At 39.3% G+C, this 208,841-nt stretch overlaps 14 protein-coding genes across 24 annotated transcripts; 6 read left to right on the top strand and 8 right to left on the bottom strand.

Annotated features, from left to right (window-relative positions):
• The first annotated feature begins 14,886 nt into the window (after positions 1 to 14,886).
• Positions 14,887 to 20,086, top strand: LOC145551921 (keratin-like protein KRT222). Its single transcript, XM_081607721.1, has 2 exons — positions 14,887 to 15,032; positions 16,772 to 20,086. The coding sequence occupies exons 1-2, from the start codon at positions 14,902 to 14,904 to the stop codon at positions 16,983 to 16,985; spliced, it is 345 nt and encodes a 114-aa protein (XP_081463847.1). The 5' UTR covers positions 14,887 to 14,901; the 3' UTR covers positions 16,986 to 20,086.
• Positions 20,087 to 20,214: 128 nt separating this feature from the next.
• Positions 20,215 to 35,511, bottom strand: LOC103463255 (tensin-4). Of its 2 annotated transcripts, none has more exons than XM_008406495.2 (12): positions 35,403 to 35,511; positions 32,993 to 33,263; positions 29,971 to 30,280; positions 27,683 to 28,080; positions 27,459 to 27,590; positions 24,539 to 24,631; positions 23,150 to 23,227; positions 22,982 to 23,041; positions 22,448 to 22,619; positions 22,251 to 22,319; positions 22,111 to 22,140; positions 20,215 to 22,019 (listed from the first exon to the last, which is right to left on the bottom strand). In XM_008406495.2, the coding sequence occupies exons 2-12, from the start codon at positions 33,234 to 33,236 to the stop codon at positions 21,887 to 21,889; spliced, it is 1,719 nt and encodes a 572-aa protein (XP_008404717.1). In that variant the 5' UTR covers positions 33,237 to 33,263; positions 35,403 to 35,511; the 3' UTR covers positions 20,215 to 21,886. The 2 variants fall into 2 exon arrangements, with proteins under 2 accessions (XP_008404717.1, XP_008404724.1); XM_008406502.2 differs by having other exon boundaries at positions 29,971 to 30,256.
• A 3,835-nt stretch (positions 35,512 to 39,346) lies between these two features.
• On the bottom strand, positions 39,347 to 49,121 carry ccr7 (chemokine (C-C motif) receptor 7). 2 transcript variants are annotated; one of them, XM_081607577.1, is made up of 3 exons: positions 48,582 to 49,121; positions 42,559 to 42,602; positions 39,347 to 40,693 (listed from the first exon to the last, which is right to left on the bottom strand). In XM_081607577.1, exons 2-3 carry the CDS (start codon positions 42,577 to 42,579, stop codon positions 39,584 to 39,586), a joined length of 1,131 nt encoding a protein of 376 aa, XP_081463703.1. In that variant the 5' UTR covers positions 42,580 to 42,602; positions 48,582 to 49,121; the 3' UTR covers positions 39,347 to 39,583. The 2 variants fall into 2 exon arrangements, with proteins under 2 accessions (XP_081463703.1, XP_008404737.1); XM_008406515.3 differs by lacking the exon at positions 48,582 to 49,121 and adding an exon at positions 43,495 to 44,809.
• Positions 49,122 to 49,489: 368 nt separating this feature from the next.
• On the bottom strand, positions 49,490 to 62,004 carry LOC103463279 (SWI/SNF-related matrix-associated actin-dependent regulator of chromatin subfamily E member 1). 2 transcript variants are annotated; one of them, XM_008406537.3, is made up of 11 exons: positions 61,800 to 62,003; positions 59,997 to 60,047; positions 59,832 to 59,875; positions 59,439 to 59,543; positions 56,965 to 57,045; positions 56,503 to 56,634; positions 56,101 to 56,272; positions 52,839 to 53,011; positions 52,627 to 52,728; positions 51,976 to 52,234; positions 49,490 to 50,681 (listed from the first exon to the last, which is right to left on the bottom strand). In XM_008406537.3, the coding sequence occupies exons 2-11, from the start codon at positions 60,001 to 60,003 to the stop codon at positions 50,476 to 50,478; spliced, it is 1,281 nt and encodes a 426-aa protein (XP_008404759.1). In that variant the 5' UTR covers positions 60,004 to 60,047; positions 61,800 to 62,003; the 3' UTR covers positions 49,490 to 50,475. The 2 variants fall into 2 exon arrangements, with proteins under 2 accessions (XP_008404759.1, XP_017159657.1); XM_017304168.2 differs by lacking the exon at positions 56,503 to 56,634 and having other exon boundaries at positions 61,800 to 62,004.
• Positions 62,005 to 69,782: 7,778 nt separating this feature from the next.
• LOC103463290 (insulin-like growth factor-binding protein 4) lies at positions 69,783 to 89,538 on the bottom strand. 2 transcript variants are annotated; one of them, XM_008406556.3, is made up of 4 exons: positions 88,545 to 89,538; positions 79,531 to 79,691; positions 75,848 to 75,973; positions 69,783 to 73,775 (listed from the first exon to the last, which is right to left on the bottom strand). In XM_008406556.3, the coding sequence occupies exons 1-4, from the start codon at positions 88,894 to 88,896 to the stop codon at positions 73,638 to 73,640; spliced, it is 777 nt and encodes a 258-aa protein (XP_008404778.2). In that variant the 5' UTR covers positions 88,897 to 89,538; the 3' UTR covers positions 69,783 to 73,637. The 2 variants fall into 2 exon arrangements, with proteins under 2 accessions (XP_008404778.2, XP_008404769.2); XM_008406547.3 differs by having other exon boundaries at positions 79,531 to 79,694; positions 88,545 to 89,530.
• Positions 78,216 to 110,622, top strand: LOC103463304 (zinc finger protein Aiolos-like). 7 transcript variants are annotated; one of them, XM_017304152.2, is made up of 9 exons: positions 78,216 to 78,321; positions 93,599 to 93,883; positions 94,620 to 94,722; positions 95,033 to 95,140; positions 98,630 to 99,010; positions 101,970 to 102,137; positions 102,599 to 102,715; positions 103,470 to 103,583; positions 106,569 to 110,620. In XM_017304152.2, the coding sequence occupies exons 3-9, from the start codon at positions 94,671 to 94,673 to the stop codon at positions 107,195 to 107,197; spliced, it is 1,569 nt and encodes a 522-aa protein (XP_017159641.1). In that variant the 5' UTR covers positions 78,216 to 78,321; positions 93,599 to 93,883; positions 94,620 to 94,670; the 3' UTR covers positions 107,198 to 110,620. The 7 variants fall into 7 exon arrangements, with proteins under 7 accessions (XP_017159641.1, XP_081463660.1, XP_008404814.1 ...); XM_081607534.1 differs by lacking the exon at positions 78,216 to 78,321 and adding an exon at positions 92,018 to 92,233; XM_008406592.3 differs by lacking the exon at positions 78,216 to 78,321 and having other exon boundaries at positions 93,312 to 93,883; positions 98,630 to 98,863; positions 106,569 to 110,622.
• Positions 110,623 to 110,940: 318 nt separating this feature from the next.
• On the top strand, positions 110,941 to 138,804 carry LOC103463324 (MLLT6, PHD finger containing). The gene is made up of 20 exons (XM_008406613.3): positions 110,941 to 111,361; positions 113,917 to 113,996; positions 114,089 to 114,143; positions 114,267 to 114,376; positions 121,187 to 121,290; positions 124,324 to 124,417; positions 124,525 to 124,632; positions 125,201 to 125,290; positions 125,692 to 125,839; positions 125,920 to 126,717; positions 127,198 to 127,388; positions 128,493 to 128,610; positions 128,760 to 128,826; positions 129,444 to 129,592; positions 131,035 to 131,232; positions 131,467 to 131,543; positions 132,143 to 132,510; positions 133,612 to 133,702; positions 134,841 to 135,053; positions 135,909 to 138,804. Exons 1-20 carry the CDS (start codon positions 111,253 to 111,255, stop codon positions 135,942 to 135,944), a joined length of 3,204 nt encoding a protein of 1,067 aa, XP_008404835.2. The 5' UTR covers positions 110,941 to 111,252; the 3' UTR covers positions 135,945 to 138,804.
• A 159-nt stretch (positions 138,805 to 138,963) lies between these two features.
• Positions 138,964 to 141,719, top strand: LOC103463336 (uncharacterized). The gene is made up of 3 exons (XM_008406625.3): positions 138,964 to 139,500; positions 140,393 to 140,509; positions 141,337 to 141,719. Exons 1-3 carry the CDS (start codon positions 139,396 to 139,398, stop codon positions 141,523 to 141,525), a joined length of 411 nt encoding a protein of 136 aa, XP_008404847.2. The 5' UTR covers positions 138,964 to 139,395; the 3' UTR covers positions 141,526 to 141,719.
• A 645-nt stretch (positions 141,720 to 142,364) lies between these two features.
• LOC103463344 (CDGSH iron-sulfur domain-containing protein 3, mitochondrial) lies at positions 142,365 to 145,585 on the top strand. The gene is made up of 3 exons (XM_008406637.3): positions 142,365 to 142,591; positions 145,025 to 145,141; positions 145,208 to 145,585. Exons 1-3 carry the CDS (start codon positions 142,505 to 142,507, stop codon positions 145,388 to 145,390), a joined length of 387 nt encoding a protein of 128 aa, XP_008404859.1. The 5' UTR covers positions 142,365 to 142,504; the 3' UTR covers positions 145,391 to 145,585.
• A 591-nt stretch (positions 145,586 to 146,176) lies between these two features.
• Positions 146,177 to 155,261, bottom strand: LOC103463352 (polycomb complex protein BMI-1). The gene is made up of 9 exons (XM_008406650.3): positions 154,944 to 155,261; positions 154,216 to 154,343; positions 151,474 to 151,570; positions 151,335 to 151,390; positions 151,116 to 151,245; positions 150,931 to 150,970; positions 150,735 to 150,833; positions 148,676 to 148,756; positions 146,177 to 147,378 (listed from the first exon to the last, which is right to left on the bottom strand). Exons 2-9 carry the CDS (start codon positions 154,331 to 154,333, stop codon positions 146,998 to 147,000), a joined length of 1,002 nt encoding a protein of 333 aa, XP_008404872.1. The 5' UTR covers positions 154,334 to 154,343; positions 154,944 to 155,261; the 3' UTR covers positions 146,177 to 146,997.
• A 5,011-nt stretch (positions 155,262 to 160,272) lies between these two features.
• Positions 160,273 to 174,302, top strand: LOC103465800 (phosphatidylinositol 5-phosphate 4-kinase type-2 beta). Its single transcript, XM_081607524.1, has 10 exons — positions 160,273 to 160,936; positions 165,116 to 165,213; positions 166,040 to 166,136; positions 166,232 to 166,384; positions 166,575 to 166,721; positions 167,749 to 167,787; positions 168,137 to 168,250; positions 168,395 to 168,656; positions 169,613 to 169,716; positions 173,221 to 174,302. The coding sequence occupies exons 1-10, from the start codon at positions 160,793 to 160,795 to the stop codon at positions 173,299 to 173,301; spliced, it is 1,239 nt and encodes a 412-aa protein (XP_081463650.1). The 5' UTR covers positions 160,273 to 160,792; the 3' UTR covers positions 173,302 to 174,302.
• A 1,160-nt stretch (positions 174,303 to 175,462) lies between these two features.
• On the bottom strand, positions 175,463 to 184,355 carry psmb3 (proteasome 20S subunit beta 3). Its single transcript, XM_081607529.1, has 6 exons — positions 184,196 to 184,355; positions 178,585 to 178,769; positions 178,338 to 178,445; positions 177,407 to 177,584; positions 176,825 to 176,919; positions 175,463 to 175,630 (listed from the first exon to the last, which is right to left on the bottom strand). Exons 1-6 carry the CDS (start codon positions 184,196 to 184,198, stop codon positions 175,582 to 175,584), a joined length of 618 nt encoding a protein of 205 aa, XP_081463655.1. The 5' UTR covers positions 184,199 to 184,355; the 3' UTR covers positions 175,463 to 175,581.
• A 724-nt stretch (positions 184,356 to 185,079) lies between these two features.
• Positions 185,080 to 188,903, bottom strand: cwc25 (CWC25 spliceosome associated protein). The gene is made up of 9 exons (XM_008406661.3): positions 188,738 to 188,903; positions 187,601 to 187,773; positions 187,283 to 187,519; positions 187,131 to 187,200; positions 186,811 to 186,959; positions 186,560 to 186,629; positions 185,950 to 186,143; positions 185,668 to 185,835; positions 185,080 to 185,578 (listed from the first exon to the last, which is right to left on the bottom strand). The coding sequence occupies exons 1-9, from the start codon at positions 188,753 to 188,755 to the stop codon at positions 185,467 to 185,469; spliced, it is 1,191 nt and encodes a 396-aa protein (XP_008404883.1). The 5' UTR covers positions 188,756 to 188,903; the 3' UTR covers positions 185,080 to 185,466.
• A 1,782-nt stretch (positions 188,904 to 190,685) lies between these two features.
• sp6 (Sp6 transcription factor) lies at positions 190,686 to 202,098 on the bottom strand. The gene is made up of 2 exons (XM_008406673.3): positions 201,193 to 202,098; positions 190,686 to 194,940 (listed from the first exon to the last, which is right to left on the bottom strand). The coding sequence occupies exon 2, from the start codon at positions 194,847 to 194,849 to the stop codon at positions 193,947 to 193,949; it is 903 nt and encodes a 300-aa protein (XP_008404895.1). The 5' UTR covers positions 194,850 to 194,940; positions 201,193 to 202,098; the 3' UTR covers positions 190,686 to 193,946.
• Positions 202,099 to 208,841: the final 6,743 nt, after the last annotated feature.

Here is a 208,841-nt window from a genome sequence, read left to right as displayed (position 1 = left end):
CATATCAAAAAATGTACATTGATTACTAAAAACCATTCCACTTAAATAGACACTGCCTGATTACTCAGACCCATAACATGTCAACCAAAATCAGAACACATGAAATACTTGTAAGACAAAATCAATTACATGTCACATAAATTGGGATATATGATTAAGACTTTCTATATTTAACTGTCTTTACTTCTGATTAACACTACTCCTACAATAAATCATGTTTTCAATCAAGAGAAATCAAAATTACAATATGACTCCTTCCTCTCAGGCTCTTGTTATCTATTCTGCTTTTCCCTAACCTTTCACCTTCCATTTACATCCAACACAACATCAATGAGCTTTAGTTACACATTTTACACCATCTCAAGTTCAAATGTCAAAAATCAGATTTAAAAACCTTTTAGTTTCTCTCTTTGATTCAACATTCATATATAATATTATAACCATAATACCTAAACCCACTCTCGGTTAGTTACTCAGCTACTCAACTAATTACTCTCATTATAATCTTAATGTGAGTTTTACAGATGATGTTCTAAAAGAAAACAAGAATACTCTGTTATTCTAATTATTTAATACCAAAACTACAGTTACTGTTTACTTGCAAGTATTTCCACCAGAGTAAGTTTAAGTGTAAGTATTCTTATGAACGACCCAATATTAATTATAAGTATTTTACTTTGGTCTTATCAAATTACTCAAAATGTTAGATTTTATTCTTTAAACCTATAATCCTTTGAACACAAGGATTAGTCTGAACTATTCTTATACTTTTGCAGGCTGGAAGTTCACTTCCTCTTTCTTCAGGAAACCTGCCCTTCCTGTTTCATGAAACTCTCTATGATTTTTTATGATCAGATAGAAAAAATAAGATTAAAGCAAAGTTTGCAGGACACAATAACAACACACACAACCAGGTTTCATTGTATTATAGTTTGACTACTGTTGGGTCTTGATGTCACCTGGTAATTAATTTCAGAGATAACTTTATTTATTGTCTCTATTAAACTAAAACCTCCAGCATGGGAAGTAGAAGGATCTCAACTTTTCTCGACAGGTTTTATTTTGAAGTTTAGTGGGCAGTTGATATCTTACATAAACATAAAATAACGTACTTATATTTTACTAGAAGATGCCTATATGTTCTTGAACCATATGCATCACGGAACCTGTCTATAAAACGACGGTCCATGTGCGCCCAGTTCAGATCTGGCACTTTGGCTTTGGAGACCAAAGTACCCAGAGGAAGGCCAAGATGTTCTTTGTGTGATTTGGGGGAAAGTGGAAGTGAAGTCCACTTTTTGTTTTACCGTTTTTGTACTTGAGGTTGAGAAATTATTTATTTACTAAAATACTTTATATTAAAGGGCGGGGATAAAATTTATATTTACGTATTTTATGTTTCAGTTAGCACACAATTTATTTTGAAGGCCTGGCACCTTAGAAGCTTTTTGTTAAAGAAAATGTATGTCTGTCTGTCTGTTTATGTTTTTCTTGTGTCTTGTAAGCCTTTGTGGGCTGAGAACCTGTTAAAGGGTAAATGCCACTTATCTGTCTGTCTACAAATATCAGACACTGTACTTTATTTCACCCAAGTACTGTAGGTCATAATACATTTTCTAATATGTATGCTAATACTTTGCTCTCTTTGTCACTCTTTCTGGATTAAAGCCGGTTTAGTTTCTTTTCTTGTTTTGTAAGATTGCAAGTGATGCTTTATTGTGATGATTCAGTAATTCTGCCATGTTCTCAGAAAAATGTCGTCTAATAACAATGTTTACATACGTTAAGATGAAGCTCTTGATATAACATTGCATTGGTCCTCTTTCTATGTTTAAAGAAATACATTGCATTTTTTAGTTACCATGCCAGAAAACAGTCACTCTGTGGTCACATAGACCGTATGCACAATTATTAGGCAAGTTTTAGTTTTGAACCATGTCATTATTTCTATGGATATTTTTAAAACTACAAGCTGTATAAACTTTAATCTTTATTTAACGTGAACAAATCAGCTGATGTGTATTTGTTTAATGAGGGAGGAAGTTGCCTATAAAGATCAAACACCCAATATGAAGGTGTGCAAAATTATTAGGCAGCTTCTTTTCCTCAGGCAAAGGGCCAAAAAATATTTAAGTGACTGAGAAAGGTCCAAAACTGTAAAAAGTTATCCAGAGAGATGCAGCACTGTTGAAATTAGTAAAATATTGGAGCGTGATCACAGAACCATCACATGTTTTGCTGCAAATATTGAACATGATCACAAGAAAACATGTTGAGGAAAAAAAAAAGCTTTGCTCCAGCCTGAAATGTTTCATATGTTAGGGGAAAACTAGAACAAACACGTTTGGTAAAACTCATTGTAACCCTGTACTAAATAAAAATAAGTATCGTAACAATAGCACAAGTTTGTTTCTTTAATCAAGTAACAAGTTTGTTTCTTTAATCAAGTATTGCTTCACATAATCCAACAAGATGAATTTACCAACATTTAGAAACTAAACAATCTTTCCTGTTGCATTATCCAGCAAATAAGATGCAAAAAGATTTGTAGCTATCAGGTCCAGTAAACGGGAGGACTGTTGCCTCCCTGCTGACCAGAATATTGTTATTGATTATCAGTTATGTAAATGTGGACATGATGGTGAAGAACCAAGTATTATATTTTCAGATTATAAACAATTTAACAAAACAAGCATTTCACACTAATGTTTAGTTTTCACTGTACTTAATGTTTATACAAAAATAAAGCAGTATTTTCTTTCAAGTTGTTTTAATTAAGTTTGTATTTGAAAATTATGAGACAATCATATGTGTAACATTACACAGCTATATTTTTTTTGCAAGATGTTCTGTCTCAGAACTGACTTCCAAAAGCCACACAGCCCTCCTGTGAACTGGACAAACCGGTTTTCACTCAGGCCTGGCCATTCAGAGCCAACAAAGGTCTTCACCCAGACCATTCAGAGCCAACAAAGGCCTTCACCCAGGCCATTCAGAGCCAACAAAGGCCTTCACCCAGGCCATTCAGAGCCAACAAAGGCCTTCACCCAGGCCATTCAGAGGCAACAAAGGCCTTCAGCCAGGCCCTTCCTCCACCACCAGGACACATCCAGAGGAGCTGAAAGAGCTCCTCAGGATGATCCTTCACCCAGAGGAGGTTCATGAGAACCATTCCTCTTGTAACATTGGATCATGTTTGCATTAAAGCCTGATTTATGCTTAACCTAATCTAATTATGTCTCAACGTAACAACTTTCATTTTCTTTCATTTTACGGTTCATTCTGTCTTGGTAATTAGTTTATGGAACAATTTGTAAGTGAATCAAGATGGAAAAGAAATGATGACACTGAACAAAAAACATATGATTATTAAAATAACATTGATCCAGACAGTAATGTATTACATGGACCTAAACAATTGACAACAATTGTTGTCGGTGATTTCAACATTCATGTTGACAACCCCCAAGACCGAGGGGCTAAAAAGCTCTGTAATATATTAGAGAGTTTTGGTTTAACACATGTCAAACAAGCAACACACACTCAGGGACACACACTGGACCCTGGTTATCAGTAAGGGTGTGAATATTTCCAATGTTTCTGTAACTGATATTGCCCTGTCGGATCATTTTGCTGTTATCTTTGATAGTTCTTTATCCGTTAACCCACTTGAACAAAAAGCTACTGTCACAAAACGTACTTTCACAGAAAAACACAGCAGAAACATTTAATCAAATCTACTCTTCTTCCTCACTCTTAAGTTATAGTGACGTAGATAAGTTGTGGATGATTTTCAGTGCAAACTTTCAGATATCATTGATTACATTGCCCCACTAAAGTGAAGGTTCTGACTGGTAGGAAGAATCTCCATGGAGAAATGCACAAACAGTTCAATCTGCAAAACAACTCTGCCGAAGACCGAACGGAAATAGTGTAAGGTCAACTGCACGTTTATTATGACATCTACAAGGAAAGACTACGCAACTATCACACAAACACTAAAACATGCCAGAGAGGCTTTCTTTGCAGATGTCATAAACAAAAACATTAACAGTGCTCGAGCTTTATTTGCCACTGTTGACAGGCTCACAAATCCTCCGATGACGTTGCCACCTGAGCTTCAATCTAATGCCGCCTGCAACAAGTTTTCAAGTTTCAAGTTCATCCTAGGACCCCTTCTTTTCAATATTTATATTCTCCCACTGGCTAAGGTTATAACAGGACATAGGATTAGCTACCACAATTATGCGGATGATACACAGGTCTACATCACGATGTCACCAGGGACTCTGAACCCATCCAATCACTGAATAGATGCTTAGAACAGATCAATGTGTGGATGTGCCAAAACTTTTTCCAGCTGAACAGAAACAAAACTGAAGTTATTATCTTTGGACCTAAAGATGAGCGAACTAGAATCAATGCACAGCTTCAGTTGTTACAACTAAAAACCAGCGATCAGCCCGAAACCTGGGAGTAGTGATGAACTCTGACCTGAACCTTCAGAGCCACATTAAGACAGTCATAAAGTCGGCCTTCTATCACCTGAAGAACATCTCTAGGATTAGAGAACTTATGTCTCAGCAGGATCTAGAGAAACTCATCCATGCGTTTATCTTTAGCCGCATTGATTACTGCAACAGCGTCTTCACAGGTCTGACTAATGAATCAATCAAACAGCTGCAGCTGATCCAGAAGCTGCCTGCTGCTGTTCTCACTAAAACCAGGAAGATAGAGACATAACACCAGGTTAAAGCCTCCTCTGGCTCCCTGTAGCTTAGAGAATAGACTTAAAATACTGATGTTAGTTTATAAATCACTGAACGGTTTAGCACCCACAATACATTAAAGATCTGTTATTACTGTACCAACCGTCTAGACCCTCAGATCTTCTGGTTCTGGTCTGCTCTGCATCCCCAGAACCAGAACCAGATGAGGAGAAGCACATTCAGTTTCTATGCACCACAGATTTGGAACAAACTTCCAGAAAACTGTAAAACAGCTGAAACACTGGTGCCTTTAAATCTCAACTTAAAACCACCTGTTAGAGTTGCTTATGGCTAAATTAGGGTTACAGTGCAGGTTTGAGTCTTCCATTTTTATGTCTTTAATGTTTATATTCTTCTTCTAACCCTTTTCTTTTACTTACTGTGAGAACCAACATATAGGCAAATGATACTTATATCACTTATATGATCCCAATGCACATAACCTTCCAATATGTTTGAAAAATGACCAAGTTGCACTAGTACAAGTAATTCTGTCTGTGAGTAAGCACTGGATATAATTTAAACTGAACAAGGTATCTGCAAAATCTGTAGTCATTTGTGTTGTCTATTGATTATTATGTTTAATAAATCAATTGAAATCATCACATATTAACAAAATTCCTATCATTTCATCCATTCAGGAGATTTTCACTTCTATTCCTAACAGAACCTGGCATATATGTACAAGCTACAATGCTACTTATTTCTGCTTCTCAGTTTCAACAGTAACACTTTCCATCATATCATCTAAAGCAAATGACATAAATTTAATTTTCACATTTAAGGAATAACTAACATACAGCAACTTCCCACCTTTGTTCTTCACTCAATTTAATGAAAGAGATTTACCCCTCCAACTCCAAATCTATAGATTTCTCATTAACCAGGTCACAGAAATGTTACTTGAAAGTGACTTATGAATTGATTTCAAATATCACTGATATTGTCAAAATGTGTCTGAAGAATTGAATGAATAAGTGAAAAAAAAACAACCAAATGCACAGCTGTTGACCTGTACAATATTAACAATTGTTAGGTCCATGTAATACATTACTGTCGGATCAATGTTATTTAATAATCATATGTTTTTGTTCAGTGTCATCATTTCTTTCCATCTTGATTCACTTACAAATTGTTCCATAAACTAATAACAAGACAGAATGAACCGTAAAAATGAAAGAAAAATGAAAGTTGTTACGTTGAGACATAATTAGATTGGGTTAAGCATAAATCAGGGTTAGGGTTAAACATGATCCAATGTACAAGAGGAATGGTTCTCATGAACCTCCTCTGGGTGAAGGATCATCCTGAGGAGCTCTTTCAGCTCCTCTGGATGTGTCCGTGGTGGAGGAAGGCCTGGGTGAAGGCCTTTGTTGCCTCTGAATGGCCTGGTGAAGCCTTGTTGCTCTGAATGGCCTGGTGAAGACCTTTGTTGCCTCTGAATGGCCTGGGTGAAGACCTTTGTTGGCTCTGAATGGCCTGGCCTGAGTGAAAACCGGTTTGTCTAGTTCACAGGAGGGCTGTGTGGCTTTGGAAGTCAGTTCTGAGACAGAACATCTTGCAAAACAAATATAGCTGTGTAATGTTACACATATGATTGTCTTCATAATTTTCAAATACAAACTTAATTAAAACAACTTGAAAGAATATACTGCTTATTTTGTATAAAACATTAAGTACAGTGAAAACTAAACATTAGTGTGAAATGCCTTGTTTGTTAAATTTTTATAATCTGAAAATATAATACTTGGTTCTTCACCATCATGTCCACATTTACATAACTGATAATCAATAACAAGTATTCTGGTCAGCAGGGAGGCAACAGTCCCTCCCGTTTACTGACCTGATAGCTACAAATCTTTTGCATCTTATTTGCTGGATAATGCCAACAGGAAAGATTGTTTAGTTCTAAATGTGGTAAATTCGTCTTGTTGGATTATGTGAAGCAATACTTGATTAAAGAAACAAACTTGTGCTATTGTTACGGTACTTATTTTTATTAGTACAGGGTTACAATGAGTTTTACCAAACGTGTTTGTTCTAGTTTCCCCCTAACATATGAAACATTTCATTTTCCTCAACATGTTCTTGTGATCATGTTCAATATTTGCAGCAAAACATGTGATGGTTCTGTGATCACGCTCGAATATTTTACTAATTTCAACAGTGCTGCATCTCTCTGGATAACTTTTACAGTTTTGGACCTTTCACAGTCACTTAAATATTTTGGCCCCTTTTGTCTGAGGAAAAGAAGCTGCCTAATAATTTTGCACACCTTCATATTGGGTGTTGATCTTTATAGGCAACTTCCTCCCTCATTAAACAAATACACATCAGCTGATTTGTTCACGTTAAATAAAGATTAAAGTTTATACAGCTTGTAGTTTTAAAATATCCATAGAAATAATGACATGGTTCAAAACTAAAACTTGCCTAATAATTGTGCATACAGTCTATGTGACCACAGAGTGACTGTTTTCTGGCATGGTAAACTAAAAATGCAATGTATTCCTTTAAACATAGAAAGAGGACCAATGCAATGTTATGTCAAGAGCTTCATCTTAACGTAATGTAAACATTTGTTATTAGACGACATTTTCTGAGAACATGGCAGAATACTGAATCATCACACCAAAGCATCACTTGCAATCTTACAAAACAAGAAAAGAAGCTAAACCGGCTTACTACCAGAAAGAGTGACAAAGAGAGCAAAGTATTAGCATACATATTAGAAAATGTTATTATGACCTACAGTACTTGGTGAGATAAAGTACAGTGTCTGATATTTGTAGACAGACAGATAAGTGGCATTTACCCTTTAACAGGTTCTCAACCCACAAAGGCTTACAAGACACAAGAAAAACATAAACAGACAGACAGACATACATTTTCTTTAAACAAAAAGCTTCTAAGGTGCCAGGCCTTCAAAATAAATTGTGTGCTAACTGAAACATAAAATACTTAAATATACATTTTATCCCCATCCTTTAATATAAAGTATTTTAGTAAATAAATAATTTCTCAACCTCAAGTACAAAAAACGGTAAAACAAAAAGTGGACTTCACTCCCACTTTCCCCCAAATCACACAAAGAACATCTTTGGCCTTCCTCTGGGTACTTTGGTCTCCAAAGCCAAAGTGTCAGATCTGAACTGGGCGCACATGGACCGTCGTTTTTATAGACAGGTTCCGTGATGCATATGGTTCAAGAACCATATAGGCATCTTCTAGTAAAATATAAGTACGTAATTTTTGTTTATGCAAGATATCAACTACCCACTAAACTTCAAAATAAAACCTGTCGAGAAAAGTTGAGATCCTTCTACTTCCCCATGCTGGAGGTTTTAGTTTAATAGAGACAATAAATAAAGTTATCTCTGAAATTAATTACACAGGTGACATCAAGACCCAACAGTAGTCAAACTATAATACAATGAACCTGGTTGTGTGTGTTGTTATTGTGTCCTGCAAACTTTGCTTTAATTCTTATTTTTCTATCTGATCATAAAAAATCATAGAGAGTTTCATGAAACAGGAAGGGCAGGTTTCCTGAAGAAAGAGGAAGTGAACTTCCAGCCTGCAAAAGTATAAGAATAGTTCAGACTAATCCTTGTGTCAAAGGATTATAGGTTTAAAGAATAAAATCTAAACATTTGAGTAATTTGATAAGACCCAAAGTAAAATACGTATATTAATATTGGGTCGTTCATAAGAATACTTACACTTAAACTTACCCTGGTGGAAATACTTGCAAGTAAAACAAGTAACTGTAGTTTTGGTATTAAATAATTAGAATAACAGAGTATTCTTGTTTTCTTTTAGAACATCATCTGTAAAAACTCACATAAGATTATAATGAGAGTAACTAGTTGAGTAGCTGAGTAACTAACCGAGAGTGGGTTTAGGTATTATGGTTATAATATATATATGAATGTTGAATCAAAGAGAGAAACTAAAAGGTTTAAATCTGATTTTTGACATTTGAACTTGAGATGGTGTAAAATGTGTAACTAAAGCTCATTGATGTTGTGTTGGATGTAGATGGAAGGTGAAAGGTTAGGGAAAAGCAGAATAGATAACAAGAGCCTAAGAGGAAGGAGTCATATTGTAATTTTGATTTCTCTTGATTGAAAACATGATTTATTGTAGGAGTAGTGTTAATCAGAAGTAAAGACAGTTAAATATAGAAAGTCTTAATCATATATCCCAATTTATGTGACATGTAATTGATTTCGTCTGACAATTATTTCATGTGTTCTGATTTTGGTTGACATGTTATGGGTCTGAGTAATCAGGCAGTGTCTATTTAAGTGGATGGTTTTAGTAATCAAATGTAAATTTTTTGATATTGGAAATATAAATCAGATAACAGTATTAGGTTAAAATAAAAGAGGCTTTTTGTGAGACATGCTGACTGTTGAGAAGCAGAGTAAAAACATTAAAAGAAGAAGAGTAAACAGATGTTCGAGGAGGAGCTGATGAAGACAGGAGAAGTGAAAGTGGGTTAGGTGTTTTCCAAAAGCTAAGAGGTCACATAAGAACCACCCATGTGACGGTTGAGTTGTCACGTATACCATCCACATACACACACATCTAAACAAAAGATATACAAATTCAAAGAAGGGGAAGCAAAGTGTTCTCTGTTCCTGATGTCGGAGTAGAGCTACCATGATGCAGAAGGATCAACAGCAGAGGACACTGTTTATTCAGTGTCACATGCTGTTTTTATTTTAATTATGTAAAGCACTTTGAAATGCCTTGCTGATGAAATGTGCCATACAAATAACATTTGATTGATTGATTGATTGATTGATTGATTGATTGATTGATTGATTGAGCACCCTGGAATCCAAGAGCGGCTAAAGGCTCCGCACACCTGTAAGGGACAAGATCCGTGTACCCAAGTGCTCGTTATTACAAGGGAGTGAGCTGCCATTAACAGAAGTGATTATTGGAATTAAGTAACAGTGTGAGCTACTGGGTTAATTGTTCTAATAATTGGAAAGGGTGATAACTTTTGGATTGTAGGCAGTTAGAGACTAGACGAGTCCTCCCGCCACCAGCTTAAATAGAATGTTCTCTAGATTATCCATGGAGTAAAAGCCCTAGTAACTAGAGACGTTCCCGACCCATTAACTGGAGAGCTAGCCAATAGTCAGTTCGTGAGATTTGAGAGGGCTTAGGTGGGGCTGGCAATAACAAACAAACCTTTAAGCTATTCAATATTACATCTTATCTTAATCCTATATGTACGGAAAGTCTCAAATATCTTCTCCATATGTTTGGCCCAAGAATACCCATTTGTGAAATCCGAAAGGAAATGTGCTTTGTTAATCTATGATCTGGCATTTTAACGAACGTATTCCACAATCAAACCACATCTGCAAAATGGTTAGATATTGCAGATATCTAACTTCACGTGATCAACCCATATCTCCATATAATGCCATTTTATGGAGTATTTCTATGCAAATATAAGAAATATCGCAGGGCTCTACACTGAACTTTTTCACTGGGAGGTTGTTGACAGTAACTCCGACACCGAAATCCAATACTGGGCAAACACAAGACCTCTACAACTCAGTATACACCTTATATCATTTGATCAATCAATCAATTTTATTTTATTTCAGCACATTTCAGCAACAAGACATTTCAAAGTGCTTTACATAATAAATCATTATATTAATTCAAGTGCCATTGTTAAATTATTAACCGATTTCATTTCAAAAGCAACTCTAACCAGCTGGGATTTTAGTCTAGATTTAAAGGAAGGTAGTGTTTCAGCAGTTTCAGCAGTTTAGTGCATAGAAGCTGAAAGCTGCTTCTCATCGTTTGATTCTAGTTGTGGGGATGCAGAGCAGTCTCTCAGAAGACCCTGACTGTGTTAATATTTGACTGTATTTAGGCTATATTTAGGCTGTATTTAGGTATGTAGGCCCAAAACAAAATGTAAATGTTATCAATGCACTACTCCATTTTCTGAAAGGAATAACTTCAGTTTATTCATTTCAATAAACTATTGCTCCTCTAGTATCTAGTTGATAGGTGCTAGGGGATCAGCAGATAGATACTTGGGGAGTGTTTTAATAATAGATTTTGCCATTTAGATGGGCAAAAATTCTGTTCACAATATGAAGTAAATTTTCTGAAATGTAAGAGTTTAATTGAAGATTTGAGGAACTCATTGGCATGGAACTTCAATTTGATTCTTAATAGGTACTGTTCTTTCTAAATAAAATTAATACCATTAAGGATAGACAAAGCTACCAGAAAATATATCTCCAAAGTCAGTTTGCAGCTTGTCCAAAACCTTGTTAATATCAAGACATATTAGCCATCCTCCTGAACCACTTCTAAGGGAATCTTTTTAGTTTTCTGGAGCCTAGTTGATTTATTAAGTTCTAAAATGCCTGAGGGTTAGGAGTTTGATTTGTATATAAATAAATCCAGTTTCTGACAAGTGGTGGAGTTCTTTCCAATTAGTTACTCAAAGTACTTACAATTAACCAAAAGGGTCTAATAACTCGACAATTTATCAAAGTAATTTTTTGACAATTTCAACATAGTAGATGAGTTTGAGACCAAATGTATTAAATTTTACAAATGTCCGATGAAATCTTTGCCTTATTGTAGATTATGTAAGTTTACACTAGAAAGTATGAACACATACTTTGTAGTGTTCATTCCTCATCCACAAACAGAAGTCTTTTAAAGTTACTGCTGTAAAAGCTTCTTTTTCTTTTTGCTTTATATCTTTTCTCCTTTTGGAAAAGAAAAACAAACATATATTGTTACATAGCCGATATAGAAATGGATAATTTGTCGGAAGGAAAAACAAAAACAACTTTATGGTTTTTTAAAATGTTTTTTAATCACAGTTCTTGTCAGAACAAGATTTAAATAACGCCATATATTTTTTTTCTGCTATATTACAGGCAGTTTTAAACTGCCTTAAAATGATCAGTTATGGTAATTTCTGCTGTATCTACCTATCCTGGAGTGTGTATGTCACTATCCAAGAAGGGAATTCTGTCGTTCTATACAGACCAAGGGGGACCTTTTATTTTCTAATAGGTTTGACATGGGCTGTTTTAAATTTGTCTATAAAAAATGTGCTCTGTAAATAACTTTTTAAAGCTGATTCAATTACATATTTTTTTGACTTAAAAATAATTCAGTTAATTTCTTCTTTATCCCCCCATCCTGGAGTGTGTATGTCGTTCCATCCCATTCAAGAGGGGAACTGTGTCGTTCTTCACCAGCCAACAGTGGATCTGTGTCGTTCTGTACAGACAAAGTGGGGACCTTTTTTTCTTGAAATGCCATTGACATGGGCTGGAATTAAAAAATATACACATAGATATTTATCTATTTATTTCTGTCTGACCATTCCTACTTCATTAAGAAGTTCAGAAGTAAAGATGTTTGATAATAGGCCATTTTCTTATTTATCCTGGAGTGTGTATGTCGCTCCATCCTATCCAAGAGGGGACTTGTGTCATTCTATACAGACCAAGTGGGGACCTTTTATTTTCTAATAGGTTTGACATGGGCAGTTTTAAATTTGTCTATAAAAATGTGCTGTGTAAATAACTTTTAAGCTGATTCAGCTTGCATATGTTTTTGTCTTAAAAAAAAGAAAAAAATCAGTTAATTTCTTCTTTTTTCCACCCATCCTGGAGTGTGTATGTCATTCCATCCTATCCAAGAGGGGACTTCCGTCGTCCTATACAGACCTTTTCTTTTCTAATAGGTTTGACCTGGGCTGTTTTAAATTTGTCTATAAAAACTGTGCTCTGTAAATAACTTTTTAAAGTTGATTCAGCTTACATATTTTTATGACTTAAAGATAATTCAGTTAATTCTTTTTTCCCCCATCCTGGAGTGTGTATGTCGCTCCATCCCATCCAAGAGGGGAACTGTGTCGTTCTTCACCAGCCAACAGTGGACCTGTGTCGTTCTGTACAAAGTGGCGACCTTAATTTTTCCTGTAATGCCTTTGACATGTTCTGGAACTAAAAAAATATACACTCATTTATTAATTTATTTCTGTCTGTTTGTCCATCCCTACTATATTAAGAAGTTCAGAAGTAAAGATATTTGATAAAAGGTAATTTTCTTCTTTATCTGGAGTGTGTATGTTGCTCCATGTCTGACAAATGTTGGGATCTGTAGTTTGTCAACTGACATAGTTCACCTTAAGTTGTTTTAATTCAGCTTACATATGTTTTTGTCTTAAAAATAATTCAGTTAATTTCTTCTTTTCCCCCCCATTCTGGAGTGTGTCTGTCGCTCCATCCCATCCAAGAGGGGAACTGTGTCGTTCTTCATCAGCCAACAGTGGACCTGTGTCGTTCTGTACAGACAGAGGGGGGACCTTTTTTTCTTGAAATGCCTTTGACATGGGATGAAATTAAAAAATATACACACATATTTATTTATTTCTGTCTGATCATTCCTACTTCATTAAGAAGTTCAGAAGTAAAGATGTTTGATAATAGGACATTTTCTTATTTATCCTGGAGTGTGTATGTCGCTCCATCCTATCCAAGAGGGGACTTGTGTCATTCTATACAGACCAAGTGGGGACCTTTTATTTTCTAATAGGTTTGACATGGGCTGTTTTTAATTTGTCTATAAAAATGTGCTGTGTAAATAACTTTTAAGCTGATTCAGCTTACATATATTTTTGTCTTAAAAAATAATTCGGTTAATTCTTCTTCCCCCATCCTGGAGTGTGTATGTCATTCCATCCTATCCAAGAGGGGACCTGTGTCGTTCTTCACCAGCCAACAGTGGACCTCTGTCATTCTTTATAGACAAAGTGGGACCTTAATTTTTCTTTTAATGCCTTTGACATGGTCTGGAATTAAAAAACATACACACATTTATTAATTCATATCCATCTGTCTGTCTAAATGAACAAGAATATCATCATTGGAGAAACTTATTGTCCACCAGATTCAAATCCTACTATGAATGTGTCTGTCTGTCTGTCCGTCCCTCCATCATTAAGAAGTTCAGAGGTAAAGATATTTGATGAAAGGTAATTTTTTAATTTATCTAGTGGAGTGTGTATGTCGCGCCATCCTATCCAAGAGGGGACTTGTGTCGTTATATACAAACCAAGTGGGGACTTCCTTTCTGTATTGCAAATCAATAAATAAAATCCTATAAATATAGATTGAAGCAACAAGTATTAAAAATTCACACAATTAAAAAGTAGAAATTTGCTGATATGTCACACATGGAATCATTTATTAGTTATATTGGGTAGCCTCAGAGAACTGTATTACAGATTTCTGTAATACAAATTGTAACACAAAATGCATTCCTTTAAATAAAGATGTAGGACAAATGTTAATTTTAAATTTGGTTAAAATACATTTTAAAAGTGGCTAATGAATGTTTTGGAACTGAAGAAAATGTATTCATGAAAACACAAAAGAAGAAAACTATTTACTTCTTACCCTTTTACATTACATTTTATTTTTATTGCTTTTTCCAAGTCCTGCCTTTAAATTCCTCTTTAAATAAAACTTTTATATTTTGCTTAAAAAAATACTAAAGTGTGTTTCTAGATCCTGGTTTATTCCCAAAGTAGTCTGTTTTTAGCCACTCCACAGTCTGAACGGCTTCTCTAGGCTTCTTTGTATTGTTAAGTGGAGTGTGTGTGTAAAACACAAAGCGACGTGTGTAAAAGGGCCATTGAAATTCCTGCCCCAACCTGGTGTGGCGCTGTTGAGCCTTACTCTACACACTCACACACACTTATGTCCCCTCTTGGCAAAAGTCTTAAAAATTTTCCAGATGTTTTTTTAACATGTTTTTAACTTTATTTATAGCATGTCCAAGAGGGGCCCTGCTCTAAATCATAAGTTTAAAGAGTTTTAAAAAATTTCCAGGTTGTTTTTAACTTGATTTAGAGCATGACCAAGAGGGGACCTAAAAAATGTCCCCTCTTGGTCCGAGGGTCCCCTGTTGGTGAGTGTAGAATTACGCCAATATCCCCTGTTGGATGGTTTTGTAAGTGCACACACACACACACCCACGCACACGCACACACACACACACACACACACACACACACACACACACACACAGAACCTTATCGCAACCATGCTTACTTATGGTGTGTCATGGATGTCTTTCCGTAGAGCCGGAGCAGGATAAAGACTTGCCACTGTCCACTGTGAAGACTCAGGAGATTCTTCAGGGCAACGTGGTGCGGGAGAGCGCAGAAGGTCACGGCACCATTGAGTAAGCATTGATCTTCTCTCGCCCCCATTGACCTGCTGTCAGCAGCTGTGCCTCAGGCTGAAATGTGGACTTTTTTTTTTTTTTTTTTTAGCAGTAAGCACTAATTGTATCTCTGTGAAACAGGCTGTTCGACATCATCCAGACAAATACCCTCAAAATAACACTGTGTCGCTCTCCTTATCTCGTGGAAACAAACCACATGTTTGCTACCAGTTTTTAATTGGTCGCGTGCTTCACACATTAGCACATCATTCCCCTCACACCCAAGCAACATCTGCTCCAGCAGGCAAGGGCTTACCATCTATGCAACAGCCAACGAGTCGCACGCAATAAAAGAGTGAATCGGCGTCGTAGGTTCTCATGAGTAACTCGTCATGGTGTATCATGGGAACTTTGCTGCAGTGTTGGTTTGTGTTTGATGTGGAGATGCATGTCTGGTGTGCAGGCCTTCAAGGGTGTGGTGCAGTGTTATTGTTGGATGAGACATTGGAGGAATAGTTTTGTATGCTCCAGGTCCAGGAGACACAAAAAGTCTGAAACCTTCAGACACTCTGGCTTTAGGCTGAAAGGGCTAGCTGCATAGGAGCTGACTCACTTGTAATTTCAGCTAACTATGGTGCTGTCTGTAAACATCTGCTCACTGTACGATAAACGCCTCTCGTGTCTTAAGCGTTTGTTGATAATACTGCAAACTAGGAGGCCTCATGTTGTCATCAGAAGGCTTAGAGGCACTGTCTTTTACGATGGTGTTGCTTGATGTAGGGATAGACCATGGCTTAAAGCACATCAGCTTTTACTGAGCCAGCCCTCACAAGCCATTCTTTCTTTAAGAAATCTGATCTAATCTTTTAAAAGGATAGTACTCAGTAGTTATTTGCTATTTATAAAAGCCTCGTCTTTCAAATGGTTTTTTCAGTGTTTGTTTTTGTCTGATTTTGGCAGATATTTTCGCTTTTCTAAGTCAACCTGACCAGATTATTTTTACTGAGCCCATGGGAAATCCTGGTGGCATTATTTATTATTCTAATTAGTTATCCTTAAATCTATAAAACTTTTTTGCAACATAAAGTGTTTATGGGAAGTATTCAAACCCTTTGAACATCTTTACATACTGTGCTATTACACTCATAAAGATACTGTGCTATTACACTCATAAAGTTCAGTGTGTTTTATTCATATTTTATGTAATTCCCCACTGCAAAGTGGGGAATACTTGTGAAATGTATTCCCCACATTTCACAAGTATTCACTGTTTACAAAATATGTTGCAAGTATAAAAAGTGAAATATACATTTCTATTCAGGCCCCTTTACTCTGACACCCATAAGTAATCTACTGTGCAATCACTTACTGTCAGAAATCACCTAATTAATCTGTGTGCAGGTTAACCTCAGAGGTTTGTCACAGGATATTAATGATCAAACAGCATCATGAAGGCCACCAAACTGAGCAGAAAAGCTAAATGTTGTTTACCACTCCGTCAGTTGACTAATGAACATTTTCCTTTCCAAAGTGACAGAATAAGACATGAAACATGAAAGATTCAAAATACTTTGCCACACAGTTCATACTTCTTCATGCTTAATCTGTATGTGTGAACAGGAAAAGAACTGCAAACCATGTTTAATGACTTCAAACAGACACAAGTCCCACAACAGCTTCCTGTCTCCCCCTTATTGTCTGAACATCCTGTGCAGTGAGTGACTGCATGATCTTTTCTTGTCACAATCTGCTCGCAGGACAGAGAAGATTGACAAGGTGATAAAGCAGTGGGAGGGCTCCTTCTTCAGAGGGAACCCCAAACTGAGGAAGAAGTCTGTGTCGCTGCGCTTCGACCTGCACATGGCTGCAGCCGACGAGGGCTGTGGCCAAACCAAACAGGACAGCCTCCCCGACGTGGAGGTTCGTCTCATCATGAAAAGGTCCCGCAGCATCTCCACCATCACGCAGTGACTCTCGCGCTTCGAGTACGCAGTCATTGCCCGTTTGTAGCAGTGTGTGGTGACGCCAGAGATGTTGAGAGGATGCAAATGGAACTGCAGTGATTTCCCCGAACTCTGGGCTGCAGCCTTCCATTGCCGTCACGCTTTCAAATGCAACATTTACTAAGCTTAGCATCACAGCTCATGACTGAATTTACCTGTCGGATACTGGTTGTGGCAGGTCAAGTGTTATAAAAGGAGGCTTTTGTGGTGACCGTTTCAATAGAGCCGGAGAGATTTAGATTCTCTGCAGTAAAATGTAAAGCATATACTTACGTCATCGGCTAAGACGAAGAGAAAGTGTCTCTCACTTTGTCAGCCTTTACTGCATAAGAGGTATTACAGACTAACACTGACATTTAATCCCAGTTAAACTCTGCGTGAAGGTAGGAGGAGACTAATGGAAGCAGACTTGTTCAAGCAGCTACTAACTACCAGAAGGTGCATTTAAGTGGTGGATTTTCACTACAGGACTGTATGAAAATTTTAAAAGTGTCTGAATTTCTCACGTGTTTTTATTTTATTTTATTTTATTCTGTTTGTCACCAGAAAACAAAGCTAAAATCTTTTTATTTTCAGATTTATTTTATTTCAAAAGTCATAATCTAAATAGTGATGTTATGTGGTTATTTTCACAAGATTACATAATTGTTTTATCGTCTACATTAAAATGAGAGCAGAACAACTGCACTTCTATTCTTCATAAGATAGGAACAAAATGTTACCTACCTTCTTTCTGTCATTGATCAAGTCATTGGTATTTTTGAATGAAGAGTAGTCATAATAATCAATAACGTAAAACCATCCAAACAAAGTTTGCTGCTATTTGTGAAGACAAGCAAGAATGTAACGAGCCAGGAAAGAGAAAGTTGACTTTAGCTGTAGAATAACTTAAATAGAAACTGTAATACTTCATTTTATCCACTTATAATTTTTTTGCAGTGCAGTGTCACTATGTCCTTGGTCATTGTGTGATTTCCATCACTAATCTTTACAGCTCTACTCACTGCAGTTCAATTTAAGGGAAACGGTGAATCACTTAGACAGTAAGTTGTAAAATTGTGAAAAAAATTAGTGAGTTTTGGTTTAATAAAATAAATACAACCTCAAAATATAGTAAGGTTATTAAAACAGAAATGTCTGAAATATTTAAGATTACATCCAGTCACTCTTCAGGGATGATGCATTGTTACATAAGAGCAGGCCACCCTTAGAGGTTGTAGTAGCACACACCTAAAAACACAACAGGGTCAAATTTCTGTAGTTTGGCACCGTCAGCGTTTGTCTTTATCTGACTCTTGTAGTGACTTAGCCCAGAAAATGACCAAAGCGACTGCATTATAATTTTGAATACTTTCTTTATTAAACAGAGTTCAGACATATAGCTCTTGATAGTTCTATTTGTTTTCATGTCAAATGTAATAAAAAAAGGTAGAATAAAATCCAAATACAAAAGTTCTGGCAACATTCAGGTAGATGTCGTGCTTCAGTTCTTACCAGCAGTTTTACTCTGAAGTATGCAGCCATTTGCATCCTCTTTTTTTCCACTGTCAGCATACAGTGCAGTGGTTATGGAAAACATTGGATTAGTGAATGGAAACAGCAGAAAGTCTTACTTATCATCACATAACCCCGGACAGAAAGACCCCAGGCAGATATTCAAGCCCATAAATGTCTTGCTACAAGGCAGCAATGCTAATAACTATGTCACCATGTGGCCCACTGCAGTATTAATGTCTAACGTTTCTTCATATAATCAGTCCATGTTTTACTCCCAGTCCGTCCTAACCTCACATAATGTAAGTTCCCAAAATGTTATCTCAAAGATGTCTCTCACACCTTTCTAACTCTACAGTTTCTTCTATCACTTCAGTTCTGTAGAACAACACTACCTGTATATCGGTGGCATTAATATTCTGGTATACTCTCTGTATATACTCTGCCATTCATTTGGCTCAGACACTGAGAAAAAAACAAGTCACAGTTGCAGCTAATTAAAGTATTTCAAATGGAAAGTTGTTTTTTTTGGTGGCAGAGAGGAGATCTGCTGCTAAGCAACCACACACACATTTGACTGGTATTTATTGTCAAGGAAACAATATTTTCTCTGCTCACATCAAACAGGAAACATGCTTTTACCTGCCTTGATAAACCTGCCTCTAAAATATGACGTTTGTTCTTAGGTTTTGACCGCAAAGGCTAATGGTGAGAGCTACTGCTTATATCTACATCTACGTGTCTGTTTTCCTATATGGGAGATCATTTTTGTTTGTGTTATTTCTGCTTCACTGAGTAACAGGTTAAGGATGAATATTCATCATCCTGCTTGGTTTGAAAAGTTAGGTAATGTTAAAAGTAACTGTTTTACTAAGTGAAGTAGACAAAATGGAGGTAGACAGAGAAAAAACAGAAACAAATTAGCTGATTTAATTCCTATAATTCATCTTCCTAGTTCCAGTAATTCGATTGGTAGTTTGGTTGGGAAAAGATGGAGAGTTTGAGCTTGTCCCATCATATGACGGTGGCTCTGAGTGAAATATTTCCAGTCCTGTAAATTTCCTAACCCAGTAATTTTCTTACAGTCCTGAAACATGTTGCGATTCAAACCCACACTTAAGAACATCTGCACTGAAAAATATCCAGAGTTGGAGCACTTTGGTGGTCCTTTGTGAATGCAGGTAATTCTCAGACTGATAATGTAGATATAATGTACCACTGTGATCCTAACAGCAGTGCCGCTTTTATCTCTTACCATGTGTTTCTCTGAGAATCTCGCTTCCCCATTTTCACCAATAGAGGACAGCGTTTATTAAGATTTACCTCTGCAATGAATCCATCATACTGTGTCTGTGCCTCCTTAGACTTTTAAGTTTTTATGCTGAGTTTTGAGTTAATCCCCAAAGATGTTTGAAAAATAAAATTCGGACCTATAGGCAGTATGTCCAGGTCCTTCAAAGGTTGTTTAAAATATCAGAATTTATCTTATCTATGCAGTCCTGTGCTTGATTTTTTGCTCTGCTTCAAGAAGCACACTAGAGATTTATCATTTCAAATAAAGAGAAAATGTGCTGACTAGTGTGTTTTTTTCTTTCAAATGTGTCCAAAATGCAAAATAAGCACAATGTCTCCCTTTATGTTTACAAGTCTCTGTTTTCACACTTTTGCCATGTGTGCTCTCATCTTTCCACTTTCACACAGTGTTTGTTGATCATCTTTGTTTTTATTGCAGTTAAAAAAAATACAAATCCATATCTTTACAGACAATAAATACATTCAAACAGATTTATACAGTGAGGGCATCTGCACAGATTTTTACTTAGAAAATGGATACATCAGAGTTTCAAGTCTAAGTCTCTCTGTAACAGTTTGAGTAATCAGCAGGACGTAAGCATCATAATCTTACACTCTGTACATTTATAAGCCTTTTTTTTTTACTCTGTTACATTGTGTAGCAATGCAGCCACAAACTTATTTTATCAGAATGGATGTGGAATGAAATATAACATAATCTCCAACATTCTTACAAATAAGACCTAGATAGTATGATGTTTGTTCACATTTAGCTCCCTTAGTCAGAAGAATCCCAGAAAGACTTTGTAGTCACATTTCCATCAGTTCTGACCAGCTCCCCTGTTCCCGCTGAACAAAAGCATCCCTCCAGCTGGATGCTGCCAGCACCGTGTTTCTAGTTTTACCAATTTCTCTTGCACAACCAGAAAGTTACATTTTGTGCTTTGTCTAGAGCACATTCTTCCACACGCTTGCTGAGTTCTCTGTGTGTGCATGTGGTCGCCTCAAAATGATTGTCAGGTTTGTGAAATGTGCAACTAATAGTCCTATCAACAAAATTGTCCTGCCCAAACCGTGGAGCTCTGCAGCTCCTCCAGAATTACCAGCTGCTCCTCAGGCGTTGTCCTGGCCAGCTTAGGTGGACGTCTTGGCGTGTTTCCAGTTGTGCCATAATCATATGATGGACTGATGAATGCTCCCTGAGATGTTGAATACTCAAGATATCGTTTTATAACCTACACAGGCTTTAAATTTCCCCACAGTGTCGTCCATGACTGGCCTGCTGTGCACTTTGGTCTCCATGATGCTGTTTGTTCACTAATATTCGCTGACAAACCTCTGAAACCTCAACAGCATGTCTGCATTTGTACAGAGATTACATGAGACGCTTTGTAGCTTTTAATATACAGCCGGGGGCCGTTGGTCGAACCGGGTTTTATTTGGAGGTATTCGATATAAAGTGGCTGCTTACAAATGCAAACCTTACGTTTCAGATATTTATTTGTGAAACACTTTTCAATTTAAAATTATCCACTCACTACTTTGCGTTTGGCCTTATAAATAAAATCCCAATAAGATATACCGGAGTTTACTGTCGTAATATAACAAAGTGTGGTAAGGTTTAAAGGGTATAAATATTTTTTGCAAAGCTCAGTTCGTCACAAAATAGGACTAACAAGTTGATATTAAATTAAGATGCCTGTTGCTGGAACATTAAGACATAAAAAAAATAGTATTAAAGCTGTTGTCTGGGGTAGGTAATTGCATTTCTGTAGTATTTTTTACAAGCTGGACAAATTTTAAGCACAAGACGTCATCTTTTTTTATTTGTTACTCCCATCTGTTTTTTTATAGTCCTGAGCTAAAAATACATTCATTTCTGTGTGGGACTTTAAGGATCAGGATGTGATACTGGAGTGTTCAGCTTTAAGTCGGTTCTTCATCTGGTCTTTCAGCCCCAGAAGAGACGGTAACTTGACCAACTTATCAGCAGTCGTGACATTCATTTCGACCAGCATTGCATGTCAGTCAAAGGCAGCACAGTGTAAAACGGGTCACGGGAGGCCATCCGAGTTTGATTGTCTACTGCTTGGTTATGGAAGACTGAATATACTCAATGGCTTTGCTGCAAGGTTGCAAGGGGTCACATTCTGCAAAGACGTGGCAAACGTTCTCCATGCCAGCTTCAACACCTTTTGCCACAAAACCAAACATCCTGCAAACAGAAGGTACGAGAACTGATTACATGCACTTGTACAAAAGGAACAACAGAAACAGATGTATTGCAGGTTGGAAGTGTAGATTACCTTGCACCAAAACTCGTGCCTCTCAACCACCTGCAGGAGAACAGAAAACAACTTTATGAGCACTAAGAGAAACGTGAAGGGGATGAGACGCATGCATGTGTCGAATTCATCAAGTTCGTGAACGTGATGCATAAACATACAGGCGATTGTCTGGATCTTCACCGCTGTAGCTGAGCAGGTGAGCCGGGTAGTGGCGTCTGAAGAAAAGCCTGCCAGAAAAAAAACGGTAGGTTTAGGAGAAATGTTTCACACAAACCGCGCCTCGCCAGCAGCACGACTCCGAAGCAGGTTGTCGGTAACAATCTCAGCCGTATAATGCAGAGATATATTTTCTTACTTCCTGTTGATATCAGTGAGTGTAACACCCTTGAGGGACACCTTCATGTTCACAATAGTGGGTGCGAAGGAACCGGGTGTCTTCTCAAGTGTCAAGGACACCGCCTTTTGCACGGCGCAGGGACCTGTCAGCATCTCAGTGGGAACGGCATGCAGATAGATAAAATTGGAGGCTGCAAAACAGACCAAGCATCCATTTAGTTCTCTTTGCATTACTTACAAACAAAATAAGAGATAACTTGCAAATGCACAATGAAGAACGTAACTTTTTACACCCCAGTTGTTACTTTTAACTCATTGCAAACTTTATCACCTTCACATGTGTCTTGCTTTGCATAAGCAGCTTCTATTGCTTCTTTATCTTTTTTTTATTTCCGTGCATGCAAGATGTGACAACCTAAGATATGTTCTGGAATGCTAAGTGATGAAGTAGTTGTTTTATTTGACGTTTTTCCCTTGCCCGGGTAAAAAATAAAAAAATAATGAATTCTCAATATAATGCACATGACACAAACATTGTGTAACCTTGACTCACCTGTTCTTTTGTTCTCTATTGATGCTTTTTCATTTACTTTCTCTCCAGTTGGGTTCATATCTGTCAAAAATGGAGCCATTTTTTGTTTTTTTGTTGTTTTTTTACAAATATCTGTATTAGTTGCACACAAGCACATCAGAAAATGTCTCGCAATGACGGTTTACTCACCCTGGTAATTTAGTAGCAATCTGCAGGGTAGCGCGTAAGGAGAGATTGTGTGCTGGTAAACCAAAGCCGAGAGACTACCTGTAAGAAGAATAACCAAAATCTTTTGGCTTAGAATCTGAGAACAGTTTTGCTGCCATTTTTCAATCTAACTTTACCAAGACAAAAATGTGGCTAAATAAGTGGGTGCAAGGAAAACATGTTATTTATTTATTCACGTCCAAATAACAGCAGAAATGTTGAAGTTGTTTGCGTCATCCCTATTTTTTAATACATTTTTTTCTTGTTGTCCTGACTAAATGGACACAGACAAGCTGCTCAGCTCATCCTTCAAGAATTCAGTGTATAATCTTATCCCCAAAATAACTTAAATAAACAACACAAAAGTTGCGAAAGCAAAGGAGATATGCTTTTTTCAAAGATGTGAGAGACTATTTAGACGAGATATATTATATTTGAAGCATTATCGGTTATGAGGAGAAAGCTTGCAGGTGCAGAGCATACTCTAACCTCTTGCTATTTTTTTTCTTGTTTGCAAATAAAAGAGCAAGAAGATAAACATGTATCTGATTTGAAACTGCCATGTGCAAAGATTCTTAAAATTAGCATAAAATCTCAGAATAACTTTTAGTTTGAGGCAGAGGTGGTCCCAGCCTGTTAGACACCCCCAGGAAAAACAACCCCACAGGCAAACACCCCTGATGAGGTATCGCCCTGGGTGGTTGCCCACATTGCCCATATCAAAAACATCGCCACTGGCTTGAGGCAGAAATACCAGCTTAAATGTTTCTTACACTGCTCAGCTCTTAGTTTCAGTTTCCAAAGAAATAAAAGTAGATTTAGCACTAAAAAAAGAAGAATAAGTAGGCACCTACAGTCCTACATAAACAGGATTCGGTATTTCCCCCATCCGCTTTCAATGGAAAGAACTGAGCAAAAATGGAAAAGAGACTAAAACATGCTCATGTATAAAATATACATAATTATATTCACCCGTTCTTCAGAAAATCAAGCATCAGGCAATGAAGATGCTTAACATGAGAAAATAAAGGTTTCCATATCACAGGCATTCTAATTGCTTTAAGCCACAGAGAGTTTGAGGTTCAGAGTTTCTGTCAACATCTCGTTATGCAGCCAGAGGTACCATCGCATCTGTCTCACACAAGGAAACCACACATGTCGAAGACGAGCAAAATGTCAGAAAGACAAAATGATCATGTCTCTGTGGTTAGGAAAACAAACCTCAAAAACTCACTTCTTGCAAGAAGGCCAACTGAAGTCCTCTGAACATGAATCAGCTTTCATGTTATTACAAAACCTGAATTTTAAACTCACTGAACTATTGTTCAAAAAGGGGGCGGGGAGAGTGAAAAAAATGGCAGGTTTACTCACCAAAGTATGGTTCCTGAGAAGAACCTCTGATGCGAACGCCTTTAGCCGATGATTCAATCAGAAAGTGTCTGATAAGATCCGAGCCGCTTTCTCCTGAGTACACGAGAGCAACAAATGTCACAAAAATGTTTGCTCACCACATTAAAGACGAGGAATTGCTTTTGGTCAAGTATGAATTACAAAAAAACTGCATGAAAACAACAAATATCGACAAGTTCAATCAACAGCATTTAAGCAAGAAAACCACATCAGAAATGTTGAATCCAGAGTAATCTGTCCTTGGGCCTCGAAAAGCTAAAATGCAAGTTACTGCAACACAAGTTCAGACTGAAAAACCAAAACAAGGAAGATTCCTGCAAAGTCTGTTGAAGCGCAGTACAGTGGCCAACTGGTTAGCATGGACGCTTCAAAAGAGGGAGCTGCTGGAGTCGAGTCCTGGCCAGGATCTTTCTGTGGAGCTGAAATGCTTTTCTCATGGTACTGAGTTAACCTTTTGCAGTTCAAAGACCTCCGTGTTAGATTAATTGGTCTCTGTGATTTGACTTTATTTGGTCTTGTTTGTAAGATGTGGACATGCAAAGCAAGATGGTGCCATTAGTCTCTCTCTAACAAGTGACTGTAGGAGCGAGCAGGTCGTTTTACCCAGTTGTCCTGAATAAACGGTCTCAGGTTTAGACGGTTATGATCACCATTTTCACATCTTTCCTCAGATATCGGATAGTATAAGGATCTGGGTTCAAGAACAGTCATCTAAAAGGAGTCAATTATTTGTTTTTGTTTCCTCATCCCTAAGTTCTTTTAGCTGTATGTTTTCCTTAGGGTCATTAGCATGTTGGAGAACACGACTTGCTTCTGAGGGTGAGCTTTCTGACATTAGGCCATTTGTTTCAATCCAACTTTCCTTGGTAGTCCTACTACAACCTCTTGAATTTCTGCACAGATTCAAGATTCCCCCAGGCTAGAAGCAGCAACGCAGTCCCAAGACCTAAAATATGTGATTGGCAGCAGATTATTATTATTTTTTCTTTTTTTTTTCCCTTCAGTGCTGGAGTCATTTCGGATTTTCTTCCATATAAACTGTGACGAGTACAAATGCTCCTGATGTTGCAATCAAAAAGTGGAGTTCTGCCTGTTTTTTCTCAGTTCTTTCTCTACCATTGTTACCAGAAGTCTGATCCAATTAATGGTGCATTTTCCCCTTGTGTCTGCGCCCCGGGAGTCTGCCGCCCTCCCATGAGCATTGTTATGTTTAACAAAGTTAACAGATGTTGTCGCTGGGACATGAGGCTGCACAAATTTTAATTTTTTTTAGTATCCATGTTATGAAACATGAACGGGAATAACATATATTATTTGTTTTATTTAAGACATAGATTTACATTTCCTATATGCTATTCGTTTTGATTAGGGAATCTTTTTTTTATGGAATGTTTTGTATGATTGCATGTTAATGACTGCTAAATTGTGTCTCGTGAGTTAAACAGTGATGAAGTTTCTATTCTATTCTATTCTATTCTATTCTCTTATTTTACCTGTTATTTGTTTATATCACATTCAAAAGGTATAAATGTAGGATTTTTCATTTCTTTAGTGATCTCTAACCAGAATTTTATTTTATTTTTTTTTTGCATTTGATTGCATATATGCACATAACAAATAAAGGATAGTTGGCGTGGCAACATCAATTACTGAAGTTAACGCTGAGGCCTCACAGTGGAGTTATACCCCACATCTTTTACTGATAAATTTTTATCTTAGCCAGTACCGTAACATCGTGTGCTCGCTATTAATTTCTTCCATTTCCAGGAGGGTATGCTGCTGCAAGTTTTAAGCTCGTTTGTGAGGCTGCCAAGCTCTGCAAGCTGGAACTTGAAGTTGCCATAAAAGTCATTTTACGACAACCTCGAGTAATGAAGATATTTAACCCCTCAGCTTTCAAAACTTTGTTTTAATGTCTCGAGTTTCACTTCATCCGAAATCTGTTGCTTGACGCTCTCGCTTGTTTTTAAATGAGTACATTTTAATTCTTTACCATCTTTGCAGGATGGATAGAAGTGCAACGTTAAAAACTTCTTTTTTTCTCCTTTGCTACAGGACCTGGTCTCACCCATCCATTTTGAAACATGTGACGAGTGATGTCTTCCATATCTTTTTGTTGTAATTACGTTTACAACGTCCCAAATCTGTGACAGAAGTAAACCTCCAAATGGCTTTGTGATTGAGATTTGTCTTTTGTTCTTTGATTGCCCTCAGAGTCGTAAACAGCCCGTTTTCTTTGGTGTTTACACAATGCACACCGCGGGTGGAAAAATCACTGGCACCGTCCGCTGGCTCGCCGCAGACTGCCGCATGGCATAAGATGACATCCACTTTCCACAGCACATTGTGTTTGCATTGTTTGTCTTTGACTGTGGGAGTTGTGGCTTTAAGGCTTTCTGTTGCCTGTTTCTGACCAAATATTTTAAAAGCCGTTTAAACTGTGTTTTTTTTTAGACGCAGACTGGACAGACAATCTGTCTCTGCGTTCCTCTCTGCAGGGTTTCTTCACATTGTTCGTGTCCAAAAACTCTGTCCGTTTTCCAGGCTCAAATTTCCACAGCTGCCAATCTTCTTCTAACCCAGCAGCATAAATTAAAAAAAAAAAAAAAAAGTTAACTGGGAAATCAGGGCCTTTTAAGGATGGACATAGGGATGGATGAATAGGTTAGGAGAACTTTCTTGGAATACAAATCTTTTTTCCATGCTTTGATCTGTTTCCGTACTTTTCCAGATCTGTAAAATGCTCAATTTCAGACTTTTTTTTATTTATTTTTTCATGAATTTTCCAGCGTGCGCGTGTTTCTACAGAACATAAACCGGCGAGCCTTGTGAATGATTCAGAAGCAGTCATGAGCTGCTGTGTTCGTGAGCAGACGTTTACCTGGATAGGCCGCAGCAGTGAAGGTGGTGGGTGACTGGTCCACCTTCATGGCCAAACCAAAGCTTCCTCTGTAGGAGGTGCTGTCTCTCACCACAAACGTCCCGGCTTCCTTATCCTTCAAAAGGGCTTCAGCTGGGAGCAAAGCAGTTGGCAAAAGAAGGCATCGCGTTTATTCTGACATCCGTTGTCACTGCATGTAAAGCCAACGTCAGGAACCACCTTACCCTCCGCTCTGCTGATGTGCGGACGAAACCAGAACTTCGACGTGTTCATGACGAATTTCATAGACGGTTGGCTGCCGCTGAAACTCGCTTGAAAACACCTCCGTTTTGACGGAGAGGCGGGGACCTTCTGGACCAGGTCAGCTTCTGACCCAGAAGGCCTCAGGTCCGACTCTGGCGCGCCGTTGATCAGGAGCAAAGGAATATCTGTCTGGGAGCCGGCAAGCGAAGCGGGACTGCTGTTTGCTCCTCTGCTGTGTAGTTCAAGTAGATGACCCTGCTTTGAGAGCGAGGCTCTGCTTTGAGAGCGAGGCTGACATTTGGAGCCATCATTGAAGGGGATTAGAGCGCAAGTCGGGATGGACTCTGGAGAGTCGGGGTCCTCAGTCAAAGATAAGTTGCTGTAGAAAGAAAAGAAAAAAAATCAATAAAATATCATCACAATACTTTTATACTTCAGTTTTGTATTTGTTATCTAAACAACAACTTTGACTCTGTCATTTTAAACTCTTTTTTTACACTGAATGCACATTAAATACTATGAGTACCACTACTACTACTACAACCTTTTTTTTTTGTTCTTGTTGAAATGTTCAAGTTCCAGAATGAAAAAATGAACAGGAAGCCTGACTTCCAAAGCCTTTAAAATTCCTTAAATTTTAAAGGCTCAAATTTAAGGACATTTTAATCTTTAAAAAGGGTAACATTTTCTGATGTTCACGTCTTGATCTTGCTGAGATGCTGAGGAGTGACTTGAAACAGGCTACTTGTGCAAGAACCCATCAAGCATCTCAAAGCGGAAAGCGATGAGTGTGTCAAATGTTCTTCACGCTGATATCAGAAACTGATAGATATCCACAAAACCATCTCACTTAAGTCACTTCAGCTAAAGGTTAGGTACGTATCTAGCTATCGCTATAGATCCAGCTAGACAGATAAACACGTATCTATCAATCTATAGATACTTGCAGTGTCTATATTTTTCTAACTTCTTCCGTTAGAAAGTTTTTCTTGATGTCTTTGAAATTAAATTGTTTTTCAAAAATAAATTAAAATGAGAGTATATCAACATGCAAACATTTTTTGAAAAAGAACTAAATATGTAATTATTTTTCTTTGTTTTTTATGAATTAGCAAAGTAACAAAAACCTACATAATTTGATTAATAGGCATTGTTTATCGCTACTTTCATATTTGAATCTGCTTGCTTCTGATGAACTAAAAGATCAAACTTTCCCCCTCCTCTCCAATGTCCCTCAAATGTGTAGAACTACAGAAAGTTTCTCGTATTAAACTCTGATTTAATACGTGTCCTAATGTGGTTTTGGGTGAAGGTGAAATTGTTCTGAAGAAAACCGTCTACTCTCCAAATATGACTTTTTTATTTTATGTTTGTTGCCTCTAATAAACAACAACAAAAAAACTTTTGTATTTTATAAGTAGATCTTGAAAACAGAGCACAGCTTTGTCCTTCTATTTGAACCATTTTATATATATTTATGTATAATTTTCTGTTTGTTTAGCTCAGCAATTTTATTTACTATATTTTATGCATTTTTTTTTCCATTATCTATCATTTAGATTTTTTTTACTGGCTTCTGAAGATTTAACACAATGTGCTTTCCATTGTTCTTTTCAGCGAATTTTCTGTGTGGTAATTTAATGACATGCAGTTATATAATAATCTGTTTGGTTTATAACTTTGGCTTTAACATTTAGTGTGGGAGGAGGGTAGAAGGGGGGAATGGTTATTTCAGTCTTGTGATTTGTCTTTCCGTTCACGTTTTTGTTTAGTCATGTTCTTCAACGTTGTTGTTTTAATCATTCCCGTGTTTTCCTGTAAGCATGTTGTTTCCTGCACGCATTCACCGTCCTCCCTGTACTTCCAGCTTTCCAGTCTCTGTCAGATCGTCTTCTGTCTCAGCCCATCTATTCCTCTTGTGGTCTCTCTGTCTGGTACCCAGTTTTTCTCCACTTGTGATTCCAGCTCTCTTCCTCTATTTGGTTTCTTCCAATGACTCTTTAAGCCTACCATGTGATCCTGCCTGCTTCCTGTCTTAAGTGGGGTGCAAGATAAAAACAGGAATAGTTTATAAGTTATACTATAATTATTGGTTTTATTCTGATTCTTTTTCATATTTGTTGTTGTTGCTGCATTTTCTTTATCTTTTCTCCAGGTTTCCATAATCATGTTTAAGTTTTCTTTGTTTTTTTTTTGGTTTTTTTTTCAAACACGCCTCAATGAGATAAAATCCTGAATGAAATGCAACAGAGTTTCCATCGGTTTTTACCTGCCCAAAATGTAGCTGGTATCTGAGCATGTGGACATAGAGAGCAGCGAGGTGGCGCTGTTTCTGTTGGAGCCCGACGGGCACAGTGACCCCGGGGAGAAGGCCAGGTCGTTCTTCGGCGAGCGGTTTCGCCTGGGAGCGCTTCCAAATGGAAGAGGCGGCAGGGAGGATGTGGGAGAGCTGGAGAACACCAGCGCGCCATTGGGGCTGCTTCTGAGGCTGCCGGGCGTGGGGATGGGGATACTGGGGCATCCTCTGGGAATCAGCACGCAATGGGAAGCGCCATCTGAGTCATCCGAAGAAAGAGAGACTGAGGATGAAACGAGGAGTCATGGTTAGGATGCTTAAGAGTTACATAAGAATATGAAAGCTTTCCGCAGCCCAGAACTTGTCTGACTTTGTTTTTTTCTTGTTTTATTTTTGTTTTTTTTGCTTCATGGGCTAGGCCTCTTTCTTGAAACACAGAAAAGACAGAGCTAGAGAAGTTCACATTTCTCGTGCAGGAACATGCGGAGGAGTCTATCATTTCCAAACTAATTGCTTTTCCAAGGCGTATTTCTGCTTTTGCAATAACAGAAAATAAGAGGAGTCTCAGCTTGTTCTTGGACTGATGCGTTTGCGTCTGCCTCATTGTGCTGACGAACACAGAGTGAATGTCTGTAGGAAAAAAAAACAAAAAAACCTTTTCATTCCAGTAAGCATATGTGTAAGGGTGGGTTTCGTAGTTGAACTGACAAAAATAATGACTAACATTTTCACAGATATGAAATGCATGACAACATGCAGCATGACACGCTGTTGCAAAGTGAAACGTTGCAGAAATGGGAAATGAGAATTCATCAACAGGCGCAGAAATTCTTTCTTCTCGTTTTTACCAGCCAGAAAATACATCTAAAAAAAAAAAATCTTCTACTGCTACCAATTTCCTGTAAACTTTTTCACCTCTACGCCACTTGACAGTTTCAAGAAAAGCGAGCAAAAGGAGCACATCTTTATGAAAAAAGCAAGCGCAACAGGAAATCTATTTTCATATTGTTTTGCCCCTTGTACACAGTTTCTGATGGCAGGAGTTCCTGAGCGGAGGAGGCCTTGCCGGATCACCCCCCCCAGCATGACTATGTGGTTAATGTTCCTGACAGGGTGTGGTTTCAACCTGGGCAGATGTGGTGCAATAACTACACGATTAAAAGCGTTTAATATATCTCAAAAGGTGCGTGCACTTTAAGAGTTGTACTTTTTGTTTTTATAAGGCTGACTGGTTTTATAGCACAATTACACATCGCTGTTGAGCCAACGACTGGTTGCCTGCGTGCGCCAAGGAAGCTTTGCTCCACAAAGACACCTTTTAACTCTCAGAAACCAAAGAGCAGCTCAGGGCACGTAGCTATCGCCTCCAAAAGCTACAGGAGTCTGAAGCAGACAGACTCCAAGCACCACCACAGACTGGCCATCACACTGGTCTTCAGCGGAGGTGCAGCACCCCCGCTGGCCAAAGGCACAGGGAGTGATGCCGGGCATCGAACCACCCAAGCCAAGTACCACAGCCACATCCCACTGCTGCAGGCCAAGCCCGGCGGTTGCAAGTTGGGTAATTAGCTCCTTTAAGTAAATTGTTATTTTTGCTGACGTGTTTCTGTACAGGGCTGCACAGTGGCGCAGTTGGTAGAGCTGTTGCCTTGCAGCAAGAAGGTTCTGGGTTCGATTCCCGGCCCCAGTCTTTCTGCATGGAGTTTGCATGTTCTCCCTGTGCATGTGTGGGTTTTCTCCGGGTACTCCGGTTTCCTCCCACAGTCCAAAAAAACATGACTGTTAGGTTAATTGGCTTCTCCAAATTTCCCCTAGGTGTGAGTGTGTGTGTGCATGGTTGTTTGTCCTGTGTGTCTCTATGTTGCCCTGCGACAGACTGGCGTCCTGTCCAGGGTGACCCCGCCTCTCACCTGAAACGTTAGCTGGAGAGGCACCAGCAACCCTCCCGACCCCACTAAGGGACAAGGGTGCAAGAAAATGGATGGATGGATGGTTTCTGTACACAACCATTTTCCAATAGCGTCCTACAGTTTGTGTGCGTTTGAGCAGTGGCGCAACTACACATTATTCAGGTGGATGCGAAAACATAGATCGGCGCCCCCCCGAGGGAAGGAACGTCAGGGTGAAGGACCGACGCTCACTCACTCACTGTCCAAGCTGAGCATAGCACTATTTAAAATTCAGTGTGAGAATCGGTAAATTACTTTTCTAAAAATGACTTGAATAACTTGAGTTAAAGCACAAAGGCATGAAATGAAGAATGGGCAAAAAGAAGCAGCCCTCGCTTGATTAGTTTGACAGACACTGTCTGTGAAAACATGATTTACAAAGCCAGGTAAATGTAGTGAGGTTAAAATCCTCACGAGTAAAGAATAGACTAATTATAAGTGGGGAAGACAGACCTTTAGCTGTTTCCATTCTGTACTGTTGAATGTAAACAATACTTCGGTCAGTAGAGGCCAATCTAAATCAAATTAACTTATTTTGTTTGACAGTGTAGAATGAAAATGACTCTCCAACATCACGCTGACATTTACAATTGTCTTTATGCTTTCATTGGGGCGTCAACAATTGCTCCTCTGGTACAAAATACTGCAGCTCGTCTCCTGACTAATTTGACTAACGGTAGTTGGAATAGTACAAAAATACAGCAAACATTACCAGTCTGTGGTTCGTATTTTTATCTTATTATTTTTCTGTAGTTCCTTTTTAATTTACAGCCAGACTAAAAGGTGTAAATATGTAGTCTGCCTTCCTCTTTAGTTTTATTTTTGCTCTTTTTAGCAGATTTTTCCCTATTCATACCTACAAAACTAGACACAAAGCAGTAGAAAAGAAAAACCTACAAAGCGTAATAAGAACATTGCGGGTGGGCAAAGAAGATGCCGTGCCGTGATGTCATTCTCTATTTTTCGAAACAAAGACAACAGACACAATCACAATTTAAGGATCAAGTTCTGAAGAAGAAGAAGAAGAAGAAGCAGCTGCCATGTACCTGCTGGAGGGCTTGTGCAAGTGGGGCTTCGGATTGGCTCGAAAGTGGGATCCATGTCAAGAATGAGTTGATTAAGATTTTCCAAGGTCATGTCAAGATCGTGGTCAACAAGGTGAAACTCTGGCTTAGAGACACCAGGTGGCTGAGGGACATTTCCCTGTGAAGAGTCGAGGCAGGTGGACTGACCCACTCTCAGAACATGGCAGGGTATCACTTTGGACATGCCTTCGGCTGCAGGCATCATAGTAGAGGGAACTGCTGTCTTCTTAAGCTGTAAAAGGCACAAGAAGAAAAATTAAGGTTATATTTGCTTTAATTTTGTGTGCTTAACGTGACATCATACATTTTAGAGTAACTTGTTTGTGCTTCTCTGCATTCGCAGTCGGGAAAAACTCACAGTCTGCTTGAAACTCATTCACTGTCTTACTTTTAAACCTCAACTGCTTCTCTATGAAACAGTATAACCTCAGTATAAGTAAATTTATTCAAGTAGTTTAATTCAAATATGAAGTTCGCATATTATGTATTCAAAAGTTTCTTACAGAAAGGCTGTTCTATTTCTGTTTTTTTATCAATTAATCTGATTATTATGACTTAAAGTTAATGAAAACTTTGAAAAGATAAGAGATAAGTAAAAAAGATTTTTAAAAACCAAAACTTCGTAGTTTGATCACGTGACTGACTTGACAGTTGTCCAGCAGACGGTCAGCGTCCCCCTCACTGTCTGCACTTCCCTTTTGCAGAGGGAAGCTCAGACTTCAAAAGATCAATAATCTGACTGTTTAAACCGAGCTGAGTTAAACTAACAGGGGAAAAACGCCATTTTTAGAAAATTGGGAAGTAAAACCTGCTCAAGGTGTGAACTGTAGTTGGGGTCAGAGCTTGAAGACTAACCACAAACAGTCATATTTATTGTGTTATGTCCCTAATGAACCAGAGATCATGCAAGAAGTGTCTTTCCTGGGACATAAAATAATAATCCTTTAGAAAACATTGTAGTTTTTCAATCTTCTCTTTAATGGCAAGCTTTGTTGGGATGCTAATTTGCTTTTCCAAAAAAATTTGGTAAATTCCCACACTCCAAAGGTACTAAAACCTGCTTCATTGAGATTGGCATCACTGTGATTGGACTGGCCAGTAAACTCGATTAACGGAAAATTTATTTCAACAAAGTCACAGGCTGATCATCACCATGCCATCCTGCATTGATGCAGGAATTTGCATCAATGCAAATGTAAGCAAAAGTTTTCAGAGGATATTCTGTGCAGCACACATGTGCATTTCAGTAAACCCACAGTTCCTCTATTAATCGGTATTTTTTACCAACATTACAATTTTCTGAGAAACAGCAATCCATAAACCATATTTCTCAAAATGAATAGAAAGTTAGTGGTGGCTGAGATACTTTGCAAAAAGCTTTGCATAATCTAGCACGAGTCATGTTGACACAGGAAGAAGAAGAAAAACAAACTGTGTGTTTACACTGGCGATATATATTACTACAAGTATTATTTTGTTTCTTCAAGGTGTGAACTATATTATTTTTGGATTTTATTTCAGCCATGCTGTCCCACACAGGTGTAACTATTAAGCTGCCGTTGCCTAAGATGGATCAAATCGCAATAAGTCAGGCCTCCAGGGACAAGTTTGACGCCTTAGGTATAAAACCAATTCATGAGTAATTACATGTTGCAGAAGTGATGCATTGAAGCGCTGAAATTTCACCTGGGCTGAGCAGAGCTGAGGAGGATCCACACCCTCTGACTCCGCTCGCCAGACGCTTCAGACAAGGCGTGCCGCTGATTGCATAACTCAGGTGACTGGCTGTTACCACGGCAACATAATATTTACCCCGCAACAGTTCAGCCTCAATGGGTGTGGTTTATAGGTGAACAAATGAGGGTTGAAACTTCTATCAAATTATTGCCATCATTTTGAACTTTCTCTACTTTTGATCAGCCGCTTTGCTTCTGCCAGAGACAGAGTGTGCGCCGTCCTGCTACTGGTCAGCTCTTAAACTGTACAGAGATTTTATTTTATTTTTTAATATAATACAATTTCTTTGCTTTAAATTAACTGCTTTGAGTCTCCATGTTTGATGAATGTTGAAATAGAAAGTATATTCTAATACAAATATTTTTTCTTTTATGTAGTGCAAATATCTGATGCTGTAGAGTAAGGTAGGCATTAATACTGCATGTATTAAAACACATTCATATTCCCAAAATATGCACTATATTTAGTTTTCCCACATTTTTACACTTCATTATTCTTACTTATGTTATTTCTAAGTCTTAAAGCTGTAGTTCTAATCTATGTTTTTACTCTAGCAACATGCGTTGAATAAGTAAAATCCCCCCACACACACTTGAATATGCATCAACATTGAAAAAAAAAAAAGTCATCTTACCTTGAATTCCTTTGCTCAGGTTTCTGCTGTTACTGTCTCAGGTAAATCTCCCACCTCTCCTGTTGCACGCTTTTATTAATGCAATCCCAGCCCTTTTTCCCTGGAAGCCTATCAGCAGCTTGACTCAGTGGTCCCTGCCTTTTAAGCTGATTATGTCATATTACCGGAGTTGCATACATGCCTGGTGGGTTGGTTTTTCTATTCCCAAAAGCACAATCAAAGCACACAGAACTAAACCGGTGTTTCTTACTTTGCTCCAAATATTCATACTCAAATATTTAGAGCATGGTGAAATATTAACCTTTTTAGTGTCAGTTGAAGACGCAAAATTCTTTATTAATTACAGCCCATAATGCTTTTTGTGCAAATTTCACTGGAACATTTCTTCTTACTGAGCTTCTATTTGTTGAAGACATTTAGAATGAAATATAAAACATAAATAATGATTCTCTGCTAAGGTGCTATAATTCAGCTGAGGTGTGGTAGCCTTGAGATCAGTGTTTTATTTAGAAGTTAAACACTTTACAAGGCACAAAGGTCCAGTTTGCTGAAGTATTAAAAAGATGTAAACTTTTTCATGTTTTGTTTTGCTACAGCTATTTTTCAAAGTATTTTGAGTGTTTTGGAATACATCTCCACTATGCATTTGTAGAAACTAAATGTTTTTTTGTTTTTTTCCGTTTATTCGCAAAACAGTTCAAGCTCTCTGTCCCTGTTAAGGACAAACATCCCGCAGCACAATGTCGTCACTACCATGTTTTGCTGTGGGAACGGTGTGTTTAGAGGAGTGGTTCTTAACCTTTTTTGAGGTACCAAACCCACCAGTTTCATATGTGCATTCACTGAACCCTTCTGTAGTGATAAATAAATATGATTCCCCCCCCCCAAATTCAAGACATGATCACCAAGTCTTCTTAAAAGGTAGAGTCTCTGAGAACAGTTCTTCAGAATATAGTCAGTGTCCAGGAACGACCCAAGGTATTTAAAATTTGCCACAGTTTCAACAGGTTGGCCATTGAGAGAAACTGGAACCACTTTAAGGTCTTGTTTAGATCATTTAATTAGCTCTACATTCTTAAGAGAATGAAAAATTAATAATAAATAATAAAGACTTTGGGGTATTCTGATTTAGTAATGTAATTATATTAGTTGTGTTACCATCCCCACGCCACTAGAGGCAGTAGCAACCCCGAAAAGATGCAACTAAGGAGCAGATTTAGAAGTACACCGAAAGCTACAGAATTTGGTAAAAACGAGTAGCTTTGCTGAAGTAATTAAAGGCACAAATTCAAATCCATGCTGAGAGTGGAGCTCCTTCAATCAGTGCTCCTCCGCAGCACTGATTGGCTAAGCAATGTAACGTGATCCTCTGATTGGCTAAGCAATGTAACGTGATCCTCTGCAGCAAGTGATGGCAAAGAGGCGCGTCATCACGACTTTACACAAGTGTGTCTTTACCTCCGCGGCAGAGGCTCCGCCGAACCCCTGGGGTTCGATCGAACCCAGGTTAAGAACCACTGGTTTAGAATGATGAATGTTGTGAGTTTCCAGCCACACATACCCTGTTGTAGGTGAGCCAAGAGATTTAGCTGTGGATCTCTGCATCTCCTCCAGAGTTACCATACACCTGTTTGTTGCTTCCCATATTATTGTCCTTCTTGGCCAGTCGGTCAGTTTTGATGAGTTGACATAATCCTTGGGTGTTTGGGTTTTGGCTTTGATTGGGTTTGTGCTTTTAACTATCTCTGAGTTCTTTAGTATTCTTAGAGTGATTTTCATGAATTCAATTGTCAATTGTAGCCATTAGGCTTTGTGCCTTTTGTGTCCTTTGTGTCTAGTTTAACTCCCTCTTTGTTAATTATTCACTTCCTCTCATCCTCCCTGATTTCTCTCTGCTTCAGTTGTTCCAAATCTCTCTGATTAATCCACCCACATCCAGTGTTCTTCTCCTCTCTTCCCTCCGTACGTAACATCAATGTTTTTAGTGTTCTTTACTGGTTCTTCCTTCTATTCTCTATACTTTGCTCCCCCTGTGGCTCTCTTGTAAATTGTCTTTGTTATGAATTTCTTTATGAATCAATGAATCAAATCAATCAGTAAGAACCCCTGCTGCTGTCTCACATTTGGACCTCGAATGTTATCAGCGCATAAACTGATAATTATCTTAGTTGATTTGCAGTTGCACTCTAACTGCTCAATGAGATGTTAAATGTTTGGAAATCATTTTATAACCTAATCTCACATTAAGCTTCTCAATAACTTTATCCCTGACCTCTCTGCTGTGAACCTTTTCCATATTTACTTATGATCAGCTTTCTACAGGTCTGTCTCATGAAATTCAAGTTAAATACTCTAAAGTTGTTTTAAAATGGCAAAGATGTGAAAACGTTAAAGGGGTGTAAATGTAATGACATGGATAATTATGTGTATTTGTTGAATCTAATGTTACTTGTAAACTAAACACCAACATGTTCCTATTTCGTGTTTTATTTCCAGACTGTATCCTGGGTTTCTCTTGTGGTCTGTTTCCCCCCTTTCTATTCCCAGCTACCACACCTATTCCTTTTGGAGTCACTCCCACCAGTATGTATTTTTCCTTTTTGTTAGCTCATGCTTTGTGTTGGTTCTTGTTTTGTCCTGTGCCAGGTTCAAGTCCTGCGTCATCCGTTCTGTATTCCTGGTTTTTAGTTACCTGCCTGGCAGCTTGGGATTTGTTGTAGCTAAATAAAAGTTCCTCTGCTCTTACTCGGCCTCCCTTTGCCTCCCAGCAAACGTTCTGGTCCTCGTTTAACGCACTGCATCACACGCTCTTATCAAAAGTTTCCAATTTTTAAGAATGATCCCAAATACGTATTTTATAGAAAATGCATAATCCAAATGCAGAAAGTTAAATGCTCAAAAAAAAAAAAGCCAGCTTCTTATTTAAAGTAATAAACTTAAATCTGCATTCATCTGCTAACTTCATCCTCTCCACCTTGTCTTCACACAAGTAAATTATTTTCTGTAAATTATCTTCACTATAAGTGAAGATATACAAATAAAATTTGATTGATTGATTGAAGCTAATAAAGACCTTTTCTAAGGTTTTCATTCGTTAACCTAAACTATAAAAGCCTTAAGCAATGTACAATTGTTTTACTGATTTCCTGTGACTAATGCCTTTCTGTGTTCATCAGTCTGACTGTAGATAAGAGTTTGATGATGGGAAGAGGAGAGCCCATCTTGTCTTCGAGGATTCATGGTAAATCCTGACATCTGCACTGAGGAAATGAGTTTTAAGGAAAGGAATGCATGCATGTGAGAAATTTCATAGTAGGTGTTTTCCGCATGTAAAGGATGTTTCGCAATGGTCTATAAAGTCCCTCGTAAAAGTATGCACACCATTTAAACTTTTCCACATTTTGTCACGTTACAACTGCAGCCATCGATGCATATTTCACTCAAACCCGTCTGATGCCACAATGTTCCACTGTTGTAATAATCCGTTACAATCTATCAGATACTTTTAAGTTCATAGATATTTTTCTGCTGCATATATTTCGTTGCAGCCTTTGCGTCATCCTATAAATGTTGATCTTCTGATTCTTTTCTGAAACAAAACTGACTGAAAGTAATTTGTGTTCTCAAAGAAGTTATCTAATCTATCTGTAAAAATCTTTTCCCAAAATCCTGTGGAACAGCAATGGTTAAAAAAAACAGACTGGTAATTAGTAAAACAGTGTCTGTCACCTGTTTTAAAAAATAATATTAGCCATTTTCATGTTATTTGGAAATTAGCTGCTGTAAAAAAAAAATCATATTTCAAACGTGAGTGAATTTCTATTTCTTCAATTACTTTTTTCTTCATGCAAGCTTGTGACGTCGGCTAAAGCAGCTGATTTATTGTAGTTTACGGTGGAAGACGTGAGGGTTTTGGTCTTATTTGGAATTTAAACTGCATCCACTGAAAACAGCATAAAGAAACGGTTTATTTATCGAGTATACCAAATACTTCACTTTCCTTTAAAATATGCATTTTTTTTTTTTTATTAAAACTGAGAACTTTCAAAATACAGTCTGTTTAAACAAATCCCTGAAGAAGACAAGCCAAAAGGCAGCGTAGCTCAAACAACTTGCAATTATATAACTTCTGCTATGTACACAGCAAGCTGATAAGCTTTGACAAAATAAAACAGTTTGTATTAGTCCATTCCGAGCTCTTTGCATGTGGGGTTGACACCTTTAGGAGCGAAGGAAGTGGTGGTCTCTGTGTCGAGGCCAGCTGAGCTCCTCCTTCGACCGCAGGTGTATCTGTAGAACCTTTCCTGGCTCATGCAGCCAATTTCCTTCAGCAGCTTGAGAACATCATGACGAAACTTAACGCCGATGAAGGCATAGACGAAGGGGTTCAGGCAGCAACGCAGGAAGGCCACGTACTGCGTGATGTCGGTGGCAAACAGGAGACCGTTGTCGTAGCCACAGTTCTCTGTTCCTCCGGCTCCTGTGACGATTGTAGTCCAGAAGAGGACGATGTTGTAAGGCATCTGGGAGACCAGGAAGACGATGACAATGGCGAGAATCACTTTGATGGCCCTGTTCCGCTCAAAGCCGCGAGCCTGGCAGAGCGTCTGGATGATGCAGGTGTAGCAGAAGCTCATGATCAGGAACGGAACGAGGAAACCCAACACGATCTGGCTGGACTGGAAGCCAACTCGGAGCTTATCGTTTTTGGCGGAGAATGGATCGCAGGTGTTGTTGTTGATGTTGGTGTACATCATTTCTGGTATGGAGCAGATTAGCGCCATTACCCAGCTGGCAGTGGAGGACAACTTGCTCAAAAAGACAGCCTTCGAGCGAAGGCCGTGCGTGGAGACGGCCTTGGCGATGGCAAAGTAGCGGTCGACGCTGATGAGTGAGAGGAGGAACATGCTGCTGTAGAAGCTGACCTTGTAGATGGTGTGCATGGCTTTGCACACAAAAAGCCCTAGAATCCACTCTGCCATGGAGTTGGCTGCCCAGAAGGGGAGCGAGAGGGCAAAGAGCAGGTCAGCGAAGGACAAGTTGAGCAGGTACACATCTGTCATGTTCTTGAGGCGCTTGAAGTAGAAGACAGTGGCAATGACCAGCAGGTTCCCAGCCACTCCCAGCAAGCAGATGATGGCGTAGAAGAGCGGCATGAACCAGAGGCGAAACTGCCGGTTTGACTCTTTGTCGCAAAGCACAGGAAAGTCAGAGTAATCCTGGGACGTAGACGAGTAATCAAAATTATCCAAGAAGAAAGTTGTATTTTCCAGGTACTTAGACGTGGAGGACTGCAACCAAAGAAGAACAAGTGACAGAATGAGCTTTTCAGCAAATCTTACTGGTTTAATGCACATTTAAAAATTCACTTCTTCAGTGGAAATGACACTTACGAAAGGAAACGCAGGGATTAGTGCTGCTGAATCCTTCTGTGTGGATGCAACCTCTACAGGGGCATCTTAATGCAGGGCCATGAGACAATATTAACACCCTTTTGCACTTTATAGACTGAGTCTAAAATATATTTGAGTGTTATGTCTTTGTGTTCGACTCATAGTGGCTTAGAATAATAAGGCAAAAAGTTTTCAGAACGATGTACAAATACTCTTACCAAAATTGTGTTAATCTACTGCTCCTGTGTACACTTGAGCAGGATTCTTGCAGATTTTCACATTTTGGTTCATGCCCCTTACGTGGTCTAGTCATCCATACTACACAGTTTTTCCTCCAGACATGATGGTTGGAGTTCAGGCCCAAATGTTCTGTTTTGGCTTCATCAGACCAGAGAATTTAGTTTTTTTCATGTCTGACATTTTCTAAGAAGCCTTTTTGACAAAATTCAAGCAGGGTGCCATGTTCCTCAAGCAGTGTTTCTGTATTCTTCTTCCATCTCCACAAGGAAACACTGGAGCTCCACCTTTGTGATCATTGGGTTCTTGGTCACCTCTCTGATCAAAGACCTTCTTCTGCAGTTACTCGGTTTGTTTGAGCAACCAGATCTAGGAAGGGTGCTGCTAGGTACAAACCTTTTTTTTTATTGCCAAATAATAGCGACCTACTAGGGGTGTTCAATGCTGCTAGTTTTGTCTGTTTTGTTTTGCATCATGTCCAGTCAGATGAATTGTCATCTGACTGGACGCTTTTTCAATTAAATTGAAAAAGCATCTCAGCAATGATCAGAGGAAATCAAGTGAACTGGAGCTCAGCTTTAAATTCAATAGCAAAAGGTGTGAGGACTTATGTGAATATTATGCTTAGCTGTCTGAAAACATCCTTGCAATCTGTGGAAAAGGTGACGGTGAAGCAATACTTTCCGATGGCATAGTAGTTTCAAATTTAACAGAAAGGTTTGTTTATTTTAATCATGCAATTCTAAACATAAGAAAATCAAATTCAATAAACACAGAGTGGCATAATGCAAGGAGTGATTTCTGTTCATGGTTTGCAGCCAGCGAAAACCCAAAATTTAGTTACTCAGGTAATTTGATATTGCATAACCGCAACAAAAACAACGCTATGTGACAAAAACAGAGTTATGTTCTGGCATACGCAATCAAGAGGAAGACTTTTGACATAACAGTTCTCCCGTATACAATCGCTGATCCACAAGAAGGGTACGACAAACAAGAAGTCCATCATGTCCTCATCAACTAGGAAATTTTAGGGCGTTTCATAATTCCTTCTGTTGGCAAGTTTCATGGAGTTGCTGATTTTATTTTACAGTAAGAGCATTTGTCCACACCTGCTCACAAAAGTATCAGCACTACTGTGACTGACTGGCCAGCAAGAGGAGTATGAGAGGCTCCAGACCAGAAAATATAGATGAACCAAAGATTTCTAGCAGAGTTAACCCACCTTCCTTTATAGCTCAGCAGTGCCATATTCTGATCACCTTTATGCTACGGAGCGTCGAATCAGTAATTCATGCAAAACAAAAGTCTTGGCAAAGTATTGTGTATACATTACAGTACACTGACATGGTTTTCACTGGGTGAATTAGTACATTTTTGTACACACACAACAGATTTTTTTGTCCTGCATAAAATTTCAATCTTCTTAGAGGTTGAATCTTGGGTTTTCTCAGATAAATTAACTCAACAATGACATTGATTGAGATGTACCTGTATATGTTATTGTTATTTAGAGTTTCCCTTACCTTTGTTATATTTTCCATCATGATTATTTGAAGACTTTGGTCACCTGAAAAACACGTTGAGACAGTTTAGCAGAGTAGTTAGGCGGCCGCTCAGCGTCTAGCACTGCATTTCACCACGACAGATCTTCTCACTGAAAGATGTAAGGGTGTCCCCTAAGCTTTCAAAGACACGGGCTCATGTGAACATTATCTGATGACATTTTCAAGAGTATCTCTCTCTGATTTTCCAAATTTTCCCTTAAGTTGGGACTCTCTGTGGTTAGTTCTACTGATTACAGTCAAAATTCTTTGTAAGTACGTAATTCACAGGTTTCCCCTTTTGACGCCAGTGAGATTATTGGTGGCACTGTTGTTATTAGAAGTTAGCAGCTTTGAGTCCAGGTAAAAAAGATCAGTTCTTCTTTTTTTATTTTAATACAGAAATACATCATCACAAGTAGCTCGGTTTAACTCTTGCAAAACAAACTGTAGAAAACTTCTCATTTTGCAAATGAGGATAACTACAATTGAGAGAAAAATTGCTTATACGTCTTGTATATACATAGCCGTTCTCACATTGCATTTGTACATGTAGTGGTATTTCACAAATAATACATTGCTCCTCTGTTAGTTCATAAATGAGGATAAAGGATGTCGGTTTTTGCACCGTTTTATCCAAAATCAATAAAATTAACCATGACAGAATCTAGTCCTACATATTGTGCAAGGATTTCTGAGTTGTCATGCTTTTTACAAGCACAGTTTGTGGATTTAACTCTGACTCCAAAGAATAGCAGCTAGCAGAACAATACCGGCATTAAAAATGACAAGTGACTAACCAGTTTCATTACCGAAAAACAAGAAAAAGTAACTCGAAGGTTGTAAATAACAAATCAAACCCAATCATTCATCACCACAGCACATGCACCCATTCTTGTTAACTGATAAGGTACTTACCACCAACAGCAGGCATATTTGACTGAAAGCCACTCACAGTTTGACACTCAGAGTATCTGTGTTTGATGGTGGTTTCCCTTGTTGATGAAAAAAATAAAAGTTGCGTCTCCACTCACGAGAAATGTTCCTTTCTCGGCACCCTCAAAAATCATGTGAGAACTCGTCTAACCACAAACTCCATTTAGAAAGAGAGCAAAGCACATGCTGCTTTCCATTTAAAAAAAAGAGACGTTTAAAACACAGCTTAAAGTCTAGTTTAGCCAAAGTATGTTTCCCTACAGCCATAAACAGCCTTATGTGACCAAGATGATGCAGAAATTGACCCCTCTGACTCTAGATTAAAAAAAATATAAATGTGAGTGCTGAGCCATGTTACATCTTCACCCAATGACTGTGGAAGCATCTTGTGTGTATTTAATTCAAATAAATACAAAAAAAACATTTTGTGTTGCTTTTGAAAGTTTCTTTTGCCATGATTCATTGTGTTACTCCTGCTTTCATATAAGTTATTACCTGACAAACAGCAGGTGCTCGTATCTTGGTATGAATCATACGCAAATGAAAAACAAGCTGCTGTTTAAGGGATGCTAAGACAGAAACCCGCACAGAGTAGAGGAGAGTTTATCTCACAGAGCTCGCAAACAATGCGTTTGTATTTTAAGGAGGAGGTTTGGTGTGGCTGTTCAAAAAAAGTGTTACCGCTATGAGCTACTGTTGTGCATGTGCATTTTTTTTTTAATACCCTGCATACACATAATTGTTTTGCTGCATCTTTTAGTTGTGTTTGTACTGGACAGCAGCAGGAACCATGCATGAATTAACCTTTCGAAACAGACCTGCACAGACTGCTGCACACCTGTGCCTTTGTGGTTTGTGTTTTCTGCTTTCACTTGAGGCAGTTTTAACCACAGCGTAGAAAAAAGGAAAAAAAAAAAGTTTTAGTGTAGAGCAAACCATTCACATCTAACGCAAATTGTAGATTAAGATTATGGTAAATCTGAGCCCAGCAGCTTCATAACAGGCACAAACGGCTCACGTCTAAAGTGAAGGGTGCGACTTTCCTCGAGGCATCGGTGCTGAATTTTGTTGCATGCACAAGTGAGCACACTTCTTGTTCAGTGTTAAAAACAGGAAATCAGAACAAATCCTTTTCATCTAACCAACTTCCCTTACCTGTACTGTGCAAAGGATAAACATACTCTTTGCAAATACCCTGCATGCCACAGACAGAGACAAATGTAAACCACTGAGCTCCCAGAACCCTTGTTTTCGATCATTTACTGTCTGGGTAAAAAAAAAAAAAGTAGGTTACAACCTTTTTTTAATCATAAGATTATAAGCATCAAAACACCACAAGAAAAGACATTTAGTTCTTATCATATGAATGAATTAGTCAAATATAACACAAGACAAGCCACAATATGAAATTACGTCATGTTAGTATGAGTATTATGTGCGAGAAATACAATTTAAAAAATCCTGAAAGCTGAGTACCCAGACAGGTCATGTGACTGCATCACCATGATTACAAAGTCTGATGGGTTTACAACAATAAAACCCTGCTTATATTTCCCAGCCAATCTTTTTGTATGTTTCTACTGGCATTTGGATGATTTATTGTTGGTGATGAACTCCAAGTCTTTGAGGTTGGAAGGCCTTCCTTTCCATTAGCCTAATTTTTTTTTAGCTCCCTCTTCAGATTCTCTACGAGACTCAAGTCAGGATTCTGGTTGGGCCACTAAAGCTGTTAGTATTTCTTCCCTATAATCACATTTTCCCCTTATGAATGGGAATTACCTTTCGTAAGATGGGATGAGACAAAATGTCACTGATGTGGCACTAAGGATTGAAGTTTTACCCTGTGACTACGTCAACCATAATGACAGGAGTAACATAGGCGAGAATGGTCCTCTTGCCTTGATGTTGCCTTAACGTTATAAACTACTAAATCTGCATGTTATGCACACAGCCTTACTTGTGGTCTGTCTTAGGTGCACAATATGTGTACTGCACTGTCTCCTCACATACTCATAGGCTCAACAAAGACTTGCAGTTGGAACCATTGGGTCCACATGGACACATGTTGCGTTTATATGCACCCAGTGGTTGGATGAACAGGGCACTGCAATTTTCCACAAGTGATGGCATTCTGAAATGCTCCAACCCTTTGGTGGAGAGCTGTCTCAAAATGGGTGAGATGTGGATATAGGATGTGGACATAGGAACCTAAAATCTTTCTCCATGTCTCCCCAAATTGTGATAACAGCAGTAATATGACCAAGATTGGGATCTCTTGCCTCTGGGCTGTCACAAAGTCTGGATGGCATGAACAGATGGTGTTTGTGCCGCTATGAACCCACCAGCTTCAACAGCTGGACACTGTATACCCCACATGCAAAGCAACTGCACAACACAACCATCCAATCTGTCAAATTCCCCCAAGAGCTGGTAATGCTGTGAAATTAAGTTACCCCCTTTGACTGGTGACTTTCAGATATATCTTTGTTTGACGGCTTTGCCTACAGGATTTTCACTCCACTTATTTTTGCTCTGTTGGCACTTGGTTTAAAACCGTTATAAATGCCTTCCTTCTGTTTTTGTTTTTCTTACATTTAGTGAAAGCAAGTTCAAGTGGCGTTCAAAGTTGAAATGTTCAATCCTTGTACACTAAAACTGAAGAAACCCAAATGCAGAGTATGAGTAGTAACACCTCGTGCAATAGTATACATGTGGTGGGGGATGGGTGTGGATTGAGGCATGTTTTGCGGCAACAAAAGTGCAACGTCAGTTGGGAGGTGTTTGTACCCAATAAATTGAGGTTCATAATTGCTCACGAAGACAAACTGAGCACTACACAATATATATTTTAACAATTCCTTAAAATAGAATCCCCTTATGTTTTAATGAGTAGTATGTATGCCCTAACCATGGCTTAAGATACTACTTGGTCCCTGAGAAGAAAAGGAAAGGTGTGAGGAAGACAATGTCAGACAAAAGAAATACCAAACATGCAATAAAAAGAGCAAATTAATAATCAAACCGAAATAAAGGAAAACAGATTAGTAAGTTCAATAATACAAACAAAGCAAATACAAAAAATCAGGGGTGCAGAACTGGAAAGTTCATGTTCAGTTCTACACCCCTTTACAGCAGGGTCAGTCCAATCAGAGTTGCTGATGGCACTGTCCAGGCACGTGCAGAGAGGGGTCTGGGGGTGCTTGAGCACCTGCCCCTTTTGCTCCTTGCCCCCAAGTGCCCTTTTGGTCAAATGTTTTATTTTTTTATTTTATTTTATTTATTTATTTTGTATTATTATTTTCTAAGCCCTCTTCTGACACATAACATGTACTAAAATTATTTGTTTGTTTTTTTTTTGTTGTTTTTTTTTTTGTACATGTTACAAAAAAAAACATGTAACATGTTTTTTCCTTCCGCTCCTGGCTGAGCGGGAGGAGACAGCCAGGTGAGGAAAAATTGTTCTTATCTATTGATTCACTATTTTTATCTATTTTTAGGCTGTTATTGATGTGCTATTAGCTGCTAGCTAACGAGTTTGCTAGCAAAACAAGATAACTAAAAAGCTTCTCCCCTGTATCGTTAATGATATCAGTCATTCTTCAGTATTGCTTAATCAATAAGGGCACATCGCCCGTCCAAAACCGATCATCTCCATAATGGATATATGTCCGACCTTCTAATTTCCTTTGCTGCATAACGTACATTGCATTTATTCTAGCGTTAGGTAAATGTATCTTGAAGGAAAATAGCACTTAAATAAAAGTCCAACAAGGATATTCATTTAGAATTAAAAATAACTCACCGTGAATTACCATGATATAATGTATGTAATAAAAGTGTGTCATTAATGAAGGGAAAAAACTCAATCCAGACTTTAAGTAAGTTTAGGGTCTGGTTCACAGAGTATGATGTTATTTATTTTTTTTCCCAATTATTCATTGAAAAAAATATTTACCTCAGTTAAGTAAAATAAAATTGTAATCAAAACTTTTGGAATTGTAATGATTTCTTTTTTAAAAACAAAATGTTTTGTTTAAATAACTTTTTTCTAAATTAAATAACTCATTTTTGTCTCGTGAACTTAAAAAGTTATTTGCCAAACATAAACTTTTATTTGCACACATCAGAAATCTTTTGTTGCGATTTTGAGCCCTGTTCAAGACGCCATGTGAGAAAAAAGTTTTTTAAGCAAAACTCAGTAGGCCTTTCTAATGGTAAAATGCATTAACAATTACATTTTTTTTTTTTTTCTTTTTTCTGCAGCTCCACTATAAAGTTTGATGCAGCTCTGCTTTCCTGAATGGACCATCTTCATCTCCACTGGAGCAAACAGGCAGCTCTGGTTGCATTGTACCCTTGTTTATATTTTTAATAGTGTAATTCTGTAAAGACAAAATATGTCTGGTCTAGCTCTGATTTACATATCTTGCTAAATTGCGGGTTTGAATATTAAAATACTTTCCTATAACAAAATAGACCTGCAGAAAAAAATTACTAATAAAATGTCTTACATAGGCATAGTGTTATGCTCTATATGGAGATTTTCCTTAGCTTTGATTGTATATCTCATAATTTTGTAATTTATCATTGTTTATTAAACTCTGAAAGCTGAGTGGCTTTGTTAATATTCTGTCCTAGAATGCGGTTAGATGTGCCCTTTTTTTTTTTTTTTTGAGCACCTGCCCCTTCAGTGATCTCTGCACGGCCCTGGCACTGTCCATGATTATGTGCTCTCACTTTAACATCTTTCTGAGTTAACTTTTTATTTATATATTTGCTTTTAATTTTGTTTGTGCTTCCTATGTTGTTACATAGCAAAAACAAATAAGTAACAAAACAGACAAGACAATGATGCCAGGGTGCTCCCTGGCATCATTGTCTTGTCTGTTTTGTTACTTATTTGTTTTTGCTATTTTGTAAACCCCTTTATTGTCAATAAAGAAAAGAAAATGGGAGAAAAAAAAAGACAAGACAGAGTCCACACCAACGGGCCCACACCATAGCGAGAGCCCCATTAATTGGGGGTTCAGGTAAGATTAAAATTAGGATCTAAATAGTTGGTAGCTTACTCAGGAGCGGAGACGCAGCCGACCCAAGGAGGGAGCGATTAGCAGGCGGGAACCGCAATAAACTCCAGCTGCAATGAAAAACGTCAGCAGAGCAACAACACTAAAAACACGGCAGGTGTAGCACCCAAAAACCAATTAAAATCCCAGTCACTGGTTGTAAAATGGCACTAATGATCTCAAATGAGCAAATCAAGAACACGAGGGGGCCACCCACAAAGCCGACATGTAGCAGGAAGAACATAGACACGCGCACCTTAGCAGTGTTCTGTCTTACCTGCATTTGATTGATGGTTGTCTGCCTCGCCCATCAATCAGAATCGCTTTTCTGACTCCATCTGGTGCACAGAGTGGGGAGGGTGTACTCAACAGAGGAGCATCAGAGGACACAGGAGCTTCTGAAAACAATGGCGGACAACCAGCATCATGAAGACCAAGTAGCACGACAGAGAGGCGAGACAGAAAGTTGTGGAAAAATGTAAAGCAGGGTTAGTTTGTAAATGAGGGGTGTAGAACTGGAAGCTTAGGACGTCTCATAGAGCACCACTCTAAAATGTAGGGAACACCTGCAAACCAGCCAACCAATGCATGACGATCAGCCTAAAGCGAAAAGCCAGCCAATGAGAAATTGACCCAGAGGAGCAGCTAAGAGCACTGTGGTAACTCCTGAGGAGCTGCAGAGATCCACAGCTCAGGAGGGAGAATATGTTGACAAAATGACTAAGAAGTGTTTTTCATGAAAAAAAAAAAAACAGGGAAAAGGCCTCGGTTGAAAGAAATGCATCGTTGGAATAAATAAACTTTTTGATATTTCAATTTACTGAGACAGATGCACCCGAGGAGCCAACTTGTATTTTAAATATATATTACTAATATTCAGGCATGTTTTCCAAAACAAAGAGACAGCTGTATTTCAGGGTAGAAAAGTTTATTTGTATAAATATGCAAAAATGAAATTCATCTTAAGACTGCATGTTAATAATGAGTGTCCTAACCGTTTTACAACATGAAAATTCACGTTTAAGCAAACCTCGTTACACCATGTACACATTAACTGGACATGTAAAAGATTCCTGCTAAAAACCGCAATACTGATCCAAACAACACATGTTCTAAGCATACTGCTTTTGATTTGATTGGCAGCCAGCAGACTTTAGAACACTTTAGCATTGTACAGCATCAATGATCAGACGAGATATACTTAAAGACGAGCTGGACCTAGAGCACCCAATGCACAAGAATAATAAAAATGTTGATAATAAATTAAAGAGTAACTACTACTAAATGACTACAAACTCCTGAGACAATACCGTTACTGTAATACTGATACAGAGAGTAAACAAATATTCTCCTGCCTAGGAGATGGTCACTTAGCTCCACTCTTCAACAACATTTTTTATTTATTTATTTTTTTGACCTGCAACATGCAAAACAATAAAAGCAACAATGGCATTACAACACAAAGAACAAAGTTAAACGTAACACTGAGCAGTTTTGTTTGTCTGCCAGACATAGTGCTAGAGATATGTTTCAGTATGTGCTGATGAAGGGCTTTGTGTGCACTCTTCCAAAGAAGCCGAAAATATAGTGCCTTCACGTGGGCTTTTGTGGCAAATTGTAGCAGCCATTGATTTTAGACAAGGTCATTGCTTTGTCGACTTAGAGTGCAGATTTATTTATTTATTTTTTATGATTATGATTATTGTATTCACTGTGTGTCTGCAAGTTTCAGGTTTGTAACCTCAACTGCAGTCTCAGGCTTGTTAAGCAATCAGCCCGTCTGAATGGCTGCTTTTACACTTTGACAACAAACATGAGATTGTGCAATTTCTGTAATCAGAGAGTCAAGCAGATGGAGTGGCAGCCACGCGGGTTTCCACCATGTTTGCCGCTGAGCTCAGTGGGCTGCCCTCGCCTTGCCGGGTCCCTCTGATGGCTCGCTGGTCGTGGCGTCTTCTGTCTGTGCGGAGGTGGTCTCCGAGCCTGTGTTGCTGTCGCTGGTTCCCTCCTCCATGGCTCCCTCGGGGACGCTCTCCTTGTCCTCTGACGCTCCCTCCTCGCTGCCTGCATGGGCCTCCATCTCCTCTGAAGCTTTTTGCTTCACTGCATTAGAAAAATAAAATGAATTAAACCTACCTAATCAGTATTTTAAAAGCACTTTTTGCTATCCAGTCATTAATCGGTTAATCCAAAAAATAATTAACAAGCTGTTCACATGTTGATTTTAGAGGTGTTTTTAAGCTGCAGCTGCATCCTAATCAAACGTACAAAGGGAATTGAATTCGTTATTTCTTTCATTGTACAGCTAATATTGTAATGCAAAGTTGGCACATTTAATGGACTTTTAGAGCAACTTTGCATTAAAAGTGTCATTATTTACCGAATGACACTTCATGACAACTGTCATAAATATTCATAGACTTCTTCATGTTAATGACAGGTGTTATGTTTATGACAATGTCATGTCAGTCTTATGCACACCCCTTCAAATAAAGTGTTACCAAAAGTCTTGATTAAAAAATCTGCAGAATGTGCCTTTTTTTTTAAATTAAATTAGTCAATTTATTGTCAGAATAATCAACAGATTAATCAATAATTAAAATAATCATTAATTGCAGCCCTGAAACAAAGCATTAACCAGTGGAGCGGTCAAGACGGCAACAGAATCGTAACCATTTTTAACCAAGCTCTCCAAACATGATGAAACCACAAACGCATGACAGAATGTGATCAGGGTCAGATGATATCAAAATATACCTTTTTGGTCTGTATGCAACGTGTGAAAGAAACCCAATACTTGATGTCACCATGAACACACTACTATCACCGTGACAGCATCATCCTGTGTGGATGGTTTTGGTCATCTGAGGACAAAAGCAGTTCAAGACTTAAAACTTGAGACGAGGTTCAATCTCCAACAGGACAATGTCCGTAAGCATACAGCCAGAGCTAAGAAGACACTTTGAACTAAGACGATTTCAGTCCCTACATGTGCAAAGCTGCTAAAGAGAAACTGCAAAAGTAACTTCCAATCGATATTGATATAAGGGTATTGAATATTTAAGGTATTGAGTTTGCACTTCACACCACTTTGTGTTGATCTGTTGCGTCAAATCCCAATAAAATGCACTGCAGTTTGTGGTTGCGATGTGACAAAACCTGAAATTGAAGGCACCTTTTTGCAAGGCACTGTGTGTCTTTCGTCCTGCTAGGGAGTGTTGTATTCAACCATGTGTTGAATGGAAATGAAAACATAAGACTCCTTGTTTGCAGGTACTCCATCCTGAATGAGTCAGTTTGGTATTGTGGTGGCACCATCTCAACTGGGTCGTCCATGAATCACTCACAAAGTTGCATAAAGGCTGCGCACCCCACCACAAAAGCCATCGCTGCTCACCTGGTGGATCTGCAGCATTCGACTCTGCGTCCTCTCCTTCCTTGCTGCTTTCACTGTGAGAGTTCGGCTGGGACTTTTTGCCATGTGTAGCACAAACATGTTTTTCCTCCTCTGCCAAGACGCAGGTGGGCGCCTCTCTCGCCACTCGGTCCCCCCCGTCCTTCTCGCGTTCCGCCATCCGCTTACGTGCCACCTCTTCCGCTGCAGCGATCTCCGCAGAGATCTTCTCCATGTCCACTTCCACCTTCATGCAGCACAACTGGACAAAAAAAAAAAAAACATGAATGAGAAACGTGTTTGCTATTGCATGTGGACACTCTGCACAAAGAAACTGTTTACAACGAGATCAATGAAAGTTTAATTTGGATAACTAAAACATGTGTTGCTGCACGTTGTGTCCTCAAGGAGCTCTTTATAGGATAAATGGCGCCACCTGTTGTAAAAGTCAAATGCTGCATTCAAGACTAATATAGGGCCCTCAAATAATAAATGACAGCAACAGCATTATGAGGACATGTGGATGGAGTTAGCCCCAGCTGTGGGCTGCAGGACAGACTGAGACTGGCGCAGGGCCCAAGCTGCATGCGGCATGCAAACTGAAGCTCGCGTGCAGGTAAGCAATGACCTGATTTAATGTAAAAGATGCCATACCCTTTTGAGCTCATTGTTGAACGACTCTGTGGCTTCAATGAATTTTCTTTTCTTGTCCTGGTGGCGGTCTTCAATCTGTAGCAACTCTGCCTCCAATTTTCTCTGCGAAGCAGGACATCCAGGCGCCACAGTTAATAAAATAATGAGTCAATGAAAGCAAAGCTGTCGCACAGAGCCCAGAGTAATGCGACGCCGTGGTTTTTTGGTCTCACCTGATGCACCATTAGCGACTGGACCTGGCGTTTGAGCACCTGCATGCGGGCGGTGGTGACGACGGACCGCACGTCTGGGACGACGCTCTCGCTCAGGATCTCGCTGATCAGGCGGTGGTTGCGCTGGAAACGAGCAGCAGCTGTGTGTTTCACGGAAAAGCCGTCGTCGTAGTCTGGAGACAACAAACACACCGGGCTGCTGCAGGAAATGCAGGTCGATCAGGAAATTACTGAGGGTCCACTACAGATGATGCTAGAGCTGCTGTGTCCAAACGGAAGGCAGGATGTAGCGCGGTATTTGTAGCATTTTAGCTGAGAACACGGTCTTCTACAATTCCCACGATGTGGGGGGGGGGAGGGAAACCCTGAAAATAAATTGCCCTTAACTGCAGTAGCAAAATCCCACATTAAAATGCTAAAAAAAAATGTAAAAATCCCAAACTTTTAATTGGAGCATATTAACTCAGTAATGTGCTAAAGATAGTCCAAAGTCTTCTTTTATGTTATCTTCCTTCTAGCTTTCTTCCACAAGGTTTTAATAGGATTTAGAACGCTAGTTGGAAATGGAAGACGGTTGATTTTGGAGTTTAAATGATTTCTGTGTTATTGAGCCATACGTTTTAAATCGATACCGGGCTGGAAGACCCGATAACGACCCATTTGCAGTTTATTAGTAGATCCCATCAGATTTTCTTTCAAATGTCCTGCTACTTCAAGAGCTGATGACGCCTTGTAGTCAGTCTATCAACGTTCCCAAAGACGCTGTTTGATAAAAACAACTCATGGCATCACACATCCTCTACTATGCTTCACGATGGGTATAAGTTGCTTTTTCATATACAATATTTATCATTTGTTTCATTATCCTCCATGGAAATGACTAACAGCTCATTACCACTCTGATGAGCTTTAAAAAATTAGACGATTATGTTATAGAAATTATTTTTGGCATTCATTATGGAAGAAGAGGGATTTTAACAAAACAAAATATTTCTCAGTGGCAGATTTTACAATATAAATCTTTTAAGCCCTATATAGTTTTCTTCTTATGTTGTTTGATGTGAGATTTTGCTACTGCAAGAAAAACGTAAGGTTTCTGAACGATCACTGGGCATCCCAATAAATATATATGCTGTTATATAAAAATACTTTAAAGGGAAATTACCTATTATTGTTGCTGGAGTAGGATTAGGAGTTTATTACGGGTCACTGTGTGGAGACAAATGTTTAAGATACACTCTGTAGTTTTAATTTATCAGCAGCTGTTCCTTATCCCAAAATTGTCCTCAGATCACAAGCTAGCAGTCTGAACAATTAAGGCACATGATTATTTATGAAAAAAAAAATCCCTAATAACTCGCTGACCTAATTACATCTTTAATCTAAATACACATTAAACAACTTAAATAGATTTTTTTTTTAGCTTTGTCTCGTGAGTCAAATGCGTTTGTAGCTCACTTTACTGCCCTTCCCGGTACACAGTAAGCTTTCTAATAGTTTTTGGCAATTGCTCTGACTAATTATGAAACCTTGTTTTCAAGCCAAACCTCTTAACATACACTGAACATGCAATTACAAGTCAGAAAGTTCGTTTCAGGACCAGAATTTTCTCTCTGGGTTTCAGGGGGAAAAGACTGAACATCTGGGGTTTATTGCTTCTATACGTCATGTTTTGATGCAACGTGAAGCATAAAATATCCATTCTGAGAGACAAATGACACAACAAAGGAAAGCTTTTCACTGCATTTGTCAAGACTAGCAAAAATAATGTCAAAGATGAAAAAGCAGCGAATGTACTTTAAACCAATCGTGAAAAATCCTCAGATTTGTGACACTTTAAAATGATTACATTTGTGACGTTGAAAACCTTTTCAGACCCCTTCAGGTGAAACACTACATTATGGTAACCGTTGGTATTTTAACAACCTTCTAACAGATTTCCAATTTAATGACACTTATCTGAAGAGTACTCTGCATGTATATAAATGTTACAACACGGCTGAGCACTTGCATCATCACATTAAATTACCGATGTGTTGATTGCTTTGGATTTTGAAGGCCTTAATTACGCACTGTGTTGTAGCTTTGTTTGGTTCGCTGGTAACCGCCCAGTGTTGTTGCTGCTGCTGTGCAACAACTGTGCAACTGTGAAGCTCTGACAACAACAAAGTAGAAATGAGTCGCACATGCCAAGATGAAAACTTCAAAGAGCACATATAGGAGCTCTCCCGCCGCAACAGGAAGCATTCAAGAGGGGTGACAGGTTCTAAAGGTATCGTGTGGGAATTAAGCTTCTCTCTGGTTCACAAATTCAGCCGAGGTACGTCTCAATAATGCGTGGGAAACTCACTCAACCTCATCCCTCATCGTGTCCTCGTTTTTTCCCCACCTCAGTCTGCTGGAAGCGTTCAAGGTGTTAGTAAAAACAGAAACATTTAAATGTCTGAGATTAATGATCAAATTACACCCAAGACAAAGCTACAAAACAACAATTTACCTGACTGCCCGTATGAGCTTTTGAAAAAGTTACAACCTGTTTTGATGGTTAAAGTAAAAAAAAAAGAGAGAGGGAGAGAGAGAGAAGTTGTTTATGGAAAGAGATTAGGAGCGGATTATCATAAAGGGTTTTATTAATAAAACATAATCTGTCACTATGTTGCCACCCGGAGAGCTAAACCTTATTTAATTATTGCCATACGTGCAGCTTGTTCTGTACGTGACCCGCTGGGATGTCGGCTTTAACTTTTTTTTATGGTCTGGGGTGTTTCTAAATAGCAGCTGTTTTATCTGTAGTTTTCCTGCACATCATTAACTTCTACTGTAACCCAGCCCGACCCCAGACAAGCATCATTTCCTGGAGGTGGGTGTAACTCAAATGTCTTATGCTGTCTAAATCTATGTGTGTGTGTGTGTGTGTGTGTGTGTGTGTGTGTGTGTGTGTGAGCGTGTGTGTGTATCAGACTTTATGACAACAGACAAAAGAATGTAAATTTGGTAATCATGTCTAAACCGATCTCAAGAATGTAAACGCTGGTGCACAACTAAAACAAAATTTGTCTTCATTTGCAACTTGAAGGAAAAAACATTTCATTTCAAAGGTAGAATTACATAAACTGAGGATGGATGTAGCAGCGTAGGAGGGGAGAAAGAGACTTTCAGGGAGTGGAGGCTTGTAAATCTGTGTGGTCGGGCTGCAATAATTACAGCTCTGTCACCGTGCCCCAAACCTCGGGAAACAAAGCATTTAACTGAGTGGCCTTACCGTCTGGATCCTCTGCTGGCTGGATGCTCATATAAGGCTCGCCCTTGTCCAGTCTGGACTGCCTCTGGCGACTCTCCTCCTCCAGAGCGGCCTCGGCCCGGCTTTTTGCGTTGACATAGGCCAGGTACGCTGGTGAGTTGTGATAGGCCTTCATGCTCTCGTTATACTCAATCTACAGCGGAAAAGATGACAGGAATGACACCGGAAAAAGCAAAAAAACAAAAAGCAAGCAGACTCAACATGTGGTTGGTTGTTTCAATCAGCAAAGAATAAACAAGAAAAGAGGTTTTACTCATGTCTGGTAGAAAGAAGGAGCGACGTCTGGGGTGACCCACAACCTTCGGGGACACAGCTACTTGTCACCCACCAACCCCAAACACACCCCTCTGTAAAACAACCAACCTTCTCTGCTTCGTAGTCATTCAAATAATCCTGTTTCTCCTCATCAGTGAGGTCCCTCCACATTCCACCGATTATCTTCCCAATTTCCCATAGCTTCAGATCAGGATTGGAGGCTTTTACTTGATCCCAAACCTGGTGATGAGAACCAGACATGGGTGTGGGGTTGGGTTGGGTTGGAGGGGCGATAGGTGGTTATCTCTTTGCAGAGAGGTCACAAACCAGAGGAGGCCGTGTGCTTTAAGTTCCAGATCCAAAGCGGATAAATCCCACTAGGATGTTGACACTCCTACCTAAATCTCTGGCTTCACATCTTACCTTGCTTAACAACTTTAAACATCTGAAACAAATGTGCATCTAACTGAGTTTACAGCATATCTAAAGAAAATGAAACGAGCCTGTCAGTAGCACACAAAATGATGATTTAAAAAAAACAAAAATAGCGATTTTAAAGAGTGTACACACCTTCCGACTGTATCTCATGTAGGGCATCAGTGGCTTGTCAGGTGGTTTTGGGGGCTTTGGGATGTTTATTCCAGAGGAATTCTTGTAAAACAGAAACAAAGAGCGATTTTGAATTATTCAAGCTTTTTGCGCAATGAGATGAAGTGTTCAAACATGACTTGTATCTCTGAACAGAATGCCAGTGATCAGAGGTTTTTCCAGATTTGTAATGCACTATAATGCCCCCCTCTGCTACCTACTGCTGATCAGCTGGCTGTAACGAGGCGACTACACTTTTGCCATGTTTAAAAAGAGACCTGGAATACGTTAAATCAACTTCCAAACTTTTCCAGACTGTGTAGAAACCCCTGGATTTATACCCTGACAAAAACATTTAATCGTTTTTTGACCATTTGTGAATAACAGCCCGGACAATTATCCTCTGAAGCTTTGATGATTCTCCTATTGTTGCTGAAAATATGAAATGTCACAACATTTTTTAAATTATCCTGCAGAAACTTCAAACAGAGAAGAATGGAGCGAGTGTGAGGCGCGGGCTTATTAAACCCACATGTGACGCAGAAAGAGCAATGTCATTTTGACAGTCAAACCTTGACACCGGCATGTTGTTGTTTCACGTTGGCCAACTCAGAGTGTGATTCACAACCAGGATGAACCTCGCAGAGAAATCTGCACCATCTGTATTTAGTTGAAATTTAGATCAAATGTAAGGAGGAGCTTGCTGAAATTTAGGTGGAAAGGTAACAACTTTTGAGAAAAACAGCTCCAGGAAACTATTTTCTTACAGGTTCTAAGACTTGGAAGGTGTATCCTCTCTGATAGAACAACGGCTAGATGGGAGATCTCCAGAGTCTCTCGATACAAAAGAGGCTTTAAAAAGTGAAAATTTGTCATTAGAAATTGAGCTGCTGTGCTGAATTGCTGCAGTATTTTCACCCAGGCGTGTCATATTTAATTTAGAGCTCAGAAAATAGTGTCATTTTTGGTGAGAAAATGTCTGGAAAAGTGCCCCGACATGACCTCTGCTGTGAGTTTCGCCTCGTGTATTTATTGAAAAAGTGCAGCGGCATCTCCGACAGACGAGGACACTAAAGACCTAACCACTCAAAGATCTTTCACGCTACAATCGTTTTTGACTGTCTGTTGAATTTGCTTCAAAATATTAAAACGTCACTGCAAATTTGCTTTTTTGATGTAGAGTTTGAGCTGCAAGGTCAATGAATCTGGTTGTGATGATTGGATCTTTTCACATATTTGATGCCTTTGTCATTTCGTTTATCATTTCAGAAAGAAGAATTAGTAAGAATTTCATTAGAAGAAACATTATAATATGAAATGATAATCATTCCCAGATGCATCCTCTTTATACATGGGCTGGTTACTAGTTTAGAAAACTGCTAAAATATTCCGTCATACTAATTCAATTACAATGAGATGTCTAAGACCTATATTTTCACTGGTTGCTGCACACTATCCATCAGCTGCCTGGAATAAATTTGCCAATTTCCTTCCTTTACAAGCAACACAAATCCAGTTATTTTCAAGTTTATGTATTCATATGAAAACAACAAATAAATAAATTTTTTAAAAAAACATTACTCTACTTGCAATAATTAATATGTTAGATTATTTTAGCAGGATTTAACTGTTGCTTTCCTTTGTTATAATTTCAAACAATTTTGTTTGTGCCTAAACTGAGGTACCATAGTATATGCAAAATAATTTTATACTAGGCCATGAATATTGATGGGATTTTGTTAAAACTGTAGTGAACATCACTTAATCTGTTGAATTAAGTTTTCTTATAATTCACAACAAAGTCACCTCAGAGCACTTTTAGAAGACATGCACATCTTTAACAGTTGAAGGTTGTGCAGAAATCAGGGAACTGGGCTGCTTATGAGAAATAAAAATAAAAAAAATTAAAAAAAATCTCATTTAAGCTGAGATTAGCCCATAGCGAGACATAATGCCATTATCAGAGTCAGCCAACCACCGCTTGCATGCAGCGACTAAATTATTGCTCAGCAGCTAGAGCCATGTTGAGCAGCAAGTCTGCACTGCCATGGCAACACTGAAGGCATGGGTTATTTAAGATGGCTGTCAGAAATGCAGAATTAGAAAGGAAGGTGGGATCTGAATGGACACAGATGGACTGTTTTACTGCAGGTTTGACTGTGGAATGACGCATATTTCCAGTTCAGTCTCAGAAATGAAATAAGGCAGACACCTCACACGAATTGCCTGGCAGCATTTTACTTTTAAGCAGATGTGTAAAAACAAAAATCTTTCCTTCTCATTGGATCAGAACAAAACCAAAATGCTGACATTCTAATGATGTTTGTAAAGTCTTCTGCATTCTTTGGTTTAATTACTAATCAAAGTTTCAATGGAAAATAACTGATGACAGGTATGAGCTTTCCAACTGATTAAAGTACCGAGTCACAATGTTTTCACTTGGCTCATATTCATACCGTTGCCCGACTGTTGCTGCTTTGGCTCCCTCCCAGTCTGTAGTTGTTGTAGGCCAGATGACTGTATGGGTTGTACCCCACAAACCCGGGTGTGTTGGGCATTTGCTGATGGAAACAAATAAGACATAAATATGAATGAGAAATGACATAACACAGCCAGTGGGAGGATTTAACACAAAAGAAAACAGCCCATTACATAAAAAAAAGAAATGTAAGAAGCGATTTTATGGTGGTTTGGGGGGTTAAGTAAGTAGAAAAGATGCAAAACAAACTTTCATTAATGCTACAAGGAACATAATTGCCATGAGAAGATGTTTATCATTAGTGCGTCTGTTTAAAGATGTAACTTTACCATGTGGTACTCATATTAGTTAGAGCAACCTGCATACTTACAGTCGTTGGGGCAGGAGGCGGCGGGGGGGCATAGGATGGTCTCTCTGTTGTGAATTAAAACATACATAAAAACCAGGAAAGGCTCAATAATTGGGACACTTTAGTGACTCCTTATTGTCTCGTAAAGGTGGTCCCTATCAGTTACAATTATTTCTAATTACTTACTAGACATTTTTGCAGCGAGACGGTGGTTTCAGTCAATTCCAGTCATTGAATCTGAAATGCGCAAGTTTGACATCATGACAACAATTTATATTGTACAGATGATGTGACATAAGATAGTGATAGATGTTTATAAAAAATTTAAAAAAGCACAAAACAGTTACATTCATACTGGGTTATGAAGACACAGACATTACTATAAATTTCAGCTTCTTAGCACGTGCTTTTTCTTTCTCTTTCTTTATGCAATTTCAGACAAAGCAATGCCAGGTTGGGACAAATATGTTACCAACAAGAGCTACTAGCCTGCAGCCTTTAGATGCATCCCTTCTGCAACATACACGAATCAATGGTTGAATGCCCTCATTGGCATGTTTTCTTCTTTTTTACACTTTATCAAAATATCCTGTACTGTCTCAGGTAAACCACAATCACACAAAAAGTTTCGGTTTTCCTGTTACTTTTAAATAATGATTTAAGCTACCGTGTTCTGACTTTAATCCAGTCAATACAATAAATTCCTTCCTCTTTCCACTATGAGTAAAGCTTTTCTTTACTGGTGTTATCAGAATGTCATTAATGAAAAAATTCAAGCCTATTGGAGAAGGGATGCAACAAAAGTTGCAGAATGGTAGCTGGACTTAGGTATCCCTGAGCCACATTCTCCAGGGAATATTCCTACTAAAACTGATTTTTTTTGTTTTTTTAGCACACCAGATTCACAATGTTTGATTATTTCTGAAATGGTCTGTTCAAGTTTGCTCATAATATTAGTAAAGCATTGTTTTACAGCTGCTACTAACACATATGCAGCACGATGTCCCGAATATAATGGTCGTTCTAGGCCATAAAAGCTTTTGAATGCTCTTTTTTATGTCTTATTTAATTACACGTTTTTTTTTTTTTTGTTTTCTTAAGAGAAATCAGAATAAGCGATATTGGTATAATCAGGTCTGAGTCTGAGTTTAGGTAATTCAGTATCTCATGTTTAAACACATTTCTGTCGGAAACATAATGAATGTGTCCTAATATCCTTTTTAAGTACATTTTATGACTCTAGACATACAAAAAAAATACAAGATGTTGTGTTGGGTGACTTTTTATATTTAATAGGTTCTAAATGTCACCTAAAAAAATACAAGCAAAAGCCCACAACTGATTTAGAACCTATTAAATTCATTTAGCGTTCATTAAATTTATAGAACTTGAAACGGTGATGATTAATTGGTTTTGGGCTGACCATCTCCCCCATCCCAAATTTCGGATCCCCCACCTCCTAATCCGTCAAAAGAAACGCTACGCCCCTGTGATAGTGAATCAGCGTTGCTGACAGCGTAGCATCGTCTCGGACTTAAATGTTTAAATTGTGAATGTATTGGAATGCTTGCTATTGTGAAACAGTGTAATGTTGACTGGTTTTCATTGTTCTCAAAAACGGACTAGCTGGGAGTTAGCTATCACGCTAACGTTAGCCAGTAACCGACAACAGCTAATGAAGGAATTTCTAGTTCGCTACTCAAAAACAAACGCTGACTACATGTCCATTGAGGGGCTGCTTTATTATGTATACTTTGGATTTATTGTGATTATAATTGTGCCACGTTTAATGAAGCTAATCAGCTAACATTAGCGATAACTAGCTAATAGGTTAGCCACCTCAATGAAAAGAAAAGGACACCTCCAGACACGGTAACAGCATGCAGCGTCAAGTCGAACCGTCCACGGACACGTAAACTAACTCAGATTCAAGTGGAGGCAAAAAAAAAAAAAATGCCAGCTTGCTGCAATGACAGCCGGACAACTCACCACTACAACCTTCAGCCCCCCACCACTATGTTGTGGGTTTCACGGAGGGGGCTAACCATCTAGCTGAGAAGGGAAAGAAAACATCCCCCACAATAAACGAATGAAACGGGGTCCTCTCCTATGATTGCTGCAGAATCCTCCAGAATGCACCCCCTCCCTAGCTCTCTCGTGAGAACACCCGTGCCTCGGCTCGACGATTATGGCAATCGCCCTAAACTCATAGTATTGCAGCTCACTCTCTTTAATGTAACTGCAAATAGACATATTTTCTTCTTGGACATAGCCTTTCAGTCAAAACATTAAGGAATGTATCAATAGCTTGTTTGTTAGACTACTTGTCTTGTGATTTCTGTTTAGAAAACCATGATGTGCAACAACCATATTCATGTACAAGTGTATCTGAATACATTGAAAGTCACTGAGAAAGTTCATTTATATTTTTAATCTTTTGAAATTTCTTGTAAATAGTCTGTTGCAGTAGTATTACAGCTAATGAAAACCTTGCAATCATGCTTTCTAACAATTATAATTAAAGTTTAATGAAGAAAAGACTTTAGAACAGTTATGTCAACCTGCTAACATGTACACTAAACTTCATAATTAGCAGGTCCAGGGCCCTTTGGCACAATTTACTGCATTAATGCAGTTTTGCAATATAAATTCATCTTGGCATTGCAATTAATTTCTTTCCAGATCAATACCGGAAACACGGAAATCAGTATTGAATCAGATCGATATTGAATAAAATTGTGACCCAAAGAACTGAATTGAATTGTGAGATTCTTAATAACAGTTTGCAAGGACGCCCATTTTGCTTTAATAGTGACCACTTCTGTCTCTGTTGTTGGGTTCAGTGCTCACGTTCCTTTGACCTGACTCCATTGTATCTCTATGGAGGTTATGTCAGGATTTTTTTTATTGGTCCATTATAAAACGACAATTAAATCAGATATTGGTGTTTTTGGGAGTGTGGGCAGGTCGCCAACACCTGCTGGAAAATTGAATCACCATCTCCATTCAGCTTGTCTGCAGTATGAAGTTGCGTATAATTGACTCCTTTGCTAACTTAGAACTTGATAAAACACAGCTGACTACCATTTCGTTCTTAAGCAGCTTGACTTTTCTGCCTCTGCATTCTTTCTTGATTTGCAAAAAGCCCCTTCCTTGTTCTCTTTAGCTCAGGTAAGACGCTTCTGACATGATCTGGTTCAGGTTTGGTTTAACCCAAGGAAAGCTGGTATAATAGCCAATGTCCTGGATACTTCTGGGACACCATATAAATAAAGTCTTGACCAAATTCCCATCCTCCTGACATCATACTGCCTCCACCATGATTTATCATGGGAATATTGTGCTTGCTTATTTGCTTTAAATAAATAAGTTGAAATTGAAAGAAGCAAACAAAGCAATTGAAAAAAACTAACGTGGTTTAAAAGTATCCAAACATAGTTGGATACTCTGCATAGTTCTTGAGTCTTCCCTTAATAGTATTCTCCCAAACAGAGTGACTTTTTAAATTTTGAAGCATATCTAAGTCTTTAGGTTTTTGACTGTGTCAACATTATAAGGAAATTTTATTCAGCGGTTTATTGGACTGCTCTGATTATCTGCAGCCAATTGCCCCAGTTAAATGAGCTTGATGCTCCCATGCGTCTGTGTGGTGACTCTCGAAACTGTGCCTCCAGCTGCAGTTCGACTGACCTTTGTTTTACATTTCTTGCCTGTCCCTGTTGATTGTGCAAGTTTTTCTACCACATTTTGATTCCACCAAATTTTCCATTAGTGTCCTTTGATAAAATACTCTCTCAACAGCTCACTTCTTTAGCAATATCCCTTTGTGACTTGCCCTCCTCTCTATGGAAGGTTTTCCATGACTCACACTGTCTGCTGGAAAATTGTCCAGTCAGCAGTCTTCGCCATGATTGTGTAAGCTATAAAATGGCCATGACATAACATTTCTTGATTGAGGCTTTTTTTAATTGTTCTAATGCGATGCTTACTTAATGTTTTTTACAAGCTAAATATCTGATGTCAATCGAGCCACAATTGTAAGAACATAAGAAATAACCCTTTAAACATTTCACACTGTTCAGAATTAATTTGTATACTGTATAAGTTTCCCTTTTTGAGGCGAATTTCTGAATGAACTATTCATTGATGTTCTCTCTTACTGAGATGCACCTGAACACAATTACTTGTGTCAGCATATTAGGCATGACATTATGGATGCTTCACAGGCCATAAGCTTTTGAGACCTATTTGCTGCTCCCTTGTTGCTACAACTGAAATACTTTGCATTCTTGTTCGCATTGTGTGAGAGCTGCCCAGGTCAACAGTTGTAGTTGTGTGTTGCCTTAAAATAACAGTCCTAAGCCCGCAGGATTTAGCCTATATCTCCGTCCGTTCAACCTGAATAGCATTTGTTTGGGGTCTTTTAATTGACTGTGTTCATTATGACCCCGTTTCTTTCTGTTTACTCTGCACGCCTACAAGAGCTCCTTTTAATTCTGCTTGACCTGCACCCTAATGATGCTGATGTGCTTTTTCTCTCCAGGTGTGGTGCTCAGAGAACTGCATGCAAAAGGCAGGCGGCTAAATCCACAGTAGGAATGTCCGGCCCTTGTACAGTATACTGTCAAACACCTGCAGCGAAGTACATCTGGAGGTGGGGGAGGAGATCACATGCTTCCTATAAGCTAAGCACACTAGCTCTCATAATGGGCCTCCTGGGCTCAGCTGTGGGATTGTGGATGCCCAGGGGCAGAACTGGGGCTGTGACATTTTGAACCAGCCCGATGGAGATGTTGCCCCAAAGCAGTTTCAGGCCCGGTTCTTAAGCCCATAGAGCTCTCCAAAATAGACTCAGGCAGTGGAACTAAGCAGACTTGAAAGTTTACTCTGGTAGTGGATGGTGGAGTGATATTTTTAGAAGCTGCTACCCTCAGATTATTGTCAGGTGTCTTTAGAGAGCTCTTCCTTCCATTGCTGCCTTGAGCAGTATCAGCAGCCTGTCTGTTTAATTGACTTTCACATTGGATTCGGGGTGAACCAAGGTTATCAAGACAGGAAGAAAGAATATGTAAGACGACGAAACAATCAGAAGTGTAGTAACTAGTTATGTTTTAAGTATGTTGAAGCAAAAATTATTCTCCTGCTCGAGTATAACTATTGGTACTCCACCCATCTCTGGTAATGATTCTTCTTTTATGCTTGCCTTTATAAAATTTTAAAAAGTTCAGAAGTTCTCTGGAAATGCTTTCTCTCACTTTTGATCAAGAGACAAAAGCTTAACCGTTTTTTATCGCTGATGTGAAAAAAGTAAGCGAACTCTTCCACATGTTGCTTATCATAACATTAGATGCCTGAGACGTGCATGCAGGAACAGACCCTACTATTTGACACCTGGAAGCTTTTATTCAAAAGGGTTTTTTTCTGTTTCTTTTTGGCACAGGATCTTATATCTGCTTCATGTTAATTTAGACATCAAAAATGAGGAGTGCCCCTTTGACTTCTCTAACAGTTCACATGTGAACATTTTGAAATATATTTATTTTTTTACATCACATATCTAACCTTTAAGATATAATAGAATCTCTGTCTTTAATTTAATTTAATTTAATTTAATTTAATTTAATTTAATTTAATTTAATTTAATTTAATTTAATTTAATTTAATTTAATTAAAAAATATTGTATTTATCCACATGAGAAACTAAATCTTGTTGCAAATCATATCTTCTAAGGATCTCCAAAGTATTGTTGTAGACGCTGTTGCTGTGGGCAAGAATGATCAGTCAGTCTTGCAACAATCCTGAAGAGGCCTCTGACGGAAGACTACTGCTGTATAACGACAGTCTTATCACTATCATGAGAAGATAACAGCTCAAAATCCAGGCAGCATAGATAATATTCCCACGGTTACATGTCCCAGATGACATCAGCTACTAATCGACCTCCGTTGCTTTTGCCTCTGCTCTTTAAATCTGTTTGGCCGCTTCGTTAGAAAACTGGGCAGAAAGATGTTGGAGTTGAGCATATGATCCCTCGTTATTATGATTGATAGAAGAGGTGGTTTGAACTTTGCCCTTCTCTCTCTGATCTTCAGTGTGTTGAGATGGTGTAGTCATCATGACGTTTTACTTCTTTCTTGCCACTTTCTCAAAAATGCCAGATTTGTTTTGTGGACAACTAATAATTGTCTTGTTCACAAATTGTTCCACCTGAGCTGTGGATTTATGTATCAATCAATCAATCAATCAATCAATCAATCAATCAATCAATCAATCAATCAATCAATCAATCAATCAATCAATCAATCAATCAATCAATCAATCAATCAATCAATCAATCAATCAATCAATCAATCAATCAATCAATCAATCAATCAATCAATCAATCAATCAAATTTTATTTGTATAGCACATTTCAGCAGCAAGGCATTTCAAAGTGCTTTACATAATTAAAATAAAAACAGCATGTAACATTAAATAAACAGTGAGAAAGAGAAAGAGATTTTAAAAATAAATAAAAACATTAAAACCCGCACCCCTTTAGGACTTCAGTTAAACGCCGTTTAATTGGGATTCTAACCCTCAGGGACTTTAGTCAAAAACACCGTTTGACAAGGACTATAACCTCTAGGTTTTTACTTGAAACTCCGTCAACTGGGACTCTAAACCCCGTAGAACTTTAGTTAAACGTCGTTTAACTAGGACGTTTTCTGGGGGGGCTTTACATCATTAAAACGTAGAAAAGAAATAAAAAGAAATTAAAAACATTAAAGACATAAAAACATAGAAGACATCAAAACCCGCACTCTAACCCTAATTTAGCCATAAGCAACTCTAAACAGGTGGGTTTTAAGTTGAGATTTAAAGGCACCCAGTGTTTCAGCTGTTTTACAATTTTCTGGAAGTCTGTTCCAAATCTATGGTGCATAGAAGCTGAATGCTGTTTCTCCTCGTTTGGTTCTGGTTCTGAGGATGCAGAGCAGACCAGAACCAGAAGATCTCAGGGGTCTAGACGGTTGGTATAACAATAACAGATCTTTAAGGTATTGTGATGCTAAACCGTTCAGTGATTTATAAACTAACAACAGTATTTTAAAGTCTATTTTCTGAGCTACAGGGAGCCAGTGTAGGGACTTTAAAACTGGTGTTATGTGCTCTATCTTCCTGGTTTTAGTGAGAACGCGAGCAGCAGCGTTCTGGATCAGCTGCAGCTGTTTGATTGATTTGTTAGTCAGTCCTGTGAAGACGCTGTTGCAGTAATCAATGTGGCTAAAGATAAACGCATGGATGAGTTTCTCTAGATCTCGCTGAGACATAAGTCCTCTAATCCTGGAGATGTTCTTCAGGTGATAGAAGGCCGACTTTATGACTGTCTTAATGTGGTTCTGAAGGTTCAGGTCAGAGTCCATCACTACTCCCAGGCTTCGGGCCTGATCGTTGGTTTTTAGTTGTAATAACTGAAGCTGTGCGTTGATTCGGGTTCGCTCATCTTTAGGTCCAAAGATAATAACTTCAGTTTTGTTTCTGTTCAGCTGGAGAAAGTTTTGGCACATCCACACATTGATCTGTTCTAAGCATCTATTCAGTGATTGGATGGGTTCAGAGTCACCTGGTGACATCGTGATGTAGAGCTGTGTATCATCCGCATAATTGTGGTAGCTAATCCTATGTCCTGTTATAACCTTAGCCAGTAGGAGCATATAAATATTGAAAAGAAGGGGTCCTAGGATTGAACCTTGGGGTACCCCACATGTGACCTTTGACCTCTCTGATGAGAAGTTTCCGATTGAAACAAAGAAATCCCTGTTCTTTATGTAAGATTCAAACCAGTTGAGCACTGGACCGGAGAGTCCGACCCAACTCTCCAGTCGATTCAGTAAAATGTCGTGGTCAACAGTGTCGAAAGCTGCACTGAGGTCCAACAGAACCAGCACTGTGGTTCTCCCACAGTCCATATTTATATGGATGTTATTGAACACTTTTAAAAGGGCCGTCTCCGTGCTGTGGTGAGCACGAAAACCAGACTGGAAGGAGTCAAAGCAGTTTGTTATTGTTAGGAAGTTATTTAATTGTTTAAAAACAGCTTTTTCAATAATTTTGCTGACGAATGGGAGGTTGGAGATCGGCCTGTAATTCTGCAGTAGTGATTTGTCCAGATTGTTCTTTTTTATCAGTGGTTTGATAACTGCTGTTTTCAAAGCCTGGGGGAAAACACCTGAAGAGAGCGATGAGTTTACTATTTGGATCAGATCATTAGCAACAACAGGCAGGACTTTCTTAAAGAAATGTGTGGGTAGAACATCCAGACAGCAGGAACTGGAGCTTAATTGACTTATAATTTCTTCTAGGGTTTTATAATTTAGTAGTTGAAATTGGGTCATTTTTCCTGCATTTGTTTTGTTTGGGCACAGCATTGGTACTGTCTTTGGAGTGGATGTGCAGATTAATCCTCTGATCTTTTGAATTTTCTCTGAAAAGAAGCTGGAGAACTTGTTGCAGGCGGCAATAGATTGAAGTTCAGGTGGCAACGTCATCGGAGGATTTGTGAGCCTGTCAACAGTGGCAAATGAAGCTCGAGCATTGTTAATGTTTTTGTTTATGACATCTGCAAAGAAAGCCTCTCTTGCATGTTTTAGTGTTGTGTGATAGTTACGTAGTCTTTCCTTGTAGATGTCACAATAAACGTGCAGTTGACCTTTACACCATTTCCGTTCGGCCCTGCGGCAGAGTTGTCTTGCAGATTGAACTATTTGTGCATTTCTCCATGGAGATTTCTTCCTACCAGTCACAACCTTTACTTTAGTGGGGGCAATGTAATCAATGATATCTGAAAGTTTGCACTGAAAATCATCCACCAACTTAGCTCCTCTAGAGTTACCAGGGACGTTTTGGCTGCTTCTATGATTAATTCTCTGCTTTGCTAGCTTGTCAGTTTAGGTAAAGGGTCTCCAATCCTAGTCCCCAAGATCTACTTTCCTGCAGGTTCTGCAGGTTTTAGATCCATTTCTGTCAGACTCAGGTGTGATAGGATTACTCCCTTACTTGTAAAATCAAAAAATCACTTAAGTTGAACCTGCTTGACAACAGGAAGTTATCTGAAAGGTTTCAAAAATCAACACCCAGACTAAATGAAACAGAAGAAAAGCAAAGCCATTGACTTTTGCCTGTTCTGGAATGGGTTAAAGATAAATTTCTAAGGCATTGGGACTCCAGTGAACCACAGTGGGAGTAATTATCCACAAATAAAGAAAACTTCAAACAGTGGTGAACCTTCCCAGTGGTGTGTCAGAAGCTCATCACTGACTCATCTGGGAGGACACAGAAAACCTCACAACATTTAAACCAATGTGGACCTGATTTGAATCAGTTATGGTCATGGTTTAGTGGAGGGAAGCATTTAATAAATGTTCTAAGGCAAAAACCATTGGCAACAAAAATAACCCTAATGCCAATCTCACATTCATTAAGACCATATTCTGTGGAGTGGACAAAATTAAGTGTTTGGACTTAATCTGACATTAAAATAACACAGTCTCTGAGAAAGTCAGCAATGGGGGAGGGTCAAAAATTCTCCATATCCATGTTAAGCACTTATTTCAAAAGCTTGATGGTGAACCAACTATAAGGTCGATTAGTTTTCCACACATGCCTGGGGGTGGCTTGGACAGCTTTTTGTTTTGGTAAACGATCATTCTGCGCCAAAAATATGTTTAATATCTAGTCCTAAATGATACGATGGCTGACCGTTTATATGGTGCAATCAATCAAACATGTTTTTTTTATACTTGCATTTCATTGTTTAGATAGATGAACATTGAACCTTCAGGCATCTTGAAATTGTACCAGAGAACCAGACATGTGAACGTCCATAATTCTCTTCCTGGCATCGCACATGATTTCATTTGATTTTCCATAATGTTACAAAAAGAAGTGGTACTTTTGAACCATTGAAAAAAAAAATGTTCCTGTACACAACAAGTATACATATTTTATTTACATTTGAGCAATATCAAACTTTAACATATGTTTTTATTGAATTTGTATCTGTAAATTGTTGTAGGGATTTTTGTGGTTCCCCTAAAGTGTTAGTCCAACAAATCAGAATCTCAAACTTCTTCTGGATTATCTTTATTTACAGAGGTTAGCTTATATTGATTGAAACAATGTGCAGGAAAAAAAATATGTACATTTTCTTTTCACCTGTCTAGATTACACAAGCTGTTGGAAAGCTTATAAAATACCAGTCAATCAACATCACCTCCTGTATAGGTCAACATACCTACATAAATGTTTTTTTTTATGTTACAGTTGTCTAGTACTGTTGATATTACTTCTATCACTAAGAATTACACAGCTACAGCGTAGTTTCTATTGTATTTTAATTGATACATTACAATGAGTACATTTTAGTTTCAGGTAAACATCATTAATTTCAACTCTATATTTTAATTCTCTGTTCACTCAAACATGTGAGCACAACAATTCTCTTCTAGATAAAAAAAAAAGACCTCATCTGTTTCTGGCTTGTTTTTTATGCATGCAAACATTAATAATCTACACGTAAACAGATAATATCAGATGCAAACAAAAAATAATCTATTCTCCAGAAACAGTTCAAAACTGCAAAGTCTTAGATTAAGCAGCTTACTATCAAGTAACTATTTTATGCACTCAAAAGGCATTTAAAATGAAAAATAAGACTTTTTTAAATGATGAAAATGTGATTATAAAATCAAAGAAATGTTTTTGAACATGTTTAGCGTTGAGTCTTTAGTGGCATTAAGATAGATTCAGGTAAAACATTCTTTTATCTGTCTGTGTGGCTCATTGATATATGTAGGAAATCTTGTTTGGTCTTTAAAATAACTCTAAGGTTATCTTACTCTCTGAAAAGAGATTAATTCTCCAACACTGTCTTCATCGAACAGCTATTTAGAAATAGACTTAGGAAATGTTTCCATTTTTTATTAATATAACTTAAACCTTTAATCACATAAAATACATTCTTCTATGAGAGGTTACTAATTTACCAGATCCTTGAAGAAGTGAATTAATTTGCTGATATTTAATACTTATGATGAGCACATAAAAGAATTTAAAATTTGCCATAGATAACCCTTCTACTCAACAAGACAACATTGTAGTTTGAAATTTGTTTTAAAATAAAGTCAATTTATAGTAATGAATATTTTATTATTCTTTTATCATATTTTTTGTTATTATGTAAATTGTTCTTTTAAATACAATAGGTAAAAGGGCCAAAATTAGTGAGGAATGGGCCAGCCCATACCAGGTTTTGGAGTTTAATGTGTAAACTTCTATATTTACATCATAGACTCCAAAGTCATAATTGTTTTCCTAATAAATAAGAGAGGAGATTTTTTTTCATTAACTCACTGTTATGAATTTGCATTCTTTAACATTTCAAAAGGGTTTTAAATTTCCAGTCTAATGCAAATACATGGCTCCTCACAACGTTGCACAACACATTGAGTCACAATCATCAGTCTGGTATCACGTAAGTGTGCAATATTCAAATAATTAATTACTGGAAATAATTACTTTGATACAATGAGAAGGTATGTCATTGTTTCTGAATCATGTGCCATCTTGTTCAATTGTCTGCTTTCACTTAACACTTAATAAAGACATGGTAATAGGGAGATTCTGATAACGGAGAAGAGAGTAGCGAGTGGGTTACTTGGAGTTAATGCTGTCACTGCAATACTCTGCAATAATATTGCAAAGTCATGTTTTCTTGATATTGTGAAGTCCTATCTCAGCTCTAACCAGAATCTCAGCTCTAACCAGAAGATCTCCTGCTGGTATATTTAATTTTTTTGTCACATACAAGTGTCTTTAAACTACTTTAAATCTTTTGTAGTCCAAGGTGGGTACAAAATGTCCTCAAGGCAGCTATAACACGGCATACGGTTGGTAGGAAACTTCTATTGGCTCCTTTGTCAGGTAAACAAAATTGTGAAATATGAAATATTAAAGTGGCAAAATGGTAAACAACAGCAAAAATCTGATCTCACCCTTTGAATTTGTGCTAACAGCAATTGATCTTTGATATTACTATTATCCACACAAGAAGGCCATGTTTGGCTAGTGTCAATAAATTCTTCACAGTCTCACTTTTTATTTAAACTTTGGTGCGTTTTGCCCTCTACACAAAACATGAACCTAACAACAGAAATATTTTTCTTGAGTCACTATTAACTATCTCCCGATGAACATTCAAACCCAACTGTCCAGAACATTAAAAAGTTTGCTTAAATCCAGTACGCTCCTTTGAATGCCCACTGGTACGCCTATGCAAATAGCATGCTATTCGCTACTGCTACTAGTTACCTTCTGTAACATTATGCTCTGTTGAATATCATAATACTTAAGAGGGAACCTAAAAGAACATTTCTTTGTTTGCTTTGGGATATTTGTGGTACATTTGAAGCAACACCAGACTAAAACACTTGATTTGTTAGCTAGAAGTCATCCAAAGCTCATTGCACAATGCTGTTTTATTTAACAAAAATTTTCTGCCTTTTCCAGAACACTATCTAGTTAAAATGTAACAGCGGCAACTATAGTGCAAAGCTGGATACTGGATTTTCATCATTTCAAAGAAAAATAAAATATTTGTGAATAGCTAAAGCAGAAAGCTGAACACATAAGGTTGCCCCTCATATATGCCAATACTTTCTTCTCACTTTTTCTTGAATGCTAAAAAAGGCCAAAAAAAAACTGTAGAAACCATCTTTGCTTCATATTTTGGCACAGTCAGAATATAGCACCATTTAATTCTGCCAAGCAGTCTGCTGGGGAGAAATCCTGTAAGCCAAAGCATATCCATACAAACACAAGGGTCATACTGGCATCTTTTAGCACCAGCTGGAGAAAGAAGATTATCCTATCAGCAGCGTACAGAGCTGTTAGTAAAGCAACACTGCCAATGCTTTTTGTGCTAAAGATGTTCGTCAGAAAATATGACAGGGGAATTCACTGCCGGATAATAAATAAAATCTGTCCTGGGATCGCAGAGATACAGACTTTCTCATTTAATTTCGATTTTCACTTTGGTGCACTTGATGTGAAAGGCTATGGCTTTTTATTTATTTAGTTCACAAGGGTTTTGCAGTTTTTTGCAGCCCTTTCATCTCATTTCAGAGAATCTGTTGTTCCCATCCCATAAATCTTTGCTACTTTAATGCTGTCATTCAGTTAAGTTTTTTATTTTTGTCTTTCCATTGTGCTTTATTCTACATAGAGAATATGAGATGCAAAAAATAATAATTGCTGCATAAGCTGTATCTTTCAAACTAAATATTTCTGGATGGTCCTGATTCAGTAATTCCAACCAATCTGGTGCTACACTAAGAAGAAAACATGATCAGTTTCTGTTTTTCATCAGCTATACTACAGTGGACTAAATGCTTTTTGCCACTTTTAAGAGGATTACACAGAAAAGGTTAGCGTCTTCTCTTACATAAATCACATGTACAGCCCCTTTCTGAAGAAGTGTGTTTTGTTTTTCTACCACCTGATACTTTAAAGCGCACACGTTTAAAGACAATCTGTCTTAATTTCACATGGTAGGAACAAAACAAGACAAGTGCTCAAAAGACTCAAATCACTTACTCTCACATACAGAAACATAATAGTAAAATAATTCAATTTAATGGTTTCCTTTTCTTTGCACAAACTCCACAACTGTTTGCCTTTGGTAGAGCTCGGCTGAAGTATAAAGTCCTTTAGTCATATGGTTCTACTAAAAGCACCAGTAAATTCAGCTGGTTCACCAAACCCAAACTGTCCCTTTTCTGCCCCCCTCAGTCCCTTAGGGTCGCAGTCATTAACTGGTGGCAGTCCAGATCCCCCCGCAGCTCCAGGGGCCCTGGCAGCCTCATGCCTGTCTTGGGATCCACACACCAGCACTTTCCCCGATGGCCGTCACGTGCGGGATGGCACTGTGGATGGATGTAAATATGAAGGGATTATTCACAGAAATGCAGTTCAAAAGATTGCACTACTTTGTCTGACTGTATGAGTATCTCACATTACTTTGGTGTAACAACATACACCACTTCACAGCATTTATTCAGTTTATCAAGACTTGCAGTTTCTGTAGAGCTTAAGATATCTCCACAGAATTTCGGTCAGGTTAAACTCTGGGATTTGACTGGGCCATTCCAACACCCAAACAATTCTGTAGTTGATTTTCTGGTCTAGTTGGAGTCAGTGTCATACTGATGAGCCAACGTGAGCCAAGCCTCAGCTGTCCAATAGTATGCCACATTCTTGACACTAGAGGACTTTGCTCCTCAGTCCTGTAGGAGTGATTGAACTAGATGTATGTAGTAGTGATACCACATGTATGTTTTTTTTCCCCAAGTATTATTTTTTCACCAACTGGAATCTGGGAATGGGTTTACATTTAATTTTGCCATCTTCGAGACAGGCAACCAACAGGACTCATATCAGCAATATGAACTAGTAAATATTGGCTAGTATATTTTTGTGTTTTCTTGTGATTTTACCATCAAACATCTCTCTGAAAAAAATTATAAGTAGAAAAACTGAACACAAAATGAGTGAAAGAGAAAAGTTAAAAAAAAAAAAAAACTGATAAAATCCAAATAAGCTTCTGGGATATGTTATATGTTAAAGTGACCCTGTCAGAAATGATAGTTTGAATGTTTTTTTTTCCTCTGTGTATTTTTAGCTAAATAATAATAATAATAATAATAATAATAATAATAATAATAATAATAATAATAATAATAATAATAATAATAATAATAATAATTTTAAAGTACAAAGGAAGTCCAAATGGAAAATAGCTGAAATATGTGACCTACGTGTGTGTGCGAGTTTGACGTGAACATAGCTGTGGAGGAATGCAGACATTGTTCTGTATGTACAAGATGAGCAAATAAACAGCAGCTCTTTGCTCTTTTGACTCTTTGCTTTTCGTGACCAGTAGTCTCTAAAATGGTGGAAAATACATTTAGGCAAAGCAGTAGCACCTAACAACTACTCCAATACCAAATCTCTTAAAGAGATCAAAATTATATGTTAAACTAATTTACAACAATTAAAGTGGCACTAAACAAACAGTAAATGGCATTTGGCGTAATTAGATTATCAGGTTCAAACTCCCACGTTCCCCATGTGAGCTTTCAGCTGTTCAGATTTTGCGTGTGTTTGGACCTTTTTAACAGGATGATTTCAGTTTTTACATAGGCTCCAACACCACCAGTTAAAAATCTCAGAGCAGCGCTGGCTTAAAATTGGTCCCAGTTGTCCTTAATGACCTGTGCTTTGCTTCCCTTTGGGTATTATCACAGTGCAGTTTTAGTTAAACAGTAAACAGATGCCTGAGAAACTGAGCAGACTGAGATACTTTAACCACGTTACACAATCAGCATAACTCAGACATTTGATGGCTGGTGCCTCAGCAGAGCTTTCTTTTTATCACACAGTCTGAGTCTGCATCTTAAAGCGGCCTTATCTCAGTTTTTTTATTTTTTATTCTCTGATTCCCTCGCTCTTATCTGCATGTTTGCGCAGTCTTGCAAAGGCAGGCAAATAAAAAAAAAAGAAAAGAAAAGCAGCTGCTGCATTCAAAGCCTAATTGCATCCATCACAATAATAGAGTGATGGCTGTTCAACGGTTTCGGGCAAATTGCCTTACACATGACATCTTAATTTCTGAACGTAAATCACTTTCCACGCCAGCTTGAAAAAACAAGGTTTTGGCTTCACTGCGACAGTCTGTTTGGAGACTCTTTTGTTGATCTTGAACTTGTAAGATAGTATGTCATCGTCTGCCGTCGTGTTTTGTGTTCTGGCCCACAGAATGCTGATGCGATCTGAATAGAGCCATTTGAAGTTTAAAGATTTGCTTTTTCATTTAATTTGGCATAACATTAAGGATTCACAGTTCACCAGCAGACATGGCCAAAAGAGCAGTCTGCTCAGTGGTTCCAGAGGAGGATTCCAGAAAGCTCATACTAAGTTTGCTCTCCAAGTCACAGACCTGTTTTGGGTGGAAATCTCCATTCTTGTCACAGTTGGGGATGGGAATAGTGAAGAGGTCATCATGGGTGCGGCTGTTGGATGCCAATCTGTCCAGAGCTCTTTGCAGCTCAGCACGGCAGGGCGCCTTTAGGAGAAACAAGTATTTCCAGAGACTTTTATGGAACACCCTGATATCAGTTGTGCAGTTGTTTTTTTGTACACACTCAATAATGACACACAAACACACACACACACACACACACACACACACACACACACACACACACACACACACACACACACACACACACACACACACACACACACACACACACACACACACACACAAAAACTTAATACAAAGGATTAGTGCTATGAAAGTTGCAAAGTTGAGTAAAGTCACAATTTAAAACATGTAATGTGTTGCAACTCCTAGTGGATGTCTAAAAATGAAAAATACAAATAATTATTTGCAGCTGAATGCTTTTTGAGGTTTTACTTTTCTGTGCTAATTTAAAAACTGTTCCCAGCTGCATATCAAAAGGTCAATCTCTACATGTCAGCTCCTGTTTTAACAAAACTCTTTGATTGTTTGGATCTTTCTTCAGTCAGAAAATTATCTCCTTCACAGATCAGGGTCTACTTCCCTCCCCCCCAATTTTCAGTTTCATAAAGCTCCAAAGGGTTTTAAGAGGTTATAGAGCAGGCTGCTCAGTTTAGCACATAAACTCTTGTTGCTGAGCTAGTAGACTGTAGATTGTGAAAGAGATGGTCACAAATCTAGGCCAAGTCTCAAGTCTTAGAGAGGCAAGTCCAAGTCTAATTCTCAAACTCAGGTTACAATGGACATGGGCCAAAACAATTCCAGTGACACTTTATTATCTCATATAATTTCAAAAATAAATTAATTAATAAAATGAGAGTAAGAATATGGCATGTCATTAAAATGTTGAAGTTTTTTACTTTTCTGCCACTCGGTGATAACTATTTTGATTTAATTTTCTATGGATGCTTTTTAAAAACCAGTCAAATGCTGTGAAAAACAGCCCAAATATAAATAATAACCCTAACCTACCAAAAGCTGTCCTTTTCCCAGCCCAACGTGTTCAAAAGAAGCCCAATTGGGGAGAAACTCGCCCAATTTGGCAACACTTGTCCCTATTTGCCCCTCCCTTACTTGTGCCGTTGCACTTTTGATGTCATTGCCAACTACACTCCAGTCCGGTAGGTGGCAGTAAATGCCCCTTCAGTTGGTTTGCCAACCGCCAGTAAAACTTTAAAGAGGAAGAATAAGAGTCTGGTGGTTTGTTGGAACGTGGGATGCAAAGCGGAGGAGCGCCACCAATTATTGTAATGAAGGTAATCAAAGTTCTTCTGAAAGAAACTTTGCATGCTAAAAGTTTAGAGCAGCGTGTTTTAACCAGCGTTCTGACAAGCTAAGCGAGCAAAAATAGCTCTGCTAATTAGCCAGCTAATATCAAATTTCAGCGTTTCTCTATAAAGCACAGAATGCCAAAAAGCTATAATGTTCTCCACAATAAGTACATAAATTAAATGCTTAGAATAAGTTTTTAGTAGGTCATGTCAAGAGTAGGATTCTCAAGCGTCAATGAACATCCACTGAACTTGAGTGAAATGGATAAATTACCTCCTCGGCATGCATTCAAGATTAAGAGTCCAGCTAATGGAGTAGTTATTTGATTTGGGTGTGTTGTAGCAGAGAAATGTCTAAAATTGCCAGGAAACTGGCCCTCTGGGGCCAGTGTTTGAGACCAGTTGTTGGTTTGCAACATTGCGTTATGTAGGTTGCAAACAAGTATTTTAAAACCGGTAGACTTAGTTTTTCCTAAAACATTTCCAATGTTAAAATGACCATTACTCAGATAGAGGCCAAATGTATTCAAATTTGTTTTTCAAAGTCAGGTGAAAAGAACTCTATTGAATTAACCATAATTTAGTCTAGGAGTTGTTCTCTATTACACAGTGGGGAAATAAACATTCAACTCCCTCCTGATTTGTAAGTTTGCTCACTCTCAAGAAATAACCTCTCTCATTTTGGAGATAGTCAGAATGTAAGTCAAATTTTACATGGCTTCAAAGTTACCCTGTTTTTGAGTGAAATAAGCATTTAATACCCTACAGCTCAGTCTGAATTACTTGCATATTGGTCATGGGATGATTACCAAAACCCCGGATCTCAACTCGTAGCACGCATAAAGTGTGCGTGCCACAAAATCATAATTTCTTCCATCCACGTCTCTCCACCATGACAGTCAAGATCAAAGTTGTATCAAAGCATGCGAGAGATAACGCATGCATTTTATGTACATGGAATTTGGAAAGCATAAAAACTTTGCGACCATTGGTTTGACTCTGTAAAAGATCTTGGATTGAAGAGGATCAATACCAAGGTGATGGATCAGTCTACAATTGCAAAGGAGGAGTGTGTTAACAATCTCAGCACAAGTGGAACCACAGTTACCAAGAATATTGGTAAGTCACAGTCACTTTGCATAATTTATTTAAGTGTGTCAGCACCGTACTGTGTGTTTTAGGTTCCTATTGTCGGTGTGATTTAGGAGAAAGTGATGTGGTCAGATGAGACCTTTGGCATCAGCCCGACACATGTCTTTGGTGGAAAAAAAATAAAAAATGCAGAGTATGATCCAAAGAGCAACATCTCCCAGGAGTATTATGCTGTAAGGCTGTTTTTTTTGCCAAGGTACAGGATGACTTCACCACAGCAAGGGGCCATTGTTAAAATTTGAAGCAAAGCGTTCTCCCTTCAGGCAGGACACTGAAAGTGAGCTATGCATGGGGCCCCCTGCATTATAATGGCCTATTTGCCATCAGGCCAAAGGAGTGGCTTAAGAAGAATCACATTAGGGTCGTTTACTGTGATCTAGGCAGTCTCCAGTTAAGAAGGGAATGCTTCAAGTTAACCAATTGGCAGCTAAGAAACCTACTGGGTTTCTGTAAAGATGGGTGGGTCATAATTCCTTGTCAGGTGTCTTTAAACCTGCTGACCATCCACAAGATATGTCATATGTTATCTAGATAAAGGCATTAAGACACGTGCCTGCCATTGAGCAATTACAGTGGTATGACCATTCCTTTGCCAGATAAACTGAACAAACTGCACATTGATGCAAAAGTCTAGAGTTGCAGCTAACAATTATTTCAGTAAGTGGTTATTTTATTGACTAGTCTGACAATTAATTGTATAAGAATTATTGCCACATTCGACAGACTTTTCATTTAACCACTTACGCTAATTTTATACAATAATAGAATGCAAATAAATCATTAAAATGCAATTAAAAAATTAAATTCCTCTATTTAATAAAATAATCATTTTAAATTGAATGATATTCCATTCCTTTAGTGTACGCTTCATCATTTGTAGCAAAGGATGCATCTCCAGCTAAAATAATACTTCAAACATCAACTTGTGAAAAGCTGAGCTTTCTGCTTTACTTTAACAACAGTTCAATGGAGGGATAATTTGTTTACTTTTTTTCCCATTATTCTAATAATTAGTGAGCAAAAGGTACTTAATAGGAATCTTTTTTTTTTTTTTTTAAGAATGTGAACCAGGACCAATTGAATCCTGATGTAAAATATCTGCTGGGGCTTACGAATGAGCTGTAGCACAGGTGGTTTATATTTTTCTGTTTGCCGTTAGGTGATCGTTTCACTCACCAGCACTGGCTTGGTCTCCTCTCTGGCGCTGTTGCTTCTCAGATTTGTGGTTTTCAGAGGGTGTCGTGCCATGGTCTTCTGTATGCAGCGCTTGTCCTGCGGACTGCACCGGATATTGCTGTTGTTCGGGTGTTCAGGGATGATCTCCTCCTGTCTGTCCACTGCTAAAGACATAGGCATGGAGATATGGAGAGGATTTAGTTACAAATTATTGCAAATTCAGTTCCTCTGTTCAAATTTTATTGGTAAGAAATTCTGAAAACCATGTACCATTTATTTTTTTACATTCTACATTTGTTGGCCTACCAATAATATAGTCCCCAACCCCTGCACTTATTATAATTATTATTTTAATTAATAATTTAAATACAGTACATTAAAAGAAGTGGTTGTAAAGTTAAGAAATGTGATAAAGTTAAAAAGGTGTCGATATTTTAGCAAGATGTGGTAGATCTCCTACAGTTGAAAGTGGAGAAATCCCTGCTAACAATACGCCTGGTTAACCGTATCGAAGGAGCCTTGGTAATTGGGCTCTCCTCTTCAGCACCGACCTTGGTACCCTTCAGCTACTGGGTTATGACCAAGCTCAGAGGTATTTTAAAACGATGCCACCTCCTTTCTTCCATCCTCTCTGCATTGTGGTTAGCACACTTTCACCTTTGTATGCCTATAATTCTGCAGCTCTCTGGGCCTGAAGGCACCCAGCTGCTTCCTGAGGAAATGCCCTCCTTGCTCTTCGTCCTCAAGAACTCCTCAGCAACATCGCTTTGTTCCAAATGGAGGTTGATAGAGGGCATTCGCTCTGTCATAAGAGGGCACCAATCAGTGAACGTGACTGGAGGAATAGCAAAGTATCTTGTAAGTTGCAATCCTTTGTTGTCAGCCATCTTTTTATTCCCTTCTCTACTTCAAAGAACTTTGTGCAAATGGTTTGCCCCTTTGGCTTATTTACAAATTGGCATTAGTATCAAAGTACTTTAAGTGCTTTACAACACTTTAAAGTTGTTGCTCTGATCACTAAACCAGATTTTAAATCAGGCTAAGGCCACTACCAAACGTCTTGTTTGCAGTTGCCTAAAAGACAATGAAGGAAAGGTTCAAAAGTCAGGAGCTAAACAATGACCAGGTTTTTCAGAGATTTTTGCAGCATTGCTTGTCTGAGATGGAAAGTGTCTCTCAGCTGTTTGTATTTTTAGTCTTGTTGGTGTTAAGCACATTCTTCAGCGAGAAGCAACAGCATTTCAGCTGCTTCCGTCACTTTGTCCCTTGCTCTTCTTTTTGTCCATAGTTCTCCGATTCCACGCTCTTTCACAGGGCAAGCCGAAGTGATTTAGAAGTGGGTCAGGGGTGGCATGTCCTGTTTGCTACCCTGCTGTTTTCCATGGAGGAAGTCACTACTTCTGTATGCGGTTTCACTTGGATCACCCCCCCTTTTGCCATGTTTGATATATTTCCAACATTTTATGGCCTAAGCTGACAGATTGAAGGGTGTTGGTTGTGGCAGGTGAGCAGGAATTGTAAAAAACAGAGCCCTGAAAAAACATTCATTTCTGTGGTTCCTTGTTAAAGAAAAAAAAATATTGCATTTTGAGTGGGATTTTATTTAATATACCAACACAAAATAGTCCACAATTTTAAAGTGGTCTAATAAAAAAAATCTCAAAATTGTGTTGTAGATTTACTGCTTGGTTTTGGATCATTGTCCTGTTGGGTGATTCAGTTTCGGACAAATTTTATCAGATCTGAATCAGGAATATTTTGGTTTACTGATGATATCATGGTCAATTCAGTGACTGCAGGGTCTACAAAAACTCCAGGTCAGTTCACCCTTTTAATAATTCACAACCCCACTTGTGCACCCAGTTGTAACTAATTTGGCTCCTTTATTATATCACTTACATTTCTCTTGACATTCTTTATATGTTAATTTATATTTGCATAATTTTGGTCCAAGCACCTAATAAAACATCCACGTTGCATTGGTAGTTGTTCCGAGCTTCAATTTGAGTCATGGGACTTGCAAAACATGAAACTGAGGAACCTCCTACTGGAGACTTATTTATTAGATTCATACATGGATATTTTCTTCCGATAGAGTTGCATCGGAGGAACAGATTAGAGCTGCCTGATGAATCACATTGCAATCACCATTGCAGTTTACATTTATGTCATTTCACAAAATGAAAGTGTTGTATACTAATGTTATACCTATTGATAACCAATTGGATAGATTAGAACTTCTAAGCATCTGAAGAGTTAAAGTTAGTCATAGCCAATAACAACATTCCTAGTTTCATCAAAAGCCTCATGTTGTAGCCTTTCCTAAGACTGTTCAGCCTTAGGACAAACTGCAGAAAATTTAACTTTAACTGGTTGTCAAAGTAAATACTATTTTAAGGCCCTATATACGTTTTATTTTCCAAATTCTGTTTTATTTTTTCCCAAATTCCACTTTTGCGTTCTATTTCTGAATTCCATTTTTTCCCCCCCATTTTAACCATTAACCCAAAAAGTAGGTAATTGTGGTATGAATTTAAAAGACTTAACAAATCAAGTGCTAATGGTAAACATTGACTGTTACTCTGTATCACCAATGAAACGCACTGCTGTGTTTCAATAGAACATTGGTTTTACAAGCTGAAGTGTTTCCACCCCTTCTTTTTTTTCTTCTTTTTTTTTTCGTTGAACTCAAACATGTGCAAAACTAAGAATCTTAACTTTTAACATAAAAGAAAATCTCTAAAAATGATTTAGAGTTGAACTGAAGATCAGCATGTTTATCACATAAAAAACCCTGTTACGTGTAAAAGCTTGGTCACTGTTTCATGATGAGCAGGATCTTAGCTCATTTTTTTCTTCCATCTGTGACAGACATCTCCATTGAAGTAATGGCAGTGTATGTTTTTGGTGTTGCTTTACTCATTAATACTTTTTTCTCTCTCCAATAGTGAACAGATTTTTCAAAAAGGGGCAAATGTAGAACTAACTGCAGATTGTTTCATTTTCACAATGAATAAAAAAAATATAACAAAACATCCTGAAAATGGTCGAGAATGTAGTTTTAAATACAGTATTTACGCATACTTTGAAATTGTTTTGTCATAGACAATCCTGTTGTACTTGAAAGCACAATAGAAGGGCCCTTGGTGAATAATTAACGACAGATGGACTCACTTGTCTTGACACAGTAACAGTGTGTGGTCAGATGTCTACTGCAGAAAGGACTCAAACAGTATTTGGGGCTTTTTGAAGGCCACTGGCAGCTGGATTTATACTTCAGATGATTTATCTGCATGTTAATGTTTGTATTTGGCTTTACTCTTATAGATAAAACTGACATTACAAGCTATAAACTCAATTTTAAAATGTCGATCTTGATATCTTTGTGTAAGATGTAGCAAATCTTAGTAAAAGTCATAAAAATAGATACTGAGAGTCCTGAACTCTGAGCTTAAGTTATCAGTTTAGTGCAATTTTTTCCATATGCCTAATTACACCAGTGCACCATGTCAACGGCCAGTTCCAGCAGTGCTGAATAAAAACAGAAGATCTGTAATAAGCAAAACATGTTAGTCACTTTGATGAAAATCAGTTAGGACATTTATGATGGTGCATTTGCTACCCAGCCAGATAAACCATAAAAGCAGAGATGAAATGTCAAAGTATTGATTCAGACAACATGTTTAAGGTCAAAGATGATCAATCACTGCTGCAGTTACCTTGTCCTAATTGTTTACTTGCGATGAAGATACTCCCTTCATTGCAACTAAACTACTTCCTAAAATCGGGGGATCGGGTTTATTTATAATAAACAGTCTGTAAACTGAAATCGGCACATTTAAACAGAAACAAATGTAATGAGTGTTTGTCAGGCATCTTTATGACACTAAGCAAAAGACTTTTAAATGTCTGTGGCAGCAAGTTTAAGTCTTCCCTGCTCAAAACCATGAGGCTTTTCTGTTCAGTCAACACCAGCTTCTACCAGAGTATCAATGTCAGACCTTCAGCTTCCAGGCAAAATACTTCTTAAAAGTCTGTTAATCATCAGCTGGTGTCTCATTCAGTTGTACACACACTGTTCAAAACTATCAGCAAGGCTCGTGTGAAATGCCTGTGCCTACTTTCTATCATTTACCAGTGGAATGATTTTAAACAAAGTTATGTCAATATTTGATCAAGAAGACAAGAAAATCAGTTTTGGCTATGTCTGATTCTGCTCCACTTCCAACTCGTGTCAAAACAGTACCTTATGTTAGTTTGTGTGAATCCAAGCAAAGCAAACTCAGTATTATTATGAATGCAGACTTATTGTTTAGGAAGCTTGACATAAAACGAAGCAACAAATCTGTAGAAATTAAAATGCATGCCTTGCTTTGAATATAGATATTGTACTCAAGAGATTGCGTATTGAACAAATGCCACTTTAGAAGAGTGTGTATAGAAACAAGTTGTTTTCAAATGTTCCATCACTCATTTCTAGCTGCTTATGAAAAGGAAATACTCTTGTTGACTTTAGAAATTGTGTAAGACTTCAGCCTGAGGCCCCAAACATTTAGAAGCCAGGGATAACACACTCACACAGGTATGGATCAGATTCGAAAATATGGTTTAAAGAGCTGGCCAGAACCTCTTCCAGATGGATCGTCAACAAAAAAAACATTGTCTTTAATTCTGTGAAAGACTTTGGGATCAAAGCATTGTCCGCGTCGTCCTCTGAGACTCTGGGTTTCTTCTGTTTTCAGGAAGGAATTTTATTTTTCTTCTCTATTGAAACCAAATCTGAATTCATGTCAGGTATCCAACAACATTAGAGGAATGAGCTGGGGTGATTGTGTGTCTTTCGCCTCAGGAAATCTACAGCAGCACTGAATTAGGCTAAACTACTTTGGAATGCACCTTTTGTTTCCACTTTCAAGTTGAATTCCCTAACATAATGCATGGAAATAAACAATACTGCCATTCCTATATTAAGAGGAGTCATTCTGTTTTTAAACACGTTAAAAAAAATGCTTAGGAATTGGGAATAAATGCTCCTTTACTATCAGTAGATGATGTAGTGACCCACAATGATTAACTGTCCTCGCAGTATAAATGTCATGGGCAGGACAAGTTGAAATGTTGGTGTGTCTCCATCATAACAGCTCCAGCTGTCCAAATGTACTGCACAGCCCAAAGAAAGCAAATAGACAACACTAAAGAACATCTGCCAAAAGAAATCTCAAATTTCAATGCCCTAAAAGGAATTCATAGTTCCATACTTTGATGCAAACTTAAAGACTTTTAAAAAGATGAAATGCCAAGAAAGATAAAATTTAATCAAACAAAATGTACAGTATATGCAGCTTGATATTATTTTGTATAACATATAAGAGAGTCCATTCTAAAGTTAAAACTTTAAATACTATTTTCAGTGTCAGACTGTCTGCTGTGCTATTTTTTCATCTCGTGTAAAAACATAAGGGGTTTAAAAAAAAAAGAAGCAAACTCTCCACAATGGTCAAGACCAAAGAGCCAGGGACATTGTGGACTGTGTTGTAGACCTAACCAAGGCATGGATGATTAGGTCTACAGTTTGACATAGATATTGGTGAGAAAGCAACAACTGTTGGCCCTATTAGTAGAGAATGGAAGAAGCTCAAGAGAACAGTCAATCTTCCTTGGATTGGGGTTTCATGCAAGAGCTCACTTCATGGCGCATCAATTAACATGACTAAGGTCCAAACTACAGTCTCAAAAGGTTACCATGGTAGCACTATGCTGTCATGAATTAAAATTCAATAGTGCAGGTGAGGTGAAAACATCATGTGTTAAGGATGCTTTTCAGGAAAAGGGACGGGATGAATATGTTATGAGGTTTTGGGCAGTAACATCCATTGGCCAAGTGAGCAATTTGGATGACCATGAGGTCATCCATATTTGATGATGACTGGGTCTTCTAGATTGACAATGATCCAAAACACAGCAGGGCATCTAAAGAGTTGTTCTGTCAGAAACATTTTAGGGTCCTGCAGTGACCTAGCCAGTCTCCAGACATGAACTCAAAAGAAAATCTTTGGAGGGAGCTGGAACGCGATGTTGTCCAGCAACAACCCTGAAACATGAAAGATTTGGAGTAGAGCTGTATATCTCTCAAAGCATTTAAATATTCAATTTTTGTGTGTTTTCACAAATAAGTGAAAAGTTTTGTGCATATTCAACAATTTAGAATTATTCAGGTGGTGTTTGACCAGTCTCAGAATTTCAGACTTGGAACATTGAGCAAGGTACCAGTAAGACAGGTCAAGTATTGGCATTGGTATACACCTCAACATTTATCTCTTCTACCGAGTACCCAAAATGTTTTCCATACAAAAGATTTAAAAGAGGTAGAGGCTTTGTCAATGCTTGTGCAATAGTGTTATTGGCCAGCGCGATTCCGGGAAACTGAAGACCTCTAAGTTGGATTAGATTTTTCCTGTGCTTTACCATTGTATTTGTTGTAAACCAAATCCTTATAAATAAACAGAATTTATGGAAATTTTGTTCCGATTTTCAACTAGTTTGAAAGTGCCGAAAAACCTCATCTACATTAGTGTGTGGCTTTTATAATGACCTGTGTGCGTCACAGCAAACTCGGTGTGGCCAAACGGAGTCCAACATTACTGACGGCATTATTTGTCAAATCCTGTTGGGGTCTAGAGTTGTAGGACTTTTCATAGTCTGACATCGGTATGAATCGCATTATTTGTCAAATCCTGTTGGGGTCTAGAGTTGTAGGACTTTTCATAGTCTGACATCGGTATGAATCAGTTCGTAAACGATATCTGTGTTTGCCACAAGAGAGAAGTGCCCCAATACCCGACACCCAGGTTCTCTCGGCAGGAATGCAGGCATGTATGCCAACACATGCATGATGATTTATTCTGAGTATTAAGACTGAGTGTTTCTAGGAAGAAACACTTAAGAAGTCCTTGACTTCAACATGAGATTCAGTAGAGCGCCTGTTGTTGAGATGGTAAAAGTCATCATACAGAATAAATTTTCTTCTTAGGATTTATGTTTTATGCTTTATGTTGTAGTTTGTCAGTATTGAAATCAAATCACAAAAATTTGTATTAAAAATCATTTTTTTCAAGCAGGGCTCTTACATCCACCCTTAACATCCTTTCAGCAAAGATGTGCCTCGCTGCATCCTAGCTCCTTTTATTATGAATCCTCTTGGTTTTTAAAAACCCTCTTCTATTTTTATCTTGCATGTTCACTGTTGCTAGGAGTGGGGCATGTATTCAGGAGATGCACCCCCTTGTTTAATAATGCATAAGTGCAGAGAATGCGCCACAAAGGAAATCTACTGCCTGTGAATGAAGTTGCCTTTCTCCACTTCCTCTTTTTCTGATTGTTTCTCCTCATATTCACTGAATCTCAGAAGCCTTGGTAGAACTGATTTACAGTTTGGTTTATGGGGAAACTGCACCTCTTTGTTATGACAGACTCTTTGGGGTATTTGGGGGGGGGTGCAGTGGAGACTCAACACTCAGATTACCGAACACTCAAAACACAAAAGTTTCCAAAAGCTTTCATTCCCAGAACAAACCCCCCCCCCCCCCCCCCCCCTAAAAAAAACAGACATGACTGCTCATTGGTTTGTTGCAACCTATATTCAGAACAGCTTAATGGTCAGCGCAACATCGAAGGGCAGCAGTGACATTCGGGTGTGGACTAATGAATGCTGAGACAAATGCATTCAGCTGCTTTTTTTTTTTTTTTTTTCATTTTTTAATCAAACTCCAAAAAATCAGCTCCTTTCTTTTTTCTGACTACATGTAGTCATGCTAACCTATGCCGGTCATGCACAGAGAGAGCAGAAGGCTCTAATTTCAGCTCTGGCAGCCAAGGTGCCGATGAGCTCATCCTCATCAAGGAGCTGGAGGCAGTTTGCGATGCGCTCGAAGGCTCGTCGGGGCACACAGGAGGCGGGGTGGATCGGGTCAGGGGGAGCAGATGCTGCAGTTAGGATGCACCCCTTGGGAGCTCTCTATTGGCTGAGCCTCATCTACTTCTCTGGTGTTCTCAGAGGCCAGTAATGATCTGGGAGCTTGAGTTCAGCAGGAGCAATTGCAGTATAAGAAATGCAACAGCTCACATATCTTCAAAAACATTATTAGAACGATCGGATTTTCCTTTAAAGACACCAATAGTAAATGTCCTCTCCAAAAAAAAAGTTGAGCTTATAAAACATCAATAATTATTCCTTCAACTGTGTAAAACTAGATGCAGACTTTTTTTTTTTTTTCATTTTCAGAAAAATACTATTACAAAGAGAAGTCGAGGGAGAGAAAAATAGAACCCAAATACCAGAAGAGCTTGATGGAGACATAAGGAGAAGAATTGTTTGAAATCTGCAGCAGCAGCAGCAGGAGGAACAGGAGGAAGGGGGATATCCATGAAAGAGCACCAAGTGAATTACTGATTGCAGAGAGCGCTAATAGCCCCATACTGGCCTCACTCCATTACAGACATTTCATACAGCAGCTTTTATTACCTCCTCCCATTACAAAGGCACACACATGGACTTACATTTACACCACGGCTATGGTGTACATCCCTGCCTGTGCCTGACAGCTCCCTGCAGGATCTCTTTAATCCACTCTTTCATTGAAACAGGTACAGCATAACTTCTTACACACAATGTCTGCCCCAGCCAACACCAAGACGCTCGCATGTCTTAAGCCTGCGCTGCACAGCGGGGCCCCTTTCACAGCGAGCAACCAGGAGACAGCAGAGGGACCGTGTGAGCTTGGCTGACAGGAAGCATGCTCTGCTTCACAGCTTAGCTGAGATTAGGGTGAACACGCAGGACCTTGTCGCAACCACTCCCCAGGTCAGGTAAGGCCAAGTGAGCAAAGAAGCAGGAATTTGACCTGGTCAACTGGGACCTGAAGGATTGTAATTGGACATTTCCTGAAAATCTTTCCTGTCATGAGCCTGCCTGGCAGAGGCAGAAAGGATGCATACTCAAATCTTTTTGCTCTTACCTGAGTTCTCCTCCACTTCCCTCTCGTCTGTACAGATGCCCTGGCCATGCATCAGGGAGTGCAGCGGCCTCTCCACACCCCGTGGTGGGTAGCATCGGAGGCCAGTGCCACATCGGGGCGAGTACACGCCACAGTGTGCCCCTTTAGGAAGAGCACAGGTGGGGCAGCAGCCACAGCCAGGCTCGCGCACTGTTTCTTCGCAACCCTCGGGCAGACGGCAACTGGCCAGCCTCTCTTCGGAGCACACTGAACAGCGGATGGCCTGGTCCGATAAACACAGTGCCGCCAGTGACAGGGCACCCAATGTCCATAGGCCCCAGCAGGTTGAAGCCACGCCATGTCCTCGCACCATGACAGCTCAGACACCTGCACGTAGTCCTTTGCCCTTTGTCAAGGATCCTCTCAGGTTCACCCCTCCCTTCTCTTGCTTTTTGATGACTTTTCTCTCTAACAGCAGACTTTAGACAGACAGAAGGTTTTAGAGGAACACTTTGTCCAGGAATCTTTTGATATGTCAGCCGGTTAGTGTTTCGACTGCAAGGACACAATACCTCGGCTGTATTACCGCTCTGTTCCTCTGGTTCAATTTCACAGTGCAGAAACTGGAGCCTGCCTTTTATCAGCTAGAGAATGTTCTGGTGATTAAAAAAAAATTCTTTTTGTTCAGATTGAAAGATATACAAGTGATTTCTTCAGGTGAATGTCATCCACCTTTTAAGGAAACGCCAAAAAATACCTAGTCAACAAGTGTCCAAATGCAAAGGTGGTCATCAAAAACGGAGTCACCACAGTTTCCACAGTTTCCTCCTCTGGTCAGTGAGCAACACGAAGGACCGTCTTCTGAGAATGTCTCAATGCGAGCCGCTCTCTTTGGACTTTATACTGGTCCGTGGACACGCCTCTCTCTCCAGACGCAGCAGAGAAAAGCCAGGCTGAAGCTCTCTCCTCTGTCTCCCTCTGTCTCTCCAAAGCTTTCTCACACTCTCAGACCTGCAAACTTGTGCACACTCCCCCTTGCTTGTCTTCTCTCAGTCCTGATTGCACAGAGGAAAACAGCTGAATCGCCTTCTCACTTGTTCTCACTCACTATCCACTCAGATTTGGTGTATTTTACATGACAGCCTCTTGTATTGATTTGCAGTCTGCAAAATGATACATTTGGTTCTGAAAAGAAGCAGGAACCCACCAGGTGCTCTCTTCTTTAATCAACCCCAAACATAGAAAATCCATGTACATATCTCTGGGGCTAATTATTGTTTAGCTAACAAAACAACCTCTGCTCACTCAACAAGGTCTTGGTGTGTTTTTATGGACTCCCCCCCTCCACTCCCTGCTTCATTATGTCAGTTCCCAGATCTCCTTTTCTCTCCCTTGCTGCTCACTGAGGTGGGCAGCTATAAAAGGCAAAGGGACACTCAAAACACCACTCTTCGTGATCCTGCCCTGCCCCCACCAGCCCTAAAAAAAAATAGCCCCCCACCCTTCAAGATTCTGTTTAAATAACACTGCACAGCAGGGACAGTTTATCATGTGTGTTTCTGATCATGAAAGACTGTACTTTGTTCTCGTTTGCCAGTGTGAACAGATATGCCCTCCGCCCAGCTTTTAATGGCTTTTATTGGTCGACATCTCACTTTTTTTTTCCCTGTTTTCCTTTGCTTTCATTTTGCCATGGAAACCCAGCATGCATTGTAATGCTTTTGTGAGCGTGCGTTCTTTCTGCTTTTCTTTTTTTCCAAGCTCGTGGCTGGTTGCCATAGACAGGCCATGGGCAGCAGCCAAACGTTCACAAGGCACCACTCAGGTGGGAATGGCGGCATGGCTTGTTACTGAAATCTCCTTGAGGGTTGCTTTATCCATGGCAGTGATTGCATGTTTGTTTACACAGGTCATTCTACACCGTGGCCAATCTTGTTGTTGAGTCGCACATTAACGAGAAAACATCTGTTGGCTTTTTAGAAAGCTCCTTTATTAGGATGACTAACTTGTAAAACAGCAAACTAACCCAATAGGTAGTTAGCAAGCCCCCATTACATTCTGTGGCATTTATGAGGGGTGGGGGTAGCGAACAAAGGATGGGCTTCTTAAAGGTTAACAGTGGCTTGGCGGATGAAGGTCATATAAAGTGCCTTGTTAAATTATGTGTGCTCCTTGAACTCTTTAACATGTTACAACCACAAATGTCTATGTTTTTTGAGCTTTTGTGTGAAGTTTAGTGGTGCATAATTGTGAAATGGTGCTAAAATGAAAAGTCTGGTGTGCTGAAAAGTGTAGTTTATCTACTCGATCCCCTTTCCTCCGTTTTCCCTAAATAAAATCCATTGCGCCCAGTTGCTTTCAGAAGTCCTAAAATTGGAGCCCACATGTGTGTATGTAATCCACAGCTGTTCTGTGAGGGACTCTGGTCTTTGTACGAAGAATGAGAAACATCATGAAGGCCAAGGATTACAGCAGACAGCTGAGGGAAAAGTTTTGTGGGGAAGTTTAAAGTAGGGTTAGGTTACAGAACAATATTCCATGCTGAACATCTCGCAGAGCAATGTTAAAACCATCATCCCGAAATGGAAAGAGTATGGTAAAACTACAAACCTACCAACACATAGTTGTCCACCTAAAGGAGGCAGGTCAAGCCAAACATTGATCATAGATGCGTATAGTGGTAACTCTGGAGGAGCTGATTTGTTGACTCCATAAATATGGCCTCTATAGAGGAGTAGGGAAAAAGCCATTGTTGAAAGAAAACCATAAGGGGTCTTTACCTGATGAAGAATGTGTTTTTGTTAGATGACACCAATCCTTTTATTAATGCACGCAAAACAATAAGTGTGATAGAAAATTTACCACCCCGTACCACTCTGAACAAACTGTTACACAAAACGGGGTGATAAGCAGAATGTTTCTATCACAAATGTGGAAATAAACTCATCAGAGGCACTGATTCAACCCTAAGTAGTCAGAGTCTGGCTTTTTGACTTGTTTCTGAGAACAGTCTGGATTGCTTTTTTTATAGACTGGAGAAAATCAAAAAATATTTGGAAAACTGATTCTTCTAAGCGCATCAGCTGTCAATGATGGTATGCAGTTTTAAAGGAAAGTACACTCTGACTCCTTTACAGAGAGAGCTTTTGTGAATTATGCAAGTTATTATAACAATCACCTCAGGCTTCTCTTGTCAGATATGGTTCTTTGCTCACATGCTAACCAAAAATGAATCCTATCTCAGCTCTCTTGTAATGTGTTGCAGGCCTGACATAATGAGTGTTTTCCCACACAAAACAGAATTATAATAGACCAAAAAGTAAATCTAGGAATAAAATTAGAATTTCTTCACTTCATTTGATAATTTTCAGATATTATACTTTGATACAGGTTGTTTTAATAAGGTTTTTCTGACCATGTGAAGCAGATGTTTGTGACGAGATCAAAGTATTTTGGGGGGTGTGGTTTCTTTTGCATTTTATGGCTCCATTTTTTTTTTGCTGAGAGTTGAAAAATTACAAGAACAGAAGAAGGGTGAGGGGATGGAGACAATAAAATGCGACATAGGACCAGATGTGAGGGGTGCACAGCGGGTTATGGTCGGCACGTTAAAGTTCAAAACGCCAAATGGGAATTTATCGGACACATCCTTGGCATTTGCTTTGATGGGGGAACAGTTTTAAAACCAAACTCAAGGATCCTTGTAAAAGGTTTGTTTTTTATGTAGTTTTATATAGTTCTTTGGCAATTAATGTTTGGTGGTGAATCAGAAATTTGGTTAGCTATTACAAATGTGCCATTGCACACAAAACAGAATCAAAGGTATTGCCTTAAAAGAGCAGAGATATAATGGAGCAAGGGAAGACTAGAAGGTAAGAAAAAAGTGCTCCCACATCACAAAGAGGATTCTTTTGGCTTCAATTCCACTGTAGTTGGAACTAAATGTTCACTGTAAAGTTATTTTCTTACTATGTTTCTTTGTGCCTTATTTTTTCTTGTTGCAGCATAGCAGAACATACTTTTTTACATTCCAGATGTGGGATATAAAAAGGATAAATTGAACTTCGGGGTAGGTGAGGATAAAAAAAAAAAAAAAAGATAAATTGCAGGTTTCATTCCAGATCCTCAAGAAGTGCTAGCGCCATTATCAGAACACTGTTAAAGATCTACCCAATATTATTGTGTCTTCTCAAAATAGCTCACGCCTTTTGTTTAAATTGATTGACTCGGTTCTGAATGCCCCACAACCTCTCTGCCTAGAAGCGTGTTCTGAAACATGTGATGACTTTATCGTAGAAAGGCTAGTTGCTGCAAGACCCCTCATCTCAGCATCTGCTTGTGATCCGTCTTGTTTGATCCGCTGTCCATCTGTGTTTGATAAATTTGAACCAATGAATCTGACCTTTATTTTTAAAGGATAGAGTTGAACATATGGGGTTCTCCTTGTGATCCTGCTCCGCTTCACTTCTTTAAGGAGGCTTCACCCAGCGTAGAGCAGATCATCCTCGCTACTCTAAACAGCAGTTTGCTGTCAGGCATTGTCACTGCACCTTTTACGATGTGGTGCATCCTCTATTTTAGAAATCTGGCTGTGGCCAGATTGTTTTAGCAAATTTTAGGCCTATCTCCAAGCTGCCTTTCATTTTGAAATTTTTATAGTCTTCCTTTCTCAGCCCATTTAAGGTGAAGACAATATTATGGAGGTTTTCCAGTCTGGTTTCAACACAGTAAACTACATACTCCTCTATTTAGACCAGAATAAGTAGGTTAACACAACTTTTTTTTATTTTTATGTATGTATGTATTGTAGGCTTATTAAAAAAGTGCCACAGGAGCCCGAGTATGACTGTGTGATATGGCTGAAAAACCTATAACATGATAAACATTTAATATTAGTCAATAGCAATAAATACTGATTTGTTCACTATGAAGTACAAGTAAATTGCTGTGAAAAGCAGTTCTCTGGTTTGGCCACAAGATGGAGTTATAGCTCCTTAAATCGAAACAAGTCTGTGACGGTGAGGACTGAGAAATTATGTCAAAAGCCTAATCCACTCTTTGTTTCCTTTTATTAGGATGTGGTGCGGTGGAGTCTTCACATCCAGGCCCAGCGGAAATGACTGATAGGCTGAGTTTCACCCCGACTGCACTGGGCCGTCTGAGCTGCTCGCGCCGTTCTACTGGATGTGAAGTCTTTGTTGCTCCACCTTGTTCACAATGAGTTCCTGTTCCTTTAAGGGATCTCTCCAGCGTTCACCATAGTCACGCTGCGCAGGATCCATATTCAGAGAAAGTCCAGCGGTGGAGTAGGGAAATACCAGAGCAGCTTTCCTCTCCTCTGGGTGCTGAGCAACTGGAAGGTAAGATAGCTTCAGCAATATCCAAACCTCCGAGATGATAAGGTAGTGAGATGAATTGTTTTAAAGAAAAAAAAAAGTGGGTCCTAGCAGTAACTGCAACATGTGGACACACACTTCTCAATTTCATTTTGAGCTTGTGAGAACTATGAGAAGTAGCCTGTAACTTTTTGTATTTTTTTTTTTTGTTGTTTTTCTTTACTATCATGTCTCATAGAGGCTTTCAAACTTGAGTTAACTTTCTCAACTCCTCTGTGACCTGTGAAGGTGTCTCTGCATCTTTAATTAGAAATGCGCAGTAGGATGGATGTTCGTTTTCAAACTATGGCCACAAGAGTAGGAGGTTTCGGCTGCTGGAGTGGAAAGCTCTTTTACATTTGCTCCTGTGTACAAACCCAGCAGGAAATACGTGTGCAGAGAGAATATCTCGTCTTTCTCATAAGGCTAAATGTAGAGACAGGGTCGAGCAATCAACCGTGGGCTTTCACCCACTTTTATTTTTGTAAGCTTCTTTTTTATGCTGTCCAACCAACAGGAACAGTCAGAGACAAGTGTTGCTTCTATTTCTTCACAGGCTTCATTGAAATAGTCAGAATATCTTTTAATGGGGCTGTGAAATGTTATATTAAGCCTATATTAAAGCGGCAGGATGAATGTGGGGAACACATTTGCCCTTTCACATTGTCACCGCTCTGTGAACTCCTCTTCACAAACCTGGTTCTAAAATTGCCCGGCGCAGGAACCCAACTGGACCTGTGAAGTAAGACTTTCAAACCACCCGCATCTCGCCATGAACACAGACAAGCATCCTGAAGTCGCATCCCCAGAGGAGGACGAAATGGGTGAGTATCTCATTCCTGTTCTTAAATTTGAAAACATACATGATCAGTCTGAGCTCGTCCCTCTGCAGAAACCGCCGTCTGACCTGAAGCACTGTTTCGAAAAGATCGAGACGTATTTGTGGAATTTGTGCAAGCTGCAAACATGATAAATGACTGTGTTTCTGCAGAGCATGCGAGGAAGATTTCTGTGTGTTAATTGCTAAAAGGGAATATTTGAACATTCATTTCTTGGTGCAAAAAGACTCTTTGACAGTTTTATTTTTAATTGACGAGAAACTGATTACGAGAATTGATTTGTGCGCCTGTTCAGAAGCTTGCAGCGCGGCTGCCGAGGTGAACGCGCAGGAGGAGGAAGAGCAGAAGGAAGACGCCTCTGTCACTGTGAATGGAATACACTCGGATGCTGTCATGGATGCACGTATGTGCACACACTCACACATATGCACAATTTACTTCTCAATGAATGAATTTGCAGTTCATCTAAAATTTTAAGCAGCTTGCTAAAGAAAAAGTACAACTGCAAATACCAGAGAGCTAATGAAAGTACAGTATTTTTTTTTCTTTGTGGAAATGAAGCATTTATTGGGATAATTAGTAATTGGTTTACCTTTATTTATCTAGGAGACTGAAAATCTCTTTTCCAAGATTATCATGGTCAAGATAGGCTGCAAGACTGTCCTAGAGAGAAATTAGAGAAATTGCTATGCATCTTTTTTTTTAAAGGTTTTATTGGCTCTTGTGGCTTTATTTGATATTGAATTGACAGGAAAGTGGGTAATGAGAGAAAGGGGAAGACATGCGGCAAAGGTCTCCAGGCCGGGAATTGAACCTGCGACAGCGGCGTTGAGGACCAAGGCCCCCCACACGTGGGCCGTGCTCAACCCCTTAACCACCACAGCTCCCCCTGCTTTAGATAATTTTGAAGCAAAACCTGAGAATTTTAAGACATGCAGGAATAGATGGTTAAACGGCTCTAATTTCTAATATTTACCATCAGACATATCGTCCTTTCACAGCTTCAAGTAGACTGAGATTATTATAGAACTACAGATTTTGGAGAAAAATATTGAAATTGATCATTAAATGGACAAGTGGAGCGACTACTACTTTTTAGAAAAGTGATTAATGCTTTATTTTTTTAGATATAGTAAAAAAAAAGTAGTCTGGAATAGAAAATGTAATCCAGTCAGTATCCACAATTTTGTTTTGAGTTTTCATTAATTCCCATGAAGTATAGAAACCAAACTTCAATTCCATTCATTTCCATTTTCATGAATCGATTTTTAGTGGGATGTTGAACTGTATCTCGTTTCCACTGCATGTTAATTAATTGGAACTGCTGCATTTGCCAGGGGGTCCCAGACTCTGTCTGCTAACAGCAAGTAACCAATCGTAACAGTTTGTTCCAACTCCAAAAGTTTCTTAGCTTCAGTCCTCAGTGTTGAGAAGAGAACATTGTGTGCAGGCGGCGCTCCCTTCTTATTTCTGGTTGGCTGCCATCTAGCCGACCGGGTGCACTTCCTAAAGCCCCGCTCTGCGTTCTGCTGCACGGCCCTGCGGTTCACTGCTCTCAGAGACCCTGGACTCTATATTGGGTGTCACAGATCTCTGTGCTTGCAAAGTTTCCATAGCACCTCTGAGCGCTCTCCACAATACAAGGCGCTGCTCTTTAGCTCATCATCAGCCACCGCCAAGACCACAGTGTGGTTTCTGGATGGAACTGAGTAGCTCTCAGGGCTGGTTCACGCTTAGCAAGAGGCTAGGTGAGAGGTCCTGCAAGATGAACCTCAGGACTCTGCATGTCAGCAGCTGCGGTGCTGATAGCTGTGCATTCAGCAAGCGGATTCCTCTAAGCTGTCATGGTGAAGCACACAGTGCCTGTCAAAAGTATTCCTCAAAAGGTTTTCCACATTTTGTCAGAGGCCGATATAGTAAGAAGAGCATTCCTTCACTATATTTTACTCAAGTAAAAGTACAATGTAATCATGCAACAAATTACTGAAGAGTAAAACACTTTTGAAAAGGCTGCTCAAGTACTGATTAACTAATCGGACCATTTGATGTCATCAGACGGACAAAAAGAAGCCTATGTGACAAATTCTGGTGTTTTAAAGTCTAAAATGCAAAAAATGTTTAAGAAAATAACAAATTCGGACAGAAGAATCTGTCTTCCAAATCCAATTTGTTGAATATCGAACTTCTAAAACTAATACTGAAGCTTTATAACTGTGTTAGAACAATGTAAATAACTTCTAGTGAGCATTTTCAAGCCTGTTTTTCATTAAGTGACGTTTCTTGCAGTGGGTAGAGTAGCCAGAAGACTTACTCAAGTAAAAGTATTGATACTTTATAACAATACTTCTCAAATAAAAAGTAAACCTACGTCTAAAGGTTTTGTTTTTGTTTTTTTCACAAAAGCTACTCAAATTTAGCTGAGTAAATGTAAGTAGTTCTCTGCATTTTGTCATTTTACGAACACAGACCTCATTGGTTTTCATTGGGTTGTGTGTCTTTGTGTTCAACCATATTTATTCTGATACTCCTAAATATAATCTAGTGCCAACAATGTGCCTTCATAGCTGTCCACCAAATTGACCAGCTGGGTAAGGAGAGCACAGAACAATCTAGAGCCGTACGGTAACTCTGGAGGAGCTGCAGCGATCAACAGCTCAAGTGAAGATTTTGGCCTACATGCAAAACGATCTTGATCTAAATGGTAGAAAAGTAAAACTACACATCACATATGAATCATGGTTTTTGCAGCATCGTGCATTGACAATGGCTTAGCGAAGCATTGTCAGAGAATCCGGTCAGAGTTGATGGGAAGATGGATGGAGCCAAATACACGGCAGTCGTAGAAGAGAACCTGTTGGAGGCTGCAGAAAACCTGAGACTTGAGTTTCGCCTCTCAGCGGGGCAATGGCGAGAAGCGTGCAGCGAGAGCTACAGTAGAGTGGACTAGGTCAAAGCTTGTTTGTGTGTTGGAATGGCCCAGTCAAAGTCCAGAGCTTGATCCTACTTAGAACCGGAGGCAAAACTCGAAATGTCTTGCTTGGAGATGCTCACCTGACTGAGCTTGAGCTATTTTACAAAGAATAAGTAACAAAATCAGTCACCAGATGTGCAGCGCTGCTAGAGCATACCCCACAAGACATGAAACTTTGAGGTGGTTCTACACGCTGTCGACGGAGGAGGGCTGAATTCAAAATGCATGCAGCACTTTTCAAGTTTTTGGGTTGCAGAAAAACATGCGTTTCCTTCCACTTTACAGTCATGAACTACTTTGTGCAAAACTATTACAAAACATCCCAATGACATTACATGCATTGGCGTTTTTAGTTCTGACATGAGAAAATGTGAAAGTGAAGGGAACTCTTTTGTAGGACACTGTATGTTGACATCTTGTGGCTATAAACAGGGTCCATAAAGAAAAAAAAAAAGAAAAAGCAGGTCATATTATTACTGGTGAGTGTGTGTGTGACAGTGCTGATGAACACACCGACTCCTTTAAAGCAAAGGGAACTGGTTTTGTCTGTGTGAGGCGCCTGCTGTGCTTTTCTCCTGTCCTGGTTCTACTTTCTGCGTATTCATAGGAAATGCTCTCCTCTTATCTCAGGCGCACATCTACTGAATCTCTTTGAGACACTAAACGTCGGCCCAAATTAAGCTCCCCACACTTTGGAGACGTGTCTGTGCTAATATCAAACTTTAAATATAAAAGTAGAAGTGAAGACGTGACTGTTTCGCATTCTGGATCCTCTAGCTTTTTTAGCTCCTTATTTGGAAGTGGGAAATGTTTTTACATGTTAGTTGTTGTCATATGGTTCAGTTTAAGTCTCTGCATGTGCGATTAGAAAGGTCTCTAAATGTTTGCCTTGCTTCTTTATTACTCCCGTGTTCTGTCTAGGCGTGATAAAAACCGAAGCCGAGGAGACGGACGATGCTGAGCACGCAGTGATTATGCCCAAAGAGGAAGCGGAGGGAGACAGCGAGGACGGGATGGAGGAAGGCGTTGACGAGGACAGGACAGAGGAGGATGACGAGCAGAGGGACGAGGATGGCATGAATGAGCCGCAGGACCTGTCACTGGTCGACTACTCGCGCTACGAAGCGGCATCCCTGCCAGACGGCCAAACGACAGGTGCGTTGGATGAGGCTGCAGACGGGGGCTACGCGCCCGGATCCACGGCACCCCGCATTCCGACACAGGGGAAACTCAGCTGCGACATCTGCGGTCTCTCCTGCATCAGCATTAATGTGCTGCTAGTGCACAAGCGCAGCCACACTGGTAAGCACCAAAAACAAAAAAAAACAAAAAAAAAAACAAAAATCATATAACAGCAGTTGACCTGAAACAAACAGCTGCACGATCATCTATCTGATACCAACAGACTCGTCTCTTATTGATGGGGTCAGTGCATTTGTTCTGCGTACATTTGGCACGTCACTGCCACCTAATCGGCAGGCGGGATCTGATTGTGAAATATCTTCCATTGTAGTTCACTGACGAGCACAGAACAGCTAACTGTTTGATTTGATGACATTGGCAGATAAGTGTTCAGATGAGCATGCAAAGAGCGTAGATGCAGGATGGAAAAAAGTCAAAATTTTGGACTCGAAGCAAAACTTGACGTCTTTTCCTCACTGAGACGCACGTTTGACGGGAGCAAGTCACAAACGTCATAAAAACACCGGCGTCCCGCGGTTGCCCAGATGGTATGCCACCTATTTGCTGACGGTTAACACTTTTTTAGACCTCCATTACTAGTTCTTGTTTGTTTTCTTGTTTCCTTTTATAGGTTTTGTAAACTAAACCAGACTTCAGGAAAGTCTTAATGATGAAAGTATCCCAGGGTCCCACGCAGATTTAAGATGTTCCCAAATAGTTTCTTTTTAAGATATTTTTGCAAAACGCTGAATTTTATGGATTTCAAATATAAGTTCATATCAATTCCAGATAAGCAGGAAAGGAACTGGAAAATGGCTCCGTATTGGATGCAACAGGTCTCCAGTGGGTTCCACATAAATTGCCCCTGTAACTGTGATTGCAGGTAAATCCTGGCTAGAAAGTGGGGCCATATGGGCCCCAAGTGAGTTGTCATGTGAACCGAATTTTTTAACACTAATTTGAGACCCCCACAAAGGCGTACGCATGGCTACAGTTTTACTGATATTTGCTGTCCCGCACGAGAAGCCCATTGTGACCCCAGGGCTAAGTAATGCTAGGAATGGGTAATTATTGTTTTGTTTTTAATTGTGTGGGGAAAAGGTGGGGGGGAGATGTGATGAGAACTGTAATTTATGGGGATGATGATAAACTCTGACATTTGGAACCCCAGAAACTGACTTTGATGTTTGAGAGCATCATTTGAAATTCCAGCTAAATGCAGCTTTTCTGGGCTGTTTAGCAGTAAAGGCCTCAATGATGGCATAAGCGATGAGCAATATTTGTTTATGGGGCTCTAAATGTGTTCAATAACGCTACTAAAAAGACCAGAAACACTTGGTCTTGTGGCCTTTATTTGCAGTGTTCATACAGGAAATTGGCAGCGAGAGAAAGGGGAACACATGCAGCTCAAGTCAGTAATGGAGCCTCATACTGCTAGGTTGAGGAGTAATAGCCTGTGGATACGGGGCACCTGCTCTACTGTTCTGCAACGCACCACCCAGAAACATTTATTTTTAGGGTGGTAGACATTTATTTGCTTTTGTGAAGCAGCCTCTTAACGTTATTAACGACTTAATGAGCAGAATAACTGCATTAAAGATTCCATGTTTTGCTTTAAAAAAAAAAAAAGAATCCAGTGAGAGCATTTTAGATTTTCAAATGGAGCCGGAGCAACGACGCGTCCAGATTCCAAAAATAGTGGAACGGCTTTGAGTTTCTTCGTCTGTGAAACATGCACGTAATAAGAGCTGACTACTGTGGTGGAGTTTTCATTGTAAACAAATCTCGTAGCAATTTCTAGTACACCACAAAACCTGAAAATTCGGTGTGGAATTTTGAAATAGAAAATGTGTGGGAACCTTCATCATCAAGTTTTGTCACTTATTACCCATCACTACTACAGAACTAAACCTCCAAACGCCTCAGCTGGGTTACCGGTACAGTTGAGTTCAAATGATTCATACTTCTAGTAGATTTACATTTTTTTTTTTTTTTTCATTCAACCAAAAGGTTTCTGTCTGATTGTAAATGACAGACATTTCACACCAAAAAAATAAAGACAATCTAAAAGGGACATACTTTTCTGTTTCATTTACATTTTTACAAATAAATAAATAAATAAATGGCGTGATTAAAATTATGCACACCTTTCTAAATTGTCAGTGGAAAATATTTTATTGGCATTAAACCCTTCTTAAAATAGTTTTTGCCTACGTCTGTTGGTTTTTTGACTATTTATTTTTGGTAATAAGCCTATTTGATTAGAGGTTTTTAATCAAATGGCCTGCTTGCCATTACCCTAATCTTTAGCTAGCTTCACAAATTATCAGATTCAAGTCATGACTCTGGGTTGGTCGCTGCAAAGCATCAATCCTGCCTCCAGTCTGAGGAAACACGCTGTTCAACATGCTGCCCAACCACTGCTTTGTTTTTGGGGCATTTCAGTGAATGCATTGCAGTATCACGGTTAGAACGTGCTGTATTGTATCATGTCTTTTTTTTTTTTTTCTGTACTGATGGAGACACTTCTAGAAATGATGGGGGAACTTTTCTAAAAATAACAAATGTAACGATGAGGTGGAAAAACCTTGTAGACAATGCACACCTTTCAAAGAGTACATTCTAGTTGAGACGCTACCAGACGGCCAAACTGGCTTTAGTCCCCGTCAGCTGGACTCGTGGGGGAACATGTGACACATTACACCGCATTCAGCAGAGGCTGTTTTCACCATCTTTCGCACAACTTGCTTGGTGGTCTGAGTCGTGAGAACGTCTTCTCTCAACAATCAGTGGATGTTGCTTTGTTCCCCTTTCAAAAGATGGTGAATGATTCTGTGTTTTGCAATTCACTGTAATAATGGGAAACTACATAGTAATTGCAAAAAAATAGAAATGCATTATATATATGTGTGTGTATGAATATATATGTATATATATCAATGCCGTGACCAACAAGCCAATAGAAGCAGCAAATATGCAAGAAGTTTCTTCTGCAATTTAATGAGTTAAACCATGTGGGTTTCTTTTTTTTCTTCCTCTCCTCTGAGTGTTATTTTTATTTTTTGTTTTTGTTTCTCAGGTGAGAGGCCATTCCACTGCACTCAGTGTGGGGCCTCCTTCACCCAGAAGGGAAACCTGCTTCGCCACATCAAACTGCACTCCGGAGAGAAGCCTTTCAAATGCCCGATGTGCAGCTACGCCTGCCGACGACGCGACGCTCTCAGCGGGCACCTGCGCACCCATTCTGGTAGCAGCCAGCCACATGCATGCGTTCTTAATCACTCAGCACGCACACACGGCGTCAAAGCCGCCCATATATCGTATGCACCTGCGAACAGTGCCATGTCAGTTACTCCTTTGAGTCTAGTCTCTCTCTCCCTTTTGAATCTCGGCTCGTGAGGGTTTGCGGGAGGGCTCTTGGCTTTTCCAGTAACAGCCCCGCTGTGCGTTCTTGCAAACAACACACATCGCATTATGATATCTTTTACTCAATCGCCTCTGGAAACTTACTCATTCACTTTCAGGTCACGTGTTTTGTTTTGTTTTTTTTTTCTTTACCTGCCGTCGGTCTCAAAACAAAAAAAAAAGGCACAAAGAAACACCTCATCAGTTTTGAGCGAAACTGCACACTTTGTGAAATCATAAGTGCTGTGCCAGTTTTCATGCCGTCAATGTTTTTTGGTGATTAACTGAAACTCTTGCTCGCAGTAGAGAAGCCCTTCAAGTGCAACCACTGCAGTCGCAGCTACAAGCAGCGGAGCTCCCTCGACGAGCACAGGGAGAGGTGCCATGTGTACATTCAGAGCAAAGGTCCCGCCGAGAGAGGTGAGCAGCCGTCACACTCTCTGAAAACATCTCCGAAACTTCACACATGCAGCTGCTGCAGCCATCGAGTCCACTAAAACACGTTGTTGCCTTTTTTTTTTTTTGCGTTCATTCGTGAGCGTACACAGCGGGCGTGCAGTTAAAAAGCCAGCAGATCCTGTTTTTATGGCCTCATTAAATTAATGAACTTATAGCTGGTGCCCCATGATTACTGACTAAATAGGTTATGGCTGCTGTGGTGTGATGGCTCAGTGCAGCGGAGACCGCTTCTCATGTCTGTATCAGCAAAGGGGAAACCAAATAGGGCAAACTTTTGAGCCCGGGCCGGCCCAGCGTAGGCACGCTCACGTAAGACGTCGGCCCCCGCTGCCGACTGCGCCTTATTGTACCAGCAGGACAGTTGCACGATTGCAACACACAAGAAGGCGCACTGTTTCTGTGGTCACCGAATGTCGTAAGTTTTGCTTGATAGTGCTGTAGTGGTGAGGAAGTACATCCTCATCCTGTGGTCTCTCCTCCTTCACTGATGAGGTAAAGAGAAAAAAAAATAAAGAAAAAAAAAAAACCAGGAAGTGAGGTCAGAGGAGCGTCTAATGCCAAATTAATGAGTTGTTCCTCCTCGTTGGTTTATTTATTTATTTGCGCTTCATTTTATGAAGAGCAGTGGCTCGGCAACAGGTCTTTGTTTCCTTGACGTTGCTGTCGTCTTTCTTACTCTCTTTTTGTTTTCTGTCTTTGTCTTTTTGTGGTCAAGCAGAGGACAGCCACACAGCCAGGTCTCAGATGGGCTCAGAGCGCGCGCTGCTTCTCGACAGGCTCGCCAGCAACGTTGCCAAGCGGAAAAGTTCAATGCCACAGAAGTTCACTGGTAAGAGCAAGCACAGTGGCGTACCTCAAACTGCAAAAAGGGCGTACTTTTGTACAGCAACCTTATTTAACATGCTGTGTTCTTATGTTTGTGTTTTTAAATGAAATTACACCAGTTTTCAAACTAGCTTTTGCTGCAATTGCTGCTGTTGTTTTCGACATGTTAACAGTGCCTTGCAAAAAGTCTTGACACCCCCTGAACTTTTCTGCTTTTTTTTTTGGTAACATTAAAACTACACACTTCAGTGTGTTTATTTGGAATTTGATGTGACAGACCAACAAAAATTAGAACACAATTATATTTTTGCTTTGATCTCAATCACTCCATTGTAGCTCCTGGTTCATTTCCATAACAATTTTCCCAGAATTGCCTTGTATTTAATTCCATGCATTTCTTCTATCTAAAGAAAAGCACTTCCCAGGGTTTGATGCTGTCACCAACATCTTTTGTATGTAGGTCAAAAATGTAGTTTGGTGATATCCTCTTCTCCTACCTGAGCTGCGGAGTAACTGGTGCCTCTTGGCCTCTGCTCTGAAATAAAATCTTCTCCTTGCCCAGCCTATCGACTTTAAGTGACCCCCCTGTCTTGGCAGAAAATAATCGAGCTGTACTCATTTTAATATACGATTCATATAATAAATTGATCACTTTATGATGCTAAAAACTTGGCATGTTATGTCTTAATGTGTCCCTGTTCCAAACCTTATCCCAGAGCTTTGTGCTGTGTTCCCTGGTCTTGGTCAGGCTGTTCCTTCATTAACGCTAAAACCGTGGCTCCCCTTGGGAATGATGTGTTCAGAATAATGAGGCCAAAAGGTTCTCTTCTAATGGCGCATATTTATGGTGTCGTCCGTAAAATAACATGACTTTAAACTTCTCCACAGCCTGACGAGGCTGTTTATTCTCTAATGTTCTCTAATAAACCTTTGAGGTTTTCGTAGAACAGCTGGAGTCATACTGAGATTAAATTACACACAGGTGGAGTTTATGTACTGATGAGGTGCAGGAAATGGTCAGACTGGATTCTATTTAGGGGTAGCAGATGAAAGGGGGCAGAGAGCATATCACAACTTTCTTTGGTTCTTTTCATTATAGAAAGTATGTCTAAAAATCGTGCATCGTTTCCATTTGAATCGACAATTATAAGCTAATTTGTTTTGGTCTGTCACATACGATCCTGGTGAAATCAACTAAAGTGTGTGTATGTAACCTTTTGCAAGGCACTTCATGTGTTAAGTTGCATTCACCCCCCCCACCCCCCACCCCCCGCCCTGACAGCTCCTTCTGTAAATTCTGCTGCCTTTTTCTCAAGTTCACAACAGTTTGCTTGTAGCGATGCTTTAAAGGTCTTTAAATAAAGAAGTCTGTTGTAAATGATTTCTGTCTGCCTGAGCTTCTTGTTTGTCTGTGTATCTTTGCTGGCGTCTGTCTCCTGCCAGATGAGAACTGGGGCCAGAACACCTGGCTCACGCCACAGAGTGCTTCCCACTGCCCTAGATTTTTCTGCCCAGAGCGGTGTCAGTGTTGGGCGTGTGTGACCGTCCATGGTTAATTGAACAAATTTATGTAAAAAAAAAAGAAAGAAGGAAAAAAGAAATATGATTCTGAAAGTTCTCAGTAGTATTACTCATTTTCTTTGCTTTGAATTGGTCTCTGATAATCCGCTGGAGTGATGAATGATGTGAAGGTATCAGTTTCAGTAAACGGCTGAGTTGGCGCTGCCATTTCCCAAACTTTATGAGCGTACGCACAATTTTTCAAGTCTCCTCTCACCTCTCTGGTTAAGCTCAACATTGGGGTTGTAGTTTCGCAATCACGCCTCAAGCTTCCCGCGAGCACACACACACGCATACATATCAACTAAGACACACGCACACACACACACACACTCCTACGTCTATCAGCTTGGCAAATGAAGTGAGATCTTTCAATATGACAACCACAGGGGAAAAGAGAAGTAAGAGAGTCTGCAACCACAGAGAAAGATAGAACAAGCGGGAGGCGAGAAACGTGAGCAGGTGTTTCTCTGTCGATACTTCTGTAGCAGCTGCAACAAAGGCCTTCGTCTGCGCCGTCTGCTTCCTCTCAGCCCTCTGTCCTCTCCTGGCTCAGGATGTTTTCTTGCTTTTAAGCTTCTTTTTGTCCCACGACGTGCCTGTGCTCCAGGTTAGCCAAATGGGGTGCACATTTTTTGCGCTGTGCGTGCTGCACACCAAAGCGAGGACCCCAGTGAGCCCCATCTGGATCTGTCTAAGCTCTTGCCCATCTGTAAGCAATAAGCGCTCTGACTGCAGCTTTCTGCTGCTTGTCCATGTGCAGTGCCTTGCAAAAGTATTCTTAGCCCTTTGTCACTTCGAAACCACAAACTTCACTGTATTTTAGTGGGAGTTTATGTGACAGACAAACTATAGGGGGATGAATACAAATGTTCACTGCAGTAGAGATGTTAAACACACCGACCTGTTTTCCTCCCTCTTCACAAGATTACTTTGTGTTGGTCAATCACACTGCAAAAACACAAAATCTTAACAAGTATTTTTTCTGTCTGATTTCTACTGCAAATATCTTTGTACAGTACACTTGAAATAAGACAAAACTAATAAGTAACTTTTCAGCAATACATACCTTGTCTTAAGTTAATGATTCCTTAATACTGATGAAAAAAATACTCGTATGTAAAACAATCTCTCAGTGGAACAAGTCACTTTTCCCATATTAGAAGTTAAACTGCACCGATATTTAATTCTAAGTTATAACGCAAATAAGGTATTTGCACCCAAATCTTCACCAGTTTGTTTTTGCAGTGCATAGAAAAACTCCCAAAAAAAAAAAACATTGATCTTTGTGGCTATAACGTGACAAAATGTAAAAAAAAGTGCAACCGGTATTAATACTTTAACAAGGTACTGCGATGCTCTTCAGTGAAGTATGTGAAACCAGCCCATGTTGAATCTTCAGCGCTCTCTTGTCGTGTCACTGGTGTAGGCGACAACGGGGTCTGCCTGGACCTGAGCTTTAACAGGGAGATGCTCCACCGATCTGACATAAAGGACCCTCTACCTGGCTCACCTGGGCCAGAGGGCCAGCTGCAAACAGTCCTTGCAGGCCCAGATGGCGACCCACCTCCCACCCACAGACCGTACCCCATCCCATTAAACCGCACCGATATCAACCCAATCAGCCTCACCAACGGCCACAAGATGCCTCTCCTGGGCCTCCCTCACGGAGCACAGCCGCCCCTCAGCATGGACTCCTTCCACAACGACGCCTCCCAGATGACCCAGCCTGTCATGTACAGCCTGGGTCACCTGCTGGGGGGGATCAATCACCAGAACGGCGTCCCGCACCCGCACAGCCAGCCCATTCCGCTGACGCCCCTCGAGGCACTGCGGGTCATGCGGGCGGACGGAGAGTCCGGGGCGCCGCCCGGAGCGGTGTACCCCTGCGGCCACTGCAGGGTGCTCTTCCTGGACTACGTCATGTTCACCATCCACATGGGATGCCACGGCTTCCGTGACCCGCTCGAATGCAACGTTTGTGGCCACCGCAGCCGGGACCGTTACGAGTTCTCCTCCCACATAGCCCGTGGTGAGCACCGCCTAGAACTCAAGTAGACTGCGTTCATGCACACAAACGGTCACCTACATGGAGATAGACAGCGATTTAGTCATACAAGTAGCTGGTAGTATTAGAAATGAAAGCATAAAGTGGCGAATCTGTCTGTCCTCGGCGTTTGTTAAAGTGTGTGTGAGTATAGACGTCGTGGGAGTGTGGCGGCTGTTCTTAGTCATCCATCTGAAAAGATGGCCTGTAAAGAGTTATTGCAGGAGTATTTCTACTCCTTAGCATGCATATATTTGTACGTAACGAGGTTGTCTGTTTGCATAAAGCCGCGTGTTTCCACTCACACAAAGCAGCACAAAATACTGTATTTATGCTGTACCTACTGTTTTATTTTGTCTGTATAAAGATGTAAAAAAAATAAAAGAGCGGTTCTGTCATCACACACAAGCTGCAGAGCGTTTAGAGATGTTCAAGTTTGCCAATTCTGACTGCAAAAAAAAAACCCATCCTATTATCTCGAAGGTCACATGTCTCTTTTTTTTAAGGCTGTGGTTTTCAGAGATCTGCAGTTCACGGCTTCAAAGGACACCACTCTGCACCATGTGCTGGTTTCTCACTCCAGAATAATATACTCATTTAGCGTTCCCACGAGGTAGAGAAGCCTCGGTGTTACTGCTCGAAGCGCAGAACCGAATCATTTTGTTGCAGCAAGATAAGGGAAACTATTCCAGTGCCTTCAATGTAAATTAGTTACTGGATCGTCCCACTGATGCCTGACGGGTGTCAGATCTTACACTTGACTATTTCTAAGATGAGAAACTGGTTCTATTTCACATCAGACGTCTCTCTGGGTCGTCACGATCTCGGGACGACATGCTGAGGAGTCTCGGTTTAAATGAACAGCTAACTCGTTATTCAGTTAGAAAAGGATGAGAGAAGACACACAAATTAATTTCAGTCAGCAGTTTCTCCTTCCTCCTCATTCTCACCTCACCCACAGAACGGATAGTAACAGTAATCCCCACAACATGATGCTGCCACCATCATGCCAGTAAAACTCCAGATAATGGGAATTTATCTGTGTGCAGGAAAAAAAAAATGCATTGAAAAATTAGGGTTTTGTGGGAATTTTCAACATGACACACTTTTAAAAACTTCCGCTGACAACCAAAATGTGCAGTGGGGAAGTTTTGGTGAACACACACACGCGCGCACACACACAAAAAAATTGACAAGCCACAGAACTACTTCATCATGGCCGTGCGTCGGATTGCGCGTGCATGTGGATGCACTTCGCCCACATGGCAGTGCAGGAACTTGTTCACGCCTTGCTGGCTTTAAGACCAGAGGAGGGTGTTAGCTTCTTCCAGCTGCTACCTCACTATCTGTCCTCTCTATCAGAGCCAGTTCCCCTTTCTCTGTTTGGGTTTGAAGAGAAGTGACACTTGTGAGGCCAAACTGTCTTCACAGCTTCAATTCCACATGTCGAGTTAAAAAGCCAAGTCATTCATTACAACAGCACGGCTTTGTTGCTTCTCTTTTCCCAAGCACAAGACGATGAATTCAAGGCATTCGTCTTCTGGGTAACGGTACACAATACCGAGTAAATAAACTCCTTGACTAAAGCGGATGTAATTGCCGGTTCATGGAAGTATGAGTGGCATTTTTAATGAAGTAACGTGTTATTGAGTATTGAAGGGATGTGCTTATGCCAAAAAGTCCCATTCCCAACATAAAACCCAGGGTCAAGAAGTTGGAGTCGGTACATTGTCAGAAGATGTCGGGGTTTTTAGTGACATCTACTGACTGACACCTGGGACTCACACGAGATACTCAGAAGAGACGTTTACAAAGCAAAAACGAAACAAATTATCTGTGATGTAGAGCTGGCTAGCTGAAACGGATGAGAAGACAAGTAGTTTAGGCCCATTACCCTTTGCTAACGATACTAGATGGAAGATTGGTGAAAGAAATGAAGTGAAAAGAGCGCCTATGGTTATTTATACTGACTTCCATCAAACCCAACCTGACCATGTTCTAGTTTCAAGTTGGGAAACCCTTGGTCGGTTTTTGCGCTCAGTAATCAGGCAAGCCACTACAAGCACTACAAGCAATTGGCAAAGTACATGCCTGCATATGCATTAAAACAAATAAAGGAAAATGTTGATAATTTTCAAATGTATTTTTTGAATGTGGAAGATTTAGTTACTTTACTATGATTCAAGTACACAGAATTTTGAGATGAAGGTCAATGAGAATCTTGTTTTTCCTTTTTTTATTATTTCTGGTGTTAGGAAGCCATTTTGCTTATTTGTCCAACTTGGATTTTTTTTTTTTTTTTTTTACTCCAAGAATCTAGTTCAAATAAATAAGCTTTCTACACTTTTTTTTGTGACAACAAATGAAAAACAAATCTAAACTTTTGCTGCTGTAGAGCAAAAGTTGAATACAAGTTTTTTGTGTAATGAGTTGTACACAAACAATTCATTATTTTCTTGTGGGGTGCAATACCTTTCCAAATAATTAAAAGGAGATTATTATAAAGTGAAGAATAATACAATTATACCAGGGATGCTTGTGTCTATTGTTTCCCCATGGAAGCCCTTAAGGGCCAAAAGAAAAAAAAGATATTCACTGGTTACTTGTGTGTCATTTTAGTTATAGATGATGTAATAAAGGTAAATATGTCAATAAAAATATTTTATTTACAAAAGGCATCCATAATTGACTCAAAGTGTCTTTAATTACTTCATTATTGTCTGCTGCAACACCTAGTAAATCTGTTTTATTGGTAATAAATTAGAGATTTTAGCAGTGAACCTTAACCGTCACAGCCGTTCAAGTGAATGCAGTTGTTCTGAATTTGTCTTGCAGGGGAGAATAGAAAATCAAATGTTAGGGTTTATCGGAGTGGGGTGCTTCTTATTTCAGCCTCACCTTTTCATATTTTTGTAATTTTTGTGGACCTGTTTGCCATTGTCTGCCGTTCTGACCATGTTTGAGATGTTTTGTAGGTGCATTGACAATCAACATCTCAAAAAATCTACTCGTACTGTTTGGTATGAAAATGTGGTTTTATCGCTCCAATAATATTCCAAATGTTATGTCTGCAGGTGTCTCAGTAATTTTTTTTGACCAGGGTTCAGATATGTGTTATATTTGATGGAGGATAAATGGGCTTAGAAACAAAATAAATCAAAGATATAAACCAAACTTTTCACAAAATTCTAAACTTTTATTGTTAAAATTACACATCAGACATGACCATTCCATGAGTATTTATCATCACAATTCATTTGATACAGAAATTGTTTTAAGAAAATGGCCCACGGTTGGTTTGAGCATGAAATAAGCTACAAGCTGACCAAGTAACACTTTAAATTAATCTATGGTGCACTCCAGCAAAGAAATAAGGGGAAATAAAAAAAATACACACGGCAACATTGTTTTAAGATATACCATGGTTTAAAGATTTACCTAAAATAATTATATATATATATACACACACACACACACACACACACTTTCCACATTATTACATTCTGGCCCGTTGGGGAGAAAGCCAGGGTAGTTTCAGGTTAAAGCCCGAATGGTGAAATACCGGAGAAATATCTTCCAATTGCATTCTTACAAAGTCCAGCAGATGGCGTTGTTTCTTCACAGTTTATTTAAAAAAAAAAAGCAGTCAACGGTTTTTGCTGCTTGAGCTAAATTATTTTAACAGAGAAATTGAGCGATGGGAGAAATGTATGATTTTATCTAGTTGAAAGACATACAGAGCTATGAGCTTAAAATGTTAAGATAGAAAATTGATTCAGATCCCAAGTTGATGCCTTTGCAGGACAAATTGTGAGCATGCGCACGGCATCTGTTCTGAGGACGGGAGGAGGACATCACGGTAAAACGTAGAAGCTGCGAAGCAGCGCAATTTTTTACACGCCGAGATTTGGTTTCACCGCTGCGGCAAAAACACTCCCGTGCTTCCGACGCGGCAGATGACTATGCCCGTTACAGCGTTAAAGTGCCGGATGTCTACCTGACAGGCCTGGCCGAGGTCTGGGCCGTTACTCGGGAGGAGAATTTTATTTCTTCATATGGGAGAAGCATGCGGGAAATGGTCGGAGGCTGCTGCGTGTGTTCAGACGAGCGAGGCTGGGCTGAGAACCCGCTGGTGTACTGTGATGGACACGGCTGCAGCGTCGCCGTTCACCAAGGTAACATTTAGCCGCCGTTAGCTTATAATTAGCGGGCAGCTGTGGTCGCTGAGCCCGGCGGCTGGAAGCGGCCAGCGGCGCTCAGAGGACGGCAGGTCTCTGAGGTAGGCTCGCTCTGTGTACGTGCGTGTTGCGAGCGTGTGGGAGGGGTAGGCAGGGTAGCAGGCAGGCGTGCTGTTTGTTGTGAACGCTCAGGGCCAGGCAGGCTTGCTGACATCAAGGAAGGATGGTGCCTCCATGACCGGTCCGTGTGTGGCTGTCCATGACACGCAACCAGTTTTCACCACAAGCCAGCCCCGGTGAGGCCCGCCGGCTTGGACACTTGCTTTGTTTTATTTACCTCGTATAATTGGGCGCAGCTAACTCCCAGGATCATATATCCATGTAGTAAGTCATCAGACTTGATTCTACGATGTTTATTATTTACGGAACCTGGCGAAAGTATTCACTTCTTGAACTTTTGTTTTATTCTTCACATTGCAGCCACAAACTTGGGACAGACCAACGCAACGTAGTGCAGAATTGTAGAAGTTGTAGAAAAGAAATGCATGCAAGGTGGTATTTTTTTTCCTTTTAACATTCAGCCTGTTGTTTGAAGGCCTCAGTTAGTGAACATCACTGAGACCAAAGAACATATCAGACAAATTAAAACTGCAAATGTCGAGTTTTTGAACACATTGAGCAATGTATAACAATGTACCAGTTTCATGAGGATCCACATAAACTATCAGACTCATCTGGCTGTAAGGAGTTAATAATCGGAGAAGGAGCCAAGAGGCCCTTGGTAACTCTGGAGGAGCTTTAGATATCCACAACTCAGGTAGGACGATTTGATGGCAGGACAACTATGGAGGAAAACATGCAGGAACAGATCTGAGACTCGGTCAGGTTTGGACTGCGTGTCTGTGAACATCAATTTTCAAGTCTTGCCACAAATTGGGCTCAAATACATCAATATGCTTTCGTTTACCTGCTCTGTTCTCTGTATTTCTGTCATAATCCTGCTGGAAGGTGGAGTTGTAATAGGATTTTCCACAAAATCTTGTTTCAGTCAGATTTGAATACAAATGCGCTCCACTTTTTCCAGATTTTATGTTCGTATGGAAAATAAAAACACATACAACCCAAGATTATGGAGTTCTCTAACACAAATTACAGTAATAACACTGAAGATTATGGCTGCCAAATGACAACGTGAATACTTTGCAAGACACTGTGAGATAAATGGAGTTTTGTCTCTGAAGTGACCAAGAAGTGCTTAGGTTTTATGATAGATGAGTTAAAGGCTGAAATAACTTTAAAGTTTATGGCTGAGATGAAAGTGCCCTATAAATATGAATGAGATGTTTATGAGGATTATTAAAACCAAACTGCATCCTGTAGGAAGAAGAAACATGTCTTCTGCTGCGGATAAACTCAGCAAAGACTAATACAGAAAAGTTAGGAAGCAGCAGAATAGAAATAGTTTTAAATACAAAAGGGATTTCTTTTTAAATTATGTGGAAGTTGCTTCTTTTTTTTTTTTTACATTCTTCCATCTTGTAATTTACCAAGATTCATAAGTTCACTTCTTCATGATGTGCCAAACAACATTCTGTGAAATCAATTAGTCTTTTTTCAGTACATTTAATTGCTTTTTACACAGATTTAGGATTTTATAGTAATAAATGCTGACATTTTAATGTTTTATTCATTGGTCAAACTGTTACGGATATTTTGAGTGATTTTGAGGTTTTGTTGGTGTGGCTGTGGGTCAGTGGAAAAAGTAATCTGGAAATGACTACAAAAAAAGGAATCAAAATAAGATTTTTGGTTTAATTTTAAGCTAATGGATAATTTATCACTTCCATTTAATAATTGGGTAGAAATACATCTTTGTGAGCTCTACAAAAGCTGCACAGAATCCTGAATTATAATCAACATTGCAATGGGAGTTTATGCAATATCATAACATTTAATATGTTGAAGGCAATAATTTATTTAGCCAGCTGAACAAATTTTCACTCACTTTTATGTTGACACCTGACAGTATTTTTGGTGATGGAGATGCTAAAACACTACTGTGCAGCCCAAGTGGTGGAGAACTTTTCTTTTTTTTTTACTTGGACTTTGAATTCAGGTCAACTCTCACTAGGGGTTAAGCAAGTTTCTGACATACTTTTTTTTGTCATTTGTAATTTATTTTCAAAAAAAATAAGTAAGGAAAAAAATAGCTTAAAATCAGATTAAGTATGAAGATATCAGAGATTTTATTTTTAGACCATGTCGCCCAGCCACTTCTCCAACTTCTCCACAGGACTTTTTTTTTTTGTCATTTAGGTTCCTTTTTTTTTTTTTTGTTACTTAAATGTGAAGCACCATATTTTCCAGTTATTATGGAACAAATATAATTTTATATGGCAAATTAGTTTATGATTAGGAAGCTTGTTTTTTTTAAGCATTTCTTTTAGGGCAAATTCTCCTCATTTTGTCAAAAATATGTATTTATTAGACTGAAGAAGGAAAAAAAAGAAGAAAAATAGTAGTCACTTGGTTTGTTTGTGTGTTTGTCCCAGCGTGCTACGGCATTGTCCAGGTTCCCACCGGCCCATGGTTCTGTAGGAAGTGTGAGTCACAGGAACGAGCAGCACGGGTAGTGAGTATGCCAACATGTCTCACTCTTCCCATCTCACCTGCAATGACTGATTTTTCCGCTCACAGTGAGCTCTGCTGTCTCTTTTGCCTCAGAGATGCGAACTGTGTCCCCACAAGGATGGAGCCCTTAAAAGGACAGACAGTGGCGGTGAGTCTCTGTCCACCTTAATTCTCCCGACATTTCTCTGAGATCTACATCAGTGCGCCTAAAACAAATTAAAGACCTCCATAAAGGGCCTTGTCATCTTCCTCTAATCTCTCTGCTGCTCAGGCTGGGCCCACGTTGTGTGCGCGCTCTACATCCCTGAGGTGCAGTTTGCCAACGTTCTCACCATGGAGCCCATCATCCTGCAGTATGTCCCACATGAGAGATACCTCAAGGTACAAAACATGCACGTATAAGTGGAAAACCTGCATTAGTGCGGCATTGGAGATTAGAGCTTTATCTGAAATCTGAGTGTTAGGATATACTGGTTAATCCCTGAGATTACAGTCAGTGTGTTGTGCCATCTTTAATCTGCTATGCATGTTTCACGTTTTGCAAGAGGGGGTTTTCCTTCAAAAAAAATAATCAAACTGGGTCTAAAAAAAAGAGAAAGTGACCTACAAAAAACAATCAAAGGAGCACATTTTTTGTGCAGAAACTGGGCGGAAAATTTCTTAGAATAATACTCGTTTGTTTTTGCAGGAGACTCGTATAAACTGAACAAGTGTTAGAGAGATGGTTCCCAAATAATTCACTTTTTGCAATCAAATAAAACTATGCTTCTGCAGGATGAGTTGAATGGAGAACTAAGCTCCTTTTTACTTTGTTGTGTAGAGATGCACAGATCAGAGATTTTATAATTAACTTTGATTGTTTAAAAATGGCTGAATTACAGACCTGTCTCTTTTTGCATCACTCCAGATTATTGATCAAAATTCTCTGTGCATATAAACCAGAATAAAATAAATTACAACATATCTGTTTTACTGCTTACTGACCAATTTTAACTTACTAACTTTTTTTTTTCTTCATATTTTCCATTCACTGACTTTCTTATCAACACTTATTTACAAATCCCTAGATGTTGCAGCAGCTGCATATTTCTGTCAAACAGGGTAAAACAAAACACAGTTTTGCTTTATGGAGGCCAGAGATTAGAAAATTATGCAGCTTGGTTTTATCATGACACGGTGGTGATAAAAGTGTGTTGTAGTTGAAAAGAAGAAGCTTTGGCAAAGGAAAAGATAAACTGGGTCAAAGCAAAGAATGTGTAGGTGCTGATCACAACATCTAAACCTTCTTGGCACCAAAGGAAAACTAACTTTTGAAAAAAAAAAACAAAAAAAAAAACAACAAGAACAAAAAATAAAAAGGCTGTCATTGACTGTAAGGAGAGTTTTGGTACCACTGCAGAGTCACAGAACCACATGGTGACAAACCAGTCCTGAGAATCTGATGCCTCCTGCCAGGAGCATTAATGGTTCAAAGTCTGTGAGACTTGATAAAACAATCATGTGATGTGGCTATAGGAATGAAAACAACAATACTGAACACTCAAACAATGCATCTGCTGGCCAGGCATACCTCTGCATCCATTCAACAAGCTTCTGCTCAGAAGGAGAGTTTAGCAGAGGTAGGAAGTGAAAATATGCTGCTGTCCTTTCCAGAAGTCTAAACTGTGTTGGTTGGCTGTCATTCTTGACCAACGAGAACAGCAGCATTTACTCTGTCCAAATGCAAAATTCACTAATTACTGTTAAAATTTAAATACTTTAATTCAAGACCATTAAATTATTACATATAGAGAGTCTAAGATTAAAGCAAGAGATTCTTAAATTGTTATTTGGCCGGTTTTTTTATTTTTTTTTATGTGGATGGCGAGAGGGTGAACATAAAACTCATGTCCCTCTGAGAGAAATCAGAAGTGATTGCTATTATAGCACGAGTTTCCCAGCCCTGTTGTTGTGTGTGTCATGGTTTGTTGTGAAGTTTCAGTAAAAAGTATGGCTGATGGATAAATGCCCGCTGGAACATCATGTGGTCTCGAGGTATACCGCTACAGCTACCTATACTGCAGAAGGCTCCACACAAATTTATTTTGCACAGTAAAATGTGCATAAATAATATTTTAAAATACTTTACTGTCATCTGGGGAATCAACAGGAACTGGTTTGGAAAAGAATCACCTTCATTTTAATTTGGACAGTAACTCTAGTTAAATAATTGTCTGTTGATTTTTTTTTTACCAATAGTTTGTTTTGGATGTTTGAATTATTGATAAAACTTGCAGATAGAAACTCTGTCATTTCAGAGCTCTTTGGCCTCTAAACCCTTTGTGATCCATGGTTCTAACGCAAGTTACTCTTCTGATCCAGAACAATCTTATTTTGGGAGATTGGCATGACAGAGTTGGTTCAAATGCAAGAAAAGCACTGAAATGGCCACGCTGATTTCAGCTTTATGTCATTTCATGATGTCTCCACTGTTATGTTACTAATTTAATTTCAATATACGTGTCACAGTGTTGAGATCACAGATTCAAACTCGGATCAAGTCTATCGAGTAAAACAGAAGCAGGAAGGAAGTGTGTCTTATGTAATCTGCTCCTCTCATATTCCAAGACGACGGAATAAACAGTAAATATTTAATATCTGAGTTGGAATGATATTGTTTTCAAGCAAATTCCCTTCTTATTCGGCTTTGATTTTATGGACATACAAGTGTTTTAAATCACTTTCATTGGATGCTGTTGCACAAACATTTGGTGCCAATTTATTGTTGGGTAACTAAAAACTTTCACTAATTCTTTAAATGTAAATGTAAATGAGTTCATAAACAGACTGCTCTCTTGAATCTACAGTATGTAAGATTTTTCTTCTTCTTTTTTTTTAGAAACAAAAATTTTTGTTGGTCACATAAATGTTGCCCCACACATCTATGCAGTGACTCAAATGATGAAAAACCCGTGACTAGCGCAACACATGATGTGTATTGTACTATTCACTCTTACCTTTATTCTGTATTGAATTTTTTTTTTCATACTTGTTTGTTGTGCTCCCACCTACACATCCTGTAAAAGCCCTAAGCTGAGTGTGTCGAGGTCACGGCGACTGTTGTTCTGGGAACTCTGGAAGATTTCCAGTTGAAGCAGATGTAGGCTGGAGCGGCGTGAAACAAAGATGCACATTTACCATAAAAAAAGAAAAAAAATCTCCTTTGTATTCATTAAACACCAAATAACTTGGTGTCATTTGTTGCTTCTCCTGTACTCCTTAAACATACAGTCTTTAATGGCCGGCTGATTGTGTACAGTTCTGATAAACTTGAGTTAATGTACTTTGGTTCAATTTCATTAACACAAACATTTCTAAGAAATGTAACACAATATAACTTGTGTAATTTAAAACCAAGATCCACCAGCCAGGCTTTTCCTGTCAGTTTTTTAATGTCAGTTTTCTTTGATAGCTGACCTGCAGATTCAGATTTTGTGGATAGTATTTTTTTCCTCCTAAGACTCTTAACACATAATACTGGAAAAAAGGGGATTTAAGTTGTTTTGTTTTTGATTTATGAAGCATGTGTTCCTATATTTTTGCTTGATTTTAGTGGGATATAGTAATTTATTTGTTCCTTAATAGGGAAATTCATTAGAAAAACTGATGGAGCGCTCTGAGTCACACACAGATTAAAGACCAATAACTAAAACTTGAATACAAATTCAAAAATATAAAGAATTGTCTTGTGCTTGTTTTGTTTAAATTATGTTTTAAGATTTTAAAATATTAATAAAAATATAAAAGCTTATTTATAAACTCTAAAAATTGCATTGAGGCTCAGGTTTGTTGATGGACCTGAAATTATGTGAATTCTTGGTTTTGCTGCATTAATGCAAATCTAATGTTCATTTCCTGATGGTGAAAAATAAACTGAATCTAACCTCTTTAGATTAATTTGATTTCTGCTGCTTAGCTTAAATCTCTGCATTAATTGCTAATCTGTAGTCAGTTGTATAAAACACATGCTGCTGCTATTAGCTTGTTAGTAGTTTTAAAACAATAATAATACCTCAATAGAAATACTACCTTAGTTTCCAAATCATAATTGGATTTTTTTAAAAAATTTTATCAGCCAAACAGTGTAGCAATCTTTCTTTAGCCAGACGACCAGCAGTGTGTAGCAACAGGTGGGGAGGGGCCAGCATTTCAGTACTCTATGCTGCACACAGCAGTAGAAATCATTTGCTGAAACTGCAGCATCTCTTTAAAAAGCATGACAGTAAATTGTAGCGGTTTTGACACCATTACTAAAAAAACATGCATAGAAAAATTGTACTTTTCAATCCTTAATATACGTTGATGCTGGCAGTAAAAGGTTTAAGGGGTGAATCTTTAGGAGGACTGGATGCATTTCTTTAAGACTACTTTACCAGATTGCCTGAAAGTTTGGGTCCCTGGACGGCAAATAGGTGAATCAAGACTTTTGGTCGGCAGTTCATCTATAACATGTGTCGTATCAGATAAACTCTCCTAAAAGGAAATCTTGGGATCATTTTGGAAATCCAGTGCCTTTGATGTGTGTGTGTGCGTATGCCTACATATAAATACACATGTGTGAGTGTTTGAGGGCCCGGTTTCATATTACTGTCAGCTACAGTAAATTGTATGCAGCTTTGCCCCGTCAGAGCCATTCATCCAGATTTTTTGCAGCCTGCATTCCTAGACAGCCTCACAATGGACAGCGAAAACTTGAGAAGCCACTCTTCCCTTTTACATGCTCGGTGCGGCTGTGTCTCCGGCTTTTCACTGCACGAGCGTCATCCTCTGAGAGCGAAACAGAGAGCTCTGTGGGATGTGGGGAATGGAGGGAAAAGGGAGAGAAAGAGCAAACGGAGACTGCTGGAGTGAAAAAGGTGAAGAGCCTGCTGTTCCTTTGTCTCGCACCTGTTGCTAGGCCTCTCCTGCCCCCTGCCAGCCTGCCCTGCTTGCTAAAGGAACGCTGACGGACAAGTACAAAGCTTGCTCATTTCATCTCGTGCAGGCCCACATGTACAGTTGAAACCAGATACTTGCATATAATGTTTGGAAAGACGCATAGCCTTTCTTTATCCTCCCTCCGTGGCATAACATCCGACTAAACATTTCCCATTTTAGGGATCATGGAGGAGGAGTTCAATTTAATTCAGGGGTTTACATGAACTAAGAGTTCAGTCATATTCAATAAGTTAGAGTATGCATTGAGAAGAGGCCCGTCTTTTATTTGTCTTGATGTGAAACTCCAATCTTAAATATGTTTTCATTGACTGGAAAGCACAGCAAAAATGACGTTTTTCAAACCTCCACTCGTGTGTAATTAATCTATTTATTGTGCTCAACTTGGTGATAAAGCTTCGGAAATCGATATACTTTTTAAAAATATTCTGATTTGTTGAATGAGTCTGCCTTTTACTTAATTTGAGAAAACCCAGATGATGATGTCATGATATTGTAATCGTCTTATTGGTTAATTCCAAATAATTGATTTAAATTGAGGCGTACTTGTGGATATATGTCGAGCCCACGTCTCAACACACAAAACACAAATAAAGAAATTAATCATTTTGGACCTCTATAAGTCTTGTTTAGTTATGAGTTCAATTTCCTTATGTCTGAAGGTTCCACATTCTTCTTTTTAGATGATTATATCGAAGTAAAAACAGTTCGGGAATGTTCAGCCACGATACTTTTCAAGGAGGAGACGGGTTGTGTCTCAGACAATCTTTTGTGAAATGTGCCAAATTGTTATAAAAGCCAAATATTGCAACTAAGTAGATTAATTATATTGGCCATTTCTATATTTAGTTGAAAATGGGAAACATTCTTCCATCAGTGAAGTACAGGGGTGGCACCATCATGGTGGGGGGTGGGGGGAGTATTTTGCCACGAGAGGAACTGGTTCCCTTCTTAGATGGCTACATGAAAAAAAGAACATGTTGAAGCAATATCTCAAATCATCAGGCAGGAAACTGAAGCTTGGCCACAAGTGTGTCTTTAAAATGAACAATGAGTCTGATCATATCGGCAGATCAGTTACAAACTGCTTTGACTGTCACCCTCAATATAATGATTTTTATGATTATTTATGTAAAATGTACTTTTTTGAGCTCTATATCATCCTGTAATGTTATAGACGGTTCCAAAACGCTTGATCCCACAAAGCGCCGCCTTTTGCATGAAGCTCCTCCTCAGAGCTGCAAGCTTCCGCCTCACAGAGCCCTTCTTCCCCCATGACTCTCCCATTCAGCTCCTCCAGACTAGCGTCGGCAGCAGTTAGCAAACAACTGGTTGATTGCAAGTCTCCTGAGCTTATCATATGAACTACTTCGTAGTCCAGCAGTTCTCAGGATGGTTGTAAACGGCATAATTAGAAGCAATGTGGGAAAGAGTAGGAGCTTCTTATTGAGACAGAGGCCCAATTTCAAGATGTCAAATTACGTAGTAAAATGTTTTGTTATATATGTACAGCATTTTTATTACAACTGAAGGTAACTTGATAGTGCTATAAAAATGGCACTATGTGCCTGGAAAATACATGATACTGCCCCTTTAATGACAACAGAGTCGATGTGTTAGAGTCAACATAACACAACCCTGATATCAGTCCCACAGAAAATTTTGTGGGCAGAGCTGAAAAGACTCAGTTACACCTGTTCTTTTGAAGTTCCTTTACACTGCTGAGACAGGCTTGTCAAAGCATCTAAACCAATCCATAAAGATTAAAAATCAATACTACCAAAATACTAGGGATCCAAATGTAAACATTTTCATTTAAAGAACGTTGAGCTTTGGCAATTCAGCAAAAAGAAATCCTCTTGGTACTCTTCACTGATCTGAACAGGGAAAGTTCAGTCTTAACGTTGGACAGTGAAGGGAGTCGTTCTCCTTTCATTGTGTGGATGTGAGCACCAAAATTATTTAAAGGTGATGACAGACGATTCAATCTCCCTAAACATCTGGTGAACAGTTTAGCTGTATCAAACCCTGAAGAAACAATTTTGTTTTAAACCCTCATCTGCTAAACATCTTAATCATTTACATTAGCGCTTTAATCTTTTATTTGGTGTAACTCCCTTTTATGTGTTTGCTCTGGTCACATTGGTATAAACACTGCACATGGCTGTGAATTATGAATCGTATTTCTGTCTTTCTTTGGTGTCCTCTGCCGTCCAGACGTGTTACATCTGCGAGGACCACGGGAGGGAGAGCAAGGCGGCCTGTGGAGCCTGCATGACCTGCAACAGGCAGGGCTGCAGACAGGCTTTTCACGTCACCTGGTGAGTGACGAGCATTGTCATCATGTTTGCGTTTGATGTTCGCCGTGTGGTGGGGCCCTATGAAAGGAAATGACAAAAGGCGTAGACAAAACATCAAATATTTTGATGCTTTAAAATAGAGATTCTCCTCCTCTCCTGCAGTACCGCATTCATTCTTTTGAATGCGTTGTGTACTTTTTCTTGTTGCTCAGTCGCTTGCAGTGCGTTCAATTAATGTTAACTGAGGACTTAATTGAATAGCTTTAAATTTAATACTGAAATACAAAAGTTAACATTGTTTCCCATTTCAGAAGAGGCTCTGGCGATCTGCTTTGCAGTCTGACTGTACCCCTGTGTCTGATTTGAACTGTTTCTTCTTTGCTTTAAATTCAGCAATGAAACCTAGAAATGTAACAATCGGGGGAACTTGTATCCATTTTATGATCAGCAAAAGTCTGACAGACGTCTGATCTGCAGATGACGATTTCAGCAGATGGCAAGTTTTCCTGAAGAAGAGTAAATGGCATCAATTTGTTGTTTTTTGTTGCTTTTTTTTTGTCTAGATTGAAGATCTATCTTGAAATAGTTAAATCAATTTAAAAAAAAATCAACAAGGGATGAGGTTGGAGAGCTTTCTGTTTGCATCTTTGGAAATCTACAATTACTACAAGCGTCTCAAGAAGTTTTGCTGGTGACTTGCAATTGTCTAGTTTTCATATTCATCTGCTCTGACAAAAACCAAACAAACCTTTTTCCAGTTAAACTCACCACTCTTTAGTGGTACCAAATTACATTGATGGCAACTCTGCTTGGTCCTGAAGTTGTTACTAAGTGAAGAAGATTCAAAGTTTGCTATTGTTTGTGTAAATTAAATAGTTTGTCTATAAAGCACCTTTCACAGACACAAAGCGTTGTTCAGCATGCCATAATTAATGGACGATAAGCTGCTACTTTGTTCACATGCTTTGAACACTGCGACGCGGCTAATATACGGCTTTCTATGAACGAGTTTCAAAAGACCGGTCTGCTGCACGAGGAAGAGGACGACACAACTTCAAGACGACTGCAGGGTTATTGAGATTGGCAACAAAAGAAAGACTGAGGAAGTGTACGCGAGGCCAGGGATGCCTGCAGGATATTATTTAAACCATCACCACACCTGACCCACATGAACACAACCACATCCCCAACACGCATGATATGTGTGGCACACAAAACCAGAGCACCTGACCCACACACAAATACACATGCACGGGATGCACATGGCACATAGAAACGGCAACGTCGCACAGTTCCTGACCCATAATATGACACACGAGGCTCATGGCATACAAGGAAAAAGCGTCTGACCCACACGAGGTGCAGCGCGCACACATGCGACGCATCCACACACAAATGCATATATGCCCCACGTGATCTGTTTGTTATGAATTGCAAAGAATAATATAAAAAGGAAAACAAAATCTATTGTATTTGGAGCGAACTCTCCACCTGCAGCTTCCCAGGTTCTGAGTCTGTGACATCCAGAGGTGAAGTGACAGCATCTGGTTCTTTTTTTCCATTTACTTTATTGTTCACAAGTATGTTTACTTGTGTTACTTATGTTTACTTACTTTACTATACTGTTGCATTTAACTTAGAGAAAAAGTGCCAAACTAATGAATTAAATTTTTGTTTAGGGTGCATTAGGGAAAAAAAATTTAAAAGTGAAATAATGATGAGATTTTTTTAAAACAACTCAAAGGGAAACCCCAAGTTACTCACAGCCTAGAGATCTGCATCTTATATAAGTGCATATTCAGCAAGCTGGATATAGTTTTTCAGTCCTAATTAGCTTAAAAGCTCATTTTAGCTAAAATGCTACTAGGTAGATTTGATTTATTGTCATTGTACAGTACATAAACTGTACAACAAAATTAGTAGTACAGCTGTTCTTAGGGCATTTATAAACAAACAGTTAAAACAGATAAGACTGGCATTTTCTGGGAAAAAAATGCCGTTATCATGTTGACTTTAGCGAGCTTGTTGTTTAACATTTACTTAATTCATTTAGTAAGTTAACATTAGCTTTTGGGTAAAAATTAGATATAATATTGCCTCTACTCTTAATATAATCAGAATATATTTTGAAAATTTTATTTTCTTTTTCTACTTGTATCTGTGTGAGAGAGCAGTCACTTTAAAATTGGTCATTTTCAGTGTTCTAAAACACTGAAAATGACGACAGACAACATTATAGACTGTCTTGAGTTTCTTGGTTAGCATCACTACCTCCAAGCCACATTTTTTATAATTATTACTTAAAAGAGACTCTAGATCCTTACTATAAAATTTCCAAAAGATTGTCGACATGCCCAGTACACAGTATAGAGCAGTTTCTCTATACTATGTTCAGTCTTCCTGTTACCTGCTTACCATTCACTCCGTTTATAAGTAGCAAGCTGAATTAATAGTCTACTGTAGAAAATAGTCTTCTTTGAAATGGCTCCTCACACCTTTTTGTTTCTCTGACTTTATTTTAGGCATATCTCTGATACCTTTAATATATAACTTTGAGTCTTCTTCCCTTCATACGAATTTACAAATCAAAAAATGTTGATATTGTGACCTGGTTATGTTCCGGTATGATGTGTCGGGTCGTCCAGTTTGAGGGAGCAGCTAATTACTTGTGTATCCATAATGACAAGTGAAGGCATAGGTGTAATGAGTTTTCCTTGCAGTCCAGATCTTATTGCATGGACACTTTTTTTTTTTTCTAGCCACATAGTGCAGCCAGATCTCTGCCTGCAGCATGAAGCGAAGAGAAACCTGGTCTAAAGTTCTATCTTGAAGATCATCAAACATGCAAATTTAACTCAAGTACCAGCATCAGCACTTATCTTGTCGTGTTTTGAATGTTCTTAATTAAGAGACCAAATGTTGACTTGGTTGTGAAGAAATCCGGAATAAACTTGAACTCATTTGGTCATGACTGATCTCTCGGGTTCAACTGTGTTGTCTGGTTTGTGTAGAAGCTTGACTCTGACCTATGACCCTGTGCTATACTTTGCTCAGTGCTCAGATGGCTGGTCTGCTGTGTGAGGAAGAAGGCCCAGAAGCTGACAACGTTAAATACTGTGGTTACTGCAAGCATCACTACAACAAAATGGTACAAAGAAAATCATTGTTTCTGGATTTAGCCTACTTTTCCGAGAGATCTGTGTTGTTGTTGCTTTTTTTTTTTTTTTTTTTCATTATTGTGATTTTTTTTTACAGCAGAAGAAGTTGCGCTCAAGCGAAAATGCTAGTAGCTCCTTCAGTCATCCCAGGGGGTGCTCCAGTTCTCCATCGCAGGAAAAACATCACCACCATAAACAGAGGAAGGTAAACAACTCTTTGGTCTGATTTAGTTTGAGTAACTTGGCATTTACTAACCACAGATAATATCTCTCTCCTCTGTGTAAAGTCAGTTTGTTTTTTTCCTCTACTCTTTGTAGAGGACAGAGATGGATTGAAACAACTAAAGTGAAACTTTTGCTATAAAAATAGTCAGGCCAGTTGGTAATTAATGCCAATCAGTGAGATCAATAATTAAGAATCTATATAGATTATTGAAAAAGACAAAAACAGCAGGAGAAGGAATGTGTTCAATCAGTTTATTTATGTAGAGCCTGATCAGTGGAGAGAAACGCTTCCCTTTCACAGAAATAAATCTAAAATTTGAAATCAACGTGCTAGAAAATATTTCCAAGATGAAACAGATCGTTGAGTTTGGTATTGAAGAACTTTAAGTGTGAGGAAATGAATTTTCAACTTAATCCTGAATTTACAGGGAGGTAAAAATGAAAGAAATATTTCTTTAAATCTCTGCACCGTGAAGTTGACAGATGTTTGTTTTGTACACATGCTGACCATTCTACACTGGGCGTGTGTATGTTTGTGTGTGTTTTAGAGTCATAAAGACAAGATTCGTCAGAAAGAGCGGCACAAGAAGTCTTCAGACAGCCTGAGCTCCTCCATAACAACAAGCGGTATAGAAAAGGTACAAACAGCCGAACCACAGACCGTCTTACGACGCGCCGGTCACATTAATTACCAAATATTAAAGGAGACGTGATGCAGTTTAGCTGCAAGTTGACACAATTTCTTCCATCAGTATTAAAGTTTTTTGACACACTTTGGTAAGAATGCAGTAGCATCACATTACCGTTGTATAATGACGTGATGAAAGTTCTTTGTCGATTTATAGAGTTGCGTAAATGCATTAACTGATTTTTTTTTTTTAATATGCGTTTACTACTAAAGCAAAAACTACAGTTAAAACAGATTGATATGTCACTCTGAAAGTACATTGAATAGAGCATGGTAGCTATTATTAAAGATAGCCATCATTCATAAAACACGTGAAACATTCTCCTGTTGTTTTTGGATGTACATGGATAGATATCTTCAACACATCACAGCAGCAAAGATGGCGAAGGGAAGCCGAAGAAGCTGAGCTCCCACAGTCACGGTCACCGGAGTAAGAAGACGGGGAGCACCGGAAAAAGCTGCTCCTCCTCCTCCTGCTCCTCCAGCCCGTTCAACACCGGTACCGCCTGCAGCACTTCCCATCACGGCGAAAAGTTGTTCCGAGTGTTTGTGTCTGACTGCTTTTGCGCTTTCCTGCAGGCGGATCCCTGTCGACCACTCAGGATTTCCATCAGTTCTCATCATCCTCTCGCTTGGAGCGCGAGCACGACCGCGGAGGCGACGACCACAACGGAGAGAAACGCAAGGAGCGCCACAGGAGGTCTGCGGTGCAGGAGGAGGAGGAAGAGGAAGAGAAAGATGGCAAAGATGAAGAGGAGGAAGAAGAAGAAGAGGAGGAAGACTGTAAATACCAAAAGCCCCCCTCGTTGACCCCGGCCGATTGCCCCCTGGCAGGGTCTCAAAGCCACGAGCGGACGGAGAGCAACTCGAGCCCCTTTGAGAACAAAGTCACCATCTCCACCTTTGGCTCCATTATGCGCATCACTTCCTCGTCTGGGTTGGGCAGCACCTGCAAAATCCGCAAAATTTCCTCCTCGAGCGACTACAAGCCGTCCAAATCCCTCTCAAAGCCGCCTCAGGTCAGCGCGCCTCCCGTCCTGGAGGACGCCAGCCTGAAGGACAAGATCGCGCCCCCGCCACTGCCCCGAGAGCGGAGGCACCATAGCAACAAGAAGAGCCGCCACGGTCCGGGGCGCCCGCGTGGGAGCAAGAACCGAGAGCGGAGGGATGAGGACCATCACCACCACCATGCGGACGCCCCAGCGCCGACCCCTCCAGCCTTGAGTTCCTCTCTCTACCAGAGCCCATCATCATCATCGTCGTCCCACCCTGCTTTCTCTTCCTCGCTACCTCCCACCTCCTCTTCCTCCTCTACAACCTCTTCCTTCTCTGCTAGGAGTTTTTCTGCAGGTCGCAGCAACTCTTTACTCGGCTCCGGTGAGTCTGAGTGGGTGGGCGTGTGTGGTAGCCCTCTAACTTCCTGTGTGCATGCGTGCGTGCGTGCATTGCTATTTGTTTAAACTCTGCTGTATTCATTTTCAAGCTCGACTCTAAATTGTCCAAGTACTTCCATGACACCCATCAGCTTATCTGAGAATCATGACCTCAGAGGTACAGAGGAAGTGAAAAGCCATCCAGGATCAACAGATTTGGCCTCGTGACACTGCTTTTATATTTTGTAAATCTGCTTCATAGAACTGTTGAATCTGTGTGAGGCAGAGATATTGTCCTAGATATGGTTTGCTGTGTGAGCTGCACATTTCCTGGCCTACTTTCCGACTCAGCCTCTCGGGTGCCTTACGTGTTTTTGAGCTTCACAACTTGCCACAAGAGGAGAAAAAACCTTTAGGGTTTTTTTTTTTCTTTCTTTCCTCCTAGGCTTTTGAATTTGATTCCTTTTCCCCCGTCCTCACTCAGGTATCTACTCCAGTCTCAAGGATCCTCTCACGCTTGGTGGCAGCACGCCTCTCTCCCTGAGTGGAGGAGTGTGCAGCACCTCCTTGTCCCTGGGAGGAGCAATGTGTAGCACACCTCTCTCGTCAGGACTGCTTTCATCTCATGGCTCCTCGCTCTCTCTTCCGTCTGTCAGCGCTGTTTCGAACACGCAGGTATGTCAGAGAAGGTTCACTCAGACATCGTCAGGAAACTCGAGTCATTGTCATTTCTAATCAGGAAAGAGAAACTTCAGTTGATCAAAGTGCTGCACAAGCTTGAAAGAAAACAGATTCCAGCTTCCCGCTGGCATACGTTGATGTGCCCCCAAGTTGCTTGCACATCAGTAAATAATTGTGTGCATGTGGATCCGATGTAAAAAATATTTTCAGTACGGCTAGAAAACATGTAAATAAGTTCAACATTTCATTTAATATCGGTATGCATGCAGCTGTTCTGTGAAGACCTCTTAGGTCTGTTAGAGTGCTTCACACACACATCACATATGATTTCAATTGATGGCTGATTAACAGGCTTTTGCTGAATTGCAATCATTTGAATGGGGTGTGTTGAAGCAGGTCAGGGTGCCCTGAGGACCGGGGTTGGGAAACGCAGCGCTAGAGAACATCAGCAAACAAACAACGTCATAAAACCGAGAATTAAGGATGCCTGGTGAAACAGACGCTCGGTAATCCATCGTCGGTTTCACAAGCAGAGCGCTTCTTCAGTTCTTCAGTTCTGCTCAGTTATTATTGGGATTTTCTACATTGTTCAGGAATTGGTAGAATTTCTCCTTTTTGAAACTTTTATGTGTCATTTTGGAAATTTAAATCTAATTATTCCCAGATCATAATTAGATCTGGCCATAAGATCTAAACAATTTAATAAACAAATTGTTTATTACATTTGTTTTTAATAAACAAATTAAATTGTTTATTATTTAAACAAATTTAAATAATAAAAGAATGGGAAGCAAATGAATAACAGAAAAAATAAACAAAAAAACTCAGCACTAATCATTTTCTTAATTTCCTTCATGATGCTCACAAACTCAGTCATTGTTGAGCAAATTTCTTCAAAATTTGACTCCCTTTTCTGTGACGGTTTAAGCGAGTCGTTCCAGTACAACAAAAGGTGCCGTCTCCTTCACCCACATATGATTTAAGGGTACATCCATTTTCCTCCGGTACAAAGATATGAACCGCCTGACCTCAATGTGGGTTTTTAGTAGCAACGGAGGCTTTCTGCCTGCCTGTCTGACGTTGATCTTTGTCCCTCAGGTCCATTCCAGCTCCAGCGCCTCCTACAGTCTGAACTCCTCCCAGCCTTTTGCCAGCTGTCTCTCCACAGCCTCGACACTGCCGCCACTACTGAGCCAAGGCCAGACCTCATTGCCAGGTGACCACAAGCAAATTTAATTTTCTCCTGCAAAAATACTCTTACATTTCACCAGTAATAACTCTGCGTCTAATTATTCAAATTTAAACGCAGCAAAGTTTTTAGTCAACCCGTCGTCCTGTTGGTAATTTATCTGTTCTGGTTGTCAGAGTCTGACATCGATGACTGCCGCTTCCAGTGTCAGGGAAACTCGCCGAGAGAGAGTCTGTCCTCACAGTACGTCTTTGCTCTTTTATCTGTGTTTATTTTGGCTTTTTAAATACATATTAATCGAGGTCAGTACAAAGAAGCATAAAAGGCCTAAAAATGTGATAATGAAGTAAAAAAATTAGTCAGTAAATAACTTTTTACAGATCAAAATATAAATATATTTGAAAATAAGAAAAATACATCCATATATAATAATTTGTTGATTTCTAATTTACTACATACTTTGGTAAATAATGAAATGATCACTACTAGTAATGCATTTTTAGCAATTTATTTTAGTTTTAAACTTTTATTGTTGGCATCTGATTGGTTCCCCAGATGATAGAGTTAATATTAAAAAATTTTTTGGAACCAGCATATTTTATTAAATTAACAGTTTATAATATATTTATTGTACATTTTATTTCCGCTGAAAATAATTTTTTTTTTGTACTTAACAATTTTATATTTTACTTAGTAGTCAAATTGATTATACAGTAAATATAAACAATATATATGGTTTTTAACTGCGGTTTGCTCGTTGTCGCTCATTGGAAATTAAGAGCTGGATCACTAACAAGGTGTTAAAATGAAAGCTGACCCAAACCCAGAGTCTGACCGGTTTTGTCCTCGTCCCTCTGCAGGTCTCCCATGAGCTGTCTTCCTCTCCTGTTTGACCAGAGAGACGGACTGGGCTCTGGAGTCAGAGCCCGTCCTGAGAACGTTCCCCCTGCAAGCTCCCACATCGAGCTCCTGCTGGAGAAACACGGAAACGGAGAGATGGGGGTCAACAGTGAGTAGTCAGAAGACTGCAGTGGCTTCGTTTTGCTCTGAGTCTCGATCGGTTAAATTTAAACAATGCTTAGTTGTTTTGTTTTGTTTATTGTGGGAACAAAGTGTGTAACGATCCTGCTGACTCACTCCTTTGAGTTTAGGAACCACTTTATGACCAACTGATTCCGAGCTAAGAACCATACGTTGCTTGCTAAGCTGGTTACCCTTGAGTAATAGACCTCAAATGGGTGCAGGTCATTTTGCCTCTTTGCTATTTTGAAATTTTTGCAATTTTGGTCTCTTTGTCTCCAGCTTCTTTGGTTATAAAAAGTTGTCTGTCACACACTTTAAACCAAGTATTCATGCTTGGGAATCAGAACCATCTCTCTCCTGAACAGATGTGACCTCTGGACTTTTCCATACTGTTTTTACTATCATAGTTTTTAAGAGACAAATATGGCACCTTAAGACATCCGAAGATTGTAACCAAGGACTGTACCAGACTTGTGGTTCTCTCCCTGAAATCTTGCCTGATCAAATGTGAATTATTTTATAAGAATATTACAAAGCCTTGATGTAATCATCTGGGGTTATCCCACATTGCTTAACTGCATTGTGATGTTGGTGCATGTGAACCTCTGACTTTGAAGAACATAATAAAAATGTCTCTTTTTTTTTTTATTCTAACATTTAAATAATTTTGCTTACTGACTTAAAATGGGAACAACCAAATGTGTTGTCCAACAGTGTGAAAAATCTGATTTCAACTATCAATTCTTGAAAACTCAATGTCTGTGCAGTGGATAGGTCATAGTTCAACATTACACTTGTCTAATTGTGCTTTGAGCGCTTCGGCCTCCATTTTTATTGACAGCAGCAGACAATCTGTCCAAACGTGAGTTTCTGTAATTGAACCTTGATATTTTGTTGGTCCAGGAAGAAAGAAAAAAAACACATGTTGTGACACCAACTAAAATGCGCCAGCTTCTTCATTTATTTTCTAAACACGTCTGACTCAGCACATAAAGCTTCACTCATCAGTAAAGTTTGTTTTGCTTCTGCTGGCAACGTTTTTATGTGGATCTTTTTCAGTAACGTGCAGGGCTGTTTCTAAGCAGACGGTGCAGATCTGGTTGGATAAATACATTCAGATGGGTATCTGCGGCTCCCAATATAACCTGTCATTGTAAAGTGAAGATTGGAAGGAAAAACCTTGACTTCTTTTATTAAAAAAGAAAAAACAGATCTGTATGGCCTAAAACAGTTTTGCAAGCCTTTTGCATGAAAGCTGTGGAAAATTATGGCTCACCTGGTAAAAATAAACTGTGTACTATTCTGACCCCGGATAAAACACTGGCCAGTTATGACTTATACATTCTGATCACCCTCGCTAACCTTTCTTCTCTCTGGAAATCGCCCATCACTGAAAGTTTCTTGTGACATTCGCGCTCTGTCTTTCAGTTGTGGAAATGTTGAAGTCGCTACACTCGCTGCAGCAGGAGAACCAGCGCCTCCAGGACCAGATCCTCAGCTTGACGGTGAAGAGGGAGCGGCTGCAGCTGCTCAACACTGAGCTGGCAGTGCCTTTCCAGCCCCACATCCACACCGGGCCGGGCCTGCTCTCGTCCTCGCAGCTCAGCTTTCTGTCATCTTCTCAAGGTTAGATTCTTCACCTCTTGACACCCTCGGGATTCTGTCCCCTCGTCGTGCCACGGAGCCTTCCCACACTCCCACTTCCGTGTAGCAGCACCAGAATGTTAATGTGATTAAGCTTGAAGAGAGACAGAGTCGTTCTAACATAGTCGCTTGCTGTGGCTTTACTGAACATAATAGATTGTGGTAAACGTAGAAATTGTAGTTTTTACCCTGTGAATATTCCTCTCATTTCCTTAGACCCCCTGAGCACCAATAAGAGTCCCCTCTCCAAAAGCTGCTTCCTGAATGACACCTCCTTTGTTACCTCATCAGAGGTGAGAAACTTCTCCTCCTTCTTCATAGGGCCCGGGCAGCGTGGCTGAAAAACGAGTCACGATTTCATACCAGTTGATATTGATTATTACTGGTTATTTTTTGTGTGTTTTAAATAGCTCAAATACTGCCAAACTGGTGATGTGACCTTTCCTGTTTTATCCACAGTTTCCTCTCCAGTTGTTGCACTCATCTTCTCCACACAGTTCTTTTCATTGTTAATCAGTTATGAGGCGTAGTGGCGAAACATTAAACTGCTACTTTGCAACTTGCTCAACAGTTTATTGACCAACAACCCGTTGATCACAGTCAACAGTGAGTGAGTGAGTTAGTTGTTGCCGCCCACTTTGCACAGCTAGGCTGAGCGGCTAAAGTCTTTCCTCTGCCTACATCCCCCAACTGCTGTGCAGTTCTGGATCAGAGTTCAGTGAAATTATTGAAAATTGTATTGGACACATTACCTGTTGATATCGATCGCCTTCCTATTGTGAAATCACCAAACACTCTGGCAGCGTTATCACTATCAAATCTCTTTAGGAGAATCATTTCTCCTGCCTTGTTTATTTTATGATAAAAGTCAGCTTTTGTGTTTTTCATCCAGGAGCTCCACTCTAATAGTCCGTCCCGCAGCAGTTCGTCGCTCTCCTTCCAGGGTACCCCGCCTCCTCAACAGAGTCCCGCCTCCTTCGGCCAGCCCCTGCTGAACGGTTTGAGCCGAGGGCCCAGCGACGCTTTGGGGGGCATCAGTCAGTCCGGCGCCTCCGCTCTGCCGGTGGGCGGGCTCATCGCGTCCATCACAGGGAGCCCGCAGCTGAACATGAACGGTGTCCTGGGCAGTCTGAACGGCGTGATCCAGTCTCCGGTGCAGATCGCTCAGCAGCCGTCGCTGCCCGCCCTGCGCCCCCAGCCGCCTCCCATCAACCCCCAGGCGCTGGCCCAAGGGTTCCAGCTTCCCAAGAACATGAGCCCGTATGTAGCCGCTTCGCTTCCATTTGTTGTTGTTGTTGTTGTTGTTGTTGTTAGAGACGCACTGATCCACGAGATGAGCTTTAATTTGTTGTAGACCACTTTGGTAAACTGAGGGCAGTGTCATGCAAAAGCATTCACACTCCTTGTTCGTTGCGTATTTTGTTACATTATGACCATAACCTTCGATGTACGTTATAGGGGTTTTGTATGATGGAACATCAACCATTGCATAAAAAGGAAGAAAAAAAAAGAATAAATTGTTTACAACATTTTTGTCACAAATAATAATTTGAACTGTGGTCTTCAAAATTCTAGCTTTTTGTGTACGGCAGCAGATGCTCATATCTGACACAAAGGACATTGACCGAAATGTTAAAGATGAGAAAGGGAGGAAAGAAGAAAATGAGCACATATCACCAACTGATAATAGCATTGCAAAATTTAATAGTAAAGTTGCCAGCAGAAGACTTTCTAATGGTGTGTTCACACCAAAAGCGTTTTGGTTTACATTCAAAGTCTATGTGGAGGTGCGTCTAGGGCCGTGGAGGTGCGCACCAGGCGCGCTTCGAGCCTCTGGTGCGGCAAGATTTGAACCATTTGAAGCGTTTGGAGGGTCCAAAGCGTCAAGAGCGTCCAATGGAAAGACACGGCTAGAGCCGACGTGTATGACACGCCCTCGACACGCCTCCACATAGACTTTGAATGTAAACCAGACACGCGAAACGCTAGGTTTAGCACAAAATCCCAAGCGTCTGCATTCATAGTGCACACACGTCGAACTTGAAGCGTCGAACGCGTTTTTGGTGTGAACACACCATTATATTGTGCAGCCAGGTAGACAGTATTACGCGGCTAATTCCAATTCACAGAAATGCACCTTACGGAGCTCTATCATGTCGACTCTCAGTAAAATACATTGAGCTTTACGGGGTTTTAAATCTTACGAAATGTGGAAAGTGAACCTATTTGCAAGGCGCTGCACACTTGAACTCCTTGATCTTTGTTTTGGTTTGAACAAAAACCAGTGCTACACTTTATCCTTCAACCAGAGACATTATTGCCTGCTCTGTGAGCTGACTCGGTGTTTTACGTTTGTTCCAGGTCTTCTTTTCTGTCTGAGCAGCAGAAGCAGCTCCTCCTCGAGCAGCAGCAGCAGCTCCAGCAGTTCCTCGCCTCGCAGAACTTCACACCGGTAGTGGCACTGTTCTTATCACTTCATCTCGTACGCCTTGATCATGTGCATGCAGTCAGACTCGTTAAAAAGAGAAACCGCGTCTCTTCTTGCAGCCTGAGAAAGTGTAGTCGCCTTCATCTCTTCAAAAACCAGGTCTGCTAGGTACAACAGGAAGGGATGGCATTTAAATATGCTGGTTCACTTAGCAGACAAAGTCAGATGTTACTCTATAATATGTTTTATATGTAGAAATATTTGTGTTCATCAGTGTAATCTTAATGATTACTTTCTTTGTTTTTGTTATTGACTTTCATGTCTATCATTATTATTATTAGTTAGTACTATCTATTATTGTAAAAAAAAAATACATTTACTGTCTTTATCCCTGTTGGTGTTGCTATTATGATGATTACAATTATTACTGATATGAATATGATGGTTAAAACAAGTTAACTACTATTGTATCCCTAACAAATGGTCACACATCTTAATAGTGCCCACATAATCCCAGTCTTCCTCGTCTCAGTTTACAGAATCCACCTTATTTAGTTGCTGTCTATAAATGTGGGTTGATCGCAGCACGACTTGCACACTAAACATGTTGAGGTTGCTTAGTGAAAACCCCAAGTGCTAAGCGAAGCTGCCTCCTCCCCATATGGAGTGCTTCTTCCACCAAAGTGATGCAGCAACGCTTATTTGACTTGCAAACTGCTGAAGTCTGCTGGGGTTTCAATCCGTCATGCGCTTTGACACACTCTAATTATAGAAACCAGTTTGTTTCCTGTTTGACTGTGAAGTTGAGTAGTTGTCACGATAAGGGGACTGAAGATTTCTTACTTCTGTCCTGTTACAAAAACAGGTAAAGATATGAATTTTAAGGTTTGTTGCAGTGCATCTCGGAGCAAGACGTCTCAAACTCTTCCAGCCTTGCAGGATTCAGAGCAAAGTGATGATTCTGTAGCTCTAAATCTTGTTCACCTCCGTTGAGCTGGTTGCATGCTTCCCTGCAGTTTAAAGTTCTCTCCCTCTCTTTGCTTTTCAAACGCGGCTGCTGGCCTTCAGTGGCCATTGAAACGGCAGTTTTGTTTGTTTGCTTTTAGCTCTGATCACAGATCAGTTAAGCCACAGCGCTCTCCTCCTCCTCCTCCTCCTCCAGGAGCAGCAGGCGGTGGTGTGCCAGATGCTGCAGCAGCAGAGGCAGAGGGAGCTGCAGCGCCTCACGCTGACGGGAGCGCTCAACTCAACCCCTAACTCGCCCTTGATCTCCCAGTCGCCCAACCTGTTGTCATCGGCAACCGCGTCTCCCCTACAGGGGAGCCAGGCGGGGGGTCTCTTTGGTCTGCAGGACAATATGCTCCACAAACCTGGGGTGAGTATTGCTGTTGGATTTCATAACGTGCCGAATCCATCGAGGTTTGAGCCAACAAGCCGTGATCCTGATTTTTCCTCCAGAGGATTAAAACTCTGGCTGCTGCAACGAGTCAATATGATCAAACCTTTCTGAAAGAAAACAGGCATATTCTTTCATCATCTTCTGACATTTGAATGTTTGTTCTGTTCTTTTTGAGGATTTTTTTTTTTAAAGCCGCAGTGATGCACAAAGATCCTTGTTGTCTGACCTCTCTGAAATCGGGTAATATCTTTTCTATAATTAGATGTATCTTCCAACATCAATCAGGGTTTCTACAGAGCCTGAAATTTGAATTTGATGTTGGTTTCTATTTCAGGAAAAGAGAGGGAAAAAAAGAAGAGAATAGAAGAATTAGTTTTTCCAGAATTTATTCCTTATCACCCTGTCTACATGTTTTCTCTTACCTCCGTTTTTTTTCTCACTCTTGTAAATGTTTTTCTTTCATTCTTAAGCCTAAATATACAAATAAAATGAATTATGGTTCACATTAAAGCAAATATATTGCATATATTAACAAAACAAACTTTTATACACTGGTACTTTTACAAGGCCATAAGACTTGCCAAAGGTGATTCTACCTAAAACTGATTCAAGGCTACAGAATACAAATCCACTAAATACTTCAAAAAATAAGATTTATGCATTTCATTTGTTTCCACGTTATGATTATAGGTTATGTTTTGTCTATCACCAGCCAAAATCCCAATAAAATACGGTAACGTTTCTGGTTTTAATGTGATCAACAATAATAAATAAGACATTCTAAATAATTCTTGTTATTTTATTGCATTCTGACATTTTTTTCCCCCCCAGACAGCGGGAGAGAAGGCAGGAGACAAGAACGGCTGAAGTGTTTTTCTTCCCCGCTGCTTCCTGTCCAGTTCGGATGACGACGTCCCGTCAGAATCGCTGGTTTCTGTGAAGTTCTGGGCTCTCGAGTCTCTCCCTCCTCCGTCATCTTCGTCTGACAAACTTCTATGAATGTAAAACGTGACATTAAGGTGAAGTTGTTGTTTTTTTTGTGTGTGTTTTGAAGCTCTTAATATTAGAGGTCCATCTTATGGTTTTTATCTTTGTCATTTAGGCAGCTTTCAGAGAGCATGACTACAGTGGTCTCTTCTTTAAATTGCACTATTTTGTTAGCTTGACCAATGGGGGCTGCTTATGAAGCTCACCGCTGCAGGAGCTGGGTGGGCGTTTTTATTTTGCCGTTTGATATGAAGGTCAAGAGTTTGGCTCTGACTGCTCGAGCACTGACATCTCCCTCTGCCGCGCAAAACCAGCGCTTCCAGTCGATCCGCGAGGAAGCACTTCCGGCAACCTCCCGCTGTCTTCCTCGATATATTTCGTCTTCCCGTTTGCGTTCACCCGGTTTCGTCCTCATCCTTTGAGCGTTTCGGCCTCGCCCTGGCACTTAAGTATAAGATGTAGTCAAGTTGGTGTGTTGTTAGTGGCGTTTCCTCATTAAGCTAGTTATTACCTCAAACGTTCTGCCAGCTGTGCTCCGTTATTTATTTCGTGCAGAGTCATTACCGTAGCAGCCTTCAATGGATAGGAATGACCACCTAAAAAAACAAAAACGTGGCATTCGCTCGATTTTAACGTCGAAAAACAAAAAGCGTCACGCCGCCGTTCCATCCCACGATGAGAGTTCCTTCCGTCTTTTATATCCTTCCAGTTGCTGTCGAGATTAAACAGACGAAACCAAATTTTTTTGGAAAGGGAATCATTGGTTTTCCCGAACGAGTGTGCGTGTTTAGTCATCCACAGACTCCCTTCTGAAGGATGGGCCGCCGCAAACTGAAGAGGTTTATGACTTGTGAGTATTTTTGCACTCTTGTCCTGAAGTTCTTTGTGTTACCTTCCCACATGGATAACTCTTAACTAGCTCTTCTTTTAGCAATACTGGATAGATAATGCCTTAATAAATGGGGTAGATTTACAGGGAGAGCCCGCGGCCCACAGGCTCACTCTGTCCTCTTTGTCTTTGATAGGTTTTGTTTCTATAACTCGGGCACATGGAGGCTTTTATCGTTTGTTTCTAAATGAACTTCTTAAACTCATTTATACTTTTGATAGCTGACTGAAGATTTCAACAGTGAAAACTTGTGAATAACCGTATGGTCAAGTGTCAAATCATTTTTCTATTGTGACTTTTGTGTTCACACGCAGAGCTCTTTAGTTTATTGTGCTTCAGAAGACTGAGAAACGATCATTTGTAGCACACGTTGCAGTCATAGGAAAGAGTTGAACTCTTGATATAGCAGTGTTTGATGCGTAATGTGACTGTTATCGGCACTGAGACGACAGCGAAACCCCGTCGTAGAGGCTGACCTTCCTCCACTCTTGATTCTTCGACCGTAGCCCGTTTGACTTGGTTTTACCTACACATTGATTTTCTCTCATTTACATCTCTCACTTGAGTTTCTGAGCTGTTTACTTTCTGTTCGCAAGTCTCCCAAACTGTCGGTGATGGGTTTGTTTCACAGATTCAAGCGTCTCCCTGGTTTTTGAGACAGTGCCTTGTAAAAAAAAATTATTCATTCCTCTTGAACTTTTATCAGATTGTCTGAAGCTACTAGAAAATTCTTTATTAGATTTTTTTTTTTTTTTGACAGAGCAACACAAAAGACGTGTGTCAGTGTAAATAGAAGATAAATAAGTAATTATTTCATTCATAAAGTTATTTTGTATGAACCTGAAAACAGAAACTGGGATTAAATTACACACATCTGAACTGTTTACTAAGTAGGTGACTTTTAAAGTCCGTTTCATTGGATTTAATTTGGCATGTTAGAGTAGTTGGGATTGCGAACAATTCAATGACACGTTTTTCAGTTTCTGTAAAACAGAGTGTTTTTTTTGTTTGTTTGTTTTTTCCCACCTGACAATTATGTGCCCCTTTGTGTTGGCCACAACCATAAAAAATGGAATAAAATACATAGAAGTTTGTGGTTGTAAGAAGTTTAAGGATCTGAATTCTTCTTTTGCCAGGCATGTGTACTTGTAGCAGTGACAGAAGGTGAATGGTTGGTTATGTTTTATTAGTGTGACTGCAAGACGGAGGTTTGTCGTCGTTATAATTTTCCTCTCAGCCAAGAAAAAGTTCAAACTCAAAGAGTGGAGCAAAGGTTTGCTGAAGCGGTTTCTTTGTCATGTTGCACTGGGGCCCTGCGAGCCCAAATGTAAATGGTTTTTATGACATTTTTTTATTATTATTATTATTATTATTTTAATAATAACTTGTAAACTTTAATATGTTTGTGTAAAAACACATTCATTCCTTTGAAGTTTGGGTAGCAGACATATTCCATGTTATGAATGTCGTACTGTGTATCTTTTATGTATTGCAACATTTAAGCACCTGGCTCTGAATGAGACGTCAGCTATTAGGATATGGATTGCATGAAATGCAGTGATGTCTCTCAAATGTATAGCTAAATACCAAGTTATAACTATGCATCATTTAAAATGCATTGTTCCCATGAATTAATAGATTAAAAAAAAAGATAAATGAAATGAGCACTGAATTATAAGAAGGAAAGCACGTTGTCGTCGTTGTACAGTGAATTTGTTTGACAGAACTGATCGAAACAAATTGACAATATTCAGATTTCAAAGCCCTGTAAAGTATTTTGATATTTTTGTGTGCAAAATTAAAAAAGACAACTTTTTTTTGTCAATAAATGTATTTTACTGAGTTGTTTCATGGTGCTTTCCGCTGTCTATTCTTTCCTGCAATTTGCGTTGGTGTCCTCTTAAAACCCTGCTTTCTTTTTAAAGGTACAAATGCATGACTATATAATGCATGACTATATAAAGTATATGAAAAGTCTAGAAAAAGATTGTCAAACTGGCTACTGGGAGATCTGGTGGTTTTGTATGTGTTCAGTACTTTAGAGAAGGAGGAGGCTCACTATGACTGAAACCAAAAACAGGAAGCAGGTGGAACAACAACCTCGCCAGTCAAGTTCAAGAAACAGCTACGTAAATGATTATCCTAAACACCCCGACTAAGTCGTGTTCTTCTGTAAGGCCTGGTGCGACTAAATCAGTGGGGATGATTTGATAAAGAAGGTACTTTACTCCTTACAATCCCCTTCAGTGGGCGTACACCACAGATTAGAGCTGTCAATGAAATGAATGAGTCTGAGGAGGAGCAGCGAGACAGAGGCGGAGCCTCGGCCAAGTTCTGACCACAACTTCTACCGAGTAACCTCCAGCTCTCTGTCTGCGTCTACAACAATAGCAACACCACGAAAAGGCACATTCAGCAGCCCATCCGCATAAAAAACAAAATATGAATGCAGCCGGGTTGATCTGCGCAGTGCGGACAAGGTGCGTGCAGGCCTTCCGACGACCTCCGCTGCTGCTTCCGTCTGTGTCCGTCTCCTCCTCCTTCCCGGTGAGTTTGTCTGTTAAAGGTCTCTGCTAAGAGTTTCTGTGGCTCGCTGAGTCACAGCGGGTTTTTATTCACGTAATTTCTGCAAAAAAAAAAACGTTGAGTTTTTTGCGTGCCGAGTCATGGCTGTGGGTGTTCACACCATGTTTGTTTTTCTCTTAAAAAAAAAAAAAAATCCAACCCGGCGCACCCTTTCTCACGTTTTCATTCTCCTTTACCACTGCTGAAGATAAACACGTGAGGTGACTTTCAAGCTAATTAGCTTGAAACGTATAGCGCCTCGGTAGAATTTGTTTTATCTTGTATAGTCGGTGAGCAGCAGAGAAGCTGCTCTGATTGATGAGGCGCCATGAAAATCCATGTTTTTACGAAGAGATATTTCTGTTATTGAGCTGACATTCAGACTTCTGTTTGAATCAAAATATAAATGCATTGTTGACCTAAAACTAAAACAAGTGACTTAAAATGGATGTTTTAAACTTTAAAAGAAGAAGAGTCATGCAAAATTCACATTTTGCACGTTTTTGTCCTTCCGTTTGGATTTCTGCTGCTTCTATTTTTTTTCTAAAAAAGCCTAAAAATTCACCCAGGTGCTTTTTGGCAGTAAGTTAATATTTTTTTGTGTCACTTTAGAAAAATCTTCGGAATGTAACATTCTCACCTAGCAAAGCCAGCAAAGCTCAGCCCATTTCCTAGCAACCCCAGCGGCGCCCGTTACTTAGCAACTTAAGCTCACCTCCAGTACATTTGGTCAGCTAGTTTTACCTCTGCCTGTACTCCTCCATTCCCCCACCATCATACCTCCTTCGCCGTGTCCAGACATGTAGACATTATCTGTCAACTTGACAATAGGAGCTTAAAGTGTGAGCGGAACATGTGTTGTTTTGTCCTGCAGGTTCAGAGGTGCCTGCAGTCCACTCAGCCCGTCCCTGCTGCCCGGCTCCCTTACAGGGTGAAGCTGTCTGCCGGGAAACGCTACGCCTGGTGTGCTTGTGGTCACAGCAAGAAACAGGTGAGTGAGATGAATGCTGGACTCGGCTGCTTTTAGATTCATGTCACAGACGTTCCCATGTCTCCTGTCAAATAAGTCTATTCAGGATTGATGATATATTAACGGGAGGAGGCTTACAAAGAGCTCTGAATCAACAAAGAACGCACTGTTGCACCTCTTAAGACCAAACAAAGTCCTGATGTCACTAACACTCAGGCTGAGACTTGAACTTTAGTCTCAGCCTGAGACTTGAGTCTCTTGAATAATTGTTATCTTATCTAATTGGCCCATTGGGAACTCTTAATGGTTTCTAACAACTTCTTCATGTTTACCTGCAACTTTGTAAAACTGACCATTTTCCTCAGTTAAGCAAAAAACAAAATATACTGAATAGCATCAGACATTTCTGGTTCTTTAAGCATTTGTTTTATGTTTAGACTTGACAACAAATACTTATAGTTTTCTTGTGTTTCCCAGTTTATTCAGTTAAGAATGTAAAACCTCAGCTCAACTATCATTACTGTGCAATAAAGTCACTAATAATTTTACCTCCATAAACTCGTTCAGCCTTACTTACCTACAATTTGCTCTGCTAACTGCTGACATCCACACGTTGATATTTGTAAATTTGCCAATAAGTTTACAGAAACAAATTTTAAAGCTGACTTATTCGTACCGAATCAATCGGACTCAAAACCGAAGGTCCACGTTCATTTATTTCTTAAATCTAGTCAAAGTAACATTGAGCTTGTTCAACATAAATGAAGATGGAAGCTCCTTGGCTTTATGTTGCAAAGTAACGATTAAATAAGTGAACATGTCTCTTTTTTTTTTATCCTGTTTTCCAGCCTTTCTGCGACGGCACTCACAAAGCAAAAGCCCCAAGTATCTCACCTTTACTTTTCACCGCTGACAAAAACAAGACGGTGATGCTCTGTGCCTGTAAGCAAACCAAGAACTCCCCATACTGCGACGGCTCGCACTTGAAAGTCATCTATAGGGATGTGGTAAAGTATGTTAAAGGCCTGTTTAAATGATCCAGGTCTTCATTATCTTACCTGGCCACAAAGTACTTTTGATAAAACACAAACGTATTCAAGCTTTTTTTTTTTGTAACATAATATTGTTCATGAACACTAAAAGAAGTCTTATTGTATTCATCAAATTGCGACTGTAGAAGTGTGAACCTGATTTCTGTAAGAGTTCAATAAAAACATATTTTTATGAAACATTTGTAGAAAGTGTGAAAGGGTTTTATATGTATGCTTTGTACTCTGTATAATCCTATTTTTTTTCTATTTTCTAATTATAGTTAAAAGTTTCTGAGGACACAGTGTTTTGAAGGAGGATTAATAAATGGATTAAATTAAGAAACGATGGAGCTCCTATAATAGAAGATTGCCAGTCAGTCGGCAAAAGGGGACTAAACAAAATAGTTTCCTTTGTGTCGTATATAATGTATAGCAGGTTAGACTCTCATAGTGGTCTAACAACAATTCTTTGAACTTTAATTTAATATATATATATATATATAATAGTTCCTGCTCATTTTCTTACACACAACCAATAACAGCGTCCCCTGATTCTAATCTGTATACACAGGCATCAAGCCAAAGTTACATGGATTCCTATCCATATAATATTAAAAATAATTAGGCTATTCATTTGTTTTATTCCGTTTAACTATTAATCATTATTTAATTATTGCGGTTCATCCTTAAAATGTTTTGTTTGCATAAGCCGGGGGGCTTTTTATTTATTTATTTATTTATTTGCAAATAAAAACTGCATATTACATTTCTTTGAAACCTTATATTTATATCATTAAATCGTAATCAGTGACCTCCACTTTCTTATTGGTTTAGCAGACGGCACGTGATTTTTCTAGAACGCTTCGCCTCCAATCAGGTCCGAGCTGTCGACCGGACGTTTACTGGTTGCTGTTTTGATTTGGATTCCTTCATGTCATATTGTCATTGTGGTGTGTGAGCCGAGCCATTAGCTGTTGTTGATAACATGATCACCCTTTTTAACAAGTTACACTCCCGATGGTTGACTTTCACCTTCAGACACCCGCGGGCAGCAGCTACGGCGGCTCCCAAGGTAAGATGACATTTCTGTTTCGCCTTTTTGCATAAACACACTGTGGTCTGAAGAATGCTTAATATAAACTAAAATGTTTCCTGCCGTTAACCAGATAGACACAACCAAAGAATGAATCATGGTGATTTGAGTGCACTACGTTTTAGGTTTATGACAAAGTCGGTTATTTGTTGAGTTTTACTAGTTTTGAAAAGAATCCCAGGAGTTTAGGACCTTTTTCTAAGACGAGGTGGGTTTCGGTAGACAAAAAATGCCCTAAAGAGTAAATTTATTCAAAATATTACTAAAGTATGAGTCATGGGGTATGGTGCTACAAAACTACCAGAGGTAAAAGTGTTAGTTTTACTGTTGTGGGTTTTTTTTTTTTTTAGGTATTTAAAGGTCAGTCTTTACCACCCACAACTGGCATTGAGTCATGGGGCCTCTACAAATGAACAGGAAATGATTGACGATGACTAAAATTAGAAAATCGCGTAGAAAAGATTTGAAACCATCAGAACATAAACACTGATTTGGAGATTAATGAACTGACTCATAGATGTGTCACAGATGAATTTCAGCAACCAAGATGCACTGAAAAAAGTAAATGGGTAATCCAATTTTAACGTCTCAAGTAATTAAGTTTATTCAAGTAAATATTATACATGTATTTACTTGTCATGTTAAACACATGTAAATAAATTAAGTTTTACAAACCTTTATATGAAGGAAATTCAAATTTGTTTTTAAGTTAGTGCTCCATTCTGTTTTATTCAGTGTGTTTGAGCTTTTTTGCATCAGGATTCAGATGTTTGTGCTAAAAGAGAGAAAACTTAGTTAAAACAATTTCAAGGAACAATTATTAAAACTTGTGTTGATTAATTAAATGATATGATGATGAAGTCCTAACCTACACCTATGACCATTTTGTTTTAAGCTGATCAAAGCAATCCCTGGTAGTTAAACATAGGAACTGCTGTTAAACGTTTCGATCAATAAACGACAATATCTAAACATTGGATAAATTCAACCAACAGTAAATGTAATAACAAAATAATTTTTAAAAATCAAACAGAAGCAGTACTTGTAGAAACGGCAATTGGAGAAAACATTTTTCTCCAATTTTTCTGGAGCTCATTTTTTTCTCATTTTAATTGTCACAAAAAGCACATCAGTTTTTATCTACAAAATGTGCATATCAAGCTCTCGTTTATCTTTCTAAATCAATGATCTAAACTTTAATTGATGCTAAAACTTAATGCTAAATTTTTTTGTGTGTGTAATAGTTACTGTTATTGTTTTATTTTGTAAATTTTGAGTAATGTTGAATAAATCATTGTGAGCAAAAACATGCACTTTGTTACGGTCCGTACATACTCGATGTGGCCAGCACATTTCCTATTTTTCAAAAACCTAAGTATGTAACTCCATAGAAGTCTTCATAAGTCCCACGCAAAGTCAAATTTCTGACCAATCACACAGTATTTCTCTGAATGCCACACAAGAAAAAAAGTTCTGCCCGGATGATGTGTAAAGAACTACTAACAAGAGCTGCAAAAGCAGAAGGCTTGTTCTTGTAGTTCTGGGAGAGAGAGAACACTGTTCTTGTGGAGTTTGTAAAGCCCTCTACGCATGTAGCTCAACCAGCATATAGAATATAATGTGGTTGATTACAATAGGTTTTTTTTTTTTTTTACATAAACGTTCTCCAGACATGGATGGATGGATCATTTCTTTTCCTGCTGTACATTCTCCTGTTTTCTCCTTCCTGTTGAGTTTTTATTACTTGTAATGAATTCTATTAAAACACAGCAAAGGTTTGGACATATGGTGACATGTAGCCCACAATACATGTCACCATGTTCTCTGCTAATAAGAGAAAATGAGTCGTTTTAAAAGTAACAACTAAGAACCTGTTTTTTTACGATTGAATCATGAGAGGAGGCAAACGCCTTGATGTCTTTTTAAGTGTTACCAGCAGAGGGCGCTATCTACAAAGTAAGTAATTTTGTAGGTTGGAAAAATGGGCCAAAAATAGTGGGGAAAAAATATTTAAATGTTCCATCTCACATAATAAGTAGGTGAAATAAATACTTTGTGTAACTGTATATGAATTATGTGGTACAAACATTCCATCAGTGGTAAACAAAATAGTTTTTATTGTATAGTCAACCATTGGAGTGTGATCGTGATATTATATATATATATATATAATATTGCTGATGGTATTGACTTTTTTGGCCAGACTGCATGATGGCTGAGAACTTAAAAACTGGTCAGTCTCCTGCAGGCTCATCCTCTCAGTGGCATCTGGACCAATTTTAAAGCCTGGCCTTCTTTTAAGACATTTTCTCTAAATCAGTGTAGTCAAGCAGCGAATGTTTTGGAAAATTAAAGAAGTTTTCACACACCAGCAGTCACGTGTTTCTTTGTATATTTTTTTTTTATCTCCAGGTTGACCTGTCCACAGCCCCTCCAAAGTCTGTCATTCCATCCAAGAAGCCCATAAAGGTGGAGCTTGTTGGAGGAAAACGCTACTCATGGTGCACCTGTGGATACAGTAGGAAACAGGTGAGAAAATCTTAAAAAAACAACAAAACGGTTTCGCTTGTTTATTTGCGTTTTTCTGTTTTGAAGCCGTTTTGCGACGGAACCCACAAAACCAAAGCAGAGGGAATGAAGGGGCTTCGCTTTGTACCGGAGAAAGACTCCACAGTGTGGCTGTGTGGATGCAAGCACACCAACAACTCACCTTACTGCGACGGCACGCACAAGCAGGACTTCATCGCGTCTGCTCCGCTGCATGAGTACACAGACTGATGAAGGTGTAGAACCCTGAGGACAGGGATGTCTCCGAACTGAGTCGGTGGGAGAGACATTTCAGAGAAAACAGCATCGGGGCAAATTGTTTAAGTCAGTGGGACATGTTGCCAGTAAACTAAACGGTGATCTAGGTTTCCACTCTGAACTTTGGAGACAAGTGATCTTACAGAAATAAAATTGTTCTTGAATCTGTTTTTTTTTATTCTCCTAATGCAGTTGGGTAAGGTTTGTTTTTTGTCTAAGATATAAAGGAGTATTAATGAGTAACAGGAAAGCAGGTGATTATGTATATAATTGGAAAACATCTTCATTGAATGAACTGAGGCTCATTCCTATAATTAAACTTATTTGCTACTGGATATTCCACAAAGTGGTATTTGTATTATAAGGTAAGTGGGGACTAAGGCGCTGGAATGACTTCCATCTTTTTTGATAACAGTCTTCAAATATCTAGCCAAAATTACACCAAAAAGTTAATGCGTGCATAAACTGGTGATTGATGTGCAACTAGCTAAGAAACATCTGTGCAAAGAATGTATAATTTTACTTATATGAAAAATAACACATTTACTTGTTCAACTGTTTTGTTACATGACCAATCCATTCTGGGAGGGCAAGGGAAGTTTTAAATGGACCATTAAAAAAACATGTTATATTCATACCCAGGATTACTGGGTATGAATATGAATACTCAGTATTTACATTCATATTACAAATCAGAAATTTCCTCTGAATGGAGAAAATGACCCTGAAAGTCAGAGAAAATTAAACAGGAGGCTCAGGTCAGAAAAACCTAGTAAGTAAACATTTTATTGACCTAAAACATGCACGTATGGCTGATTAAAAAAAAAAAAATGAATCTGTTGAAATGCAACAAAAAGGGAATGTTGAAATGTACGGAACAACATACATGGCAAAATCCCTTCTTTTTCACTCAGTTCTTTGAAAAGGGACATCGTGCTGACGAACACGTTGCCCGTCAGTGTGGTAGTGCTTGGACTTGAGTGTGAAAATACGGCTGGAGATTCTCCTGCTGAGAAAATACCCACCAGCTTCCGTGACTGGACCTTCACAAAGTGCATCAACGGTTTTCCATAAATGTACACGCTACCTGATGAGGCGCTGCTTATATCAGACACTTTCAGAGAAACTCTAAAAAGGCGAGGATTAGCTTGTCTTTTTTTTTTTTTTCCTTCAACATCCAACTGTATGCAGTGACTCGCAGCACAAAAAGCTTTGATGATTCTGCCGTGGAAGCCAAGTGGACGTCTGTGGAAATGAAACGGACTCACTGCATATACGATACAAAAACGGTTACGATATCTTGTATAAAAGATAAGTTTATACATATGTATGCACACATGCTCACATTTGATACATCCTGTACAGTTTTGTATGTGTGCACGGCTCTACTCTACCACACAAACACGCACATACAAGAGTCTATTTGGCTGCATGTCTCAGTCTTTCCAGCTGAAAGATAACGGCGATCCGCCTCCTGCCTGTCCGGAAGGACGAAAGCTCGGGCCTCTGTCGGCTACTCGGAGAAATAAAAACAGGGAGCAGCTTAAATATCACTGTCCTCCCCCGCCGCCCCGTGGGGGTTAAGTCGTTGGAGGCGCGCCGCTTTTGTCGCCGCCCCGTGCCTCCTCTTTGCTGGCCCCGGAGCTCGTGCCGTTGACGGTCACCTTCCGGCTGCTGGAGCCCTGTTTGGAGGACGGCGCGTGTCGCTGAGTGTTGTTGGGTACCGCGGTGCCGTTGGGGCTTTGGATGGCGGGGGAAGCGTTGTGGGAAGCGGCGCTCGTCTGGGAGGGGGCTCTGGGCGGCTGGACTGCGGCAGGACTGTGGAGTTTATCACTCTGAGAGTCGCTCTCCGACGTCGGGCTGGTGTTGACGCCGTCAGAGTTGCCCTGGGCGGCGGACTGCAAAGGCCTCCTGCGTTTCCGGGTGGGTTTGACCAGGTACTGCAAGGGGATGGGTCCGGTCTGTGTGGAATTACACGAGAGCACACAATTTGATGCTGAGGAGACCTTCACGTTTCCTAAAGGTAATCTGAATAATCTGAATTAAAGGGGTAGTATTATGTGTTTTCTAGGCACATGGTGCCATTTTACAGCACAATCAAATCAATCAAATTTTATTTGTATAGCACATTCCAGCAGCAAGACATTTCAAAGTGCTTATCATCATTAAACACAAAAACACAGAGTCATGCAACATTGAATCAACAATCAAAAACATAAAATTTCCTGCAGAGTCGAAGTTCTGTACTTATGGGTACCTCATCAAAAAAAAAAGCGGGGGGGGGGACTCCAACCCGCACCTTTTTTCATTCTGTACCTTAAGTTGTTATAAAAATGCTGAATATTTCAAATATGACTTAGAATTGTTTTACTTTAACACCTTAAAATTGGGCCTCTTGCTTTAAAAACATCCTGCTCTTTCTGAACTCTGCTTTCAGATAGTTAAGCTCCTTATGGTGAAATTAAAGTTAGAAGTCGTTGCGGGTAAGAATCTACCTCACACAGTGAGAAATTAAATTTTTTGCCCATTTTCCATGCCTTAATTAAATGCAGGTGTGGACTGGGCCATTCAAACATAAAAATAAATCTTTGAGCTAAACAACACCCCCTGCTGGAGAGCGACGGGTACTTTAATCCAAAGCCTTTGCAGCCTTCAACAGGTTCTCTTCTGAATGTAGCTTCATTTATCTTCCTCTAAATTTTGACCACTTTCCCCCACTTGAGGCAAAAAAACCTAACATTTCTTCTGACTTTCAACATTTTCATTCTTCATTCTATTTTCCAAAGGTCATATATCTAACCCTGTCCAACAGCTCAAATACTGTTGTTTTTTTTAACCTAATCCTCCTTTCGATTTCTCTTCAACTTTCTCCCTGATCCATCTGCTGTGTTCCTCGGCCTTTGTGATGCCGTTTGTTCACTAATGTTCTCAAGCAAACCTCTAAGGGCTTCACAGAAAAGATGTTGTTATTCAATTACACACAAGCTGAATTTGTTCATTAATTAGGTGGCTTTTGAAGTCTGGTGACCTTTCAGATAGATAATAAAAGCTTAGCAGCCCTGCTTCATTTTCCTTTCACGACACTTTTTGAGTTAGACTATAAGAAGAACACATTGAGGTGCATGACTGCAACACGAGAAAACGTAAAAAAAGTTCTGTGAATTACTACGCTGGTAATACTTTGCAAGGAAAGAGCTTGTTTCAAATTCGGGAACATTCTTCAGATATTTCTTAAAAGGTACAGAATCCATCACTTACTCTTCTCCACTCGTAGAAGTAGGCAATATCCATTAGTGTGTAATAGTCCTTCAATGGTTCATCCCCATACAGCACCTCCACCTGTCACACACAGAAAGATAATCAACAAGGTCACAATCATGACAAACCAACATCAACGGTCACCAAGCCCCCATATACTGGATCATCGTCTCAATATCGCTGCAACCAAAAAAAAAAATAAAAATGCTTCCAACAAATTTTTCATTTCAAAGCACTGTACTTTTCCAGACTCTTGTTTTTTTAAGCAGTTTTTGTGCAACATTCTAGAAATTCCAGTAGAAAGCATTTACAGAGTTCAGTGTCAGCCATTTGCTCCTTAAATGGTAAAAATAAGATGCTGAAGTCGTCTTTCTATCAAGCACTGTGGTTTTGTGCTCCATGGAACCTGCACCAACTTAAGTCGTGCCATGGAAACAGACCCACATAGGAGGTTTCCAATTCTTAACTAAATTAGAAGTCACTTCAATGAACCAGAAATCTAGGCTTGATCCTACAGTCACTCACCCTCTCTGAGCCTCTGCTGGTCATAAAGCTGTGCTAAATAAAGCACCTGTAGGCATTAAAATCAAGTTGTAAGTCTGAAAATAAATATTCATATTTGTTTCATGTTGAAAATGCTTACAAAAATGTAATTATGTCAAATAAACAGGTTCATTTCCAAAACAAAATGTATGAAATATTTCTTATTGTATTCAAAATACACTGATTAAATACAACTACTTCCTTTTTCTCCTTAAGAAATAAGTTTATGCATCTTTCAGTCTGTTTCAGTCAGATAGGTTCACATACAGGTGTAGAACAGCTTAATCTGGTCACACTTTGCTGCGACTTAATCAGGATTCGGCCATCTGCCCAAACCAAACTCACCGGATGATCTCGCCAAATCTGACACACATGCATACCATCGTACTGCAGTCGGTAATATAATCGGTGTACAATACACAACTCTCGAAGTAGAAACGTGAGCTGATTATTTGAAGATCATCAGCAGCATTTAAATATTTAGGCAACATCTTAAGACATCAGCCAGGAGGTTAAAGCTTGGACAAAAACGGGTCCTCCAAATATACAATAAGCTGAAGCATTCCGTCAAGCAAAAGAAATTCTCACTGAGACAACACTCCGCCCAGTGTCGCTCTACAAAGAGCAAAATAGCAAAAAGGAATAATTAATAAATAAATATTTTCCACAGTAAACGCATTTAGGTTCCTGGTAAAATTTAGAGGCATTTCAGATATTCTACATTTTACACATTAATAGTTCAAAAAATAAATAAACTTTTTTAAAACAATTGCAAAATTAATTATTACTGTTGTTTATTTATTTATTTTTGCTGTTCTGTTTTGAATTAATAGCAATCAGATCAAGTTTGAAATGATAGGTGTACATTATTCCTTGTTCATGTGGGTGATTTTATACTTCTATCATGTTCGAAATAAATAATGACATCATCACAAATAGTCTATCCAAAGACTAGGTCAAAATATCAAATGTATTATTTTCATCTCAACAATTAGTTTTTATTGAGCAAGTTGCTTCTGGCCAACATCATACATTCTGACAATGAAACAACTCAGTCTGTCATCAACTTTACCACCTAAAATATCCTTATGAATTGAACTGTGAATACAGTGACACTGCGCTGATAAATTTAGAATATATTCTATATATATTCTATCCTATTCATTGCCTTTTACATTTTATATGCAAATACCAGGAAACCACATGATACAACACTGAGAATTTTCTACTGAGCGATGCCTGAACACAGTTTTGAAAGAAAAAAAAAAAAAAATTCAAAACATATTGGTCAATTTCTTTATATGTTAAGGATTGCGACTAGCCACTGTACAGTGGATATCCACTCTGAACAATGGCAGCAGCCATCTCTGTAGCATAGCAACTGGAAAAAATGCTGCAAATTTGCAAGTGCTACAAAAAAAAAAAAAAAAAAAAAAAACTGAGGGAGCCACTAACCCCTTCTTAGATTCTGCAGAGTCTAAACATCACAGGTTACTGCGTGTGTGAGTCCAGTTACCCGGTAGTTGTTTGGTATATCCATCTTGCTCCGGAGGAACTTCGCTAAGTGCATGACAGACATAGCTGCTGGGCACTGCAAGAAGCGTTTCCCATTGGACTGGGAACAAAGAACGGCGCAGAGGAAGAGCATTAATCGGATGAGGGACAGAAAATGGAATTAAGATGGTCGAATGTGTGGCGGCAGCTATCTGTACCTTGTCTCCTTCCATCTCCGATCGCTGCCTTTCATTGCTTCTGCGGGTAAATACAAAACAGGATTTTTACAAAAAGAAATAGTTGAACAGCTGCAGAGGTCCTACACGCTTTCATTTTCCTGATTCGAGGCTCCAACAGGCTCATTTAGAAAGTTTTCTAATCTTCCTGTAAACCTCCGACTCACCGGTTCCTCTCGTAGAACTGTATGGACAGACTGATTATTTCATCTTCTGCGATGTTAAACGTTTCTACCACTTCGCCCGGTTCCAGCTCCCGGTTCTCTGCGTAGAAGTCTCGCCTCCTTTTCATCTCGTCTAGGTTTCGGAATAGAAACGCACCTCGATCATGAAGTTGAACAAAACATACAAGAACCAGCAGCTGGCCTGAAGTTGAACAATATTACCTTTGAAGAGTCCCGGAACCAGCTTATAAACTATATCTTGCAGAGTTTTGTCCGCTCTGAAAAAAAAAAAAAAAAGGTTTAATCGGATAACGCTGTCAAACAGGCATGTAGGATTACAATAAATGAAACACTGGCTTACCTGATGCTTAGCTGTGGACATGTCTTGTGCACTTGGACATCACAGCGAGGACAGAACTTATTTGTTTCAAGGAAGGCAACAATGCACGTTTTACAGACTAGAAAAGGATAAGAGATAAAACAATGTTCAGTTAACGAGCGAAAACGAGGCTTGGTTTTACATGTCATCTTGCGTTTTCTTGACTTTGCATGACATTAAAATGGCATGTCAGAAAACTTCATCTGTTTCTCAACCAATAGACAACATTTTATCAATCTTAGAACACTTAAAATACCAGTGAAACCTGCAAAAAGTTGGACAGCAGTTAGAAATAGGTTTGTCACTTTTCTTTGCCAACGAGCGTAGAGCCTTTCAGGCTGGATGTCCTCCGAGCCATCACCATAATCTCTGGCAGATTGAGGATGGGATTTATTCTTGTTCTTTGGTTGATAAACACTTCCTATAAAGTCTAATTACTCCTGAAATGTTGAAGGCGTTTTTTTACACAGTGAAGTTACAGGGAGAGACATGGCATGAATGTTATGAAATGTTTAATCTGATATCTTCATAAGATATTTAGCCCTTGAAGCATCTAATTTAGATTTTCTATTTTATTTACCTTGATTTGTTACCATTTCAGCTCAAAGCTTTCGAAACACTTTTACAGTAATACTGCTTAAAATAAAGAACCTTATGGTTGCTAGACTGTCAATTGATCATTTATGGGTTAATATGACCTTAATATGAGAGCTGTTGCCTTGCAGCAAGAAGGTTCTGGGTTCGATTCCCGGCCCCGGTCTTTCTGCATGGAGTTTGCATGTTCTCCCTGTGCATGCGTGGGTTTTCTCCGGGTACTCCGGCTTCCTCCCACGGTCCAAAAACATGACTGTCAGGTTAATTGGTTTCTCTAAATTTCCCCTAGGTGTGAGTGTGTGTGCATGGTTGTTTGTCCTGTGTGTCTCTGTGTTCCCCTGCGACTTGTCCAGGGTGCACCCTGCCTCTCGCCCGGAACGTTAGCTGGAGATAGGCACCAGCACCTCTCCCGACCCCACTGAGGGACAAGGGTGTAAAGAAAATGGATGGATGGATGGATGGATGACAGGGATACTTTGGAAAAAAGTGAGCCTGTAAATCTGCAATGTTGAATGCGACGTGGTCAAAAAGAAGTTTGGCACACAGGCGTAAAATTGGTCAAGAGTTTGAGGGGTGGGGTTGAAAATCCCATCTTAAAAATATATATTTCTATCATTTCAAGTTTATTTTAAGTCACTAGTGGCACATCATTCCCATGTTGATTTAGCCATTATGTTTAGGATCATAACACACTAAAAGATCTGATGAAAATACCTTTTCAATTTAATAGCAGAATTTACGAGATTTCCACAGCAATGCCCTGCAACAAGCCCACAGTATCACCGGCAGTAGGTTCTTCTCCACATATTCATCCTTTGTTTTAGGCCAAAAAATGTGCAGAGTGTTTTCTACCAGCTCCAGTACAGTTCAAACCCCACGTTAGAGCTGCACAATATATGAAATCTCAGTAATCACTGCCATGTCAGGGTTTACAATCCTGAAATCACAAAGGACTGGTTGGATGCAGAATTTAGAATAATCCAATACTTCAAGTTCCAAAAATGCAACTTCTACATGCTAATATAATATACATCATCTTGGATGGGCCTTCCCTGTCTTTAATCCCCACACCTTATGCTCATTTGTTGTGGTTGTGATGCAAAAGGTCAAAACTGGTGGAGATATTGTGATGGAGGAAAAGGGTAGGGGAAAAGTCACGGCACGATGCCTGTGATGCCTTACTCAAATCAGCAACACTCAGCAAAACTTACATGTTTGACCATCACAACTCCAGATTTTTATATTTACGACTGTAGGACAGAAAAGGCTGAGCCTTTGATTCCCAAACACCCAGTTGGCATCTGATGCCATCCGACGACTCCAAGATGCCACTCTTTGCTACACATCACTCCCATCGTTTCAGGTGGCAAGATAAAGACGAGCCTCCAACACACTATAGGCCAGGGGTTCAGAGAAATGTAAAGTATTTATAGCTCAGGATAATTGAAATTTATACATTAGAGCTGCAGAATATGCTGAATTTTAATCATCACCACAATACCTATGTGTGCAATATAACAGTAAAGGACTACTTTAATAGAATATTTGGTAGAACGAGTTGCCACTCCATCACAGGGCAACACACATTCTCAGGGCAATTTAGAGAAACCGGTTAACATGAAGATTTTTGGGCCGTGGGAGGAAAAATATACATGGAGGAAGCTGGAATACCTGGAGAGAACCCACACATGCAGAGCAGAAAACATGCAAACACCACGCAGAAAGACCCCTGGGGTTGAGGTTTAAATTAGCAAAAAACGCTCTCAACCTTGCAAGTCAAACTTACTTTATGACAAAAATATATATATATTTCCACAACGCTGGATTTTCCCTTAGTAGATACAAGCATTCAAATTAATGGTTTAGATCACTGCATTCTGAAACTGCCATTAAAAACAAAATTTAAGGACTGTTTTTACATGTAACGATTTGTCCACATCGTTACATGTGGCCAATGTGCCAATGTTACACATGTGGACAATGTTGCACATTGTCCACATCGTTACATGTAATACGGAAGCCTTATTCAAAACAAAACTATCTCAGCGGGTATGCATAGCACGCATATGTGCGGTTTACCAAATCTCGGTGCATGCAGGTATGAAAAAGCCTTTATCAGGGGGAACTTACAGGAGTGCAGACACTCTACGATGGTTGTAGCATCAATCAGGTAGCCGGCGCACAGCGGACATGTGAGCAGCGGGTTCAGATCTGTGATTTTGACCCGGTTCGGCTGCATTTTATCCATCTGGACAGATCTGCAGGGGTAAGGGGGTGGGGGAGCAGAGGCACCCGAAATGTGAATGTGTTTGATTTGGTTATCTCTCACACCGCTGCTGCTCTCAGGCAAGACAATGTGTGTGTACAGCTCGTCCTTGGGACAGCACCTTGTGAAACCACAACAAACAGACCTAAAACAACTCTTTACTGCACGCTGCTGCGATTAATGCCCCCCTCTGAGGGCAGCAACACGCAGCGGCCAGCTATTGAATCACCCTCTGTGTGGCCTCGTCTTGTGCACCAAGCTCCCGACAACCCCTCGGCCAACAAAGAGCGACTCCATTTCCCCGGAGCTCCGCCGTCCTCTGCCCGTCTGAGCAGACAGGCGGGCGGGCGGGTGCACGGCCGGGGGCCCGGCACATCCAGAGGGAGAGCACCGACACCGAGGGGGCTGCAGAATCACACTGGTACACAAAGCAGCCATCTTAAATTCACTGACAGGGCTGAATCAGGAGAGCGAACAAGAGGCTCCTGAAAATGTGACACCGTGCAAACTCTGCGTGCGCCTCCGCAAACAGCGGCGCAAAGAGCTCCCGACGGAAAAAGAGAAAAGCGGAGAGCGGCGCTTGTGTTCCTACCTGATCAGACATCAAAGTTCCCCCTCACTGCTCCCAGCCGGACTCCAGGTGAAATTATTTGCACTTGGGCAGAATTGTGCAGCGGCGCCAGAAAATGGCTTTTTTCAGCACCGTCAGAGGACTGCCCATTTTGGATCACGTGGTTTTTTATTTTGTCGCCTCGTTGCTCTCCCTGCTCGGGCCTGAACGCCGAGTCCGGACCCTCTGCAGGCCCTGCTCACTCTGTGCACGATGTTTTCTCCCTCACAGGCCGTGCGTTGCGATTTTTTTATTTATATCAGCCCTTTCTCCCGAATTGCCGCCGCCGAATGGAGACGATTGTGCTCCACCACGCCCTCTGTTTGTTCCAGTCTGAATGGAAAACAGCTTGTCTGCTCCACAGGCCCTGCAGGCCTCATGAGTCCAGGGCCCCAACCCTAAAAGGGCCCTTAATATAAGTTTCAGTTAAAATTCAGAACTTGTCTCATCTATGATAATTAAAAGATAATTAAAAAAAAAAAAAAAAAGCTTCATCACTGACACAAAACAAAAAGTGAATGTTTACAAAATTTCCAATGAAAATCTCAGTTATTCAGTTATTTATTTGTTTAAATAACGTGTGCTTGTACAGCATTAATTAACAATAAATGTCATCTCAACGCGTTTCTTCCGGACCAACGAGTTCAACCAGTCTCCCAAAATCGCACACTTTGATCAATTAAGTCAAATTCAATTTTAAAACAATCCAATTCAATCCTAGTTATAACGCAATAGAAAACACATTTAGTTTGTAACGCCAACTGGCAAAATGTTATCCATGTAAAGAAGTCATTGCCTTTGCAGCAATTCCTCATACTGACCAAGCATGTGGAAACAGTGGAGCAGAGCAGCTGCTTTTTTACCAGGAAGCAACCGCCAGCAGATCCTTGCGCAGTGTGCCTGCAGCAGACTGCCACTGGCAGTGATGGTTCATGAATGAATGGCTCCATGGGGGATGCCCTCCTACTGTGATCCCCCTCCACTTCCTGATCCCCACACAACCAAACACATAACCCCCCCAACCCCTTGATATGACTTACCAAAGCATTGGCAATGAAAACAGTTTCATGAACACTCACTCATACATATACAAAACATATGCACGCATTCCTTACCATGAGAGGATTTTAGACAAGGAAGGATAAAGTTTAAAGCATGAGCAAGTAAAATAAAGAAATTGTAATTAATGTGGTGAAATTTCCAGGTTCAGGTCCAATTTATATATATATATACTGCTCAAAAAAATAAAGGGAACACTTAAGTGTTCACTTAAGTGTTTAAATGTTTCCTTTATTTTTTTGATGTGTGTATATATATAGTGACCACCACTGTAACTGTCACAACTGGAGCTGCTTTTATGCTGAAAAGAACATGAAAAATGACATTTTTTGTATTTTTACAAAAATAGTTTTGTGTCATTTAAAATGTGTTTTGAAGAATCTCTTCTCCATATTGTAGAATCCAGTCCCAGCTTAACTAGTTTAAGTACTTTTGACTTTGAAATTGAGCCGATTAAATGCACTCCGGGTGCACTGAAAACAGTGAAACAGACCTTTATTCTGTGTCCAATTTGAAGCATCAAATCACATATTGGCTGGGCATGCCAGCAAGCAATAGAAAACTGGTTTGGCAACTGGCATGTGACCTTTTGTGTGTTTGTGGCATCCCTGGGCTATGCCCCCCTTGGGTGGTGTGTCATATTGCATATCTCAAAACCTGCAATGAATCCAGAATTTTTTTGTTTTTCTGTTTATAAAACAAAAAAAGAGTTTTCGGCCACTTAAACTCTTTCAGTTTCTTTAGAGAGAGAAGATGAAGAAAATAAATTGTTGTCGTCCAGGTAGACCTGCTATCAGATTAGATAAACTCTTCAACAGAGGCGCCAACTACTGAGCAAAGCTTGAGCTTGAGATTGGAGTGTATGTAGCTTCAGGAATCTAAAAAAAACATTTGATACTTGTTTAGTTCTAATAAGCAAGAAAATAAGTTTTGGTCTTTTATACTTTGCTAGAAGACAACATCACACCTTAACCACCAGAGGACTAAAGTGTAAGGCAAAGACAGTTTCAAAAAGAGATCAGGGAACTTTGACCTGAAGCAGAAAACTTCCAAACCAAATTCACCTGCATCGTCCAGAGCTTCATGACCAACTCGGTCACTTTGTGGTACTGAAGCTGGAAGTCTGCAGAGTACTTGAGACCTCCGACAGAATAGTCCAAATAAGACTGTATTTACTCAATCACAAACAACGCTTTACTCATCTACAGTGAGATTTATCAGTTCCACTGTAAATTCAAAAATCTAAATTCAGGGCTATATCGGTGAAAATTTCAATATATGCCTCCATTCTTTTAAAATACCTGCTTCCAATTTCAGTGTCAATAATTAAATTGTTTCATACTGTACTTTAAATTGCAATGTTTTGTGATATTTGTTGCTGTAACAAAGTTGCTCTCCGAGGTTCACCGACTAGGCAATCAGGGTTTTTTTTCCCCCTCCTTTGCCTCTTTGCATCAATGTCATAATCTGTTTATGCCTCCTCATTTGGGGCCTCGATATCTTTTATGGTAACTTTGCTCTACTCTATGCTTTGATCTAAAACCATTCTATTGTAGCTCTGGTTTTATGTTTAGGGCCTTTGTCCTGCAATAAAGTGATTTCACCCCCATCTATGCAGCCTAGGCAGATTTTCCTCCAAGATCACCCTGTGTTTAACATTATCTCTATCCGAACCAATGTTTCCTGTCCTCGCTGAAGAACAGCATCAGCATCCCCACATCATGATGCTCCCACAGTCAAGTTTCAGGATGGGCTGAGAATCTTCAGTGATAGCAAATGTTATTTTCTTAGAAAATCTCAGCAACTTTAAATACTCTTACATCATGGTTTTCCACCTGACAAACTAGACACAAATGATTGGATGGGAACGTTTCACATCTTCTTTATTCTACCAGAGGTGGGCGATGCTGCATTTTTTAGTATCAATCCGATAAACAGGGCCCATATCGATAAATTGCTTTTATCAATATAATTTTTAGTTAGGTTTGATGTGTTATCAATCTTCTGACCTTTTTTTGTAGCCTTTCCTTTGAACTATTTTTGTTCAATTCTTAAGTAGATACTTAAACTTTGAGCAGAATTTGGACAAAGTTTAAGTTCAAAATAATTTAATAACATATGTATTAACATGATTTGTGCACATTTTTCCAAAAATAAACATACTGAATAAACCAACAATAAAAAAGAGAGCAAATCCAAACAAAATCTGTTTTGTGGTAGACATGAGAACACAAAAAGAAAAGAACATTTCAAGAGGGAATCTGAAGCTTAAGAATCGATCTTGCTAGCTTGTCCAATACTGATACAGACTTGATATTGATATTTTATATCAGTCCACCCACCTCTAACTACTACTATTGACACTATTGCTATTCCTCCATCTTCTTCTTTCAAAAATGTGAAAATATCTCCTAACTATCTTTTTGAAGTGATTCCCTTAGTTTTAATTTAATCTTAAGAAGATTTCTAAGAAACTAATGTGTCTCTAATTTACATTCCTTACTGTGTCTGTTTCCCTCTGTTTCCAATATCTCTCAGTTTATGTGAAAAGGTGGAGTGTAACTACTAACTAGTGACTAGACTCTAGTCACTAGAGGTTTTATGCGCTTCTTACTGGTGGTACATCTGTTACTACATCTGTTGTAGAGAAACCCAGTTAACTTTAATTAATGGTAATGAAGAACATGTTCGAAAAAACAAAACAAACAAACAAAAACACATCTATTTTTGAGGGCAGCAATAGCAATCCACGTTGTTAAAATGACATTCTTACAAGTTAAATTAAAAACATTCGCTATAAATTCTTAAGAACCCTAGAGCCCAATCTTTATGGCAAGCTGTTGTAACATTTAGTAGCAAGGGAGGCTTTTAAAACAGATTCCGATAAATAAATTCTTGAGATTCTCAGAGTGACATCCTTCCTATTCACAATTAGCATTTCAGACACCTAAAGCATTACTTTTTTCAGAATTAAAAAAAAAAAACATTTCCCATTTAGATGTATTTGGTCTAGCGGCTGCATCCCACAATTCTGAGTGTCCTAATAGTCTAAATGTTGCTAAACCCAGATTACAAAAGAAGGCTGGAAGGCTATGGAAGGCTGGATCGGGGCCAGCCCAGCCTTCCTAAATCCATCAGCTTTGAACCTCTGTGGATCTGGATTTTAGCGCAATGGTCCCCCAGTGTTGAGACCGCACACTGCAGCCAGAGAGGCTGATCCGACAGTCTTCACTCCACTTTTGATCGATTTGTCAGTGAAACGACCGTGCATGGTTCTTTCTTTTTTTTTTTTTTTTAATGTACCGCTTCAAGTAATAAATAAACTTGTTCTTGTGGTTTTATACATTTTCATAATCACCAAGAGAATCAAGCCTTTTTCAATTTGTGCCCTCTTCATCCTGACAGTTAACAGTCAACCACCAAACACTTTTACACAACACATCTTATTTATTTATGTTATCACTGTCTGTCCGTCCATCCATTCATCCATCCAGTAAATAAGTATGTTTATCTTACATTATCACAAAATTTGCTGGAGGGACTTCCCTCTTTCGCCTTGGGATCCCTCAGATTGAGCTGCAGGATGTTGCTGAGAGAGATGTTGGTGATCCCACCTGCTGTCCCCGCGACCCTTCTCGGATAATATGGATGGGTGGATTATCCATGGATGGATGAGTGAATTTATTATTCCTTTGTGCCTTGTTATTTCAATATTCTTGTATTTTCCTCATTGCTCGTGGTAATGTTTGTATTTTGTTTATTTTTATTTTGTTTTGTATGTCACAATTGTTGTTACTACGGTGGTTCCCATTTAGTTCCTTGCCCTCTGTATTTTTATAGTAATCATAATTTGTCGAATTATGCATCACAGGATCTGTCAAACTGCCAATTTAATAAAATCAACAACATTTGAATTTGTTGATTTTGTCCAGACACAAAGCAAACAAATTTACACTTTAGCTGCGGCGACAATACAGAAACATTGAAAAAAAACATGAGACATGAAACAGTTATTTTGTCCCTGCTGATTAGATGTACTTGAATTAAAGGTTAGATTTTTATTTATTTTTTTAGATTAAAAAAATGTTTACTGGTGTCGAAATACCAGTAACAATAAAATACTAGTTGTTGAGATATAAATTTCTTTCTTTTTTTTTTTTTCTTTTTTTTTTTGAATGACCTAATCCAGAATAAACGTGAAATCTCTTTCAGGTTAAAATGGGAACCCCTGCAGTTCCACCACTACGCCGGCAGGGGACGCGGCGCAGACGCCATCTTGAGGACACCCCAAACGCATCGCTTGTCTGGCGGCGGGCGGTTGATAAACCGTCTCCAGCTCATCATGAAGGGATTATTTACCTTCAAATAACACAGCACAGTCTCAGTCTCAGGTTACCAGACTTACAGGGAGGGCGACGAAGAGCTGGGCAGCGACATTTCATTGCTGTTGGTTGTTTTTTTTTAAACGAGGGCGGCGGCGCTTGTAGCCCGATGGCCGGTTAGCTTGCTCCTCGCTGGACTCCGCCGCGGCCTGCTCGGGAGGAGGAAGGGTGGTGACGGCGCAAAATGCTCCGCCGCTGACTGCCTCCCAAACAACACACATACACGCAGTCCTGCTACATTAATAACGCAGACTCAACGAGAGTGAGACGGCCACCACGATGCACTTATAGATTTCAGTTTACACGTCGTTAACTTTGTGGGTTTCTTTTTTTTTTTTTTTTTTGGTTGTTTTTGTTGCGTGAAGCGAACAGCCAGCCGGAGACGGCATCATGTCATCCAACTGCACCAGCGCGGCGGCCGTCAGCGCCAGCAAAACCAAGACGAAAAAGAAGCATTTTATAGGACAGAAAGTGAAGCTGTTCCGAGCAAGCGAGCCCATCCTGAGCGTGTTGATGTGGGGAGTCAATCACACGGTAAGCTCATCACCACTACCTCTGTGTGTCGGCGTGTTTTCATTTAGCTGCACCTTCCTAGCTAGCCGCTCTTCATCTGTCAAACAAGCTCTCATGCTTCAAAGCCATCGCAAAATTATTAAGATTGTCGCTTATATTCTGCTTTAATACTATAATCAAACAAAGTTGTTTTTTTTTTAAAGTTTTTTTTTTCATTGAAGTACTAGTTCTCAATTAGCATTTTGCTATATTTCATATTTTTATTTCCTTCTGAGAATATTTTTGGGGCAATTTTTTTGCCACTTTAGAGCTGATATTTGACCCACCAAAAAATATAACAGAAATCATGATTTTGTTTTCATTTGAAATGCATAAACTTCATAAGAGTTTAACTGCGATCTATACAAGAGAATCCCAACTCGAGCTTAGTATCCTGTTATCTGAGCTCAGAAAAATCTGCATGTCCCCACCAGAGATTATTATTATTTTTTCTCAGTGAGGATTATTCTGCCATCACAGATTATTATGGATTGCAAAGTGTTTTTTTTTTCTTTCTTTCTTTTTTTTCGTTGGCGAGTCGTGATGTGCTGTTGCTGTGGTGCAGGCATGGTGAGGTGGGAGGGGCCAGGACAGGCAGCAGGTTACAGATTTTCAAAACAAACCTGTTCCGAGCTCGTACTTAACCGCTGCTGGAGTTCAGCTCCTTCGTCTCTTTGCTGCACTTTATTCCATTGCATTATCTCACTTTAATTAGAGCAGAAAATCTATCTATCGCATTCTCTTTTGGCTGAGGCTGCTTGTTGCTATAAAAAAAAAAAATAAAAAAAAAAAAGCTCTGTGGAGGACAGGCTGGGCCGTGCAGTGATGGGTAGATGGATGGGAGTGGGTTGCACAAGCAGTTTTGGATTTGCCTAAACTGTTGCACTCGTCCACAGTTTTGATAGATGCGTGGAAAAAGTTGCCGTTCAGGCACCAATGGATTACTGAGGCGACTTGGCAGAAGCGAGGAGCCCCATGTTCAGCTGGCTCAACAAGACATTATTAACTTGGCAACATTGATCTCAGTTTAGTTGGTTTCAATTTTGTGTCATTTTAGAAAAAAAACAAAATGCCACCTCGAGGCAATTTCAAAGATAAACGGGGTTCAAATCATATCCAGAGATATGCAGTTCAAAGCAATACAACACAATAACTGAGGCAGGGTTTGATTTAAATGTATACATTCCTATTATAATACAATTCATGCAAATTCAAATTCCGTTACAAACTGTATTTATCTAAGCAAAGCGCAGCCCAGTGGACTGTCACTGACTTTGCAGCAATTTTTACTCAATCAGTCATCCTGGCCAAGCAACGTGGCGTTGATTTTAATAGGAAGAAACCTCCAGCTGAGATACTTGTTACTCTCCCGCTGTCACTCAAAGGTGGAGGGGCAAAATTGAATAAAATCCTATCTACTAAACATTTTTACTTGAATTATTAATAAATTTGGTAGGATGCTTACTCAATTTCTTTTTAAGTCAAAAGCATATATTGTGGGAAAAAGCATATATAGCAAAAGCATATATTGTGTGCATACAGTGTTTTTTGTTGTTGTTAAATTTGTTCTTAAATGAACACTTGTAATGTAAAATGTACTCATCTTCTTTTTTCTATATCTGAACTATACATCAAGATTTGGTCACCAGATATGAGTCGACTCTAATACTTGTCCTAAAAATGAGCCCATTACATGGTTGTTTCTTTTCCATACGGTTCTAGAATGGTGCCGCTGACGGTGGCAGCACGTTGGAGCAGCTCTGTACTTTTTGAATTTGAATAAAAATAAGTGTTTTTATTTCAATGCTCATGAGACCCGTAGGAACGCGATGCTACGTTGGCCGGTCAAATTGCATCTCTTGAATAAAAAGATAAGAGTTTAAAAAACATGTTTTCTTTTGTATTTGAAGTTGGCTCCTTTTGATTGGTGCATTTTACACAGATTTTACAGAAATCTTTTCTTACTTCCTTTGGAGCCAGTTATGCTTCCTTTTTTTTTCTTAACCCATATTTTTTTTCTTCCTGTTTTTGTGTTTGGAACGAACACTAGTCGATCCTGTAAAACTCTAGGTTTTAGTTGGAACAGAAAATGGTTAAAATGATCCATCCATACTGTGATTGGTGGGATAATTTGGAGGAGAATCCCGAGTGTCCAGGCACTTAAAGCAGTTTGTCTTTTTGTTTTGTTGTGATAAAGTTTGACTTTCTTCACCTAAAATGTTAATATCTAGGTTCCTATATTGTGTTTTTTTTTAAACCCCATCTCACTATTAATGTCTACTTGCATAAATTTGTTATATCCAGATGTCATTTTTTTGTCAAATTCCCAATCTAATTGTAATTCTCAGCATTAGTTTGCTGTACTTGAGTGTCGATAACTCTGTCATTTCAGAGTTGATTTTGCCAGAACTGAAAAATACCTGCAGCTTTCCAAATTTAGTGGTACGCTGGGGGCAGGGGGAGAAAAAAAACATTCTGCTTGGGGATTTGGGAGGCCATTAATGGGATGTTTATCACTGCAGCATCTTTAGTATTCAGCGGGTGAACTTTGGGTATGTGGGTGCTGCACACAGGCCTGATGATTTGAGGTGTGGGTGTTGGGCCGAGTCGAAACATCAAGCAGCCTTCACATCAAAGCTGTCCCCTTCCAGTCAGAAGTTTCATGGACGTTTAATTGTTGCCTAGCAGGGATGGAGAAAGAAACGGTAAAAGTTAGTGCTTCAGTGTGGTTTATTTACTTGCTGCAATAAAAGAATTTGCCAAACGGCTACAGTGGCATTTAGCCAGTCTCCTTTTGTGTTTGCCAGCATGTTGTTGTTTTTTTAATGTCAGTTACGGGAATCTCATTGTCTTTCTGGGTGAGCTTTTGTTCTGGATGTGTTTCTCCAGATAAGATCTGTGTTTCATGGTTGAACAGCAGCACTTTATAAACTGTGGTTTCTCTGGCCTGAGAGCGAGTTGATGCTGCCGCAAACTCCTAAAGATCAAGTCACATGGAAGTGATGATGCCAATTTCTCTTAGAAACTGTTTTTTTAAAAAAATTTATTTATTTGTTTAGGTTTTTATTTTGTTGTTGATTTGGGAAAGCAAATCTACATTCCTGTCACTGTTATGCATGGGTCCATATGAAGCACGCGACAATGGTACTTAAAACAACAATTATTTCCTAAATAACTTGATTGTTGCATTGATAAAAATTGTAACATGGACTTTAGAGAAAATCTAAAATAAAAACACACTAAAATCAGTTCTCTAATGCGTATTCAGTTGTAGCATTTTGTTCTTTTGCTATGATCTGATTTCAGCTGCTTGGTCAGGCTGTCAGCATAAATGCTGCTTGTAATTTCTTTGGTTTTAGAATATTGTCATCCCCATAAGAGCGATGGATGGTGCGCTCCTCTCTGTTGTCACTCCTCTCTGTTTGGAGAAATTTTGGATGGTGAAAAACTCGATCTGAATTTGTCTTCCTTGCAATCGTGGGAAAATTCAGCTAATATTCAAATAGTCTACCAGCGTACGAGTGAATGAGCAGATCGATAATGTGACAGGTGAGCACGCAGCTTTAGCACTTGGTGATGGGTGTGTTGGTGTGGGTGTGACTGTCACAACAAGGTATGAATCGCGTGCTTACTCGCGCTCCTGCTTTGTGTGGATGAACAAGTTGGGTGTGCTCGGTGTGGTCATATTTTCTGTTGACCGTGTTATTATATCGCGCTGTAGCGGGTTATGCCAGGCACGCAATCATTGTTTGCAACCTGGTCAGTTTGTGTGATGTTTGAAACGGGGGGGAAACAAAAAACAATTGCTGCTGATAAAGAAGTGACCTGGGATTGGGTTTAAGCGCACGTCGGAGAGATGGATTACTTGTGTTTTAGTGGCCGTTCAGTTTTGCCGCTCAGTTTAGCAGTGTGCAGCAACAAGTGGGAGATGGGCCTTACTGCAGTATTGTGGTCCATACAGCCAGAAAAACTAACTCTGGCAGTTTCTCTGGTATCTTATTTAAAAGACTTATAATAGGAATAAGTTCACGATAAGTTGTGAGTCGCTTTGCCTCATGGGATTGATAACTGTGGGGAATGTTTGTGTAAAGATCTGCTGCTTTCGCTCTTGTCGACGCAATTTCCTGACCTCCTTTCTTCTTCTCCTTTTTTCTCCTCTAGATTAATGAGTTAAGTAATGTGCCTGTACCTGTGATGCTGATGCCAGATGACTTTAAAGCCTACAGTAAGATCAAAGTGGACAACCACCTATTTAACAAGTGCGTATATCAGTTCCTGTGCTGTCTTTGGTTTTCAAAAGGGGAAAATCTGTAATAAAATGGAAAAAACCACAAGATTAAAAAACTGTAACTCGCTAAAGGACATTAAATAAATATAGCTGGGAATCTGCAGCAGCCAATACATTCTCTCTGTCATTGTAAAGGGTAAATGTAAAGGGTAAAAATACTTTAATTTTAAGGAGAAAACCCAGGTTCAGTAGGTCCTGGGATTGGATCAGGACATCCTTACTTCTTTAAACACTGAGCTTGTTAGTAGAAAAGGGAACTTTTACACAGAAATGCAGTCGCTAATGGTCTGTATATAAAAAGGCAATTTATGGAGCTTATGTCTGTGACCTTTATCTTCACAGTGTGTAAATCGCTGCTTGACTCAGCTGGTGTTTAGTTTTTGTCAATGATCTGTTTATTAGAGGCTTCAGGTTTAAATGTAGGTCACCATATTACTAAAACCTTCTTTATGGCTCTATTGTGCAAAGAATTATCCATAAAAAAAGACAACTTGTGATTAAAAATACAAACTTAGAAATCTTTACCAGAAATGTACATCTTCTAGTTTCCTGTTTTATTTTATTTTTTCACGTTTCACACAAGGAGCTCAGTGAAACGTCAAAATGGACCAATGATTTTATTCAAAGTTACAGTTAGTATCACTGCTGAATTGCTTTTGCCACATTCGCAGGATAAAACTAGCAGAAATAAACTTGGCGATCTACATTCAAGCATGATTTCGTCTGTTCCACTCCCCCCTTAAACAGGAGCTCAGAGCTTTGCTACATTTACCGTTTATCTCTCTCCTCCCTATCAGAGAAAATCTACCGAGTCGCTTTAAGTTTAAAGAGTACTGTCCCATGGTGTTCCGAAACCTGAGGGAGCGCTTCGCCATCGACGACCAGGACTACCAGGTTACACGCCTTCTGCTAAATGATTCACCAAACACCTAGGAAGTAAAAAATTCCCATTAGTTGTTGAAAAGTAATACTTTTTCATTTTCTGGCAGAACTCTCTGACCAGGAGTGCCCCGCTCAACAGCGACTCCCAGGGCCGCTTCGGCAACCGCTTCCTGACCAGCTACGACCATCGCTTTGTAATCAAAACTGTTTCCAGTGAGGACATCGCTGAGATGCACAACATCCTAAAGAAGTATCATCAGGTAGACTCACTCAGAACCGTATGTGGAGAAACATTTATATCTCTTTCGTCTGAGCTCACTTTAACTACTGATGCGTCAAGTAAGATGACAGCAGAGCTGCTCTGTGCTGAGTTTTAATCAGCGTTGCAAGCAGAATATTTCATCCATCACTCCCACTCACCCTGCGCTCGTCTCCTCTCGTTGCTTCCAGTTCATAGTGGAGTGTCATGGCAACACGCTGCTCCCTCAGTTCCTGGGCATGTACAGGCTAACGGTGGACGGCGTGGAGACGTACATGGTGGTGACCAGGAACGTTTTCAGCCATCGTCTCACCGTGCACCGCAAGTACGACCTAAAGGTAGGAAACCGATCAGGATTCTACCCGTACTTGTATTTGGTATTTGATGATTAAATTAAATGCTGCTACACAATGCACACCGACTTGAGATTGTATAAGATTTTTGCAACTTTTGATTTCATGGATTTATGTTATACATCCATCCATCTGCTAAACCGTCTTATCCTTGTGGAGGGGCTGGTGTTTTTCTCCAGTGGTCAAACTTTTGTCTCCGTCTCTTTCTCCATTTGTTTGTCCGTCCATTCGTGCATCCATCAGCCTGTTAATGCAATTACCAGACTGTCCGTCTTTCCATCCAACATTCGATCCATGCACTCCAGTCCGCTCGTCCATACATCCTTCCACCGACCCAGTTTTCCGTTCATCCATCCACCTGTCATTTCATCCGTTTAGGCTTCCATTCATAAATTTTTCTGTCATTTATCAACTTGTTTGTCCGTCTGTCAATAAGCAGAACATAAATCAAGGTTTGAGTCTGAAAAGAGAGGAATTGGGACTTGCAGCACGTGCAGACATGCAGTAACTGTGAATCCTGGAGTGCAGAATGATGCAGATGAGCTTTACTGCATTTTTACCTCTTGACGAAACAAAAGCAAAACTACGACTTAAAGGAAAAAGCAATGAATGTTTATCCAACAGCTGTTTTTGGTTTGGCTTTGCACTGATGAGCCATAAATTGAAAGTACCTACTTCATGTTTGAATTTAGTTTTTCCTCATGTAGTTATTTTGAAATCATTCCTGAGGTTATTTCATGTTGGCAGCAAAGTTTGGTGGAAGGATAGTGAAGTTATAAAAGTATCTGCAGTGGAGCAGAAGTCCAGCTCACTGTTAAATCTCAGTTTGTGCTGAGCTTCAGTATAAAGGACGACTTGATGTCGTCACACCAATCTCACATCCTTTTTATCAACCCGAAAGCTGCACTTCTTGTTCCTGTGTATGCATCACCGTGTAAAAAAAAAACATTATTGTGATTTATTTTGTGTGGGTTTTGACTCTTATTTATTTATTTATTTCTCCTGATCTTAGGGTTCTACGGTTGCAAGGGAAGCCAGTGACAAGGAGAAGGTAAGCCTTAATCCTCTGTGCTGATGGCTGCAGGCATAAGGAGACAAAAATAACCCCCCTCCGCTGACCCCAGCTGCAAACTTGTCAAATGACAGCTAAATTAAGTAGTTCTAGGCAGAACGAAAGCAGATCCTCCCTGATAGCACCTTGTGCAATGGCCTCATTTAAAATATTAAGATCAAACTGTTCCAAGTCTTGTTTTGAAGGCTTCATGTTTCAAAAATTGCAATAATAGATGAAGCACAAAAGTCTGTTGAGTTGCCTGGTAAAAACTAAAGCGGCTGGTGGGAAAACTGATATAATGCGTCTCTCTCTCTCTCTCTCTCTCTCTCTCTTTCTCTCTCTTCAGGCTAAAGAACTTCCTACTTTTAAAGACAATGACTTCCTGAATGAAGGGCATAAGTTACAGATAGGAGATGATAACAAGAAGTACTTTTTGGAGAAGCTAAAACGGGATGTGGAGGTAGAGAAACTTTGGTTTGTTCTCCTGACATTTTAAACCACTGCTCCGCTTCGACAAATGAGTCTAAACTAATCCTTCTGCCGTTCAAATGGTCCAGCAGGAGCCCTGAGTAATGAAGGTTTTCCCCCCTCGTGTGCGTTTCAGTTCTTGGCCACCCTGAAGATCATGGACTACAGCCTACTGGTAGGCATCCATGACGTGGAGCGGGCGGAGCAGGAGGAGATGGACGTGGAGGGCGGCGGAGACGAGGAGGAGTTTGAGAACGACGAAATGGGTCGAGGCGTGCTGACCGGTTCTTTCGGCACGCCTCCGGACAGTCCTGGAAACCCCCTTAACTGCGGAGGATTCTTTGGCCCCGGGGAGTTCGACCCCTCTGTGGATGTTTACGCAATCAAGAGCCACGACAGTGAGCGTCCGGGTTTTTAAAAGTTCAAAGCAGTTCATTAGTTCAATCAGATCAGGCAGAAATATTGAAAACTTTTATCAGAAGTCCAAGATGCGTAAAATGCTTATCAAACGTATTCAAGCTGGTTGAATTATTTAAAAATGTTGGCATGTTACAGTCACAAACCTTAATGTGGGTTATTGGGATTTTATGGGATGAATCTGACAGAACGTGGAGTGTAGTTGAGAAGTGTTTGACCGTTTTTGTTTTTTTTACACCGATGCCCCAAAATAAAAATCCAGTGCGACCAACGACTCCTCCGAAAGAGTTAACGAGCTGCACCTGCATTCGGTACGGACACAGTGAAGGCCTCATATAAACCAATAAACCCAGTTGGCATGTCAGAGAGGAACCTCATAAAACCATGTCCTCACACAGCTCTGTTCAATCCATCATCTGGAAAAAAAAAAAACAGTCTAGTAACTCTAGAGGAGCAGCAGAGATCCACAGCTCAGGTGGGAGAATCCGTTGAGTTGATTCACATCATGAGGGAAAGCGGGCTACAAGAAGCTCTGCTCGTAATTTATGTGGAATAAATCCAGAACAAATTTAAACTTTCTGCCTATGTGAGAAAATGCATAGGCTGTTTTTGTGACGCTGCACATCACTGTTAACTCGTAATCCCTTCAGTGGAATGGAACCAAACCTGTCCAGTCTGTTCTGGTGAACGCCAATGTATTCGTAGGCAAAGTCCAGACTTGTGAAAATGTGTGACGAGGCATTTTAAATTATCATAAAATCCTAATACAACACATTTAAGTTTATTGTTGCAATGTGCCAAAGAGTGAAAATAAGTTAGAGGAGGAATAAACCCAAATTCATCATCTTTATCAGCCGCGGTTGTCTCTCGATATTTAATATCAGTATTTTTAATCGGTCGCAGGTGAAGCAAAAGGTGATTGTTGCTCTTGTTTCAGGTGCTGTGAAGAAGGAGGTTTACTTCATGGCCATTATTGACATCCTCACGCACTATGACGCTAAGAAAAAAGCTGCACATGCTGCCAAAACTGTGAAACATGGGGTGAGTCTTCTAATGCGAGTGTTTGGATGCGGCGCCACTCTGCTAATTGTTGTGCTCTACATCATGCCAGTAGTTGCTGTTTTTTAGGAGCAGAGTGTAATTGGAAACCCGAATCAGTCGGCCCTCGCTTATAGGTGAATTTATTACGCTGCTGTTGATTAAGGAGGCAAACATAGGCGTGCACGCAGCTTGCAGGAAGGCTTTGACTTTAAATTTGTGGTCAAACCAGAAGGTACACTTGTAAATGATATGCCTGCACAGAACAATATCGACATTTGGAGAACTATTCCCGTAAGAAAAGGTTGGCACAAGTGCAGACAGGCGGTTTGTAACCTTGGCTTTTCTCTGATTAGATGGTCTCTTGTCGCAAAGTCCAGCCCAGCAGGTCCAGTTAGTGGCTTAACAGTTGTTGCTATTTCTGGCAAAGCAGATTTAAAGTGAATCTACAACAACCCCAAAGGAGCTGGGGAGCCAATTGGTTGCTAGTTTATGCTTAGCACAACTTGTTTGTTTTTATTGGCAAATCAAAAGAAAGGAATATAAACCTATTGAAATTAACATAATTTCAATATTAATATAATATTGCACAATTAAATCAAGTGCAGAAACACAGGACATTTATTGCAGTAGGAGAACCGAATAACGGTATACTTCTAAAGTTCTTGTAATAACAATAGTTTTAATAAATTTTGGAAACTAGACATGGGCTGATTAACAAGATTTTCTATCCTGTTTTCAGTATAAAGTTCAGAGTTTGCATGTGGAAAAGCATGGACTTCTTTTTTTCTTTTTTCAGGTCTAGATAAATCTCTGCAGGTCCAGATTTGATTCTTTAGGCAGATGACAGAATAAGGCATACTGCCTGTTTCCCACTTAGAAGAAAGGCCAAATTTGCTGTATGGAAAACATATTTATAATTTGTTTCTCCTTTTTGTCGTTTTAGTTGGGGTGGAGAAAAAGTAATTAAATGATTTCCTTTGTTTCTGTTTGAACTGGTTAAGAGTATTCAGAGGTATAACATGATCTGAGACTATTTACAATCCATTCTTATTGGAGAGAAAACTATAATTGAAATATGAATAGGACTAATTGTTCAGCAGCACCAGAGTTTTGCTGAGTGAGATCATAAAAAACCCCCAAAACATTTTTATCGAAATAAATGGCAGCAAAAATATCTCATTGGCAGTGAGAATGAATCTGAAACCGCATGAATCACATCATCTGATCGTTAGGCTGATTTTATATCACCAGTCACTCTTTCCTTTCATTATAATCTGGCATTTATAAATAACAGCTATGCTTAAGTGCCAAAATAATGTGTTTTTTTGTGTACATCAAACCAGACTGGCTACAAAAGATCAGAGTCTGTTTCCTGCCACCTAATTTGAATGTGATGCATCAAGAATAAGTGACATAAGGCATAGAAAATTTTCCAGTGTCATGGTTTAAGATGTAATCACTATAAGGCTGTGCACAATGAATGCTGTTTAAAGTTTTTAAAATAAAGCTGGGTGCTTTGTCACAAATGGATGTAGTTCACATTTTGGTCACTAGATGGTGGCAAAGAGCTTCCAGTTAAATCCTTAGTATGTGCTGAATTATCATCAGCAGACTGGAAGCAGCTTGCAGCTAATTGAGGCCACACACAGGTCCTTCTCAAAAAATTAGTATATTGTGATAAAGTTCATTATTTTCCATAATGTAATGATAAAAATTAAAGTGTCATATATTTTAGATTCATTGCACACCAACTGAAATATTTCAGGTCTTTTATTGTTTTAATACTGATGATTTTGGCATACAGCTCATGAAAACCCCAAATCCCTGTCTCAAAAAATTTGCATATGAAAAGGTTTTCTGAACGAACAGTTAATCAACAAAGTAACTCTAAACACCTGCAAAAGTTTCCTGAGGCTTTTAAAAACTCCCAACCTGGTTCATTACTCAAAACCGCAATCATGGTTCAGACTGCCGACCTGACTATTGTCCAGAAGGCCATCATTAACAGAGTGTTGTATCAAGGCACCTCAGTGGGAAGTCTGTGGGAAGGAAAAAGTGTGGCAGAAAACGCTGCACAGCGAGAAGAGGTGACTGGACACTGAGGAAGATTGTGGAGAAGGACCGATTCCAGACCTTGGGGAACCTGCAGAAGCAGTGGACTGAGTCTGGAGTAGAAACATCCAGAGCCATTGTGCACAGGCGTGTGCAGGAAATGGGCTACAGGTGCCGCATTCCCCAGGTCAAAGGTCAAGCCACTTTTGAACCAGAAACAGCAGCAGAAGTGCATGACCTAGGCTACAGAGAAACAGCACTGGACTGTTGCTCAGTGGTCCAAAGTACTTTTGTCGGATGAAAGCAAATTTTGCATGTCATTCGGAAATCAAGGTGCCAGAGTCTGGAGGAAGACTGGGGAGAAGGAAATGCCAAAAGGCCAGAAGTCCAGTGTCAAGTACCCACAGTCAGTGATGGTCCGGGGAGCCATGTCTGCTGCTGGTGATGGTCCACTGTGTTTTATCAAGGGCAGGGTCAATGCAGCAGCTATCAGGAGGTTTTGGAGCACTTCATGCTCCATCTGCTGAAAAGCTTTATGAAGATGAAGATTTAATTTTTCAGCATGACCTGGCACCTGCTCACAGTGCCAAAACCACTGGTAAATGGTTTATTGACCATGGTATTACTGTGCTCAATTGGCCTGCCAACTCTCCTGACCTGAGCCCCATAAAGAATCTGTGGAATATTGTGAAGAGAAAGTTGAGAGACCAAGACCCAAAACTCTGGATGAGCTGAAGGCTATAGAAGCATCCTGGGCTCCATAACACCTCAGCAGTGCCACAGCCTGATCGCCTCCATGCCGCATTGAAGGCTGCAAAAGGATTCCTAACCACGTATTGAGTGCATAACTGAACATAATTATTTGAAGGTTGACTTTTTTGGTATTAAAACACATTTCTTTTATTGGTCGGATGAAATATGCAAATTTTTTGAGACGGGGATTTTGGGTTTTCATGAGCTGTATGCCAAAATCATCAGTATTAAAACAATAAAAGACCTGAAATATTTCAGTTGGTGTGCAATGAATCTAAAATATGACAGTTTAATTTTTATCATTACATTATGGAAAATAATTAACTTTATTACAATATGCTAATTTTTTGAGACGGACCTGTAGTTCACAAAGAATTGATCACTTGAATGTCATGGATTCAGCATCAGCTGTTCATAGTCATCCTAGCAGATATTTATAAACTGACCAATCCGGTCCCGCAGGAATTGGCCAAAGCGGTGTCGGTATTCTGATTATCTACTTGCCTACTTCTGGATCTACTTTTAACTGAAGCCTTAATTTGTGTACCACAATTTCTCCAACAAGTGTTTGAAAACATTGATCGTTTTTCTGTCTTTCTTTCTGGTGTGTGACATTGCAGTGAAACAGAAGCTGTGAAAACATTCAGTGCATCAAAGTGAAAAAAGTTTTTAAGGCGTTTCCCCGTTTCTCTTCCACAGGCAGGGGCCGAGATCTCGACGGTGAACCCGGAGCAGTACTCCAAACGGTTCTACGAGTTCATGTCCAACATCTTATCATAGACTCATCCTCCAGTCCAGCCGGTCACCTCCAGTCATAGATCAGTCAAAAGCCACACTTTCTCTTCTGTGTGTAGGTCTGTCTCCCCTCTTTAAAAATAAAAACAAAAGACAAAACAAGCATCCAGTATGACCCAACAACCTGCAGCGGTTTTGCAGGGAGGTGCGTGGAGGGGAAATCCTTTGAGCCTGTTACACAACGCCACCACTTCCTCACTTTGTGAATTCAAATCCCAGTAAACGTCCTTGTCCTTTTTTTTTTTTTTTTAAATATATATATTTTCCCTTAAAAGTCCACTCTCTGCAACACCTCGTTTGCTCCACACGCCAGCACGAAAACTGTCTCACTAATGCCTTGAATGGGAGTGTCAGCTTCAGCAGTTACCATGTCACTCAGTATAGAGTCTCCTCTGTTTCTGTTCACGCAGTTCTTTATGATTTCTCTTTCGGACAAACAGGTGCAGAATGACCAGATTGCATGACAAACTTCTCTGAAAGCCGCCACCAGGCTTCTCAAACGATTCACATGTACTGCTGACAAATTGGAGATTAACACATTAATATATCACAGTGTATAAAGTAAACGAATGCAGTGTCAAAGAAAAAAAAATGCATGGCCGACATGTACATGAGACTCCAGCACCAGTTGTAACATCAAACCACTTAACATCGCATCAGAGTGTTGTGACTAAACCAACAAAAGGATTAAAAAACAGTTTGAATGTTATGTTGCCATAATGTCTCGGGATATTTAAAAAAAAATTTTAACCCGCAAGTTTGGTGGAGGTTGGTTGGTGTTGAGGAAAAACAAACACATGAAACAAAAAAAGGGCAATTCTGCAGCAAATACTTGTTTTATTACCATAATGATCATTTTTATATCTTGTTTACATTAATGTAGCAATTTTGTGTTTGTATACAGTATTGTTTTGTTACCAACAGACATTAGGAAAAAAGGTTACTTGAAAAATGACTCATTGCATATTAAAGGGAGTTTTATCTTGTTTTTGTTGTCCTTGCTCTTTTGTCCTCTGTGCATGTTTACAAATTTTTAGGGGGAAAATTGCACAAAAACATTTTTGTGATGAGGGAAATTTTTTTGCCTGCTGAGTAATTCACATTGAGTTGAAAACTGAATAAAAAAAAAACCTTTGCAAATAAAGTAATGTTCATCCTTCCTCAACACTGAATGAGTCATGTCTCCAAATAATAAATCTATTCAAAATTACACTTTTTAGTTTGGGGGCTATTACAGGGTTCCTTTGTGCATTGCAGCTCGATAAAGACGTAAAATGGGCTACCCGATATGGCGGCCATATTAGTTAATTTACCTGTTGTGGCCGGTGTCTAATATTTGTTGGAATGTATGTAAACGTTTGAACCTGAAGCTAGAGAAAAAAGTCTCTATGGTTTCAGACGTGCCGCCATTGTTTTAGCCCTCGTTGTACCATTTCCTCTTCTGGAAACAAAACCGCTCAAATGAAAAATTAGCATCAGACGTCCATGCTGAGCATATATATCTTTCGAAGTTCAGTAAAAAAAATAACTTGTATAAAGTAAATGTATTTAAACATATACATTATAGAAATATTTAGTTGCTTAATATTTTCCTGAATTCAGTAGTATCAGCTCGTTAGTTACCAACAAGTATTTTTCTTGCATCATGTTCAGACTTCACAAACTAATAAATGCATAAATATTCTTTAAACAAAACTAATCCATTTATAAATGTGTTGGCATTATAACTTCCTGCACAATGAATGCATTATATGTTCACATAAAATTTCATTAAATTAAATACCTTGTGCTGGGCAAATCTAATATTTACAAGATCGCTGTTGGCACCATCTACTGACATTGTTGAGCAAGTCTATTTTACTAAATAAATTTATGAGCTGCAGTGCATAACTACAAAATAGTTGTGAAATAAATATTTTTGTAAATCATGTTATTCATCCATCAGCTTTACCAGCTTATCCTTGCAGGGTTGCCGGGGAGATATCCATCTCTGTGAGAGGCAGGGTATGTCAAATATTAAATTATGCATTAATTTACTCTATTATACCTCAAGTGTCCAGATGGGAAGCAACAAAATCCCTTGGCTGACAAGTGCCAAACCTGTTCAAGCTAATCATGGACCAAACATGCTCAAAGAGGACAAGAGTTTATTATTTAAACCCTTTTTTTTATTGAAGAGATGAGTAAGAAAACAGAACAGGTCTATTTGAATCATTTTTATACAAACAACTGCAGAAAGGAAGTGTAGAGAGAGAAACAAATGCTCTAATCCATCCTGGCCTTCAGGGTTCGTGTGGTGATCTTGTCTTTCTCTCTGTGAAAGATTAAAAACAGCATTAATCCTCCAGATCTGCAATTTGACCTACAGCAAAATGTTTGTGCTCAAAATAATAGCATTGGGAACACTGCTCAATCTATATTCCAAATTAAAACATGAAGAAAAATGAATCACATTTCTTAAGAAAGTGATGGTTTTTAAAAAAAAAATGTTTTATATTGCAGAAATGATGCATTCAATGTCACCACACTCTGAGCTTCTTTTGGATTAAGTTCCAGTGCTCACACTGTTCCCGTCATAAAACTAAGCTTGCTGGTCTCAAAACAAAACGCTGCTTTTTCACTGGTCTCCATTTAATTGTCTTCATCGACGAAGCAACGTCACCTCAAGTATTATGATGCATTCAAACTTCATATGACATTCGTCCCCATTGCATGATACCTGAGCCACTATGCTTTTACTGTGGCTGAAATGCTGCGTTTGTGGGTCGTTTTAACCTGAACAAGAACCTTCGTCAGTCTGTTAAATGTGGCTTCTTTCCTTTTTAGGTCAGTTAAAGTGTTTTCTGGCAAACCTCTTCAACTAATGACTCTTTTTCCAGAGACTTTTCTGGTCCCATTGGCTTCCCATAGGTGTTTTGTTTATTCTCTTAAATAGGCATTCAATCGTGTTTCCTGTTTTCACGTGACTATCAGAAAATGATTTTATCAACCAAAAAAAGGGCCCAATCTTCTTAGCGATGAACTAGTTATTTCTAGAATTAAAGAATAAGTCACTCTGGCTGCCATGGTGTATTGAGTCAACATTTGATATCTGTATTCAAAGGTTGAAGATCATGTTGAGCTTAGACATGATTTTAAGATGAAACCTTTGTGTTAATTTAAAATAAATGCCTGTTTTTTGTTTTTGACACTTTGGCATGACTTTATGTAAAGGCTTGTTTAAAAATAACTTTTGCTGCTCCAGCTCTTCCAATAAAATTAGGCACAAAAATCACTTCTAGAAATGACCTTAAAGTCATTACAGGGTACGCTATAATCAATCAAATTTTACAGAAATTGTATTTTTCATAGTCTAAATATTTCCATCACAAATTAGGAAAATGGAAAGCTGCAAACCGTATAAATGAAGTAAATGCTGCTGCAAAAACAGAAAAATAAAAAAAAATTCCAGGCCATGTCAAACACTTGAGAGGGGATCTGGTGGCAGACGGGTTCGTTTTGCACTTACACGACATGTACGACGACTCCCATACCGGACACAGCATCCCGATCCACTGCGTTCAGCATCGCCTGGGAGATGGTCTCAAACAGGTCCTCTGGTTCCTGCAGGACCACAAACATTTATCATTTTAGTCATGAGAATCGCTACGAACAGCTCACACATTTGCAGGTAGATCAACCAGAGTTCACATGGAAATACAAGCAAATGGTTTACTTCCTGCACTTTAGATGTGTAGGTTTTACACAGAAATGGTCAATGTAAGACTTTATGATTAGGAATCCCAAGCAATGTGGCTGTTGATTGCCAGGAAATTAGCTATTATTATAACTAAGATTTGTGGCCCTGTTGTTCGTTACATTTAATGTAAGAACTGAAAACGCCGACTGTGCATCGATTCAGATGCACACAAGTCTCAAGAAAAAGGACAAGAAATTCCTTTAGTTCTTTATTTTTAACTAGAAAATCCTTAATGGATTTGAACAAACATGTACACGTCAAGTTCCTTCAGTGAAGGCAGCTCTCAGTGAAGGTCCCCGTCAAAAATCGGATGACTTCATTAAGTCCAACTCGGCTGCAGTGAATACTGACCATGTCCGGCTCCCACAACGACTCGCACATGCCGTACATCTGCTCCGAGCAGGTGCCGCTCACTACAAAGTCTTCTGTTACCATGGGGCAGCCAATCAGATCCAAGGAGCAGATGAACGGTTCAAGGGTTTTGGGATCTAGTCCTGCGATCACTGGCTCAATGTAGTACGGTCCGAACCTAATTAAAAAAAAAAAAAAAAAAAGACAATAACCACACTTGACGAGGTGATCTCTGCTAAAATAAAAGCCTGTATGAGGAACTGCTGCAAGGTAGCAACTCAATTCAGTCAGCTGGGCTTCCTCTGACAGATAACCTTTCACCATTTGGCATGACACTCTGAATGTGACTATACTGCATCATAATTGGTATTTAGTTGGATTGTAATTAATTTGACCTATTAATCTTGTTAAGTGTCTTGAGTGTAATTATATGAATAGCAATACAAATAGACAATAACTTGGAGGAATCATGGATTGATAAATAAACAGATTAATTTATAAGAAGCTGGATCAGTGGACACACATTTTATATAATGGAATAAAATATGGTAAAACAAATATTTTTCCATACTTAATTTCCTTTTTCATAATTATCCAGACCTGGAAAAAGTTTAAATCTAAATCTATACTACAGTATAGCCATATGTTAGTGATGCCTTGAAATGCATCAAATTTCAAAACAAATTGTCTTTAAATTTGAAATTGTCTGCAAGAGTCACTGGAAATCAGAAACTGACACTTTTCAATAAAAAGTACAATCGCAGATTAACAAAGAGGTAATACTAATTTTCTGAATTTATCATTTGAATTCAACATGTGCTTAAAATGTTTCAGCAGGTGAAAAAAAAACAACAACAGTTTTTTTGATTAAACTTGTAACCCAGGAGAAAACCTCTGACAGAAAAAGGATTGTACAGACAAACTTACTCACCTCCTTTCATACAGCAGATTGGACACCATACTCATGAAGGTTTTTGGCTTGATCTGACGACCTTCCTTCAGCTCATACAGGTTCAGTCTGAATTTAAGCCTCTGTGCTCTAAACACAATGTAGAGAGAACAAGTTTCCATCATTCATCTGTAGCTGCTAACCTACATCTGCAATATTTTTGCTCCTTTCTGTGACAAATACTTTCTTGTTGTGGGGAAACTGGATTATTAAAGTCAGGGACACTCACACTGTCTGGACATCAGTAGCCAGACCAGCCAGCCCGATGTAGAGTCTATCTCCCATGGGGAAGACCTTCTGGAAGTCTGTGGTGACCATCTGAGCCTGAATGCCGTACCGCCGGTCTGCAGCTATCGCCACACAGTTCTTCCCCCGCATGGCCATGACGGCCCCACCGTTATAGTTCATTATAGACTGGAGTAGAGGATGGAGAGTCAGTCAGAGCAGATGCAAAGAACACATCTATTTACTACTTTATGTTTTTGTATTATTTTCAGATAATACTGCGTTATTGACTTTGTTTAAGCAGGTCAATGACTCATTACACAAAAACAAGGTCCACTCATTTGTCAGCTGTTGTGAGGGAAAAAAAATGTAGGGAAGATGTTTAAATGAATTATTGATTTTAGGAATTTAAAAAAAAATGAGGAGGTCCTCTTAGTGATGATTAATGGTCAACAGTCTGAAAAAGTTTACTGACATAAATAACTAGGTATAAGCAGTAAACTAACTTAGAAAGAAAACACAGATGTTATCCTAAAAAAGTTGCAGTTCTGACTGAGAAACTTCAGATCGTTTGAGAAAGTTTTTAAAACCTTCTAGAGATTCCCATGAATCTCTCTTGAAGGTTTAATCAATCAACTTTTATTAAAGACGCAGAATAGGTCCATAGTGTGAAGATCTAAAAGAAAAAACAATAATAAAATAATAAAACACAGTAATAAAACAAATTTAAATACAGCAAGCACAAAAGCAAGTTACTGAGTTGCCATAAGGCTACATCGCCAGTGAGTCCACATCCTGGACTTACACCTAACTGAACTCTGTGAGATATCTGATAGTGACAAGATAATGTTGTTTGTAGAGGCACAGAGCCTCCCCATGAACCTGTACATAAGAGATCGCAGCACAGCATGAAAAGTGGAGACCCCAACACCGATAAATATCTGACTAGCACTAGTCCATCTCGGCATCCTGAGCAGCATCCTCATTCCGTCATTGTAGGCCACCTTGAGCTTCTGTAGAGTACTTTGTTTATACTGTCGCCACAGGTGAGCAGTATACAGTGGGGTGCAGAATGCCTTAAAGAGAGCCACTTTGACTGAAACTGAACACATCCGAAACTTGCGTAACAGCATGTTGGCTTGTGCATACATTAGACGCCGTTGTCTGTCGATGTCCATGTCATCAGTTAAATCATCAGTTATATAATGACCCAGATATTTCACGGCAGTACAAACTTTAAGAACAGCACCTGATAAGAAGAAATCTGGAAGTCCCAGCTTCTGATCCTCCTTAGTCCTTGCAATCATAATATTACTTTTCAGTGCATTGTACTGGATGTCATACTCCTGGCCATAGTATGAGCAGGTCCTCAATAATTGTTGAAGACCAGCACTACAGGGACTGAAAATAACTAAATCATCGGCATACATGAGATGGTTAATTATAGACCCACCAACAACACATCCTGTCCCACATTGCTGCAGCCACTTTGATAAATCATCCATATATACATTAAACAGAAGAGGAGACAAAATACTTCCCTGTCTAACCCCATTACTTATTTTAAAGGGGGCTGACACACAATTACCCCATCTTACATACATCAGTTGATGCGTGTACCAAAAGGATAAAATTCTAACAATAGATCCAGGGACCCCTCTCGTTTGTAGCTTATGAAATAACTTGTCATGATTAACCCGATCAAATGCCTTTGAGGCATCAATGAAGCACATAAAAATTGTGGAGTTATGTCTATTATACAAGTCTAAAATCTCTTTCAAAGCAAATATACACATGTCAGTGCCATGCAGTGATTTAAAACCAAATTGGTTGTCAGAAGTAAGAAGAAAATGCTCAATCTTATTCAGTATAATCTTCTCCAGAACCTTGGATAATACACTGGCTAAAGCTATGGGTCGATAATTATCCCTATTATTTATTTTCCCAGCTTTATCTTTTAAAATTGGAACTAATATAACGGCTAAAAGTGAATCAGGTAAAATACCATGAACTAAAAACCCATTAAAACACATGGCAAGCAAAGGAAAAAGTTTTTTGCTTGAGAGTTTTAAGTGCTCTGCAGAAATCTCATCCATACCACAAGCCTTATTATTCTTTTGGGTCATGACTGCATCATATGTCTCATGAACTGACACTTTCACGTCTTCTTCATGTGCGATATTTCCCATCCTTAACGGGGAGCTTTTAACACAGTTGAATAAATCATAATAGTGCTTCTTCCACAGCTGAGTAACTTCTTCTGCCCCACTAGCATTATCAATAACGGTTGGCAGACTTATCTGATAATTATTCATAATCTTTATTTCCTTCCAGAAGTCATGCGAGGAGCTATTCTGCATTCTCCTTGCAAGCAGATTAGACTTCATTTTATTCTCACATGTTTTTATGAAGCGTAAAGCATATTTAAATTTCGCGTTTGCTTGTTTTTTATACTGAAATAGGAGACCTTGCTTTTGTCTGCCTCCAGCAACCCAAGCCTTAAAGGCCCGCCTGGCCTCAGCATGAAGCTCCTTCACATGTTCATTCCAACCTGGTCTTGCTTTCTGTAGCTTAGTCTTATACAATGCCCTACTGGAGCTACGTAGAGACTTCACAATATTTTCATACAAACTGCATAGCTGTATACCATGCAGTGGATCCTTACAATTAATATCACTACACGCTACTGCAAGTTTAGGCAGCTCAATGCAACCCAGCTGGGTCTCAGTTTGATCGAAATACATATTCAGGTCATTTTCTGTAGCATTAGACCAGTCTAGTTTTCTACCATTCATGCTCCTATGAACAGGCTGAACAGCTGGCATGTTGCCAATATTCACAGAAATTGACAGAGGCATGTGATCACAAGTCGAAAGCCCATAATTAATGCTCATAGATTTGATAGATTGATGAGAATCGGGTGTACTAATGCAGTGATCTAACCATGAGGTTGTGCCCCATGCTTCACTAACATATGTGAAGCTGTTCTCAGGTAGAAAAACCTTACTAGATAAAACCAGACCGTTATCAAGGCAGAATTGCATCAAATGATTTGCAAATATTGAACCTTCATCAGAAATATCTGCATTCATGTCCCCCACAATTAAAAAACAGGATGAATAATTTTCCTGAATAATAGTCATAATATAAGATAACCTAAGAAGATATTCTTCTTCATTCCTGTGGGATTCATACGGTGTATAGATGTTGAGAATTATCACCCTCTTGTCATCATCATTAAACTCAATTCCAATGGCCCAATTGACGTCTAATCTGAGCACTTTAACCAAGGGATCATACTTTTTATGCCATAAAATAGCAACACCACCTGGTATTCTACCATGAACTATCCCATCTCTCAGATCAGTTGTAGATTCACCCACACCATAGAAGTCTTTATGTAGAAAGTTGAGTCCTTCCAAGTCTTGCTTTGGTAAAAAAGTCTCTTGAACACACAAGACATCACAGTTCTCCAATAAAGTATTTACAGTTAGACGGCGTAAATTATCCGATTCCTTAGTCCCAACAGGCAATCCTCTTGCATTGTAAGAGACAATATTAATGTCCATCTACTAGTGATGACTCGATAGCTCCCGGACTTTCTAACCGCGCGTCGGACACAGTGGGCAACACAGTGGGCACCAAACGCTTCCGAGACTCACCAGAAGACCTTTCCTCGGATTCTCTGGACCTACGTGCCTCAAAGAAGCGACGAACAAAAACACCAGCTGGCCACAGTTGTGGGTCAAACAAATCCATCATATCTTCGCATTCAGCAGTAACATGAAACGAGCTGAATCTTTTCTGGATAGATTCAATTCTACGACATGTCACGGGCTTCCTCAGTTTATCAGCCAGATACGAGCGCAGAGTATCCGTTTCAAGATCAGGTGCAAATCGAGTTGCAAAAACACTCACCACCCTAGTTTTGACCACTGGGATGTTGTTATCCACACTGGTTCCTGTTATTGCCAGCTTCTGGCGCTGTTTTCGTGACGGGACCTCTTTGAAATCTCCGATCCCTGGCTTACCCTCTGTATTCCGATCTTGACGTGGCTTTCTAATCCCTTTCTTTACCACTTTGGTCCATGGCGGAGATTTCGGCAGGTCCTCCACCAGCTGCACTTGTGAGTGGTGAGCAGAGGCCCTCACCTCCTGCACCGCGTCCTCGCCATGCGCTCCTACCCTGGTCCGATTCGCTTGCCTCGTCGAGTCATATTCCTCAACTACGGTCAGCCGGCGGTCTAGAGTTGTGACGACCGCTTCGAGATTCTCATTCACAGTGGCTTGAGATTCCATGACATTCCTTAAGCGAAGGACCTCCAGGCTCACCTGCTCCATCCTGCTAAGTAGAGCAGAAGCATCCATGTTGCCGAAACCAACTGGCGGAAGTACATCCAGATAGTGCGAGACGAATCTCGGAATGTTTTCACCACACTCGTTAAGCACCCTGAGACAGTCCTTTATGTTGTTAAGATCCTTTTGAGGTCCTTTGTGTTTGATGCAGCGAATCGAAGTCGTGCACAACTCAAACAATTGGCGCTTTGACTCCTCAATCCACTCAGAGGAGAAGTTATTTGAGGCCAATAATACAATTTCCTCCTGAGATAAAGTTCTCATTTTCGTAACAATGAAGCTCAGAAACTCATCCTCCACTATCACTTTCCCCTCATCGGTTTTATAAATGTAGATTTCGCTCTTAATTCGAACCTCTTTTCCAGTACGAGACACACCCATATGTCGCACAGCCTCCATGTTTTTTTAATCAGAGTGTAATCAGAGAGTTTTCCAGTGTATGAGGCTGCTGCACATTACTGGGGCAGCTGGGTGAAACATTTCCCTTGCTTACATGTAATTATTTTTAGGGAAATATTTCCAGTTACAAAAATGCATGAGTTAAACTAATCTAACTAATAAACTGCAATATTTGGTGCAAATACCGTGATACCACAGTAACCACTTTCTTATTAACAATACTATGAACCAAATGAGGACCGGTGTATGAACCAATTATTTTAAGCAAAGGTGAACTGGTGCTCTTGGTAAGGAATGTATTTTTAATTGTATTTTTACACACTTTCATAACAGTTCCTGGGTATTTAGAGTGTTTAAAATATATAAAACTAAAACATTGAGAAAATTTTATATTAGCCATGAGCTAAACGCACAATTCAGAATGACAGAGCAGACATAGACGTATGGATAAATAATTGCAAATAGCTTAGAATTATATTTTCAGACTATACAACAAAGTATTGAGGGCGGATGAGTGAGATATGTTCATTTAAACCACAAATGAATTCATTGTGAATCCAGGAAACTAAAACGAACATGTTTAGTTTCTGTGCAGAAAACGTTAGCATAGCTTATGTTAAAGGTTTCCCTTAGCGGCTAAAACCTGTATTCTTTATACTGATTAGCATTTCCTAACAACATAAAGCTCACAATGACATTAAGGTGCGTTTTAATTGGTACTCTGAAGATAATTTTTGATAATTTTTTTGACGATAAACTGAAACTAGCATGCTAATGCTACTAGCTCAGCTCTGGTAGCCGAAAATAATTTATTTTCTCAACTAAAAGCTTATGTGAGGAGTAATACATTGTTCTCTTACCATTTTGAGGGTGTTGTTTTCTCTTTGTTAGTGGCTAGAAGCTTGTAAATCGCTCCTGCGTTAGTCTAAACTGATTTTTAACTCCCCAGAATGAGAATGACTACACGATTTAGAAACACTGAGACCGTACGAACATGGTTCTTTTACGTCATCCCGATGGGATAATGTCATTGGCTGTTCAACTGCCTCCCGAGAACCTCTGATGCCATTGGACGATTGCTCCAGGTATAGTTTGGTAGAGGTGTAGTAAAGCGAAACTGACAAATTTCAGTAATATCTTGGTGATGCTGAATAACAGTAAAATAATGATAATGACCTGGATTTTGTTTGCCAATTATACGAGTGTTTGTGAATATAAACGTTTAAGCATTGTTACAATTTATTTGTCTTAATTATGGACTATGACTTATCCACTGTAAAACAGCAACATGCAGCATCCCACTGCATGATGCATATGTTGCATTTTCCTCCAGCGACAGGTAAAAGTTCAATCTTGATCTCATCAGATCAGAGCATCTTCTTCCACGTTTCCAATGAGACTTCTAATGAGGCCAGATTTGTGGAAATAAATCTAATTTAATGACATCACTACACCAACAATGGCACTGCTTATAACAAATCCTGCTATAGCTGATACACATCTTAATTTTTTAGTACTATTCTTAAGTGTGTAACTTTTGTCTGGTTTGTCCATTTCAACGTTTCAAAAAAAAGTTTGAGATAGAAAATTGTGCAAAACTAGTTCATTAAGTCCAAATGATTTGAAGTAACCTGGCAAAGTAACCTGCCTTGTTGGTTAAATGTGCTAAATAACATTGACTGTAGGTTTTCCAAAACATTTGGTTTATGTGAGTTTTGTTTGGTAAATATAAACACAATCAGACTTTCCTGCTAGATATAGTTTATAAGCAAAGGAAATAATGAAACAACTAGTAACAGTTGCATTTTAAACCAACTTACAGTGGTACATAACATAAACAATCCTGATCAAATAAAAAAAACAGATCCATGTAGTCTCTTAAAAACCATTTACAATATACTGTACAAGTACATCAATGCTTCTTTCAATATAGGCATGACTAAATCAGCCACCACTATGATTGACTTTTCCTCCCCTATCATGCGCTTTTCAGAATAAAAGCCTTAGGACAGAGGCTTATGTTCTCCCCTTAGACTGCTCCCATGTTATCTTTTTGTCTCAATTATTACATTAAAAAGTCAGATGTTGAGAAATAAGGCGCAGTCTGAAAAAAATGCTTCCAGTGCTATAATCATCTCTTCATGAAGTTATCCAAGGAGGCTGGTGTTCTCTGAATGGAGTGAATATTCCTCTTCACTCTATCTTCCAAAGACGAGCTAGCGGCACTTTCCAGCTTCATGTTACTGTAAAAAAGGGGAAAAAAAAGATCCAATTGAACAAAAAGCACCTATTACTGTATCCAACACAAGGAGCCTCTTCCGCCTGGACTTACTGGATGAAGCCAGCATGCCGGTCGTGCTTGGCGTTTTGTTCCCTCTGCTTATCTTGCTCGTCTTGCCTCTTGTAGCGTTTCACGTTGTTTTCCCTGTCCTCCTCCCGCTGCTTGGCCTGCTCCATCATCTCGCGCCTTTTTCGTTCCAGTTCCTCTGCAGAAAGCTTCCTACGTAAAGCAGAGAATTAGCCTCCCCGTGGGTGCTGATGAAGACAAAACTCAACACAACAGATTAATATTAAACAGCATTGTATGTTTGCCATTTTGACCAGGAAGTCTTACTTTGACACGTGATTCTTCTGTTTTTGGTAAGTTTCCCTCTGTGGGCTGGGATCTCTCGCCTCCACCTTCTTGTAGGAGGAAGCGTAAGAGCGACTGTCCTTGTGGTTCCTGTGGGGAGATCGTGAGCGGCTTCTCTCTCGGCGCCCCGAGTTATTTGACATCACTGAAGCCTGCTGATGTCTGCCACTTGGAAGCTGAGATGAAACAAACACTAGTTACTTGAGTGCAACTCCCTTTCTCATGACAATTTCAAAATTCAGTAGATAAACAACTGTAGTTCCCGTCACACTGCAGTAGAAGAGCCCTCTTTCATGTCAACTATGATTCTTGGATGGGTGGATACAAATTGTAGACAATGAAATAAGGAATTCAGTTTGTTGGCAAATGCTCATTATTCAAACAATCATTAAAAGGTAGAAGCTAGTTAATAGCTGATCTATGTTTAATTTAATAATCTGCACATATAGTAAAGACTAAAACACTTTTTTTCATAAGATGTGGAATAAAACCACACAACTTACATCCCGTCAATTCTCCATAAAAATCAAGCCTTTCATACCCCCTAAAACGCTTTAAGTTTTTATTCAGAAAAAAAAAAATTCTTACTGACCTGGAGACCATATCCTGGATGATGGCGCGAACGTGATTTACCGTCTTTAAATTCTTCCCGTAGGTGTGACCTGAAACAGATCAACAATAATTCATATTATGCAAATGGGTGATTTTTTTATTGTGCAAAAACAGAACTAAATAAAGATTAAAGGTAACAAGATAGTCTGGCTCATCTGAAGAAAATAAGAAAGGAGACAACTTAAAATTTTTGCACAGATGTTGCAGTTTATTATCCTGATAAACACACACCTGTGTTTGTCTCCTTCTTCCTCTGAGCTTGAACTTGAAGTTCTCCTCTTATGCTTCTTTTCCTTTTTCCTTTCCTTGTCTCCTCGTTTCTCCTTCTTTTCCTTCTTCCTCTTCTTTTTCTTGTCTTTTTTGTCAAGATTTTGACGCAACTATATAGAGAAAAGCAAGTAACGACAAACAGATATCAATAATACTATGCGAATTAGTTTGAAGAAGAAATGTTAATGCAAATGTTTTTATGTTTGTGTCAATTTCTGGCTAAAGTAAAATACATTATTAAAATATCACAAAAACCTTTTTTTATGTAAACCAGTAATTACCATCTCCTTTATTTTCTTCATCTTTACTGGATTAGTCAAAACTTCTCTTTTCTTTTCTTCTTCTCGTTTCCTGTGAAAACCACACAATGGATTCATTTCCCATCTAGCTCATATATTTCCAGGAGTTACAGGACTAAGGTGGATTTACTGACCGGATTTGGAACAGAGGGTCTTCCCTGATCTTCGCTGCCAAATCGAGGCCGGAAGCCGGGGTGGCAGGGTTGAATATCGACCCTGGGAGGAGGCCGGTCTCAGCTGAAGGGCCACTCTCTGGCTCCTCATACTGATCTGTGATCTGCTTGTCAATGGGACGCCCCAGCAGGTACTCATCTCTGGACACCTGCCCAGTGGGGCCTTGGTACATCCAGTCAAGCCGATCATCTTTTTTCCTGTTGGGCAAAAATAATAAGGAACCCAATTATTGTATTGCAGTAGACACCAAATAAATGTAGCTGAAGATGTTAGTTTACTTGATGGCTCCCGTTTCCTCTGCATATCTGGTAATTTCTTCTCGGGCTCGCTCTTCCTTCAGCTCCTTCTGGAGCTCCTCTATCTTCTTGCGTTCTGCCTCATATTTCTGCTCAGCTTTCCAAACTCGCTCTATGTTTTTCATAGTCTGGGGATGCCAGCTCTTCTTTAAATTCTGGGAAAAGACGATGTAGAAATATTTACCTTCGGTGCCAGCCAAAAAATTATTCATGCTCAATTCCTACAACTTTCACATAATGCAAACAGAAAGTTCCATCCATTCATCCATTTTCTTGCACCCTTGTCCCTTAGTGAGGTCGGGAGGGTTGCTGGTGCCCATCTCCAGCTAACGTTTCAGGCGAGAGGCGGGGTCACCCTGGACAGGTCGCTAGTCTGTCGCAGGGCAACACAGAAACACACAGGACAAACAACCATGCACACACACACTCACACCTAGGGGCAATTTGGAGAGTCCAATTAACCTAACAGTCATGTTTTTGGACTGTGGGAGGAGCAAACAGAAAGTTGAATATTGAAAATAATGACAATAATCTTATAAGTGTTGGGTGTGGTTGTATTCAGTGGCCCTAAATCAACAACTAAAGCGATACGTCTCTTGGAGTATATCACCATCAGCTTTGTGTCAGTGTATTGATATCAGTTTATATCAGTTTTAAAGTCGTGACACAGTTTCTAAACTGGGTCGGGCTTTGACTGAGCCATTCTAACACAACTAAACAACTCCAATGTGACTCGGTTTGAAGGTTCAGGGTCATTGTCTAAGTATTTGTGGAGTACACGGCCAATTCATGACTGTTGTATTTCTTGGTCTTTATCTTGTCGTTTGTTCACTAATAATGATAATAATTTTACTTCAAAAAGAAATCTGTTAAAGTGACACATTGGAATATCTTGACTACTTAGCTCACTTGTGACCATTAAATGTTAGATTAACAAAGCCAAAGTTAAATTTAATTTCGCAAAACTGAAAAATAGTTCCTGTTAAGTCAAAGCTAATTTTCCGCTTTTCTCGTTACTCTCTATAAGCGGTGTACATTTAAATGGCATATTTTTAATGGAGTTTCTTAATTTATCTATAACGTGAAGCATATTTTAAAATATGTTTAAATAAAACTTACCAGATCTCCGCCCCCCATCTTGGATTCTCGTTTGGGTTTTTAATCTAATAAGAAAACAAGACGGACAAAAGGAGTCCCTTAAAAAGAAAACGTAAAACAACGAAATCCTAAACGACAGCTAGAAAATGGAGTCAGTCAAGCTCCTCATTTCCTGTTTTGAATGAATAGTTCCGGTTACAAACATGGCGCAACAATTTATTCCCCTTGAACGCAACAGTCAGAGAAAATTCGTTCCTACTTTTTCTCGTAAGGTCATTAAAGTCACGAATGGACTAATAATAATAATAATAATAATAATAATAATAATAATAATAATAATAATAATAATAATAATAATAAAATACGTTTCAAATGTCAAGATGTTAAATATGTGAAAGTCACAATTTACTGGGCAATAAGTAGGACTAAATAAAAGTAGGACAATGGTTTCGTTGTAATAGCTTTAATTGTAGTTGACAGGCAATTTAAAGAGTACAAAACTTGTCCAACATAATATCAAAATCATTCAGTTTTGTTAGAGCTTCAGTTTCTGGAATCTCAGCACTGTGTTGTGTCATCTTATTGCTCCTTCTAGCAGACACACCTTATTAACCATTTACTTTTTCAAAAGGAAATTTTTTTTTACCATCTTTCCAGAAGTGCAACTGTGATTTTTGAGGTTGGATGAGAACGCAATGCTTGCTGTCTTCACTCAAATTTACTCCAAATGTGTTTCATCAGTTTGAGGTAAATGTGCAGGTCAGTCAACTTTTGTCACAAAAGATACTTCCATGAAAATATGGCCAATTGGCTGCTGCTTTGTGCACTGGTGCAAAATCCTATTAGAACAGGAGGCACCTCCAAACTTTGGTAAAATTGTCCACCACATTGTGGCAAGCTGAAGCATTAAGACTTATTTTGTCTTGAACTGAGCCAAGTCCAACTTTATTACTGTTTCACAATGTATTCACTTCAAGTCGTCGAGAGTCGTCCTTTAAACTTCCAGTCCGAGTGGCATGATTCGTCACTGCAGAGAACATGTCTCGTTTGCTCTGGAGTCCTGTAGCTGTGTGATTTACACCACTTCATCTGACACTTGGCATTAGTCTTGGTGATGTAAGCCTTAAGCACAGCAGCTTAGCTAAGGAAAGCCACTCCATTAAGCTCTCCACGCACAGTTCTCAAGTTAATCTGAAAGCCACATGAAATTTTGAAAAAAAAAAATTACGACTTCTGTGCAATCTGCACTATGTTTTGTCATACGTGATGTTATGCAGTCTACAACTTTGTAGCAAATAAGTTGGTGTTCCCAGTCACTTTCACTCTGTTATATTACCTCTAACAGTTCAGTAGACTATTTAACTGTGAGCAAATTTCAGGACTAGCTGTTTTGCAGATGAGGCATCTTCACATGGTACCATGGAGGAATTTATGGAACTCCTTAAAGTGGCCCATTCTTTCAATAAGGTTTGTAGAAGTAAGCAGCATGCCCAGCCGCTGGATTTCATGCACATGTGAACCTGGAAGTCATTGAAACACCTGAATTCAATGACTGAGATGGGCGGTAGAGAAACTCTCTGCAATATAGTGCATGTTATATTTTTTGTTTCAATGAAATCTTCATAAATCAAACGTACTACATTCTACAGGGTGTTAATTTTCTTGTTCTAACAGTTTTTGTATTTTAGAAAAATAAACCCCCAAAAATAAAATACTCAGCGTACAAATTGATCAAAGTTTTGTTTTTGAGCCAGACATGTTCATTCTAAAAAAAAAAACCTAAAAGTTGGATATGATCCAGCATAATATGTTTTTTTGAGTAATCCCGCAAGTGAACTGGCCTGAAAACAAAGCAATAAAATCTGAAAACATCCACTTACCCCAAGCACTGAATTAAACAAATGTAGATTGACTTTGTTTTCCAACACTGTTACAAGCATTCTATCTATGAATAAAATACACACAGACTTAGGGCATTTCTTTATCAGATTTATTAATGAGGGACAATAATCGATTAACTACAAATTATTATGGTATTTAAATTATTCTATTACAGTCTCCAAAAAACGTTACATCAACTACAGCAACTAGAAAATGTCTATAAAATAAAATAAGTCTATCTATAAAAACATCAACAACTTATAACATTAATACTAGTCAATGAACAATAATTGACTAATGTTTAAGCCCTTTTTTTCTAATGTATCTTCTATACATAAATACAACTGTGAGTCTCTGATCATCAAAAGCTCCCTAAAATGTAGAAATCTGCCTGTAATTTGTGATGGATTGCATACATCCTATAAAGCTACACCACTACTGATCATATAACATTGATATTTAAAACAATCTAACCAAATATAAGTAACCTAATTGTTACACTCCTGAAAAAGAAAAGTCATCCGGTATTCTAGCTTTTCTTTACATTTTTAGGAATGCGTATGAAAATCACTGACCTGTAGGGGGCAGCAGAATTGTAAAAAAATTATATGTAAAAAAAAACATTTTCTTTTACAATTTGTTAATAAATATCTGTGGGGCTCTAACAGACATAATGTCATTCTAACTCATTTGGAGATATATTTAATTCCAAAAAGGGCTTCATTCCAGCATCATGCATTTTCTTTTAAATCTCCAAACTAAGTCCTCTGCTCAGTTTTATGAGTAGTGCTAAATAACGGGGCTGCCAATGGTGCAAGGCAATAATTATATATTTTTTTATATAAATATTTGAATATCTGTTACTGCACATATGGATAAATCGAGCAGGGGGGTGAGGGGGCTTTAAACCAGTAAATCAGAGACAAAATAGACTGGTAGATGTCGAGGCAAAGTGCAGAGGACATAGGTGATAGCACTCAACAACTGTTACCTCTTTCACATTACACACAACCATTTGATCTATTGTTAGGAAGACAAAATTGTCAAGTGCAGCTCAGAGTCTTGTGCTTCTTCGTGTTGGACGCGTCTTTCAGTACCTGCCGCCTGCGGTGTCAACAGGATGGAGCGGCTGGCTTGTTTTTGCGCTCTGCCTCCAGATGTGTCTGCTGTCCCTGAGCATGTCACAACAGAAACCTAGATTCATCAAACCAGACGGCATCTTTCTGTCCATGTCTTGGTTTGTTGTGGGTTTGTGGGTCTCGACTTCTTCACGTCGTTGGAGTGGCTCTTTTGTTTTTGGTTTGTTTCATCTCGAGCACCTGTTCACATTTTCCTGTTCTCAAGTCTTTTAGCACCATTCTTTAGGTGAAAAAGGAAAACAGTTTTTGGTCAATTCTAGCTGTTATAGTGCATGAAATTCCCAAATTGTTATACATACAGTGCCTTGCGAAGATATTCATAACGTTTCTGCATTTTGTGCAGTTCATTACTACCAATGAACTTTAATGTATTTTAGTGTGATTTAAAGTGATAAATCAATCCAAAGCATAGTTTTGGAAGGTAAAGAAAGAGGCCTGGAAATATCTTCATGTAGTAAAATCTGAAAGTGCAGACTGCAGTCCTGCCCCTCTAATCCGATACCGCTAAGTAAATTCAAGTCTTAATAACTACTTTTGTAATCCTACGAGTAGACAGAGTCTATCTGTTTCCAATTTAACCTGAGAATAACTCCAACTGTCATTTTAAGGCCTCAGAGGTTTGCTAGAGAGCAACAGCATGAACAAACAGCATCATGAAGACCAAGGAACACAGCAGAAAGGTCAGGATGCAATGGTGGAGAGGTTTAGAGCAAGGTTAGGTTATAGCACAGTAGACAGTAATGCTCAGTGGTACAGATGAGAGACCCAGGAGGAGTTGTACGTGTCTACAGCTCAGACCGGGGATTCCTGTCTGAGAGGTGGAAAGAAACATGGCTCAGGAAGTATATTCATACCACAAGTGACGTAGGAAACACAGCAAACAAAATGAAACACTTTACCTGGACTCACAACATGTGTGCAACTAAGACTCTGCATCAACCTTAACCAACCATCCCCACAGTAAAACATGGTGGTGGCAGCATCAAGCTGTCGGAAAGCTTTTCTTCAACAAGGACAGGTATACTGGTTGGAAGAAGCAAAAGACTTGAGACGGGAATGGAGATTCACCTTCCAACAGAACTACTGCTCTGAACATGCAACCATAGTGCCAATGGCTTAGGTTTAGTTCAAAGAACAAACGTGCTAGAATGGCCCAGTCAAAGTACAGGCCTAAATCCTATTTGAAGATCTAGAAAAATTCTGTTCACCCCATCTCACCTGAGTTTTAGGCCTTATATGCGAAACAGAATAAACGCAGAATAAAAGTTTCTGTCTTCGGATATGCAAAGGTGGTGGAGACTTCCTCCACAAAACCTACAGCTCTGACTGCACAGAAATACGCATCTACAAAGTGTTGACTTACAAGGACTGAATACAACCAGATGTCACACTAATGAGATTACTGTTAATTATAAAATGTTAAAAAAAACATTTAACAGTTTCTTTCTAGTTCCCAAGTAGAAAGAAACTTAATTCTCCTGTAGTTCTGTCAAATAAAATTCAATAAATTGAATGTGGCTGAAAAGAAACAAAACATGGACGTTCAATATTTATGAATGTTCTTGCAAGGCACTGTATATTATATTATATTATATTATATTATATTATATTATATTATATTATATTATATTATATTATATTATATTATATTATATTATATTATATTATATTATATTATCACAATAAAACAAAAAAACGGCTCTCGATCTGTGTGCTCTCAACAGAAAAGAAACCGTTTTGTCTCCTGGTACAGTGGGCTGCACTCATGTAGTCAGAATATTAAATACAAAAAAAAAATATTATCATTGTCTCCTTTTTAAAAAGTTGGAAGCAGACCTGCTCCTCACTTTCAGTAACACGTTCAACAAGTTTCACGTAAACATCTGTTTTCAGTCGGACTCATGTCCGTCCTCTGGTCTGCTGGTGGGTCAAGCAGCACGCTGCGCCTCCGGCTCTTCTTTGATTCCTTTTAAAATCTACAGAGGAGCGTTTTAGCTGCACAATGCATGCAACCCCGTGTTTCCTGTGTGCTGCAGCATCCCTTCTATCTCTACCACAGGAGTTGCATACGTTTGTTCCATCCAGCTTTCATCGGTAATAGTGTGTCAAAGCCATTCTTCTACTCTCTATTCTATTGTAAAACTATTCTCCCTCTGTGACAGAGAGGACCGAACCCTCTTACTACCAAACATCTCCTCGAAGTGATAAAATTAGCCAGACTGCCCTGTCACATTTGAAACCGAAGGGTCTATCTCACATTTGAGCTTCAGCTGAGGCTCTGTGCTGTCAGACGACGACTGTGGAGGTGTGGGTGCATCGAAACCCTTCCCATCCCCATTTACTCTCTCCTCCCCGTGCCCCGGCGGGGATTCGTGGGTGCGCATGTGCTTGGCCAGGTGATCGTTACGCATGAACACTCTTGGGCACAAAGCGCAGCTAAACTTCTTGGCACCGGTGTGTGTCTGCAGGTGGCGCTGCAGTTCATCAGAGCGCGTGAACCTCTTTCCGCAGAAGAGCCAGTTGCAGACGAAGGGCCGGTCGCCGCTATGCCAGCGCAGGTGAGCCTTCAAGTGGGAGGTCTTAGCGTAGGCTTTGCCACATCCGGGGATGTGGCAGTTGTGCATGTGCTTCGTCCTGCTGTCGTCGGCGCTCTGGCCCATCTGCTCGGCGTGGATGCAGTTGGGGCACCGGCACATGGTCTGCCCGGCGCCCCGAGAGGATGAACGTCGCTGGGGCTTGGGCCGAGCTGACACAGAGGTCTCCTGCGGTTCCTCCAAGGAGAAGGTTTCCTGCTGCAGCATTTCCGGTCCCAGTGGTTCCATCTTGAAGCCGTCCAGTGGGAAGAGGTGGGGCGAGTGTGAGGTGGGGGTGTGCTGAGCCGGGGGCATGGTGCACAGCTGTGGGTCGGAGCCATACGGGCCTAAAGAGTTCTGCAATCCCATGGAGCTGCCAGTGCTCACTGAGGGCACGCCAACACTTTGCCCAGTCTGCAGGTCTATCCAGCTGCCGGCTTGCACATCGCGGTGGAGGTCCCACCAGGACGGGATGTTCATTTCTTCAGAGCTGCCACTAGATGGTGCTGTCCTTAACCAGGGCTCATAAGGGTGGGCCATGAATGCCGGTGGTGCAGGTGTAAGATTCAGGATTAAGTCAGCCCCTTGAGGAGTTGATCAGTGTCTTTTCAGGCAGCACTGAGAAGAAAACCTACAGAGACAAAAACAAAAAACAAAAAAAACATCTTTAAACCAGTCTTTCATTCGCCTATTTTAGTCTCTCAACCTTTGGGAACCAAAAGTTTCAAAACTAAATTCGCAGACCCCTGTTTGCAGCACTTAAATTCTAAACTTTGAGGACACCTCCCCCGGTTACCATAGATACCGCAGTTCTCACGCTGCGTGGCCGTGGAAACAGACGAGAGGGGGAGACAGACGTGTCCAGGCAAAGGCCTGCCACATGCATCCGCTGCCAGGTACTTCCCATGAAGGACCGTCAAAGACAAGCGCAAAGAAAACAACATCGCTGGCTCGGCACGGAGGCAGAGGCAGCAGCAGGGGGAAAAAAAAAAAAAATCAGCAGAAATGAAGGGAGGGGGTGAGGGGGAGTGTTGACAAGAGAACAGTTTGGTAGAGGAAGAAGTTGCAGGGAGGTATGGCTGCAGGCCAAAGCCTATTTGTACATCCCTGAGGCTTGTGGAGATAAAAACCTAGTAGACAGAAGAAGCATTTTATACATTTGTATATGTATGTGCGTGTGCGTGTGTGTTTGTAGGTGTGTGTGTGTGTGAATCACACATGATTTACAACAACAGCCCTCTGGGCAAATTACGGAAGACGACGTGTAAGGCGTCCTCCCTCTGACACACTGGCGGCGAAGGAAGCATCAACAGCTGCGAACTAACAACATTCAGTAGCTGGAGAATAGCAGCCCAACAATAACACGAGAACAATTACTTTATGTGTATAATTATGGGCACATGCTCTGAATTCACATCCTGTCCCCAACAAGCCTCAGGAATTTTCATCTGCGCACACTTCGGCGGCGTCATCGGCAGTCAGGTGATGCGTACCAGAGGAGGTGCCCATCCGTTTTCCACAGGTGACACAATGCTTGTTAAAGTTGGACATGTTTGTGTAGGTGAATGAGAAGGAGCCAACAGGACATAAAACCAAACAGGTTCCAGCACAAAACCATCATGTTGACTTCCAGTACTCTAATCACGAACGTCTGCAATTATCTTTACAGCAGGAAACAATGCAGTAGTCTGGTGTCTGACTGGAGATCACTTGGTGTGATGCATATCTGAAATGTCACACTGTAAAAAAACAAGAGGTCACCCAACAAGCTGCCTGTAAAGCAAAGAGGATCAAAGCTAAGTTAAAGCCACTCAGAGCTACTTTCTACACTCTGAACGAAATCGTAAAACAATTAGTTTGGAATCTCTCTAATGACAAGGTCTGCTGTTAAAGGTCAAGGTGACTTATTTCAAGCCAACATGCAGCCAGAGTTTTAACTCTATAATTTGTTTGAAGATGCTCAGATCTACACGGTCCTCCTCTCCGCCTGTAAACAAGCGAAGGTATCTTCCTTCATCCAGTGAAAGGCTGGGAGAGCCCCCTGGTTCCTGAGGGAAACAGCTGGCATACGGTGGGCCCCAGGGGAGTGAGAGAGCTGCACAAAATTCTCTGGTCATAAAACCTGCCCGACCAAGACTCAGCACAGACGCCATTTTACAAGTCTGCCATCGAACGGAGGCCCAACATGAGGGGGAGGAACGCTGAAGAGCAAGTTGCACACTGGTGATTCTTTCTTAATGTGTGCTTCCAACTATGACTTACATGTTAACAAAGTCCAGTCGTTAACAAAAGCCTTTATACACTCGGAGGCAATCATCACGAGGTTTTGATGCGCAACTAGTTAATGATTTGCAAACAGGAACCTGTTGGTTAAATCTAAAACCCAAATCCTGGTCTACTGCTGCTGCAGGACCAAATATTTGGTGTAAAACTGTGGTCCAGTATGTTGGCTTAAAGAAGAAACAGGAAGGAGAGTCGTTATTCTCTACAGACCGCCATTTTGAATTACACTACTACCAGATCAGTCGTCACCAAACCTCTTCCACAGGAAGAAATAAGAATGCTGCTGAATGGTAATTTTAATGTCAGGGTGTTGTGTGCTAGAGAAGAGGTTTGTTCAGATACATAATAAAAATGAATCCCCTTTTACCTGCTAAATAGATAGTAAAGCTAATGCGGGATATATTCAGCATTTACATTTGAGTAGTTACACAGTAAGCCAAGACAGGTATTAATTCATGTATTATCTGAGAGTTGATGGTACAAAATCAACTCTCTAAAGCTAAAGCTAAAGCTTAAAGCTAAAAATAATTAATGATATTAGATATTACAGATATCAGAAAGATCACAGATATTAGTAATCCAGATCATTTTTTTCCCCATCTCACTCTATTGGTCTCTTTAGCCTGTTTTTAGAGGTTTAAAACCTGACACTTTATTATGAATAAAACCTATTCATACTGTTACAAATGAATCCAGGGCCGGATTGCTCAATGTTGCCAAAAAAAAATGGCAACTCTTAAAATTTTTGGCGACGCGTTTTAAGAGTACTTTGAAACAATCATGACACCATTTGGATTGCAACTGTAGTAATAAATGTTCTGTTCGCCTGATGTAAGCGTTACTCTGAACACTAAATCATCTGGGTTTTCTCCATCCACATGCTGGATTCATCCCGCTGGTGAAGAAGTTGGCTGGTTTAAGGGCAAACACTGTGTGAAAAATTGTGTGCAAGTTTATCTGGATTCAGAGGAGACGGGACAAAGTGTCATCATTCTCTACAGACCGCCATTTTGAACCAAACAATGACCTGATCAGGCTCTACTGACCTTTTCTAACAGGATGAAATAAGAATTAATAATGATGCTGTATAATAATGTTCATGTTAGTAGCAAATATGTTTGTTAACCTAAAGTCATTTAGTAATCTTCACTTTTGAAGTGCTAAGTAGGTAGGACAAGCTAGTGCTAGCCATGTTCAACATTTTGACTAAATTGCTCATATAAATAAAAAATATTTCATACAATGTTTTAGATTTTAGTACATAAATGAAAACAACCAAAAATAATGAATTATTTGGTTTATTTTGTTCAACCCACTTGATAACTTTAGAAATTCATAGTTTTAGCTTATTTTTTAAACTACTTCTGTGTGGAGGATCAAACCTTAAACCCAATCCTTTAGCTGTAATCCTAATTAAACTATTGTTAACCTGACGTACATTGAACTGCATGCGCAGACACTGCTGGGCTACTCCTTTATCCCATAATAGTAAGTTTACGCTGTCGGAATAAAAAGTTGGGTCGTTTTAAGCAAAAAGATTGTAAAATTAAGCTGGTATATTAATCTTAATATCAGTGGGTTGTGTTAATTATTTTATTTGAAATCATTAACATGATTTAAAATAAATCATGTTATTTGTTCACTTAAGCTAATATTAGCCTTATACTCGTAAAGTTGTTAACACAACTGTGTGCTTAGTGTGTTCATCATTTATCCTTTGATCAAGGAATAATAAGATCAATGAACAGTTTCAGAAATCTATATTCTGAGCATTTTTACTGCAGAACTGAAATAAACATAAAAATAATTAATTCTAACCCAAATATTATTCATTTAGCAATCCAGTTTGAGGGGTCTTTTTAATAACTCATTTGTCCCGATGTTGCACATTTCTGACTTAAAATAATCCAGGGCTGCACTGATCTATTTTGACCAGAACTCTGGGTTCACAAAAACGCCCCAATTTGGTTTATTTTTAAGTCCAAGAAGTTTTTACTACATGAAGACCTTTTCCTGTTGAACCCACAGGTCAAATTTTATTATCTGTCTCATCACATCCCATCTGTTGACCCCTGACTGTCTGTGGGAACTCGTTTGGGTCAACTGGTTTTTCAGGCTGTTTGTTTTAACCTGCCTAAATGTACAAGATGGATGGAGTGGAGCCGGAGCTCGGCAGGGGCCACTTCAGACGAGTCTGTAATGACAAACTTCAAACAGTTTTCTGACTAAATCAAACGCTTCAGACCTCAGCGCAGCAGCTACGTTCGAGGAAAGCGCTCTGGTAACATGTTAAAACAAAACACTAACTCCTGCTGGAATGACCAAGGTTGACTTGAAAAACCTGGTAGGTCGTAAAAAAAAAAAAGTTTTTGTACACCTGAGCAGCGGATTAAGTTGGTGACATGCAGACGCAGACATGCATGTAGTTCTAAGCTGTGCTAATCTATTCTGCTCTCTCTTAAGTGTATGATTAATTGCAGAAAAACTTCAGATATGAATGGCAGCTTAACATCCTGAATGATTTATGGGATTCCCAAGCACGGGTTTACACCCTAAAAACATTAAAAGGAAAACTCGGCTTCTTCTTTGTTTACTATATTTTAAAAAGCAGAATGCGTGACAGAACATTTTAGGAACATTTTTATATCTTTTCATTTTGTCTGGGCAGCCAAACAGCAACTGAGCGTTAATTTACAAGAGTCAACAGTCATTGACCTGAATTTTCTCTTATTCTGCTGCTCTTGTTTTTTAACACTAAAAACTTTACTGTGTGATCTTTAGATCTGTTGCTGCCGTTACACCTGAATTTCCTCTTTAACTCATAATATGGGTTGTGTCTATGCTATTCTATAGTTTGTAACACTATTATTAAACAGAAAATGATTAATTAACATCTGTTAAGTCTTAAATGACAAAGAAATGAAGAACTGACAGAGTAAAGCAAAGCATTTTCTCCTCCTCAGGATGGAGACAGGTATATTGGTAGATCAGGTAATTTGGGACAGCACAGCTAAACAGACATTTCATCTTCACATTGACATTTATGTGGCAAAGATAAAGGTATCAATACTTAGTATCACCAAAATCACATAATTTTCAAGGAGTGAAACCACTTTTTAATTCTCAATAATCAAATACATGAATCCAAACTTTACGTGAAATTGTAAACATCAAAGCACACAAAGTGGAAATTAATGATGAACATTTACTTAAACTTTGTTTTCTTTAATATAATTGTTGTATTTTATGTGTGCATATCTAAATATATAGCAATTTATGGATATGACATTTTTTGTTAAACATTAAGAAAAATGTGTAGATATATTTCAATGAGCAATTCTTCAATAATATATTTTTCAGTAATGCCGTAATTTGAGGACTTGACATGCAGTTTTTTGATTTTTGACACTTTAAGTACATTATTTTATTGTCTATGCCAGCTTATCCCTACAGGGTGGTGGGGGAGCTCATTGGGCAAGACGCGAGGTACGGTATTTAACTACAAATAATATGAAAGTTCTGCAGATAACTATGTTTTTTTTTCTTTTTCTTTTTGATGGAGATTAACTATGCTGGCCTTAATGAACAAATACAACTACAGTGTACTTGATCAAGAGAGTTTGCACCTACAAGCTGAATTCATATAAAACAAAACAGATCCATGAGTCCAGACTGATGTAAAAATACAAGATATGAGGGATTATTTGAACAACAAGCAGCTTATTTTAACTTTTATGAAGGATTTAAATGTGTTTCTTTTTACTGTCTTTTTACTCTTTAGTCTCACAAATATTTTGTCAGCTAATGGATTTCACATTTTGGACGGAAAAGAGACAATGCAAACTTGAATTTAGTTGTAGAGCAAACAACAAGGTAGGACCACTAGAAAGACATGCGTTCAGTTTCACCCATGTTGTTAATGTCTCATGCATTCACTGCATTTTAGCTTCGTTTAATGTGCTACTTTTAACCCTGCCCCTGTTTTCACAGTTTCATTCAGTTTAATACAGATCAATAGAAATTTTATTGATTTTATTTTGCATTTGTAGGTTATTTTTCATCCTATTATTATTATTATTATTACTATGCATTATTATTTGAAGGCAGTTTGTATTCACTTATTATTCGACCCAGGATATTTTTTTATTAATGTATACAAAATGTTATTAATGTATACAGCTTTTGTATTTAAAAATTTTATTTAAAGTGCCACTGAAACTTTTGAAAGCCAAATTGTGTTTCTTGCTTTCATACAGAACTATAACCTCGAGTTAGATTTGCTTTCCTCAAATATTAATAGTTTATGGAGGCCTTTTTTAAAAAGAGAACTTTAGCTCGTGCACTTAAAACGTCAATCAATCGTTTTTCATGGATTCAATTCAGTAAAAGTTTTATGACGTTGCTTAAAGTTATAATCTGATTTATTTATATTTTTTTTTAACAAGAAAAAAAAAACACCTTTCTGTATGAACTGAGGCGTGTAGAGACTCTTTAAAGGCAGATTGCTGCTGCTGCTGCTGCTGCAGGTTATATTCCTGGCTAACCAAAAGGTTGCAGTGAAAGCACAACATATTAATCAGAAAACCCTACGCTGAGTTACCTGTGCGTCCTCGGAGCTGCGGCTGCGTTCCTTCGGATATAAACCTGCTTGAGATCAGCTCTGCTCGTCAAGAAGAAGTGCGCACACGAAGGTAAAATCCTCAACATATTTCATGTGACGGTCCAGGTGAAGCGGCTCGGCGCGCAGGTAAGCAGCACTCTGAGACTCCCTAACTTTATGATAGGCTCCGGGACTTCAGCCCCGGCAGGCTCCGCCCCCTCGCAGCTGCAGCGAGCGTGGCTCCGCTTTGAAGATGAAGCCCCTCTTCGGCTGGAGGTGAGGAAACGGGTTGCTGTGGGAAGACGCGGGGTAAAAATCGTTCACCTCGAGCAATTCACAGACCATATGAGTGCTTTTCATACCTCGTCTGCATATTGTTAATTCGTGTCTTTTTTAAATTAATTAATTCATCAGGACAATCAGCTGTTGCTGCCTGGGTCAACAAACCAACAACACTGAGGGCAACCAGAGAAGTTTACCAGTTTTCTTTGATTTTTTTTTTTATCCCACAAAGGGCCTAACATAGGACCCCACTTTAAATTAGAAAAAATATTATCTATAAAGAGAGCATGGCTGTCAGATGTTTTAAACAAAAGTGGCCCAAAACAGAAGCAAACTGAGCCCCCAATTACGGAGGACTTCAAACATGGCATTTATGTTCATACAATATGAACATAAATGCTAACATGACCTCAACAGTCTATGAATATCAACTTTAAAATGATAAAAAGCCTAAAGAAATCTAATGAGGGTTTTAAAAACTGACAGTACAATGTTTACCTTGCAAGAAAAAAATCTATGCTGCTGGAGCCACACTTTATGCAGGCGTTGACTTCTAACCAATCAATTCATAAATGTAAATTTTTTGTGTATTCATGTAAGCAATACTAATTAGATTTAAATGCTGTACTTTAAAGAACACTGCTACACAGAAAAAAATAACCCCGTCTTTCAAAATTTAGTTCCAGTTCTTTATGTCATAAATTATGCCAAGTGAAAAATTAAGATGTTCAAACATATCGTATAAATAAATCAATTGGTTATAGTTTCAGTGAAACACCTCTCCCCTGTCTCTTCTCCCAGATTTAATCTCATTAAATCAGTGATACTCACAGCACTGTAAAACCTTTTTCTATGGAACATGTAGCTAATATTTTAAGATACAAACTGCAGAGAAAATACACAAAACGTTCCGCCCCAAAAAACTGTTTTTCTCCAAGGCCCTTTGAAATGCACTTGTCGGACATTTCTGATTTAGCCACAACCACATATGATCCAGAAACCTCTAAAGTGTAAATGTTTTTATGTTGTATACATGTGTTAGTCTTGTCAGTGCATGTCAAGGTTTTTGAATGTGAAACCAGCTTTAGTCAAGTGATAAGATTTTATCTACAATGACAGATTGATGACATTTTTGGTCTCTGTCTAAATGTGAAGGGAATATATTATTAGTTTTTATCATTGGTTTTCTAACGTGTCTCGTGCTAAAATCCGTTGCTGACTGGTGGATCAGGACCTTGTGACGTCTCCTCCCCTGGAAGCTGCTGACTCCTGAGGACATGGAGCTTTGACGCAAGAACATGTCCACATTAACAAGGATACCTGGCAAAATTTACATTGTCTGCTTCTCCTGTCAACAAACAAATAGGGATTTTACAAGAAAAGCAGTCTTCCAGAGTGAAGATTTTTTTTAAATTATTGTAGCATACATGTAAATCCTTATGACATAAATTTCCAAATCCCACTTTTTTTTTAAAACTGGGAACTGGAACACGGTGAGTTTAGGATTGGTCATTTCCAGATCCAAGTTCGAACTACAGCTTAAGACAGCATAATTATCCACCAACACTTAGTTCTGCTTAACTGTTGTTTGTACTTGGAAAAGTTTTTTCCGCACTTTTGCAAAGTGCCTGATGAGCAAAGAGATTGACCAGCTCATATTCCAAGTCTTTGTTGCTTAGTAGCTCTAATTCATGGTTATCTTGTTTGAATTTACCTTGCAAATAATTAATAGCATTATTTCTGAGGAATACAACTAAAGGCAGACCAAGTACCACAAGTACTAACAGATTGCCTTGCTCTGAAGAAATACTAAAATAGGAATAACTGGTACTCCAAAATTATCCAAAAGTTTTTATAAGAGCTTGTCAGAGACTTGTAACAATCTGACAATGGCAGGTAGTCAAAACAGGCCCTTATTAAAACCTTTGGATACTTTTGGTTTTCTAATTTTTCTAGTTTTTTGTCTTCCTATGTGTGATCAACTGCAAGCATGCTCTACGGAGGCTTTTATACTATGGGGGTTCATTGAATATAATACTTATAATAAAATATTTTACCTATTTTGTTTTCACTTTTTAATTTTTATTTTAACTAAGCATAAACTCCACACATTAGATTACAAACGATACGTTACTCATCAAAAATTATTCTATGTTTTTGTACACACATTGACTTACCAGTTAAATAATCTTATAAAAGATAAAAAAGGAGAAAAGTCCAGGTCCCGATATGCGATATTAAATTGTGTTTTACACATTCAGAGTTGGGAAAAAGACAGCGTGACACTGTAATTTCCCATATGGTATATGGAAAATGACATTCTCTTTGTTTCTTTCTTTTTTTCTTCAAATAAATACTGCATTTCTGCTTGTCAGAAGTTCACAGAATAAAAGAACAATGTTCATTTAACTCAAACATTTAGTAAAGTAAAATCAGAAAAACTGATAATTTTTAGTGGTCTTTTAATATTTTTTCTAAAGCACTTTATATATGAAAGGTTCTGTTGAAAAGAAAATTGGCCCAATTTGTGAACCGGAAGAATCTTTATGGACTTAATATTTTAATAAAATTATAATAAGCCGAGCTCCTACGATGTTGATGTTTAATGGAAGTTGCACTTTAAATTATTTTAACATTTTCGTCCTCTTTTGAGGACCGTTTTTCGTTTTTTAATTTGGCCTTCCTCTGAGTTAATTCCTGTCCTGTCACAGCATGTTGGTGGAGGAGCTTCAAATCGACTGACAAACACGGATCACAGACGGCCTCTTTCTCTGAAGCAGCACTTTACAAATGCTGAGTTTGACCTGCTACGCCACAGGATATTCAGGATATACGAGCAGCACAATTCTAATTCAACCCACCACTTATTCGATTCGCTTCAGTGACATAAAGACTGAGCTTCCCAAGTCAGGAGCATTTTCTTTGACGTTAGAGCTTTTCCTATAATGATACGCTGTAGCACATCTTCTATAAAGTGTGATTGAGAATCTGAAAAAAAAAAAATTTAGGGATTATTTGAAGTAAATCAGGATGCAAAACTGCATGTTTCATGAGTTTCGGGATGATGCAGAGGAGCTCAGACCACACACCACGTCTAAATGGTGTTTACGGACATCCTTAAATAGTTAAGCTTATTTCCTCATGAATACAATGCAGCACAATCAGAAAGAGTCTGCCAAATAGCATTTAATTACAGTGCAGTTTTGTGTCGGTGGCTCACTAACTCTCCTAATGATTAAAATATGTTTGGATGGCTTGTTTGATAGCTTTTATTCCTGTGTCTGCTGACATATTGCTTTTTCATGCGAGTCTACAAGAAAACGTCTGTGATTCTTTAAACAATCTTTCCGAAGAGGTTTTTTTTTTTTTGTTTGTTTCTAAAGTGATTACATTTGCTTTTGTCTTCTAAGCGTCAGAATCCATGTGGTGGATTTCAGAGTCATGTGAAACTGCAGCGCCTTAAATAATTTCTTGAACTCGTTATACAAGAACAAGAAAACACAAAGTGTAAAAAAAAAACCTTTATGAAGATGTTTACATTCCTATATGTCAATCTGTAGCTTCTTCTTTGTGTGATCGCTGTGGTTAGTTGACGTAAAGAATATAAGATAACAAGTTTTTAATCTTTTTCATCCCTGTGGGTTTATGGTATTGGGAAGTGAGTCGAGTTAAAGAAACATAACAAAGCTAGTTGGTTTAGAGAAGAGGCTGAAAAGTGCCTCATCATACTTAGCAGATCGTCATTTTGACCTGGCTCTCTGCCTTATTCCTGTAGCCTGTGGTAATTAGTGTAAATTGAGTTTGCTTATTTTGAACCAGCCTTATTACGAGAAAACCACCGATATCTGTTCCAGAGAAGATAAGGATTACAGCTATACACTATAATGAGATAATATAATCATCACTGCAGCTTTGTCTTTTACTAAGTTTATTCACATATTTGGTGTATTTGTCAACTCTTTTGAAGAACAGAGGTGAAACAGGTTTATTCATTTTGCATTGATTAATCATTCAGAGTGCCTTCACTTTGTGTTTAATTATTTTTAAGTATCATTTTCCTGCTTTGAGTTGCAATGGAAACACCGAGTTGTAAAACACCAATTAATTATTACCAATCATAACATGCTACCATCATTTATTAAAGCTGATTCCAGATTTACTCTTAGCGGTGTGGTTAATCCTTTTGAGAAGCTTACACTTCTACTTCTGTCAGTATAAAAGTTATGAAGTTCAGGTTCAAACTTCAGGTTTGTGTGTGAAGTTTTGATTAAAATAAGCCTGTTTTTAACTTCACCCAATTCACTCACAATGTAGAGGATCCAGAAATTTTACTGAAGTAGGTGTAAAAATATTCATAATTTTACTGAAGCAAAAGTTTTAAAAAATGCAGCGCAGTAAAACTACTCTAAAAATGACCAAACATTTTCTCCAAAATGTTACTTAAATAGATGCAACTGAGTACATTTAACTAGTTACTACCTACATCTGGTTACCTTTACTCATAAAGTGCTCAGTGAGAGACAGCAAACATCTTAAACGTCGCAGCAGAAGAGTGTCTCCATATCTGCAGGCAAAACGAACTGTCAGGGAGAAAACAGGGTACGTCGGCGTCATTCAGCACGGCCATCGATCGTCAGTGGTTTTAGTCTTTGAAAAGCCACACCAGTATTTTTTCAGATTTTCTGCTTCACCCAATCCAAGTTTGCTTTGCCGTTGTTTTCTCTTCTTCCATATAATCTGTCCACACGCTGATTCCTGTTCTTACATTATGTAAGAAGCATAATCCTCCATTTCCACAGACCTGAAATCACAAATCAGTATCTGCAGCATTTCTCTCCCTTCTTTCGTGGCCTCTTAAACTGCAGCTTGCTCTTTACAATTAGCTAACCTATGGAGGATTTACACTTTTCTTTTGAAAAGTATCTGGGCTTTGTTTTGAAAGGTCATCAAAATCCCTTTTCGTCTTTAGTTTATTTCTGTTAATTGTGTGGAACCTACTTTTTGAATAATCTAAGCAGATAAATTTTAAGATCTTCTTGCAGACTGTCTGTAAACTATACTATGGAAATCCAGTTTATTGTTCAATTTGATTGCTGGTTTGGGCTTCAAAACCTTAGAAACTAACATGTACAAGACTGTGTCTCTTATTTTGAAGAGTGTCTCTTGGCTTTATTTTGAAATTCAAACTGACTGCTCTGTTTGATCAATGATATAAGCCCACTTGCATTGAATAATCCCTTTTAATGACTGATTATTCACTTCCCATTCATTTACATGGCCAGCACCAGTTGAGTTCAAACAAGCTCACTCTAGTGACATCTCATATGATGATTTATAACACAGATTACATTCTTAAATGCTTCATTTTTTTCTGACTATCTGCTCACTTGTACTTGCAAATTCCTTTTTGTTTCCATAATCTTATCAGTTCTGCGTTCTGTGTCTTCTTATCTAATCTCTGGCAGGAAAAACCATCACAGAAACTGTAACAATGCAGCGACTCGACAGCTGTAGATAGTTCTGCCTCAGTGATGTGATTGTTGTCATATTTATTTTGCACAATCTAAGCAAACAGTGTCGCTACTTCCTTCTATCTCTTGTGTTTCACAGCGATTTGTCAGGAATGGTTTCTCTGTATTTTGTTTTTTGTTTCCATTTGAAGCCACCATGGTTGAAACAAAGCAGCAGTCTCAGCTCTTGGTTTATTTATGTTTATTCAAAGACGCTGTTAGATGATTTTGGAAGGTATTAAATTCTAATTAATAGCATTCTAATCAACCCATTAAAATGTAAAGTGTTTTGGTCAACTATGCATTTTCTTTAAAATTTGACCAGAGACAGTCCGGTCCACCATTTTTATAATTTTTACTGTAGAAGAGAAAATCTGAAAATATATGTATTTATCCCCCATTACTCAGAAAGTCCGGTATTTAACCAGATCCATCTTCCAATCGACTCCGACCAACTTGCTCCAATGAAAAGCACGCCTTCAGCATGATGCTGCCACCACCATGTTTCACCATAAACACTTGGCTTTTCATAAGATCAGAAATGTTATTTTTCCAACACTTTATTCTCATAAAAGCAGAATACCTTCTTTCTCATTTCTGCAAGCTGAAAATAAGACTTAACTTTTGTCTACTTGCCACTCTGCCAGAATAGTTGTCCCACCACCTGAGCTTTAGCTCTCTGCAGTTCCTGTGAAGGTGTGATGCGTTTTCTTCTTTCTCTGTTTAACAAGCAAGAATTTAGCTTCATATATTCAGTCTCAACTATAGTTGAGCAACATTACTAATGCAGGAGTGAAGCTTTCAAGCAGTGAGCGACACATCTTAGCTTTGGTTGTCAAGAAAAATCTCTATATATACTACCTTTTTAAGAATAGATTTGAAAGGCTTAGTACTAACTTATCAATGTTTTTTGCCTTCTTCACAAACAAAATCTCATTTTTGGTTTCTTTATGATATTGAGGGCAAACCAGGTTAATGAAAGATGGAGTGAAGACATTTATTTAAATTGTAACATTTTATTAAACTGTCGCCCAATTCTTACTGATTACAACTGGGCACTTTGTTTTGTCAGTACATTTCTGTATTGTTTTCAATTCCTGTCATGTAAAGCTGGTTGTGGGTCGGATCCTCTGGCCTGCGGCTGGACAGACTTGTCTGTAAGTCCCATGGGAACTACTACGGTGTCCCAGACAAATCCTTCTGCCAACAAGCCAACCTTCACAGATCTAGGCAACCTAAAGCCCCACTTCCCCTCCACAGTCGACTAAAAAAATCCAAGCAAAGTAAACAGTAAGCACCTAGTAGTCAACTTCCTTATCCTTGTTAATTATTCAAAATCCTGGAAGAGCACCTCAGCCCACAGTGTTCCTCCCTGTGTTTTTTTTCCCCCCCTTCACACAGGAGCTCACTCACCACAGCTGCCCCCCTCAGCCTCCTCCTCCTGCCTCCCCTTTCAACTTCAAACCCAGTCATTTCTGCAAGCTGAGCTTTGATTGTACCAAACACCTGTATTTTTCATGGAGAGACTTCCTCGCGAGCCCCCGCCCCCCATCTTTGATTGTTAAACAGCAGTGGCGCCGTCATTACTGTCTGTGCGACTGATGCCGCCCAGCTTCCCCTCCCACATTTCCACCTCTGCCTTTTAACCGGAACTTTAATTCCTCTGAAAGAAAATTTGGATCACTTCATTTCATCTAATTTCCCAAGAAACCCCCCTCTTTTTCTCTGCGTGTGTTTAGAACTTTAAATTGTGTGGTTGGATTCATCAAACGTCATAAAGATAATCACAGATTTCCTTGCAGCTGTTAACTGAACGCACCGCGCAAAAAAAGAAAAAGAAAAAGAAAAACGGGTGCA

Source organism: Poecilia reticulata, chromosome 1, assembly GCF_904066995.2.
Source record: "Poecilia reticulata chromosome 1, P_reticulata-male-v2, whole genome shotgun sequence".
NCBI lineage: Eukaryota > Metazoa > Chordata > Actinopteri > Cyprinodontiformes > Poeciliidae > Poecilia > Poecilia reticulata.
The sequence above is the reverse complement of the archived record's forward strand: the minus strand, read 5'-3'. Positions and strand labels throughout refer to the sequence as shown.

Excerpts from the sequence above, each read along its gene's own strand:
- psmb3 (XM_081607529.1), bottom strand. Across the intron at positions 177,585-178,337 it reads AATCTGCTGTATGAAAGGAG|GTTCGGACCGTACTACATTG; the intron begins GTGAGTAAGTTT and ends TTTTTTAATTAG. Across the intron at positions 175,631-176,824 it reads GGAGTCGTCGTACATGTCGT|AGAGAAAGACAAGATCACCA; the intron begins GTAAGTGCAAAA and ends AATCTTTCACAG.
- LOC103463324 (XM_008406613.3), top strand. The coding sequence starts at position 111,253 with ATGCGGGAAATGGTCGGAGGCTGCTGCGTGTGTTCAGACGAGCGAGGC. Across the intron at positions 124,633-125,200 it reads ACCACCATAAACAGAGGAAG|AGTCATAAAGACAAGATTCG; the intron begins GTAAACAACTCT and ends TGTGTGTTTTAG. Across the intron at positions 126,718-127,197 it reads CAACTCTTTACTCGGCTCCG|GTATCTACTCCAGTCTCAAG; the intron begins GTGAGTCTGAGT and ends GTCCTCACTCAG.
- LOC103463344 (XM_008406637.3), top strand. The coding sequence starts at position 142,505 with ATGATCACCCTTTTTAACAAGTTACACTCCCGATGGTTGACTTTCACC. Across the intron at positions 142,592-145,024 it reads CAGCTACGGCGGCTCCCAAG|GTTGACCTGTCCACAGCCCC; the intron begins GTAAGATGACAT and ends TTTTATCTCCAG. Across the intron at positions 145,142-145,207 it reads GTGGATACAGTAGGAAACAG|CCGTTTTGCGACGGAACCCA; the intron begins GTGAGAAAATCT and ends TCTGTTTTGAAG.
- LOC103465800 (XM_081607524.1), top strand. The coding sequence starts at position 160,793 with ATGTCATCCAACTGCACCAGCGCGGCGGCCGTCAGCGCCAGCAAAACC. Across the intron at positions 160,937-165,115 it reads TGTGGGGAGTCAATCACACG|ATTAATGAGTTAAGTAATGT; the intron begins GTAAGCTCATCA and ends TTTCTCCTCTAG. Across the intron at positions 165,214-166,039 it reads GACAACCACCTATTTAACAA|AGAAAATCTACCGAGTCGCT; the intron begins GTGCGTATATCA and ends CCTCCCTATCAG.
- LOC103463304 (XM_017304152.2), top strand. The coding sequence starts at position 94,671 with ATGAACACAGACAAGCATCCTGAAGTCGCATCCCCAGAGGAGGACGAA. Across the intron at positions 95,141-98,629 it reads GGATGCTGTCATGGATGCAC|GCGTGATAAAAACCGAAGCC; the intron begins GTATGTGCACAC and ends TGTTCTGTCTAG. Across the intron at positions 102,716-103,469 it reads CAAAGGTCCCGCCGAGAGAG|CAGAGGACAGCCACACAGCC; the intron begins GTGAGCAGCCGT and ends TTTGTGGTCAAG.
- sp6 (XM_008406673.3), bottom strand. The coding sequence starts at position 194,849 with ATGGCCCACCCTTATGAGCCCTGGTTAAGGACAGCACCATCTAGTGGC.
- cwc25 (XM_008406661.3), bottom strand. Across the intron at positions 186,144-186,559 it reads ATCCAGGATATGGTCTCCAG|CTTCCAAGTGGCAGACATCA; the intron begins GTCAGTAAGAAT and ends GTTTCATCTCAG. Across the intron at positions 185,836-185,949 it reads CAGAAGAATCACGTGTCAAA|GAAGCTTTCTGCAGAGGAAC; the intron begins GTAAGACTTCCT and ends TGCTTTACGTAG.
- LOC145551921 (XM_081607721.1), top strand. The coding sequence starts at position 14,902 with ATGGTGTGTCATGGATGTCTTTCCGTAGAGCCGGAGCAGGATAAAGAC. Across the intron at positions 15,033-16,771 it reads GAAGGTCACGGCACCATTGA|GACAGAGAAGATTGACAAGG; the intron begins GTAAGCATTGAT and ends ATCTGCTCGCAG.
- LOC103463352 (XM_008406650.3), bottom strand. The coding sequence starts at position 154,333 with ATGGATAAAATGCAGCCGAACCGGGTCAAAATCACAGATCTGAACCCG. Across the intron at positions 151,391-151,473 it reads TGTCCACAGCTAAGCATCAG|AGCGGACAAAACTCTGCAAG; the intron begins GTAAGCCAGTGT and ends TTTTTTTTTCAG. Across the intron at positions 150,834-150,930 it reads CGGAGATGGAAGGAGACAAG|TCCAATGGGAAACGCTTCTT; the intron begins GTACAGATAGCT and ends CTTTGTTCCCAG.
- LOC103463255 (XM_008406495.2), bottom strand. The coding sequence starts at position 33,236 with ATGATGCCTGCAGCCGAAGGCATGTCCAAAGTGATACCCTGCCATGTT. Across the intron at positions 28,081-29,970 it reads ACCAGCTACATTTTGGGCAG|CAACTTATCTTTGACTGAGG; the intron begins GTAAAAACCGAT and ends TTCTTTCTACAG. Across the intron at positions 22,320-22,447 it reads CTCACTGATATCAACAGGAA|GCTTTTCTTCAGACGCCACT; the intron begins GTAAGAAAATAT and ends TTTTTCTGGCAG.
- LOC103463290 (XM_008406547.3), bottom strand. The coding sequence starts at position 88,896 with ATGGTGCGAGGACATGGCGTGGCTTCAACCTGCTGGGGCCTATGGACA. Across the intron at positions 79,695-88,544 it reads GGAAGTGGAGGAGAACTCAG|CAGTGGACAGACAGGAGGAG; the intron begins GTAAGAGCAAAA and ends CTATGTCTTTAG. Across the intron at positions 75,974-79,530 it reads AGGAGACCAAGCCAGTGCTG|GCGCCCTGCCGTGCTGAGCT; the intron begins GTGAGTGAAACG and ends TTTCTCCTAAAG.
- ccr7 (XM_008406515.3), bottom strand. Across the intron at positions 40,694-42,558 it reads TGATGGAAAATATAACAAAG|TCCTCCACGTCTAAGTACCT; the intron begins GTAAGGGAAACT and ends CTTTGGTTGCAG.
- LOC103463336 (XM_008406625.3), top strand. The coding sequence starts at position 139,396 with ATGAATGCAGCCGGGTTGATCTGCGCAGTGCGGACAAGGTGCGTGCAG. Across the intron at positions 139,501-140,392 it reads CCGTCTCCTCCTCCTTCCCG|GTTCAGAGGTGCCTGCAGTC; the intron begins GTGAGTTTGTCT and ends TTTGTCCTGCAG. Across the intron at positions 140,510-141,336 it reads GTGGTCACAGCAAGAAACAG|CCTTTCTGCGACGGCACTCA; the intron begins GTGAGTGAGATG and ends CCTGTTTTCCAG.
- LOC103463279 (XM_008406537.3), bottom strand. Across the intron at positions 56,273-56,502 it reads ATGACTACGAAGCAGAGAAG|ATTGAGTATAACGAGAGCAT; the intron begins GTTGGTTGTTTT and ends TTTCCGCTGTAG. Across the intron at positions 53,012-56,100 it reads GCCAGCAGAGGATCCAGACG|ACTACGACGACGGCTTTTCC; the intron begins GTAAGGCCACTC and ends TGTTGTCTCCAG.